General features: G+C 55.4%; 18 protein-coding genes, 5 long non-coding RNA genes and 1 other non-coding gene across 62 annotated transcripts; 10 read left to right on the forward strand and 14 right to left on the reverse strand.

Moving 5' to 3' along the window:
- Nucleotides 1–27,360: 27,360 nt before the first annotated feature.
- HOXB13 (homeobox B13) lies at nt 27,361–31,623 on the reverse strand. Its single transcript, XM_071451166.1, has 2 exons — nt 31,032–31,623; nt 27,361–27,620 (listed from the first exon to the last, which is right to left on the reverse strand). Exons 1-2 carry the CDS (start codon nt 31,621–31,623, stop codon nt 27,361–27,363), a joined length of 852 nt encoding a protein of 283 aa, XP_071307267.1.
- On the reverse strand, nt 28,328–28,987 carry LOC139601738 (amelogenin-like; the record flags this gene model as incomplete). The annotated part of the gene is made up of 3 exons (XM_071450975.1): nt 28,909–28,987; nt 28,658–28,731; nt 28,328–28,384 (listed from the first exon to the last, which is right to left on the reverse strand). Coding segments are annotated over exons 1-3 (210 nt in total), but the record flags the coding sequence as incomplete, so codon positions are not given.
- Nucleotides 31,624–44,784: 13,161 nt separating the features above from the next.
- SNF8 (SNF8 subunit of ESCRT-II) lies at nt 44,785–51,078 on the forward strand. 11 transcript variants are annotated; one of them, XR_011682997.1, is made up of 11 exons: nt 44,785–44,888; nt 45,357–45,407; nt 45,512–45,650; nt 46,342–46,446; nt 47,142–47,214; nt 48,402–48,543; nt 49,128–49,202; nt 49,686–49,818; nt 50,016–50,036; nt 50,102–50,135; nt 50,242–51,078. XR_011682997.1 is itself a non-coding variant. In XM_071450896.1 (10 exons), the coding sequence occupies exons 1-8, from the start codon at nt 44,835–44,837 to the stop codon at nt 49,803–49,805; spliced, it is 759 nt and encodes a 252-aa protein (XP_071306997.1). In that variant the 5' UTR covers nt 44,785–44,834; the 3' UTR covers nt 49,806–49,818; nt 50,016–50,036; nt 50,080–51,078. The 11 variants fall into 11 exon arrangements, 8 of the variants coding, with proteins under 8 accessions (XP_071306997.1, XP_071306998.1, XP_071306995.1 ...); XR_011682996.1 differs by having other exon boundaries at nt 50,102–50,123; nt 50,166–51,078; XM_071450896.1 differs by having other exon boundaries at nt 50,080–51,078.
- An 84-nt stretch (nt 51,079–51,162) lies between these two features.
- Nucleotides 51,163–54,257, forward strand: LOC139601530 (titin-like). The gene is made up of 4 exons (XM_071450657.1): nt 51,163–51,205; nt 51,265–52,807; nt 52,877–52,930; nt 53,046–54,257. Exons 1-4 carry the CDS (start codon nt 51,163–51,165, stop codon nt 53,356–53,358), a joined length of 1,953 nt encoding a protein of 650 aa, XP_071306758.1. The 3' UTR covers nt 53,359–54,257.
- A 150-nt stretch (nt 54,258–54,407) lies between these two features.
- UBE2Z (ubiquitin conjugating enzyme E2 Z) lies at nt 54,408–61,849 on the reverse strand. The gene is made up of 7 exons (XM_071450890.1): nt 61,442–61,849; nt 60,427–60,499; nt 59,331–59,518; nt 58,754–58,865; nt 57,740–57,852; nt 56,036–56,126; nt 54,408–54,938 (listed from the first exon to the last, which is right to left on the reverse strand). Exons 1-7 carry the CDS (start codon nt 61,765–61,767, stop codon nt 54,753–54,755), a joined length of 1,089 nt encoding a protein of 362 aa, XP_071306991.1. The 5' UTR covers nt 61,768–61,849; the 3' UTR covers nt 54,408–54,752.
- Nucleotides 61,850–62,018: 169 nt separating this feature from the next.
- On the forward strand, nt 62,019–65,664 carry LOC139601702 (uncharacterized). The gene is made up of 3 exons (XR_011682998.1): nt 62,019–63,817; nt 64,554–65,319; nt 65,536–65,664. It is a non-coding gene; the product is annotated as an uncharacterized lncRNA (long non-coding RNA).
- A 134-nt stretch (nt 65,665–65,798) lies between these two features.
- ATP5MC1 (ATP synthase membrane subunit c locus 1) lies at nt 65,799–72,916 on the reverse strand. 9 transcript variants are annotated; one of them, XM_071450902.1, is made up of 6 exons: nt 72,779–72,916; nt 71,383–71,431; nt 70,721–70,795; nt 69,823–69,877; nt 69,366–69,480; nt 65,799–65,981 (listed from the first exon to the last, which is right to left on the reverse strand). In XM_071450902.1, the coding sequence occupies exons 2-6, from the start codon at nt 71,419–71,421 to the stop codon at nt 65,867–65,869; spliced, it is 399 nt and encodes a 132-aa protein (XP_071307003.1). In that variant the 5' UTR covers nt 71,422–71,431; nt 72,779–72,916; the 3' UTR covers nt 65,799–65,866. The 9 variants fall into 9 exon arrangements, with proteins under 9 accessions (XP_071307003.1, XP_071307007.1, XP_071307005.1 ...); XM_071450899.1 differs by lacking the exon at nt 65,799–65,981 and adding an exon at nt 65,988–66,216; XM_071450906.1 differs by lacking the exon at nt 69,823–69,877 and having other exon boundaries at nt 69,366–69,532.
- Nucleotides 67,869–69,286, reverse strand: LOC139601704 (uncharacterized). Its single transcript, XR_011683000.1, has 2 exons — nt 69,024–69,286; nt 67,869–68,862 (listed from the first exon to the last, which is right to left on the reverse strand). It is a non-coding gene; the product is annotated as an uncharacterized lncRNA (long non-coding RNA).
- LOC139601703 (uncharacterized) lies at nt 71,520–72,107 on the forward strand. Its single transcript, XR_011682999.1, has 3 exons — nt 71,520–71,658; nt 71,727–71,751; nt 71,993–72,107. It is a non-coding gene; the product is annotated as an uncharacterized lncRNA (long non-coding RNA).
- Nucleotides 72,917–73,609: 693 nt separating the features above from the next.
- Nucleotides 73,610–78,478, reverse strand: GIP (gastric inhibitory polypeptide). The gene is made up of 3 exons (XM_071450658.1): nt 78,387–78,478; nt 77,005–77,142; nt 73,610–73,706 (listed from the first exon to the last, which is right to left on the reverse strand). Exons 1-3 carry the CDS (start codon nt 78,476–78,478, stop codon nt 73,610–73,612), a joined length of 327 nt encoding a protein of 108 aa, XP_071306759.1.
- A 10,513-nt stretch (nt 78,479–88,991) lies between these two features.
- On the forward strand, nt 88,992–114,155 carry IGF2BP1 (insulin like growth factor 2 mRNA binding protein 1). 2 transcript variants are annotated; one of them, XM_071450620.1, is made up of 15 exons: nt 88,992–89,357; nt 90,772–90,832; nt 101,234–101,282; nt 101,883–101,934; nt 103,567–103,630; nt 105,857–106,126; nt 107,011–107,145; nt 107,727–107,849; nt 108,424–108,559; nt 108,999–109,121; nt 109,972–110,088; nt 110,696–110,770; nt 111,094–111,225; nt 112,414–112,527; nt 114,063–114,155. In XM_071450620.1, exons 1-15 carry the CDS (start codon nt 89,183–89,185, stop codon nt 114,153–114,155), a joined length of 1,719 nt encoding a protein of 572 aa, XP_071306721.1. In that variant the 5' UTR covers nt 88,992–89,182. The 2 variants fall into 2 exon arrangements, with proteins under 2 accessions (XP_071306721.1, XP_071306722.1); XM_071450621.1 differs by lacking the exons at nt 105,857–106,126; nt 107,011–107,145.
- On the reverse strand, nt 102,542–103,537 carry LOC139601526 (golgin subfamily A member 6-like protein 26; the record flags this gene model as incomplete). The annotated part of the gene is given in 4 exon segments (XM_071450653.1): nt 102,542–102,739; nt 102,741–102,746; nt 103,097–103,167; nt 103,394–103,537. Coding segments are annotated over 4 exon segments (372 nt in total), but the record flags the coding sequence as incomplete, so codon positions are not given.
- Nucleotides 114,156–123,392: 9,237 nt separating the features above from the next.
- On the forward strand, nt 123,393–123,464 carry TRNAQ-UUG (transfer RNA glutamine (anticodon UUG)). Its single transcript has one exon. It is a non-coding gene; the product is annotated as a tRNA-Gln (tRNA).
- A 1,395-nt stretch (nt 123,465–124,859) lies between these two features.
- On the reverse strand, nt 124,860–134,298 carry GNGT2 (G protein subunit gamma transducin 2). Its single transcript, XM_071451025.1, has 3 exons — nt 133,961–134,298; nt 127,144–127,239; nt 124,860–126,179 (listed from the first exon to the last, which is right to left on the reverse strand). The coding sequence occupies exons 2-3, from the start codon at nt 127,225–127,227 to the stop codon at nt 126,054–126,056; spliced, it is 210 nt and encodes a 69-aa protein (XP_071307126.1). The 5' UTR covers nt 127,228–127,239; nt 133,961–134,298; the 3' UTR covers nt 124,860–126,053.
- Nucleotides 128,832–136,050, forward strand: ABI3 (ABI family member 3). 2 transcript variants are annotated; one of them, XM_071451021.1, is made up of 8 exons: nt 128,832–129,483; nt 130,890–131,057; nt 132,022–132,198; nt 133,278–133,363; nt 133,986–134,075; nt 134,628–134,761; nt 134,883–135,005; nt 135,312–136,050. In XM_071451021.1, the coding sequence occupies exons 1-7, from the start codon at nt 129,367–129,369 to the stop codon at nt 134,999–135,001; spliced, it is 891 nt and encodes a 296-aa protein (XP_071307122.1). In that variant the 5' UTR covers nt 128,832–129,366; the 3' UTR covers nt 135,002–135,005; nt 135,312–136,050. The 2 variants fall into 2 exon arrangements, with proteins under 2 accessions (XP_071307122.1, XP_071307121.1); XM_071451020.1 differs by having other exon boundaries at nt 135,344–136,050.
- Nucleotides 136,042–143,789, reverse strand: PHOSPHO1 (phosphoethanolamine/phosphocholine phosphatase 1). Of its 2 annotated transcripts, none has more exons than XM_071451023.1 (3): nt 143,614–143,789; nt 139,561–139,629; nt 136,042–137,792 (listed from the first exon to the last, which is right to left on the reverse strand). In XM_071451023.1, the coding sequence occupies exons 2-3, from the start codon at nt 139,603–139,605 to the stop codon at nt 137,040–137,042; spliced, it is 798 nt and encodes a 265-aa protein (XP_071307124.1). In that variant the 5' UTR covers nt 139,606–139,629; nt 143,614–143,789; the 3' UTR covers nt 136,042–137,039. The 2 variants fall into 2 exon arrangements, with proteins under 2 accessions (XP_071307124.1, XP_071307125.1); XM_071451024.1 differs by lacking the exon at nt 143,614–143,789 and adding an exon at nt 143,006–143,548.
- A 2,590-nt stretch (nt 143,790–146,379) lies between these two features.
- LOC139601764 (uncharacterized) lies at nt 146,380–148,111 on the reverse strand. 2 transcript variants are annotated; one of them, XR_011683015.1, is made up of 2 exons: nt 147,988–148,111; nt 146,380–147,760 (listed from the first exon to the last, which is right to left on the reverse strand). It is a non-coding gene; the product is annotated as an uncharacterized lncRNA (long non-coding RNA). The 2 variants fall into 2 exon arrangements; XR_011683014.1 differs by having other exon boundaries at nt 146,380–147,949.
- An 898-nt stretch (nt 148,112–149,009) lies between these two features.
- On the reverse strand, nt 149,010–173,858 carry ZNF652 (zinc finger protein 652). 12 transcript variants are annotated; one of them, XM_071451004.1, is made up of 8 exons: nt 173,546–173,858; nt 161,981–163,031; nt 157,540–157,687; nt 155,734–155,849; nt 152,961–153,105; nt 151,022–151,712; nt 150,116–150,886; nt 149,010–150,020 (listed from the first exon to the last, which is right to left on the reverse strand). In XM_071451004.1, exons 2-6 carry the CDS (start codon nt 162,845–162,847, stop codon nt 151,192–151,194), a joined length of 1,797 nt encoding a protein of 598 aa, XP_071307105.1. In that variant the 5' UTR covers nt 162,848–163,031; nt 173,546–173,858; the 3' UTR covers nt 149,010–150,020; nt 150,116–150,886; nt 151,022–151,191. The 12 variants fall into 12 exon arrangements, with proteins under 12 accessions (XP_071307105.1, XP_071307108.1, XP_071307103.1 ...); XM_071451007.1 differs by having other exon boundaries at nt 149,010–149,932; nt 150,085–150,886; XM_071451002.1 differs by having other exon boundaries at nt 149,010–150,027; nt 150,085–150,886.
- A 5,499-nt stretch (nt 173,859–179,357) lies between these two features.
- PHB1 (prohibitin 1) lies at nt 179,358–184,867 on the reverse strand. The gene is made up of 7 exons (XM_071451022.1): nt 184,810–184,867; nt 184,257–184,376; nt 183,799–183,960; nt 182,680–182,822; nt 181,649–181,765; nt 180,928–181,023; nt 179,358–179,735 (listed from the first exon to the last, which is right to left on the reverse strand). Exons 2-7 carry the CDS (start codon nt 184,342–184,344, stop codon nt 179,523–179,525), a joined length of 819 nt encoding a protein of 272 aa, XP_071307123.1. The 5' UTR covers nt 184,345–184,376; nt 184,810–184,867; the 3' UTR covers nt 179,358–179,522.
- On the forward strand, nt 179,735–180,613 carry LOC139601765 (uncharacterized). The gene is made up of 2 exons (XR_011683016.1): nt 179,735–179,827; nt 179,952–180,613. It is a non-coding gene; the product is annotated as an uncharacterized lncRNA (long non-coding RNA).
- Nucleotides 184,868–199,218: 14,351 nt separating the features above from the next.
- On the forward strand, nt 199,219–213,820 carry NGFR (nerve growth factor receptor). The gene is given in 7 exon segments (XM_071451012.1): nt 199,219–199,290; nt 199,292–199,417; nt 203,535–203,679; nt 206,949–207,308; nt 209,509–209,752; nt 210,221–210,381; nt 211,106–213,820. Coding segments are annotated over 7 exon segments (1,410 nt in total). The 3' UTR covers nt 211,408–213,820.
- Nucleotides 213,821–226,762: 12,942 nt separating this feature from the next.
- Nucleotides 226,763–229,291, forward strand: NXPH3 (neurexophilin 3). Its single transcript, XM_071451019.1, has 2 exons — nt 226,763–227,126; nt 228,217–229,291. The coding sequence occupies exons 1-2, from the start codon at nt 227,067–227,069 to the stop codon at nt 229,156–229,158; spliced, it is 1,002 nt and encodes a 333-aa protein (XP_071307120.1). The 5' UTR covers nt 226,763–227,066; the 3' UTR covers nt 229,159–229,291.
- A 4,496-nt stretch (nt 229,292–233,787) lies between these two features.
- Nucleotides 233,788–257,796, reverse strand: SPOP (speckle type BTB/POZ protein). Of its 6 annotated transcripts, none has more exons than XR_011683011.1 (11): nt 257,498–257,795; nt 251,538–251,669; nt 249,730–249,851; nt 248,404–248,555; nt 248,150–248,277; nt 245,452–245,629; nt 244,409–244,464; nt 243,179–243,301; nt 240,509–240,651; nt 237,269–237,351; nt 233,788–234,290 (listed from the first exon to the last, which is right to left on the reverse strand). XR_011683011.1 is itself a non-coding variant. In XM_071451014.1 (10 exons), exons 2-10 carry the CDS (start codon nt 251,613–251,615, stop codon nt 238,496–238,498), a joined length of 1,125 nt encoding a protein of 374 aa, XP_071307115.1. In that variant the 5' UTR covers nt 251,616–251,669; nt 257,498–257,793; the 3' UTR covers nt 237,536–238,495. The 6 variants fall into 6 exon arrangements, 4 of the variants coding, with proteins under 4 accessions (XP_071307115.1, XP_071307116.1, XP_071307117.1 ...); XR_011683012.1 differs by having other exon boundaries at nt 233,788–234,293; XM_071451014.1 differs by lacking the exons at nt 233,788–234,290; nt 237,269–237,351 and adding an exon at nt 237,536–238,640 and having other exon boundaries at nt 257,498–257,793.
- A 7,130-nt stretch (nt 257,797–264,926) lies between these two features.
- On the reverse strand, nt 264,927–270,548 carry SLC35B1 (solute carrier family 35 member B1). Its single transcript, XM_071451018.1, has 9 exons — nt 270,264–270,548; nt 269,837–269,940; nt 269,615–269,745; nt 268,652–268,682; nt 267,722–267,879; nt 266,493–266,619; nt 265,939–266,045; nt 265,511–265,664; nt 264,927–265,289 (listed from the first exon to the last, which is right to left on the reverse strand). Exons 1-9 carry the CDS (start codon nt 270,440–270,442, stop codon nt 265,237–265,239), a joined length of 1,044 nt encoding a protein of 347 aa, XP_071307119.1. The 5' UTR covers nt 270,443–270,548; the 3' UTR covers nt 264,927–265,236.
- Nucleotides 270,549–271,200: the final 652 nt, after the last annotated feature.

Here is a 271,200-nt window from a genome sequence, read left to right on the forward strand (position 1 = left end):
GGATTAAAAAAGGGGAAAAATGTGGATTAAAAAAGGGGGAAAATGTGGATAAAAAAGGGGAAAATGTGGATTAAAAAAGGGGGAAAATGTGGATTAAAAAGGGGAAAAAATGTGGATTAAAAAAGGGGAAAAATGTGGATTAAAAAGGGGAAAAATGTGGATTAAAAAGGGGGAAAATGTGGATTAAAAAAAGGGGGAAAATGTCAATAAAAAAGGGGGAAAAATGTAGATTAAAAAAGGGAAAAATGTGGATAAAAAAGGGGAAAAATGTGGATTAAAAAGGGGAAAAATGCGGATAAAAAGGAGGAAAAATGTGGATTAAAAAAGGGGAAAAATGTGGATAAAAAAGGGGAAAAATGTGGATTAAAAAGGGGGAAAATGTGGATAAAAAAGGGAAAAATGTGGAGGAAAAAATGGGGAAAATGTGGATAAAAAAGGGGAAAAATGTGGATAGAAAAGGGGAAAAATGTAGATAAAAGAGGGAAATTGTGGATAAAAAAAGGGAAAAATGTAGATTAAAAAGGGGGAAAGTATGGATAAAAAAAAGGGGAAAAATGTGGATAAAAAAGGGGGAAAATGTGGATTAAAAAGGGAAAAAATGTGGATTAAAAAAGGGGGAAAATGTGGATTAAAAAAGGGAAAAATGTGGATTAAAAAGGGGGAAAAAAGTGGATTAAAAAGGGGAAAAATGCGGATAAAAAAGAGGAAAAATGTGGATAAAAAAGGGAAAAAAGGGGAAATTGCGGCCGCCGTCCGTCCCCGTCTGGGGCCGGCGCTGTTTTGACGCCTCCGCCGCTCCCGCCCCAATTCCGGCTCCTTTTGCTCCTTTTTTCTTCTCTCGCTGTAAAAATCCGGGAGCGGAGCCGCGATTTTTATTGGTTTGTTTGAGGCACCTCGGTGGGGATCGGCAGCTGCGGCGCTGCCTCGTAAACGGGAAGGAAAATCAAATCAAATAAAGTAAAATAAAATAAAATAAAATAAAATAAAATAAAATAAAATAAAATAAAATAAAATGTGAAAGAAAAGGGTTAAAAAGAAATGTATGTGTTAAAAATTAAAATAAAATTAAAACATGTAAAATAAGGTAAAATAAAATTTAAAAAAGTAAAATAAAATAAAGTAAGATAAAGTAAAATAAAATAAAATAAAATGTGAAAGAAAAGGGTTAAAAAGAAATGTATGTGTTAAAAATTAAAATAAAATTAAAACATGTCAAATAAGGTAAAATAAGGTAAAATAAAATAAAAATAAAGTAAAATAAAATAAATAAAATAAAATAAAATAAAATAAAATAAAATAAAATAAAATAAAATAAAATAAAATGTGAAAGAAAAGGGTTAAAAAGAAATGTGTGTGTTAAAAATTAAAATAAAATTCAAATATGTCAAATAAGGTAAAATAAGGTAAAATAAAATAAAAATAAAGTAAAATAAAATAAAATAAAATAAAATAAAATGTGAAAGAAAAGGGTTAAAAAGAAATGTGTGTGTTAAAAATTAAAATAAAATTAAAATATGTCAAATAAAGTAAAATAAGGTAAAATAAAATAAAAATAAAGTAAAATAAAATAAAATAAAATAAAATAAAATGTGAAAGAAAAGGGTTAAAAAGAAATGTGTGTGTTAAAAATTAAAATAAAATTAAAATATGTCAAATAAAGTAAAATAAGGTAAAATAAAATAAAAATAAAGTAAAATAAAATAAATAAAATAAAATAAAATAAAATAAAAATAAAATAAAATAAAATAAAATATGAAAGAAAAGAGTTAAAAAGAGATGTATGTGTTAAAAATTAAAATAAAATTAAAATATGTCAAATAAAGTAAAGTAAAATAAAATAAAGCAAAATAAAATAAAATAAGTGAAATAAAATAAAATAAAATAAAGTAAACTAAAGTAAAATAAAATAAAGTAAAATAAAGTCAAATACGTGAAATAAAATGAAATCATGAAAAATAAATGTACCTATTCAAAATAAAAATAAAAGAAAATAGGTGAAATTAAATATATAAAATATATAAAAGGTATAAAATAAAAATGAAATAAAATTAAATGTAAAAATAAAATAATATAAAGTAAAATAAAGTGTAAGAAAGTTTTAAAATTGACTTTAAAAATTAAAATAAAATAGCATTAAAATGTAATAAATATAGATATTAGAAATTAAAATAAAATTTAAATTTTATATATATAAAATAAAATAAAAAATAGACAAAAAATTGAAAAATGGAACAAATAAAATTCTTTGGGCCTGGGGGAGGGGCAGGGCCGGGGTCCCGACCCCAAACCCGCCCGGGGGGTCCCGGACCCTCCCCCCAAAATCCGGGCGGGAAAAGGGCGGGAGGGGCGGGGTTTGGGGAGGGGCGGAGCTTGGGGGAAGGGGCGGAGTTTGGGGGCGGAGTTTGGAGATGGGCGGAGTTTGGGGCGGTCCCTGCCCGGAATTCCCGGCTCCGACCAATCCGGGTTTAACAAGGCCCGGCCCAGCCGCCCCAGCCCCTCCCTGCTCGGTTTGAACGAAAATTCCCCATTTTTGAGAGGATTTTATTTAATTTAACCCCCCCAGCTCCTCCCTGCTCGGTTTTAATTAAATTTCCCATTTTTGAGAGGATTTTATTCAATTTAACCCCCCCAGCCCCTCCCTGCTCGGTTTGAATGAAAATTTCCCGTTTTTGAGAGGATTTTATTCAATTTAACCCCCCCAGCTCCTCCCTGCTCGGTTTGAATGAACATTTCCCATTTTTGAGAGGATTTTATTTAATTTAACCCCCCCCAGCCCCTCCCTGCTCGGTTTTAATTAAATTTCCCATTTTTGAGAGGATTTTATTCAATTTAACCCCCCCAGCCCCTCCCTGCTCGGCCCAGCTGCAGAGAGCGGCAAAATTCGAAATATTCTGTACAAAATATCCCGTGATGAGCAGGAACATGGGCTAGGAACACGATATGGTAAATGGCCTACAGAAAATAATAATAATAATTATTACTGTTAGTTATTATTACTGTTATTTTTATTTTTATTTTTATTTTTATTTTTATTTTTATTTTTATTTTTATTTTATTTTTATTTTTATTTTTATTATATTTATATATATATATGTTATTCTTATATATATATATATATATAAATATATATATATTTATATTCTGTATAAAATATCCCGTGATGAGCACGAATATGGGCTAGGAACACGATATGGTAAATGGCCTCTAGTAAATAATAATAATATTTATTACTGTTATTATTATTTTTTAATTTTAATTTTTATTTTTATTATATATATTATTATATATATTTATATATATATATATATTTATATTCTGTATAAAATATCCCATGATGAGCACGAATATGGGCTAGGAACACGATATGTTAAATAGCCTACAGAAAATAATAATAATTATTACTGTTACTATTACTGTTATTATTACTGTTATTATTACTGTTATTTTTATTTTTATTATATATATATATTTATATATTTTTTTTTAATATATATTTATATTCTGTATAAAATATCCCATGATGAGCACGAATATGGGCTGGGAACACGATATGTTAAATGGCCTCTAGTAAATAATAATAATAATAATAATAATAATAATAATAATAATTTATTACTATTGCTATAATTTGATAAGACAGTATTTTATCATTTCAATAATTGGATTTTTAAAGTGAATACCAAAGAGGAACCGGCCCGGGCGGGGATTTTGGGGGTTTTGGGTGGGGATCAGAGCCTCAGGCAGGGACAGGAACGCCCCGAACCCACCCGAGCCAAACTTTGCTGTTTGTGGGGTGAGGGACGGGCTCAGGCCGAGGTCGGGATCCCATTCCCGGCATTTCCCGACCCTTTTCCCAAATTTTCCCTTCCTTTTCCAGGGCCCTTTCCCGGGTATTTCCCAGCCCTTTTCCAGCCTTCTCCAAGCCCTTTTTTGGTTCTTTTCCATCATTTTCCAGCCTTTCCCATCCCATTCCCAGCCCTTTCCCATCCCATTCCCAGCCCTTTTCCCAACCCTTTTTCCATCCCTTTTCCATCCATTTTCCCATTCTTTCCCATCTCTTTTCCAGGCCCCTTTTCCAGCCCGTTCCAAGCCTTTTTCCAACCTTTTTTTCCATCCCTTTCCCAGCCTCTTCCAGGCTTCTTTCCTGGCCCCTTTTCCAGCCTTTTCCCATCTCTTTCCATTCCCTTTTCCAGCTTTTTCCAGCCTTTCCCATCCCTTTCCCTTTCCCATCCCATCCCCATCCTTTTCCCTGCTTTTTCCATCCTTTCCCATCCCTTTTTCCCATTATTTCCCATCCCATTATTTCCCATCATTTCCCCTCCCTTTTTCCCATTATTTCCCATCCTTTTTCCCATTATTTCCCATCCCATTATTTCCCATCATTTCCCATCCCTTTTTCCCATTATTTCCCATCCATTTTCCCATTATTTCCCATCCCTTTTTCCCATTATTTCCCATCCCTTTTTCCCATTATTTCCCATCCCTTTTCCCATTATTTCCCATCCCATTATTTCCCATTATTTCCCATCCCTTTCCTCATTATTTCCCATCCCTTTTCCCATTATTTCCCATCCCTTTTTCCCATCATTTCCCATCCTTTTTTCCCATCATTTCCCATCCCTTTTTCCCATTATTTCCCATCCCTTTTTCCCATTATTTCCCATCATTTCCCATCCCTTTTTCCCTCCCTGCCGCTCCCCGGCCCTTCCCCTCTGCCCGAGCCCCTCCCTGTGAATTCCTCCCGCTTTTCCCGAATTTCCCCGATTTTCCCTCACTTTTCCTCTCCCATCTCCTGTCCCGGCCGCGTCCCTCGTTCCTCAATTAAATCTCATTAATTAAATCCGTAATTAACCCCCGCCTTTCCCCTCCCGGCTCTGCCCCGCGGGGATTTTCCCGAGTCCGGCCCCGCTTTGCCGCCGATCCCGGGGCTGGAATGTCACAGAGGGGACAAAGCGGGACAAAATGGGACCGACCGGGACAAACCGGGACAAAGCGGGACCGACCGGGACAAACCGGGACAGACGGACAGACCGGGACAAACGGGGATAGACCGGGACAAAGCGGGACAAACCGGGACAGAGCAACAAACCGGGACAGACGGACAGACCGGGACAAAGCGGGTCAGACGGACAGACCGGGACTGAGGGGACAAAGTGGGACAGACCGGGACAAACAGACACAGAGGGACAAACCGGGACAAACCGGGACAAACCGGGACCGACCGGGACAGACCGGGACAGAGCAACAAACCGGGACAGACGGACAGACCGGGACAAACCGGGACAGACCGGGACAAACAGAGACAGACGGACAAACCGGGACAGAGGGGACAAACCGGGACAGAGAGAGAAACTGGGATAGACGGACAAAGCGGGACAGACCGGGACAAAGCGGGACAGACCGGGACAGACAGACAGACCGGGACAAAGCGGGACAGACGGAGAAACCGGGACTGAGGGGACAGAGAGAGAAACCGGGACTGAGGGGATGAACCGGGACAAACCGGGACTGAGGGGATAAACTGGGACAGACGGACAAACCGGGACAGACGGACAAACCGGTATTGAGGGGACAGAGAGAAAAACCGGGACCGGGGGGATGAACCGGGACAAACCGGGACCGAGGGGATGAACCGGGACAAACCCGGACCGAGGGGATGAACCGGGACAAACCGGGACGGTCCCGTCGTGTCCCCGCTCCCGGCATTTGCTCCCTTCCCGTTCCCGGAGCCGGCGGGGAACTGGAGAGGGAGAATCGGGAGAAAACCGGGGAAATCCCGGGATTGAAATTTCAGGGAATTGGGGGAAACCTCGGTGAGGAAAGAAGGAAAAAACCGGGATTAAAACGGGCCCCGTGCACGGCAAAACCGCCCGGGTCAAAACCCGCACCAAAAACCGCCCCAAAACCGCCCGGGTCAGAACCGCGCACCAAAAACCGCCCCAAAAACCGCCCCAAAACCGCCCGGGGAAAAACCGCGCACCTCGCCCGCCCCAAAACCGCCCGGGGAGGAATTTTTACGAGCCCGGGACAGAATTCCACTCTAATCCCGGGACAAAGCTCAGTCCCACTCCCGGGACAAAGTTCAACCCCGCCCCGGGACAGAGTTCAGTCCCGGTCCCACTCCCGGGACAAAGCTCAGTCCCATTCCCGGCACAAAATTCTGTCCCACTCCCGGACAAAGTTTGGTCCCGGTCCCACTCCCGGGACAGAATTCCGTCCCATTCCGGGACAAAGTTCTGTCCCATTCAAAGCTCCGGTCCCATTCCCGGGACAAAGCTCGGTCCCATTCCGGGACAAAGTTCTGTCCCGTTCCCGGGACAAAATTCCACCCCATTCCCGGGACAAAGCTTGGTCCCACTCCCGGGACGAAGTTCGGGCCCGGTCCCATTCCAGGACAAATTTCTGTCCCATCCCGGGCCAAAGCTCGGTCCCGGTCCCATTCCAGGCCAAAGCTCGGTCCCAGTCCCATTCCGGTCCGTTCCGGTCCCAGTTCCCGTCCCGCCCTCCCCTCCCCACCCCTCTGTCCCGGGTTTAGGCCGAGTTTAACCCAAACCCGGCAGCGAGGGCTGGTTCAGACCTGGCGCGGAGCCGCGGGGCTTTGGGACCCTCTGGAGCTGAGCTCGGATTCCAGCCGCGATTTTTGGCCTTTTTGGGGTTTTTGGGCGTTCCCGGCACGGTCGGGGAGCTCCTGGTTTGTCCCGAGCCGGTCCTGGATGTCCCGAGGATGAGAAATCCCGTTCCAGGCCGGGCCTGGAGCTGCTCCCGCTGCTCCTCTCGCTGCTTTTCCCTCCCGAGCGGGAATTTCGGAGCCTCGGGCGGAGCAAAATCGGCCCCGGGCTGAGGAAATCCGGGCTGAGCCCTGAGGAAACCCGGGTGGGCCCCGCTCCCTCTCCGGGCGCTTTTTTGCCGCTTTTTTGCCGCTTTTTTGCCGCTTTTTTGCCGCTTTTTCCGGGGTTTTACGGCCCCTGGGGCTGTGCGGGGCCCGCGTCCCACACCCGGCCCAGCCCCGCCCGCTCCGCAAAGTTCGGATGGCAAAGAGAGCAAAGAACGAACAGGGAAAAAACCCGAAAAAAACCAAAAACAAACAAGGAAAAAACCCCGAAAGTCCCCGGAAAAAACCCAAAAACAAACAGGGAAAAAACCCCGAAACTCCCCGAAAAAAACCAAAAACAAACAGGGAAAAAAACCCGAAAAAAACAAAAACAAACGAGGAAAAAACCCCGAAACTCCCAGAAAAAAACCAAAAGCAAACAGGGAAAGAACTCCGAAACTCCCCGAAAAAAATCCCAAAAACAAACAGGGAAAAAACCCCGAAAGTCCCCGAAAAAAAACCAAAACAAACAAGGAAAAACCCCGGAACTCCCCGAAAAAAAACCCAAAAACAAACAGGGAAAAAACCCCGAAAGTCCCCGAAAAAAACCAAAAACAAACAGGGAAAAAAACCCGAAAAAAACCCAAAAACAAACAGGGAAAAAACCCCGAAACTCCAAGCCCGCGCTGCTCCCCGGGTGCCGGATCCAACGCACAGGAACAGAATCCATCCAAAGACCCCAAAATAAAATAAAATTAAATCAAGTAAAATAAAGTAATGTAAAGCAAAGTAAAGTAAAGTAAAATAAAATAAAATATAAAATGAAATAAAGTTAAATAAAATAAAGTAAAGTAATGTAAAGCAAAGTAAATAAAATAAAATAAAATAAAATATAAAATAAAGTAAAATAAAATAAAGTAAAATAAAGTAAAGTAAAGTAAAATAAAGTTATGTGAAGTAAAATAAAATAAGATAAAAGAAAATTAAATATAAAAGAAAATAAAGTGAAGTAAAGTAAAATAAAGTGAAGTAAAGTAAAATAAAATAAAGTAAAATAAAGTAAAATAAAGTAAAATAAAATAAAATAAAATAAAATAAAATAAAATAAAATAAAATAAAATAAAGTAATGTAAAGTAAAATAAATAAGATAAAAGAAAATATGAAATAAAATAAAGTGAAGTAAAATAAAGTAAAGTAAAATAAAACAAAATAAAATAAAATAAAATAAAATAAAATTAAATTAAATTAAATTAAGTGAAGTAAAATAAAAGTAAAATAAAATAAAATAAAATAAAATAGAAGTAAAATAAAATAAAATAAAATAAAATAAAGTAAAATAAAATAAAATAAAAATAAAATAAAATAAAATAAAATAAAATAAAATAAAATAAAATAAAATAAAATAAAATATAACCTGGGATGGCAGGGCCGGGCCGGGCTCCCGGGACCATCCCGAGCCCCTTTAACCCCGGCCTGGCCGATCGGGGCCTTTTAAGGTCCCTTCCCTTCTTTTGAAGGTCTCTCCCCACCCCCAGGGCCGCTGCCCCCATATTTTATTTTTATTCCCGGGCCGCGATTTCTCTTTTTTTTCTTTTTTTTTTTTTTTTTCCCTTTCTTTCTTCCCCTCTCGAGGAGGAGGAGGAGGAGGAGGAGGGGGAGGGATCAATCCCAGGACAGACGGACAGAGGGGACAGACGGACAGACGGACAGACGGACTCGGGGATTTTCCTTTGGGATTGGATTCGCCTGAGCCCGGGGGCCGCGGGGTTCGAAAAAACCGAAGCAGAAGTAGGGGAAAAAAACCCGAATTTAGCTCAGAATTATGGGGTGGATACCGGACGAGGGAAGGGGGAAAAAACCGAAGCGGAATTGGGGGAAAAAAACCCGAATTTTGGGATGGATACCGGACGAGGGAAGGGGAAAAAACCGAAGCGGAATTGGGGTAAAAAACCCCGAATTTGGCTCAGAATTATGGGGTGGATACCGGACGAGGGAAGGGGAAAAAACCGAAACGGAATTGGGGGAAAAAAAACCGAATTTTGGGATGGATACCGGACGAGGGAAGGGGGAAAAACCGAAGCGGAATTGAGGGAAAAAAGCCCGAATTTGGCTCAGAATTATGGGGTGGATACCGGACGAGGGAAGGGGAAAAAACCGAAGCGGAATTGGGGGAAAAAAGCCCGAATTTAGCTCAGAATTATGGGATGGATACCGGACGAGGGAAGGGGAAAAAACCGAAGCGGAATTGGGGGAAAAAACCCGAATTTAGCTCAGAATTATGGGGTGGATACCGGACGAGGGAAGGGGGAAAAACCGAAGCGGAATTGGGGGAAAAAAACCCGAATTTAGCTCAGAATTATGGGATGGATACCGGACCCCCCCACACCCACCCACAGAGGGCGGCGGGAGGGAGGGGCTGGAGCCGCCAGGACGGAATTTATTGCCCAGGAGGCCCCGGGAATGGGAAATTTCTGGGGGAAAATAGGGGAAAAAAGGGAAAAGGGAAAAGGGGAAAGGGAAAAGGGAAAAGGGGGAAAGGGGGAAAGGGAAAAAGTGAAAAGGGGAAAGGACAAAGGGAAAAGGGAAAAGGGAAAAGGGAAAAGGTAATAAAGGAAAAAGGGAAAAGGGAAAAGGGAAAAGAAAAAAGGAAAAAGGGAAGAGGGGAAAAGGGAAAAAGGGAAAAGGGGAAAAGGAATAAAGGAAAAAGGGGAAAAGGGAATAAAGGAAAAAGGGAAAAGGGGAAAAGGGAAAAGGTGGAAAAAGGGAAAAAGGGAAAAACGGAAAAAGGGAAAAAGGACAAAGGAAAAAGGAAAGAGGGAAAAGGGAATAAAGGAAAAAGGAAAAAGGGAATAAAGGAAAAAGGGAAAAGGGAAAAAGGGAATAAAGGAAAAAGGGAATAAAGGGAAAAGGGAATAAAGGAAAAAGGGAATAAAGGGAAAGGGAAAAGGGAATAAAGGAAAAAGGGAAAAGGGAAAAAGGGAAAGGAAAAAGGGAAAAAGGGGAAAGGGAAAAGGAAAAAAGGGAATAAAGGAAAAAGGGAAAAGGGAAAAAGGGAAATGGAAAAGGAAAAAAGGGAATAAAGGAATAAAGGAAAAAGGGAATAAAGGAAAAATGGAATAAGGGGAAATGGGAAAAAAGGGGAAAAAGGGAAAAGGGAAAAGGGGGAAAAGGGAAAAGGGGGAAAGGGAAAAGGGAAAAGGGAAAAGGGAAAAGGACAAAGGAAAAAGGGAAAAAGGGGAAAGGGAAAAGGAAAAAAGGGAATAAAGGAATAAAGGAAAAAGGGAATAAAGGAAAAATGGAAAAAGGGGAAAAGGGAAAAAGGGGAAAAAGGGACAAAGGGGAAAAGGGAATAAAGGAAAAAGGGAAAAAGGGAATAAAGGAGAATCCCAGCCCCGGGGAGGAGGGAGGGGAGCGAGGAGAGCGCCCAGGAAGGGGAGAGCAGAGAGGGGGGGAAATGGGGGAAAAATGGGGAAAATGGTGGAAAAATTTGAGGGGAAATGGGGAAAATTGGGGGGAAAGTGGAGGAATTCACAGGGAAGGGTTCGGGCTCGGGCAGAGGGGCAGGGATGGAAGAAGGGAACGGGAATGGGATGGGAAAAGGTGGGAAAAGGATGGGAATAGGATGGGAAAGGGTCGGGAAATGAAGGGAAAGGGTCGGGAATGGTGAAACAGGGTCGGGAATGGTGGAAAAGGGTCGGGAATGGTGGGAAAGATTCGGGAAATGCAGAAAGGGCCGGGAAATGCAGGGAAAGGGCCGGGAAATGCAGAAAGGGTCGGGAAATGTGGGAAAGGGTCGGGAAATGCAGGGAAAGGGTCGGGAATGGTGGGAAAGGGTCGGGAATGAAGGGAAAGGGTCGGGAAATGTGGGAAAGGGTCGGGAATGGTGGGAAAGGGTCGGGAAATGCAGAAAGGGCCGGGAATGGTGGGAAAGGGTCGGGAAATGTGGGAAAGGGTCGGGAATGGTGAAACAGGGTCGGGAAATGCAGAAAAGGGTCGGGAATGGTGGGAAAAGGGTCGGGAAATGCAGAAAAGGATCGAGAAATGCAGGGAAATGGTCGAGAAATGTGGGAAAGGGTCGGGAATGGTGGGAAAGGGTCGGGAAATGAAGGGAAAGGGTCGGGAAATGAAGGGAAAGGGTCGGGAAATGCAGAAAGGGCCGGGAATGGTGGGAAAGGGTCGGGAAATGCAGGGAAAGGGTCGGGAAATGCAGAAAAGGGTCGGGAAATGCAGAAAAGGGTCGGGAAATGAAGGGAAAGGGTCGGGAATGAAGGGAAAGGGTCGGGAATGAAGGGAAAGGGTCGGGAAATGTGGGAAAGGGTCGGGAAATGTGGGAAAGGGTCGGGAATGCAGAAAAGGGTCGGGAAATGTGGGAAGGGGTCGGGAATGGTGGGAAAGGGTCGGGAAATGCAGGGAAAGATTCGGGAAATGCAGAAAGGGCCGGGAAGGGACCCGAGCGACGCTAGAGGGAGCCCCGGGCTCGGGTAATTAAAGATCCGCAATTAACGATCCGCAATTAACGGAGCGCGGAAATCCCTCGGAGAAAGCGGGAATCGCCTCCAATCCCTGGGGAAAAGGGGCAGAAATTCAGAATTCGGGGGTGGGAAACGTCGCGACCGCTGCGAGGAGCCGGGGCCAAAAAGTGCCTGAGCTGCCGGGGATTTAAAGGGAATTTTAATGAAATGAAGCTTTTCAGTAAGAAATGAATTTATTTTATTTATTTTATTTATTTTATAATTTATTTAGAATTTATTTTTATAATTTTATTATATATTATATTATATTATATTATATTATATTATATTATATTATATTATATTATATTATATTATATTATATAATATTATATAATATTATATAATATTATATAATATTATATTATATTATATTATATTATATTATATTATATTACATTACATTATATTACATTATATTACATTATATTATAATAATTTTATTTTTATAATTTTATTTTTATATTATTTATTTATTTATAATTTATTTTATAATTTATTTATAATTTATTTATAATTTATTTCATTTATTTTATAATTTTTATTTCTTCGATTATAATTTCGTTTCAATTGATCATTTTAGGGCTGGCAGGTCCAGCTATAAAAGAAGGGGATTTTGGGGATGGGAATTTCTTCATTTGGATGTGGGAATTCCAGTCCCAAAGAAAGGATTTTTGGGATTTTGGGATGCGAATTCCAGTCCCAAAGGAAGGATTTTTGGGATTTTGGGATGCGAATTCCAGCCCCAAAGGCTTTTTTGGGATTTTGAGATGAGAATTTTCCCCATCCAGGGGCGGCAATTCCAGGCCTAAAATTAAAGTTTTTCCCTTTTATTTTGGGATCTGAATTTCTGCATCTTTCAGGTGTAGGAATTTCAGCCCCAAATGAAAAATGTGGGGATTTTTGGGATGGGAATTTCCTCATTTGGATGTGGGAATTCCAGGCCTAAATAAAGGAATTTTGGGATTTTGGGATCTTCATCCTCCGGGTGAGGCAATTCCAGCCCTAAAGGGAAGAATTTGGGGATTTTGGGGATGGGAATTTCCTCATTCTCCAGGTGTGGGAATTCCAGCCCCAAATGAAAAATTTGGGGATTTTGGGATGGGAATTTCCTCATTTGGATGTGGGAATTCCAGTCCCAAAGAAAGGATTTTGGGGATTTTGGGATGAGAATTCCAGGCCCAAAGGTTTTTTGGGATTTTGGGATGGGAATTTTCCCCATCCAGGGGCGGCAATTCCAGCCCCAAAGGGAAGAATTTGGGATTTTGGGGATGGGAATTTCCCCCATCCAGTGGCGGCAATTCCAGGCCTAAAATTAAAGTTTTTTCCTTTTTATTTTGGGATCTGAATTTCTGCATCTTTCAGGTGTAGGAATCTCAGCCCCAAATGGATTTGATCCCCAAAAGGATTTTTGGGATTTTGGGATCTGCATCCTCCAGGTGGGGCAATTCCAGCCCCAAAGGGAAGAATTTGGGGATTTTGGGATGGGAATTTCCTCATCCTCCAGGTGTGGGAATTCCAGCCCTAAAGGAAGGATTTGGGGGATTTTGGGATGGGAATTCCAGCCCCAAAGGTTTTTTGGGATTTTGGGATGGGAATTTTCCCCGTCCAGGGGCGGCAATTCCAGCCCCAAAGGGAAGAATTTGGGGATTTTGGGGTGGGAATTTCCTCATTTGGATGTGGGAATTCCAGTCCCAAAGAAAGGATTTTGGGGATTTTGGGATGCGAATTCCAGCCCCAAAGGCTTTTTTGGGATTTTGAGATGAGAATTTTCCCCATCCAGGGGCGGCAATTCCAGGCCTAAAATTAAAGTTTTTCCCTTTTATTTTGGGATCTGAATTTCTGCATCTTTCAGGTGTAGGAATCTCAGCCCCAAATGGATTTGATCCCCAAAAGGATTTTTGGGATTTTGGGATCTGCGTCCTCCAGGTGAGGCAATTCCAGCCCCAAAGGGAAGAATTTGGGGATTTTTGGGATGGGAATTTTCCCCATCCAAGGGCAAGAATTCCAGGCCTAAAATTAAAGTTTTTCCCTTTTTATTTTGGGATCTGAATTTCTGCATCTTTCAGGTGTAGGAATCTCAGCCCCAAATGAAAAATGTGGGGATTTTGGGATGGGAATTCCAGTCCCATCCAGGTGAGGCAATTCCAGCCCCAAAGGGAAGAATTTGGGGGATTTTGGGATGCGAATTCCAGCCCCAAAGGGAAGAATTTGGGGATTTTGGGATGGGAATTTTCCCCATCCAGGGGCGGCAATTCCAGGCCTAAAATTAAAGTTTTTCCCTTTTTATTTTGGGATCTGAATTTCTGCATCTTTCAGGTGTAGGAATCTCAGCCCCAAATGAAAAATGGGGGGATTTTTGGGATGGGAATTTCCTCATTTGGATGTGGGAATTCCAGTCCCAAAGGAAGGATTTTTGGGATTTTGGGATGCGAATTCCAGCCCCAAAGGCTTTTTTGGGATTTTGGGATGGGAATTTCCCCCATCCAGGTGCAGCAATTCCAGGCCTAAAATTAAAGTTTTTTCCTTTTTATTTTGGGATCTGAATTTCTGCATCTTTCAGGTGTAGGAATCTCAGCCCCAAATTAAAAATGTGGGGATTTTTGGGATGGGAATTTCCTCATTTGGATGTGGGAATTCCAGGCCTAAATAAAGGAATTTTGGGATTTTGGGATGCGAATTCCAGCCCCAAAGGGAAGAATTTGAGGATTTTGGGATGGGAATTTCCTCATTTGGATGTGGGAATTCCAGTCCCAAAGAAAGGATTTGGGGAATTTTGGGATGCGAATTCCAGCCCTAAAGGAAGAATTTGGGGATTTTGGGATGGGAATTCCAGCCCCAAAGGCTTTTTTGGGATTTGGGGATGGGAATCCGGACCCAAAGAAGGATTTTTGGGATTTTGGGATGCGAATTCCCCGTCCTCCAGGAGAGGGCAACCCCGGCCGAGCCCAGCTGGGTTCGCGGCTCCTTCCGGCAAAAGCTCAAATTTCTGGGCAATTTTCATGGGAAAAGCCGTGAAATGGGAAAGGCAGATGGGGCAAAATCCCGGGAGTTTGGGGAAAACAGGGCGGATTTTACTGAAAAGGGGAGAAAAAAAAAATTGAATTAGAAATAAACAGAATTAAAAAGAAACAGAGTTTAAAAATAAGCTGAATTTTAAATATTAACAGAATTTTTTTAAAAAGACAGAAGTAAAAATAAAGTGAATTTAAAAATAAAGTGAATTTTAAAAATAAACTGAATTTTAAATTAACAGAATTTTTTTAAAAAGCCAGAAGTCAAAATAAAGTGAATTTAAAAATATAGTGAATTTAAAAATAAATTGAATTTTAAAAATAAACTGAATTTAAAAATAAACTGAATTTAAAAATAAACTGAATTTGAAATGAACAGCATTAAAAATAAACCGAATTTTAAAATAGGCTGAATTAAAAATTAACAGAAGTAAAAATGAACAGAATTAAAAAATAACAGATATGAAAATAAACGGAATTAAAAGTAGGCCAGGATTACAAATTAACAGCACCACGGATGGAGCCCCGCGGTGCCAGAGCAGGAACAACAATCGGGATTTGGGGGTTTTGGGGTTTTTGGGGTTTTTGGGGTTTTTGGGGTTTTTGGGGTTTTTGGGGTTTTTGGGGTTTTGTTTTCCCCATGGCGGATCGGGGACAATAAAAATTTAATTTTGATTTTCCCACAGGGGCGGTCGATGGAATTTGGGATTCTCCCCCTCCTCGGGCAGCACCGCGGAGAGCGACGGGCACGGCCGGGATCGCACTGAGATTTGGGGTGTCCCCATTGAGATTTGGGGTGTCCCCATTGAGATTTGGGGTGACCCCATTGAGATTTGGGGTGACCCCACAGAGCTTCGGGGTGACCCAGGGTGTTTTGGGGTGTCCCAGGGTGTTTTGGGTTGTTCCCACAGCTTTGGGGTGTCCCCAGCGAGCTTTGGGGTGACCCCACACAGCTTTGGGGTGTCCCCCGGTATTTTGGGGCCGCTGCCGGGCTCCGGGCAGGTTTTGGGGGGATTTCTTTGGCATTGAGGCCATGAACGCCATCAGCTCCTCCCCAGCCCAGCCCCCCGAGATCCCTGCGGGGTTTTCCAGTTGAGGGAGGTGGAAATGAGAGTGGGGCTGATGGCAAAGCCAGAAACTGACCCCAAACCCCAAACCACAAACCCAAACCCAAACCCCAAACCCAAACCCCAAACCCTGCTGGAGCCGGGCCAGGACCCGCCCGGGGCTGCTCAACCCCGTTAATCCCGCCCAGAGCTCGACCCAGAGCTGGGTTTAAGTCTCTCCCTCGGGGGAGTCGGGACCAGCCAGGCTCGGGTTTGGTTGGGATCACCCCAGGCCCGATTTTGCCCCTTTTGCCCGGGTTTGGCCCGGGTCGCTCCTGGAGCCAATCCCAAAGCCCTGAGGAGGCTTTGGTGGGGATTTCCTGATCCGGAGCCTCGGCCTTGGGGCTTTGGGCACCGGGAACGTGGGGCTGGGCTGGGCTGGGCTGGGCTGGGCTGGGTTGGGCCAAATTCCAGAGCCTGCAGCCCTTGCCCAACTTCCCCAGCCTTCCCCGGCTTTCCCATCCTTTCCCCTCCCATTCCCATCCCATCCTTCCCCATCCATTTTCTCATTCCCATCCCATTCCCATCCCTTTCCAATCCATTTCCCATCTCTTTCCCATCCTTTTCCAACCTTTCCCATTCCCATTCCCATTCCCATCCCCATCCCCATCCCCATTTCCCATTCCCCCATTCCCGTCCCATTCCCATTCCCATTCCCATTCCCATTCCCATTCCCATTCCCATTCCCATTCCCATTCCCATTTCCCATCCCCATTTCCCATTTCCCATTTCCCATTTCCCATTTCCCATTCCCACTCCCATTCCCATTCCCATTCCCATTCCCATTCCCATTCCCATTCCCATTCCCATTCCCATTCCCATTTCCCATCCCCATTTCCCATTTCCCATTTCCCATTTCCCATTTCCCATTCCCATTCCCATCCCATTCCCATTCCCCATTCCCAATCCCATTTCCCATTCCCCCATTCCCGTCCCATTCCCATTCCCATTCCCATTTCCCATCCCCATTCCCATATCCCATATCCCATATCCCATATCCCATATCCCATATCCCATTCCCATTTCCCATTCCCATTTCCCATTCCCATTCCCATTTCCCATTTCCCATTCCCGTCCCAATCCCATTTCCCATCCCCATTCCCATTTCCCATCCCCATTCCCATCCCCATTTCCACAAATCCACAAAAAAATTGGGGTTTTTGGCACTGAGGTGTGGCAAAATGTCCTTAAAATCCACAAATCCACCCAAAACTGGGGGTTTTTGGCACCAAGATGTGGCAAAAATGTCCTTAAAATCTGCAAAAAAATTGGGGTTTTTGGCACCGAGGTGTAGCAAAAATAGCATTAAAATCCTCAAATCTGCAAAAAAATTGAGGTTTTGGCATTGAGGTGTGGCAAAAATGTCCCTAAAATCCACAAATCCTCAAAAAAATTTGGGGTTTTTGGCACTGAGGTGTGGGAAAAATGTCCTTAAAATCCACAAATCTGCAAAAAAATTGGGGTTTTTGGCACTGAGTTGTGGCAAAAATGTCCTTAAAATCCTCAAATCAGCAAAAAAATTGGGGTTTTTGGCCTGTTTAAAATGTCCTTAAAATTTGCATATCCAGCAACAAGGTCAGTTAAAAATGTCTTTAAAATTTAAAAAATCGGCCAAAAATTGGATTTTTTTTTTTAACGTGCTCCATCCGCAGCTGCTTTGTCACAGAGCTGGGTAAAAAAAAATACTAAAAATTAATTAAAAATTAAAAAAAAATTAGGAAAAAAAGTAGGAAAAAAAGTAGGAAAAAAAATTAGGAAAAAATAGAAAAAAATAGAAAAAAAATCAGGAAAAAAAATAGAAAAAATAGAAAAAAAATAGAAAAAATTAGAAAAAAATAGGAAAAAATTAAAATTAAAAAAATTTAAAATAAAAAAATAAATTAAATTAAATTAAATTAAATTACGTTAAAAAATTAAATTCAATTAAATTAATTTTAATTAAAATTAAACATTAAAATTAAAGATTAATAAAATACAAATTGCCCAAAAATTGGGTTTTTTTGGCACCAAAATGTGTTAAAAATATCTTTAAAATTCACGAATCCACCCAAACTCGGTTTTTTTTGTGTGCTGCTCACGCTGAGCATTCCCAGCATCCCAGAGGAAAATCGGGAGGGATGGGAAGGAAATTTGGGATTTTTATGGGAGCTGGGGGGACACAGGTGGAAAAATGATCCCGGAGATGGGAGGGGAGCCAAAATCGGAGTTTTTAAGGTGAATTTGTGGTGGATTTTTATAAATTCAGAGGTGGGGAATGGCCGGGATTGGGGGGTGGTGCAGGGGTGGAAAATAAAAAATATTGGGGGAAATTGGGGAAGGGAAAAGGGAAAGGGAAAAGAAAAGAAAAGAAATAATAATTAAAATATAGAAAGAAATAAAAAGAAAAAAAAAAGAAATAATAGTAATAATAAAAAAAGAAATTAAATTTAAAAAGAAATAATAATAATAATAATAATAATAATAATAATAATAATAATAAATTAAAATAAAAAAGAAATAATAATTAAAATATAGAAAGAAATAAAAAGAAAAAAAAAGAAATAATAGTAATAATAAAAAAAGAAATTAAATTTAAAAAGAAATAATAATAATAAAGAAATTAAAATAAAAAAGAAATAATAATTAAAATATAGAAATAAATAAAAAGAAAATAATAATAATAATAACAAAAGAAATTAAAATAAAAAAGAAATAATAATTAAAATATAGAAAGAAATAAAAAAAGAAAGAAGAAGAAGAAGAAGAAGAAGAAGAAGAAGAAATTAAAATAAAAAAGAAATAATAATTAAAATATAGAAAGAAATAAAAAGAAAATAATAATAACAACAATAAAAGAAATTAAAATAAAAAAGAAATAATAATTAAAATATAGAAAGAAACAAAAAGAAAATAACAATAATAACAATAATAAAAGAAATTAAAATAAAAAAGAAATAAAAATTAAAATAAACCTTTAGAGAAAATAAAACCCCAACAGCCACCGAGACTTTTCTGCCCATTGACCTCGAAATTTTCCCATTTTGGGGAAATTTGGGTTTTTTAAGGGGTTTTCCCCTCCCAGCGGGGATTTCCGTGGGGTTCGGGACCCTTTGCCCAAAATTTTGGGGGAAAATTCGGATTTTTCTCCTCTTTTCACCGCCGGGTTCCGTTTTTTCCTCCTGCCCCAGGATTCGCCTTTTTCGGGTTTTATTTTTGTGTAAAATTCAAATATTGGGCGTCGCCTTTCTGCCCCTGATTCAAATTGAAATTAAAAATCAGGTTCAAAAATGAATTTATTCATCAGAATAAAGCCCGGAAAGCGCTGGAGATGAACTAAAAACCGCTTATTTTTAAACAAAAATTAATTTATTTTTAATTTTTTCGGGTTTTTTTTCCCTCTCTGCGGCAGAGCCCCGAGTTCTGCGGGATTTGGGAATTAAAATTCAGCGCACGGAGCCCTGCGGCAGGAGCCAAAACGCGGCGGAAATGCGCGGAAAATCCGAATATTCCAAATATCCCGAGGGTTCTGAGCGGCGCGGGAGGGATAAAAAAGGAGGAAAAAGCGAATTTTTGGTGCCTTTTTTGGGGTGTTCGGTCCCCGCTGCGCGACGCCCGTCGGGGGCTGAATAATGAATTTATTCCGTGGGTTTGGGGGTTTTAAAAATCTTTAATTTTTTGGGGGGAAAACGCGGTTTGATAATCCAGAGAAAGAGAAAAAAAATTGATTTAATTGATTTAATGAGAAAAGAAAATCTTTGTGCGGAGCTTGAGGCTGGTACAGGAAATAAAAACCTGGAGAAATTAAATTAATTTTTAATTTATTGCATGGTCGGTGTCGTTAGTGCTGGAATTTAATTAAATTTAAACCATAATTTAGCTCCAACGAGGATTTTTTCTGGTTTGTTTTCAGGTCTGAAATGACAAAGTGGCATTAAAAAATGAGAAAAATCGGCAATAATTCGATTTTTGAATGGACTGAGAGGACGAGAGGGGAGATCTTTGTTTTTAGGTGCCAAATGAAATTTTTTGGGGTTTATTTTAGGGGTGAAAAAATGAATTTTTGGTGCCGCCGGGCAGCTCGCGCTTCAAAATTGGGGGGAAAAAAAGCAGAAATAATTCAAATTTTAAATGGACGCAGGGGACGGGAGGGGGAAATCCTCGGGGTAGGGGTCAAATAAAATATTGGGGTTTATTTTAAGGGTTGGAATTGGGGGAAAAAACGGCGAGAGGGGGGAAAAATGGGAGAAAAAAGGAGGTGAGGGGGAAAAAAAAGGAATTTTACAGGGAAGGGAGAGCAGGCGGAGGCCGCCGTTAATGAGGGCCCTGGAATGTTTACGGCGAGGGCTCAAGTTCAATGACAAAATCCTTTGAAGGGGAAAGGGAAAGAGGGGGAAAAGCTGAAATAAAAATAAAATAAATAATAAGAAAAAAAAAAACCCAGCGCAGGTAGAGATTGGGGGGTGGGAATGGAAAAAAAACGGAAAAAATGAAATAAAAATAAAAATAAAAATAAAAATAAAAATAAAAATAAAAATAAAAATAAAAATAAAAATATCCCTAGCCCAGGTAGAGTTTGGGGGGTGGGAATGGAAAAAAAAAACTGAAAAAAACCCCCTGAAATTAAAATTAAAATTAAAATTAAAATTAAAAAATCCCTAGCCCAGGCAGAGTTTGGGGGGTGGGAATGGAAAAAAAAACGGAAAAAAAACCTGAAATAAAAATTAAAATTAAAATTAAAATTAAAATTAAAATTAAAATTAAAATTAAAATTAAAATTAAAAATAAAAATAAAAAATCTCAGCCCAGGTAGAGTTTGGGGGGTGGGAATGGAAAAAAACCTGAAAAAAAAATGAAATAAAAATTAAAATTAAAATTAAAATTAAAATTAAAAAATCCCTAGCCCAGGCAGAGTTTGGGGGGTGAGAATGGAAAAAAACCTGAAAAAACCTGAAATAAAAATAAAAATAAAAATAAAAATAAAAATAAAAATTAAAATTAAAATAAAAATTAAAATTAAAATTAAAATTTAAAAATCTCAGTCCAGGCAGAGTTTGGGGGGTGGGAATGAACTTGGACAAAAGAGAGGAGGGAAAGGAAAAGGGGGAGGGAAATCACAGAGGGGCTTTGGGGGATTTTGGGGGGGATTTTGGGGGATTTTGGGGATTTTGGGGATTTTGGGGATTCCTTGACTGTTTGGGTTTGGGGGAGATTGGGAGAGAGGAGGGGACAGGGGAGGGCTGGTCTAGCCCAGGTTTTAGGGCTGTTTAGGCCGGGTTTTGGGGCTGGTCTAGCCCAGGTTTTAGGGCTGTTTAGGCCGGGTTTTGGGGCTGGTCTAGCCCAGGTTTTAGGGCTGTTTAGGCCGGGTTTTGGGGCTGCTTTAGCTCAGATTTTAGGGCTCTTTTCACCCAGGTTTTGGGGCTGGTTTAGCCCTGGATTTGGGGATGTTCTGGCCCAGGTTTGGGGGCTGGTTTAGCCCAGGTTTTGGGGCTTTTTTAGCCCAGGTTTTGGGGCTGGTTTAGCCCAGGTTTTGGGGCTGTTCTGGCCCAGGTTTGGGGTTTTTTAGCCCTGGATTTGAGGCTGGTTTAGCCCAGGTTTTGGGGTTATTTTAGCTCAGATTTTAGGGCACTTTTCACCCAGCTTTTGGGGCTGGTTTAGCCCTGGGTTTGGGCCTGGTTTAGCCCAGGTTTTGAGGCTCTTTTAACCCAGGTTTTGTGGCTGGTTTAGCCCTGGTTTGGGGCTTTTTTAGCCCAGGTTTTGGGGATGGTTTAGCTCAGATTTTAGGGCTCTTTTCACCCAGGTTGAGGCTGTTTTAGCCCTGGGTTTGGGCCTGGTTTAGCCCTGGGTTTGGGCCTGGTTTAGCCCAGGTTTTGGGGCTGTTCTGGCCCAGGTTTGGGGCTTTTTTAGACCTGGATTTGAGGCTGGTTTAGCTCAGGTTTTGAAGCTGTTTTAGCTCAGATTTTTGGGCTCTTTTAACCCAGGTTTTGGGGCTGTTCTGGCCCAGGTTTGGGGCTTTTTTTTAGCCCAGGTTTTGAGGCTTTTTTAGCCCTGGTTTTGGGGCTGGTTTATCCCAGGCTTTGGGGCTGGTTTAGCTCAGATTTTAGGGCTCTTTTAACCCAGGTTTTAGGCCTGGTTTAGCCCTGGTTTTGGGGCTGCTCTCTCACAGCCTTTGGGGTTGCTCTGCCCCCGGTTTTGGGGCTGTTTAAGCCAGGTTTTGAGGCTGTTTAAGCCCAGGTTTTGGGGCTGTTTAAGCCCAGGTTTTGGGGCTGTTTTAGCCCAGGTTTTGGGGCTGGTTTAGCCCTGGTTTAGGGCTGCTCTTCCCCAGATTTCGGTGCCACTCTGCCCCAGGTTTTGGGCATTTTTTATCTCAGATTTGGAGCTGCTTTAACCCAGATTTTGAGCCGGTTTAGCCCAGGTTTTAGGGCTGCTCTGGCCCCGGGTTTTAGGGCTGTTTTAGCCCAGATTCTGAGCTGTTTTATCGCGGATTTCGAGCCGGTTTAGCCCGGTTTTTCGGGCTGCTCTGGCCCCGGTTTTGGGGCTGTTTTAGCCCAGATTTGGGGCTGTTTTATCGCGGATTTCGAGCCGGTTTAGCCCAGTTTTTAGGGCTGCTCTGGCCCGGGTTTTAGGGCTATTTTAGCCCAGATTTGGGGCTGTTTTAGCCCAGATTCTGAGCTGTTTTATCACAGATTTCGAGCCGGTTTAGCCCAGTTTTTAGGGCTGTTCTGGCCCCGGTTTTAGGGCTATTTTAGCCCAGATTTGGGGCTGTTTTATCGCGGATTTCGAGCCGGTTTAGCCCAGTTTTTCGGGCTGTTTTAGCCCAGATTTGGGGCTGTTTTATCGCGGATTTCGAGCCGGTTTAGCCCAGTTTTTCGGGCTGTTCTGGCCCGGGTTTTAGGGCTATTTTAGCCCAGATTTGGGGCTGTTTTATCGCGGATTTCGAGCCGGTTTAGCCCGGGTTTTAGGGCTATTTTAGCCCAGATTTGGGGCTGTTTTATCGCGGATTTCTAGCCGGTTTAGCCCGGTTTTTCGGGCTGCTCTGGCCCGGGTTTTGCGAGTCTCAAGTTCAACGGCAAAGGGAGGGGGCGGGAGCGTTCCCTGGCCCGGCGCCCCCGGCGCGGCTCCTCCCGGCGTTTTACGAGGATGTCGGGCCCTGCTCGCCCTTTGCTGAGGCCGCCGAGCGCAGCTTTTACAGCCCTGCCCGAGACTGCTCCTCCTCCTCCTCCTCCTCCTCCTCCTCCTCCTCCTCCCCTTCCCAGCTGCGCTTTCCGCTCCGCGGCCGGGACCGCGCTGGGGGCGGGGAGGGAGCTGGGTTCCAGTCTGGGCCATGGATCCCAGTTTGAGCCATCCCAGGCTCCCAGTTTGAGACACAGATCCCAGTTTGAGCCACGGATCCCAGTTTGAGCAATGGTTCCCAGTTTGAGCAATGGATCCCAGTTTGAGCCATCCCAATCTCCCAGTTTGAGCAATGGTTTCCAGTTTGAGCCACAGATCCCAGTTTGAGCCATGGATCCCAATTTGAGCCACGGATCCCAGTCTGAGCCATGGATCCCAGTTTGAGCCATCCCAATCTCCCAGTTTGAGCCATGGATCCCAGTTTGAGCCATCCCAGGCTCCCAGTTTGAGACAGGGATCCCAGTTTGAGCAATGGTTCCCAGTTTGAGCAATGGTTCCCAGTTTGAGCCACAGATCCCAGTTTGAGCCATGGATCCCAGTTTGAGCCATGGATCCCAGTTTGAGACACGGATCCCAGTCTGAGCCATCCCAGTTTGAGCAATGGATCCCAGTTTGAGCCATCCCAGGCTCCCAGTCTGAGCCACGGATCCCAGTTTGAGACACGGATCCCAGTTTGAGCCACGGATCCCAGTTTGAGCAATGGTTTCCAGTTTGAGCCATGGATCCCAGTTTGAGCCATCCCAGTTTGAGCCATGGATCCCAGTTTGAGCCATCCCAGTTTGAGCAATGGATCCCAGTTTGAGCCATCCCAATCTCCCAGTTTGAGCAATGGTTCCCAGTTTGAGCCATGGATCCCAGTTTGAGCCATGGATCCCAGTTTGAGCAATGGATCCCAGTTTGAGCCATGGATCCCAGTTTGAGCCACGGATCCCAGTTTGAGCAATGGATCCCAGTTTGAGACACGGATCCCAGTTTGAGCCATCCCAATCTCCCAGTTTGAGCCATGGATCCCAGTTTGAGCCACGGATCCCAGTTTGAGCCATCCCAGGCTCCCAGTTTGAGCCATGGATCCCAGTTTGAGCCATCCCAGTCTGAGCCATCCCAGTTTGAGCCACGGATCCCAGTTTGAGCAATGGTTCCCAGTTTGAGACACGCATCCCAGTTTGAGCAATGGTTCCCAGTTTGAGCCACGGATCCCAGTTTGAGCCATCCCAGTCTCCCAATTTGAGCCACGGATCCCAATTTGAGCCACGGATTCCCAGTTTGAGCAATGGATCCCAGTTTGAGCAATGGTTTCCAGTTTGAGCCATCCCAGGCTCCCAGTTTGAGCCATCCCAGTTTGAGCCATCCCAGTCTGAGCCATGGATCCCAGTTTGAGCCATCCCAGTTTGAGCCATCCCAGTCTCCCATTTTGGGCCACGTTTCCCAGTTTGAGCCATCCCAGTTTGAGCCATCCCAGTTTGAGCCATCCCAGTCTCCCATTTTGGGCCAGGATTCCCAGTTTGAGCCATGGATCCCAGTTTGAGCCATCCCAGTTTGAGCCATCCCAGTCTCCCATTTTGGGCCACGTTTCCCAGTTTGAGCCATCCCAGTTTGGGCCAGGATTCCCAGTTTGAGCCATCCCAGTTTGAGCCACGATTCCCAGTTTGAGCCATCCCAGTTTGAGCCATCCCAGTTTGAGCCATCCCAGTTTGAGCCATCCCAGTCCAGCCCATGGCTCCCAGTTTGATCCACAGCGTTCTGTGTGACGTCACCTCTCATAACCCCCAGCTATTGGCTGTTGGCCTCTCTGAGGTTGTGACGTCACCAGGGAAAGGCTTCGATCCTGCGGCTCCGCAGGGAGGAAAAATCTGGGGGAAAAAATGGGAAAAATGGGAAAAATGGGAAAAAAAAACCCCAAGGGAGAGCACGGGCGGCTCCGCTCCTCGGGAAGCTGCCAAATATTCCAGAAATCCTTCATTCAACCAAAAACCAGCCCAAAATTAACATTATTTAGGGCAAAATGCAGCTGGAAACCTGGGATTTCTGACAGAAGGAAAAGGCAGGGGGGAAAAGGCGAATTTGGGGTGGGAATTGTGGATTTTGTTCAGCCTTTGGAGAGGCTTTTGAGGGAGTTCCGGATGGGTTTAAAGGTGAGCCTGAGCCTTGGAACAGCGAGATGAGGAACAAAGGAATGGCCAGCGTGGGGCCGGGAAAATCAAATAAAAATAAAATAATTTTTTTTAAAAAAGGGAAATGCCAATGTATTTAACTTATATATTTAATTTCACTCCATTTACTCCGCTTCCGCAACACCAACCCCAATAATTTTGTTTTTACGCGGGGATCTCCCTCTCAGTGCACGCAAAATCTGCGTTGAAAAAAGGCGAAAAAAATTCAATTTTACGGGTGCGGATCCCTGGATTTCAGCACAAACCAGAAGCCGGATTCAAGTGCATAAAACCACCAGCGATGCAAACGGATTTTTTTTTTTTTTTTGCGGGTTATAAATGTTTATACACCTTTTTTCCGAGTATATTTTTGTCAGTTTGATATATCCACACAGGGCTACAGCGCCTTTAATCGTGCATTATTTATACACCGGCAGAACGAAGATACAGAAAATCGCAAACACAAAAATCGCGGGGTGGGAGGGAGGAAAAGAAAGAGGTAAAATAAAGCTAAATATGTGCGTGTGCGTATGGGATTTTTATATAGAAACGCTCGAAAAAATTCAAATAATAATAATAATAATATTATAATATAATATAATAATAATAAAAGTAGTACGTGCCTTTATAAATGGGTGCCTACATCGCTCATAGCATGTCCTGTACATTCCATTTCCTGTAATTAATTAACACGCGGCAGCTTCATTTGTTTATTTATCCCCCCCCGAATGTGTCCCTGACCATCCTGCCCGGCTCCGGGGGCATTTTTTAAAACCCTTTTGTTGTTCCCAAAGCCCGGATTCTGCCAGGAGCGGTTTTGGGGTGAATTCGGGGGGTTTTGGGGTTGGTTTGGGGGTCTTTGGAGCACTCTGGGAGGTGCCGGGAACAGGGGAGGGTCCCCTCATTTGGGGGGTCCTGGTGACAAACGGGGGGTCCCGGTGACAAACGGGGGGGGTCCTGGTGACAAACGGGGGGCCCTGGTGACAAAAGGGGGGTCCCGATGACAAAAGGGGGGTCCCAGTGACAAACGAGGGGTCCTGGTGACAAAAGGGGGGTCCCAGAGTCCCCAGTGACAAACGGGGGGGTCCTGGTGACAAACCCCAGGTGTCCCCTTCACTGCCCAGGGGACAAAAGGGGGGTCCCGGTGTCCCCAGTGACAAACGGGGGGTCCCGGTGACAAACGGGGGGTCCCTGGTGACAAAAGGGGGGTCCCGGTGACAAACGGGGGGTCCCAAAGTCCCCTCACCCCCCAGGGGACACTGGGGGTCCCTGTGGCAAAAGCGGGGTCCCGGTGTCCTGGTGACAAACCCCAGGTGTCCCCTTCACTGCCCAGGGGACAAAAGGGGGGTCCCGGTGTTCCCAGTGACAAACGGGGGGTCCCCGGTGTCCCCCTCACCCCGCGCGGGACAAAAGGGGGGTCCCGGTATCAAACGGGGGGATCCCGGTGCCCAATGGGGGAGTGCTGGTGGCGAAAGGGGGTCCCCAATGTCCCCCTTGCTCCGTGGGTGAGAAACGGGGGTCCCTGTGACAAACGGGGGGTCCCGGTGTCCCCTCACCCGGCGGGTCACAAATGGGGGGGTCCCGGTGCCAAAAAGGGGGGTCCCGGTGCCAAACGGGGATCACGGTGTCCCCTTCACTCCCTGGGGGACAAACGGGGGTCCCTGTGACAAACGGGGCGTCCCGGTGACAAAAGGGGGGTCCCAGTGACAAAGGGGGGGTCCCAGTGTCCCCTTCAGTCCCCGGGGGACAAATGGGGATCCCTGTGACAAACGGGGGGTCCCAGTGTCCCCTCACCCGGCGGGTCATAAATGGAGGGGGGTCCCTGTGACAAACGGAGATCCCAGTGTCCCCTCCAGTCCCCGGGGGACAAATGGGGGGTCCCAGTGACCAAAGGGAGGGTCCCAGTGCCAAACGAGGGCTCCCAGTGACAAAAGGGGGGGTCCCTGTGACAAAGGGAGGGTCCCAGTGCCAAACGGGGATCCCGGTGCCACTCTGGGGTCGCGGTGTCCCCTTCACTGCCCGGGGGACAAACGAGGGTTGGTGTCCCCTGGTGCCGAGCTGGGGTCCCGGTGCCACGCGGGGGTCCCGGTGCCAAACGAGGGTCCCTGTGCCAAGGGGGGGGGTCCCGGTGCCGAGCTGGGGTCCCGGTGCCACACGGGAGTGGCAGTGCCCCGGTGCCAGACGGGGATCCCGATGACAAATCAGGGATCCCGGTGCCACTCGGGGGTCGCGGTGTCCCCTTCACTGCCCGGGGGACGAACGAGGGTTGGTCCCGGTGCCAGGCGGGGATCCCGGCGACAAATCAGGGATCCCGGTGCCAAATGAAGGATCCCGGTGCCAAATGAGGGATCCCGGTGCCACACGGGGGTCCCGGTGCCACACGAGAGTGGCAATGCCCTGGTGCCAGGCAGGGATCCCGGTGCCAAATGAGGGATCCCGGTACCACACGGAACTGGCAGTGTCCCGGTGCCAGGCGGGGATCCCGGTACCAAATGAGGGATCCCGGTGCCAAACGAGGGATCCCGGTTCCAGGCAGGGATCCCGGTTCCAGGCAGGGGATGCCGGTTCCAGGCAAGGATCCCGGTTCCAGGCAGGGGATGCCGGTGCCCCGGAGCCCCTCAGGGGGTGGCGGCGGTGCCGGCCTTGCCCTTGGCCAGCACCTTCTTGTCCTTGACGCGGCGGTTCTGGAACCAGATCGTGATCTGCCGCTCGCTCAGCCGCGTGGCCAGCGCGATCTTGCGGCGCCGCTCGCGGGTGATGAAGCGGCCGCGGGCGAATTCCTGCTCCAGCTCCCGCAGCTGCCCCTTGCTGTACGGAACGCGCTTCTTGCGGGCCCGCCGCAGCGAGCAGCCCTCGGCCGGGCACGGCACCGAGCCCTCTGCCGCAGCGGGGACACAGCGGGGACACGGGGGACAGCGCGGGGACAGCGGGGACACGGGGGGACACGGGGGGACAGCGGGGACAGCGGGGAGAGCGGGGAGAGCGGGGATAGAGGGGACAGCGGGGACACGGGGGGGACAGCGGGGACACGGGGGGGCAGCGGGGACACGGGGACAGCGGGGACAGCGCGGGGACACGGGGACAATGCGGGGACACGGGGGACACGGGGACACGGGGAGACAGCGGGGACACGGGGACAGCGGGGACAATGCGGGGAGAGCGGGGATAGCGCGGGGATAGAGGGGACAATGGGGACACGGGGACAGCGCGGGGACACGGGGGGACAGCAGGGATAGAGGGGACACGGGGACAATGCGGGGACAATGCGGGGACAATGCGGGGACAATGCGGGGACAATGCGGGGACAATGCGGGGATACGGGGGGACAGCGGCGATAGAGGGGATAGAGGGGACAGCGGGGACACGGCAGGGACAGCGGGGACACGGGGACAGCGGGGATAGAGGGGATAGAGGGGGGACAGCGTGGGGACAGCGGGGACACGGGGACAGCGGGGACAGCGGGGACACAGGGACAATGCGGGGAGAGTGGGGACAATGCGGGGATAGAGGGGACAGCGGGGACACGGGGGGACAGCGGGAATAGAGGGGACAGCGGGACACGGGGGGGACAGCAGGGACAGCGGGGACATGGGGACAGCGGGGGGACAGCGGGGATAGAGGGGACAGCGGGGAGAGCGGGGACACAGGGACAGCGGGGGGACAGCGGGGATAGAGGGGACAGCGGGGAGAGCGGGGACACAGGGACAGCGGGGAGAGGGGCACAGCGGGACACGGGGGGACAGCGGGAATAGAGGGCACAGCGGGACACGGGGGGGACAGCGGGGGGACAGCGGGGATAGAGGGGACACAGGGACAGCGGGGAGAGGGGCACAGCGGGACACGGGGGGACAGCGCGGGGACACAGGGACAGCGGGGACAGCGGGGATGGAGGGACACGGGGCGATAATGGGACACCGGGGATAGAGGGGACACCGGGGATAGAGGGGACACGGGGGGACACGGGGGGATAACAGGGACAGCGGGGGGACAGGTGGATAATGGGATACGGGGACACAGGGGGACAGCGAGACATGGGGGGACAGAGGGGACACGGAGATGTGGGGGAATAACGGGGACACGGGGATGGAGCAGGGACAGCGGGGACACCGGGGGATAGCGGGGGACAGAGAGGGGACACCGGGGACACCGGGGGATAACGGGGGACAGTGGGGACACGGGGGGATACAGGGGGATAGCGGGGACACGGGGGCACAGCGGGACACGATGGGGACAGAGCGGGGACATGGAGGGACACAGGGGACACAGGGGGACAGACAGGGGTCACTGCGGGGTCACTGCGGCCCCCAAACCCCCCAGCCCAGCCCAGCCCAGCCCAGCCCAGCCCAGCCCGGCCCAACCCAGCCCGGCCCCGCCCGCGCCCCCCGGGCCGAGCCCGCCGAGGTTTGAAATTGGTCCCTTCTGGTCCCTCCTGGTCCCTTCTGGTCCCTCCTGGTCCCTCCTGCCACTGAAAGGTTTTCCAGATCCGAATCCTCCCTCTCAATATCTAAAAAAATCTCTTTTCTATATTCTTCCTCTCGATATTGAAAGGTTTTGAAATTCTCTATTCTCCCTCTTGATATTTTTAAAAAAAATCTGTTTTCTGTATTCTTCCTCTCGATATTGAAAGGTTTTAAAGCTCGACATTCTCCCTCTTGGTGTTTAAAAACATTTAAATTCTATATTCTTTCTCTTGGTATTGAAAGTTTTCAAAGTTCTGTATTCTCCCTTTCGATATTTAAAAAAAAAATTTAAGTCTGTATTCTCCCTCTTGGTATTGAAATATTTTTAATTTCTATATTCTCCCTTTTGAAGCTCTGTGTTCTCCCTGTCGATATTTAAGTTTTTTGCAGTTCTGTGTTCGGTATTTCAAGGTTTGGGTTTAATTCCCCGCATTTTTTAACTTTTCCATCCTGGGGAGCCGGAAATGTCACGGGGGACCCCCGAGAATGTCACGGGCTGGAGCCCGAATGTCATTTTCTGAACCCCGTAATGGCTCATCTGTACCCCCATAAATGTAATTTAAATCCCAATAAATTATCATCTGTACCCCGATAAATGTAAATTAAATCCCAATAAATTATCATCTGTACCCCGATAAATGTAATTTAAATCCCAATAAATTATCATCTGTACCCCGATAAACATAATTTAAATCCCAATAAATTATCATCTGTACCCTGATAGAAGGGCATTTGAATTCTGATAAATGATCATTTGAATTCCGATAAATGATCACTCGAATTCTGATAAATGATCACTCGAATTCCGATAAATGATCACTTGAATTCTGATAAATGATCGCCTGAATTCCGATAAATGATCACTCAAATTCCGATAAATGATCACTCGAATTCTGATAAATGGTCACTTGAATTCTGATAAATGGTCACTCGAATTCTGATAAATGATCATCTGAACCCCCATCAATCACCCGCTGCCTCCCTGCTCGGAGTTAGAAATGGCCGTGATAAATTAAATTAAATTAAATTAAATTATTATTGTTATTATCCTTGTTATCATTATTATCATTATTATCATTATTATTATCATTATTATTATCATTATTTTCTGATCCCCGACCCGCTTTGCCTCTCAACCAACCCCCAGCACATCCCGAACCCCCCGTACCCTAAACCCGACCCAGAGCCCAAATCTCCCTACCCAAAACCCGACCCAGAGCTAAACCCGCGCTAAACCCGGCTCAGTTTAACCCCGACCCAGAGCCCAAACCCGCCCCAAACCCGGCTCGGTTTAACCCCGACCCGGACCCCAAACCCGCGCTAAACCCGGCTCGCTTTAACCCCTGCCCGGACCCCAAACCCGGCTCGGTTTAACCCTGCCTGGACCCCAAACCTGCGCCAAACCCGGCTCAGTTTAACCCCGACCCAGAGCCCAAACCCGCGCTAAACCCGGCTCAGTTTAGCCCCGACCCGGAGCCCAAACCCGCCCCAAACCCAGCTCAGTTTAACCCCGGCCCGGACCCCAAACCCGGCTCAGTTTAACCCTTGGCTGCCCGCGCCTGGTTCTCGTTAACCCCGGCCCCCAATCCCGCGCTAACCCCGGCCGGGTTTAACCCGGACCCGGCGCCCAAACCCCCCAACCCCGGCCGGGTTTAACCCCTCTCTACCCACACCCCATAACCCCGGCCGGGTTTAACCCCTCGCTCCCCGCACCCCGGCCGGGTTTAACCCCTGGCTCCCCGCACCCCGCAGCCAAAGGGGTTTAACCCCTCGCTGCCCGCACCCCCAGCCAAAGGGGTTTAACCCCTCGCTGCCCGTGCTGTCGGTACCTGCGAAGTGCGGCTTGAGCAGGAATCCGGCCGGGCCCTGCTCCTTGGGGCAGCACCTCTGCCCGGCCCAGCCGCCGCCCAGCGCCCAGGGCTGGGGGCAGCCCCCGAACCCGCCGGGCTCCGGGCCCAGCAGCGCCTCGGGCCGGGGCTCGGCCAGCGCGGGCACCACGGGCACGTCCAGGTAGCCCGGGACGGGCGGGTAGGGAGCGCCGTAGCCCGGGTAAAAGGCGAACTCGGCCGGGCGGCTCTGGAACTCCTCGGTGCCCCCGGGCGGCTCCAGGAACTTGTCCGGGGCGGCCGGGAAGGGTCCCTGGGGGCTCGGGGCCGCTTTGAGCGAGCCCCGGCCCACGCGGCACGAGTAGAAGCCGCCGCCGAAGCAGCCGTAGGGCAGCGGGGCCGAGCCCGGCGGGGCCTTGGGCGGCTCCGGGGGCGGCTCCGGGGGGAAAGCGGGGTTCATCCCGGGGGGGGCGGCGGCACCGGGAGCAGGAGGAGGAGGAGGAGGAGGAGGAGCGGGGGGAGGAAGGAGCCCCCGGGGCTGCGCGCCCCCGAAGCCGCCCGGACCAAGGAGCCCCTCGAGGCCCGGGGGCTGCATCGGGGGCGGCGCGGGGGCCGGGGCATGGGGAGAGGCGGCGGAGCCACCGGCGCTGCCCGACGGGGGTCCCCGCTCCCGTTAAAAGGCCTCGGGCCGCCCCCCGGAGCCGCTTTTTCGGCCGGCCTGACGCAACGGGAGGAGGGTGCGCTCATTGGCTGGGGGGGAAAAGGGAGGGAGGGGGGAGAAAAAAAAAATTAAATAAAAAAAATTAAATAAAAAAAAAAATCAGTCGGTGTCCATAAAGAGCTGGAGAAATTGCGAAAATGGTTTTATTGCCTGGGGAGAGGAGGAGGAGGAGGAAGAGGAAGAACAGGAGGAGGAGGAGGAGGAGGAGGAGGGGGGAACCCCCCCCCTGCGGGCGGCGGGCGGGGAGTCGGAAATAAAAAATAAAAAATAGAAAGAAAAAAATGAATGAAAAATAAAGATTAAAAAAATAAAGAATAAAAAAATAAAGAATAAAAAATAAAGAATAAAAAATAAAGAATAAAAAATAAAGATTGAAAAATAAAAAAAAAATAAAGAATAAAGATTAAAAAATAAAGAATAAAAAATAAAGATTGAAAAATAAAAAAAAAATAAAGAATAAAGATTAAAAAGTAAAAAATAAAAGATAAAAAAATAAAGATTAAAAAAAACTCCAAAAATAAAAAATAAAAAATAAAAACATTAAAAATGAACCATAAAAAATAAAAAAATCAAACATTAAAAAAACCCATTAAAAAAAAACCATAAAAAATAAAACATAAAAAATAAAAAATAAAACATAAAAAATCAAACATAAAAAAATAGAAGGTAAAAAATAAAAAATAAAGATGCTGCGGGGAAGGCAGAGGTGGGGAAATGGGGGAAAAGAAGGGAGAAAAGGCAAAGCTCGGGACAAGCAGGAACGGCGGGCCCAGAGTGGAAAAATCCGGGCTGGGCTTGAAATCACCTCGATCTTTGATCTTTGATCTTTGATCTTTGATCTTTGATCTTTGATTTTTAATTTTTGATTTTTGATTTTTTGATTTTCGATTTTTGATTTTCCATTTTTTGCGTGGTTTGCTCGCACTCGGACCCGGGAACGGGGCCCGCGCTCCCTCCCAGCCTCGCCTCCCCTTCCTCGGGCCTTTCCTGCCCTCCCAAAATCCCCAAAAATCCCCAAATTCCGCCCTCAGGGCCCTGCGGGTCAGGAGGGAGAGGAAAATTTGAATTTCCTGGCACTGCGTGAGCGCCTGCACCTGAAATACCCGAATGTGCAGGGCCTGCCTTGGTTCCAGCTCAGCGCTCAGCCGGAATCACCTGGAACCGGGAAATTCCTCCCGGTTTCACCAATTCCTCCCAATTTTCACCAATTCCTCCCATTTTTACCAATTCCTCCCATTTTCACCAATTCCTCCCGGTTTCACCAATTCCTCCCATTTTCACCAATTCCTCCCATTTTCACCAATTCTTCCCATTTTCCCCAGTTCTTCCCATTTTCGCCAATTCCTCCCTCCTCCCATTTTGGCCAATTCCCCCCATTATTTTACCAATTTCCCCCATTATTTTACCAATTCCCCCCATTTTTTACCAATTCCCCCCATTTTTTACCAATTCCCCCCATTTTTTACCAATTTCCCCCATTATTTTACCAATTCCCCCCATTTTTTACCAATTTCCCCCATTATTTTACCAATCCCCCCCATATTTTTACCAATTCCTCCTATTGTTTTACCGATTCCCCCATTATTTTACCAATTCCTCCCATTTTTTACCAATTCCTCCCTTTTTTACCAATTCCCCCCATTATTTTACCAATTCCCCCCATTTTTTTACCAATTCCCCCCATTTTCGCCAATTCCTCCCATTTTGGCCAATTTCCCCCATTATTTTACCAATTCCCCCCATTATTTTACCAATTCCTCCCATTTTTACCAATTCCTCCCATTTTTTACCAATTCCCCCCATTATTTTACCAATTCCCCCCATCTTTTTACCAATTCCCCCCATCTTTTTACCAATTCCTCCCTTTTTTTACCAATCCCTCTCATTTTCGCCAATCCCCCCCCCATTTTTTTAATCCCAAATTCCTTCCAATTTCTGGCAATTCCTTTTCTTTTCTTTTAATTTTATTTTATTTTATTTTATTTTATTTCATTTTATTTTTATTTTATTTTACTTTATTTTATTTTATTTTATTTTATTTTATGTTATTTTATTTTATTTTATTTTATTTCATTTTATTTTATTTCATTTCATTTCATTTTATTTTATTTTATTTTATTTTATTTTATTTTATTTTATTTTTATTTTTCCCCCCGCCAATTCTTTCCCCTGCAAACATCCCAAAGGGAAAAAGAGATTTTGGGGAAAAGGAACCAGGAAATCCCTTTGGATTTTCTGAGGGCAGGTGGAGACACGGACGGACGGACGGACAGACGGACGCGGGCTGAGGGATCCCACGCGTCTGGAAGATTTTGGGGTGAATAAAATAATTATTTCATGGCCCCCGCTTGAAGCCATCCCGGTATTTTTAATTGGCTGTGGTACAAACAGATTTATTTTTAATTTTATTTTTTTCCCCTTTTTTTCCCCCTCTGTTTTCTTCCCAAAAAAGGAAACGCTCGGGAAAATCTTTGCCCAAATTCCCCCCTCAAAAGCACCTGAGGTTTCTGCCCCAAAACCGCAATAAAATTCATAAATTTCCCTTTTTCCGCGGCTCTTTGGGGCCGCCAAAGCGCGACCCGAAATGGGGCTGGGAGCGAGGATGGGGAAAATCCCAATTATCCCCAGATTATCCCCAAAACCCCAAACACAACCCCCAGCTCCACCCCTAAAAAACACCAAAAAACAAAACCCAAAAACCCACAAAAAACCCAAAAAAACCCATAAAAACCAAAAAAACCCCGCGATCTCTCACTGGCAGAAAAAATTCACATAAAAATCAAAAATTAAATTTCCGCGGGGAGAAAAAAATAAAACAAAAACCCGGAATAAACCCCAAAACCCCGCTCAGTTCCAACCTCTCAAAGCTCCTTTTTCCCCCCCTTTTTTTTCCCTTTTTTTCCCCCTTTTTCCCCCTTTTTTTCCCTTTATTTCCCTTTTTCCCCCTTTTGTTCCCTTTTTGTTCCCTTTTTTCCCCCTTTTTTCCCCTTTGTTTTTCCCTTTTTTTTCCCCTTTTGTTCCCTTTTTGTTCCCTTTTATCCCCCTTTGTTTTTCCCTTTTTTCCCCTTTTTGTTCCCTTTTTTCCCCCGTTTTTCCCCCTTTTTATCCCTTTTCCCCCCCTTTTTTTTTCTTTTTCCCCCTTTTTCCCTTTTTTTCCTTTTTTCCCCCTTTTTTCCCTATTTTTTCCCCCTTTTTCCCCCTTTTGTTCCCTTCTTGTTCCCTTCCCCCCCCCCTTTTTTCCCCTATTTTCCCCCTTTTATTTTCCCCTTTTTTTCCCCTTTTTATCCCTTTCTTCCCCCTTTCCCCCCCTATTTTCCCCCCTATTTCCCCCCCTTTTTCCCCCTATTTCCCCCCCTTTTTTCCCCTATTTTTCCCCTATTTCCCCCCTATTTTCCCCTATTTCCCCCCTTTTATTTTCCCCTTTTTTTCCCCTTTTTATCCCTTTCTTCCCCCTTCCCCCTATTTTCCCCCCTATTTCCCCCCTTTTTCCCCCCTTTTTCCCCCCTTTTTCCCCCCTATTTCCCCCCCTTTTTCCCCCTATTTCCCCCCCTATTTTCCCCTATTATTCCCCTATTTTCCTCCCCTTTTCCCCCCCTTTCCCCCCTTTTTTCCCCTATTTCTCCCCCTATTTTCCCCCCTATTTCCCCCCCTATTTTTCCCCCTTTTTTCCCCTTTTTCCCCCCCTATTTTCCCCCCCATTTTCCCCCCTATTTCCCCCCCATTTTTCCCCTATTTTCCCCCCATTTTTCCCCCTTTTTTCCCCCCTTTTTTCCCCTTTTTTTCCCTTTCCCCTCCAGCCCCGCGCCCCTCTCTGTTTGCCGAGGCTCTCGCCCCATTCCGGGCGGGAAAGGTCGGGCAGGAGCCGAGGTCAAGGCCAAGTTGAAAGTTAAAAACCCTAAAAAGGCCCCGAGAGCTCCGGAGCCGCTGGGATCCCCTCGCTCCCGGCCGAGAATTTGGGGAAAAAACCCCGGATTTGGCCCAAATTTGGATCTGCGGCCGGAGGAATTCACCGCGAGCTTTCAGCCCTTTTAATTTAAATTCCTTTTAATTAATTTGAATTTTCAGCGCTGAGGATTTCCCTGCCTGTTTTTCAACCCTTTTAATTTGAATTTTAGCACTGAGGATTTCCCCGCCTTTTAAGGGAAACCCTTTAAGGGTTTCCAACCCTTTTAATTCATTTGATTTTCAGCGCTGTGGATTTTCCATGCGAGTTTTTCAACCCTTTTAATTTATTTGGATTTTCAGCGCTGAGAATTTTCCATGCGAGTTTTTCAACCCTTTTAATTTATTTGAATTTTCAGCGCTGCGGATTTTCCGTGCGAGTTTTCCAACCCTTTTGATTCATTTGAATTTATTTCATTTTTAGCGCTCGGGAGGATTTCTCTGCGGATTTGCAACCTTTTTAAATTCCTTTTGATTAATTCGAATTTTAACGCTGAGGATTTTCCAGCCCTTTCAAAGTTTTGATTTTTAACGCTGAGGATTTTCCTGCCTGTTTCCAGCCCTTGAATTCCCTCGGATTTATTTGGTTTTTTTAGCGCTGGGGATTCTCAGCCCTTTCGGTGCCTTTGATTTTTTTTTCCTGTTTTTAACGCACAAAGGAGGAAAAGCTGGAGAAGGATCGGCCGCGCTCGGACGCCCCGAAACACCCGGGAACGGAGCTAAAATTGGGTAAAAAATCGGATTTTTTCCCTTTCCCGAGGAGCCGCGGTGAGCGGGGCTTTGTCCCGGCCCCCGGGGCAGGAATTTCCCTTTTTCACCCCAAAAACGCCCTCGGCTTCATTTATTACAATTTTCCCCAAATTCCTTTTAAACCGCGGAAAATTCCGAGCGGGTTCTGCCGCGGGAACCGTTTAAAAACGCGATTTAATCGAGTTAAAAAACGCGATTTAATTGAGTTAAAAACGCGATTTAATCGAGTTAAAAAACGCGATTTAATTGAGTTAAAAACGCGATTTAATCCAGTTTAAAAACGCGATTTAATTGATTTAAAAACGCGGTTTAATTAAGTTAAAAACGCGATTTAAGCGAGTTTAAAAACGCGATTTAATCGAATTTAAAAACGCGGTTTAATCCAGTTTAAAACCGCGATTTCCAACCCGACAATGAGATTTTCCTTCTTTGAGGATTTCAGAGAAAATTTCAGTGTTTAAAGCAAAATCAACGGGTTTGTCTTAAAGGGAAAAAAACCTGAATTTTTCACCAGCTCCTCTCCCAGTGACCGACACGAAAATTATCAAGCGCCCTTATCAGTTTTGCAGCCATTCTTTTATTTCATTCTCCACAGGATCCATTTAATATTTATCCCATCTGGAGCCTGGGGGAAAAAATAAAAAAAATCTCTGGAACAACTTTTTAAAAGTCTGGGATTTAATTTTTTATTTTATTTTATTTTGAAAGCGATTGAATCGGAACCATCACCACAAAACACAAGGGAGCAAAAAAAAAAAAAAATTAAAAAAAAAAAGGAAAATCAAACCCAACCCAAACCCCAAAGAGGTTTGAAGAGGAGATTAAAACAAAATAAATTGGAACTACGGCGAGAGTTCACGTTTGGAAATAATCAATGGCTGGAAAATTGGATTCTGGCTCTGGAAGGGAGCCCAGCCCTCGCTCGCTCGTTCCGGCGAGATTTGGGCAGCAAAAAATCAAATCGAGACCAACATTTGGGGTCTTTTTGATCTTTTATTTCATTTTTTTGCCCCCGTTCTCTGCTGGGCTCCGGCCCCTCCCGGGGCAGAGGGGGTCGGGGTGCGGAGGTTCCGCGGCCGGGGCCGAATTTGGGGTTTCCAGCGCAGTTTTTGGGGGATCCTTTGAACGGGTCCTGGCAGGGGAACAGAGAGCCCGGCCCGGCCCCCGCAGCCTCGCCCGGGGCGGCCCCGGCGCCGCTGCCGGGGTGGGGGAGTCCAGATCTGGGGGTTTGTGGGGTCCCTTTTGGGGTGGATGTGAGGGATTCCAGATTCAGGGGGTTTGTGGGGTCAGCTTTGGGGTGGATGTGAGGGAGTCCAGATTCAGGGGGTTTGTGGGGTCAGCTTTGGGGTGGATGTGGCAGATTCCGGATTCAGGGGGTTTGTAGGATCAGTTTTGGGGTGGATGTGGGGGATTCCAGTCCCGGGGGGTCTCTTGGGTCCCTTTTGGGATGAAAGGGGCGATTCCAGACCCAGGGATTTTGTAGGATCAGTTTTGGAGTTTTTGGGGTGGATGGGGGTGATTCCAGAACTGGGGTTCTCTTGGATCCCTTTTGGGGTGGATCCGTGGATCCGATGGGTGAATCCACCCCATCCATGGATCCATCCCTCGACCTATCCATGGATTCCTCCATCCATCCATCCATCATCCATCCATCCATCATCCATCCATCCATCATCCATCCATCATGCATCCATCCATCATCCATCATCCATCCATCCATCCATCCATCATCCATCCATCATCCATCCATCATCCATCCATCCATCATCCATCATCCATCCATCCATCCATCCATCATCCATCCATCATCCATCCATCATCCATCCATCCATCCATCCATCCATCATCCATCCATCCATCATCCATCATCCATCCATCCATCATCCATCCATCCATCCATCCATCCATCATCCATCCATCATCCATCCATCCATCCATCATCCATCATCCATCCATCCATCATCCATCCATCCATCCATCCATCCATCCATAGATTCCATCCATCCATCCATCCATCATCCATCCATCCATCCATCCATCCATAGATTCCATCCATCCATCCATCATCCATCCATCATCCATCATCCATCCATCATCCATCCATCCATCCATCATCCATCATCCATCCATCCATCCATCCATCCATCCATCCATCATCCATCCATCCATCCATCATCCATCCATCCATCATCCATCATCCATCCATCATCCATCCATCCATCATCCATCATCCATCCATCATCCATCCATCCATCATCCATCCATCCATCATCCATCCATCCATCATCCATCCATCATCCATCCATCCATCATCCATCATCCATCATCCATCCATCATCCATCCATCCATCCATCATCCATCATCCATCCATCCGTCCCTGTGTCCATCCCTCCATCCATCCATCATCCATCATCCATCCACCCATCCCTGTGTCCATGCCTCCGTCCATCTGTCCGTCCGTCCCTCCATCCCTCCCCTGCTCTCTGTGGCTCCCAGAGACAGAAGAGCAGCTACGGTTTTGGGTGGAATCAGCCAAATTTTGTCCCTCTTACCCACAGATGTGCCCTGCAGGAGGCCCCTGTCCCATCCCTGTCCCTGTCCCTGTCCCATCCCTGTCCCTGTCCCATCCCTGTCCCTGTCCCTGTCCCCGTCCCCATCCCTGTCCCTGTCCCGTCCCTGTCCGTGATTCCTGCTGAGGACAGACGGATTTATCCTGGGAAAGGCCCCGAGGGTCCCCTCGGCTGTGACACCGCAGGGGACAGAGGGACCCAGCCCCTCCTGCGGGTTTGAGCTCCCACAGCCCCAGTTCCCCCCAGTTCCCCCCAGTCCCCCCCAGTTCCCCCCAGTTCCCCCCAGTTTCCCCAGTCCCCCCAGTTCCCCCCAGTTCCCCCCAGTTCCCATTCCAGGCTCTCCTCATTCCCCTCCCGGAGCGAGGGAGGAGCAGCGATGGCCCAGGACTGGGAATGGAACCCAAAATGTGAGGGACAGGAACTGGGAGTGAACTGGGAATGGACTGGAATTGACCTGGGAATGGACTGGGAATGGAATGGGAACGAACTGGGAATGGACTGGGATTGAATGGGAATTGAATGGGGATTGAATTGGGAATGAACTAGGATTGAACTGGGGCCAAACTGGGAACGAACAGGGAACGAACTGGGAATGAACTGGGAATGAACTGGAATTGAACTGGGAATGGACTAGGAAAGAATGGGGAATTAACCGGGAATGACTGAACTGTGAATGAACAGGGAATGAATGGAGAATGAACTGGGAATGGACTGGGAATGGACTGGGAATGAACCGGGAACAGACTGGGAATGAACTGGGAACAGACTGGAAACGGGCTGGGAATGAACTGGGAATGAATTGGGAATGAACTGGGAACAGACTGGGAACAGACTGGGAACAGACTGGGAACAGACTGGGAACGGGCTGGGGCTGCAGAGCCCCTGATCCCCCTCTCGTCCCTGTCCCACCCTCCCGGGACTGGGCAGCACAGCCCCGGGGCCTCCTGGGCACCCTGAGCCTCATCCCGGGGTGTCCCCATGGTGTCCCCGGGGTGTCCCTGTTGGTGTCCCTGCAGTGTCCCCATGGTGTCCCCACGGTGTCCCCAGGGTGTCCCTGTTGTGTCCCTGTTGGTGTCCCCAGGGTGTCCCTGTTTCCCTGTTGGTGTCCCCATGGTGTCCCCAGGGTGTCCCTGTTGGTGTCCCTGTTGTGTCCCTGTTGTGTCCCTGTTGTGTCCCTGTTGGTGTCCCCATGGTGTCCCCACAGTGTCCCCGCTGTGTCTCCGGTGTGTCCCTGTTGCTGTCCCTGTTGCTGTCCCCATGGTGTCTCCGCGCTATCCCTGTTGTGTCCCTATTGGGGTCCCCACGGTGTCCCCGCCGTGTCCCTGTTGGTGTCCCCATGGTGTCCCCAGGGTGTCCCTATTGGGGTCCCTGCGGTGTCCCCAGGGTGTCCCTGTTGCTGTCCCTGTTTGTGCCCCCGCGGTGTCCTCGCCATGTTCCTGTTAGTGTCCCCATGATGTCCCCGCAGTGTCCCTGTTGGTGTCCCTGTTGGTGTCCCTGTTGTGTCCCTGTTGTGTCCCCTGTTGGTGTCCCCATGCTGTCCCCTCAGTGTCCCTGTTGTGTCCCTGTTGCTGTCCCTGTTGCTGTCCCCTCAGTGTCCCTGTTGTGTCCCTGTTGGTGTCCCCATGCTGTCCCCTCAGTGTCCCGGCCGTGTCCCCTCCCGGGGTGACCCCGGGTGCCACCCCCGCCCTGCCCCTCCCCAGGGACGGGCACAGGGAGCGGGGAGGGGGCAAAGTCCGTGCGGTGCCGGCGCTCGGTGCCTTTGGTGCCGCCCTATCCCGGGGGAGGGGACAGGGAGGGACAGGGAGGGACAGGGAGGGACAGGGGGGACAGGGAGGGGACAGGGAGGGACAGGAAGGGACAGGAAGGGACAGGGAGGGGACAGGGATGGACAGGGAAGGGACAGGGAGGGGAAAGGGAGGGACAGGGAGGGACAGGAGGGGACAGGGGGGGACAGGGAGGGACAGGGAGGGGACAGGGAGGGGAAAGGGAGGGACAGGGAGGGGACAGGGAGGGGACAGGGGGGGACAGGGGGGGACAGGGAGGGACAGGAAGGGACAGGGAGGGACAGGAAGGGACAGGGAGGGACAGGGAGGGACAGGAGGGACAGGGAGGGACAGGAGGGGACAGGGAGGGACAGGGAGGGACAGGAGGGGACAGGGAGGGACAGGGAGGGACAGGGGGGGACGCTCGGGGCTCTCCCCATTCCCAGCTCGGGCTGCAGCCAAGGCTGGGGGGCTCCGGGGGCTCCAAGGATTCCAGGGGTTCTGGGGGTTCCAGGGAATCCGAGGATGCCCCAAAAATGCCCCCAAAGTGCCCCCAAAGTGCCCCAAAAATTCCCCAATAATGCCCCCCAAAGGGCCCCATTAATGCCCCAAAAGTGCTCCCAAAATGTCCCAAAAGTGCCCCAATAATGCCCCCAAAAGTGCTCAAAAAATGCCCCAAAGTGCCCCAATAATGGCCCCAAAAGTGCTCAAAAAATGCCCCAAAAAAGTCCCCAAAGGTGCCCCAAAAATTCCCCAATACAGCCCAAAAAATGCCCTAAAAATGCCCCAAAAACGCTCAAAAAAATTCCCCAAATGCCCCCAAAGGCTCCGTGGGTTTCGGGATTTTCGGGATTTGCGGCGCCACCCCCCGCCCAAACTCGGGATTATTTCATTATTTTAATAATTCATTAATTCATTATTTCATGAATTCATTAATTAATTCATTCATTATTTTGCTTTCATTTTCTTCTTTTTTAAAATTTTTTTCTTCTTCCTGACAAGAAGGAGGGAATGGGATCTGCTTGGAAAAAAATCCAAATTTTCCTTCTGGGATCATTCCCAGACCTTTCCCATCCCACTTCTTCCCAATTTATTATAAAGAGAAATAATTAATAAATAGAAATAAATAGAAATAAAATAGAAAAATACATAGAAAAAGAATAAGAAATATGTAAAATATAAATAAAATAAATAACTAATAGAAATAAAAATATAAAAATACATAGAAATAAAAATAAAAATTAAAATAAAAATAAATATATTATAAAATAAATATAATTGTAAAAGAAACATAAATAACAAATAGGTTTGTTTATATAAATATATATTTATATAAAATAAATATTTATATGTAAGATATATATAAAATATATAATATATAATATATAACATATAATATATTATATATTATATATTATATATTATATATTATATTATATATTATAAATATATTTTATAGAATGTAAATAAAGTATCAATATAGATGATAAAAAATAAATAGAAATAATAAATAGCAATAAATAGAAGTAAAATATAAATAAATAAAATAAATATCAATGTAGTATAAAAAATAAATAGGAAAGAAAAATAAAATACATAAAAATAAAAATAAAATAATAAATAAAACCCGGATTTTCCTCCCCCGGGTGCCAAATAATTCAAAGAAGAGCCCAAAATGTTCATTTTTGGCAGCAGATTCGTCTCCAGCCGCCGGATCCAAGGCTGCAGCTCCTTGTCAAGGATTCTGCTGGCAATAAATTCAATTTTGCTGACAATAAATTCAATTTTCCTGCCCCCATTTGTCACTCCCGGGAGCGAATCCTTCACCCCACAAGGGCTGGAAATGAAATTCAGCGATTTTGGGGCTTTTTGTGGGGTTTTTTTATCCTTGGGATAACGAATGGAGGGTGGGGAAAAGGGAAAATCGGAATTATTGGGGTTGGTCGGGTTGGGGTCCCCAGGGCAGAGACTGGGAAGGGTCAAATTCCTGGGAAAATGGGATTAAAATAAATCCGGGTTTTGGGGAATTACAATAAATTAAATGATTAAAATAAAACGGGATGAAAATAAATCGAGGTTTTGGGGCTGGGATTATGATAAATCCAGGGTTTGGGGAATTAAAATAAATGATTAAAATAAAACGGAATGAAAATAAATCGAGGTTTTAGGGCTGGGATTGGGAAAGAAATCCCAATTCCATTAAAATGGAGTTAAAATAAATCGAGATTTTAGGGCTGGAATTGGGGGAAACCCAGGGTTTAGGGAATGAAAATAAATGAAAATAAATGGTTAAAAGAAAATGAAATAAAAAGAAATCGAGGTTTTAGGGCTGGGATTGGGAAAGGGATCAAGGTTTTAGGGCTGGAATTAAAAGAAAATATTTTAGAGGCCCGGAATTGTGAAAGGATTTGGGATTTTGGGGCTGGAATTAGGAAGGGAGTGAAGTTTGTGGAGGCCTGGAATGAGAAAAGAAATCGAGGATTTAAAGGCCTGGAATTGAAATTAAAAATTCCGGAGTCCTGGGCTCAGGGAGGAAATGAAGATTTTGGGATTGGAAATGGAATCAAATCGAATGAAACCAAATCAGTTCCCAATTCCCCGGCGTCTGTCTGTCTGTCTGTCTGTCCCGTTCCCATTCCCGGCGTCTGTCTGTCTGTCTGTCTGTCCCATTCCCGGTGTCTGTCTGTCTGTCTGTCCCGTTCCCATTCCCGGCGTCTGTCTGTCTGTCTGTCTGTCTGTCCCATTCCCGGTGTCTGTCTGTCTGTCTGTCCCGTTCCCATTCCCGGTGTCTGTCTGTCTGTCTGTCCCATTCCCGTTCCCATTCCCGGTGTGTGTCTGTCTGTCTGTCCGTTCCCGGTGTCTGTCTGTCTGTCTGTCCGTTCCCGGTGTCTGTCTGTCTGTCCAAATCAGTTCCCCATTCCCCGCTGTCTGTCTGTCTGTCCGTTCCCGGTGTCTGTCTGTCCCGTTCCCATGCCTGGTGTCTGTCTGTCTGTCTGTCCTGTTCCCATTCCCGGTGTGTGTCTGTCTGTCTGTCTGTCCCGTTCTCGGTGTGTGTGTCTGTCTGTCTGTCCCGTTCCCATTCCCGGTGTGTGTCTGTCTGTCTGTCTGTCCCATTCCCGGGGTCTGTCTGTCTGTCTGTCCCGTTCCCATTCCCGGTGTCTGTCTGTCTGTCCCGTTCTCGGTGTGTGTGTCTGTCTGTCTGTCTGTCCTGTTCCCCGTGTGTGTCTGTCTGTCTGTCTGTCCCGTTCCCATTCCTGGTGTGTGTGTCTGTCTGTCTGTCTGTCCCGTTCCCATTCCCGGTGTCTGTCTGTCCCGTTCCCGGTGTGTGTCTGTCTGTCTGTCTGTCCCGTTCCCATTCCCGGTGTCTGTCTGTCTGTCCCATTCCCGGTGTGTGTCTGTCTGTCTGTCTGTCTGTCCCGTTCCCATTCCCGGTGTCTGTCTGTCTGTCCCGTTCCCATTCCCGGTGTCTGTCTGTCTGTCCCGTTCCCGGTGTCTGTCTGTCTGTCTGTCCGGTTCCATTCCCGGTGTCTGTCCCCCTCTGCCGGCCGAGCCAAAACATTCCCAGAAAAAGGGAAGAGAGGCCGGGAGCGCCAGGGGGATGGGGAACGGAAATTTAAAAATCAAAACAAGAACAACAGCCTAAAACCAATAGAATACAATGGAATACAACGTAGTACAATGTAATATAATTAATATATAAAAGCACATAATAATAATAATAACAACGCTAATAACAATAGGAATAACACTAATAAAAGAATAAAATTAAAAATTCAAAAATTAAAAAGAATAACAATGCCATTTAACCCTTTATCCTTTAACCCTTTCCCTCCCGGCGCGTCCGCCATCTTTCCCGAGGGGGGCGGAGCCTTTACTGCACGCGGCGCCGCTCGATGACGTCACGCGGCGCACCCGAAACTCCACGCGTCGCGCTCTCGATTGCGTCACTCGGCGCGCTGGACGCGTCACGCGTCGCGCCCGATGACGCAGCCCGTCGCGCCCGATGACGCAGCCCGTCGCGCCCGATGACGTGTCCGCGGCGGCGGCGGCGGGGCCGGGATGCACCGGCGGGGGGTGGGGGCGGGGGCGATCGCCAGGAAGAAACTGACCGAGGTCACCGGGATGGGGGACAGGGGACACGGGACAGGGAATGGGACAGGGGACAGGGACAGGGAACGGGACAGAGGGCGGGGGACAGACCGCGGGACAGGGGACAGGGACTGGGGACAGGGGACAGGGAACGGGACAGAGGGACACGGGACGGGGGACAGGGAACGGGACAGACCGCGGGACGGGGGACACGGGACAGAGGGCGGGGCACGGCAGCGCAGCGGGGCCCGGAGGGGTCGGGGCTCGGTCCGGGGCGGTGGGAGCTGTGAGGGGACCCCCAGAGCCCCGGCCCGGGGAGCGGGGCCAGAGCCCACAGGGAGAAGCTCCCGCCGGGGATGGGCGGTTCGGGGTCCTCTGAGTTCGGGATTCTCTGAGTCCGGGATTGTCTCGGTCCGGGGCTGTCCCGGTCCGGGGCTGTCCCGGTTCGGGGCTGTCCCATCCCGGCCGTGCCCTCACGCTCTGTCCCCCCAGGCCAAGTACAAGGAGCGCGGCACGGTCCTGGCTGAGGATCAGCTGGCCCAGGTGGGAATTCCCTCCCTGGCCCCATTCCCGTCCCCATTCCCTGTCCCATCCCTGTGTCCCAGCCCCTACTGTCCCTGTGTCCCATGTCCGTCTGTCTGTCCCAGATGTCGAAGCAGCTGGAGACGTTCCGGACGCACCTGCAGGCCTTTGCCAGCAAGCACAAGCAGGAGATCCGGCGCAGCCCCGAGTTCCGGCTGCAGTTCCAGCACATGTGTGCCGCCATCGGCGTCGACCCGCTGGCCTGTGAGCACGGACAGACGGCCGGACAGACAGGGGGACAATGGGGGGGATAGCAGGGGGGATAACGGGGGGACAGTGGGGGGGACAGTGGGGGGGACAGCAGGGGGGATAATGGGGGGGAACAGGAGGGGAATAATGGGGGAACAATGGGGGGACAATGGGGAGACAGGTGGGGGGACAGTGGGGGGGAATGGGGGAATAACGGGGGAACAATGGGGGAACAAGGAGGGATACAGGGGACAGCAGAGGGACAATGGAGGGGACAGCTGGGGGACAATGGGGGGGATAGCAGGGGGACAATGGAGGGGACAGCTGGGAGAACGGGGACACAACGGGAGCGGAATGGGGGAATAACGGGGGGACATTGGGGGGATAACGGGGGGACAGTGGGGGGACGGGAGGGGAGACAAGGGGGGATAATGGGGACAGCAGGGGGACAATGGGGGGGAACAGAGGGGAATAGGGAATAACGGGGGGATAATGGGGAGACAGGGGACAGAATGGGGGGAATGGGGGATATGGGAGGGGAATGGGGGAATAACAGGGGACAGCAGGGGGAATAACAGGGGACAGCAGGGGACAATGGGGGGACACCAGGGGACAATGGGGACACCAGGGGACAATGGGGGGACACCAGGGACACACCGGGGTGGGCTCGGGTTAGGGTCAGAGCTCTGTCCCTGTCCCCCCCCAGCTGGAAAGGGGTTCTGGGCCGAGGTGCTCGGGGTCGGAGATTTCTACTACGAGCTGGGGGTGCAGATCATCGAGGTGTGCCTGGCCCTGCGGCACCGCAACGGAGGTGGGCACGGGGGTGGGCACGGGGAGTCACTGATCCCAGAGATCCTGCCCTGATCCCAGGATCCACCCCTGATCCCAGAGATCCATCCTTGATCCAGGGATCCACCCCTGATCCCAGGGATCCCTCCCCTGATCCCATCACTCTGTGGGAGCAGGGAACAATCCCAGGGATCCCGGCCATCTCCAGAGGATTGGGATTTCCAGCGGGGAAGTTCTTCATCCCAAAAGGGCAATTCACACCAGGAGTGGGCCTGAAGCCCATAAAACCCATGAATCCCATTAAAATCCCAAAAAAATCTCGTAAAAATCCCGTAAAACCCATAAATCCTACAAAAGTTCCCCCCAAAAAATCCCCCCCAAAAATCCCATAAAATCTCAAAAAAAGAATCCCTAAAAATCCCCCAAAAAATCCCATAAAATCTCAAAAAAAAAAATCCCCCAAAAATCCCATAAAATCTAAAAAAAAAAAAAAAATCCCCCAAAAAATCCCATAAAATCTCAAAAAAAAATCCCTAAAAATCCCCAAAAAGTCCCATAAAAAACCCCCAAAAATCCCAAAAAATCCCATTAAAAAATCCCAAAAAAATCCTGAAAAATCCCCAAAAAATCCCCGAAAAATCCCATAAAAAACCCCCTAAAAATCCCCGAAAAACCCCAAAAAAGCCCCCTGAGATGCCAGCCTGGGCTCTGCTGCAGGGCTGATCACGCTGGAGGAGCTGCAGGCCCAGGTGCTCAAGGGCCGCGGGAAATTCGCTCAGGACGTCAGCGCGTGAGTGCGGCCGGGAATTCCCGGGAAAACCTCGGGAATTCCCGGGAAAGCCTCGGGAATTCCTGGGAAAGCCTCGGGAATTCCCGGGGAAACCTCGAAAATTCCTGGGAATCCCTGCGGGGTCGGGGGCGGGAATCCCTTGGGAAACCCTCAGGAATCTTTGGGGAACCCCTGGGGAGGCCAGGGCTGCAGTTCCAGCTGTTCCAGCTGTTCCAGCTGTTCCAGGCCCACAGCTGCAGCTGCACCCAGAGCTCTGCTGCTGCTCCTGCTGCTCCTGGCACGGCTTTCCCCTAAAATCCAACCCCTGGATGGATTTCCCCTAAAAAATCCAACCCCAGGATGGTTTTTCCCTAAAATCCAACCCCAGGATGGTTTTCCCCTAAAAAATCCAACCTCAGGATGGTTTTCCTCTAAAAATCCAACCTCAGGATGGTTTTTCCCTAAAAACTCCAACCCCAGGATGGTTTTCCTCTAAAAAATCCAACTCCATGAGGATTTTTCCCCATGGGTCCAACCCCTGGATGGTTTTTCCCTAAAAACCAACCCCAGGATGATTTTTTCCCCATAAATCCAACCCCAGGATGTTTTTTTTCCCCCCAAATCCAACCCCAGGGTGATTTTTCCTCTACAAACCCAACCCTAGGATGATTTTTCCTTAAAAAATCCAACCCTAGGGGATTTTTCCCTAAAAGCAACCGCAGGGGAATTTTTCCCTAAAATCCAATCCCGGGAGGATTTTCCCCCACAAATCCAAGCCAGGGTGATTTTCCCCCACAAATGCAACCCCAGGATTATTTTCCCCACAAATCCAACCCCAGGATTATTTTATTTTCCCCCACAAATCCAACCCAGGATTATTTTTTCCCCACAAATCCAAACCAGGATTATTTTCCCCCACAAATCCAACCCCAGGATTATTTTCCCCACAAATCCAACCCCAGGATTATTTTTCCCCCACAAATCCAAGCCCCGTGAGGATTTTCCCACTGGAGCTGAGGAAGGGCCCCCCCAGTCCCACCCCAATCCCATTTTCAGCACAAACCTCCCATTTTTGGGGCTGAGCCCCCCAGGGCCGCCCGGGCGCCAAAACCCCGAATCCCTGGATGGGATCAATTCCCGTTTTTTGGGGTCATTCCCAGGATCTGGAACAGCCTGGGGAGCCCTTTGGGGGGTGTGTGTGTCCCCAGGGATGATCTGCTCCGGGCCATCAGGAAGCTGAAGGTGCTGGGCAGCGGATTTGGGATCATCCCCGTGGGGGGAACGGTGCTGGTGCAGTCGGTGCCGGCCGAGCTGAGCATGGACCACACGGTGGTGCTGCAGCTGGCCGAGGTGGGAATGCACTGGGAATGGACTGGGAATACTGGGATTGGGATTGGGATTGGGAAAACATGGACCACATGGTGGTGCTGCAGCTGGCCGAGGTGGGAATGAACTGGGAATACTGGGAATGAACTGGGAATGCACTGGGAATGGACTGGGAATGGACTGGGAATACTGGGAATGAACTGGGAATGGACTGGGAATACTGGGAAAACATGGAGCACACGGTGGTGCTGCAGCTGGCCGAGGTGGGATTGGACTGGGAATGCTGGGAATGAACTGGGAATACTGGGAATGAACTGGGAATGGACTGGGAATGGCTGAGCATGGAGCACACGGTGGTGCTGCAGCTGGCCGAGGTGGGAATGAACTGGGAATAGTGGGAATACTGGGATTGGGAACGGGACTGGCACCTGGGAATGGGGAGTTGGTGCTTCCAGGACTGGGAACTGGGATTGGATCCGGCTCGTGAGCCGGGAATTTCTGCTGTTTCCATAAAAATCCGGGATGAGAGCCAAGGGTCCCCGCTCTGCTGCACCCTGGGTGAGGCTCAGAGGGATTTTCCCTGGTTTTTCCTGGTTTTCTTTCCCCAGAAAAAGGGATTTGTGACCATCAGCGAGATCCGGGACAGCCTCAAGTGGGAGACGGAGAGAGCGAAGCAGGTGCTGGTAGGTGGGACTGGGAATACTGGGAATGGAAACTGGGGATACTGGGAATGGGGAATGGGAAATGGGAATAGGGAATGGGAATGGGAAACTGGAAATGGGAATGGGAAACTTGGAATGGGAACCTGGGAACAGCAACAGCAACTCAGCACATCCCAGTCCATCCCCAGTCATTCCCAGTTCCATTCCCATTCCCATTCCCAATCCCATTTTTCCCATTTTTCCAGGATCACCTGCTGAAGGAGGGCATGGCCTGGCTGGATCCCAGTGCCATTCCCAATCCCGTTTTTCCCATTTTTTCCCATTTTTCCATGCAGGATCACCTGCTGAAGGAGGGCATGGCCTGGCTGGATCCCAGTGCCATTCCCAATCCCATTTTTCCCATTTTTCCCATTTTTCCATGCAGGATCACCTGCTGAAGGAGGGCATGGCCTGGCTGGTTCCCAGTGCCATTCCCAATCCCATTTTTCCCATTTTTCCATGCAGGATCACCTGCTGAAGGAGGGCATGGCCTGGCTGGACGCGCAGGCTCCGGCCGAGCCTCAGTTCTGGCTCCCCGCGCTCTTCTCGGAGCTGCACGGGCAGGAGGGCACGGCCGGGACCTGAGGGCCCCGGAGAGCCGGGAATAACCCCTGGGATATCCGGGAATAACCCCTGGGATAGCCGGGAATAACCCCTGGGATAGCCGGGAATACCCCTGGGATATCTGGGAATAACCCCTGGGATATCTGGGAATAACCCATGGGATACCCAGGAATAACCCATGGGATATCCGGGAATAACCCCTGGGATATCTGGGAATACCCCCTGGGATATCCGGGAATAACCCTGGGATACCTGGGAATAACCCTGGGATATCTGGGAATAACCCATGGGATACCCAGGAATAACCCCTGGGATACCCGGGAATAACCCCTGGGATACCTGGGAATAACCCTGGGATATCCGGGAATAACCCTGGGATACCTGGGAATAACCCTGGGATATCTGGGAATACCCCCTGGGATATCCGGGAATAACCCCTGGGATATCCGGGAATAACCCTGGGATATCCGGGAATAACCCCTGGGATATCCAGGAATAACCCATGGGATACCTGGGAATAACCCCTGGGATACCCAGGAATCCCTCCCAGGATCTTCAGGAATCCCGCCTGGAATCCTTCCTGGAACCCTCAGGAATCCCAGCTGGAATCCCTGCCAGGATCCTTGGAAATTCCCCCTGGAATCCTCGGGAATCCGTCCTGGAATCCTCAGGAATCCCGGCTGGAATCCCCTCTGGAGTCCCCAGGAATCCTGTCTGGAATCCCCCCTGGAACCCTTGGGAATCCCCCCCTGGAATCCTGGCGGGAATCCCCCCTGGAATCCTCGGGATCTCCCCTGGAATCCTCGGGAATCCCTCCCAGGATCCTCAAGGAATCTCCCCTTGAATCCCCCCTGGAGTCCTCGGGAATCCCAGCTCGAATCCTCAGAATCCCAGCTCGAATTCCCCCCAGGATCCTCAGGAATCCCCCCTGGACTCCCTGGGAATCCCCCCTGGAATCTCTGGGAATCCCCCCTGGAATCCCTGGGGATCTCCCCTGGAATCCTGTCTGGAGTCCTTGGGAATCTCAGCTGGAATCCTCAGGATCCCAGCTCAAATTCCCCCCTGGAATCCTCAGGAATCTCCCCTTGAATCCCTCCTGGAGTCCTTGGGAATCCCAGCTGGAATCCTCAGGAATCCCAGCTCGAATCCTCAGAATCTCAGCTCGAATTCCCCCCAGGATCCTCGGGAATCCCCCCCTGGAATCCCTGGAATTCCCCCCTGGGATCCCTGCCCGGTCCCTCCTGTCCCTGCCATCCCGGGTCGGCAGCGCTGGGAATAAAAGTTTTGTACCAAATTCCTGAGTTTGGGGAGTTCTGTGGGATCGGCCCCCGCTGGAATCGCTGCCAGCTTTGGGTGGAAATGCCCCAGATTGGGGAAAATGAAGGAAAGGAGCCGAGGGCGGAACCTTGGGAGGATTTGCAGCAGGAAATGGGATTGGGAAAACTGGGAAAGCCGCCCTGGGGCGTTGCCATTCCATGAGAATTCCCACTGAGGAACACCGCGGGCTCCGTTCTGCCAAAACAAAACTTTATTGCACAAAGAAAAAAACCAAAAAAAAAAAGAGAAAACCTCCCCCCCCCCAAAAAAAAAACAAAAAAAAAAATAAACCCTCCCCAAAAAAAAAAAACCCCAAACCAAAAAAAAATAAAATGGGAATTATTATTGGAATTCTTCTGTACAACAGAAACCAGCAGAGATCTGCCAGGGCCTCGAGTGCATTTTTTTATTTTTTGTTTTCCAGCTCCATTCCGGGCCCTACAATTCCGTTTGCTCCAAGGTCCCTGGGGCCGGGAGGGACCCGGAATTCCCAGCCCTGGGAATGCTGGGAAGGCTCCCAGCCCCGCCTGGGGGACACGGGGGACACGGGGGACACGGGGAGGGGGTGGCAGCTCGGCCTCCCCTCGAGGGTTAAACCCAAACCAGAGTTTGGGAAAAGCACGGGAATGTCCCCATTGCCCACCTGGAAAATTCCCTGTTTCCTACCAGGGAAATTCCCATTTCCCAGCAGGGAAATTCCTCATTTCCCACCAGGAAATTCCTCATTTCCTACCAAGGAAATTCCCCATTTCCCAGCAGGAAAATTCCTCATTTCCAACCAGAAAAATTCCTCATTTCCCACCAAAGAAATTCCCCATTTCCCAGCAGGAAAATTCCCATTCCCCACCTGGAAAATTCCTCATTTCCAACCAGGAAAATTCCTCATTTCCAACCAAGAAAATTCCCATTTCCAACCAGGAAAATCCCCATTTCCAACCAGAAAAATTCCTCATTTCCAACCAGGAAAATTCCCATTTCTCACCTGGAAAATTCCCCATTTCCCAGCAGGAAAATTCCCATTCCCCAGCAGGGAAATTCCTCATTTCCAACCAGGAAAATTTCCCACCTGGAAAATTCCCATTTCCAACCAGGAAAATTCCTCATTTCCAACCAGGAAAATTCCCCATTTCCCACCTGGAAAATTCCTCATTTCCAACCAAGAAAATTCCCATTTCTCACCTGGAAAATTCCCATTTCTCACCTGGGAAATTCCTCATTTCCCACCTGGAAAATTCCTCTTTTCCCACCAAAGAAATTCCCCATTTCCCAGCAGGAAAATTCCCATTTCCAACCAGAAAAATTCCTCATTTCCCACCAAAGAAATTCCCCATTTCCCAGCAGGAAAATTCCCATTCCCCACCTGGAAAATTCCTCATTTCCAACCAGGAAAATTCCTCATTTCCAACCAAGAAAATTCCCATTTCCAACCAGGAAAATCCCCATTTCCAACCAGAAAAATTCCTCATTTCCAACCAGGAAAATTCCCATTTCTCACCTGGAAAATTCCCCATTTCCCAGCAGGAAAATTCCCATTCCCCAGCAGGGAAATTCCTCATTTCCAACCAGGAAAATTTCCCACCTGGAAAATTCCCATTTCCAACCAGGAAAATTCCTCATTTCCAACCAGGAAAATTCCCCATTTCCCACCTGGAAAATTCCTCATTTCCAACCAAGAAAATTCCCATTTCTCACCTGGAAAATTCCCATTTCTCACCTGGGAAATTCCTCATTTCCCACCTGGAAATTTCCCAATTTCCCACCAGAACAAATTCCTCATTTCCAACCAGGAAAATTCCTCATTTCCAACCAGAAAAATTCCCATTTCTCACCTGGAAATTTCCCAATTTCCCACCAGAACAAATTCCTCATTTCCTACCAAGGAAATTCCTCATTTCCAACCAGAAAAATTCCTCATTTCCAACCAGGAAAATTCCCATTTCCCACCAGGGAAATTCCTCATTTCCCACCTGGAAATTTCCCAATTTCCCACCAGAACAAATTCCTCATTTCCAACCAGGAAAATTCCCATTTTCCAGCAGGAAAATTCCTCATTTCCAACCAGGAAAATCCCCATTTCTCACCTGGAAAATTCCTCATTTCCCAGCAGGGAAATTCCCCATTTCCCACCTTCCTGCTGCTGCTGCAATCCCAAATAATCCCAGGGGGGATTTGTGGGATTTGGGCTCCTCCTGCCCCTCGGGATGAGGATCCAGGCTGGGGAGTTCTCCCAGCACCAGCAGGATCCAAACTGGGCTGAACTGGTGTGGAGGGCAGCATTTGGGGCAGGATTTGGGGCAGCAATTTGTGCAGGATTTTGGGCAATTTTGGGCAGGATTCTGGGCAGGATTTTGGGCAATTTTGGGCAGGATTTCGGGCAATTTTGGGCAGGATTCTGGGCAATTTTGGGCAGCATTTTGGGCAATTTGGGGCAGCATTTTGGGCAATTTGGGGCAGCATTTTGGGCAATTTTGGTCAGGATTTTGGGCAATTTTGGGCAGGATTCTGGGCAATTTTGGGCAGGATTTTGGGCAATTTTAGGCAGGATTTTGGGCAATTTTAGGCAGGATTTTGGGCAATTTTGGGCAGCATTTTGGGCAATTTTGGGCAGGATTTTGGGCCATTTTGTGTCCCTACAATGCAAAGTGAAACCTGGAGCTCCTGCTCACCCCAAGCCCAGTGGGAATTGTCACCTGCAGCTGGGCTGGGGGTGGCACTGCCACCTCCCCGTGTCACCCACAGCGCCCAGCCCGCTCCCAGCAGCCCCGGGCTCCCAGAAATGCCCAATTCCACGAAAGGCAAAGGGGTTTGTCCCAGAGCCCAGCTGGGATCGTCCCCGTGGGCTGGCACAGGGAGGGAGGGACAGGAGGGGACAGCGGAGGTGACACCGAGCCAAGGCGGGAAGCAGAGAATTCCAGGTGAGGAAGGAACGGCTCCAGCAGGAGAAAACCCCTCCTGAAAGGCTCAAATTCGATATTGCAGAAAGAAAAACTGATCTGAGTGCTCCCTCCTCATCCTCCTCATCCTCCCCTGCCCAAACCTCCAGGGCGAACAAATCCATGGATTCCTGCAGTTCCCACTTGGCACATGAAGTCTCCAAAGGGCCCCGGGGCTCCAGTAAAGCTTTGGGCGAGGAGCCCCAGTTCCAGCAGTGAGAATTCCTTTATCTTTGGTCTGCCTAGAAGAAAGACACCAGGGAGGCCCCAGCTCTCCCAAACTCCACCTGGACGAGGCCTGGGCGACCCAAGCGCTCCCACAGCTCCAGGGAAAGGCTCCCTCCCTGCCCAGGAGCACAAAAGCTCTCAAGGATTTGCAGTCTAGAGCTCATTCTTTAATCGAACGGAGGGAAAAAAAAATAAAAACCTGGAAAAAAAAATCCAAAACAAAACAAAAAAACCAAAAAAAAAACCCAAAAAACCAAAAGAACCCCAGCCAGTGTAGGTGTCGTCCAAAAAACCCCAAAAACAACCTGATGCCACATGCCAGGAAGTACCTTTGTCCAAGAGGAGCCTGTCCCGAGCTGGGCTTTGTCTCTTTTTTGGGAATTCTCCTCGGGGAATCCTCGGGGTGGAGGCAGGGATGGAGGGAGGAGCCCGCGGCTCTCCCCGCCCCGGCCCGGCTGTGCCGCCGCAGTCCCGGCCGGGCCGGGCCCTCCTAGGCCCGGGGGCAGCCCTGGGGCTCGGGCTCGGGCTCCGAGGAGCTGCTCTCCGAGTCCATCTCGGCGCTGTCCTGCTGCTGCTGCTGCTGCTGCTGCCGCTCCTGCAGCCGCGCCCGCAGCGCCTGCAGCCGCCCCAGCAGCGCCTGGTAATCAAAGTGCCCGCGCTTCTCCCCAAAAGGGTCCTGGAAAGGGGGAAAGGACAGGGGTGAGAGGGGGAAAGGGGAAAATGGACAGGGGGGAAGAGGGAAAGGGGAATAAATGGACAGGGGTGAGGGGGAAAGGGGGAAAATGGACAGGGGTGAGAGAGAAAGGGGAATAAATGGACAGGGGTGAGGGGGAAAGGGAAATAAACGGACAGGGGTGAGGGGGAAAGGGGAAAATGGACAGGGGTGAGGGGAAAAGGGGAAAAATGGACAGGGGTGAGGGGGGAAAACTGACAGGAGTGAGGGGAAAAAGGGGAATAAACAGACAGGGGTGAGGGGGAAAAGGGGAAAATGGACAGGGGGGAGAGGGGAAGGGGAATAAACAGGGGTGAGAGGGAAAGGGAAAAAATGGACAGGGGGAGAGGAAAAAGGGGAAAATGGACAGGGGTGAGAGGGGAAAGGGGAGAAATGGACAGGGGGGAGGGGGAAAGGGAAATAATTGGACAGGGGTGAGGGGGGGAAAAGGGGGAAATAAATGGACAGGGGTGAGAGGGGAAGGGGAATAAACGGACAGGGGTGAGGGGGAAAACTGATAGGGGTGAGGGGGAAAAGGGAATAAACGGACAGGGGTGAGGGGGAAAAAGGGGAAAAATGGACAGGGGGAGAGGGGAAAGGGAAAAACTGACAGGGGTGAGGGGGGAAAGGGAAATAAACGGAGAGGGGTGAGGGGTGGGGGGGCTCTGGGAGAGGGGACGGGGAGAATTCCACAGGGAAATCCCAGCCTGGGGGGAGAGGATGATGAAATTCCACTGGGAAGGATCCTGGAACTCCCTCTGTAGAGGATCCTCAAATTCCCCCAGGACAGGATCCTGAAATCACCCTGGACAGGATCCTGAAACTCTCCCTGGTGACATGGATCCCACCCTTGAATTCCCCCTGGAGAGGATCCTGAAATTCCCCTGGACAAGATCCTGAAACTCCCCCTGGAGAACGTGGATCCCATCCCTGAATTGCCCCAGTGCTGCACATCTGTCCAGGCACATCTGTCCAGGCTCAGCCCCATGCCCAGCTCTGTCCCCATGCCCAGCTGTGCCCCACATGTGTCCCCAGCTGTGCCCCAGCTGTGCCCCCCTCACCTGCATGGTCTGGCCCTGCAGGTGCAGCCTCTCCTTGCAGACGCCCTCGTAGAAGTCCAGGTACTCCATGAAGGATTTCTCCATCACACCCCTGGGGACAGACAGGGGACACCACGGTCACCATGGCCCGTGGGGACACAGGGGGGCCACCCCTGTCCTGCTGGCACGGCCTGGGCAGGGACAGAGACAGGGCAGGGACAGAGCCAGGGAGGGGACAGAGCCCAGACAGGGGACAGAGCCCAGGGCAGGGACAGGGACAGGGAGGGGACAGAGCCCAGGACAGGGACAGAGCCCAGGGAGGGGACAGAGCCCAGGGCAGGGACAGAGCCCAGGGCAGGGACAGAGCCCAGGACAGGGACAGAGCCCAGGACAGGGACAGAGCCCAGGACAGGGACAGAGCCCAGGGAGGGGACAGAGCCCAGGGAGGGGACAGAGCCCAGGGAGGGGACAGAGCCCAGGGCAGGGACAGAGACAGGGCAGGGACAGAGCCCAGGGAGGGGACAGAGCCCAGGGCAGGGGACAGAGCCCAGGGCAGGGACAGGGACAGGGAGGGGACAGAGCCCAGGACAGGGACAGAGCCCAGGGAGGGGACAGAGCCCAGGGCAGGGACAGAGCCCAGGGCAGGGACAGAGCCCAGGGAGGGGACAGAGCCAGGGAGGGGACAGAGCCCAGGGCAGGGACAGAGCCCAGGACAGGGACAGAGCCCAGGACAGGGACAGAGCCCAGAGAGGGGACAGAGCCCAGGGAGGGGACAGAGCCCAGGGAGGGGACAGAGCCCAGGGCAGGGACAGAGCCCAGGGCAGGGACAGAGCCCAGGGAGGGGACAGAGCCCAGGGCAGGGACAGAGCCCAGGGCAGGGACAGAGCCCAGGGAGGGGACAGAGCCAGGGAGGGGACAGAGCCCAGGGCAGGGACAGAGCCCAGGGCAGGGACAGAGCCCAGGACAGGGACAGAGCCCAGAGAGGGGACAGAGCCCAGGGAGGGGACAGAGCCCAGGGAGGGGACAGAGCCCAGGGCAGGGACAGAGACAGGGCAGGGACAGAGCCCAGGGCAGGGACAGGGACAGGGAGGGGACAGGGACAGGGAGGGGACAGAGCCCAGGGAGGGGACAGAGCCCAGGGCAGGGGACAGAGCCAGGGCAGGGGACAGAGCCCAGGGCAGGGGACAGAGCCCAGGGAGGGGACAGAGCCCAGGACAGGGACAGAGCCCAGAGAGGGGACAGACTCCCCCAGTGTCCATCTGTACCCAGGGGCTCGGGGCAGGGGCACTTTCCCCCCACTGTCCCCATGTCCCCCCAGTGTCCCTCTGTCTGTCCATACCGCAGGGGCTTGGGGCAGGGGCACTTTCCCCCCAGTGTCCCCATGTCCCCGGTGTCCTTGTGTCCCCATCCCTGGTGTCTGTCCCCGTGTCCCCATGTCCCCCTGTCCATCCGTACCCAGGGGCTCAGGGCAGGGGCACTTTCCCCCCACTGTCCCCAATGTCCCCATCCCTGGTGTCCGTCCCCGGTGTGCCCATGTCCCCAGTGTCCCCAATGTCCCCATGCCCCTGGTGTCCCCCCAGTGTCCCCATGTCCCCCTGTCTGTCCGTACCGCAGGGGCTTGGGGCAGGGGAACTTTCCCCCCACTGTCCTCATGTCCCCAGTGTCCCCCCAGTGTCCCCATGCCCCCGGTGTCCCCCCAGTGTCCCCCTGTCCCCGTGTCCGTACCGCAGGGGCTCGGGGCAGGGGCACTTTCCCTCCAGCATGTCACACACGGCCACGCGGATGGTCTCGTGCCGGATGCACTCGTTGTAGTTCTTGCTGTCCCCGGGGTGCCGCTCCTGGGGACACGGAGGGTCAGCACAGGGCAGAGCCCGGCCTAACCAGGCCTGACCTGTCCAGGGCCCAGTTCCAGGCTGGGATCCCAGTTAATTCCAGGCTGGGATCCCAGTTAATTCCAGGCTGGGATCCCAGTTAATTCCAGGCTGGGATCCCAGTTAATTCCAGGCTGGGATCCCAGTTAATTCCAGGCTGGGATCCCAGTTAATTCCAGGCTGGGATCCCAGCCATTCCCAGCCTGCAATCCCAGCCAGTTCCAGCCTGGAACTTCAGTCCCAGCCTGTAATCCCAGTTCTAGGCTGGGTTCCCAGCCAACTCCAGCCTGCAATCCCAGTCAGTTCTAGGCTGCAATCCCAGTTAGTCCCAGCCTGCAATCCCAGTTCTAGGCTGGGTTCCCAGTCAGTTCCAGGCTGGGTTCCCAATCAACTCCAGCCTGCAATCCCAGTTAGTCCCAGCCTGCAATCCCAGTTCTAGCCTGGGTTCCCAGTCAGTCCAAGACCGTATCCCAGTTAGTCCCAGCCCAAAATCCCAGTTCTAGGCTGGGTTCCCAGTCAAGTCCCAGCCTGCAATCCCAGTCAGTCCCAGCCCGTATCCCAGTCAGTCCCAGCCCATATCCCAGTCAGTCCCAGCCTGCAATCCCAGTTCCAGGCTGCAATCCCAGTCATTCCCAGCCTGGGTTCCCAGCCAGTCCCAGCCTGCAATCCCAGTCCCAGCCTGCAATCCCAGTTCCAGTCTGTAATCCCAGTTCCAGGCTGCCATCCCAGTCCCAGCCCGGGTTCCCAGTCAGTCCCAGCCTGCAATCCCAGTTCCAGTCTGTAATCCCAGTTCCAGTCTGCAATCCCAGTCCCAGCCCGGGTTCCCAGTCCCAGCCCGGGTTCCCAGCCGGTCCCAGCCCAGCCTGACCTGCTCGAAGCCGGGCTCATTGTGGTAGGGGTTCTCTGTCATCAGGGACTGGATGGAGATCAGCACTGACGAGATGCTCTGGGCCGGGCTCCAGGCCGGGCCTGTCCACGTGCTGGGCCAATTAACTGAGTCACTAATTAACCAGCAGCACTGTCCCCCCCCACAGCAGAACCCAGGGACCCGGGGAGCACAGCTGGGCCTGACCCTGGCACCTCAGCTGGACCTGAACTTCCCCAGCACGGCCTAAACTGCGCTGTCCTTCTGTCTGTGCTCAGCCGGGAGCAAGAGCCTGAGCTCAGCCTCGCCCTAGGCCCGGCTTACCCCAGGATGCTGAGGCACATCTTTAAACCCAGCTTACCCCAGGATGCTGAGGCAGCCCCTAGGCCCAGCTTACCCCAGGATGCTGAGGCAGCCCTTTAGGCCCAGCTTACCCCAGGATGCTGTGGCAAATCTTTAAACCCAGCTTACCCCAGGATGCTGAGGCAGCCCCTAAACCCAGCTTACCCCAGGATGCTGAGGCAGCCCCTAGGCCCAGCTTACCCCAGGATGCTGTGGCACATCTTTAAACCCAGCTTACCCCAGGATGCTGAGGCAGACCTTGCCGTTGCGGTAGAAGTTGGGGTTGAACCTGACGGTGTTGTTGCCCGTGGTCATGAGCTTGACGCGGGGTGGGTGGATGGGGTAATCGGGCGGGCAGCGGAACAGGAACAGGAAGAAGCCGCCCTCGTAGGGGGTGTCGAACGGGCCCGTGATCAGCGCGTGGATCTGCGGGGACACCCCAGCCCTGCGGCGTTCCCGGATCCTCCCGAGCTCCCAAACCCTCCAGAGTTCCCAAACCCTGCAGCGTTCCCAAACCCTCTGGGGCTCCCAAACCCTGCGGTATTCCCAAACCCTTCAGAGTTCCCAAACCCTGCAGCGTTCCCAAACCCTACAGAGTTCCCAAACCCTCTGGGGCTCCCAAACCCTACAGAGTTCCCAAACCCTCTGGGGCTCCCAAACCCTCTGGGGCTCCCAAACCCTGCGGCGTTCCCGGATCCTCCCGAGCTCCCAAACCCTCTGGGGCTCCCAAACCCTCCAGAGTTCCCAAACCCTCCAGAGTTCCCAAACCCTTCAGAGTTCCCAAACCCTACAGAGTTCCCCGACCCTCCACAGCTTCAGCATTCCCAGACCCTGTGGCATTCCTGACCCTTCCAGGGCTCCCAAATCCTGCAGCATTCCCGAGCCCTGTGGCGCTCCCCAATCCCCCAGAGTTCCTGAATCCTCCAGCATTCCCAGATCCTCCATGGCTCCAGCATTCCCAGACCCTCTGGGGCTCCCAAACCCTCCAGCATTCCCAAACCCTTCAGAGTTCCCAAACCCTCCAGCATTCCCAAACCCTCCAGAGTTTCCAAACCCTCTGGTGCTCCCAGACCCTCCATGACTCCAGAGTTCCCAGACCCTCCCACATTCCCAGACCCTCCAGCGTTCCCGAACTCTTCAGCATTCCCAAACCCTCCATGGCTCCAGCATTCCCCAAATCCCCCAGCATTCCCAAACCCTCCATGGCTCCAACATTCCCCAGACCCCTCAGCATTCCCAGACCCCTGGATCCCACCCCCATCCCGGGAATCCGGGCCCTGCCCAGGGCGATTCCAGCCGGGGTTTGGGGACGGGAGCACCCGAGGGTTCCTCACCTTGGTCATGTCGTGGGGGTCGGGCACGACGAACATCCCCGGGGGCGGCTCCTTGTAGATGGACATGATATCCCTGGGAAAGGGAAACGGGAATGAGCCGGGAATGGGCCGGGAATGGGCCGGGAATGGGGATTTAAACCGGGAGTTAAACCGGGACTGGGGAGCTTTGGTGCCGGCTCTGGGCGAGACCCTTGAGCTGAGCCCCAAAGGCAGCCCAGGCATTCCAGAGCACTCCCGGGAATCCTCGGGAATCCCAGCAGGAATCCTCAGGAATCATGACTGGAACCCTCGGGAATCCTGGCCGGAATTCTCAGGAATCATGACTGGAATGCCCCCTGGAATCCTCGGGAATCCCCCCTGGAATTTCCCCCATGGAATTTCCCCGCCTCCAGCACCAGGAACTCCAATGAAACTGAAAATCCAACAAAGTTCCGGCCGTGAATTCCGCCGGGAGCTCGTCCCGGGTTCCCTCAGGTGAGGGGGGGGTTTCACCTCTCCCTGCCCGGCCTTTCCCGGGATATTCCCGGGCTGGGAATTCCAGGAGGATCCCGGGCGGGAATTCCAGGGGATCCAGTCTGGGAATTCCCTGGGACAGAGCAAAGTGTCCCTGCCCAAGGACCCTCCCAACCCAAACCTCTATGGGAGAACCCCGGGACACAGGGAAGGGCCGGGACCTGTCCCCGTGTTTGTCCCGGGACACCGGGAAGGGCCGGGACCCGTCCCCGTGTTTGTCCCGGGACACCGGGAAGGGTCGGGACCCATGCCCGTGTTTGTCCCGGGACACCGGGAAGGGCCAGGACCCGTCCCCGTGTTTGTCCCGGGACACCGGCAGGGCCCGGCGCTGTCCCCAGGCCCGTGCCCGGTACCCGGTGCCCGGTGCGGCGCAGGGCCCGTTACCGGCCGCGGGGCCGAGCCGAACGCCCGCGCCGCGCTCCGTGCCCGGGCCCCGCGCTGCCGGTTCCGGTCCCGCTGCCGGTCCCGGTCCCGCTGCCGGTCCCGGTCCCGCTCCGCTCACCGTTTGATCCGCAGCAGGCAGGCCGGGCTGGGCCGCTCGCTGTCCCAGTCGCCGCTGACCGTGGGGTCCCAGAAGGCGGAGTGCGTGAGGAGCGCGGCCCCCGCCGCCGCCGCCGCCATCGGGGCGCCGCCGCTACCGGGGGCCACGCCGGTGCCGGGCGCCGCGGCCGCGCCGAAGCCCGCGGCCGCCCAGAGCTCGGCGGGGATGAACACGCCGGGGGTGCCCGCGGAGCCGGCGGCGCTGGGGGAGGCGCTGCCGCCGCCGCCCGCCGCCAGCACCGCGGCCGGGGCCGGGGCCGCGTCCTCGGCCGCCGGGCTCTCCGCCATTGCGGCCTCGGCCCGCGCCGCTTCCGGGACTCCGCACCACCGAGGCGCGCGGCCAGAGCGGCCCCGCGCCGCCCACGCTCCCCGCCCCCGGCACCACCGAGCGGCGGCGGGAGGGGCTCCTCCGCAAGGGGGGACGGGGAGGGAGACACCGCCACAGCGCCCCCTGGCGAGCGGGAGGCCCGGGGAGCCGGAGGGGGGAACGGGAAGTGGAGGGTTTGGGGAATTTGGGTTTTTTTGGGGAATTTGGGGTTTTGGAGAATTCTGGGTTTTGGGGGAATTTGGGGTTTTATGGGAACGGCGGGGTTATAGGAGCAAAAAGGGTGGGAAAATCCTCCGGGATCGGCCCTCGCCGGGGAACGGGCACAGCCCCAGGGCTGCTGGAGCTCCAAGAGCCTTTGGACAACTCTGAGGGACGGCAGGGGGGGATTGGGGGGATCCGGCAGGGCCGGGATCATCCCGCGGGATCCTTTCCCATTCGGGATCATCCCGCGGGATCCTTTCCCATTCGGGATCATCCCGCGGGATCCTTTCCTGCCGGGATTCTCGCTGGTCCCAGGATCACCACACCCAACCACCGCTCACCGTGTCCCCAGGTGTCACCTCCCCTCTGGCTTTTGGCCCCTCCAGGGGCCTGGGCAGCTGTGCCAGGGCTGCATCCCATCCTGGGGACAGCAGGAATTCTGTATCCCGGGAATTCTGTACCCCATTTCCTGGGAATTCTGTTTCCCATTCGCAGGAGTTCTGTATCCCATTCTCGGATTACTGTAACCCAGCCCAGGTAACAGTGTTGTTGTTGTTGTTGTTGTTGTTGTTGTTGTTGTTGTTGTTGTTCTGGGGACACACAATCCAGGGAATTCTCTCCCAGTCCCTTCTGTTTCCGCAGCCAAACCTTCCTCCAAACCTTGGAGATTGCTGAGCCCAGCTCTCCTCAGGCACTTCAGGAATTCATTCATCCATCCCTGCGCCCCATTCCCCGTGTCCCATTCCCAGGAATGTCCCCAGGAACGTCCCCAAACAGAGGCACCATTCCCCGTGTCCCATTCCATGTGTCCCATTCCCATCCCTGTGTTCCATTCCCAGAAATGTCCCCAGGAACGTCCCCAAACAGAGTCACCATTCCCTGTGTCCCATTCCCAGGAATGTCTCCAAGAATGTCCCTAAATAGAGCCACCCATCCCTGTGTCCCATTCCCTGTGTCCTGTTTCCCGTGTCCCCTTCCCATTCCCAGGAATGTCCCCAAACAGAGCCACCATTCCCTGTGTCCCATTCCCAGGAATGTCCCCAAGAATGTCCCCAAACAGAGCCACCAATCCCCATGTCCCATTCCCAGGAATGTCCCCAAACAGAGCCACCAATCCTCATGTCCCATTCCCAGGAATGTCCCCAGGAATTTCCCCAAACAGAGCCACCAATCCCCGTGTCCCATTCCCTGTGTCCCATTCCCATTCCCAGGAATGTCCCCAAACAGAGCCACCATTCCCTGTGTCCCATTCCCATCCCTGTGTCCCATTCCCATTCCCAGGAATGTCCCCAAACAGAGCCACCATTCCCCATGTTCCCATTCCCAGGAATGTCCCCAAGAATGTCCCCAGACAGAGCCACCCATCCCCGTGTCCCATTCCATGTGTCCCCTTCCCATTCCCAGGAATGTCCCCAAACAGATCCACCAATCCCTGTGTCCCATTTCCCATGTCCCATTCCCACGAATGTCCCCAGGAATGTCCCCAAACAGAGCCACCAATCCCCGTGTCCCATTCCCATCCCCGTGTTCCCATTCCCATCCCCGTGTCCCATTCCCATTCCCTGTGTCCCATTCCCATCCCCGTGTCCCATTCCCTGTGTCCCATTCCCCGTGTCCCATTCCCATCCCCGTGTCCCATTCCCATCCCCGTGTCCCATTCCCGTGTCCCATTCCCATCCCCGTGTCCCATTCCCATCCCCGTGTCCCATTCCCATCCCCGTGTTCCCATTCCCAGGGAGGTCACGGCCGCTGCCCCGCGGCTCTGGGCAGAGGAGTGGCTGCATTAATTAATTTAATTACTCCAAGCAGGTAACGAGCCAAGCTCGCTCCGGGCTCCCTTTCCTGAAGGGCGCGGCCGCCTCTCCCAAAATCCTGGAATTTGGGTGGGATCTGGGTGGGATTTGGGTGGGATCTGGGTGGGAATCCAACTCGACCTCTCCCAAAATCCTGGGATTTGGGTGGGATCTGGGTGGGATCTGGGTGGGATTTGGGTGGGATTTGGGTGGGATCTGGGTGGGATCTTGGTGGGATTTGGGTGGGAATCCAACTCCACCTCTCCCAAAATCCCCAAGGGATCTGGGTGGGATTTGGGTGGGATCTGGGTGGGATTTGGGTGGGAATCCAACTCGACCTCTCCCAAAATCCTGGGATTTGGGTGGGATTTGGGTGGGATTTGGGTGGGATTTGGGTGGGAATCCAACTCGACCTCTCCCAAAATCCTGGGATCTGGGTGGGATTTGGGTCGGATCTGGGTGGGATTTGGGTGGGATTTGGGAATTTCTCCTCCCTGACCGGCCCCAGGCTTTCAGGGCGATGAGGCAGGGACCGGCCGGGGCTGAAATCCCTCAGCTCCGGGGATTTGTGGGAATTCTGCTCTGAGCAGGGACCTGGGGAGCTCCAGAGCTGAGAATTCCCGGGATTCCTGGGAATTTGGGAGGGGAGGGACCTGGAATGTCGCACCCAGGGACATTCCAGGGATGGGATTCCCAGGAATTCTCCCCAGCATCCACCCCAACCCTCTCCTGATGGAGCTTGGTTTTCCCAGGGCCCAGATTTGGGGCCATTTCTGCAGATTTGAGTTCACTCCATCGTCGGGTTCCACTTGAGGATTTTCCACCCAAAATCTCCCCCAGAAGGTAAAAAGTAAAGACAAAAAAACCCCCAAAAACAGCGATTTCTGTAGAGACATCCATGGTTTCCTCTGGGAATCCCAGCCCCAAAACCAAACCCCAACCTCTGTTTTCTCAGAGGGCCCAGATTTGGGGGGAATTTCTGCAGATTTGAGTTGGCTCCACCTTCATTTTCCTCTCTTCCCATTCCCATCCCACAGCTGGGGATTTTCCACCCCAAATCTCTCCAGGAAGGTGAAAAATAAAGGCAAAAAAAAGGCCCAGAGCAGGGAATAATTCCATAGAGAAATCCATGGTTTCCTCTGGCAATTCCATCCCAACACCCAACCCCAAATCTCTGTTTTCCCAAGGCCCAGATTTGGGGGGAATTTTTCCAGATTTGACTCCGATTCCATTTTCCTCTCTTCCCGTTCCCACTCCCACCCCACAGCTGGGGATTCTCCCCCCAGGAAGGTGAAAAATAAAGGCAAAAACCAGCCCAGAACAGGGAATAATTCCATAGAGAAATCCATGGTTTCCTCTGGCAATTCCATCCCAACCCCAACCCCAAATCTCTGTTTTCCCAAGGCCCAGATTTGGGGGGAATTTCTGCAGATTTCAGTTGGCTCCACCTTCATTTTCCTCTCTTCCCCATTCCCACCCCACAGCTGGGGATTTTCCACCCCAAATCTCCCCAGGAAGGTGAAAAATAAAGGAAAAAAAAAGCCCAGAACAGGGAATAATTCCATAGAGAAATCCATGGTTTCCTCTGGCAATTCCATCCCAACACCCAACCCCAATCTCTGTTTTCCCAAGGCCCAGATTTGGGGGGAATTTTTCCAGATTTGACTCTGATTCCATTTTCCTCTCTCCCCGTTCCCACTCCCATCCCACAGCTGGGATTTTCCACCCCAGAAGGTGAAAAATAAAGGCAAAAAACAGCCCAGAACAGGGAATAATTCCATAGAGAAATCCATGGAGTTTCCTCTGGCAATTCCATCCCAACCCCAAATCTCTGTTTTCCCAAGGCCCAGATTTGGGGGGATTTTTTCCAGATTTGACTCTGATTCCATTTTCCTCTCTCCCCATTCCCACTCCCACCCCACAGCTGGGGATTCTCCCCCCAGGAAGGTGAAAAATAAAGGCCAAAAACCCCCCAAAAATGAGCCCAGAGCAGGGAATTGTGTAGAGAAACGCGTGGTTTACTGGCAGGAGAGGAGGAGCAGCAGCAGGGGCTGTCCCTGGGATGTCACATGGCGAAGAGGATCAGGAATGCCACCATCAGACAGAAGAGCCCCATGGCCTCGGAGAGGGCAAAGCCCAGGATGGCGTAGGAGAAGAGCTGCTGCTTCAGAGAGGGGTTCCTGGAATGGGAACAGAGAGAAAAAATGGGAAAATGGGAATGGGGGAGAAGAGCTGCTGCTTCAGAGAGGGGTTCCTGGAATGGGAATAGAGAGGAAAAATGGGAAAATGGGAATGGGAATGGGGGAGAAGAGCTGCTGCTTCAGAGAGGGGTTCCTGGAAATGGGAATAGAGAGAAAAAATGGGAATGGGAACATGGGGATGGGGGACAGGAGCTGCTGCTTCAGAGAGGGGTTCCTGGAATGGGAATGGGAATAGAGTGAGGAAAAATGGGAATGGGAAAATGGGAATGGGGGAGAAGAGCTGCTGCTTCAGAGAGGGGTTCCTGGAATGGGAATGGGAATAGAGTGAGGAAAAATGGGAAAATGGGAATGGGAATGGGAAAATGGGAATGGGGGAAAAGAGCTGCTGCTTCAGAGAGGGGTTCCTGAAAATGGGAACAGAGTGAGAAAAAATGGGAAAATGGGAATGGGAAAATGGGAATGGGAATGGGGGAGAAGAGCTGCTGCTTCAGAGAGGGGTTCCTGGAATGGGAACAGAGTGAGAAAAAATGGGAATGGGAAAATGGAAATGGGAATAGAGTGAGAAAAAATGGGAATGGGGATAGGGGAGAAGAGCTGCTGCTTCAGAGAGGGGTTCCTGGAATGGGAACAGAGAGAAAAAATGGGAATGGGAATGGGAATAGAGTGAGAAAAAATGGGAATGGGAATGGGAAAATGGGAATGGGAAAATGGGAATGGGAAAATGGGAATGGGGGAGAAGAGCTGCTGCTTCAGAGAGGGGTTCCTGGGAATGGGAATGGGAATAGAGTGAGGAAAAATGGGAATGGGAAAATGGGAATGGGGATGGGGATGGGGGAGAAGAGCTGCTGCTTCAGAGAGGGGTTCCTGGAATGGGAATAGAGAGAAAAAATGGGAATGGGAATAGAGTGAGGAAAAATGGGAATGGGAAAATGGGAATGGGAATGGGAAAATGGGAATGGGGGAGAAGAGCTGCTGCTTCAGGGGTGGATTCCTGGAAATGGGAACAGAGAATGGGAATGGGAATGGGAAAATGGGGATGGGGAAGGGAAATGGGAATGGGGAACGGGGAACGGGGAATGATGCCCCAAACCAGGGGGAATTAAAACAGGGAATCATGTCCCAAACCAGCCCAGAGTCAGGGAATGAAACCAGGGAATAACTCCAGGGAATAACACCAGGAAATCCCCAGACCAGGGAACAATGCCCCAAACCAGGGAATAACTCCAGGGAATAACACCAGGAATTCCCCAGACCAGGGAATAAATCCAGGGAATAACACCAGAGAATAAATGCAGGGAACGAGCCCCAGGGCAGCCCCGAGCCGTGGCTGTGCAGGAGCAGCTGGGATGGGATGGGGTGGGATCCATGGGGTGGGATGGGATCCATGGGGTGGGATGGGATCCATGGGGTGAGATGGGATCAATGGGACGGGATGGGATCAATGGGGTGGGATGGGATGGGATCCATGGGGCGGGATGGGATCCATGGGGTGGGATGGGATGGGATGGGATCAATGGGGTGGGATGGGATGGGATGGGATGGGATCCATGGGGTGGGATGGGATCAATGGGGTGGGATGGGATGGGATCCATGGGGCGGGATGGGATCCATGGGATGGGATGGGATGGGATGGGATGGAATCAATGGGATGGGATGGGATGGGATGGGATGGGATGGGATGGGATGGGATGGGATGGGATGGGATGGGATGGGATGGGAGATCCAGGGTTTTCTCTCTTTCCAGGGATGTTAAAATGGCACAGGATGGGATGGGAGATCCCAGGTTTTCCCCTCTTTTCGGGATGTTAGAATGGCACAGGATGGGATGGGAGATCCCAGGTTTTCCCTCTTTTCAGGATGTTAAGGTGGCACAGGATGGGATGGGATATCCGGGGTTTTCCCTCTTTCCAGGGATGTTAGAATGGCACAGGATGGGATGGGATATCCGGGGTTTTTCCCTCTTTTCAGGATGTTAAGGTGGCACAGGATGGGATGGGATATCCGGGGTTTTTCCCTCTTTCCAGGGATGTTAAACCCTGGATTTGGCTGGCACCTGGTGGCTCCAAGCTGCAATTCCTGCAATTCCTTCCAGAGGGGAGTTGGGAATCAGCTGGAGGGTGCATTCAAACAATTAATAGAGTAATGGATTAATTTAATAGAAGAATTAATTATTTAAAAAATATTATTGGATTATTTTAATTGAATATTTAATTGAATGTTAGTGGATTATTTTAAGAGAATAACCACGTTAATAGAATGGATTACCCTAACAAAGTAATTATTTTAATAGAATAATAAAGATTATTTTAATAGAATTTATTAAGCTAAGCCAATAGCACTGTTTTATTAGAATAATTTTTTAGAGAGTGCATTGGTTCTAACACAACAGTGGATTCTCTTTAAGAGAAGAAGGGATTATTTAAATAAATGGATTATTGTAAGAGAAAAATTGATTGTTTCAATAGAATGTGTTAGTTTAATAAAATAATGGGGGTTTCTAAGAGAAGAGGGGACCATTTTTAGGGGAATGGGGGATGAATTTTTAGGGGAATAGGGGATGAATTTTTAAGGGAATGGGGACCATTTTTAAGGGAATGTTGCACCACACACCCATTTGATATCCCAAGTGCTTAACACCCATCCTGTTCCATACCCCCATGCAGAGCCGGCCCCAAATCCCAAGGAATGGCCCCAAAATCCTGGGGAATGGCCCCAAATCCTGGGAATGGCCCAAAACCCTGGAGAATGGCCCAAAATCCTGGGGAATGGCCCCAAATCCTGGGGAATGGCCCAAAACCCTGGGGAATGGCTCAAAATCCCAGGGAATGGCCCCAAATCCCGGTTCCGGGGGCAGTCCCACCTGGCGTATCCGATGATGAGGCTCCCGAACACGGCGCCAATCCCCTGTCCCCCATGTCCCCCTGTCTGTCCCTGTGTCCCCCTGTCCGTCCCCGTGTCCCCCTGTCCGTCCCTGTCCCCCTGTCCATCCCTGTCCCCCTGTCCGTCCCCGTGTCCCCGTACCTGGCGTATCCGATGATGAGGCTCCCAAACACGGTGCCGATCCCGTCTGTCCCTGTCCCCCTGTCTGTCCCTGTCTGTCCCTGTCTGTCCCTGTCCCCCTGTCTGTCCCTGTGTCCCCCTGTCCGTCCCTGTCCCCGTACCTGGCGTATCCGATGATGAGGCTCCCGAACACGGCACCAATCCCCTGTCTGTCCCTGTCCCCCTGTCTGTCCCTGTCCGTCCCTGTCCCCCTGTCTGTCCCTGTGTCCCCCTGTCTGTCCCCCTGTCCCCCTGTCTGTCCCTGTGTCCCCCTGTCCGTCCCTGTGTCCCCCTGTCCGTCCCCGTGTCCCCGTGTCCCCGTACCTGGCGTATCCGATGATGAGGCTCCCGAACACGGTGCCGATCCCCGCCCCCGAGCCCGCCACGCCCACGGTGGCGGCGCCGGCCCCGATGAACTTGGCGGCCGTGTCGATGTCCCGGGACAGCGCCGAGCTGCGGAACTGCCGCCGGGGCTGCACGGCCAGTGACACCTGCGGGACACACCGGGGACATGGCAGGAACATGGGGACAGCTCAGGGACATGGGGACACATCAGGGACAGGGACAGCGCCGAGCTGCGGCACAGCCAGCGACACCTGCGGGACACACCGGGGACATGGGGACACATCAGGGACATGGGGACACATCAGGGACAGGGACAGTGCCGAGCTGCGGAACTGCCGCCGGGGCTGTGGCACGGCCATTGACACCTGCGGGACACACCGGGGACAGCTCAGGGACATGGGGACAGGGCAGGGGACAGCTCAGGGACATGGGGACAGGGACAGCGCCGAGCTGCGGAACTGCCGCCGGGGCTGCTGCGCGGCCAGCGACACCTGCGGGACACACCGGGGACATGGGGACACATCAGGGACATGGGGACACACCAGGGGACAGGGCAGGGACAGCCAGGTTCAGCTCGGGGACATGGGGACAGCGGAACTGCTGCCAGGGCTGCACAGGGCAGGCCAGTGACAGCTCGGGGACAGACAGGGGGACAGGGCAGGGACAGGGCAGGGACACCTCAGGGCTGGCACCCAGCAAGGGAAGGGGGGCATTGAGTCCTGAGGATGGAAGATGAGGGTGGGGATGAAGGAGCAGGATGGGGAACACGATGAGGAGCAGGATGGGGATGAGGGAGCAGGATGAAGGGTGAGGATGAAGGGTGAGGATGAAGGGTGAGGATGAAGGGTGAGGATGAAGGAGCAGGGTGAGGGAGCAGGATGGGGATCAGGATGAAGGGTGAGAATGAAGGGTGGGGATGAAGGGAGGGGATGAGGATGAGGATGAAGGATGAGGATGAAGGATGAGGATAAAGGATGAGGGTGAGGATGAAGGGTGAGGATGAAGGGCGGGGATGAAGGGTGAGGATGAAGGGTGGGGATAAAGGGAGGGGATGAAGGATGAGGATGAAGGATGAGGATGAAGGGTGAGGATGAAGGAGCAGGATGAGGGAGCAGGATGGGGATCAGGATGAAGGGTGGGGATGAAGGGTGAGGATAAAGGAGCAGGATGGGGATCAGGATGAAGGGTGAGGATGAAGGGTGGGGATGAAGGGTGGGGATGAGGATGAGGATGAAGGGTGAGGATGAAGGATGAGGATGAGGGGTGGGGATGAGGATGAGGATGAAGGGTGAGGATGAAGGGTGAGGATGAGGCCCAAGGCCAGGGCGCCTCACCTGCGCGCTCTCCTCAGGCCTGCTGAACACAGCCATGGACACGGGCCTGGCCAGAGCCCTGGAGCAGCAGCGGAACTGCAGGGACAGGACAGGGACACTGGGGACACCTGGGGACACCTGGGGACGCCAGCCCAGCCCAACCACCCCCAGCCTTCCCCACAGCCCAACCCAGACCCTGCAGCCTTGCCTGGGAGCACAGCTCAGCATCCCCAACCCTCAGCAGAACCAGGTGTTCTATGGAGCATTGAAATCCCCCAAAACACCCCAAATGTACCCAAAACTGGACAATAAGGGGTTATCAATGGGGCTGTTTCTGTTCCAGCCCCTCAGACCAATCCCACAGCCCCCAGGCCGAGCACAGCGAGGTGCCAGCCCCAGAAATCCCATTATTCCCATTTTCCCCCCATTTTCTCCCAGGAAAGGAGGGGATTCCTGAGCGACCCAAGGGAGCCCTGCCCTGCTGCTGGGAGCAGCCCCGGGCTGAGCTCGGTGCCAGCCACTCACATGTGTCACCAGAGGTCACCTTGTCCCCTCCCTGCTCAAAGCCAGCCTGAACCCGCCCGGATCCCAGCCCAGCCAGGGGGAACGGAGGGGAGGAACCCCCCAAATCCCCAATTCCCCAATAATTCCCACCGGGAATTCCCTGCCAGGGCAGCACCTACCAGCGCCGGGGAGCTGAGGAGCGCCACGGGAGCCTGCATTGTGCTGGGTCTGCAACACAAAACCGCAGAAATCACAAATAAATTAATTTAAACCAAACCAGCAGGACTCGGGTGCTGCTGTGAGCAGGCCAGCCCCGCGGGGTCACCCAGCCCTGAGCTCCTCTGTGTCCCCAGCACGGGGCACTGGCCCCAAGGTTGTGTCCCCAGCACGGCTCTGTGTCCCCAGGGCTTTGTCCCACTGACCGTGCCGGGCTTTAACCCCACTGTGTCCCAAATGTCCCCAAGGATTTAACCCCACTGTGTCCCAAATGTCCCCAAGGATTTAACACCACTGTGTCCCCAAGGATTTAACCCCATAGTGCCCCAACTGTCCCCAAGGATTCGACCCCACCGTGTCCCCCAGCTGTCCCCAAGGATTTAACCCCATAGTGCCCCAAATGTCCCCGAGGATTTAACCCCACTTTGTTCCCAACTGTCCCCAAGGATTCAACCCCACCGTGTCCCAAATGTCCCCAAGGATTTGACCCCACCGTGTCCCCAAGGTTTTACCTCCCATGTCCCCAACTATCCCTGGGCCTTTAACCCCACCGTGTCCCCAACCGTCCACAAGGATTTAACCCCACCCTGTCCCAAATGTCCCCAAGGATTTGACCCCACTGTGTCCCCAACTGTCCCCGGGGCTTTAACCCCGCCGTGTCCCCAAGGATTTGACCCCACCCTGTCCCAAATGTCCCCAAGGATTTAACACCACCGTGTCCCCAACTGTCCCCAAGGATTTAACCCCACTTTGGTACCAACTGTCCCCGGGGCTTTAACCCCGCCGTGTGCCCAAGGATTTAACCCCGCCGTGTCCCCAAGGATTTAACCCCGCCGTGTCCCAACTGTCCCCAAGGATTTAACCCCACTGTGTCCCCAAGGTTTTACCTCCCGTGTCCCCAGTTGTCCCCAAAGCTTTAACCCCACTGTGTCCCCAAAGCTTTAACCCCCGTGTCCTCAAGGTTTTAGCCCCACTGTGTCCCCGCGGCTTTAACCTCCGTGTCCCCAAGGTTTCGTCCTCACTGTGTCCCCAAGGCTTTAACCCCTCCGTGTCCCCGAGGCTTTGCCCCCCCCCGTCCCCTCCGTGTCCCCGGCTGTCCCCTCAGCCCTCGCACGGCCCCGTGTCCTCCCTCCCTCCCTCCCTCCCTCCCCGTTAATCCCCGCTCGGTGCCTGCCCCGGGCAGCTCCTCCCGCCCTCCCTCCTACACCGGCGCCCTCACGACCCCCCGAGGGCAGCGCAGGCCCCACCGCCCGCCGGGCAGCGAAGGGCACCACCCCAGCAGCACCGGCCGGGCCCGCGGCTCTGTCCAGGAGCCCCGGGAGCCGCGGGACGGGCGGGCCGGGCCGGGCCGGGTCCCACCTGCGCGGGGTCCGCTCGGGCCGGCGGCGGCGGCAGCTCTGTGGGCAGCGTCACCTTGGCCGTGTCCCCCCGGCGTCCTCCGCGCCCATTGGCTGCCGCCGCGCGCGCGCGCCCGCGCCCGCCCTCCCCATTGGCCGAGCGCCGAGGAAACCCCGCCTCCCCGCATCCGGCCATGGCGGGAAGGAGGCGGGTGGGGAGGGGCGGGGACGCGGGTGGTGATTGGTGGGTTGAGGACGGGGGCGCTCGGTGATTGAGTGAGGCAGCTGTCAATCTGGTGGTGGGCGGGAAGGGGCGGAGCCCGTGGCCCTGAGGGAGGGTTTGGGGTGAGGGAGAGTCCGGAGAGAGGAAGAGGCCGGGTGGGGAGAGGGTTTGTGGGGTTAGAGGGGGTTTGTGGGGTTAGAGGGGGTTTGTGGGGTTAGAGAGGGTTTGTGGCACCGGGAAGTGTTCTGTGAGATCTGGGAAGGATTTTTGTGTCCAGAAATGTTCTGTGGGTCCTGGGAAGATTTTTTGGGATCAGAGAGGGTTCTGTAGGACCAGGAAGGGTTCAGTGGGGTCAGAAACGTCACATTTCAGCTCGGGGTTAAACTCCTTTTTTTATATAATAACTCCTTTATTATTATTGTTATTGATATTTCTCCTTTATTTCACCACGGGTAAAATCCTGCTCCTCCCGCCATGCCTGTGGTAATTCCATGGAAATCCTGGAGCTACGCAGCCCTGGCAGGGAAAAAAACCCCAAAATTCCTAAAAATTCCCCCTGGGGATTCCTCTGGGAATGTGATCCCAAAAAAAACCCCAGAATTTTGGGGGATTTTTGGGCTTTCCAGGGACTCACGTGGCCCTGCAGAGCTCGCCCGACATCAGCCACGTCAGGAATTCCTGCTCCCAAAATTCCCTCAGGCCCTCGGAGCCTTCCAGAGCTGGAAAACTGCAAAAATAAAATAATATTTTAACATTAATTAATATTTTAATTAATTTTAATTAATTTTATTTTTAACTAATTTAATTGAATATTTTAAAATTCAGTGAAAACAGAGTTAAAGGGAAAAAAAAATATCCTGGTTTAGCATCCCCTTCTCCCAGTCCTGAATTCAATTTTGTGGGGTTTTAATATTTCCTGATGGGATAAAGACCCCAAAAGGTTGAATTTCGTCTGGAAATGGGGAAATTCTTTGGGTTTTGGGAATCCTGGTATGGGGTTTTCTGAGGGTTAGGCCTCAAAATCCTCTGGGAACCCAAAATCGGCTCCTGTCCCCCACCTCCAAACCTCATTTCTGGGGGTGTTTTCGTGGAAAAGTGTAAAAATTACAAATATCCTGAAATTCCATAAAAATAACAGCAAAAAATCCCGAAATTGTGTACAAAACACAACCAATCCCCAAAATTCTGTACAAGACACAACAAATCCTCCCAAATTCCATTAAAAACCCCAAAATGCCCTGGAATTCTGTACAAATCCCAACAAATCCCCTAATTCCATTTAAAAAACCCCAAAATTTCCATTAAAAAGCCAACAAATTCCCCGAATTCTATAAAAAACCCACCAAAATACCCCCAAATTCTGCACGAATCCCAACAAATCCCCGAATTCCATTTTTAAAAAAAATCCCTAAAATCCCCCGAATTTCCACTAAAAACCCAACAAATCCCTGAATTCCATTAAAAAAACCCTCAAAAATAACCCGAATTTCCACTAAAAACCCAACAAATCCCTGAATTCCATTAACAAACCCCTCAAAAATAACCCGAATTTCCACTAAAAACCCAACAAATCCCTGAATTCCATTAAAAAAAACCTTCAAAAATAACCCAAATTTCCATTAAAAACCCAACAAATCCCCTGAATTCCATAAAAACCCACCAAAACACCCCCAAATTCTGCACGAATCCCAACAAATCCCCGAATTTCATTTTTTATAAAATCTCCCAAATTTCCATTAAAAACCCAACAAATCCCTGAATTCCATTAAAAAAAACCCCTCAAAAATAACCCAAACTTCCACTAAAAACCCAACAAATCCCTGAATTCCATTTAAAAACCCCTCAAAAATAACCTAAACTTCCATTAAAAACCCAACAAATCCCCGAATTCCATTAATAAACCCGTCAAAAATAACCCAAACTTCCATTAAAAACCCAACAAATCCCTGAATTCCATTAATAAACCCCTCAAAAATAACCCAAATTTCCACTAAAAACCCAACAAGTCCCTGAATTCCATTTAAAAAAAACCCTCTAAAATAACCCAAACTTCCATTAAAAACCCAACAAATCCCTGAATTCCATTTAAAAAAACCCTCAAAAATAACCCAAATTTCCATTAAAAACCCAACTGCTCCCCCAAATTCCATTTAAAGAAACCCCAAAAATACCCTAAATTTCCTTTAAAAAAAACCCCAAATACCCCGAATTTCCATAAAACCACCCCAAATTCCCACAGAAACCCCAAATTCCCCCATCCCGCTTTCCCTTCCCGCCTCACCTCTGCTTTTCCCGGTTTTTCCCGAGCCATCCCGGGAACCCTTTGGCTCCCGGAGCTCCCAAATCCGAATTTTCCCCGTCCCCGGCCCCTTTTGGGGTCTCTGCCTCCCTCCTGAGCAGCTCCGCGCTGTCGCTGGGAAAGGAAAAGGGGGAAAAAAAATGGGAAAATTCCCGAGGTGATCCCAAAAATCCAGCAGAGGGTGCCAGGATCCCGCTGCGCCAGAAATCCCGGAGGGAAGGATGGGAAAAGGGGTTGGGGAAAAGATGGGAAAATCCCAATTCCAAAGAGGGAAAAACACCAGGGACGCTGGGATTGGGGAACGGGGGAGTTTGGGGATTCGGGAATTGGGGAGTTTGGGAATTTTGGGGTTCTGGAATTGGGGATTCGGGAATTGGGGAGTTGGGGGTTCGGGAATTGGGAATTGGGGAGTTTGGGGGTCCGGGAATTGGGAATTGGGGATTCGGGAATTGGGGATTTTGGGGGTTCTGGAATTGGGGAATTGGGGATTTTGGGGGTTCGGGAATTTGGGGATTTGGGGAGTTTGGGCGTTCGGGAATTGGGGATTCGGGGAGTTTGGGGTTTCGGGAATTGGGGATTCGGGGAGTTTGGGGGTTCGGGAGTTTGGGATCTGGGGAGTTTGGGGGTTCAGGAATTGGGGAATTGGGGAGTTTGGGGAATTTGGGATTGGGGATATTGGGAGTTTGGGGGTTCGGGAATTGGGGAGTTTGGGGATTCAGGAATTGGGGATTCGGGAATTGGGGAATTGGAACTGGGGAGTTTGGGGGTTCTGGAATTGGGCAATTGGGGATTTTGGGGGTTCGGGAATTCGGGAGTTTGGGAATTTGGGGAATTTGGGATTGGGGATTCGGGAATTGGGGAATTGGGGAGTTTGGGGGTCCGGGAATTGGGGAATTTGGGGAATTTGGGATTGGGGATTCGGGAATTGGGGAATTGGGGATATTGGAATTGGGGAATTGGGGAGTTTGGGCGTTCGGGAATCGGGGAACTGGGGAGTTTGGGGATTCGGGAATTGGGGAATTTGGGGAATTTGGGATTCGGGAATTGGGGAGTTTGGGGGTTCGGGAATTCGGGAGTTTGGGAATTGGGGGAATTTGGGATTGGGGATTCTGGAATTGGGGATTCGGGGAGTTTGGGGGTTCGGGAATTGGGGATTTGGGGAGTTTGGGGGTTCAGGAATTGGGGAACTGGGGAGTTTGGGGGTTCGGGAATTGGGGAACTGGGGAGTTTGGGGGTTCAGGAATTTGGGAGTTTGGGAATCAGGGAATTGGGAAATTGGGGATTCTGGAATTGGGGAATTTGGGAATCAGGGAATTGGGGAATTTGGGAATTCAGGATTCGGGGAGGTCGGGAATTGGGGGGGTTGGGAAGGTTGAGGAATTTGGGAATTGAGGAATTGAGGGATTCGGGAATTGAGGAATTGGGGAATTCAGGACTTGGGGAATTCGAGAATTTGCAGGATTTGGGAGTTCGGGGAATTGGGAAATTTGGGGATTCGGGAATTGGGAACTGGGGAATTTGGGAACTGGAGAGATTGGGAATTGGGGGAATCGGGGACTTTGGGAAGTGGGGAGTTTGGGATTCAGGGATTCGGGAATTGGGGGATGTGGGGATTCAGGAACTCAGGGATTTGGGAACTCAGGGATTCGGGAATTGGGGAATTCGGGGACTCAGAGTCTGAGGAATTGGGAATGCGGGCTCGGGGGCTTTGGGAGCGGGAGCTCACTGCCTTTTCCTCTCGCGCCGGGCCAGCAGCCACTCCACGAAGTTCTTGCGCAGGACGTGGTCCATGGTGCGGCTGTAATCGCTGGCCAGGGTGGCCTCGGAGTAACGGCGGGACAGACGGACAGCGGGGACAGACGGGCTGGCAGGGGGACACGGGGTCACGGGGACAGCGGGGACAGGGGGACAGGGGGGACGGGGGGACAGACGGACAGTGGGGACAGACGGGCTGGCAGGGGGACAGCGGGGACAGCGGGGACAGCGGGGACAGGGGGACAGCGGGGTCAGGGGGACAGCGGGGACAGACGGACAGGGGGACAGCGGGGGCTGATCCCGTGCGTTTGGGGCGGATTCCCTGGATTTGGGGCTGATCCAGGGAGCCCGCCCCAAACCCATGGACTCCGCCCCGAGGGGCACGAGAAGGCTCCGGGCTCCCCGGTCCCGGTCCCCGCTCACCCCGGGCCGTTCCCGGTTCCTCATTCCCGGTTCCCGTTCCCTGCTCACCCCGGGGCCGCTCCCGGTTCCCCGTTCCCGGTTCCCGGTCCCCGCTCACCCCGGGCCGTTCCCGGTCCCGGTTCCCGGTCCTGGTCCCTCTCTCATCCTGGGGCCGTTCCCGTTCCCGTTCCCGGTTCCCGTTCCCCGCTCACCCCGGGGAAGTTCCCCGCTCAGCCCGGGGCCGTTCCCGTTCCCGGTTCCGGTTCCCGTCCCCCGCTCACCCCGGGCCGTTCCCGGTTCCCGGCTCCCGGTCCTGGTCCCTCTCTCACCCCGTTCCCATTCCCAGTTCCCGTTCCCCTCTCACCCCGTTCCCGTTCCCCGCTCACCCCGGGGCCGTTCCCGGTTCCCTGGTTCCCGGTTCCTGTTCCCCTCTCACCCCGTTCCCATTCCCGGTTCCCGGTTCCCCGTTCCCCGCTCACCCCGGGCCGTTCCCGTTCCCGGTTCCCCGTTCCCGTTCCCGGTTCCCGTTCCCGTTCCCATTCCCCACTCGCCCCGTTCCCATTCCCCGTTCCCATTCCCGGTTCCCGTCCCCCGCTCACCCCGTTCCCATTCCCCGTTCCCCGGTTCCCGGTTCCCGTCCCCGCTCACCCCGTTCCCATTCCCGGTTCCCGTCCCCGCTCACCCCGTTCCCATTCCCCGTTCCCATTCCCATTCCCGGTTCCCGTTCCCCGCTCACCCCGGGCCATTCCCGGTTCCCGTCCCCGCTCACCCCGTTCCCGGTTTCCCGTTCCCATTCCCGGTTCCCGGTTCCCGTCCCCGCTCACCCCGTTCCCATTCCCGGTTCCCATTCCCGTTCCCCGCTCACCCCGGGCCGTTCCCCGTTCCCATTCCCGTCCCCGCTCACCCCGGGCCGTTCCCCGTTCCCATTCCCGGTTCCCGTTCCCCGCTCACCCCGCGCTCTCCTCCGCGCCCGCCGCTCCCATCCGGGCCAGCAGCAGCAGCAGCGGCAGCAGCGGCAGCGCCCGCAGCGCCCTCGGGGCCATTTTGCTCCTCCCGGCCGGGATTCCCTCGGGATCTCCGGGATCTCCGGCACCTGCGGCGCGCCCGGGATGCGGTTCCGGCCCCGCTCCGCTCCCCGAGCTCTGGAATTCGCGGCGGGAACGCCCCGGGACCATTCCCCCCCTTCCCAGCCCCAGGGCCACGGAGAGACAGAGCCAGAATTCCCATTTTCCCTCTGCAATTCCCATTTTCCCTCTGCAATTCCCATTTTCCCCGCACAATTCCCATTTTCCCCGTGCAATTCCCATTTGCCCCAGAATAACAATTTTCCCAGAAATTCCCCTTTTTTTTTTAATTTTTTTTTTTCCCCCCACGGAATTCCTATTTTTCCCCCGGAATTCCCGTATTTCCCAAAATTCCCATTTCTCCCTGGAATTCCAATTTTCCCCCACAAATTCCCATTTTCCCCTGTAGTTCCAATTTTTTCCCGTGGAATTCCGATTTTTCCCCCAGAAATTCCCATTTCTCCCTGTAGTTCCCATTTCTCCCTGGAATTCCAATTTTCCCCAGAAATTCCCATTTTCCCCCTGGAGTTCCAATTTTTTCCCGTGGAATTCCAATTTCTCCCCCAGAAATTCCCATTTCCCCCTGTAGTTCCCATTTCCCCTTGGAATTCCAATTTTCCCCAGAAATTCCCATTTCCCCCTGTAGTTCCCATTTCTCCCTTGGAATTCCAATTTCTCCCCCAGAAATTCCCATTTCTCCCTGGAATTCCAATTTTCCCCCAGAATTCCCATTTCTCCCTGTAGTTCCCATTTCTCCCTGGAATTCCAATTTTCCCCAGAAGTTCCAATTTTCCCCCAGAATTCCCATTTCTCCCTGTAGTTCCCACTTCTCCCTGGAATTCCAATTTTCCCCAGAAATTCCCGTTTTCCCCCTGTAGCTCCCATTTTCCCCCCACAATTCCAGCATTTCTCCCCCAGAAATTCCCATTTTTCCCTGTAGCTCCCATTTTCCCCCCACAATTCCAGCATTTCTCCCCAAATTTCCCCTTTTCCCGGGATTTCTCACCTCCCTGTGCGGGTTCCCAGCAGCTCTGAGGCCCCGGGGCCGCTCGGGGCCGTTTTTATCCCCACTCCCGAGGGTATCCAGGAAATCCAGCCGGGAACTGGGGCCATTCCCAGCAGGAAATCACCTCGGAAAATATTGACATTAATGGCAATTAAACATTTCTGCATCGGGGCATTAATGGGGCCCTGACTCCATGGAAAACCCCCCCAGAATTCCCATTTTTGCCATGGAAAAAACCCCAGCCTGCTCCTTCTTTGGTGAATCCTCGGATTTCAGGCGCCTGCCAGCCCCAAATCCAGCGTTTGCTCCCCAAAAATGGGACCTCCAAGAGGGAATTCGGGATGGAGAGGGGCAGATCCAGTCTGGGATTCCCAAATCTCATTTAGGAATTGCCATGGACACCCCATTCCCAGATCCCATCCCAGGAGAGGCTCTCCCTGCTCCATGGATACCCCAATCCCACATCCCATATCCCAGATCCCATCCTGCCCCACGGACCCCATTCCCAGATCCCATTCCCAGATCCCAATCCCATTCTGCTCCATGGATGCCCCATTCCCAATCCCATTCCCCATTCCCAGATCCCATATCCCACCCCGCTCCATGGATGCCCCATTCCCATATCCCATTTCCAGATCCCAATCCCATATCTCATCCTGATCCAATTCCCTATTCCCAATCCCATTCCCAGATCCCATATCCCAATCCCACCCCACTCCATGGATACCCCAATCTCATATCCCATTTCCAGATCCCAATCCCATATCTCATCCTGCTCCAATTCCCTATTCCCAATCCCATTCCCAGATCCCATTCCCCATTCCCAATCCCATATCCCAATCCCACCCCACTCCATGGATACCCCAATCCCATATCCCGCTCCATGGATACCCCATTCCCCATTCCCATTCCCAATCCCATTCTCCATTCTCAGATCCCATATCCCATTCCCATATCCCGCTCCATGGATACCCCATTCCCCCATTATTCCCCATATCCATTCCCATTCCCCGCTCCATGGATACCCCATTCCCATTCCCCATTCCCATTCCCATTCCCTGCTCCATGGATACCCCATTCCCCCATTGTTCCCCATATCCCAATCCCATTCCCTGCTCCATGGATACCCCATTCCCATTCCCCCATTATTTCCCATTCCCCGCTCCATGGATACCCCATTCCCCCATTGTTCCCCATTCCCTATCCTATTCCCCACTCCATGGATACCCCATTCCCCTATTGTTCCCCATATCCATTCCCATTCCCCACTCCCCGTTCCATGGATACCCCATTCCCCCATTATTCCCTGTTTCCCCATTATTCCCCATTCCCCTCTCCATGGATACCCCATTCCCCATTATTCCCCGTTATTCCCCATTCCCCGTTCCATGGATACCCCATTCCCCATTATTCCCCATTCCCAATCCCATTCCCCTCTCCATGGATACCCCATTCCCCCATTATTCCCCCATTATTCCCCATATCCATTCCCAATCCCATTCCCCGTTCCATGGATACCCCATTCCGCATTATTCCCCATTCCCCCATTATTCCCCATTCCCCCATTATTCCCCATTCCCCCATTGTTCCCCATTCCCCGTTCCATGGATACCCCATTCCCCATTATTCCCCATTCCCATTCCCAATCCCATTCCCCGTTCCATGGATACCCCATTCCCCCATTATTCCCCATTCCCTGCTCCATGGATACCCCATTCCCCGTTATTCCCCAATCCCATTCCCCTCTCCATGGATACCCCATTATTCCCCATTATTCCCCATTATTCCCCATTATTCCCCGTTATTCCCCGTTATTCCCCATATCCAATCCCATTCCCTGCTCCATGGATACCCCATTCCCCATTGTTCCCCGTTATTCCCCCATTATTCCCCATTCCCCGTTCCATGGATACCCCATTCCCCATTATTCCCCATTATTCCCCGTTCCCAATCCCATTCCCTGCTCCATGGATACCCCATTATTCCCCATTATTCCCCATTATTCCCCGTTATTCCCCATATCCAATCCCATTCCCCGCTCCATGGATACCCCATTCCCCATTATTCCCCAATCCCATTCCCCTCTCCATGGATACCCCATTATTCCCCATTATTCCCCATTCCCCGTTCCATGGATATCCCATCCCCCATTATTCCCCATTATTCCCCAATCCCATTCCCCGTTCCATGGATACCCCATTATTCCCCATTATTCCCCATTATTCCCCATTATTCCCCATTATTCCCCATTATTCCCCGTTATTCCCCGTTATTCCCCGTTATTCCCCATAAGCCGCGGCCGTTATCGCTCATTAGGGGCCATTAGGCGCTAATTACCCACCCGGGGGGGCCCAATTAGCGCCGTTCCCGTCCGGGCCGGGCCGTGCCCGGGAGCACCGGGAAAAGCGGGAATTCTTATCCCGGGATCTTCACGGTGCGTGCTCCGGGGCAATCACCGCGTTTATGGCACCGCTCGGGGCCATATTCCCGATTTTCCCCCTCATTAGGGGGGGATTAATGGGGTGAGAGCAATTCCCGGCCGCTCCCGGTGATCCCGGAACATCTGGAGCGGGGAGGGGCGGGACTGAGCGCCAGATGTGCGCGGGGGGGATCCCGGGAATTGCCAGGAAAGAGGGAATTGTCCCAAAAAACCGGTGCGAACCCCGGGAATCCCAGAGAAACCCGGGAATTGCCAGGAAAGAGGGAATTGTCCCAAAAACCGGTGCGAACCCCGGGAATTCCCGGGAATTGCCAGAAAAGCGGGAATTGTCCCAAAAACCGGTGCAAACCCCTCCCTTCCCCAGCCCCAGCTCTTTCCTGGGATTCTCAGGAATTCACAGAAAAGCGGGAATTGTCCCGAATCCTGTTACAAACCCCGGCTCCTTCCTGGAATTCTCAGGATTCCCAGAAAAGCGAGAATTGTCTCAAATCCCGGTGCAAACCCCGGTGCAAACCCCGGGAATTCCCAGGAAATCCCAGAAAAGCGGGAATTGTCCCGAATCCCGGTGCAAACCCCAGGAATTCCCGGGAAATCCCAGAAAAGCGGGGATTGTCCCAAACCCCGGTGCAAACCCCAGGAATTCCCAGGAAATCCCAGAAAAGCGGGAATTGTCCCGAATCCCGGTGCAAACCCCAGGAATTCCCAGGAAATCCCAGAAAAGCGGGAATTGTCTCAAACCCCGGTGCAAATCCCAGGAATTCCCGGGAATTGCCAGAAAAGCGGGAATTGTCCCGAATCCCGACGCAAACCCCAGGAATCCCAGAGAATTCCAGGAATTGTCCCGAATCCCGGCGCAAACCCCGGGAATTCCCAGGGAATCCCAGGAATTCCCAGGAAATCCCAGGAATTCCCAGGAATTGCCCGAAAAGCGGGAATTGTCTCAAATCCCGGTGCAAACCCCGGGAATTGCCAGAAAAGCGGGAATTGTCCCAAACCCCGGCTCCACCCCAGGAATTCCCAGAAAATCCCAGAAAAGCGGGAATTGTCCCGAATCCCGGTGCAAACCCTGGGAATCCCAGGAAATCCCAGAAAAGCGGGAATTGTCCCGAATCCCGGTGCAAACCCCAGGAATTCCCAGGAAATCCCAGAAAAGCGGGAATTGTCCCGAATCCCGGCGCAAACCCCGGGAATTCCCAGAGAATTCCAGGAATTGTCCCGAATCCCGGTGCAAACCCCGGGAATTGCCAGAAAAGCGGGAATTGTCCCGAATCCCGGCGCAAACCCCGGGAATTCCCAGGAAACCCCAGGAATTCCCAGGAAATCCCAGGAATTCCCAGGAATTGCCCGAAAAGCGGGAATTGTCTCAAATCCCGGTGCAAACCCCGGGAATTGCCAGAAAAGCGGGAATTGTCCCAAACCCCGGCTCCACCCCAGGAATTCCCAGAAAATCCCAGAAAAGCGGGAATTGTCCCGAATCCCGGCGCAAACCCCAGGAATTCCCGGGAAATCCCAGAAAAGCGGGAATTGTCCCAAACCCCAGGAATTCCCGGGAATTGGCAGAAAAGCGGGAATTGTCCCAAACCCCGGCTCCACCCCAGGAATTCCCAGAAAATCCCAGAAAAGCGGGAATTGTCCCGAATCCCGGTGCAAACCCTGGGAATCCCAGGAAATCCCAGAAAAGCGGGAATTGTCCCGAATCCCGGTGCAAACCCCAGGAATTCCCAGGAAATCCCAGAAAAGCGGGAATTGTCCCGAATCCCGGTGCAAACCCCAGGAATTCCCAGGAAATCCCAGAAAAGCGGGAATTGTCCCAAATCCCGGTGCAAACCCCAGGAATTCCCAGGAAATCCCAGAAAAGCGGGAATTGTCCCGAATCCCGGTGCAAACCCCAGGAATTCCCAGGAAATCCCAGAAAAGCGGGAATTGTCCCGAATCCCGGCGCAACCCCCGGGAATTCCCAGAAAAGCGGGAATTGTCCCAAACCCCGGCTCCACACCCCGGGAATCCCAGAGAATCCCAGGGATTGCCAGAAAAGCGGGAATTGTCCCAAATCCCGGCTCCACACCCCGGGAATTCCCAGGGAATCCCAGGAAAGCGGGAATTGTCCCAAACCCCGGTGCAAACCCCAGGAATCCCAGAGAAACCCAGGAATTGTCCCGAATCCCGGTGCAAACCCCGGGAATTCCCGGGAATTCCCAGAAAAGCGGGAATTGTCCCAAACCCCGGCTCCACACCCCGGGAATCCCCAGGAATTGCCAGAAAAGCGGGAATTGTCCCGAATCCCGGCGCAAATCCCAGGAATTCCCGGGAATTCCCAGAAAAGCGGGAATTGTCTCAAATCCCGGTGCAAACCCCGGGAATTGCCAGAAAAGCGGGAATTGCCCCAAACCCCGGTGCAAACCCTGGGAATTCCCAGAAAATCCCAGAAAATCGGGAATTGTCCCGAATCCCGGTGCAAACCCTGGGAATTCCCAGAAAATCGGGAATTGTCCCGAATCCCGGTGCAAACCCCGCCCTCGCCCAGCCCCGGGGGCTCCATCCCGGGAAACCCAAGCGGGGCTGGAATCCCGGGAAATTCGGATCCCAAAGGGATTCGGGAGCCGGAATCGGGGAAAACGGGGTTGGGAAGGACCTCGGGGATTTGGGGACGGATCCATCCCTTCCTGCCTTCCCAAAATTGGAATTTTAGGATATTTTTTTTCCCCTCTGAGATCACCAAAACTTCAGGAAAACGGCAGGAAATTCCCAATTTTGGGTCCAATCCCCAAATTCCTCCCTTCAGGAATTTCCAAAACCTCTTGGGAGCTGGGGGGAAACAAAAAAATCCAATTTTGAGGTGGTTTCACCCCATTTTAGGTCCTTTTTCCCCATTTTTGGGGTGGTTTTTTCCCTCTCCCCCCCCTTCCATTTTTTTTTTTTCCCATTTTTGGGTGCTTCTTCCCAATTTTTTGAATTTTTTCCCCCATTTTTGGGGTGGTTTTTTCCCTCTCCCCCCCCTCAATTTTTTTAAATTTTTCCCCCATTTTTGGGTGCTTCTTCCCAATTTCTGGGATTTTTTTCCCATTTTGGGGCTTTTCTTCCCAATTTTTTTATTTTTTTCCCCATTTTTGGGTGGTTTTTTCCCTATTTTTGGGGTTTTTTTCCCCTCTCATTTCTCAGCCTTCTGCCCCTCATCCAGCAAATCCCAATCCCAAAAAATCCCAGCTGGGAATCAGGGATGGATCCAGAGCTGGGAATGGATTTTTATCCCCACTTTGGGGTTTTTTTTGGGAAGGGGCGATTTCACTGAATATCGAGGGATTTTTATTGAATTTTGTAGTTTTTAATTGAATTTTGTAGATTTTTAATTGAATTTTGTAGATTTTTAATTGAATTTTGTGGGTTTTTAATTGAATTTTGAGGGTTTTTTTCTTTTTTTTTTTTTCAATTTTAAGTTTTCTAATTTCAATGTTGACTTTTGAACTTGAACTTTGAGATTTTTTAAAGTTGAATTTTTTAAATTGAATTCCGAGGGGTTTTAAATTTGAATTTCGAGGGTTTTTTTTTTTTTTACTTGAATTTTTAAATTTTTTTTTTTAATTTAATTTATTCATCCAGGAACGCCCCCACAGGCTGGGATGGGCTTGGAGCGCTGGGATCCCGAATTTCCCAGAATTAAACCCAAAAATTCCCGGGATTCCAGCCCGGGAGGGGGAGCCGGAGGGGTTTTCCCACAAATCCCGGGATTTTCGGGATTCCTTTGGATGAATTTTCCTTCGAGCGCGGGTCCGAGGGGGGGCGCGGCTGCGTCTCCTTTTTGAGGTTAAAAAATTCATTTTTGGGTGTCCCGAGTGAGGGTAAATTGATTTATTGAGCGGTGAATTCCCCCCTCAGCCTGGGGGGGGGAATAAAAAACAAAATAAAATAATAAAATAAAATAAAATAAAATAAAATAAAATAAAATAAAATTAAATTAAATTAAAATAAAATAAAAATAAAATAAAATAAAAATAAATCCGCCTGGATTTTTTGGAGGCACAGAACCAGCCCGAGCCCAGCCCAATCCTCCACCACTAACTTGGGAATTTTCCCACATTTTTTAGGATTTTTCCCACAATTTTCCCCACATCTTTCAAGATTTTTTTTCTCGCATTTTTCTGGATTTTAAAAACTTTTATTTTTCCACATTTCCAAAGACTTCTCCCACTTTTTTTTTTTTATTTCTTCCCACATTTTTTAGGGATTTATCCACATTTTTATAAGATTTTTTCCCCCATATTCTTAGGAATTTTTTCCCTATATTTCTAAAGAATTTTTCCACATATTTTTAAAATCTTTTTCCCCATTTATTTTCGATTTTTTTCCCCCCATTTTAAAGATTCCCCCCCCCATTTTTTAAAGCTTTTTTCCCCCCCATTTTTTGAGGAGTTTTTTTCGTATTTTTAAGGTATTTTTTCAGGAGTGTTCCCCAATATTTTTTTTCAGCATTTTTTTAGGATTTTTCCCCATTTTTTAAAGATTTTTCCCCCATTTTCCAGGATTTTTCCCCTTTTTTAGGATTTTTCCCCCATTTTTCAGGAGTGTTCCCCAGTTTTTTTTCAGCATTTTTTTTAGTATTTTTCCCCCATTTTTCAGGAGTTTTCCCCAATTTTTTTTTCAGCATTTTTTTAGGATTTTCCCCATTTTTTTAGGATTTTTCCCCATTTTCCAGGATTTTCCCCCATTTTCCAGGATTTTCCCCCATTTTCCAGTATTTTTCCCCATTTTTTAGGATTTTTCCCCATTTTTTTAGGATTTTCCCCCATTTTCCAGGATTTTCCCCCCATTTTTCAGGAGTGTTCCCCCGGTTTTTTTCAGCATTTTTTTAGGATTTTTCCCCATTTTTTTAGGATTTTTCCCCCATTTTTTTAGGATTTTTCCCCCATTTTTTTAAGATTTTTTCCCCCATTTTTCAGGAGTTTTCCCCAATTTTTTTTCAGCATTTTTTTAGGATTTTCCCCCATTTTTTTAGGATTTTCCCCATTTTCCAGGATTTTCCCCCATTTTCCAGGATTTTCCCCCATTTTCCAAGATTTTCCCCCATTTTCCAGGATTTTCCCCCATTTTCCCGCTCCCTCAGAGGCGGGCCCGGGGCGGGGCTGCCCTCACTCATTACGAGCCGCGCTCATTAAGCGCTGCCCTCGTTAAGAGTTAATGAGAGCGCGGGGGGGAACGGGGGAGCCGCCATTGGAGCCCCCCAAAGACCCCGGAGACCCCAAAAACCCCCCCGGAGACCCCAAAAATCCCCCCGGAGACCCCCAGATCCCAAAGCCCCGGTGCCACCGGAGCCCCCCCAAAGCCCTCGGAGACCCCCGGGACCCCTGAGCCCCCAACCCAACCCCGGTGTCCCCGGAGCCCCCGAGACCCCGGCCCAGCCCCGGAGCCCCCGGTGCCCCCCGAACCCTCAGCCCCCGGTGCCCTCCGAGCTCCCCCGAGCCCCCGGCCCAGCCCCGGAGCCCCCCGAGCCCCCCGGTGTCCCCCAGCCCAGTCCCGACCGTACCCCCGGGGCTCCCCCGGTACCCCCGGCTCAGCCCCGCAGCCCCCGAGCTCCCCCGAAACCCCCGAAACCCCAGCTCAGCCGTGGGGTCCCAGAGCCCCCGGAGCCCCCCGAGCTCTTGGTCCGCGATCCCCGGAGCCCCCGGCCCGGCTCCCGACCCAGCCCCGGTGCCCCCGGAACCCCCGGAGCCCCCCAAGCCCCCAGCCCAGCCCCGGAGCCCCCAGCCCAGATCCCGGTGCCCCCAGAGCCCCCGGCCCAGCCCCGGTGCCCCCAGAACCCCCAGCCCAGCCCCGGTGCCCCCGGCCCAGCCCCGGTGTCCCCCAGCCCAGCCCAGATCCCGGTGTCCCCAGAGCCCCCAGCCGAGCCCCCGGTGCCCCCAGAACCCCCAGTGCCCCCAGCCCAGCCCCGGAACCCCCGGCCCAGCCCCGGTGCCCCCAGCCCAGCCCCGGAACCCCCGGTGCCCCCCGAGCCCCCAGCCCAGCCCCGGTGCCCCCCGAGCCCCCAGCCCAGTCCCGGTGCCCCCGGCCCAGCCCCGGAACCCCCGGTGCCCCCCGAGCCCCCAGCCCAGCCCCGGTGCCCCCAGCCCAGCCCAGCCCCGGTGCCCCCAGAGCCCCCAGCCCAGCCCCCGGTGCCCCCAGCCCAGCCCAGCCCCGGTGCCGCCGCCGCCGCCCCGCGGGGTCGGGGCCCGGGGGTGCCGCTTTGGGCGGTGGGCTCGGGGTGGGCTCGCTGCTATTTTCAACCCAGCTCCGAGCTAAAAATAAAAACTGTCCCGAAAAGGCAGCGGGGGAGCGCGGAGGGGCCGCTTTGGGGGGGGGGGGGGGGCGTGTGTGGGGGGGTCCCTTTGTGCCCGCGCCGCCCCCGGAACCCGCCCGGGGGTCCCGGCAGCCCCGGGGGGAGGGGGCGAGCCCGGGGCTGGCGCCAGGGCCCTCCCGGCCCCTTTGAAGCCGAAGTTTTTTACACCCAGAAAATCCCATTGAGGCTCCGGGGGGAGGGGACGGAGGGGAGGGAGGGGAGGGGGCGGCCATGGGGGGGGGGGGGGAGGGGCGCAGCAGATGGGACCGAGGAGCCCCCGGTGGGGGTTGGGGGAGGATTTGGGGGGGGGGTCTGGGGGGGGGGTTCCGGGTGTGGACGCGCCCCCCCCCCCCCTCATCCCGAGGAGCAACAACGGACCGGGATTCAAACAAGCAAATAAATGACGGAATAAATAAATAAACGAATAAATAAATAAATAAATAAATGGAAACGAGCCCGGCGGCCGCCGCCCCCTCCCCCCCGGCCCGGCCCCTCCCCCGGCCCTCCCCCCTCCCCACCACGTGGCTTCGCCCCGCGAACGTTTCCGCGCTCGCCCTCGCCCCTCCGCGCCCCCCGCCCGGTGTCCGGTGCCGCTCCGGGGCCGCTCGGGGCCGCCTCGGGGGCCCCGCAGCCACCGGCGCCACCGCCCTGCCCGCCGGGGCCGCTCCCTCCTCTCCTCTCCTTCCTCCTCCTCCTCCTCCTCCTCCTCCTCCTCCAGCGGCCGCCGCCCCCCTCCCCAACGGCACCGAAATCCGCTCGGCAGAAGGGGGGAGAAAAAAAACCCTAAAAAAACAACAAAAAGACCAAAAAAAAGGGAAAAAAAGAAACCAACCAGAGGGGGAAAAAAATCCGGGGCGAAGCTCGGGGGGCGCAGCGGAGCCGCCCCGCGCCGGCAGCGCGCGGCCGGAGCCCCCCGAGCCCCCCGGAGCCATGAACAAGCTCTACATCGGGAACCTGCCCGAGGGCGTCACCGCCGCCGAGCTGGAGAAAGTGTTCGCCGAGCACCAGATCTCCTTCAGCGGCCAGTTCCTCGTCAAGTCCGGCTATGCCTTTGTGGACTGCCCCGACGAGCAGTGGGCCATGAAAGCCATCGAAACTTTCTCGGGTGAGGCGCGCAGCCAGCCCGAGCCCTTCCCAAACCCCCAAATCCCAAACCCCCAAACCTCCAAACCCCCAAATCCCCAAACCTCCCAACCCCGAAATCCCCAAACCCCGAAACCCTCAAATCCCCGAAGCCCGAAATCCCAAACCCTCAAATCCCAAACCCTCAAATCTCAAACCCTCAAATCCCCCAAATCTCAAACCCCCAAATCCTCAAATCCCCCCAATCCCAAACCCCCAAATCCTCAAATCCCCAAGCCCCCAAATCCCAAACTCTCAAACCCCCAAACCCCAGCCCCGAGATCCCTCCCGGCCCCGAGATCCCGACCCTCTCGATCCCTCCCGGACCCCCAGAGCTTCCTGAGCCCCCTCATCAATCCCGACCCCCCAAATCCCTCCCGAGCCCCCAAATCCCCCCCAAATCCCGACCCCCCAAATCCCGACCCCTCGATCCCTCCCGATCCCTTCAGACCCCGAAATCCCTCCCGAATCCCGAAAATCCCGAGCCCCAAAATCCCTCCCGACCCCCAGCCCCTCCTGTCCTCCCCAAACCCCCCGGACCCCTCCGGACCCCCCAAACCCCCCGGACCCCCCAAATCCCGACCCCCAGCCCCTCCCCCTCCAATCCCCGCTTTTTGTCCCTTCCCCGAAATCGCGGCCGGGACGGGGACACGAAGCGACCCCGAACCCGCGGGGGTCCCCAGGATCTGCGCCCCCCAAAGCCCCGGGGTCCCCCCGGAGCCGCTCCCGGGGCCCCGCGGACTTTGCCCGTCCGGGGGCGAGGTCGCCATGCTGGGAGCAGCCGGGCAAGAGCTCGGCAAGAGGCAAATTTGGGGGCAAATCGGGAATTTTGAGGCTTTTTTAAATTTATTTTTTTTCCCCTCTTCCTGTCCATCTCCTTCCACCCGCCGGATTCTTTTCCTTCTTCGCTGTTCCCTCCTAAAAAAATAAAAAAATTAAATTATAAAGCATGGACCGAGCCCGCAGCGAGGGGAATCCCTCTCCATTTTCCGGGAGAAATCCTCCATCCCTGAGCAATCCCCAATTCGGAGCTTTCCGGCGGGGGAGAAAAAAAAGGGAGGGAATTTTCTCCAAAGGCTTTTCCTGGAGGGCTGAAAGAAAACGGGGGGGGGGAAAATTCTCCAAATCCACCCCAAAAAAACACCAAAAAAAACCCCAAAAATCTCATCCCTGGGATCCTTCCGGGCTGAAATATTCCCGAGGAACAATTCCAGAGGCACCACTCCCCCCTCTGGAACCTCGCGTTCCATCAAAATCCACTCGCGAGCGGTGTCTGGGTGGAATTCGGGCAGGAATTCGGCGGGGAGGGAAATCCCCATTTGGTGAAAATTCCCCCTTTTTGTATCCCCGAGTTTTCCCTCGCAGATTTTTTCCAACCCCCGGGTTTTGTTTTGCAGGGAAAGTGGAGCTCCATGGGAAGCAGCTGGAGATCGAGCACTCGGTGCCCAAAAAGCAAAGGTAAAGGTGGAGTTTGAATTGATTTTTAATTGATTTTTAATTGATTTTTTCTCAATCGTTATCGTCGGAATCATTAATTTGTGGCGAGGGCGGAAACAGGAGACGGAAAAAGCCAAAAATTTCCACCTAAAAATGTGAAAAAAACGAAGAAGCGTCGGAGATTTTAGGCTGGGATTTGCCCCATTGAGCTGAGTTTCATGAATTCATTAAACATTTCATGAATTAATTGATTTTTTTTTTTCCCCCAAAGAAAACTCAACCTGCGAGTTTTTCATTAAATTAAAAGGGAGGGGAAAAAAAAGGTGAAATCAAGAATTCTCCAGGCGCTGCCTGAGGTGATGGATGGCTTTGGGCTGGGATTCCCAAACTTGTGGAAGAATTTCCCGGCTCCTTTTGGCGCCTGGGCTGGGAAATGAGGCGAAATCCTTTGTTTTGGGAGACGGAAAATTCAAACAAAAATCGAAAAAAATTAATTAAAAAAAAAAAATCTTATTTAAAAAGTGATTTTTTTTGCTGGGATAAAAAGAACAAAACCAGCGCGCTGCTGCTGAGGGCGGGCAGGGGTGAAATCCTGGCTGAATTGCGGGGGTTTTTGGGGTGAAAAGCGGCGCTTTTGGGGTTTCCCAGGAGCTGCCTCTCCCGCCCAGCCCATCCCATCCCTCTCCATCTTCCCCGGCCTTTGTTGTTCCCGGCTGGGGCCGGGAGCGCTCTGGAAATTCCTCCCCGCGCCCCCAATTCCCGGGAAATCCGCCCCGGCCCGCCCGGATTCGGGGTTTCCCCCTGAAATTCCCCCCCCCTTTTTTCCCTCGCCGTTTTTCGCCCCCCCAAACTCGCGGAATTCCCGGAATTCCCGGAATTCCCGATCCCAAGGAGTCCACGTTGGACCCGAATCCATCGCCACGTGACGGAGGCGCCTTTTCCAAAGGGGAAACAGGAGGGGAGGCAGCGACGCCGGCAAATCCCGGCCCCAAATTCCCGAAATCCCCATCCCGAAACTTCCCCAAATTCTCCAGATCCCACCCCAGAACTTCCTCAAATCCCGGCCCCAAATTCCCAAAATCCCCATCCCGAAACTTCCCCAAATCCCGGCCCCAAATTGCCGAAATCCCCATCCCGAAACTTCCCCAAATTCTCCAGATCCCACCCCAGAACTTCCTCAAATCCCGGCCCCAAATTCCCAAAATCCCCATCCCGAAACTTCCCCAAATCCCGGCCCCAAATTGCCGAAATCCCCATCCCGAAACTTCCCCAAATTCTCCAGATCCCACCCCAGAACTTCCTCAAATCCCGGCCCCAAATTCCCAAAACCCCATCCCAAAACTTCCCCAAATCCTGGCCTCAAATTCCCAAAATCCCCATCCCAAAACCTCCCCAAACCCCGGCCCCAAATTCCCAAAATCCCCATCCCAAAACTTCCCCAAATCCCGGCCCCAAATTCCCAAAATCCCATCCCAAAACTTCCCCAGATCCTGGCCCCAAATTCCCAAAACCCCTATCCCAAAACTTCCCCAAATTCTCCAGATCCCACCCCAGAACTTCCTCAAATCCCAGCCCCAAAATCCCGGCCCCAAATTCCCAAAATCCCATCCCAAAACTTCCCCAGATCCCAGCCCCAAACTCTCCAAAATCCGAACCCCAAACTCCCCAAATCACATCCCGAAACTTCCCGAAATCCCGACCCCAAATTTCTCCAAATCCCAACCAAACTCCCCCAAAATCCCATCCCAAAACTCCCCAAAATCCCAGCCCCAAATTCCCAAAATCCCATCCCAAAACTCCCCAAAATCCCAGCTCCAAATTCCCAAAATCCCATCCCAGTTTTCCCCAAATCCTTTTCCCGACCCTTCCCTGCCCCGTTTTGGGATCGCCCCCTTTGGCCTCGCCTCAAAATTCCCAAAATTCCCAAACCTCGGGAGGGGGCTGATCCCAAAATGGGCGATCCCAAATCCAGCCCCGTTTTCCCGGCCCAAATTCCCGGATTTTAGGGCAATATTTATAATTTTTATTAATTTTTTTCCTCCCTCCCTGGTGGTTTTTGTTGCTGTGGCTTCGGTGTCCGGGCATGGGGGGGAATATTGGGATGGAATTCCATGAAAAGTTTTTAAAAATCCCTTAAAAAAACCCCTGGAAAATCCTATTTCCTCCCCTCTATCGGATAATGAATAATTTGGGCAGGGAGGAGCAGATTTCCTCCTTTTTTGCCCCAAAATAATTCCTTTAAAAATGAGAATATTCCTTCGGGGTCTGGGATTTAAATTGCTGGGAAAAAAAAAGGGGGGGAAAAAAAACCCCTTTAAATATTTTGGGATTTGGTTTTATTTTCCTCCTGGGCGTCCCTAAAAATGCTTGGATTGGGCTGGAAAATCCCATTTTTGGGGCTTTTTGGGGGATTTTTTGGGGTTAAAATCCGCGCCCCCCTCATGGGCTGCTCTTAAAGGGCCAGCGCCGCTTTTCCCTCCCCGCCCTCCTGGAAGATTTTTGGGGGAATTTTGGGGGATTTCGGGACCGTCCCGGACACTCTGGGCAGGGATTTGGTGATTTTGGGTGTGGAAAAGGCGATTTTGGGGCATTTCCCTTGAGCTGGGAGCTGTAAATTGAATTTTTTTGGGGGAAATTTGGGGGATTTCGGCTGCTCCGATGCCGGGGAAAGGGGGGAGACGATCCCTTAAAAACGAAATTTTTTGGGGATTTTTTTTTTAGATTTTTTTGTTTGTTTGTTTTAATCCTCATTTCAGTTTTCCAGGCTGGAATTTCCAGTTTGGAGCGGCGGGGAGCAGGAAAGGGTTAAAGAGGGGAGAATTTCGGGATCCAAAGGGAAATTCCTCCCCTTTCCCCTCCCCCAAAACCTCAGGTTCATTTTTTCTTTTTTCTTTTTTTTTTTCCTCCCTTTTTTTCTTGATCCCTTTAAAAATGTGGGAAAACGAGTCAGGAGCAGGGGGGGTTTCCCTTCCCAGTTAATTTATTTATTTAAAAAAAAAAAAACACCAAAAAAAACCCCCAATTTTTAAAAAAAAATTTAGTTTAAAGTGGAAATAATGCTGTAAAAAAACCTGAATTTGGGGTGTTTTTTATTCGTTCATGCTTAAAAAACTTCCCCAGGAATTCTTTCCTCTTGGTTTATCCCCAAATTTTTTCAAACCTCTCCTAAAAAAAAATATTCAAAAAATAATTTAAAACCCCCCAAAATGGGTTAAAACAGCGCCAAAAAATGGGAATTTGGGGTGTGTGGCCCCAAGAGGAATAAATTTATTTATTTGGGATTAATTCCTGGGATTTTCCCAATTATTTTCATGATCTGGGGAATTATAGCAGCAGAATTCTGTAAAAGTCTTAAATTGTGAAGAAATATTGATTAAAAATGGGATTTTATGAACGAAAATGAGATTTTGGGTTGATTTGGGGTCATTTTGAGCATTTTGTTGGGTTTTGGGCGTTGTTTTTCCTTGGATTTTGTTGATGGGAAAATTGGGGAGAAAATTGGGATTTCCAACCCCAAAATCTCCGAATTTCTCCTTGTTGGAGTCACCAGGGAAGATTTTAAATTTCATCTCAAATGAAATCATTTTTAAGGAAATAAAAATTCCAAATTCAGGCGTTTGGGGTTGGGATTTTGGGGCTGGGATGGATTTGAACCCAAAAAATGGGAATTTTAAAGGGATTTTCACCCCCAGCTCCTCCTGGGGTTGTGCTCAGGGCATTAATTTTAATTATAATTATAAAAAATCGATATTTTTCATTATTTTAGTGGCGTCAAAGTTCGGCTCAGGGCAGAGAAATGCTGGGAAAAAAAAAATCCCGAAATTCTTTTGGATTTTCCTTCAAATCTGGGGATTCCCATCAGGAAAAATCCTCATTTTCCACAGGAAAAATCCTGGAATTCATTGTTCCCAACGAAAAATATCCAAATCCACGTTGAGGTTCCTTTTTTTGTCACTTTTCACCCCAAAATTCGCTTTTTTTTCCCCCCCCTTTTCTTTTGGGGTTGGATTTGCTGGAAACGGGAGCGAAAATGAACCAAAAAAAACCCCAAAAATGAACCCAAAAAATTGGAAAATTCTTTTCCATGGAAAATGAGAACCCAGGTGGATTTTGGGACTAAAATTCTGCTTTAAGTCCAATTTTTAAATCTTGATTTTTCCATTCAAACGAGGCTGGGTTGGGAGTTTTAATAAAAAAAAAATAACAAAAAAGCCGGAAAATCGAAATTTTGAGGAGCAGAAAAAAGAGAAAAAAATTTAAAATTTAAATTTCTTTTATTCCTTTGAGCTCCCAATTTGCAGCTGCTCCCGGATTTTTCACTTCTGGGGACAAAAATATTGGGGAATTCTGAGGTTTTTGAGGATTTTTAGCCCCAAAAAGTAAAAAAATTCAACAAATCCTGGATGATTTTCCCTTTAATCTCATCCCTGAGGTTTGGAAACTTTGGGAATTCCATCAAATTCCGGACCTCGGGGAGAGAAAATTCAATTTGGGAATGGCCAAAAGTGAGGAAAATTTCCTTTTATTTCCTTCTTTTCCTGTGGGAAATGTGGGAAAACCTCCCCCCCCAAAAAAATGGGAATTTCAGGGAAAATTGGGAATTTTGGAGCCACGGGGGAGGAATTTTGGGGGGAGAAAAGGAGAAATAATTGAATTTGTGGAATTCCAGCAGGGATTTCTGTGGGAATTTGGGTTCAAGCTCGGGCAGACGAATCCAGGGAGGGAATGGGGGGAAAATTGGGAATTTTGGGATTTAAATGAAAAATTTCCCCCCAAAAAAAGGGGAATTTCTGCCCCTTCCAGCCCCAATTCCCAGCCATGCTGAAGCTCCCAGGGATTTTCCCAGGGATTTTCCCGGGAATTCTGGTGGGATGAGGGATCCCTGCTCCTTTTCCAGCTTTTCTTTAGTTTTCCCCGATTTTTTGGGGTTTTCCCCATATTTTTTAAGTGGTTTTCCATGATTTTTTTTTTTAGTTTTCCCCGATTTTTTGGGGGTTTCCCCATATTTTTTCTGTGGTTTTCCATGATTTTTTTTTTTTTAGTTTTCCCTGATTTTTCCAGGGTTTTCCGCCCCTCTTTCCCAGGTTTGCTGGATTTGGGAGTGGGGGCTGCCTCTGATCCAGGAGGGATTTGGGAATTTTTTCCCGCCTTTTTAAAATTTTTTTTTAGGGATTCCACTGATTTCAAGGAAGAAATGGAGAAATTCCTGGCGTCCCCATTCCCGTTGGGAACAGGGAATTCCTGGCGCCCCATTCCTGTTGGGAATTCCTCATATCCCATTATTCCCACAGGGAATTGCTCATATCCCATTCCCTTTGGGAACAGGGAATTCCTCACGTCCCGTTCCCATTGGGAATTCCTGGTTTCCCATTCCTGTCAGGAATTCTTGGTGTCCCATTCCCACAGGGAATTCCTGGTGTCCCATTCCTGTCAGGAATTCCTCATATCCCATTATTCCCACAGGGAATTGCTCATATCCCATTATTCCCATTGGGAATTCCTGGTGTCTGTTTCCCATTGGGAACAGGGAATTCCTCACGTCCCGTTCCGGTTGGGAATTCCTCATATCCTGTTCCCATAGGGAATTCTTCATATCCCATTATTCCCACAGGGAATTCCTGGTGTCCCATTCCCGTTGGGAACAGGGAATTCCTCACGTCCCATTCCCATAGGGAATTCCTCATATCCCATTCCTGTCAGGAATTCCTGGTGTCTCTTTCCCATTGGGAACAGGGAATTCCTCACGTCCCGTTCCCATTGGGAATTCCTGGTTTCCCATTCCTGTCAGGAATTCTTGGTGTCCCATTCCTGTCAGGAATTCCTCATATCCCATTATTCCCACAGGGAATTCCTCATATCCCATTATTCCCACAGGGAATTGCTCATATCCCATTCCCTTTGGGAACAGGGAATTCCTCACGTCCCGTTCCCATTGGGAATTCCTCATATCCTGTTCCCATAGGGAATTCTCCATATCCCATTCCCACAGGGAATTCCTGGTGTCTCTTTCCCTTTGGGAATTCCTCATATCCCATTATTCCCACAGGGAATTCCTGGTGTCCCTTTCCCTTTGGGAACAGGGAATTCCTCACGTCCCATTCCCGTTGGGAATTCCTCATATCCTGTTCCTGTCAGGAATTCCTGGTGTCCCATTCCTGTCAGGAATTCCTCATATCCCATTATTCCCATTGGGAATTCCTGGTGTCCCATTCCCATTGGGAATTCTTTGTGTCCTGTTCCCTCAGGGAATTCTCCATATCCCGTTCCTGTCAGGAATTCCTGGTTTCCCATTCCTGTCAGGAATTCCTCCTATCCCATTATTCCCACAGGGAATTCCTGGTGTCTCTTTCCCTTTGGGAACAGGGAATTCCTCACGTCCTGTTCCCGTTGGGAATTCCTGGTGTCTCTTTCCCTTTGGGAATTCTTTGTGTCCTGTTCCCACAGGGAATTCTCCATGTCCCATTCCCTTTGGAAATTCCTGGTGTCCCATTCCCGTCGGGAATTCCTCATATCCCGTTATTCCCATTGGGAATTCCTCATATCCCATTATTCCCACTGGGAATTCTCGGTGTCCCTTTCCCTTTGGGAACAGGGAATTCCTCACGTCCCGTTCCGGTTGGGAATTCCTCATATCCTGTTCCCATAGGGAATTCTTCATATCCCATTCCCTTTGGAAATTCCTGGTGTCCCATTCCCATTGGGAGTTCCTCATATCCCATTATTCCCACAGGGAATTCCTGGTGTCCCATTCCCTTTGGGAACAGGGAATTCCTCACGTCCTGTTCAGGTTGGGAATTCCTCATATCCTGTTCCCATAGGGAATTCTTCATATCCCATTCCCACAAGGAATTCCTGGTGTCCCGTTCCCATTGGGAATTCCTGGTTTCCCATTCCTGTCAGGAATTCCTCATATCCCATTATTCCCACAGGGAATTCCTGGTGTCCCTTTCCCTTTGGGAACAGGGAATTCCTCACGTCCCGTTCCCATTGGGAATTCCTGGTTTCCCATTCCTGTCAGGGAATTCCTGATGTCCCATTCCCACAGGGAATTCCTGGTGTCCCATTCCCAAAAAGGCTTCCCAGGTTTCCATCCCACAGTCGGGATCAGAGCGGGATCGAAGCTCCTCGATCCCCTCAGCGCTCCCAGAAATCCCAAACTGCTGGAATTCCTGGGATCTCAGGAGATTTTGGGAATTTGGGATTTGGGATCCGCCTGTCCCCACAGGCTCCGAGCGCCCCCAGGAATCCCAGACTGTGGCTGTGGAGCCCCAAAATCCCCCGGGGGGGATTGGGATCCCCAAGCAGGAAAATCCCGATGGATTTGGTGGAGTTTTGGTGGAATTGCTCTGCCTGTGCAGGGGCTGGGAATGGGGAATGAAGGGAATGAAAAAGGGAATAAAGAAGGGAATGAAAAAGGGAATGAAAAAGGGAATAAAGAAGGGAATGAAGAAGGGAATGAAGAAGGGAATTAAAAAGGGAATAAAGAAGGGAATGAAAAAGGGAATAAAGAAGGGACTAAAAATGGGAATGAAGAAGGGAATGAAGAAGGGAATAAAGAAGGGAATAAAAATGGGAATAAAGAAGGGAATGAAAAAGGGAATAAAGAAGGGAATGAAAAAGGGAATAAAAATGGGAATAAAGAAGGGAATAAAGAAGGGAATAAACCTGGGAATAAAGAAGGGAATGAAAATGGGAATAAAGAAGGGAATAAACCTGGGAATAAAGAAGGGAATAAAGAAGGGAATAAACCTGGGAATAAGGAAGGGAATTCCCCATGGCGGGCGGAACGCCAGGAATCGTAAATCTGGGCAGGGTGTGACTGACAGCTGTCAATCACCCAGATAATGAGGCCCAATTAGCCGGGAATTCCGGGATTTTGGGATCCTTCCCGGAGGGAGGCACCGGGCAGGATCCAGGTTTGGGAATTTCCTGCTCCAGCTCAGCCCAGCTGCTCCCAAAATGGACGGAATTCCCTGAAATCCGGAACATTCCGGGTTTATCCAGGGTTTATCCGGGGATTGGGAAGCGGAGGGGGAAATCCAGGGATTCTGGGGGGATTTGGGAAATGCTCTGGGATCTGTGCTGGGGTGAGGAACAGCTCTGGAAAAAACTTCCCTGTAAAAGCTCGGGATTGAACCGGGAGGGAGAAGGAATCTGGGATTCCGCTCAGGGCGTTAATTTTAATTACAATTATAAAAATCTGGGATGAATCCGGGATTCTGGTCCGAGGGGAATTCTCCTTTCAGTGGGATGCTGGAATTCTGCTTTCAGTGGGATGCTGGAATTCCATTCCCAGAGGGATTCTGGAATTTTGCTTCCAGCAGGATTCGGGAATTCCGCTCCTGGGGGGGATTCTGGAATTCCATTCCCAGAGGGATTCTGGAATTTCCCAACCAGGGGGAATTCGGGAATTTCACTCCTAGAAGGATTTCGGGATTTCCCTCCCGGAGGGATCCTGGAATTCTGTTCCTGGAGGGATTCTTGAGTTTCCCTCCCAGAGGAATTCCGGGATTCTGTCCCCAGTGGAATTCTGCTCCTGGAGAGAGTCTGGAGTTCTGCTTTCAGCGGGATTCTGGAATTTCACTTCCAGCAGGATTCTGGGATTCTGATCCCAGAGGGATTCTGGAATTTCAGTCCCAGTGGAATTCTGCTCCTGGGGGGATTCTGGAATCCTGCTCCCAGAGGGATTCTGGAATTTCACCTCCAGCAGGATTCTGGGATTCTGGAATTCTGCTTCAGGAGCCATTCCAGAATTTCCCTCCAGCGGGATTCTGGGATTCTGCTTTCAGCGGGATTCTGGAATTTCCCTCCCATGGGATTCTGGGATTCTGTTCCCAGAGGGATCCTGGAATTTTGCTTCCAGTGGGATTCTGGAATTTCACTCCCAGTGGGATTCTGGGGTTCCACTCCTTGGGGGGATTCTGCTCCTGGGGAGATTCTGGAATTCTGCTTCCAGTGGGATCCTGGAATTCCACTCCCAGCGGGATTCTGGAATTCTGCCTCAGGAGCCATTCCAGAATTTCACTCCCAGTGGGATTCTGGGGTTGTTCCCAGTGGGATTCCGGAATTTTCCTCCCAGCAGGATTCTGGGATTCTGTTCCCAGAGGGATCCTGGGATTCTGCTTCCAGTGGGATTCTGGAATTCCATTCTTAGGGGGGATCCTGGGATTCTGCTCCTGGGGAGATTCTGGAATTCTGCTTTCAGTGGGATTCTGGAATTTCACTCCCAGTAGGATCCTGGGATTCTGGAATTCTGCTCCTGGGGGGGATTCTGAAATTCTGCCTCAGGAGCCATTCCAGAATTTTGCTCCCAGTGGGATCCTGGGGTTCTGCTTCCAGTGGGATTCTGGAATTTCACTCCCAGCAGGATTCTGGGGTTCTGTTCCCAGAGGGATTCTGGAATTCTGCTTTCAGTGGGATTCCGGAATTCCACTCCCAGCAGGATTCTGGAATTCTGCTCCTGGGGGAGATTCTGGAATTCTGCCTCAGGAGCCATTCCAGAATTTCACTCCCAGTGGGATTCTGGGGTTGTTCCCAGTGGGATTCCGGAATTTTCCTCCCAGCAGGATTCTGGGATTCTGTTCCCAGAGGGATCCTGGGATTCTGCTTCCAGTGGGATTCTGGAATTCCGTTCTTAGGGGGGATCCTGGGATTCTGCTCCTGGGGAGATTCTGGAATTCTGCTTTCAGTGGGATTCTGGAATTTCACTCCCAGTAGGATCCTGGGATTCTGGAATTCTGCTCCTGGGGGGGATTCTGAAATTCTGCCTCAGGAGCCATTCCAGAATTTCCCTCCAGCGGGATTCTGGGATTCTGCTTTCAGCGGGATTCTGGAATTTCACTCCCAGCGGGATTCTGGGATTCTGTTCCCAGCGGGATTCTGGGGTTCTGATCCCAGAGGGATTCTGGAATTCTGCCTCAGGAGCCATTCCAGAATTTCCCTCCAGCGGGATTCTGGGATTCTGATCCCAGAGGGATTCTGGAATTCTGCTTTCAGTGGGATTCTGGAATTTCACTCCCAGCAAGATTCTGGAATTCCGCTCCTGGGGGAGATCCTGGGATTCTGCTTCCAGTGGGATTCTGGAATTTCCCTCCCAGCGGGATTCTGGGATTCTGATCCCAGAGGGATCCTGGAATTCTGCTTCAGGAGCCATTCCAGAATTTCCCTCCAGTGGGATTCTGGGATTCTGATCCCAGAGGGATTCTGGAATTCTGCTTCCAGTGGGATTCTGGAATTCCACTCCCAGCGGGATTCTGGGGTTCTGTTCCCAGTGGAATCCCGGGATTCCGCTCCTGGCACAACTCTGGGGCGATTCCATGCCCACAACCAGCTGGGATCCGCCCGGGAGGGAGCACCTGGAATTTCGGGGCTGGCTCGGATCCGTGGCCCGGCCCAAATCCCGACTTTTCCCCATCCTTGCAGGAGCCGGAAGATCCAGATCCGGAACATTCCGCCGCAGCTGCGATGGGAGGTGAGGGCATCCCCTTTGTCATTAATTGGCTCCTAATTACCCCAGGCTCTTAATTACCCCAGGCTCTTAATTACCCCTGGAAATGCCGGGACAGCGGCACCGCCCGGAGCCCCCCCAGGATCCCGGGATTCCCGGGAATTCCCGTTCATTTGTGATTTTCCTTCCCATTGTACGGGGAATAAAACGGATCCTCGCTTCCCGCTGGGAATTCCCGGCTCTGCCTTCCCCTCCCGCTGGCTCCGGGCGCTCCCCAGCCTTAATTAATCGGGAATTCTTAATGATCCTGATGGAATTATCAACGATCCCAATGACCCCGAGGTGTGGATGGGGCTTCCCGGGATATCCCGGCGTCAACTGGGATTGATTTTCCCTTTTTTCCCCCTTTCCCCCTTTTTCCCCCCTTTTTCCCCCCTTTTCCCCCCCTTTTCCCCCCCTTTTCCCCCCCTTTTTTCCCCTTTTTTCCCCTTTTTTCCCCTTTTTTCCCCTTTTTTCCCCCTTTTTTTCCCTTTTTTCCCCTTTTTTCCCCTTTTTTTCCCCTTTTTTCCCCTTTTTTTCCCTTTTTTCCCTCTTTTTTCCCCTTTTTTTCCCTTTTTTTCCCAGGTTTTGGATGGGTTGCTGGCCCAGTACGGCACCGTGGAGAGCTGCGAGCAGGGTAGGAGGGGGAAACCTGGATTTGGGGAATTCCATCTGGATTTTGGGGATTTTCATCTGGATTTTGGGATTTTCATCTGGATTTTGGGATTTTCATCCGGATTTTGGGGAATTTCATCCCGAATTTGGGATTTTCATCTGGATTTTGGGAATTTCATCCGGATTTTGGGGAATTTCACCCCGATTTCGGGAACTTCTGCTCCCGAGAAGGGAATAAACCCCAGATTTCAGGAATTTCTGCCCCGTTTCAGCAGGAAGAGGGAATAAAGCCCAGGTTTCGGGAATTTCATCCGGATTTCAGGGTTCTGACCCGTTTCAGGGAGAGGAAGGAACAAAACCTGGATTTGGGAATTCCTGCCCCTTTTCAGGGATGGGAGGGAATAAAAACCTGATCCATGCCTCTTTTACCGAATTCCCGATTCCTTTTCCCCAGTTCCCGATTCCTCTTCCCAAATTCCTGATTACTTTTCCCAAATTCCTGCTTCCTTTTCCCTAATCCCCGTCTCCTTTTCCCTAATCCCTGTCTCTTTTTTCCCAAACTCCTGATTCCTTTTCCCGAATTCCTGATTCCTTTTCCCTAATCCCTCTTTCCCAAATTTCTGCTTCCTTTTCCTGAATTCCTGACTCCTTTTCCCAAATTCCTGCTTCCTTTTCCCTAACCCCTGTCCGTTTCCTGAATTCCCGATTCCTTTTCCCGAATTCCTGGTTCCTTTTCCCGTATTCCTGCTCCCTTTTCTCTAATTCCTGATTCCTTTTCCTGAATTCCTGCTTCCTTTTCCCAAATCCCCGTCTCCTTTTCCCTAATCCCTGTCTCTTTCCCAAATTCCTGATTCCTTTTCCCAAATTCCTGCTTCCTTTGCCCTAATCCCCGTCTCCTTTTCCCTAATCCCTGTCTCTTTTTTCCCAAACTCCTGATTCCTTTTCCCGAATTCCCGATTCCTTTTCCCGATTTCCTGACTCCTTTTCCCAAACTCCCGATTCCTTTTCCCGAATTCCTGCTTCCTTTTCCCTAATCCCTGTCTCTTTTTTCCCAAATTCCTGATTCCTTTTCCCAAACTCCTGACTCCTTTTCTCAAATTCCTGATTCCTTTTCCCAAATTCCTGCTTCCTTTTCCCGAATCCCCGTCTCCTTTTCCCTAATCCCTGTCTCTTTTTTCCCAAACTCCTGATTCCTTTTCCCAAATTCCTGACTCCTTTTCTCAAATTCCTGCTTCCTTTTCTCTAATCCCTGTCTCTTTTTTCCCAAATTCCTGCTTCCTTTTCCTGAATCCCTGCCTCATTTTCCCTAATCCCTGTCTCTTTTTTCCCGAATTCCCGATTCCTCTTCCCAAATTCCCGATTCCTCTTCCCAAATTCCCAATTCCTCTTCCTGAATTCCCGATTCCTCTTCCCAAATTCCCAATTCCTCTTCCTGAATTCCCGATTCCTTTTCCCAAATTCCTGATTCCTTTTCCCTAATCCCTGTCTCTTTCCCGAGTTCCTGATTCCTCTTCCCAAATTCCTGATTCCTTTTCCCGAATTCCCGATTCCTTTTCCCGAATTCCCGATTCCTCTTCCCGAATCCCTGACTCCTTTTCCCGAATTCCCGATTCCTCTTCCCGAATTCCTGACTCCTTTCCCGGAATTCCCGCAGTGAACACGGACAGTGAGACCGCCGTGGTGAACGTCACCTACGCCAGCCGGGAGCAGACCCGGCAGTGAGTGCCCCGGGAATCGCCCAGGAATTCTCTGGGAATGTTTCGGGAATTCCCTCCCTTCCCCACCTGTAGGAAACGGGATTCCCCGTTCCCCCAAACCCTTGAGGACGCCCCTTAAATCCTATCGGGTTTTCCTTCACCCTTTGGACAGAATTCCAAGGTTTTGGAGTTTTCTCGGCAGCTCAGGGAGCTGAAGCTGAATTTAACTCGAGGGAAAGTTGGGATTTCCTGGGGTTTCCACGATTTTGGGAATTCCGTCTCCCTAAAAACGGGGAGAAAGATCCCGGAGCTGCCAGGGGGAGACCCGGAGCTCATTCCCAGCTTTTTCCTGCGTTCCCCGCTCCCCTCGCACCGGGCTCGGCTCGGGGCCGGCGCTTTTGGGGGAATTTGGGGGAATTTGGGGAGTTTCCTTCGGGGCCGGATTCCCGGGGCTGGGGGACAGGAGGAACGAGCAGGAATTTGGGATCACCCACAGGGATTTGGGAACCCGTGGGGATTTGGGATCCTGCAGGGATTTGGGAACCTGCGGGGATTTGGGATCGCTCATGGGGATTTTGGGATTTGGGAACGCCCATGGGGATTTGGGATCCTGCAGGGATTTGGGATCGCTCATGGGGATTTTGGGATTTGGGAACGCCCATGGGGATTTGGGATCCTGCAGGGATTTGGGATCGCTCATGGGGATTTGGGGATTTGGGAACCCACAGGGATTTGGGATTTGGGGATTTGGGAACCCGTGGGGATTTGGGGATTTGGGAATACGCGGGGATTTGGGATCTGGGGATTTGGGATCCTGCAGGGATTTGGGATTGCCCATGGGGATTTAGGGATTTGGGAACCCACAGGGATTCGGGAACTCACGGGGATTCGGGAACCTGAGGAATTTGGGATTTGAGGTTTTGGGAATTGAGGATTTGGGATCACCCATGGGGATTTGGGATCCCATGTGATTTGGGAACCAACCCCTCCTACATCAAACCCCGATTCTTTTGGGGCTGCCCTGCTCCCATCACGCCACCCCAGCCCCATTTCCCGGTGTCCCAAGCTCCATTTCCTGGTAAACCCCAAACCCCAGCCCCATTTCCTGGTGTCCCCCCAGCCCCATTTCCTGGTAAACCCCAAACCCCAGCCCCATTTCCTGGTGTCCCCCCAGCCCCATTTCCTGGTGTCCCCCCAATCCCATTTCCCAGTGTCCCCTCAATCCCAGCCCCATTTCCTGGTGTCCCCGAGCCCCATTTCTCAATGTCCCCCCAATCCACCCCATCCCCACTTCCCAGTGTCCCCCAAACCCCATCCCCATTTCCTGGTGTCCCCCACCCCTATTTCCCGGTGTCCCCCAGCCCCATTTCATTTCCCGGTGTCCCCCATCCCCATTTCCCAGTGTCCCCCAATCCAGCCCCATTTCCCAGTGTCCCCAATCCATCCCCATTTCATTTCCCGGTGTCCCCAGTCCATCCCCATTTCATTTCCCGGTGTCCCCCCATCCCCATTTCATTTCCCAGTGTCCCCCATCCCCATTTCGTTTCCCGGTGTCCCCAATCCATCCCCTTTTCATTTCCCAGTGTCCCCAATCCATCCCCATTTCATTTCCCGGTGTCCCCAATCCATCCCCATTTCATTTCCCGGTGTCCCCAATCCATCCCCATTTCGTTTCCCGGTGTCCCCCATCCCCATTTCCCAGTGTCCCAAATCCATCCCCATTTCCCGGTGTCCCCAGTCCATCCCCATTTCGTTTCCCGGTGTCCCCAGTCCATCCCCATTTCATTTCCCGGTGTCCCCAATCCATCCCCATTTCATTTCCCAGTGTCCCCAATCCATCCCCATTTCGTTTCCTGGTGTCCCCAATCCAGCCCCATTTCATTTCCCGGTGTCCCCAGTCCATCCCCATTTCATTTCCCAGTGTCCCCCATCCCCATTTCCCGGTGTCCCCAATCCATCCCCATTTCATTTCCCGGTGTCCCCAATCCATCCCCATTTCATTTCCCAGTGTCCCCAATCCATCCCCATCCCCATTTCCCAGTGTCCCCAATCCAGCCCCATTCCATTTCCCAGTGTCCCCCCATCCCCATTTCATTTCCCAGTGTCCCCCATCCCCATTTCCCGGTGTCCCCAGTCCATCCCCATTTCGTTTCCCGGTGTCCCCAGTCCATCCCCATTTCCCGGTGTCCCCAGTCCATCCCCATTTCCCGGTGTCCCCAGTCCATCCCCATTTCCCGGTGTCCCCAGGGCCATCCTGAAGCTGAACGGGCACCAGCTGGAGAGCCACGCGCTCAAGGTCTCCTACATCCCGGACGAGCAGCCCGAGCAGGGCCGGCGCGGCGGGGCCGGGGCGCGCGGCGGGGCCCGCCCGGGGTCCCCCCTGCCCGCGGGGGCTCCCCCCAAGGCGCCGCCCCCCGACGTCCCCCTGCGGCTCCTGGTGCCCACCCAGTTCGTGGGGGCCATCATCGGCAAGGAGGGCGCCACCATCCGCAACATCACCAAGCAGACGCAGTCCAAGTGAGTCCCCGTCACCGGCAGCGGGGACACGCAGGGGCGCCCAGGGCGGATCCACAAGATGTCCAGGGGTTCCTCAGGGGTGATCCAGGGGATCTCCAGGGATTCTCCAAAAGTTCTCTAGGGGTTCTCCAGGGGGTTCTCCAGGGGGGTCTCCATAGTTCTCCAGAAGTTCTTCAGGGGTGATCCAGGAGTTCTCCAGGGGATCTCCAGGGATTCTCCAAAAGTTCTTTAGGGGATCTATAGGAGTTCTCCAGGGGGTTCTTCAGGGGATCTCCAGGGATTCTCCAAAAGTTCTCTAGGGGATCTACAGGGGTTCTTCAGGGGTTCTCCAGGGGGGTCTCCATAGTTCTCCAGAAGTTCTTCAGGGATGATCCAGGAGTTTTCCAGGGCTTCTCCAGGGATTCTTCAGGGGTGATCCAAAGGTTCTCCAGAAGTTCTCCAGGAGATCTCCAGGAGTTCTCCAGGGGGTTTTCCAGGGTGGTCTCCAGAAGTTCTTCAGGGGTGATCCAGTAGTTTTCCAGAGGTTCTCCAGGGGTGATCCAGGTGATCTTCAGGGGGTCTCCAGGGTTCTCCAGAAGTTCTCCAGAAGTTCTTCAGGGGTCATCCAGGGGTTCTCCAGGGGTGATCCAAAGGTTCTCCAGGGGTGATCCAAAGGTTCTCCAGAAGTTCTTCAGGGGTGATCCAGGGTTTCTCCAGGGTTTCTCCAGGGTTTCTCCAGGAGTGATCCAAGGGCTCTCCAGAGCTCCCCCAGGGGTTCTCCAGAGTTCTCCCAAGGGTTCTCCAGAGTTCTCCCAGGGGTTCTCCAGAGCTCTCCCTCCTCCTGCTGGGATCTCCTTTCCGGGGAGGCTCCGGGGCCCCTCCCAGCCCCTTCCCGCGGTTTTCAGGATCGACGTGCACCGGAAGGAGAACGCGGGCGCGGCCGAGAAGGCCATCAGCATCCACTCCACGCCCGAGGGCTGCTCGGCCGCCTGCAGGATGATCCTGGACATCATGCACAAGGAGGCCAAGGACACCAAGACGTGAGAGCCCCGCAGACCCCACCCCGGCGTCCTCCCGCCCTGCGCCCCCGAATTCGGGGATTCCAAACCTTGGGGTTTGGGCTTCCCCCAGCCCTCAGTGCCAACCCTCCTTTCCCAGATCCCAGAATCCTTCCTGTGGCGTTTCCCTCCTTTCCCAGATCCCAGAATCCTTCCTGTGGTGTTTCCCTCCTTTTCCAGATCCCACAATCCCTCCTTTTGGGTTTTCCCTCCTTTTGGGTTTTCCCTCCTTTCCCAGCTTCCACAATCCCTCCTTTTGTGTTTTCTCTCCTTTTGGGTTTTTCTTCCTAATTCCCATAATCCCTCCTTTTGGGTCTTTCCCTCCTTTCCCAGATCCCATAATCCCTTATTCTGGGTTTCATCTCCTTTCCTAGTTCCCATAATCCCTCCTTTTGGGTTTTTCCTCATTTCCCAGGTTCCACAATCCCTCCTTTTGGGTTTTTCCCTTTTCCTACTTCCCAGAATCCCTCCTTTTGGGTTTTCCCTCCTTTTGGGTTTCCCCTCCTTTCCCAGCTGCCCTAATCCCTCCTGTGGGGTTTTTCCCCCCTCGTTCCCGTCCCCAGGGCTGACGAGGTCCCCCTGAAGATCCTGGCCCACAACAACTTCGTGGGGCGCCTGATTGGCAAAGAGGGCCGGAACCTCAAGAAGGTGGAGCAGGACACGGAGACCAAAATCACCATTTCCTCGTAAGGACCGGGGCAGCAGGAGGAGGAGGAGGAGGAGGATTGGGATGGGGATGAGGGGAGAGGTTTCAGCCCCCAAAGTTCTCTTAGGAACCCTCGGGGTTGGGTTTTCTGTGCTCCCCTTTTCCCGTCCTTCTGTGCTCCCCTTTACCATCCTTTCGGGCCACCTCCCATGTCTTTGGGGTGCCCTTGGGTGTCCCCATCCGTGTCCCCATGGAGGAGGAGGAGGATGGGGATGGGGATGGGGGAGAGGTTTCAGCCCCCAAAGTTCTCTTAGGAACCCTCGGGGTTGGGTTTTCTGTGCTCCCCTTTTCCCGTCCTTCTGTGCTCCCCTTTACCATCCTCTGGGGCCACCTCCCATGTCTTTGGGGCACCCTTGGGTGTCCCCATCCGTGTCCCCATGGAGGAGGAGGATGGGGATGGGGATGGGGGGAGAGGTTTCAGCCCCCAGAGTTCTCTTGGGAACCCTCGGGGTTGGGTTTTCTGTGCTCCCCTTTTCCCGTCCCCTTTGGGGTCCCCTCCCGCGCCTTTGGGGCGCCCTTGGGTGTCCCCACGTCCCCACGGGCGCTGTCCCCAGGCTGCAGGAGCTGACCCTGTACAACCCCGAGCGCACCATCACGGTCAAGGGCTGTCCCGAGAGCTGCTGCCGCGCCGAGCAGGAGATCATGAAGAAAGTGCGCGAGGCCTACGAGAACGACGTGGCCGCCATGAGCGTGAGTGGGGCCGGCCTGGCGGGGACCCCATAAAACCAGAGCCCCTCTCATGCCCAGCATGATCCCACCAGGGATCCCATAAAACCAGAGCCCCTCTCATCCCCAGCATGATCCCACCTTGTCCCTGATCCCTTTTCTCTCCTCAGTTCAATCCCCCTTGTCCCAATGCTATTTCTCCCCTCAATTCAATCTCAATCCCCCCTGACCCCACATTTTGGTTCCCTCAATTCAATCCCCATATCCCATATTTTGTTCCCTCAATCCCAATGCCCATATCCCATATTTGGTGTCCCTCAATCCCAATCCCAATCCCCACACTTTGTCCCCCCAGCTGCAATCCCCATATCCTATATTTGGGTTTCCCTCAATCCCAATCCCCATATCCCATATCCCATATTTGGTTTATCCCAATCCCGATCCCCACACTTTGTCCCCCCAGCTGCAGTCCCACCTCATCCCCGGGTTGAACCTGGCCGCGGTCGGGCTCTTCCCGGCCTCCTCCACGGCGGTGCCGCCGCCCCCGAGCGGCGTCTCCGGGGCCGCTCCCTACAGCTCCTTCCTGGTGAGTGACCCCGGGACAGGGGGACAATCCCGATGAGCCCTGGGGTGGGCAGTGACCCTGGGGACAGGGGGACAATCTTGATGAACCCCCGGGGTGGGCAGTGACCCCAAAATATTGACAGTGACCCCCAAACAGTGACAGTGACCCCATATAGTGACAGCTACACTAAATGGTGACAGTGACCCCAAATGGTGACCCTGACCCCAAAATAGTGACAGTGACCCCAAATAGTGACAGCTACACTAAATGGTGACAGTGACCCCAAATAGTTACAGTGACCCCAAATGGTGACCCTGACCCTGAAATGGTGACAGTGACCCCAGAGGGTGACCCTGGCCTGAAAATGGTGACAGTGACCCCATAGAGTTACAGTGACCCCAGAGGTGACCCTGGCCCTGAAATGGTGGCAGTGACCCCAAGGGTGACCCTGGCCCCGAAATGGTGGCAGTGACCCCAGAGGTGACCCTGGCCCCAAAATGGTGACAGTGACCCCAGAGGGTGACCATGGCCCCAAAATGGTGACAGTGACCCCAGAGAGTCACAGTGACCCCAAAGGTGACCCTGGCCCCAAAATGGTGGCAGTGACCTCAGAGGTGACCCTGGCCTGGCCTAAATGGTGACTGTCCCCAGAGGGTGACCCTGACCCTGACCTGGTGGCAGTGACCCCAGAGGTGACCCTGGCCCCGAAATGGTGACAGTGACCCCAGAGAGTGACACCCTGGCCCTGACATGGTGGCAGTGACCCCAGAGGGTGACACCCTGGCCCCGAAATGGTGGCAGTGACCCCAAGGGTGACCCTGACCTGGTGGCAGTGACCCCATGGGTGTCCCTGGCCCCGCTCTATCCCCAGCCCCCCGAGCAGGAGACCGTGCACGTGTTCATCCCGGCGCAGGCGGTTGGGGCCATCATCGGCAAGAAGGGCCAGCACATCAAGCAGCTCTCGCGCTTCGCCAGCGCCTCCATCAAGGTGGGCATGGCCTCGGTGGCCCTTGGGTGACCCTTGGGTGGCCCTCAGGTGGCCCTCGGGTGGCCCTTGGGTGGCCCTCTGTCCCCAACTGTCCTGTTTTTCCTTGGAAAAGCCCTGGGAAGCCTGGGCAGCGCTGTAATGCCATGTCCATCCTGTGTCCATCCCGTGTCCATCCTGTGTCTGTCCCATGTCCCTCCATGTCGCCCTGTGTCTGTCCCATGTCCATCCTATGCCCATCCATGTCCATCCTGTGTCCGTCCGTGTCCGTCCATGTCTGTGCCATGTCCATCCATGTCCATCCATGTCCGTCCCGTGTCCATCCCACGTCCATCCCATGTCCATCTGTTTCTGTCCTGTGTCCATCCCATCTCCATCCCATGTCCATCCATGTCTGTCCCATGTCCATCCATGTCCGTCCCGTGTCCATCCATGTCTATCCCATGTCCATCCGTGTCCATCCATGTCCATCCCGTGTCCGTTCTGTGTCCATCCATGTCCATCCCGTGTCCATCCTGTATCCATCCCATGTCATCCATGTCCGTTCCATGTCCATCCCGTGTCCGTCCCGTGTCCGTCCCGTGTCCGTCCCGTGTCCGTCCCGTTGCAGATCGCGCCCCCGGAGACGCCGGACTCCAAGGTGCGCATGGTGGTGATCACCGGCCCGCCCGAGGCGCAGTTCAAGGTTGTCACCGCTGTCACCGCCCTGGGGACATTGGGGTGACCCTGGCAGGGAGGGCAGGGGGTGACCCCGACCGAGCCCAAATCCACACACAAGGAATTCCGGGATTGGGTTTCCCAGGGGCCAAAGGGGTTTGGAATTCCAAAGAACTGGGATTTTCTGGGATCCCAGATCCAGGGATGGGGATTGGGGTGGGACATTCCCGACTCCCTACTCCCAGGGGCCGAACGGGTTTGGAATTCCAATGAACCGGGATTTTACGGGATCCCAGATCCAGGGGTGGGGATGGATTGGGGTGGGACATTCCCGACTCCGTCCCTCCCCAGGCTCAGGGCAGGATTTACGGGAAGCTGAAGGAGGAGAATTTCTTCGGGCCCAAGGAGGAGGTGAAGCTGGAGACGCACATCCGAGTGCCGGCCTCGGCCGCCGGCCGCGTCATCGGCAAGGGCGGCAAGACCGTGAGTGGGAGCGGGGCCGGGATTCCCGGGAGAAATTGGGGCTGGAATTCCTGGGAAATGCTGGGGCCGGAATTCCTAGGAGAAACCGGGGCCAGAATTCCTGGGAGAAACTGGGGCTGGAATTCTCGGGAGAAATTTGGGCTGGAATTCCCAGGAGATGTTGGGGCTAGGATTCCCAGGAGATGTTGGGGCCGGGATTTCTGGGAGAAATTGGGGCCAGAATTCCCGGGAGATATTGGGGCTGGAATTCTGGGAGATATTGGGGCTGGAATTCCCAGGAGATGTTGGGGCCTGGATTCCTCGGAGAAATTGGGGCTGGAATTCCCGGGAGATGCTGGGACCAGGATTTCTGGGAGATGCTGGGGTTGGAAATCCCAGGAGATGTTGGGGCCGGAATTCCCAGGAGATGCTGGGGCCGGGATTCCCAGGAAATATTGGGGCCAGAATTCTGGGAGATGCTGGGACCGGGATTCCCGGGAGATATTGGGGCTGGAATTCCCAGGAGATATTGGGGACAGAATTCCCAGGAGATGCTGGGGCTGGAATTCCCAGGAGAAATAGGGGTGCAATTCCTGGGAGATATTGGAACTGGAATTCCCGGGAGATGCTGGGGCTGGAATTCCAAGGATATGTTGGGGCCAGAATTCCTGGGAGATGTTGGGGCCAGAATTCCTGGGAGATGTTGGGGACAGAATTCCCAGGAGACATTGGGGTGCAATTCCCGGGAGATATTGGAACTGGAATTCCTGGGAGATGTTGGGGCCGGGATTCCCGGGAGATGCTGGGGCTGGGATTCCCAGGAAATATTTGGGCCAGAATTCCCGGGAGATACCGAGGCCAGAATTCTGGGAGATGCTGGGGCCGGGATTCCCGGGAGATATTGGGGCTGGAATTCCCAGGAGACATTGGAACTGGGATTCCTGGGAGATGCTGGGGCCGGGATTCCTGGGAGATGCTGGGGCTGGGATTCTCAGGAGATGTTGGGGCTGGAATTCCCAGGAGATATTGGAACTGGAATTCCTGGGAGATGCTGTGCCCTGGGATTCCCGGGAGATGCTGGGGCCGGGATTCCTGGGAGATGCTGGAACTGGGATTCCCGGGAGATGCTGGGGCCAGGATTCCTGGGAGATGCTGTGCCCTGGGATTCCTGGTGGGCGCTCCGGAGGGTCCATGCCGCGTGTCCCGCAGGTGAACGAGCTGCAGAACCTGACGGCGGCCGAGGTGGTGGTGCCGCGGGAGCAGACGCCGGACGAGAACGAGCAGGTGATCGTCAAAATCATCGGGCACTTCTACGCCAGCCAGGTACGGCCGGGGGCACCCAGGGGCTCCTCCGAGCTTCTCCAGAAGCTCTGCAGATGTTCTCCAGGGGTTCTCCAGGGGTTCTCCAGGGCTTGTCCAGGAATGCCCCAGGCGTTCTCCAGAGGTTCTCCAGGGGTTCTCCAGGGCTTCTCTGGGAGCTCTGCAGGGCTTGTCCAGGGCTTATCCAGGACTTCTCCAGGAATGCTCCCAAAGGTTCTCCAGAGGTTCTCCAGGGGTTCTCCAAGGCTTTTCCAGGGCTTGTCCAGGGGTTCTCCAGGCCTTGTCCAGGAATGCTCCAGGGGTGCTCAGGGGGTTCTCCAGGACTTGCCCAGAGGTTCTCAAGGGATGCTCCAGGGGTTCTCCAGGGCTTGTCCAGGAATGCTCCAGGGGTTCTCCAGAGGTTCTCTGTGAGTGCTCCAGGGGTTCTCCAGATGTTCTCCAGGGGGTCTCCAGGGCTTGTCCAGGATTTCCCCAGAGGTTCTCTAGGAGTGCTCCAGGGGTTCTCCAGGGGTTCTCCAAGGCTTTTCCAGGGGTTCTCCAGGGCTTGTCCAGGAATGCTCCAGGGGTTCTCTGGGGGTGCTCCAGGGGTTCTCCAGGGGGTCTCCAGGCGTTGTCCAGGTCTTCCCCAGAGGTTCTCTAGGAGTGCTCCAGGGGTTCTCCAAGTTTTTTCCAGAGCTTCTCCAGGGGTTCTCCAAGCGTTTTCCAGGGTTTCTCCAGAGCTGTGTTGCTCAGGCCGCACATTTCTGGTCGTTATCCCCTGAATCCCGTCCGTTATTCCCCGAAAAAAAACCACAGGAGAATCCTGGGACAGGGGCTGGAGTTGGGTGGAAACTGGGATGAGTCTAAAAATTGGGAATTTGAATTTGGGTGGAAATCCAGGGACAGGGGCTGGGTTTGGGTGGAAACTGGGATGAGTCTAAAGATCGGGAATTTGGACTTGGGTGGAAATTTGGGTGGAAATCCAGGGACAGGGGCTGGGTTTGGGTGGAAACTGGGATGAGTCTAAAGATCGGGAATTTGGACCTGGGTGGAAATTTGGGTGGAAATCCAGGGACAGGGGCTGGGTTTGGGTTCCACGGGGAATTTGGGGCAGGGGCAGCGTTCCATGGATCCACGGGAGCGTTCCATGGGTCCCTGGCTGTTGTTCCATGGATCCCTGGCAGCGTTCCATGGATCCAGGGCAGCGTTCCATGGATCCCTGGCTGTTGTTCCATGGATCCCTGGCAGCGTTCCATGGATCCAGGGCAGCGTTCCATGGATCCCTGGCAGTCATTCCATGGATCCTTGGCTGTCATTCCATGGGTCCCTGGCAGTCGTTCCATGGGTCCCTGGCAGTCATTCCATGGATCCCTGGCTGTCGTTCCATGGATCCACGGGAGCGTTCCATGGATCCCTGGCTGTTGTTCCATGGATCCCTGGCTGCGTTCCATGGATCCCTGGCAGCGTTCCATGGATCCACGGGAGCGTTCCATGGGTCCCTGGCAGTCATTCCATGGATCCTTGGCTGTCGTTCCATGGATTCCCGGCTGTCGTTGCAGATGGCCCAGCGCAAGATCCGGGACATCCTGGCGCAGGTGAAGCAGCAGCACCAGAAGGGCCAGGGCGGCCAGAGCCAATCCCGGAGGAAATAGGGATCCCAAATCCCGGGAAAACCAGGACACGGCACGGCCAGGCCGGGCTCCGAGTGCCTGGGAATCAGCAACTGCAGGGAATGGACAGGGAGCGGGAATCCGCAGGGAGACTGGGAATGTGCAGGGAGACAGGGAATCAATCCACAGGGATGGGGAATCCACAGGGATCAGGAATCCGCAGGGAGACTGGGAATGTGCAGGGAGACAGGGAATCAATCCAGAGGGATCGGGAATCCACAGGGATCAGGAATCCGCAGGGAGACTGGGAATGTGCAGGGAGACAGGGAATCAATCCAGAGGGATCGGGAATCCACAGGGAGCAGGAATCCACAGGGTGACAGGGAATGGACAAGGAGACAGGGAATGTGCAGGGAGGCAGGGAATCAATCCACAGGGATGGGGAATCCACAGGGATGGGGAATCCACAGGGAGACAGGGAATGTGCAGGGATCGGGAATCCACAGGGAGACAGGGAATCAATCCACAGGGATGGGGAATGTGCAGGGATGGGGAATGGACAGGGATTGGGAATGTGCAGAGACTGGGAATCACTTCCACAGGGACCGGGAATGCGCAGGGATCAGGAATGTGCAGGGTTTGGGAATGTGGAGGGATCGGGAATGCGCAGGAATCGGGAATGGACAGGAATGGGGAATGTGCAGGGTTTGGGAATGTGGAGGGATCGGGAATGTGCAGGAATTGGGAATGTGCAGGGACTGGGAATGTGCAGGGATTGGGAATCACTTCCACAGGGATTGGGAATGTGCGGGAATGGGGAATGTGCAGGGACTGGGAATCACTTCCACAGGGACTGGGAATGTGGAGGGATCGGGAATATTCAGGGATCGGGAATCCACGGGGATCAGGAATGTGCAGGGATCAGGAATGTGCAGGGATTGGGAATGTGCAGAGACTGGGAATCACTTCAACAGGGATCAGGAATGTGCAGGGATTGGGAATGGAGAGGAATCGGGAATGTGCAGGGATTGGGAATCCGTGGGGATCAGGAATGTGCAGGGACTGGGAATCACTTCCACAGGGACTGGGAATTTCACCCCCCAGCAGAACTGGGAATTCCATTGGGAATCGCATCCCAAAAAAAAAAAAACCCAAAAAAAACCCCCCATGGAATTCCTCATCTCCACCATCAGAATTTGGGAATTCCGTGCAGGGGAGGGGTTGGGGGGGGGGAGCTGAAAAGAGCAGGAAAATCCCCCCCGGGAATTCTGAATCCAGAATTCCCTCAAAATTTCGGGGGAAAAAATTCCCCCAAAAAATTGGAGGTCGGGGGCCCAAAATTGAATTTTTTTTTTCCCGATTTATGCAGAAAAAAAAAAAAAAAAAAAAAAAAGATCCCCGAATTCCTCATTTCTGCAGGAAAATCCCTGTTCCCGAGAGAGAAAAAAGCGGATTTCAGATTTCAGGAATGTCAGCGGGCGCTGATTCCCGGCACTCCAGGGGGGTTGAAAGGATTTGGGATTTTTGGGAATGTTTTGGGAAGGGTCCGAAGCTGCTGATTCCCAGCAAGGGCTGGGCTCCAGGAATTCCAGCCCCAAAATCCAGGATTTTCCCCCGAAACGGGAAGGGGAGGGCGGGAAAGGAAAACTGGGATGGATTTGGAGGGGTGGAGGAAAATCTGGGAGTGACCCCACAAGGAAAAAAAAATGGGAATTTGGGAGGAAAAGGGAAAATTTGGGCTGAGTTTGGGGGGACAGGAATAGCGGAAGGAAACTGGGATGTGAAAAAGTGGGAATTTGGGGCAAAAGGTGAAAAATGCAGGAAAAAAAAAAAGTGGAATTGGGATGAATTTTGAGGGAGGAGGAGGAAGGAAGGGTTCCCAAAGGAGGTTAAAAAGAGGGGAATTTGGGATAAAAAAAAATTGGAATTGGGATGAATTTTGAGGGCCGGGAGTGATGGGAGGAAAACTGGGATGGGTCTAAAAATCGGGAATTTGGGACAAACCCGGCCCTGACGTTTTTTGCCATCGATTTGACGGAGCCCAGCCCTTCCCAGCAGGAATTTTGGGGGAAAATCCCCCAAAACCCCTCCTGGAACAGCAGGAAAAGCAGATTTAGGGAAGGGAAGGCGGCAGAGGGAATTCCCTGGAATTCTGCAAATCCAGGGAAAAAAAAAAAAACAAAAAACAACAACCCTGGGAATGACAAAAAAACCACAAAAAAAGCTCAAAAAAAGCTACCTCAGGTGTGATTACCTCAGCTATGGAATATTCTGATTTTTTTTTTGGGTTGTTTTCACTTTATTTTGGGTTTTTGTTTTTTTTTTCGGGGGCTTTTTCGCTGATATTTTATATAAGAGGTGCTAACGGGGAAGATTTTATTTTTTTAATGAAAAAGAGAGAAAAAAAAAAGAGAATTTTTTTTTTTTTTGAATTTTTTTTTGTTTTGTTTTTTTGTTATGGAAAAATCCGGGTGTTCCGGAGAGAACGCCGGGAATTCCGGACCTAGTGGAAAAGATGGCAGCAGCTTCCTTAGCTTTGATATTTTTTTATGGAATTTTTGTGCCCTTTCCCAGCCAGCCGAGGAATTTCAGCTCTCAGGCATCGTCGCTCTCCAAAAACAAAAAAAAATCCGGGAAAATTCCGAATTTGGTTTTCCCCGGTGGGAAAAACTTGAATTTTTTTTTCATTTTTTTATTTTATTTTATTTTAATTTTTTTTTTTTTCTGGGAATTTCAAGGGGTAAAAACCAAGCCTGAACCCGGCGCTGGCTGAAAGGATTTTTCCCAATCAGATCCAGCCAAATCCGTGGAATTTTTGGGAATTTTTCCACTCCTGGGCAGCGTTCTCTATGCAAAGTGGGGTAAAAAAAAAGGGGGTTTTTTGTGCTTGTTTTATTTTCACACTCTCGGAAGCCATAAAGAGATTTTTTTTTTTTTTCTATATTTGATAGAAAATTCCTAAAGATCCCAGAATCCCAAGGCGATCCCGACCTTCCCGGAATTCCAGGGGGGTGGTGTCGATCCATCTTCTCCACTATGGTGCTGTGAAATTTAAAATAAAAAATGTAAAAAAACCACAAAAACCACAAAAAAAATTTATTTTAAAAGAGATTTTTTTTTTTTTTTGCCTCCGTTTTACCGAGGGAAAAAAAAAAATTAATTAAGAAATGAATAAAAGAAAACGAATTAACGACTCTAAGTAACAAAAGGAAAAATTGATTTTAGAAAAGGGAAAATAATTTTTAAAAAAGGAAAAATAATTTTTAAAAGGAAAAAAATAATATAGAGAAAAAAAGGAAAATAATTTTTAAAAAAGAAAAATTTATTTAAAAAAAGCAAAAAATAATTTTTAAAAAAAAGGAAAAAAAAAGCTTAAAAATATTCGAGATAACTTTAAAAAACGGAGGAGGAGGGAGAGAAATTAATTAATGAATTCCTTCATTAAGCGGGAGCCGATTTTTATTCCCTACAAACGCACAGGGAGGAGGGAGAGGAGAATTCCCAACCCGAGCACGACCAGGGATCGGCCTCTCCCTGCTCCCAAACCTCCACAGGGTGATCGTTCCTGCTCCAATCCCAATTTCTCATGGTAAAATCTCTTTTTTTTCCTTGATGAAATCCATTTTTTTTTCCTTGGTGAAATCCCAATTTTTTCCCGGTAAAATCCTTTATTTTCCCTTGGTACAATCCCGTTATTTCCCGTTGTTTTGTCCCTGCAGGAAAATCCAATTTTTTGGATGAAACATTCAACAAAAAAAGATTCCAAAATGCTCCAAACGAGCCAAATTTTGGTGCCGTTTTTTTCCCCCAATCCCATCACCCCACGACTCCTCCCCATCCGGAATATTTGGGATTGGGGAATCTGGGATCCCCCCATGGGGGTGGGGGAATGCTGAACTTTTATTCCCAAAAAAATTTGGGGTGAAAGGAGCCGGATTTGGGCTCAGCAGAGCTCCCGTCCCTCGGGGGCGTTTTCCCGGTTTTCCCTGGAATTTTTGCCAGGGAAAGGCGGTTTGGAATACTTGAAATCCCGACCTGAGGGATCCCAAAATTTCCCATCCCGGCCCTAAAAACCAGGAACAGCCATTCCCCAATCCCATCTCTGGGATTTTTTGACCTAAAATCCCCAAAAATTCAGGGAATCTTTGGTGCTTTTCCCGCCCTTTTCCCATTCCTGGGGCCGTCGGCGCTGTCGGAATTCCCAAGGGAATTCCAAGAGGGAAATTCCATTGATATCCAAGAGGTTCGTGGGAAGGAAGAGACCTTGGAGCATCTCCTGCTTTTTTTCTGGAAAATCTGGAAAATTGGGAAAAGCAGGAAAAATGGGAACGAGATGGATCCGGACTGCAATGGAAAAAACAGGAAAAATTTCTCAAAACCAGAAAAAATTCCCCAAAAAGGAAAATGGGAATGAGATGGATCCAGACTAGAATGGAAAAGCCAGGAAAAATTTCTCAAAAACAGAAAAAATTCCCCAAAAAGGAAAATGGGAATGAGATGGATCCGGACTAGAATGGAAAAACCAGGAAAAATTCCCCAAAAAGGAAATTGGGAATGAGACAGACCCGGAGTAGAATGGAAAAACCAGGAAAAATTACCCAAAAACCAGCAGGAAAATGGGAACGAGATGGATCCAGCTTGGAATGGAAAAAAACCCAGGAAATATTCCCAAAAACCAGGAAAATTTCCCCAAAACCAGGGAAAATTCTGCAAAACGGAAAACGGGAATGAGATGGGTCCGGTTTGGAATGGAAAAACCAGGAAAAAAATTCCAAAATTCCCAGCCCCGCAGGACTCCTCCATCTGCTCCCTCAGTGCCAAGAAATCCAGGGAAAAGCGGAATCCAGGGAAAAGCGGAATCCAGGGAAAAGCTCGTTTGGATTTTTCCCCACATTTTCTGGCGGGTGAGGTCCCAGAACCATCCCGAGGCTCTTCCCTGCTGGATTTTTTCCCTGGAAGCGCTTCCAGCTGGGATCACACGCCTGGAACTACCTCAGAGCCGCAGGGATCTTCCCGCTGGAGGAGGAATTTTGGGATCGTTCCAAGGGAGGAGCCACAGGGAAGGCTCTGGAACATTCCAGAATTTCCAAGAATCCCCCTGGAAAAGTCTCCAGCGCCTGCCGGATCCCGGCTCTTCATCCACAGGCAGGAATTCCCAGGTTTTTTTGGTTTTTTTTGTGGGAGGGGAATTCCCAGGAGCTCTTGGAGACAAAATCGTGGAATGAGATGGGGGAAAAAAAAAATCGTGGGATGAGCCAGGCCGGGATGTTCCGCTGGATTTTGGGAATGCTCTGATGGATCCCGAGGAGTTTTGGGATGCTCCGGCAGAACGTGTGGAGGATTCCTGGAAGGGATTCCTGGGTCCTGGGAATGAGGTGAATTCCTGGATCCCGGCGTCGGGATGATTTTTGGGATCCTGGGGATGGGATGATTTTTAGGGCAGGGAATTTTCAGGGTGGGAGGAGCTGATCCCAAGCAGGGAACGCCGCCTCTCCCACGGCTCTGATCCCAGGGAATCCACGGGATCGACCGGGACCGGGGCGGGAATTCATCCTCAGGATTCCTCAGGCTCCGCAGACGTCCGGCTTCACTCGGGATGGAGAATTCCATGGAATTCCAGGGGGAAAATCCAACCTTGACCTGTGCCAGAGGTGCCTCTCGGGGTGAATTAAATCCCGGGAAATCCATGGGATCGACCGGGACCGGGGCGGGAATTCATCCTCAGGATCCCATTGGCTCCTCAGCTTCACTTGGATCCAGAATTCCACGGAATTCCAGGGGGAAACTCAGCCCTAACCCACGACCCCGCTGCTCCTGGTTTGGGATCGGGGAAACGGGAGGGGAGCGGGAGCCGATCCCGAGAGTCCGGAACGGAGCCGGGAACGGCCTCGGGGACAGTGCTGGGAATGATGCCAGGGGCGGCTCCGGGAATGATCCAGGAATGATCCCAGGGACAATCCCGGGAATGATCCCAGGAATGATCCCAGGGACGACTCCAAGAATGATCCTGAAAATGATCCCAGGAATGATCCTGGGATTGATCCTGAAAATGATCCCAGGAACGATTTCAGGAACAATCCCGAAAATGATCCCAGGAATGACCTCGGGAACAATCCCAGGAACGATCCTGAGCAACCTTGGGAATGATCCCGGGACAATCCCGAAAATGATCCCGGAAATGATCCCAGGGATGATCCCAGGGATGACTCCAGGAATGATCCCAGGGATGACTCCAGGAATGATCCCAGGAATGATCCTGAAAATGATCCCAGGAACGATCCAGGAATGATCCCGGGATTGATCCTGAAAATGATCCCAGGAACGACTCCAAGAATGATCCTGGGAACAATCCAGGGAAAAATCCTGGAAATGATCCCAGGAATGATCCTGAAAATGCTCCCAGGAACGATTTCAGGAACGATCCAGGAACGATCCCGAAAATGATCCCAGGAATGACCTCGGGAACAATCCCAGGAACGATCCTGAACAACCTTGGGAATGATCCCAGGAACAATCCCGAAAATTATCCTGGGAATGATCCCGGAAATGATCCTGAAAATGATCCCGGGAACGATCCCAGGAACGACTCCAAGAATGATCCCGGGAATGATCCCAGGGATGACTCCAGGAATGATCCCAGGAATGATCCTGAAAATGATCCTGAAAATGACCCCAGGAATGATCCCAGGAATGATCCCAGGAATGATCCCAGGGATGACTCCAGGGATGACCCCAGGAATGATCCCAGGAATGGTCCCAGGGATGACTCCAGGAATGATCCCGGGATTGATCCTGAAAATGATCCCAGGAACGACTCCAGGAATGATCCTGGGAACAATCCAGGGAAAAATCCTGGGAATGATCCCAGGGATGATCCCAGGAATGATCCTGAAAATGCTCCCAGGAACGATTTCAGGAACGATCCCGAAAATGATCCCAGGAATGACCTCGGGAACAATCCCAGGAACGATCCTGAACAACCCTGGGAATGATCCCGGGAATGATCCAAGAACATTCCCAGAATTGATCCCAGGAACGATCCAGGAGTGATCCTGGGAAGAAAAATCCCAAAAATGATCCCGGGCACAATCCCAGGAACAATCTTGGGAGCAATCCAGGAACGATCCTGAAAATTATCACAGGAATGATCCCAGGAACGACTCTGGGAATAATTCCAGGAAAAATCCCAGGAAAAAATCCCCGGGAATGATCCCAGGAACAATCCCAGGAACGATCCAGGAACAACCCTGGGAATGATCCCAGGAACGATCCCAGGAATCCTCATCCCCAACCAATCCCGATTTTTTATCTACCTCTTAGCCATAGGTGACTCTAGGTAGGGGCGACTCCCCGGGCGTAGTTTTAGGGAGAAAAGGAAAATTAAAATTTAAAAAAAAAAAATTAAAAAAAAAAATTAAAAAAAGGTAGAAAGAAAAAAAAAGGTTTTTTTTTTAAAAAAAAGGAAAGAAAATTAAAATAGAAAAAACTAAAAAAATTTACATTTTTCCAAAGAACACATTCTTTTAAAAAAAAATAAGATTAAAAAAAAAAAATAGGATTTATGGGATTGCTTTCCCTTGAGGAAAGTGATTTTTGAGTCCTTGGAAGCTCCAGACCTCACCAGCCCCAGATTTGGGCTGTGACTGATTTTATTTTTATTTTTTATTTTATTTTTATTTTTAATACTCAATTTTCCTCTTTTTTTTTCTGCTTTTCCTTGGATTTTTTCCTCCTTCCCTCTCACCCCTCCAGCCTCCCCGCGGGGCTGGGGGAATCCACGTCGATAATTTGGGGTTTTTTCCTATTTTTCCAATGGTTTGGGGTTTTTTTGGGGACGGTGATGGCAGCAGGGGAGGGAGGGGGGACGGAGCTGAATTTTGGGAGCATCCACAGGTGCTGCTTTTCCCAGGAAATTTCAGGCTCTTTAGGTAAAAATTGTGATTTCTGGGATGTTGTTTTGCCTCTTTTTTGAGTTGTTTTCACCTTTTTTGCCCCTCTAACCTCTCCTGACCCACGTCCTTCCCTTGTGCTGGGATTTGGGATGGATGTGGGCTCCAGTTCTTTTCCAGGGAGGAGGGTTTTCCTTATTTTATTAAGTTTTTTTTGTTTTTTTGGCCACAACTCGCTTTATTTCCACTGTTTCGCTGTGAAAAATAAAAAGCAAAAACAGAGAAAGAAGCAAAAAAAAAAATTTAAAAAATTCCAAGTGTTTGTGTGGATTTGTGGGTTTGGGGAGGGGGGGGAAAGGGTAAAATTGAAGAATTAGGGAAAAATGAGGAGGGAAGAAAAAATAAAGGGGAAATTTGAAATTAAAAGGGAGAAAATAGAGGAAAAAATTGAGGGGAAATAGGAAAATAAATGGGAGAATTAAAGGGGAAATAGGGAGGAAGAAAAATAAAGGGAAGATAGGAAAAAAGGGGAGGAAGAAAAAATAAAAGGAGAAATTACAAAAAAAGAAATTGAGGGGAAAAATAAAGAAAAAATAGAGGGGAAAGAGAAATAACGGAGGTGATAAAGGGAAAAGGGATAAATAAAAGGGGAAATTTAGGGAATAGAGGGGGAAATGGAAGAGAAATAAAGGAAAATAGAGGATAAAACTGTGAAAAATAGGAAATAGAAGGGAAAAAATAAAGGGAAAGCACGAAGAAAAGGGGGAATAGAGGATAAATAGGAAAATAAATAACTTAGAGGAGAAAAATGAATAAAAAGAGGAAAATGGAGGGGAAATAGAGAAATTAAGGGGAACACAGAGAGCAGTGGAAAAATAAATGGGAAAAAATTAAAGGAGAAAGAGAAAATTAAATAAATAAAGGGAAATTGAGAAGGGGAAAGGGAAATTAGGGAAAATAGAAGGAAAATAGGGAAATAAGGGGAAATAGAGTGGGAAAAGGAGAAAAAAAAGCGGAATAGAGAAAGAAAGGGGGAATAGAGGAGAAGCATACAACTAAGTGGGAAATAAAGAAAGGGGGAGAAACATAAAGAAAGGGGGAGAAAGAAGGGGAAAACCCCAGAGAAATAAGGGCAAAAACAAGTTTAAAAATCTAAAAATAAGTAAAAAAATACATAAATAAAAGTGGAAATCAGAGCAGCGGAGCTGGGGGCTGGCCCGGCGGGTGGAAGGGCGGTGGTACCGGGGTTCCAGGAGGTTTTGAGGGCCGGGAATGTTTCGGAATTCCCGAATTCCCGCAATTCCCGCAATTCCCGGGCTGTGGGATTCGGGACTATTTCCCGCTTGCGGAGGGATAGGGAGGGCGCGCGGCACCTCCCGATACACCCAGCGGTCCCATGGTGTAATGGTTAGCACTCTGGACTTTGAATCCAGCGATCCGAGTTCAAATCTCGGTGGGACCTCCTGTTTCTTTTTGCCCGCCGCGCCGCCGCCCCGGGGCCGAGGAGGGGACAGGAAAGGACCGGAGGAGGGTGAGAGGTTGCGGGGGCCGCGCTGGGAGCACCGAGCCAGCCCCGGAGCCCGCCGTGCTCCATTTTGTGCGTGGGTGCCCGCGCTTCACGGCGCAGGCGCGGGAAAAGGCGGCTGATGGCAGCCGGAGGGCACGCTCCGTGTTCCACCGCTGATTGGCTGGGCAGGACGTCACTCTAGCAATCCTCTATTTCTATTGGCTGGCTCTGCGCTTCGCCCCGCCTTCTACCGGCGGGGCCCGGACCCCTCCGGGGAGATTCGCGATCTCCGTTTTCCATCGCTGATTGGCTGTTCGGCCTGTGACTCTCAGAAGCTCTTATTTTTACTGGCTGAGAGCTCTCTTTGCACCGCCTCCTTCTTCCGCAATCCGTATCTCCCGAGGGGGTTTCGCGCTCTCCGTTTTCCATCGCTGATTTGCTATATCTAGTGTCTCTCTCCCAATATCGCGTTTCTATTGGCTGCTACCTTCCTTTGTACCGCCTCCCACTTCACCAATCCCCCAGGAGCCTGTTCGCGCCCTCCGTTCTCTATCTCTGATTGGCTGAGCTGATGTCACTCTGCCGATCCCGCGTTGCTATTGGCTGGGAGCGCCCTTTGGCCCGCCTCCCCCTCAGCCGCCCGGAGCCCTCATGGCGGGAGCCGTCATGGCGGGTTCGAGCCCTCACAACGCTGCGCGGCCCCTGCGGCCCTGCCCTGAGGCGCTGTGTGGCCGGCATTGTCCCGAATCCCCTCAGAGGCGGCTTATCCGGCTCTGACGCACGTTCCCAGCCCTTTAACATCGATTAACGGGTCAATCCACTCCGGCCGCGGCCTGGTTATCGCCCCGGATTAGGGGCAGCTCAGGCCCCGGAGGAGCCGATCTCCTCAAGGCCAAGAATATACTATTATTTTTAATTTTTTAACCTAAATAGCCTGAATTGGTCTTGGAGCTGTGGCCAGGAGAAGAAGCAGCACCTTTGGGTTGCTTCTTAATCTCCAAATTAATTATGGAGCATCTCACATTCGGTTCCATCACCCCCCAGAAAAGCCCCACCAACCAACTCCATCAAAAAATAGGATTCTACCAAAAAAAACCCAGCAGAACCATCAAAAACCCCACCAAAAAGGAGGGTTCAGCCCCACCGTGCACCTGTGTTTTAAAGGCAAAAAAAAAATATTATTGGAGCATTAAAAGAATAACATCAGTCACAAGCCAGCTCTTGGGACTGTGAGGTCTGCAGCTAAATGAAATAAAATTTTAAAAGGCAAATAAAATCCACTTTAGAGTGAAAATAAACCCACCAACTCTAATTTTTGGAGAGTATTTCCTGCAAGAAACAGAGGCCGTGGCGGTGCTGGCGGGTTTATTGAGCATCTGCGAGAAAGAACAAAACCACCTCGATTTTGGGGTGTTTTGGGCAGTTTGTGGGGGTTTTTTTGAGGCCAGGGAGTGCAGGGAGGGGGTTCTGGCTGCGGGGGGGACCCCCTGCTTGAGGAAAATCCACTTTTTCTGTCTTCTCCTCCAGATTTTAGGGTGTCGGGAGCGCCTTTGCCCCGTGGTGAGGCTGAGAAGGGATCCAGGGGTAGGAAAAGCGCTCCAGGTGGGATCCAGAGGGATTTCCTTGGGATCCAGGGGTAGGAAAAGCGCTCCAGGTGGGATCCAGAGGGATTTCCTTGGGATCCAGGGGTAGGAAAACTGCTCCAGGTGGGATCCAGAAGGATTTCTTGGGATTTAGGGGTAGGAGAACTGCTCCAGGTGGGATCCAGAGGGATTTCCTTGGGATTTAACCGGGCTGGGAGAAGAGGAGGAGTGGGAGAGGGCCGGGGACAGCGCCCCGAGGGACTCAGAAATTCAAATTATTGCTGCCTCCCTTTTGGGGTCGATGGCGTTGGGGCAGTTTTGGGAGAGTTCTCCCCGAAATTAAACGGAAAAAAAAAAAAAAAAATCCTGGGAACGGGTTTAGAAAAAAGCAAAACGGCTCCAAACAGCGAACCCACCCCAGTGAATTCGGGAGCTGGCTGTGCCTCGGGGTTTCTCTGTCAAGCAGGGATTAAATTTATCCCAAAAAAACCCCAAAAGGGAGCAGCAGCGCTTGGGGACAGCTCCAGGTGACACCACTGGGGTTTTCCAGAGGGGCAGGCGCGACCTTGGGGGAGGCGCTGGTGGCATCTCCATCCTCCCCAGCCCACCCCAGCTGGAACCCCCAGGGAAGGCAGCTCTGGGATTTTTGGGATAAAGGACAAATCCGGGCTCGGGGGGCTCGGAGCAGCCCCAGCTCGGTGTTCCCACACCCCCCGCTCGCTCCGGCTGCTGAAAATGCAGAAGTTTTGCTTTTTTTGCTGGTGGGAAACCACCAAAGCTCAGCCGCGGCGCCCCGGCGGCAGCGAGGGTGGAGCTTTGGGGTTATTTTTTTTGTTGTTATTTTTTCTTTGTTCACGCTTTTTTTATTTCTTCTTTTCCTCCCGTTTCAGCGCGCTAGGGTTGGCTCCGGGCAGGCCGGGGTCAGACTAGAGGGGAAGCAGGAGCGGCCGGCGGCCCGGGGTCAGCTGATGGTGCAGCCGCCCTTCTCCTTGAAGGGGTTCTTGTCCTCGGGCACGCCCTTGAGCAGCGGGTCCTCGCCCGCCATGGACTCGATGTACTCCTTGATCTCCTTGCCCGTCTTGGACACCTGCCCGGGGCGAGACGCAACGGTGCGGGGGGAACGGCACCGGGAATGGCACCGGGGAACGGCACCGGGGAATCTGGACTGGGGGATCTGAACTGGGGGATCTGAACTGGGGGAACTGAACCGGGGAACGGCACCGGGAACGGCGCCGGGGATCTGAACCGGGGAATCTGAACTGGGGATCTGAACTGGGGAACGGCACCGGGAACGGCACCGGGGGATCGGAACCGGGGATCTGGACGGGGGGATCTGAACTGGGGGATCTGAACTGGGGGATCTGAACCGGGGAATGGCACCGGGGAATGGCACCGGGGAATGGCACCGGGGATCTGAACCAGGGATCTGAACCGGGGATCTGAACCGGGGAATGGCACTGGGAATGGCACCGGGGATCTGGGCAGGGGATCTGAACCTGGGAACGGCACCGGGGAATCTGAACCAGGGATCTGGACTGGGGGAACTGAACCGGGGAATGGCACCGGGGAATGGCACCGGGGAATGGCACCGGGGAATGGCACTGGGGGATCTGAACTGGGGATCTGGACAGGGGAATCTGAACTGGAGGATCTCAAATAACGCCTGGGGCATCCGTGAACCATCCCTGGGGCATCCTGAAACCACCCCTGGGGTGTGCCAGAAATCCCAAAACCACCCCTGGCGTGTGCCAGAAATCCCAAATAACCCCTGGGGCGTGCCCGAGCATCCCAGAGCTTTAGGGGCAGTGTGGGGGCTCCCGCCTGGCTTTGGGGGCAGCGTGGGTGCTGTGGGGGCAGCGTGGGTGCTGTAGGGGCAGTGTTGGTGCTGTGGGGGGGAGCGTGGCTGTTTTGGGGGCAGCGTGGGTGCTGTGGGGGCAGCGTGGGTGCTGTAGGGGCCGTGTCAGTGTTTTGGGGGCAGCGTGGGTGGATTTCAGGCCCCGGGGCTCTTTCTGTCCCCCTGAGGAAGCACAGCCCTGCAGTGAGGAACTCACCATCTGCCTCTCGTTCTTCACCTCCTTCTTCAGCTGGTCCAGCTCCATCTTGAGCAGCTCCTTCTCGGTCATGTCCTGAGCCATGGTGCCCTGGACCTGCAGGACAGCGGTTATTGGGGTTATTGCTGTGTGGGATTGTGAGCCCCAGGGTCCCCGAGCAGTGCCTGGCAACGCCTGCCCGGCTTTCCCGAGGAATTCAACGCATTTCAGCTTTCCTTTCCCCTGGCTTTTTATACCACGGCTCCTCCATCACCATTTCCACTCCCCCCGAGATTCTGGGACCGTGGAAGTTGAGGAAATCCGACTCTTTTTCCCCAAAAACCCCAGTGGCGCGCGTGGCCCGTGCTCCTCCCCGTGCCCGCACATCCCTGGGGACACCGGGATGCTCCCAAACGCGGGGGGAAGCGACTCCTGCTCCCCAAACGGGCCTGGAGGGGCAGAGGGACTCACCTGGGGGCCGGGGGCCGCCCCTGTGTGCTCTGGGGCCGCTCAGAGCCCCATGGAGGGACAGGAGGGGACAGGAGGGGACAGGAGGAGAGGCGAGGCTGCTCTGCGGCTCCGGGCGCCCGCAGCAGATGTCTTTGCTGCTAAGCTGATAATGGACTCAGGAGCCTAAGCCGGTCAGGTGTTGGGAATTAGCCCCAAAGCCCGGCCTAATCGGGCCGGGGCGGGGCGGCCGGGCCGGGCGGGGTCCGGCACCCGGGGAGCGCCCAGGGATGCCCGGGAGGGTCCGGATCCTGCCCGGAGCGAGGGAGTGACCACGGGAGTGACCACGGGAATGACCACGGGAGTGACCCCTGGAGTGACCACGGGAGTGACCCTGAGAGTGACCCCTGGGAGTGACCCCGGGAGTGACCCCAGGAGTGACCCTGGGAGTGACCCCGGGAGTGACCACGGGAGTGACCCCGAGAGTGATCACTGAGAGTGACCACGGGAGTGATCACTGGGAGTGACCTCTGGCAGTGACCACGGGAGTGACCACTAAGAGTGATCCCTGAGAGTGACCACGGGAGTGACCCCTGAGAGTGACTCCGGGAGTGACCCTGGGATTGACCCCTGGGATTGACCCCTGGGGCTGACCCCGGGAGTGACCCCAGGAATGACCCCGGGAATGACCCAGGACTGACCCCAGGACTGACCCCAGGACTGACCCCGGGAATGACCCCAGGACTGACCCCAGGACTGACCCCGGGGCTGACCCCAGGACTGACCCCGGGACTGACTCCGTTGGTTCCCCCCGGTTTGTTCGGGGCCGGTGCCGGTGCCGGTGCCGTGAGGAGCGGGAGCGGCGGAAATCCATCACTTCCCTCGGGATGGGCTCAGGAAGGGCCGGGCCCGGGGCTGGGACGGAGCCCGGGAGGCGCCAGGGCAGCACCTGGGGCGGAGCAGGAGCGGAGCAGAGGCTGCCGGGGCTTTCCGAGCGGGAATTTCCTGCGGCCTCACCCGCGGGGTGCGGAACGCGCCCGGCCGAGGACGCGCTGTGCCCTGCCAGGGGCTCCCGGGGCACCGCGGGGCTCCCCGGGCACGTCCCGCTGTGCCCTGCCAGCCCCGGGGCTGTTCGGGAACGTTCCGGGGCGCGCAGCCGAGGGCGGCGGGAGCTCCGCGGGGCCCGGGACGTGCTCAGCCCCGGGAGGGTGGCGGCGGCTCGGGGGGGTGGCACGGGTGGCACAGGTGGGGGTCAGGGTGATTTTAGGGTTGGGGTCCTTTTGGGGTCTGCATCCTTGTGGGGTCTGCATCCTTCTGGGGTCGGGATCCTTTTGGGGTCAGGATGATTTTAGGGTCAGGATCCTTCTGAGGTCAGGATCCTTCTGGGGTCCTGATCCTTGTGGGGTCTGGATCCTTTTGGGGTTAGGGTCCCTTCAGGGTCTGGATCCTTCTAGGGTCGGGATCCTTCTGGGGTCGGGATCCTTTTGGGGTCAGGATGATTTCAGGGTCGGGATCCTTGTGGGGTCGGGGTCCTTGTGGGGTCCCTCCCGGCCCTGCAGCCCCGGTGGTTCCCGTGTCTCACATCCTCTCCCGCTGCCATCCCGGGGCTGTCCCCGCCGCCATCCCCGCGGGTCCCTCCCCGCCGGTCCCCCCTTGCCGCGGGCAGGGCGGGGTGTCCCTGCTGGGGACGGGGACACCGCGGCGCCCGCGGGCCCTGCGTCAGCACCGGCAGCGGCTTCAAAACGCGCCCCGGGAGGAAGTGGGGCCGGGGCCGGGGCCGGGGCCGGGGCCGGGGCGATGTCGGAGCTGGAGCGGCTGCGGCTGAGCGAGATCCCCGCGGGCCGGCAGCAGCTGCGGGAGCAGCACCACAACCTGCTCCGGGTGGCCGAGTACTGCCACAGCAACTACCTGCAGGTCAGCGGGGCCGGGCCGGGCCGGGCCGGGGGTGGCGGTGCCGGAGCCGTGCCCGGGCAGCCCCAGCATCGCCCCGGCCCCGGCCCCGCCGCCCTTCCCGCGCCTCGGCGGCTCCTCCGCCCCCAGCAGCTCCCGCCTTTGGGGGGTTTGGGGTGCGGGGGGGGTCCCGGGGGCTGGGGCCGCTGGAGAAACCTTGGGAGGGGGCTGGGGCCAGGTGGGTGTCACAGGGGCTGGGAGGGGGCACCTGGCAGGGCCTGTGCGTGTGGGGCGAGCGTGGAGCTCTGCTGGTGCCCTCATCATCATCCTCATCCTCCTCGTCCTCATCCTCGTCCTCACCCATCCTCCTTGTCCTCATCCTCATCCTCACCCCATCCTCCTCATCCTCATCCTCATCCTTATCCTCCTTGTCCTCATCCTCTTCCTCATCCTCACCCCATCCTCCTTGTCCTCATCCTCTTCCTCATCCTCACCCCATCCTCCTTGTCCTCATCCTCCTCATCTCCATCCTCCTCCTCATCCCTGCCTGCCTGGCTCACTGAGGGCTGCGACAGGAGCGTAGGAGACGGGGTCAGGAGGAAAATGCCCATCCTGGCTCTCCCTGCCGGGCAGGGCTCCCCGGGCGCCCACCGGGGCCGGGCCGTGGCTGCTGCCGGCCCCGAGGCGGCTCCGCCACCGCGGGGCCCGGAGCCAGCGGGGCAGAACCGAGAGGAAATGGGGTGAGCTATTCTGGGAGCTGAGCCCCGGCACGGCTCAGAGCAAAACCCAGCACGGCTCAGAGCAAAACCCAGCGCGGCTGCGGCACAGCTCAGAGCAAACCCCGGCACGGCTCAGAGCAAAACCCAGCACGGCTCAGAGCAAACCCCGGCACAGCTCAGAGCCCCGGCACAGCTCAGAGCCAAACCCAGCGCGGCCCCGGCACGGCTCAGAGCAAACCCCGGCACAGCTCAGAGCCCCGGCACAGCTCAGAGCAAAGCCCGGCACGGCCCTGGCACAGCTCAGAGCAAACCCCGGCACAGCTCAGAGCCCCGGCACAGCTCAGAGCAAAGCCCGACACGGTTCGGAGCAAACCCCGGCACAGCTCAGAGCCAACCCCGGCACGGCTCAGAGCAAAGCCCGGCACGGCTCAGAGCCCCGGCACGGTTGGGAGCCCCAGCACGGCCCCGGCACGGTTGGGAGCCCCGGCACGGCCGCTGCCACCCCGGCTGTGCCACGCGTGGTCCCCTGGCTGTCCCCGGAGGCTGAGCCGGGCCCTCGGTGACCTCCGGAGCCCCCCGGGATCTCATTCCCGGCAGGAATCCCGGGGAATCCCTGCACTTCCCCGGGCATCTGGAAAGCAGAAGGAAACTCCTCGGGGGGTTCCGGGCGGGCAGGGCTCGTCCCACGGCTCCGGGCTCTGTCCCCTGCAGGCCGGCGACAAGAGGGAGGCGCTGCAGGAGACGATGGCTCTGAGCACGCAGTCCCTGGCCAGCGTCGCCTACCAGGTCAACAGCCTGGCCAGAGCCTTCCTGCGCCTCATGGACCTGCAGGCGGCCCAGCTGCGCCAGCTGGAGGCCGATGTCACCTGCGTGGCACAGGTGGGACCGCGGGGCACCGGGGGACAGGGGACAGGGGCTGCGGGCGGCGGGAGGCAGAGCCAGCCCCGGGCTGGGCAGGGATTGGCCTCGGGGGCGCTTCCCGGTCACAGCTGCCCATCCCAAAGTGTCCCCAAATCTGCGAGGGGGAGCGCAGAGCGTTCGCCTGAATGGCACTGCCTGAATGATGGCACTGCCTGAATGATGGCACTGCCTGAATGGCACTGCCTGAATGATGGCACTGCCTGAATGGCACACTGTCCCCGAGCTGGAGCCTGGCCCTGTGCTCCCGGGGCTTGGGGACACTGCTGAGGGGCCTGGCCCTGTCCTTGCGGGGCTTGGGGACACTGCTGAGGGGTCCTGTGGGGACCCTGAGCTTGGGGACACTGCTGAGGGGTCCTGTGGGCACCTAGGGCTTGGGGACACTGCTGCAGGGTCCTGTGGCCACTCTGAGCTTGGGGACACTGCTGAGGGGTCCTGTGGGGACCCTGAGCTTGGGGACACTGCTGGGGGGTCCTGTGGGGACCCTGAGCTTGGGGACACTGCTGAGGGGTCCCGTGCCCACTCTGAGCTTGGGGACACTGCTGAGGGGTCCTGTGGCCACTCTGAGCTTGGGGACACTGCTGCAGGGCCCGGTGGGCACCTGGGCTCTCCCTGGCACCTGGGAGCCACCTGGAGCAGCCACGAGAGGGGACAGGACCCTGTGGAAGGAGCAGGGGAGCAGCTCGGGGGGGCTGAGCCCCTCCTGTCCCCTCCCCAGGGCCATGTCCCCATTGCCTGCTGTGGACAGCCTGTCCCCATTGTCCCCATTGTCCCCATTGTCCCCATTCCAGAGCAGGGCCCGCCCCTTGGCAATCCTGTCCCCCGTCCCCTCCCGGGCAGGGACCCGGGGCTGGCAGGGCTGGTGGCACCCGGGGGAGCGGGGACAGCCCGCGGTGGCACTTTGGGGACGGTGTCACCTCGGCAGAGCGTGGACATCCACAAGGAGAAGGTGTCCCGCCGCGAGATCGGCGCCCTGACCGTCACCAGGAGGTGCCTGAGCTTCCAGAAGGTTCTGCCCCCCCCGGAGCCCCCCGTGCTGGAGCCCTACTACAGGCGGCCCCTCAACTTCAGCGTCCTGGACGGCGTCGGCCACGGGGTCAAGGTGGGTCCCACCGGGGCTGGGGTGGCATTTCTGGGTCCCCGGTGTCCCCAGGCGTCCCCAGTGTCCCCCTGAGCGGGGCATGGGTGGCTCAGACCCCTCCTCCATGGAGAATGGGCTCTGTCTGTGCCCTCTCAGCTCTGGGGCTCCGGCACCCCAGAGATCCTTCCCCGCCTCAGAAACCCCCACAGGAGGGGTTTGGGAGCCCCAGAGCCCCGTGGAGCCTTTGGCAGCTCTGAGAGGTGCCCACAAAAGGGTTCTGGAGTCCTCACAGCCCCACAGCTCCTGCCCCGTTCTGGAAAACCCCACAGGAGGGGTTCAGAGGTCCCCGAGCCCCACAGATGCTCCCCCACTGCAGAAATCCCCGCACAGGAGGGGCTGGGAAGCCTCGCAGCTCCCTTGGTCCTTTCCCGCTGCAGAGGCACCCCCGGGATGGGCTTTGGAGCCCCGCGGATCCTCCCCCGCTGCAGAAATCCCGCACGGGCGGGTTCGGGTTCCTGCGAGCCCCGCGGATCCTCCCCCGCTCCGGAAACCCCCGCGCAGGGCTCGGGGCAGGCGGGGCCGCCGGGGCCGCCGTTCCCACGGTGCCGCTGCTGCCTCGGGGCCGCCCCCGCTGCCCCCGGTCCCTCCCCGCATCCCCCGCATCCCCTGCAGCCCCCGGTCCCTCCCCGCATCCCCCGCATCCCCCGCAGCCCCCGGTCCCTCCCCGCATCCCCCGCATCCCCTGCAGCCCCCGGTCCCTCCCCGCATCCCCCGGTCCCTCCCCGCAGCCCCCGCAGGCCCCGGTCCCTCCCCGCAGGCCCCGCAGCCCCCGCGGCCCCGGCGCCTCCCGAGCCCGAGTCCGCTTCCCTGGGTAGGAGAGACACAGCCCCGGAGGTCACGGGGCAGGGATGGCACCCACATGTGTCCCCGTGTCCCTGTATCCGTGTGTGTCCCCGTGTCTGTGTGTTCCTGTATCCATGTGTGTCCCCGTGTCCCCGTGTCTGTGTGTCCGTGTGTCCCCGTGTCCGTGTGTGTCCGTGTGTCCCCGTGTCCGTGTGTGTCCGTGTGTCCGTGTGTGTCCCCGTGTCCGTGTGTCACAGGACACCAGCACGCAGCTGTCCCGCACAGGCACCCTGGCTCGCAAAAGCACCAAATGCTCCTCGGCCCAGGCTGTGGGGACGCTGGGGTGAGAGGGGCCCTGCTGGGTCACCGGGGGTGCTGGCACTGGGGTGGTGGCACTGGGGTGCTGGCACAGGGGCGGGCTCTGGCACAGTCCCATCTCCTCCCATTCAACCCCACTGATCCCATCCCACTGATCCCAACCCATCCCACTGATCCTATTGATCCCATGGATCCCATTGATCCCATTCCAACCCACTGATCCCAACCCATTGATCCCACGGATCTCATGGATTCCATGGATCTCATCACACTGATCCCATCCCATCCTGTGGGTCCCATCCCATCCCATTGATCCCATCCCACTGATCCCATTGATCCCATTGGTCCCACTGATCCCATCCCATCAATCCCATCCCATCGATCCCATCCCATCAATCCCATTGACCCCACTGATCCCGTCCCACTGATCCCATGGATTCCATGCAATCCCATTGATCCCATTGACCCTATTGACCCCATTGACCCCATTGATCCCATTGACCCCACTGACCCCACTGATCCCATCCCACTGATCCCATGGATTCCATGCAATCCCATTGACCCCATTGATCCCACTGATCCCGTCCCACTGATCCCATGGATCCCATCCAGTCCCACTGACCCCACTGATCCTGTCGGTCCCGCAGGAGGAGCAGCCGTGTCCCGGAGCCGGTGCAGCCGCCCGTGGTTCCCATGGGGAAGCTCCCGAGCGGCTCCTGCGGCTCCTCCCCACTCAGGTACCCGGGCAGCTCCTGTGCTCGGGGTTTGGGGGAAAAAATGGGGTTTTGGGGGAAAAACGGGGGTTTGGGGGAAAAATGAGGGTTTGGGGATTTGCTGCTCTGGCAGGGCTCGTGGGCAGGGCGAGGGTGTCCTTTAGGGAGAGGTGGGAAATGATGATGGGAAATAATGATGGGAATGATGGGAAATTATGGGAAATGATGGGAAATTATGATGGGAAACAATGGGAAATTATGATGGGAAATGATGGGAAATATGATGGGGAAATAATGGGAAATTATGATGGGAAATAATGGGAAATTATGGGAAATAATGAGAAATTAGGATGGGAAATTATGGGAAATTATGGGAATGATGGGAAATAATGGGAAATTATGATGGGAATTATAGGATTGATGGGAGCAATGGGAAATGGGCCACGGGGTGGGGAAGGGTTTGCAGAGCTGCCGAGGCCACACGGTGCCACCTTGTCCTGGCACGGCCCCGTGTCCGTGCCCAGCACGGGCACACAGGGACCCCCACCCTGACACTGCTGCTCCTCCTCGCCCCAGCTCCAGCGGGGCCCCGGCCGCTCCCGGGGACGGAATTCCTGCCCCGCCACCCCTGCCGGGGCCGCCCCCGCCCGCCGCTGCCATCCCAGCTCCGCCACCGCTCCCCGGGCACCCGGCCGTGCCCCCGCCCCCAGGTGAGTGCTCGGTGCTCCGGGGGCTGACAGGGGCACGGGGGCAGCGTCTGACCCGGCCCCATCCCTTCCGAGCCCCCCCATCCCTCGCCCTTCACCCCTCGCCCTTTTGGGGTTTTCGCAGCCCCCGATGACCTCGAGCTGCCGCCGCCGCCCCCGGCCGAGCCCGACTTTGGGGACCTGGCCCTGCCACCGCCACCGGACGCAGAGGAGCCCCCGTGGGACCCGCAGAGCTACCTGTAGACAGGTACAGGGGGTTCCAAAGCCCTGCAGAGGGGTACAGAGGGTCCCAAACCCCTGGGGAGAGGCACAGGGGTCCTAAACCCCTTACAGAGGGTCCCAAACCCCCTGAAGAAGGGTGCAGATGGTCCTAAACCCCTGGAGAAAGGTACAGAGGGTCCTAAACCCCTTACAGAGGGTCCCAAACCCCCTGGGTCCCCTGGCCCAGCCCCTGCCCAGCACGCAGAGCCCCCCCTGCCACGCTCTGCGGTGCCAAAGCCGCTCCTGTCCCCCGTGCCCTGTGGTGGCTCCGTGTCCGTGTCCCTGTCCCCAGAGGTGGCTCCATGTCCGTGTCCCTGTCCCCAGAGGTGGCCCCGCTCCCTGACCCGCGGCAGGAGGACACCGAGGAGGACACTGAGCTGGGAACGCAGCGGGGCAGGAGCTGATCCCAGGGGCCACCTCTGGATCCCAGCCCTGGATCCCAGCCCAGAACAGAACCCCAGGCACAGAGCAGAGCCCGCTGTCCCTGTGGGCTCCAGGGATGCTCCAGCCCCAAAACCGCTCCCCAGGGTGTCCCCAGAGTGTCCCCAGAGTGTCCCCTGTCCATCCATTCCCTGTCCATCCATTCCCTGTCCATCCATCCCCTGTCCATCCATCCCCTGTCCATCCATCCCCTGCCCATTCCCTGTCCATCCACCCCCTGTCCATCCATCCTCTGCCCATCCCCTGTCCATCCATGCCCTGTCCATCCCCTGTCCATCCATCCCCTGTCCATCCATGCCCTGTCCATCCCCTGTCCATCCATCCCCTGTCCATCCATGCCCTGTCCATCCCCTGTCCATCCATCCCCTGTCCATCCATCCCCTGTCCATCCTCTGTCCATCCCCTGTCCATCCATCCCCTGTCCATCCATCCCCTGTCCATCCATCCCCTGTCCATCCCCCAGACTCCAGGGCCCGAGCAGGAGCCAGAGCAGGACCCCCCCTTTGGTGCAGCTCAGAGCTGTGCCCAGCCAGGCTCGTGTCTGTCTGTCTGTCTGTCTGCAATACAGAGCTCTGTCCGTCTTACACAGATTTGTGTCTTTAATTCCATGGCTTTGAGTTCCACACAGTCCGAGGGAGGGGGTGGCACGGAGGAGGAACAACTCGGGGCTGCTTTGGTCAATTCCTGCCGGGTCTGGGGGAGCCAGGGCCGCCCTCGGGGGCCGGTAAGGCTGTGGATAAACCCGGGATAAACCCGGGATTAATCCAGGAGGAGCCAACCCCTGGAGGTGCCCCTGCAGAGTGCAATTAGAAGGGGGAATTAATTAATTAATTAATTAATACTGCAGTGGGGAGGGGGGGGTTTGGCCTCTGGGGACCCAGTGCCAGAAGCGTCCCAGGGGGGATTGGGGCACCTCGGAGGTGCCCAGGTCAGGGGGAATTGACCCTCCCTGGGGTAGGAGGGGCCCCGCAGGATCCAGGAAAGGGCTCGGGGCAGGGAATTCCCAGCCAGAATTCCCAGCGGGATCAGGAGCCCAGGGCCAGGCAGGCCAGGGTAGGATGGCAGGAGCAAGGCCGAGCCCAGCCCGTGGGGATCTGGCTGCTGCATTTTTAGGAATTCCCTTTCGAGGTCAAAAGGGGAAGGAAGCAAAACTCGGCCAGAAATCCCCGTCAGGTCGGCAAAGGGTGCAGGGGCCGTGGCTGCGAGGCTGGGCAGGGCCGGGGGCCTGCAGAAAGTGCTTCACTGGCCGGGAATGGAGCCGGGAAAGGGGAGAGAACATCCCGGGAATGGAGCCGGGAAAGGGGGAAGAACATCCCGGGAAAAGAGCCGGGAAAGGCGGGAGAACATCCCGGGAACGGAGCCGGGCCCAGAGCCGGGAACAGAGCCGGGAAAGGCAGAGGAACATCCCGGGAGCGGGGCCGGGAATGGCGGGAGAACATCCCGGGAATGGAGCCGGGAAAGGCGGGAGAACATCCCGGGAACGGAGCCGGGAAAGGCGGGAGAACATCCCGGGAGCGGGGCCGGGAAAGGCAGAGGAACATCCCGGGAGCGGGGCCGGGCCCGGAGCCGCCTCCCTCCCTCAGCACTTTTTGCGCAGCAGCTCCTGCAGGTACCGCGCCACCTCCACCGCCGACTCCCAGGGCACCACGGCGGCCTGGAACGCCCCCGGCTGCTTCTCCTGGCTCTCCTGGATCAGCCTGTGCATGGGGTAGCCCTTCCTGGGGAACGCCACGTCCGCCGCCGTCAGCGTCCCGGCGGGGCAGAAGTCGTTGGCGCCGTCGCCCACGTAGAGCACGCGCTGGAACTCGACGTCCTCGCGCGCCCGCTCCGCCAGGTACTCGCCCAGGATCTTGGCCTTGCACATGTTGGCCGGGCAGCGCAGGCACTTGTGGCTGTGGTAGGGCCCCAGCGTGAGCACCCCGCGCCGGTCCAGGCTGGCCGGGTTGCTGAAGACCTTGCGGAAGAGCGAGCGGGCGCCGGCCGCGCGCAGCTTGGCCTCGATGCCGAAGGTGTTGGCGTCGGAGATGAGCACCAGCTCGAAGAGCTCCTGGTGCTTGGAGAGCAGCTGGAAGAGCTCGGCCATGCCCGGGGCCAGCGGGATGTTCTCGTAGGCGGCGCGGAGCTCGGCGGGGCGCACGCCCTGCTCGCCCAGGAAGGCCAGCACGCGCTGCATGTGCTCGTTGTAGCTGCCCCCGCGCGGGCTCTGGCGCAGCGGCTCCGGCAGCGCCCGGCCCCGCACCACGGAGTCGTCGCTGTTCTCGTCCACGATGGTCTCGTCAAAGTCAAAGACCAGCAGGAAACGCGGCGGACGCGGGCCGGCCATGCCCACGCCCTGCAGGGGACGGACAGACGGACAGCGGGGTCAGGGGGGTGTGGGACGGACAGACAGACAGCGGGGTCAGGAGGTGTGGGACAGACAAAACCCGGTGTTATCGGGGTGTGGGACGGACAGACAGACAGTGGTGTCACTGGGGTGTGGGATGGACAGACAGACAGCGGGGTCAGGGGGGTGTGGGACGGACAGACAGACAGCGGGGTCAGTGGGGTGTGGGACGGACAAAACCTGGTGTTATTGGGGTGTGGGATGGACAGACAGACACCGCTGTTATTGGGACAGACCCTTGTGTCATTGGGGTGTGGGACGGACAGACCCTGCTGTTATTGGGGTGTGGGACAGACAGACAGACAGCGGGGTCAGGGGGGTGTGGGATGGACAGACAGACCCCGCTGTCATTGGGGTGTGGGATGGACAGACAGACCCCGCTGTTATTGGGGTGTGGGACAGACAGACCCTGCTGTCATTGTGGTGTGGGATGGACAGACAGACCCTGCTGTCATTGGGGTGTGGGATGGACAGACCCTGCTGTCATTGGGGTGTGGGATGGACAGACCCCGCTGTCATTGGGGTGTGGGATGGACAGACCCCGCTGTCATTGGGGTGTGGGATGGACAGACAGACCCCGCTGTCATTGGGGTGTGGGATGGACAGACAGACCCCGCTGTTACTGGGGTGTGGGATGGACAGACAGACCCCGCTGTCATTGGGCCTTGGTGGCACCGTCTGTTCCCAGTCCCTCCAGGGAGGACAAACCCCGCTGGCCCCGGGACCTGAGCCCGGGCTGACGATCCCCGCCGGGCCGGGAGGGGTTAATCCCGTGCCAGGCCCCAAAGCCTCATCCTGCCCATGGAGGGATCGCCCTGAGGCTGATCCGGGCCGAGGTCACTGCGGTCACTGGGCACAGAGGGGACAGCGGGCCCGGATCAGGAATTTCCGGCCTTGGGAAAGAGCTCCGGGATCAACCTCGGACCCGGGACACCTGGGGGGGACAGGGGGGACGGGGGGGACAGGGGGGGACACCTGGGGGGGACAGGGGGGACACCTGGGGGGGACAGCCCAGGCTGCTCCTCCTGTGCCACCTCTGGGACGGGGGGGACACCTGGGCACACCTGGGCTGGGACAGGGGGAACACCTGGGAGGGGACAGGGGGGGACACCTGTGGGGGATAGGGGGGACACCTGGGGGTGACACCTGGGGGGGACAGGGGGGGACAGGAGGGGACACCTTGGGGGGACAGGGGGGACACCTGGGGGTGACAGCCCAGGCTGCTCCTCCTGTGCCACCTCTGGGACAGGGGGGGACACCTTGGGGGGACAGGGGGGACACCTGGGGGTGACAGCCCAGGCTGCTCCTCCTGTGCCACCTCTGGGACAGGGGGGGACACCTGGGCACACCTGGGCTGGGACAGGGGGGACACCTGGGGGGGACACCTGGGCTGGGACAGGGGGGACAGCCCAGGGGCTCCAGGTGGGATTTTAGGGACCGGTTCCCCCCTGCCAGAGGGTGGAAGAAGCGCCAGCGATGCCCCCGTTCCCAAGGGATGCCCAGGGTGGGATTTTGGGGTGTCCTGCAGGGCCGGGAGCTGGGCTGGACCGTCCTGGGGGATCCCTCCCGGCTCAGGGCATTCCATGAACCCCAAATCAGCCGGGCCTGGCAGCCCCCGCTCCCCTCAGCCCTTCCTGGCCGCTCCAGGGTGGAATTCTGGAATTCTGGAATTAATTCTGGAATTTGGGGAGCCGGATCCCCCGGCAGTGGCACTGACCTTAAACAGGCATGGCAGCCCCACGCCCTGGCAGCACCTCCTCATGCTGGCACCATCGCGGGCCCGGGGCTGTGGGACACAGAAAAGCGGGAATTCCGTCAGTCCCGGGGCTTTTCCCGCGGGATTCCCGAGCTCGGGAGTTTCCGTTCCAAGGCTGGGAGGGGGGAGCAGAGCCCGTTCAAAGCCGCGGAGCCCTCCCGAGTCCCCGTGAGGGCAGCGAGGGAACGGCGAGCAGAAAAATAAAAAAAAAAAAAAACGGGAAGGGCAAAACAGAAAAAAAACCAAAAAAACAAACAAAAAAATCAAAAAAACCCCCAAACAAACATAAAAAAAACCCCAAAAAACCACAAAAACAAAACCAAAAAAAACCAAACAAAAAGCCCCCCAAAAACAAAACAAACAAACAAACAAAAAAACCAAAACAAACCAACAAAAGAAAAACCCGAGAACGGCAAAGAAAAAAAATAAAGGAATAGCAAAAAAACCTGGGAACAGCAAAAAAACCCAGGAAGAGCGGCCCTGCTCCAACCCCCCCACCCCGATTTTCTTCCAGGGAAATTCGTGGATGGATGAAGGGAGATTCCCCGCGAGTGACAGCAAAGCCGAATTCGGAATTCTGCCGACCCCTGGTGGTCCCCGGCGAGGGGAACCCTCCCCAAATCCCTCTGCCCGCTGGAAATTGGGCAATTCCCGCCGGGAATTGGAGCCGGGCAGGGCGAGCGGGGCTCGGCCGGGCCGGGAGGAGCGCGGGGATTTGTCCCCGGCTGTAGGAAGGGGATTTGTGGGGATTGCGCTGGATCCCGGCCCGCTCGCCGCTATTTTGGGCACAAACAGCACCCATGACTCGGCTGGAATAAAAACCCTGCGGCACCTGGCGCAGGGAAACGGAGCTGGAAGCCGGGCTGGAAATTGTGGGAAAATCCCTTTTTTTTTTTTTTTTTGTGAGGCCTGGAACCACACGCTGGGTGTTTATTTTGCTAAAAAAAAAAAAAAAATATAAAAAAAGCCGTCAGAACTGGAGGGTTTATTTACAGACAGAATCCGGAGCCAAAGAACGGCACAGCCAGGCTGGGAGCGGCTTCCAAAGGAAAAAAAAAATGGGATTAAACAGGAAAGAGGAACTGGAATTTTGGTCATTGCTTGGTCACCGCCAGCAGTGAGGAAATAATTTGGGATGAGGCCTCGGGGAGAGTCGGTGGTGCTGGGAGGGAGGGAGGGAAAGAGCCCTGGGGACACTGGGGAGTGAAACTGCCCCAAAAACTCCTCTGGGCCCGAGGGGTTGGGGTTTGTGGGGTGGGAAAAGTTCCAGGGGCAGGAGCTCGGAGCATCCCCAGATGCGGCTGCAGGAGCTGCTCCCCCAAAAACCGGCCCCAAACCTGTCCCAAACCCACCCCAAAACCGGCCCCAAACCTGTCCCAAACCCACCCCAAAACCGGCCTCAAACCCGCCCCAAAACCGGCCCCAAACCCACTCCAAAACCAGCCCCAAACCCGCCCTAAAAACGGCCCCAAACCTGTCCCAAACCCACCCCAAAACCGGCCTCAAACCCGCCCCAAAACTGGCCCCAAAACTGCCCCAAACCTGTCCCAAAACTGCCCCAAACCTGCCCCAAAAACAGCGCCAAAACTGGCCCCAAACCTGTCCCAAAACTGCCCCAAACCCGCCCCAAAACTGGCCTCAAACCTGTCCCAAACCCACCCCAAACCCAGCCCTAAACCCGCCCCAAAACTGGCCCCAAATCTGTCCCAAAACTGCCCCAAACCTGCCCCAAAAACAGCCCCAAATCCGGCCCCAAACCTGTCCCAAACCCGCGATGAATGGGATCAAAACAGGCCCCAGAACCGGGGCCAGCGTTATTCAGGGATTGAGTTCCTGTGGATTATTTTGGGACTGAAATCCTCTGAGGGCTGGGGGGCTCCTGGCATCCCAAAAAACCCCAAAATCCTCGGGATACGGGTAAGGAAATCCCTCCCCAATAAAGCCGAGCTCGGCCAGGGATCTGCAATTCCCAACTGCACCCCTGATCCCACGGGAGGGGAAAAATTAATTTAGGAAATCTGCCGGACCCGAATGGATCCAGGGACACCCAGAGCCGGGCCCGGGGGGCAGCGGGAAGGGAAATCCCGGCGGGAGAAGATCCCGAATTTTGGTGTGGGATGGGAAATCCCAGCGGGAGAAGATCCCGAATTTTGGTGCGGGATGGGGCAAAGGGATGGGAAATCCCAGCGGGAGAAGATCCCGAATTTTGGTGAGGAATGGGGCAAAGGGAGGGGAAATCCTGGCAGGAGAAGATCCCAGATTTTGGTGTGGGATGGGAAATCCCGGCGGGAGAAGATCCCGAATTTTGGTGAGGAATGGGGCAAAGGGATGGGAAATCCCGGAGGGAGAAGATCCCGAATTTTGGTGAGGAATGGGGCAAAGGGAAGGGAAATCCCAGCGGGAGAAGATCCCGAATTTTGGTGCGGGATGGGGCAAAGGGAGGGGAAATCCTGGCAGGAGAAGATCCCAGATTTTGGTGTGGGATGGGAAATCCCGGCGGGAGAAGATCCCGAATTTTGGTGAGGAATGGGGCAAAGGGATGGGAAATCCCGGAGGGAGAAGATCCCGGATTTTGGTGCGGGATGGGAAATCCCGGCGGGAGAAGATCCCGAATTTTGGTGCGGGATGGGGCAAAGGGAGGGGAAATCCCGGCCGGAGAAGATCCCAGATTTTGGTGCGGGATGGGAAATCCCGGCGGGAGCGGATCCCGGATTTTGGTGCGGGATGGGAGAACCGGGAGCGCCTTCCCCAAATAAAAGGGGCTCCCTTGGGAAGGGAAGCGGCCGCGTTTTCCCAAAAAAGCGCAGCCGGAGGGACGGGAAATAAACGGGATAATTGCTCAGGAATAAAGGTCTCAACTCGCCGAGTTTGGGCTGCGGGTGGGAAAACGCCGGGGAAATGCCGGGAATCGTTTCCCGGCGCCGTTTGCGCCCCGGGTTTCGGGGTTTTGGGGATCTCTGTGCCCAGAGCCGAGCGAGGAGCGGCCGAAATCGTCCCCGCCCGGCACCGGGGAGGAGCGGCCGCGGGGAGCCGGGACCGGGAGGTGCCGGTACCGGGAGCGTTCCCGGGGCACCGGCGCTCTCTGACCGTGCCCGGTCCGGAGGTTTTTAACCCCGAAGCCGATTTTGGAGCGTGGAATATTCGCGTTTTTAACCAACTCCAACCCAACTTCTGCCCTCGAGCGAGAACCGGGACCGGGACACGATCCCGCCGCCGCTGGAATTAAACCCGACCCGCTGCGAGCCCCGGTTCCCGAAAGAGCCGAAAATGCGGGAATTAACGGGAATCCCCGTTAAGGAGCGCCCGGAGCGGGTCCCGCCAGCCCCGGGGTCCCCTCGTCCCTCCCCGGGCTCCGCTTTCCCCCCGAATTCCCGGGCACGGGCACGGGCGGAGCGTTCCGGGTCACCTCGGGTGACGGGGCTGCTCCGGCTTTTCCCGGGATTTGTTTTTCCTGCCGGGATCCGCGGCGTTACCGCAGCCCCGGTTCGGCCCCGGAACGCGGCGGTTCGGGGGATCCAGCCCCGGGTCCCGGATCCCGTGGCCTCTCCCCCGGTGCCGCCGGGCTGGCAGCGGCTCCGGTACCGGCACAGCCCCTCCCCGAGCTCCGCGGCTCCTCCCGGTACCGGCGGGGCTGAATCGCGGCCGCTCCGTGCCCGGGTGGCACCTCCCGGTACCGGCAGCAGCCGCAGCGGTACCGGCAGGGTCCAACCGGGTGAGGACCGCCCCGGTACCGGCACATCCGCCCCAGGCACGGCAGGGTCCAACCGAAACAGGACCCCCCCTGTACCGGCAGGAGCCGCCCCGGTACCGGCAGGGTCCAACCGTACCGGCACCCCCCGGTACCGGCACCACCCGCCCGGCTCCCGGCAGGATCCCGCCGGGTGGAGACCCCGGCACCGGCACCATCCGCTCCCGGCAGGGTCCAGCCGGGGGGAAACCCGCCGGTACCGGCAGCAGCCGTTGCGGATCCGGCATCTCCCGGTACCGCCGCGGTGCCGCCTCTCGCCTCCTTACCGGGTCGGAACGCGCCGGGAGCGCCCGGTCCGCCCCGGTGCCGGAGTGTGCGGGGGCGGCGCGGGGGCAGCCCGGGCTCGGGGCCGCTCCGGGGCCGGTTCGGGGCCGCTCCGGGGCCGGTTCGGGGCCGGTGCCGCCGCCGGCGCTGCCGCGAGCGCGGCCCCTTTAAAGCGACGCCGCCGGGGCCGCGCGGAGCCTCCGCAGTGCGCCGACGTCATCGCCCGCGCAGCCAATGGCGGCGCAGCTTTCCCGCCGCGGAGGGGCGGGGCCAGCTCAGGCCGCGCCCTCTTTCCGAGGGGCGGGGGGAGCGCCCCGCGCGGGTCCCGCCGCCCCCCCCGCTGCCAAAAGTTGCCAAATCGGGAAAAACCAACAAAAACCCCGGTGCCCCCCCCGTGACCGCTCCGGGCTTGTGTAACCGAACCCGTCTGGAGGGGGAGGTTCTGGCCCCGAAGCCAAGCGCGGCGCCGAGCGAGAAAAACGCCCGAATTGTCCCCAAAATAGCGGCGGGGACGGGCGGGGGGGCCCGGCGGCCGCAGCGGGCGGGGCCCCCCGGTAATTTTAGGAACCGGGACGGGCAATTGCAGGGTGGCAGTGCCAGGGCTGCCCCACCCGGGCCCCGCCGCTATCGCGGGGGCCGCAGGAGCCGCCGAGATAAAAACACCGGGGCAGCGCCCTCGGGACACCGGGACCGCGCCGGGACGGCCAAACCCCGGCGGAGCTCGGGGCTTTTGGGTGGCTTTTAATTAAAAGCGTCCCGGAATGCAAAGGCGCGGCCGGGATTCCAAAGGTCGGGAGGAGCCGGCGGTGCCACGCTGTCCCCGAGCCCCAAACTCGGGGATTTTTGCTCCTTTCGGTAAAATTCTGTCGCAGAGCGGAGCTCGGGGCGCTCCCCGGGCTCGCCCGGGCCGGAGGTGCCGACCCTGCCCCAGCGGCTCCTCCTGGGGAACGCCAGGGAATCCCGTCGGGGAATCGGGGAATCCTGTCGGGGAATCAGGGAGTTCTTTTAGGGAATCCTGTCAGGGAATCCTGTTAGGGAATCCTGTCAGGGAATTATTTTAGGGAATCCTGTCGGGGTATCCTGTCAGGGAATTCTGTTTGTTAGGGAATCCTGTCAGGGAATTATTTCAGGGAATTATTTCAGGGAATCCTGTCAGGGAATTCTTCTCTCCCCTCCCCAGCCTGAGACTCTCCGGCTCTCCCCGGACACTTCCCCGCCCTGGAGCCGCTCCGAGCGGGAGAATCCAAAGGGGGAATTCCCCAGGGGCTCCTGCCGCTTCCCAGCGGGGCAAAGATCATCCCGGGATCATCCCGGATCCATCCCGGGATCACCCCGGACCCATCCCGGGCTCATCTCGGACCCATCCCGGACCCATCCCGGACCCATCCCGGGCTCATCTCGGACCCATCCCGGACCCATCCCGGACCCATCCTGGGCTCATCCCGGACCCATCCCGGACCCATCCCGGACCCATCCCGGGCTCATCTCGGACCCATCCCGGACCCATCCCGGACCCATCCTGGGCTCATCCCGGACCCATCCCGGACCCATCCCGGACCCATCCCGGGCTCATCTCGGACCCATCCCGGACCCATCCCGGACCCATCCTGGGCTCATCCCGGACCCATCCCGGCTCCATCCCGGACCCATCCCGGGCTCATCCCGAACCCATCCCGGGCTCATCCCGGACCCATCCCGCGATTATCCCGGGCTCATCCCGGACCCATCCCAGATCCATCCCGGCTCCATCCCGGACCCATCCCGGGCTCATCCCGGACCCATCCCGGGCTCATCCCGGCTCCATCCCGGACCCATCCCGGCCCCATCCCGGCTCCATCTCGGACCCATCCCGGACCCATCCCGGCCCCATCCCGGCTCCATCTCGACCCCATCCCGGCCCCATCCCGGCCCCATCCCGGCTCCATCTCGACCCCATCCCGGACCCATCCCGGCCCCATCCCGGGCCCATCCCGGCTCCATCCCGGGCCATCCCACCCCGGGGGTTGTTGGGGACGCTCCCGGGGATTTTCCACTGCCGAGAGCCCCGGGCAGGAGGCGAGGGCAGAGCCCGGGGCACCCACGGGCGCCTTTCCCGACGCCCGGACCCGCCCGGGTCCCGCAGGGGCCGGGCCAGCCCCGCTGGCTCCGGGTTTGTCCTGGATTTTAGGACTGCGGCAGCTCCGCCGCCCTCTCCTGGCTCCGCCTCCCCCAAACGTGGCTCGGGTTAAAGCCCAAAGCCTCGGGAAGGAATTGCCGGGAAAAGCGCGCAGCTCTGGGGGCGCCGAGCCCTCGGGTTCCACCGAGGAATGGAATGGGAAAAAGCAGAGAAATAAAATGGGAAAAAAAGCAAAATAAATGGGGAGCAAAAGGAAAATAAACGGGGACAATTAGGCAAAGTAAAACGGGAAAATAAAGCAAAATAAAATAGGGAAAAAGCAAAATAAAATAGGAGAAGAAAGGAAAATAAAACGGGGGAAAGCAGCAAAATAAAATAGGAGAAGGAAGCAAAATGAAATGGGAAAATAAAGCAGAAGTGGCAGGTGCAGAAAGGAGGGAACACCTGGACAAACCCCTTGGAGTTTCCCATCCCTGTGGAATTCTGTGGGTGCAGCGAAAATGGAAATCCGAGGATTAAGAAACCACAGCAAATCCCAGCCTTGAACTCCCTGCCTTTTAAACCAAATTTTCCCATTTTCCCGTGTTTTTTATTCTTTGGAAAGGATCCCACCCTGCCCTCCCAGCATCTCACAGCACGGCCAGACCGGGAAGAGGGGTTGGAATTTTTAATCTTCTTCCACAGAAAGGAAGTTCATAAATTCTCAGAATGATCCGATACAGAGCGGAGCTGAAGAGCAGGAAAAAAAAAAAAAAAACAAAACCAAAAACCATCCCAGATTCTGGAATTCTTGGAAGAGCAGCCTGGAATGCTGGAGAATTTATTGAGGAGGGAAAAAAATGGCTTTGGAAAACCTGGAAAACAAATTGTGGATGGCTCATTTCGGGGTTTTTAGGCATTTAAAAATCGGATTATCCTGAGCAGGAAATTGTGGCACCACTGGAGGCTGCAAGGGGGGGAATGCAGAGAATTCCAGGGAATTGCAACGTTGGGAATTCAGGACTGGAATTTTTTCCCTGCTAGAGGGGAAGAGGGGGGGGGTTTAAATATTCTGGAGGAAATGGTTCAAAAATGGGCCCAAAAGGGGGTTTGGGCCCAAAACGGCCCTGAAACTTCCAATGTCACGGAAAACCCAACTCTGGGATTGGGAAAAGGCTGGGAAAAGATCCAGGGAGGAGCAAATTCCAGAGGTTTTCCCAACGCAGCTCTGTCCTGGGGGAGAATTCTGCCCTTCCTGGCTGAAAATGAATCCCAGAATCCAGGAGCAGGGCAGAGCCCCCTGGGGGATCCCTGGGTTCGCTGGGACTGGGGTGGGAGAGGAGGAATTCCCAGGAATTCCCAGGAATTCCCAGGAATTGGGGATTTGCTGGGCGCTGCTCTGGCAGGGGGAGAGAATTCCTGGATCCAGGGGGAGGAAAATCCAACCTGAGGGGTCCCAAGGGAGCCCCGTGGGATCCCAGCCTTGGAATGGGGCAATTCCCACGGGAACAGCTCCAGATCCCCATCCCGGACCTGGGTTTGCCCAAAATCCCCGACTCTGGCCCTAAAACCCACCCCGGATTCCTGGGATGGAGCTGCCAGGGCTGTGGGACAGCTCCATCCCAAAATGTCCCAAAAAACCAGGCAGGAGCTCCCTGGAATCCCAGGAATTCCCTTGGTCTGATCCTCTCCTTGGAATTCCTGAATTCCCTGATCCCAGGAATTCCAGGAATTCCAGGAATTCCCTGATCCCACTGCATTCCCTGCTCCCAGGAATTCCCTGATCCCACTGCATTCCCCTCTCAGGAATTCCAGGAATTCCAGAATTCCCTGATCCCACTGCATTCCCTGCTCCCAGGAATTCCAGGAATTCCCTGATCCCACTGCATTCTCCTCTCAGGAATTCCAAGAATTCCTGAATTCCCTGATCTGATCCCACTGCATTCCCTGCTCCCAGGAATTCCCTGATCCCACTGCATTTTCCTCTCAGGAATTCTCTATCCCTGATCCCACTGCATTCCCCTCTCAGGAATTCCAGGAATTCCCTGATCCCACTGCATTTTCCTCTCAGGAATTCCAGGAATTCTCTATCCCTGTTCCCACTGCATTCCCCTCTCCAGGAATTCCGGGAATTCTCTATCCCTGATCCCACTGCATTTCCCTCTCAGGAATTCCAGGAATTCCCTGATCCCACCGCATTCCTCTCTATAGAAATTCCCTATCCCTGATCCCACTGCATTCCCCTCCCAGGAACCCCAGGAATTCCCTGATCTGATCCCACTGCATTCCCTGCTCCCAGGAATTCCCTGATCCCATTACATTCTCCTCTCAGGAATTCCAGGAATTCCTGAATTCCCTAATCCCACTGCATTCCCTGCTCCCAGGAATTCCTGAATTCCCTGATCTGATCCCACTGCATTCCCTGCTCCCAGGAATTCCAGGAATTCCTGAATTCCCTGATCCCACTGCATTCTCCTCTCAGGAATTCTCTATCCCTGATCCCACTGCATTCCCCTCTATAGAAATTCCCAGTCCCTGATCCCACTGCATTCCCTGCTCCCAGGAATTCCTGAATTCCCTGATCCCACCGCATTCCTCTCTATAGAAATTCCCTATCCCTGATCCCATTGCATTCCCTGCTCCCAGGAATTCCAGAATTCCCTGATCCCACCGCATTCCTCTCTATAGAAATTCCCTATCCCTGATCCCATTGCATTCCCTGCTCCCAGGAATTCCAGGAATTCTCTGATCCCACTGCATTCCCCTCTCAGGAATTCCTGAATTCCCTGATCCCACTGCATTCCCCTCTATAGAAATTCCCAGTCCCCGATCCCACTGCATTCCCCTCCCAGGAACCCCAGGAATTCCCTAAATCCGGAGCTCCATCCCCAAATTCACCGATCCCATGGGAAAGCCGCGGAACCCCGGCCTGGCTCGGAGCCCTCTCCTCCCCCTGCTGGCTGATCCCGCACCTCCCGTTCCCAAATTTCCCCAACGTGCAGGACAAAATCTCCCTCCCAATCAAATTCCCGTCCGTTCATTCCTGGATCCGCATCCAGCGGGAATATCTGACCCCGGCAGCTGAAGGGAAACCGGGAAAAGGGAAATTTTAAAAAACCAACTAAAATAACCCCAAAAAAAAGCCCTAAAAAATAAATAAATGCAGAAATCACCACGGGTTTGGGATGATTTTTCCAGAAACTTTTGGGGATTTTTTTTTTTTTTCTCCTCTCTTCTCCGAAGCACCTTGGAGTCGTGGGGTTGGGGAATTTGGGAAAAGCATCTTTGAGGAATCACATTGGGGCTGATTATAAAAATTTCTCTATTGTACAACAGAGGTGCAGCTACACTGAAAAAAATTACACCGTTTATGGAAATACAATTATTATTATTATTATTATCATCATCATCATCATCAATTTTTTTTTTTTTTTGGCTTTTTTTTGTTTTAGAAACAGACTCTACTAAATAGGATCTATACAAAAAACCTCTAAAATAATTTCTGTAGTAAAATAAAGAAGTGTGTTAGGAGAGCTACACAAAAAACAACGGGAGGGTTTTTTTTGTTTTTTGGTGGGTTTTTTTTTTTGCTTTTTTCCTTTTTTTTTTTTGTTCTTTTTTTGTTTTTCTGGGTGAATGCTCCGAGCTCGGGGTGCTGAAAGGAATCATTACGTACACAGTGATCATTAATGCTCTGTATTAATTAACTCACAGCCTTTCCCATTAGTACAAAGAGCCCGGGCCCGCCTCCTCTTTGAGGAGAGGGCCAGGATATAAAAGCCAAGCAAACCTCGTCAGCTGATATGAAATTAGAAAATTCCACCAGGCTCGGCAGCCGGGGCTTAGAAAAGTCACCGGGAAAACACAAAGTGGGGATTTCAGTCCTGGGGTGTCCTCGAGAGGGGACCCGGGGGGGGAAAGTGGGGCAGAGCCCAGGAAAGGGGTGGGGTGGTGGGAGGGGGTCCCAGAGCCAGAATGGATCCCAGGGCCAGAATGGATCCCAGATCCCAGAGCCAGAATGGATCCCAGAGCTGGAACATGGATCCCAGGGCCAGAATGGATCCCAGAGCTGGAACATGGATCCCAGGGCCAGAATGGATCCCAGAGCTGGAACCTGGATTCCAGGGCCAGAATGGATCCCAGAGCCAGAATGGATCCCAGGGCCAGAATGGATCCCAGAGCTGGAACATGGATCCCAGGGCCAGAATGGATCCCAGAGCTGGAACCTGGATTCCAGGGCCAGAATGGATCCCAGATCCCAGAATGGATCCCAGAGCTGGAACCCAGATCCCAGAGCCAGGATGGATCCCAGAGCTGGAACCTGGACCCCAGAGCCAGAATGGATCCCAGATCCCAGAATGGATCCCAGAGCTGGAACCCAGATCCTAGACCCAGACTGGATCCCAGACCCAGATCCTGGATCCCAGACTCAGATTGGATCCTAAAGCTGGATCCCGGATCCCAGACCCAGATCCCAAGCGCGGTGTGGGGTGGCAGGAGGGCAGATCCCAGATCCCATCCTGGATCCCGGATCCCAGGCCCAGATCCCATCCTGGATCCCAGATCCCATCCTGGATCCCGGATCCCAGGCCCAGATCCCATCCTGGCTCCCAGATCCCATCCTGGATCCCACCCCGTGTCCGTGCAGCTGTGCCAGCCTGGCCTTGCCCAGGTGTGCCCGTGGTGGCTCTGGGGCTCCATCCCGTCCCAGATCCCAAACTGTGACCCCAAACACGAAGTGGGGCGGCAGCAGAGCAGACCCTGGACCCCAAACCCGGCGCTCAGGTCCCCGATCCCAGCCCACGTTGGGGTGGCTGTGCCAGGCTGGCCTCACCCAGGAGGTGCCACAGGAAGCCCTGGCTGTGGCTCAGGCTCTCGATGCCACCCCAGAGCCCACACCTGGGCCCCAGGTGCCGGCCGGGGTCAGTGGGGCTGTGCCAGGCTGGCCTTGTCCCGGTGCCACAGGGAGCCGTGCCCAGGGCCATGCCAGTCCAGTCCCACCCCAGCTCCCATCCCACACCTGGATCCCAGCTCCCACATCTGGATCCCAGCTCCTACACCTGGATCCCAGCTCCTACACCTGGGTGCCAGCTCCCACACCTGGGTGCCAGCTCCTACACCTGGATCCCAGCTCCCACACCTGGATCCCAGCTCCCACACCTGGATTCCAGCCCCTACACCTGGGTCCCAGCTCCCACACCTGGGTCCCAGCCAGTGTCAGTGTGCCCGTGCCCAGCTGCTCTCACCCAGGTGCCACAGGAAGCCGTGCCCATGGCTGTGCCCACAGCACCTCAATCTCCTCCCAGCTCCCACACCTGGGTGCCAGCCGATGTCAGTGCGCCCGTGCCCGGTGCTCTCACCCAGGTGCCGCAGGAAGCCGTGCCCGTGCTCACAGCGCCTCAATCCCCTCCCAGCTCCCCTCCCAGCTCCCTCCCCGTGTCCCAGCTCCCAAACCTGGATGCCAGGTGCCAGGTGCCGGGCGCTGTCAGTGCGGCTGCGCGGGGCCGCCCTTGTCCAGGTGCCGCAGGAAGCCGTCGCTGCCGTGCCCGTGCCCGTGCCCGCGGTGGTTCAGGGGCTCGCTCTTGAACAGGGCGGGGGGCGGCGGCAGGTGCGGCACAGGGGGCACGGGCAGGTGCTGGGGGTGGTGCCCCCCGTGCGGGTGGTGCCCGTGGGGCGGCAGGGCCAGGGCTCCGTAGGGGTGCGGGACGGGGCGCGGCGGCGCGGCCGGGCCCAGCCCCAGCGCGGCGCCCGCGGCCGGAGGGGCCGGGCAGGGCCCGGGCAGCAGCGCGGGGCCGGCGGCGCCGGCGGGGCCGGGGCTGGTGCCGGGGCTGGTGACACGGAAACATTTCTCCTTGTGCGCCTTGAGCATGTTGGAGAAGCGGAAGCGCTGCCCGCAGACGTCGCACGGGTACGGCTTCTCGCCCGTGTGCGTGCGCCGGTGCCGCTTCATGTTGGGCCGGCTGGTGAAGCTCTTGCCGCAGATCTCGCAGATGAACGGCTTCTCTCCTGCCAGGGACACGCAGGGACGGGGGTCAGAGATCCTGGGAAACCTCCCTGAGGCATGGAGAACCCCCTGGGAAACCTCCCTGAGGCATGGAGAACCCCTGGGAAAATCATCTGACCCATGGAGAAACCCCTGGGAAATCACCTGAGCCATGGAGAAACCCCTGAGCCCTGGGAGAAACTCCTGGGAAAATCACCTGAGCCATGGAGAGCCCTCTGAGCCATGGAGAAACCCCTGAGCCATGGAGAAACCCCTGAGCCATGGAGAAACCCCTGAGCCATGGAGAACCCCCTGGGAAAATCACCTGAGCCATGGAGAAACCCCCTGGGAAACCTCCCTGAGCCATGGACAAACCCCTGGGAAAATCACCTGAGACCTGGGAGAACCCCCTGAGCCATGGAGAGCCCCCTGAGCCATGGAGAACCCACTGGGAAATCACCTGAGCCATGGACAAACCCCTGGGAAAATCACCTGAGCCATGGAGAAACCCTTGGAAAATCAACTGAGCCATGGAGAGCCCCCTGAGCCATGGAGAACACCCTGGGAAAATCACCTGAGCCATGGAGAAACCCCATAGAAATCACCTGAGCCATGGAGAACTCTGTGAGCTCCCCTGAGCCCTGGAGAACCCCTGGAAAAAATCAGCTAAGCCTGCCTGGAAAAATCACCAGAGGCCTGGGAAACAGCGCTGCCTTTAGGGATCAACAGGGGTTTAGGAAATTCTGGCTCACCTCAGGGTTGGGGCCAAAAGGCTCTGAAATCCTGGCTCAGGGTCAAAAGGCTCTGAAATCCTGGCTCCCCTCAGGATTTGGGGCCAAAAGGCTCTGAAATCCTGGCTCCCCTCAGGATTTGGGGCCAAAAGGCTCTGAAATCCTGGCTCAGTTTGGATTTGGGGCCCAAAGGCTCTGAAATCCTGGCTCAGTTTGGGTTTGGGGTCAAAAGGCTCTGAAATCCTGGCACAGTTTGGGTTTGGGGCCAAAAGGCTCTGAAATCCTGGCTCAGTTTGGGTTTGGGCCCAAAAGGCTCTGAAATCCTGGCTCAGTTTGGGTTTGGGCCCAAAAGGCTCCAGCCAGAGGCTCCTCCAGACCAAGACACCCAGGCAATAATTCCCACTTCCCCCCCAGGAAATCCCAGCTCCAACTGTCACGCCAGCAAGGAAAGGGATCCAAGGCAGGGAATGAAGCTCTCCCAGCTGGAGAACACCCCCAGATCCCGAGGGAACCCCCTGGGAATGCCCTCCCAGGCCTCACCAGTGTGGGTTTTCATGTGCTCATCGAAGTACTGCTTCATGTTGAAGTCCTTGCCACACCACTGGCACATGAACTGCTTGTGCCCGATGTGGATGCTCATGTGCGAGCGCAGCTGGTACTTGTACTGGAACCTCTCGTCGCAGTTCTGGGGGAAAAAACGGGAATTTTGGGGCTTGGGGAAACTGGGAGGGAGCTGGGGTTGGGCAGAAACACCTCAGAGAAAGAAGGGATTGAAATGATTTATTGAGGGGTGGGATGAGGGTTTGGATCGGGAGGGTGGAAGGGCTGGAATTGAGGGGGGAAAGTTGGAATTGAGGGGGGAAAGTTGGAATTGAGTGGGGAAAAGCTGGAATTGAGGTGGGAAAGGTGGAATTGAGTGGGGGAAAGCTGGAATTGAGTGGGAAAGATGGAATTGAGTGGGAAAGATGGAATTGAGTGGGGAAAGCTGGAATTTTTGAGTGAGAAAAGCTGGAAATGAGGTGGGGAAAGCTGGAATTGAGGTGGGGAAAGTTGGAATTGTGTGGGAAAAGCTGGAATTGAGTGGGGGGAAGCTGGAATTGAGTGGGGAAAGCTGGAATTGAGGGGAAAGTTGGAATTGTGTGGGAAAAGCTGGAATTGAGTGGGGAAAAGCTGGAATTGTGTGGGGAAAGCTGGAATTGTATGGGAAAAGCTGGAATTGTGTGGGGAAAGCTGGAATTGTATGGGAAAAGCTGGAATTGAGGTGGGGAAAGCTGGAATTGAGGTGGGAAAGCTGGAATTGAGTGGGAAAGATGGAATTGAGTGGGAAAGATGGAATTGAGGGGGAAAAGCTGGAATTGAGGTGGGAAAGGTGGAATTGAGTGGGGGAAAGCTGGAATTGTATGGGAAAAGCTGGAATTGAGGGGGAAAAGCTGGAATTGAGGGGGAAAGCTGGGATTGTGTGGGGAAAGCTGGAATTGAGTGGGGAAAGCTGGAATTATTGAGTGGGGAAAGCTGGAATTGAGTGGGAAAGATGGAATTCAGGGGGAAAGCTGGGATTGTGTGGGGAAAGCTGGAATTGAGTGGGGAAAGCTGGAATTATTGAGTGGGGAAAGCTGGAATTGTGTGGGGAAAGCTGGAATTGAGTGGGAAAGATGGAATTGAGTGGGAAAGATGGAATTGAGTGGAGGAAAGCTGGAATTATTGAGTGGGGAAAGCTGGAATTTTTGAGTGAGAAAAGCTGGAATTGAGGTGGGGAAAAGCTGGAATTATTGAGTGAGTAAAGCTGGAATTGAGTGGGAAAAGCTGGAATTGAGTGGGAAAGATGGAATTGAGTGGGAAAGATGGAATTGAGGGGGAAAAGCTGGAACTGAGTGGGGGAAAGCTGGAATTTTTGAGTGAGAAAAGCTGGAATTGAGGTGGGGAAAGCTGGAACTGAGGTGGGGAAAGCTGGAATTGAGTGGGAAAGATGGAATTGAGTGGGAAAGATGGAATTGAGTGGGGAAAGCTGGAATTGTGTGGGAAAAGCCTGGCAGGGATGGGGTTTTCCTGGGAACAAAGGGCTCCTGTGGGTCTCTCTCCACTCGGGGACTCTGCCTCCCTCCAGACCAGCCCCTCACCAGCTCCCCCTGGATTTAACCCCTCAATCCCCCCAGGGAGGGACCTGGGCTGGGATCGGCACCTGGGGATTCCAACTTCTCAAACCCTGATAAAAACACCCCTCATTCCCACCCCATCCAGGGCCATTCCCACTTCCCAGGAGCATTCCCATGGATTTACCCCATGGATTTAACCCCCCTCAATCCCTCCAGAGACCCCTGAGCAGGCACCACCCCTCAGTGATTCCCCCACACAGAGAATCCCCAAACTCTGATAAACGCCCACCTTGTTCCCACCCCATCCAAGGCCATTCCCATTCCCAGGAGCATTCCCTCCCCTCATTCCCAGCCCATCCAAGGCCATTCCCATTCCCAGGATCGTTCCCTCCCCTCATTCCCACCATCCAAGGCCATTCCCATTCCCAGGACGGTTCCCAGCCCATCCAAGGCCATTCCTGGGATTGTTCCCACCCCATCCAAGGCCATTCCCAGTCCCGGGATCGTTCCCAGCCCATCCAAGGCCATTCCCATTCCCAGAATCATTCCTACCCCATCCAAGGCCATTCCCATTCCCAGGATGGTTCCCAGCCCATTCAAGGCCATTCCCATTCCCAGAATCATTCCCAGCCCATCCAAGGCCATTCCCATTCCCAGGATTGTTCCCTCATTCCCACCCATCCAAGGCCATTCCCAGGATCATTCCCTCATTCCCAGCCCATCCAAGGCCATTCCCATTCCCAGGATCGTTCCCTCATTCCCACCCCACCCAAGGCCATTCCCATTCCCATTCCCAGGATGGTTCCCAGCCCATCCAAGGCCATTCCCATTCCCAGGATCGTTCCCTCATTCCCACCCCACCCAAGGCCATTCCCATTCCCATTCCCAGGATGGTTCCCAGCCCATCCAAGGCCATTCCCATTCCCGGGATGGTTCCCTCCCCTCATTCCCAGCCCATCCAAGGCCATTCCCATTCCCAGAATCATTCCCACCCATCCAAGGCCATTCCCAGGATCGTTCCCTCATTCCCAGCCCATCGTTCCCTCATTCCCACCCCATCCAAGGCCATTCCCGGGATGGTTCCCAGCCCATCCAAGGCCATTCCCAGGATCGTTCCCAGCCCATCCAAGGCCATTCCCAGGATCATTCCCTCATTCCCAGCCCACCCAAGGCCATTCCCGGGGTTCCCCATGGATTCCCCGGGGACGATCCCTGCTCACCTCGCAGCGGAAGGGCTTTTCCCCCGAGTGCTGCAGGGAGTGCACCTTGAGGCTCATGCTGCGCTTGAAGGACTTGCCGCAGGTCTCGCAGGTGAAGGGCATGTCCTTGGTGTGGGCTGCAGCACAGAAAAGGGGTCACGGAAAAGGGGCAGATCCCGGGAGAACCAGCAGGGCAGGAACATTCCTGAGGATTCCGCGCGGGGCAGCGGCTCCTGGGGCCGGGCTTCTCCTTGTTCAGCTCAGGGGGTTTTGGGCCAAGGACAAACTCGGGCTGGGTTCCGTGGAATCCCCAGATTCTGGGGTGGGAAGGACCCTAAAGATCCATTCCCAGCCCCTGCCCTGGGCAGGGACACCTTGAATGGTCCCAGCTGGGCGTGGGCACAGCCAGGGATGGAATTAATGGGATTCAGGATTGAAGCTGATGCTGAGAGGAAGCACAGAGCTGAGGGTGAAATTCAGGAGAGCCCTGGATGGATCCTTCCCTTCTCCAGGGGAACATCCCCAGCTCTCCCAGCCTGATCTTCCCCCTGATTGTTTCAATTCCCCGCAATGATTTCAATTTCCTCTATTTCAATTTCCAGGATTATTTTAATTCCCCTGATAATTCCAAATCCCTCTGATAATTTCAATTCCCCTGATAATTTCAATTTCCATGAATATTTCAATTTCCCCGATAATTTTGATCCCCCCAATAATTTCAATTCCCCCAATAATTTCAATTTCCACGAACATTTCAATTCCCCCGATAATTTCAATTTCCCCGATTATTTTAATTTTCCCTGATAATTTTTGATTTCCCCAATTTCCATTCCCCCAATAATTTCAATTTCCACGAACATTTCAATTCCCCTGAATACTTCAATTTCCCCGATTATTTTAATTTTCCTGATAACTTCAATTCCCCTGATAATTTTAATTCCCCTGAACATTTCAATTTCCCTGATTATTTTAATTTTCCCCGATAATCTCGATTTCCCCAATTTCAGTTCCCCCGATAATTTCAATATCCATGAATATTTCAATTTCCCCGATTATTTTAATTTTCCCCGATAATTTCAATTCCCCCAACAACTTCAATTTCCACGAACATTTCAATTCCCCTGAATACTTCAATTTCCCCGATTATTTTCATTTTCCCCGATAATCTCGATTTCCCCAATTTCAATTCCCCCAGTAATTTCAATTCCCCTGAACATTTCAATTTCCCTGATAATTTCAATTTCTCCGATAATTTTGATTTCCCCAGTTTCAATTCCCCCAATAATTTCAATTTCCCACAATAATTTCAATTTCCCGGATTATTTTAATTTTCCATGATAATTTTGATTTCCCCAATTTCAATTCCCCCAATCATTTCAATTCCCCTGAACATTTCAATGCCCCCGATAATTTCGATTTCCCCAATTATTTCAATTTCCCCGATAATTTTGATTTCCCCAATTTCAATTCCCCCAGTAATTTCAATTCCCCCGATAATTTCAATTTCCCCGATTATTTTAATTTTCCCCGATAATTTTGATTTCCCCAATTGCAATTCCCCCAATCATTTCAATTCCCCCAATCATTTCAATTCCCCCAATCATTTCAATTCCCCCGATAATTTTGATTTCCCCAATTTCAATTCCCCCGATAATTTCAATTGCCCCGATAATTTCAATTTCCCCGATAATCTCGATTCCCCCAATAATTTCAATTCCCCCAATAATTTCAATTCCCCCAATAATTTCAATTTCCCCAATAATTTCAATCCCCTGAACATTTCAACATCCCCAGGTGACCCCAATTTCCCGGTGCCCGGCCACTCACCAACCATGTGTTTGCGCACGTGGGCCATGGTGTAGAATTTCTTCTCGCAGATCTCGCAGGAGAATTTCTTCTCGGCGTAGCCGTGCACGATCTTGATGTGCTCGTGGAGCGACCAGAGCTTCTTGAAGGATTTGTTGCAGGACACGCACTGGGGTGGACACAGAGGCAGCTGGGTTAGGGGGGTTCCGGGCTGGGGGGGAAGGTTTGGCAAAAAAAAAAGGGCCCAAAATGTTGAAAAAGGTGCCTGGGAATGTGGATTTTGGGATTGCACCTGAGGGGAATGGAGGCGGTGAAAATGTGGAATTTTGGGATTGCACCTGTGGGGAATGGAGGCGGTAAAAATGTGGATTTTTGGGATTGCACCTGAGTAAAAATGTGGATTTTGGGATTGCACCCGAGGGGAATGGAGGCAGTGAAAAAGGTGTCTGAGAATGTGGATTTTTGGGATTGCACCTGTGGGGAATGGAGGCAGTGAAAATGTGGATTTTTGGGATTGCACCTGTGGGGAATGGAGGCAATAAAAATGTGGATTTTTGGGATTGCACCCGAGGGGAATGGAGGCAGTGAAAAAGGTGTCTGAGAATGTGGATTTTTGGGATTATACCTGAGGGGAATGGAGGCGGAAAAAATGTGGATTTTTGGGATTGCACCTGAGGGAATGGAGGTAGTGAGAATGTGGATTTTTGGGATTGCACCTGAGAGGAATGGAGGCAGTAAAAATGTGGATTTTGGGATTGCACCTGTGGGGAATGGAGGCGGTAAAAATGTGGATTTTTGGGATTGCACCTGAGGGAAATGGAGGTGGTAAAAATGTGGATTTTGGGATTGCACCTGAGGGGAATGGAGGCAGTAAAAATGTGGATTTTTGGGATTACACCTGTGGGGAATGGAGGCAGTAAAAATGTGGATTTTTGGGATTATACCTGAGGGCTATGGAGGCAGTGAGAATGTGGATTTTGGGATTATACCTGTGGGGAATGGAGGCGGTGAAAATGTGGAATTTTGGGATTGCACCTGAGGGGAATGGAGGCAGTGAGAATGTGGATTTTGGGATTGCACTTGAGGGGAATGGAGGCAATAAAAATGTGGATTTTTGGGATTGCACTTGAGGGGAATGGAGGTGGTAAAAATGTGGAATTTTGGGATTGCACCTGAGGGGAATGGAGGCGGTAAAAATGTGGATTTTGGGATTATACCTGAGGGGAATGGAGGCAGTGAGAATGTGGATTTTGGGATTGCACCTGAGGGGAATGGAGGCAGGAAAAATGTGGATTTTGGGATTGCACCTGAGGGGAATGGAGGCGGTAAAAATGTGGATTTTGGGATTATACCTGAGGGGAATGGAGGCAGTGAGAATGTGGATTTTGGGATTACACCTGAGGGGAATGGAGGCAGTGAGAATGTGGATTTTGGGATTGCACCTGTGGGGAATGGAGGCAGTGCTGGTGTTCTGGTGCCTCCTGATCCCAAAATCCAAGAGCACGGGAGGGGCACAGGGGCAGCTCCACAGGCCCTGGGGCTGCTGGGCTGGGAGAGTCCAACCCTGGAGAAGGGAAATCCAAACCCTGGAGGGAGAAGGACCCAAACCCTTGGAGCAGGAAAATCCAAACATTTTCAGTGAGAAGGGAAATCCAAACCCTTGAAGAGGGAAGGATCCAAACCCTTGGAATGGAAAAATCCAAACCCTTGGAGTGGGAAGATTCAAACCCTTGGAGAGGGAAGAATCCAAACTCTTGGACTGGGAAAATCCAAATTCTTGGACTGGGAAAATCCAAATCCCCGGAGTGGGAAAATCCAAACCCCTGAAGAGGGAAGGATCCAAACCCTTGGAATGGAAAAAATCCAAACTGTCGGAGTGGGAAAATCCAAACATTTTCAGTGAGAAGGATCCAAACCCTTGGAACAGGAAGACTCCAGACCCTTGGAATGGGAAGAATCCAAACTCTTGGAGGGCAAAGAATCCAAACCCTTGGAGTGGAAAAATCCAAACCCTTGGAGAGGGAAGATCCAAACCCGTGGCGCTGAAAAAAAATCCAAACCCTTGGAGCAGAAAGAATCCAAACTCTGGAGAGGGAAGAATCCAAACCCTTGGAGCAGAAGGAATCCAAACATTCTCAGTGAGAAGGATCCAAACCCTCGGTGAGACAAGAATCCAAACCCTTGGAGTGGGAAAATCCAAACTCATGGAGTGGGAAAATCCAAACTCACGGAGAGGGAAAATCCAAACTCACGGAGAGGGAAGAACCCGACAGAGCTGGAGGAGGCTGACATCACTGAATTCCCAAAGCCCCATCCAGCCCCTGCTGTCCCCCCAAATCCAGGTGTGGCCACTCCAGGCTCTCCCATCCCTCTGGATCTCCATGGGAAGCAGCTCCCATCCCTCTGGATCTCCATGGGAAGCAGCTCCCATCCCGCTGGACACGCCGGGATCGGCTCCTCCTCTCTTCGTCCATGCAAGGTCCAAAGTGGCACTGGAGGCTGAGAATTCCTTCCCAAAACTCCCGTGGAATGTCCGGGCAATCATCCCCCTCAAGGATCTCAGGCTTCAGCTCTTCCTTTTCCCAGCAGCTCTTCCCAAAAACTTCAGTTAAAAAATTCCCCATGTGGAAATCCCGGAGCGCGAGGAAACCAAACCGTCTTCGGCTCGGAGCGCACAGGGAGGAACTGCGCCTTGTCCTGGGGCTTTTTTTGGGATGTTTGGGGTTTTTGGGATGTCTCCACTTCCCAGCCCAGCCATTCCCACCCTTTCCCCGTCAGTCAGAAGGGCTGGGTGCGGATTAATGAGCAAATTAACGAGTTCTGCTCGTTGGGAATGTTTCCTCTCCACCGGGATCGCTGCAGGGTTGGGAATTCTCACCTGGAATCCCGCAGGCACCGAGGGGGCTCTGCCCCACAGCATCCACTGGGATCCCCCCTTGGGAGGGGAAAAAATTCCTGGAGAGCAAAGAAATCCCATGGAACGACCCCCAAATCCTGGGATTTTACAGAGAAAGGAGCCCTTGGAGGGGCCAAGGCCACACCAGAATCCAGGATTAAAACTGAGAGGGAGGAACCACACAGAGCCCAAGGTGAGGGCAGAAATGCCCTGAAGGTGCTGACGGTGATGGGTGAAAAAGCAGAAATTACCTGGAAAAACAGATTTGTTCCATCCCCAGGAGGAAAAACTGGGAGGAGCCAGCCTTGGTTTTCGTTTCAGCCCAACGTTAAACCAGGTTTATCCCAGGACAAAGCTCCCCCTCGACACATTTAACCCCGAACTGAGGGAAATTTTAATTTTCCCTCAATCCTATTGGCAACTGGAATGAAAACACAGCAACAGGCAGCTGGAAAACACATCCCAAAGGCAGGACAGAACAAGAATTGCTGGATTTATTCCTGGATATTGAGGACCTGAAGTTTCTGGACCAGATTCCTCTGGATTTAAACCATAATTTCTATAATTTCTCATTTTCTTATGACTGTTGGACACATGTGTAGATGGATATAGGATATTTCACCATTTTATGTGTTCAAAATATTTAGGGATTCCTGCTTAAATTTTAATTCCTTTATTTTTTTAATTCCTGCTTAAATTTTGTGCTGTGAATGAATCCCCTGCTTGCTGGGGCATCTCTTAAATTCCCATTTAAATCCTCCCTGCTGCACTGAACTTTAAAAAATATTTCTTTCAAAAGCTGCAAAAATTAAATTAATAGTAATATAAATTAATATTTATATTAAATTATATTCTATTATATATTATATATTATTAAATATAATATATATATTATATTATATAAAATTAAATTTATATTAATAAATCCTTCCTTGAGCTGAAACTTCAGGGAAAAAAAAAAAAAACAGCCCAGAGTTACCCAGAGCTGGGAAAAGAGCTTGGAAAAGAGAAATTGCAATAAATATTCCACATCTCCCACACACTGGGAGCTGAGGATCAACCCAGTTCAGCATTGAAAGCAAACAAACAATGAAAAATGTTCAATTCTTGTGCTCAAAATTGCCCATAAATTGCCCATCCCAGGGAATTCCTGGCATTTTCCCCTGGAAAGCTCACCTGGAGGACACGGAAACCCCTGGAATTCTAAACTCACTGAGAGATGAGGGTGTTCAGCAGCAGCAGGAGGAGGAGAAGGATTTACCACAGAACTTCAGATTTTTGGGACCATTCACTCCAGACTCTGACCCTGCTAAAGGAGCTTGGCGTCCCCAACTCACAGTTTACTCCTGGAGTAGCTGCTCAGAGCAGCTGGGCGCTCTTTCCCTGCCATCCCCTCCTTTTGGGAGACCCCAAAATGTGGGATAAGGCAGAGCCTGGGCCCGGCTCAGCACCCGGGGCTGTGCAAAATGAGATTTTTTTTTTTTTTCCCCCTGTGAAGCGTCCGCCAGCCGGATCCAGGGCACGCCAGGAGGTGTGGGGACCTGGCAAGCAGGCGAGCAGACCTACCTGGATGTTTTTTTCACAGTCAGTTTGCTGGTGGAGGGACAGCTCGCTCTCTAGCACAAATTTCTTCCCACATTTGTCGCAGATCTGCATCCGCCTGTGGGTGACGTTCATGTGCTTCTCCAGGTACCAGCGTGTGTTAAACACCCTGGGGCACTTCTCACAGGTCAGAGTCTCCTTCTCTTCACACTTGGATTTCTGCACAGGTGCCTTGGGCTCCTTTGCAGCCTTCTTCTTACGCTTGGGGGGCTCCGCGCTCTTCCTGCGGCCGCGGGTCGCTCGCGGCGGCGCCGGGGAGGCGGCGGCGGCCGCGGCAGAGGCGGCTCTCCTGCTTCTCCTCTGGCCAACGCTACCCTTCTCCACTCTTTTCTCCTTTTTCTTCTGCCTCTCATTCTCCTCATAATCATTACTGTCTTCCGTGGCCTCTTCCCCACTGTCACCCTCCTCCTCTTCCTCACTGCTGCTCTTAAGGACAGCAGTCTCTTTGGACTGGGAGGGGACACCCTTCTCCCCTTTGGACACATTTAAGGTTTGGTTGTTAAGGTTTACCTCCACTATAATCTGCTCCCTTTTGTAAGTCACTTCATCTTCCTCCTCTTCCTCCTCCTCAGAGTCGTCAGAGTTTTCCCTGTCTTCTTTCACAGCCCGGACCTCTCCTACCGCTCTGCTCTCCCTGAAAAACGGCTGCTCCTCCCTCTCGTGGAGGTGGCCCTTGCTCCCCTTGCTGTCCACCAGCACCGAGAAGGGGCTCCCTGACTCCCTCTTGTACACCTTGGTGGACAGGTCGAGCTCCTGGCTGGGGTAGAAGGCGGGCGGCCCCTCCTGCGCCATGCCGGCCCCGGGGGGCTCCCCCTTGGCTGCGTGGCTCATCTGGGGGGGCTCATGGGGCGCCCTCGGTCCCGGCGGGGCTGCTCCGGCCCGGCGCCTCTTCCATCGGAGCCCGGCGGGGAACGGGGGGGTCCTGGCGGGGCTGCGGCGGGCGGGGGTCGGGATCACGGCAGGGGCAGGGCGGGGAGGGATCTTCGGCAGCAAGCGGAGCCCTCGAGCATCTTATCTGCGGGAGAGAGCGGGAGGGAGAGCGGGGTCAGCGGGAAGGAAGGACCGGAATGACCGCGGGGATGGGGACAGCCCGGCCCGGGGATGGGGACAGCCCGGCCCGGGGATGGGGATGGGGATGGGGATGGGGACAGCCCGGCCCGGGGAGCGGGGACAGCCCGGCCCGGGGAGCGGGGACAGCCCGGCCCGGGGATGGGGACAGCCCGGCCCGGGGAGCGGGGACAGCCCGGCCCGGGGATGGGGACAGCCCGGCCCGGGGAGCGGGGACAGCCCGGCCCGGGGATGGGGACAGCCCGGCCCGGGGAGCGGGGACAGCCCGGCCCGGGGATGGGGATGGGGATGGGGACAGCCCGGCCCGGGGATGGGGATGGGGATGGGGATGGGGACAGCTCGGCCCGGGGATGGGGACAGCCCGGCCCGGGGATGGGGATGGGGACAGCCCGGCCCGGGGATGGGGACAGCCCGGCCCGGGGAGCCTTCGGGAGGGCTGAGGGGGGACACGGAGAGACAAACAGCAGGGAGCAGGAGAATTCCCCCAGCAGAGAGCGCCACGGAATGGAAATCCAGCAAGGGGTGCTCTCCATCCACCAGAGAGAATAACCACAACTGTTCCTTCTGGATTTTTGGGGGCAGTGATGGCCCCACAAACAGACGGGCAGCAGAGCCCCAGGGAATGGAAATCCAGCAAGGGATGCTCTCCATCCACCAGAGAGAATAACCACAACTGTTCCTTCTGGATTTTTGGGAGCACTGATGGCCCCACAAACAGACGGGCAGCAGACCCTCAGGGAATGGAAACCCAGTAAGGAATACTCTCCATCAACCAGGGATAACACAACCATTCCTGCTGGATTTTTGGGAGCAGTGACAGCCCCACAAACAGACGGGCAGCAGAGTCCCAGGGAATGGAAATCCAGCAAGGAATACTCTCCATCAAACAGGGATAACACAACCATTCCTGCTGGATTTTTGGGAGCACTGATGGCCCCACAAACAGATTTGCAGTAGAGCCCTAGAGAATGGAAATCCAGCAAGGAATACTCTCCATCAAACAGAGCTCACCACAACCATTCCTCCTGAATTTTGGGGAGCAGTGATGTCCCCACAAACAGACTGGCAGCAGAGCCTCAGGGAATGGAAATCCAGCAAGGGATGCTCTCCATCAACCACTCCTCATGGATTCTTGGGAGCACTGACAGCCCCACAAGCAGCAGGGACCAGGAGAATTCCCAGAGAATGAAAAGCCAGGCAAGGGATGCTCTCCACCAACCATTCCTGGATTTTTGGGAGCACTGACAGCCCCACAAGCAGCAGGGAGCAGGACTGGCAGCAGGTGCCCAAGGAGGGGAAATCCAGGCAAGGGATGTTCTCCACCCACCTGGGTTCTGGGAGCACCAATGGCCCCAAACTCTGCTCTGCCCCCACAAACAGGGGGCACACGCACCCCAAAATGCCTCAGCTCTCCCCCAGCCCATCCTCACATAGCCCAGAGCCACGTTCCAAGCACGGAGAAATTCCTGCACTGAGGAATTTCAGTGGAGCCGCTCTCACCTGGCAGCACTGAACCAGCCCGGAGATCCTGGATTTTGAGGGATTTGAGGAATTCTTCCTTTGTCTCTCCCTCCCTTTCCCCCTTCCCTTAACCCCCACGGCACAATCTCATTTTGCCCATCCAGGTTTCCCCCGCGGTTTTCCAAGCTGGAATTTGCCCGGACTTTTGCTGCCACTTCCTCCTGCAGGAAGAGCCACGTGGTCCCTCATGGACACAAAGCAATGAATCCCTCACATTTCTCTTTTTTTTTTCCTTTTTTTTCCCACCGGGACAATTCCAGTTTGGGAGCTCGGGGATGGCAACAGCGAGCCCGAGGTTTTGGGCCGAGCCCGAGGTTTTGGGCCGGGCTGATCCCATCAGGAATTCCTGAGCTAAAGCTGGGATCAGAGGATGCAGGGGAGGAGAATCAAGGACAGGGACATCCCAGAGTGGGATGGAAGGGACAGCAAACCCCACCCAGGGACACTTTCCATGATCCCAGAGTGCTCCAGCCTGGCCTGGGACACTGCCAGGGATGGAGCAGCCACAGCTTCCCCGGGAATTCCATCCCAGCCAGGAATTCCTGCCCAAAATCCACCCAAATCCTCCTCTCTTCTAGAGATTCCTCTGTTGTCATCTCTGTTCCACCAGAATTTCCCCACTTTGGAGTGAATTTTAACTGGACAGGAGATGAAACAGCCAGTGCCTGAATAAGTAATATTAATTATTTCTAACAATAAAGGGAGTCTTTGTGAAGTGCCACACCGGGGAAAGAAAGGAAAAAATAACCAGTTTGATGATGAACTTCATTAAAACACTTGAGTGTTTCTCTGGGGTTCCCAAATTACTCCAAATTAATTTCCTGGAGGTTCCTGGCAGCCTCAGCACCACAGCAGGGCCCATTCCCGCTGCTCCATCCTCAAAGCCCACATTCCCAGCCCCACAGGAAATCCCAGAGATGGGGCTGTTAATGCTGGATTGTGGGCACAACTCACATCCAGAGGGGAAAAATTATAAAATCAACTGGTTTTGGCCAGCTGGAATTCCCAGTCCTACACCTAGGAAGCTGTGGGAAGGATGAATCCCAGTTTAGCTTTTCCTCGCAGAGGGATGGATTATTCCAGGAGCTCAGGAAATTTCCAGTTCCACGTAGAAAATACCTGATTATTTCCTCATCAGATTAAGCCTCTCTAGGAAGCTGCAGGAGGAAATCAGGGATTCCACTGCAGAGCCAGGAAAAGGAAATTTCACCTTTTCCACCATTTAGCAAATGGCAAAAAAATTCCTGCCAATATTTCACCTCTGCTCACTAATGGGATATTGTGTGTAAAAAAACCCCTTTTTATCAAGAGGAATCACCTCAAATCAAGCCCACAGTGGGGTTTATTCTGAATTATCAAAGCTGTTTGCTCTGAAAACCACTTCACTCTGCAGCATCAGCGGCTGCTGTGGCTTTGAACCTTTCACTGCCACCCTCGAGGGACCCACAACTTTCAAAACCATTATTTAAATAAAAAGCAAAGCCCTCCTTGGCCATTTAGTACAAACAGCTCTGAAATACTGCCCTAAAAACGCTCTTAAAACACATTTCCCCCCTCACTTTTAAATTTTTAATGCCAAAGCAGGGTTTGGGTGTTTTTAATCCCAAAACACCCAAGCGTTTTTTGTTGTTTTAAAGGTGAATTTAATTTTGTCAAGGCAGATTTTTCCACAGAACAAATTCCAGTCACGCTGCCAAATGAGAGATGCAGGCCGTGATTAAGATGTAAAAAGGAAACAAGAGTTTCAAAGCGATTTTTGATGCTTATCAAGCCCCAAACCTGGGGAATATCTGCAGCAATCAAAGGTTTGCAAAGACTCCGACATGAAAAGCTCGAACTCTGAAGAAAAAAAAGCACAATTTGCAGACAAAAGAGTGGGTGGAGGAAGCTGGTGAGTGTGTGGGAGCAACTTCACACCGAGCTTCTGAAGAAAAACCGCATTTTTTGGTGTTATCGGCACTAAAAATAGAGAGATTCGCGCTCGGCCGGGGAGGCCTCGGCCCGGCCTGGGCTCGGGGGAGCGGGGCCGGCCCGGAGGAAAATGTGAGGAAAAACTGAGGGAAAAGTGGAGAAAAACTGAGGAAAACCAGGATTTCAGGAGAAGGTGAGGATGTGAGGGAAGCAGGATTTGAGGAAAAATGAGGAAAAACTGAGGGTGCGAGGGAAAAACTGGGGGGAAACTGAGGGAAAAACTGGAGGGAAACTGACTGAGGGTGTGAGGGAAAAACTGAAAGAAAACTGAGGGAAAAACTGGAGGGAAACTGAGGGAAAAGTGGAGAAAAACTGAGGAAAACCAGGATTTCAGGAGAAGGTGAGGATGTGAGGGAAGCAGGATTTGAGGAAAAATGAGGGTGTGAGGAAAAACTGAGGAAAAACTGAAGGTGTGAGGGAAAAACTGGAGGGAAACTGACTGAGGGTGTGAGGGAAAAACTGAGAGAAACCTGAAGGTGTGAGAGAAAAATTGAGGAAAAATTGAGGCTGTGAGGGGAAATAGAAGGAAAAACTGACTGAAGATGTGAGGAAAATTAAAGATTTCAGGAAAAGCTGAGGGTGTGAAGATGTTTTCCCACTGAAACTCCGTGAAATCCCCGGGTCATGTGAATTCTGGAGAATGCACCAGCAGGGAATAACCACAGATTGCACCAGGAAAACACAAAGTGAGGGCTAAAATGACATTTTTGGGGTGTCCTGTGCAGGAATTGGCCTCCATCCCTGAGGGTCCCTTTACCAGGATATTCCATGATTCCATAAACGGGTCCCTAACAGCTCAATAAATCTGCAATATTGTAATAAAAAAAGCCTCAATAAACTCTCCCAGTTGGAAGCACAGGTGCCTGGAACAGGCCCAGCCATTCCCAAACAGTGGGAAAACACAACCGAGGGGAATTATTATTTCAATTATTTCTCTCAGCTCTCAATCCCTTTTCTTTCTTGCGCATCCCGGCTGCTTTAGGTGCAAAAAGAAAAAAAAAAACAACCCTGAAAAATCTGTTTTTAAGTGGGGAAGTTTTATCTCCCAGAGCCTCGGCACATCCAGGTGATTTTGCATTTCCATGGGAAGCGCTGGAGCTGCCTGAGCCCATGGAAATGCAAAATAAATGCAAAATAAATGTAAAATAAAGCGCTGAGTGCTGCTAACGACCCTATTCCCATTCCCAAAGCTGGGGACCCACCTGAGCTGCAAGAGCAGCAAATCCTGCAAAAAATAAATCCTGCAATTCCAGGGTTTTCCCAGCTTTTTTTTTCCTCGGGTGTTCCTAAAATAACCAAGGGTAGGTGCAGGAGAGCACCTGGGACAGGGACAGAACAACCTGGAGAGGGGATAAATCCTATAAAAATCCTGCAATTCCAGGGTTTTCCAATTTTTCCAGAGGAAGGATCTGGCCGAGTCCAGATTTTTGGGAGGCACAAAGCATTTCCAACCAGTGGTTCCTGGATTTTTTTTTCAAGCATTATCTCCACGAGAAATCCGTTCCAGAGGTTTCCATCTGGGAATCGAGCATTAAAATCGGATTTTGCAATAAACGAGGGGTGTTTTATTCAATCTAAAGGAGTTTGGGATCTAACAGCCACAAAATCAATGTTTTTCTTGAAATAGGAAAAAAAAAATGGCACTTCCCATTGAGCACCACTGACCCCGAGGTCCAGGAACGGTGGAAGCCCCAAAAAGGAAATCTGTCATCAAGATCTCTTGCCCAAAATTAGCATTTTTCCCCTCAAAGAGGCCCTAGAGGTGTCTCTGTGTCCTTGGGTATGCAGAGGTGTAAATGAAGTGTGAATATCCTGCCCCAAAGCCGGCCTGGAATTCCTACCTGGACATTTCCCTGGCAGGAAAAAATCCCATTTCCAAGGGGAAAAAATCCCATTTCCAAGGGGAAAAAATCTCATTTCTAGGGAGAAAAAAATCCCATTTCCAGGGAAAAACAAATCCCATTTCCAAGGGGAAAAAATCCCATTTTCAGGGGGAGAAAATTCCTATTTTCAGGGAAAAACAAATCCTATTTTCCAAGGGGAAAAAATCCCATTTCCAAGGGGAAAAAAAATCCCATTTCCAAGGGAAAAAAATCCCATTTCTAGGGAGAAAAAAATCCCATTTCCAAGGGGAAAAAATCCCATTTCCAGGGGGAAAAAATTCCTATTTTCAGGGAAAAACAAATCCCATTTCCAAGGGAAAAAAAATCCCATTTCCAAGGGGAAAAAAATCCCATTTCTAGGGAGAAAAAAATCCCATTTCCAAGGGGAAAAAACCCATTTCCAAGGGGAAAAAAATCCCATTTCCAGGGGGAAAAAACCTCCATTTCCAAAGAGATCAGGCCCAGCAGAGGGTGCTGGAAAAGCTGCTGGGAATTCCTGGGAGAAGTCCCAGTGTGAAACCTCCCGAGGGAAGGGTGTCGGGAAGGGCAGGAGCTGGAGCTGCTGCTGGCACCTGCCTGGGTTTCACTCCCTGCTTTTATTTTTTTTTTTTTTTTTATTTCTTTATTTATTTTTAAATCCAGCTCACAAAAACCCCAGGTTCAAAAGCAGCCGGGAAACGCCAGGAATTTGGGAATTGGGCAGGGGGAAATTGGGGTTTTGGGGAAGTCTGACTCTTGTGCTGATTGGGAGAATGTTGGGAATTCTGCCCCCAAATCCTGGGAAAACTCCCTGGAAAGGCACAAATGGGGATGGGATTCACCTCACTTCTATGGGGATGGGTTTTGAAAAATCAGGATTTGATTCAAACGCTCCTTGAGGCTTCAAAGCTGTGACAGATCCCACCAAAACCCCCTTGGGCTCCGGAGATTCCTCAAATTTTGCTGGGAAGGATTTCAAGGCCTTGTGTTTCCAGCTGGGAATGAGGCACTGGGATCCAGGGAAGAAGGGGTTAAAAAAAATCCACATTTTTTTGGTGGAAAACGCTGGAAAAATTCAGCCAGGAGCTGCTGGGAAGGATTTTAAGGCCTTGTGTTTCCAGCTGGGATCCAGGGAAGAAGGGGTTAAAAAATCCACGTTTTTTTGGTGGAAAACACTGGAAAAATTCAGCCACGTTCCCCTGAGGGAGCTCAGGACAGAGCAGGGAGATCCCACCTGGATCTGCTTCAATATTGAAACTTTGTGAGAATAAAAGGAACTTTGCAGAAAAATCCACATTTTTCCCCCTCATTACTGTGGGGGAAAAAGCTACAAACGCTCATTTAATAAAATCCTGAAAGGACAAACAGCACAGATTGAGCAAAATGTAAATAAATGCTGTTTTGAAAAGTAAAATTGTCTTTAAAAATTTACTTTATCTCCCTTTTTAGAGAGCCTGGATCTGGCAAGGAGGGAGCAGAGCAGGCTGAGAGTCTGTGCTGGAGGAAATGAACCAAGAGAAATAAAATATTGAATTTTATATCATATATTTTATATCATATATTGAATTTTATGTCATATATCGTATAATAATATATTATAAAGAATACAATACATATTCTATTCTATTTTATTCTATATATTATATTTTATTCTATTAATTATATTATATCATATCATATCATATTATATTATATCGTATTATATTATATTATATTATATCATACCATATTATATTACATATATAATATACAGTATATAATGTGGGATACATAACATATATCTGTATCAAATTATATAGAATATACAATATGTAACATATAAAATACATATAATGCTATATATTGTATATATTAGAAAATATTTTAATATAATAATAATTATTCACAGAATATCAGAGAAATCTCCCTTTCCTCAGCTGCTTCCTTTCAGTTTTTTTTTTTTTTTTTTTTTTGTGGAACCAGGAAAAAAATAAATTTAATTTTTTTTTAATTTTTTATATTTTATTTTATGGCCAGGCCCCTGAGAGCTGCAGGGAGAAATAGGTCAGCGAGCAGAGGAGTTTTGTAAGCAGCCAAAATCCACCTGTGCCATCTCAGGTGTGCTCTGGGCATGTCCCTGCTCCTCCTGTTTACTGCAAAAATCCATCTCAGGCTGGGGAACCCTTCCCAGGGCGTTCCCACAGGGAATCTCCTGCTCTGAGCCCAAAATGGGACTTTGGAGAGGTAAAAACTTCACATTTTCAGGTGAAGTGGCGGCTCTTGGGGTAAAATCCCCGCGTTCTGTGACTGTGGCAGAGGGGAAGAAAGCACAGCACCCCAATATCTCCTATTTTTGCATTATTTACCCCGATTTCCTCCCTTCCCACAGCAAGATTTCCTCTGAAAACATCATTATATCATTATTAGATAATAAAGTCAATGAAACCCTTCAAAACTCACAATGACCTCCAACACCAAAGCCTCTTCTGATCACACCAATATCCCAAAGGTGTTTAAACAAATAATCCCAGGCATGGCCCCAAACCTCCATTCCTGCAGCTCTGAGCTTCCTCTCGCAGAAAATAAAAATGATAAAATTCTAAAGCAGCCCTCAACCCCCTGGCAGGCCAGGAAACACCAGAGCCCACAGCTGGAAAACCCAAAAAGCCAAAAGAATTCGCACTTTCCTTTCACACAGCCTCTGGGAAAGCTCTCAGTCCCTGTTTGCCCTGCTTGGACCCCGATTTTGGGATCACAGCTGGAGTTCCTGGGCAGCCATACCCAGATTTTGGGATCACAGCTGGAGTCTCAGGGCAGCTGTGCCCAGATTTTGGGATCACATTTGGAATCTCAGGGCAGCTGTACCCAGATTTTGGGATCACAGCTGGAGCTGCAGGGCAGCTGTGCCCAGATTTTGGGATCACAGCTGGAGTTCCTGGGCAGCCATACCCAGATTTTGGGATCACATCTGGAGTTCCTGGGCAGCTGTACCCAGATTTTGGGATCACAGCTGGAGTCTCAGGGCAGCTGTACCCAGATTTTGGGATCACATCTGGAGTTCCTGGGCAGCTGTACCCAGATTTTGGGATCACATTTGGAATTTCAGGGCAGCTGTACCCAGATTTTGGGATCACATTTGGAATTTCAGGGCAGCTGTACCCAGATTTTGGGATCACATCTGGAGTCACTGGGCAGCTGTACCCAGATTTTGGGATCACAGCTGGAGCTGCAGGGCAGCCATACCCAAATTTTGGGATCACATCTGGAGTCTCAGGGCAGCTGTACCCAGATTTTGGGATCACATCTGGAGCTGCAGGGCAGCCGTACCCAGATTTTGGGATCACAGCTGGAGCTGCAGGGCAGCCATACCCAAATTTTGGGATCACATCTGGAGTCTCAGGGCAGCTGTACCCAGATTTTGGGATCACATCTGGAGCTGCAGGGCAGCTGTACCCAGATTTTGGGATCACATTTGGAGTTCCTGGGCAGCTGCACCCAGATTTGGGGATCACATTTGGAATTGCAGGGCAGCTGTACCCCGATTTTGGGATCACACCTGGAGTCTCAGGGCAGCTGTACCCAGATTTTGGGATCACATCTGGAGCTGCAGGGCAGCCATACCCAGATTTTGGGATCACAGCTGGAGGGGCAGCGCTGCCTGCCCGGGGCAGGGGTGGGTGAAAAGGCACAGAAGCAGCAGGGAAATGCACCTGGCACACAGGCGGGGAGGTGGAGGGGTAAAACCAGAGAGAGAACGCCCAAGCCGAGGGAAATTATCAGATCTGATAAACGCGAGGGAAATTATCAGATAGCACAGACACAAAGCCCTTTGAAAATCACACTTGGCAGCCCCGCGGCCCTTTCAAAACCGTCTCAAAAATCCATTTTTTCGCACAGATCAGGCGGCGAGGGAGAGGAACAGAGCAGAACTTCCAGCTGGGCAGAGCCCAGGTGCTTCCCAAAGCTCCTCTCGCCATCCCCTGCCCGTGCCAGCCCCGGGAGGACAAAAATTCCCGTTCTCCTCACACCCCGTGCCCGCGGCACCTCCGGGGCTTCTCCCTTCAGCCACTTCCACCAAACCGGCCTGCGATTAAAGGTCCTGATGGAATTCTGGTGAAGCCCAGGAGATGCCACTCAGCTCTTCCCAAAGTTGCGCGCAAGGCGCTCAAAAAAATCACGCCCAAAATCCCAACCCCGGGGCGCACGCAGCGCACCGCGAGCTGGGAGCAGGGGGAAAGGGGAAAACACCTGGAGGAAAAGGCTGAGAGGGACAGAAACCCCCCCCGAACCCGCAGCCGGGGCACGGCACAGGGCACCGCCGCCAGCCAGAGCCGAGCGGCACCGCGGTGACACCGGCGGGGACAGGGCAGGGGCCGAGGGGACGCGATCCAAAGCCCGGTCCCGCAGGAACGCTGCCGTCCCTCCGCTCTGCTGGGGGATCTCAGCTTCCCTTCCCTCCCCCGGGCAGGTGACACGGGCCCGGTACCCGCGGGAGGGGACACAGAGCGCCCAGACCCCGCACAGAGCGCCCGGAGCCCGCACAGAGCCCCCGGAGCCCGGGCAGAGCCCCCCGAGCTGGGGCCGATCCCCGGAACCCGGGCAGAGCCCCCGGAACCCGCACAGAGCCCCCGGAGCCCGGGCAGAGCCCCCGGAGCCCAGGCAGAGCCCCCAGACCCTGCATAGAGCCCCCCGAGCTGGGGCAGATCCCCGGAACCCGGGCAGAGCCCCCGGAACCCGCACAGAGCCCCCGGAGCCCAGGCAGAGTCCCCAGACCCCGGGCAGAGCCTCCATCCCCGCGGGAACCCCCCCGATCCCGGGCAGAGCCCCCCAGCCCCAGGGGAACCCCCCGATCCCGGCAGAGCCCCCGGAGCCCGCGCAGAGCCCCCAGCCCCAGGGGATCCCCCCGACCCGGGCAGAGCCCCCCGGCCCCAGCCCTGCCCGCTCCTCCTCCCGCTGCCCGGGGCTCCCCCGGTGCCCCCGCTCCCCTGCGGGCCGTGAGGCGCCCGTGCCCCGCTCCCCCCGCCGCCCACCGCCGGGCCGGGCCTAGCGCTGCCGGGCTGCGCCGCCAGGCCCGGGGGGAAGGAAGGGGGAAGGGGCTCAGCGGCCGCGCGGGCGGCCCCGCACTCACCCAGGCCGGTGCCCTCGGGGCCGCCCCCGCCGCCGTCCATGCCGGGCGACGCGGGGAGGGGGGCGCGGGCGGGCGCGGCGGCGGAGGGCGGAGGGCAGGGCGGCCGGGGCCCTCCCTCCCTGCCTTGCCTCCGGCCCCTCCGCTCGGCCCCCGCGCTCCAGTGGCCGCCGCCGCCGCTGCCTCGGCCCGGGGCCGGCGCTCAGGCCCAGGCGCTGCCGCCGCGGGCGGGCGGACGCGGCTCCCGCTGCCCCTCGGCCGCCGCCGCAGCGCTACGTGGCCGCCGCCGCAGCCGCCGCCGGTCCTCGCGGGGGCGCGCGCGCGCGGGTTTCGTTGTGGGGGGGGGGGGGAGGATGGCGGGGGCGCGCCCCGTGCCCGAACCGGTGCGCGGCGGGCGCGCGCGCGGGTGGCCTGGGGGAAGGGGGGGGGCAGGCGGGGGAGCGCTCCCGCCCGGCGGGAGCGCGCGCGGGCCGAGGCCGCGGTTGAAGAGCCGGGAATGTTGCGGGGGGGGGGATGGGGGTGTATAGTGAGCGTGTGAGTGCGCGTGTGCGGGAGCGCGCGGAGGCGGGGAGGGAACAGACCGTGATGTGGGGCGGGGGGGAAGGAAGGAGGGGGGAGAACACCCCGCACCACAGGCCGAGGGCAGCGGGGACCGCAGGTACGCGCGCGCGGGAGCGCGCACGGATGACGGCAGGCTGGGGGGGGTGACACGCACAGAGCGAGAGAGCGCGGGAGCGCGCACGGGTAGAACGGGGGCACCCGCGGGACGCGCGCGGCCGGGGGAAGGGGGAGGCGGCGCTGTGCGCATGCGCCGGGGGCCGTTCCCGCGCGCCCGCCCCTTTCCCGCCGCTGCTTCACCTGAGGCGGCGGCGCGCGGGGCGCAGGTGAGGCGGGGAGGGGGCTGCGCATGCGCGGGGACAGGGAGCGGGCTCGGTACCCGCGCCGGTAATTAGCGACCGGACCCTCATTAGTGCGGTCCGGGGTTTGCGGAGTGCGCGGGTGAGCCTGTTGTGTGAGGGGACTGATGGAACGGGGACCGTCCCGGCTCCCCCTGAGCCCGCCCTAATTAGCGCACCGAGGTGAGGCGGGCAGGCCGTGCCCGAACCCTCACGGGGCCCTCAGGGCTGCCGGGGATGGCTCCTGCCCTCGGAGCTGCCCCTCGGGCCCGGGTGAGGCCCTGAGCCCCTCAGTGAGGCCCGGAGCGCTCTGCAGGAGCCGGAGCAGTCAGTGCCAAACCCCAGCTCCCGCTTGCTCAAACTTTCTCTCCCCTTAACACGCTAATAACTACTTAACTGCAGCCTGCGGTTTGGTGATGACTCCCTGATGAGTGAGTGTGAGCGGTGTGACAAGGAGCAGCACCTCTGGCAGGTAGCTGGTGACAGGTGCGGGGCTCCCGGGGGACACGGAGCTGTCCCTCCCCGGGCTGGCACTGCCTTCTCCAGGTGCCACCTGCCCTGGGAAGCTGCCGAGCCTCGGCCGCAGCCCCAAAACCACGGCTGGGGCTGTGTAGGAGGGGACAGCGCTGCTGTGGTTTGGGTTTGGCAGCCGTGGAGGAATTAGTGAGAGGGGGAAGGGCACCGAGCCCTTTGGCAGCGCCGCTGTTTCCCGAGGACTTCCCTCAGCTTTGCGTCCCTCTCCTAAATCCTTCAGTCCACCATCTCCACCTGGTTTGTTTCCTCACCTGCAAGTGCCCCCAGCAGTGGAGGGCGCTGGCTTTGAGATTCTGCCAAAAAACCTCGGCGCCCTCGCTCCGCCCGGCGTTACAAATGCCAAATTCCAGAGGGTTTGGCTTGCTCTGGATTCCTGAGCATGAAGGCCGGAGCGGAGCTGCCCGTGCCGAGCGGGGATTGGGAGGCAAAGTTCAGGATGGAGTGAAAGGGGCAGGGCAGGCTGGGGCAGCCCCGCGGTGGGATCAGAACAATGCTCCCCGTTTTCCTCCTTGCCCCCGCTGTTCCTGCAGCAAAAGGGGACACGCTGACCCAGCCCCGGGGCAGCTGGTGCTGCCCGACCCAGCCTGAGCTGTCCCAATCTCTGCTGGACGTGGTCACCTTGGAGTGCCCGGGCACGGCTCCAAATCTCAGCCCAACACCCCCGGGCAGTGCAGCTCCTGGAGGAAAACGGTGTTGGGGCAGGTGCTGGGCTGCTGGGTAACTCTGGGCGAGGATGTGCTGGAATTCCCTGCCTCAGAGAGGGAAGGGAGAAGAATTTTGGGGTTTTTTTGTTCCTTGGGAGGTGAATGCACAAGCAGCGGCGACAGAGCCCCTTTTCCAAATGTGGGATCTGAGGGGCAGCACAGAGGGGGAGCAGAGCCATCAACCACCGCCACAGCCACCAAGGGCAGCAGGTACAAATATCCTGGAGCTGCTGGCGTGAGGAAAACAAGGAACTCATCTCCCCATCCATCCCTGACTGAGAGCAGCAGGGAGAGAGGGGGGAACCAACCCAGCCCCTGCAGCTCTGCCCCACAGCCACAGGTCCCTGCCAGCCCCATTTCCTCAGATCACCTCTGCTCTGGCTCTGGGTCCTTCTCTCCTGCATTTCCCCTCTCTCCAGCTGTCACCAGGGTTAAAAACCCCTCCTGGGCCAGGTAAAGGTGACACAAATCTCCATTTCCTCCTGAGCCCCTGCAGTCCCTCAGCCGTGGGTGGCCTCCCCTACAATTCAGATTTTGTTTTGTCTAAGCAGCTGAAAAGCTGAAAAAAGTACAGCAAAAGTGGGAGAATGTGCTGGGCCCAGGGCTGCAGACACAGCAGAACGCGCTGCCCCCACCTGCGGGGCTTCCAGAGGCTCTGGGCTTGCTGAGGAAGCAGATTTGGGTCATTGTGGGGCACAGGGAGCCCTGCCCGGGGTCAGCAGTGCCTGCAGGGTGTGGGGAGAGGGGATCGGGGAGGAACAGAACCCCTCACTCAGGAATGAACAGATCTGACTCAGGAATGAACAGATCTGACTCAGGAATGAACAGAACCCCTCACCCAGAAATGAACAGATCCCCTCACCCAGAAATGAACAGATCTGACTCAGGAATGAACAGAACCCCTCACTCAGGAATGAACAGATCTGACTCAGGAATGAACAGATCCCCTCACTCAGGAATGAACAGATCTGACTCAGGAATGAACAGATCCCCTCATTCAGAGGGGAACAGAACCCCTCACTCAGGAATGAACAGATCCCCTCACTCAGGAATGAACAGATCTGACTCAGGAATGAACAGATCTCACTCAGAAATGAACAGATCCTCTCACTCAGAAATGAACAGATCCCCTCATTCAGAGGGGAGCAGATCTCCCTCACATGAGGGGCACAAATCCCCTCAGAGGGGCACAGATCTCACTCAGAAATGAACAGATCTCACTCAGAAATGAACAGATCTCACTCAGAAATGAACAGATCTCACTCAGAGAAGAACAAATCTCCTCCCTCACTCAGGAACACAGATCTGACTCAGGAATGAACAGATCCCCTCAGGGATGAACAGGTCCCCTCACTCAGGGGCACAGATCTCACTCAAAAATGAACAGATCTCACTCAGGAATGAACAGATCTCCTCCCTCACTCAGGGATGAACAGATTGCACTCAGAAATGAACAAATCTCACTCAGAGAAGAACAGATCTCCTCCCTCACTCAGGGATGAACAGATGTGACTCAGGAATGAGCAGATCTGACTCAGGGATGAGCAGATGCCCTCGCTCAGGGCCACAGCTGTCCCTCACTCAGGGATGGCCCCAGCTGGATGTTGCTGTGCCCTGGGCAGGCTCAGGGCTCTGCCCGCTCCCCGTGTCCCACGCAGCTTTTAGGGCTGGAATGTTCTGGCAGTGCCCAGCCCTGCAGGTGCTGCCACGGGATCTGTGCTGGGAGCTCTGGGCTCCTCGTCCCCGTTCCTGACAGGAGAATCCTTGGGAAACCTCCTGGAGCAGCCCTGGCCCTGCCTCATCCCCTTTCCTACCGTGAGGGTTCTCAGGAAACTCCTCCTGGAGCAGCCCTGGCCCTTCACCCCTGAAGTGCCTGGTGATTTCTGAGGCCTCCAAACGCTGCCAGTTCTGCCTTGGGCACAGCCTGGACCTGGCACCTTTGGGACAATTTCCCCTTCCCCAAAAGTGCAGAGCCCTCAGAGCTGCTCAAGGGTCCTGGGAAGGGAAACTGAGGCACAGGTGGTGCTGGCAGCCCCAGCTGTGCAGATCCAGCTGTGCAGCCCAGCCTGGCTCCAGGTTTATCCCCAGATCCGCTCAGGATGCCCTGGAGCAGCGGGAGAGGCAGCAGAAGGGGAACAAAGGGATTTTCCTGCTGGGTGCTGCCACAGGAAGCCCTGGGAGCCACCACTGCTGTCAGTGCAGAGCAGAAGCTCCAGCAGAGGAAATTCCTGTTCCCTTTCCCGGTGTAAAAGCACAATTCAACATTAATTGCCTCCAGGCAGCAGAGCTCACACCCAGCAGCATCTCCTGGCGCTGGAGAGCGCTGGCAGCTCCATCTGGGCTGGTTCCTTCTCCTTGGGCTCCTGGAGAACACAACTGCACCATCAGACCCTGCACAAAAAACACCGAAAAATTAAATTCCCCTTTGGCTAGCCTCGGCTAAAAAATTAAATTCCCTTTGGCTTTGTGGATTTTTTTTTTGCCTTTTCAAGTTAAGCACAGAACAGATTCCTCACGGGGAAGTTCCAAAGTCCGTGCTGGAGCAATCATTAAATGAAAACTTGGCCCTGAGGGTCTCTGCCCATCTCCCAGCCTGACCTGGGACGTGATTCCTGCTCTTTTCCACCTTATTCCTGCTCCCCCACCCCTCTTTTTGCCAGGACATTTTCTGCTGGATCCCCTCAGGTACAAACATCACAAAGGTGAGGAAACTCTTCCCCATCTGCTCTCCCCGAGCCCCAGGGCAGGGATTATCCCAGGTTTGGGTCCTGCCCCACCTGGGGGATGATTCCAGGAGGATCCAGGGCAGGGATTGTCCCGGGTTTGGGTCCTGGGCAGGGATTGTCCCGGGTTTGGACCTTGCCTCACCTGGGGGATGATTCCAGGAGGATCCAGGGCAGGGATTATCCCGGGTTTGGGTCCTGTCCCACCTGGGGCAGCTGCAGCAGGGCCAGGTGCCCATTCCAGCGCCCAGCAGACCCAGATGCTGCCCCAGGTGCTCTCAGCTGCTGCCAAACCCAGTCAGACTCACAGCCCAGGCTCTGGGGGTGGCAGGGTCGATCCCTCTCGTTGCCAGGACTCTTCCCAGCCACCCCAGCCCCACCGAGCCCAACCCTCAGCACAAAAAAAAACCAAGGACCCAGGGTGCCAGCCTTGGGACTGTGACATTTATTGAGGGCTGGTTACACAATGCCACCCTCCTCACAGCTCCCCTGCCCTCAGCAGGGATGGCACAGGGGATTCCTGCCCCTGCAGCAGCAAGGGGCTGGCACAGGAGCCTGTGGGGCAGGACAGGGACAGCTCGGGGGCAAGGACAGGAGATGCCCAGCCCCAGAGGGGCTTCCTGCAGAGCCAGAGGGAATCTGTGCTCCTCAGAGCCCCTGCCCTGCCCTGAGCTGTCTCGGGTGACACCTGAAGGTCTGGCAAGGCTGAGGGCCCTGAGCATCCCTGGCCCAGCCAGCCTGAAGGCACTGAGGCAGCTCTGAGCCCTGATGGATGCAGCACCCGTGGCCAGGGACTCACCTGGGCTCCATCCCAGCAAATCTCTGCTCCTGCTGCTCCACCTGCCCGCAAAGGGCCAATCCCCAAATCTCACTTTCTGAATCCACCAAATTTTCCTGAACTCCCAAACTCAGAGTCCCTGAGTGAGGGCAGCGCAGGGGAGGAACCGCAGGCCTGACGTCGCGAGCGTTCACTTTTATTTGATTACCCATCCAAAAAAAAAAAAACCAAACCACCCCAAAAATAAATCCCTCCAATTTCCAAATTTCCGTTTCCTCCGCGAGGAAATTGCAATGATTTTTTTTTTGTGTGTGTTTTTTTGGTGTTTCCCCAGCGGGCAGGGGCTCACTGGGGCAGCTGCAGCAGCACGGACTGGCCCGAGGGCAGGTAGGTGATGTTGCGCGAGCGCGAGAGCTGGTACGCGATGTCCTCGGCCGCCTCCAGCTTGCGCAGCTCGATCAGCCCGTCCCCCGCCGTGGCCAGAGAGTTGGCAATCAGCTCTGCAGCCTTGGAGTCGCCCTCTGCAGAGATCACAGCTGCCTTCTTCTGCTGCTCGGCCTGCGGGGACAGCGGGGAATGGGAATGGAGGGATGGACGGACGGACGGACAGAGCGGCAGCGCTGCCCCGCGGGGCTCCCCAGCCACGGCAGGTGAAAGGGCTTTGGTTTGGGGTGGTGCTCTTTAAACCGGGCTGATGAACAGTGGGATACAGAATAACCAATTTGTGGGAAAAGGAAAAAAGGCAATTTCGAGCTGAATTCTGGTGGTTTTCAGGCTCCGTCCCACCCGGAGATTCCCACTGGCAGTTCCCAAAGCCAGAGCCTGCAGTCAGCTGAAATCTGAGCTGACACAAGAGATGATGACCCCACTGTGCTGCTGGACACTCCAGAGATGATCCAGAGTGTGTCACAGACATCTTTTATGGAAAATCCTAAAGAAAGGATTTTCCATAAAAGATTTCCGTGACACAAAATCCTTTCCTTAGGATTTTTCATAAAAGATTTCTGTGACACAAAATCCTTTCCTTAGGATTTTTCATAAAAGATCTCTGTGACACAAAATCCTTTCCTTAGGAGGATTTTTCATAAAAGATCTCTGTGACACAAAATCCTTTCCTTGGGATTTTTCATAAAAGATCTCTGCGACACAAAATCCTTTCCTTAGGATTTTTCCTCCTGAGAAGCCTCAGGAACAAAATGCAAACAATGGTTATCTGCTGCTGTGGAATGCAACAGGTGCATCTGGGATTGGGCTCATGTGGTTGTTTCTAATTAATGGCCAATCAAAGTGAGCTGGCTCAGACAGAGAGCCACGAGCCTTTGTTATTCATTCTTTCCTATTCTATTCTTAGCCAGCCTTCTGTTGAAGTCCTTCTATTCTTTTAGTATAGTTTTAATATAATATATATCATAAAATAATAAATCAGCCTTCTGAAACATGGAGTCAGATCCTCCTATCTTCCCTCATCCTAAGACCCCTGTGAACAGGGTCACAAGAGTGGATCCAAGCAGGGATGAGCCCGGAGGAAACCTGGGATGAGCCAGGAGCAAACAGCGAGCCCGGCTGCATTCAGCACTGCGGGGTGGAAGGAGGAGCCTCCCTTCTCCAGCTGGGTTTGGGTTGGATTTTGGGGTAAAAACCATTCCTGATCAGCACTGCAGGGAGGCTGGGACGGGATATTCCAGGAAAAGCCCCTGGAGAGAGACGGGGATGGCAGAGGTGATCCCCAGTCTCCTGAAGGAGCCGGTACCTTCTCCACGATGAACCTGGCCCGCTCCGCCTCCTGCTGCGCCACCTGCTTCATCTCCACCGCCTCCGTGAACTCCTTGCCAAAGGTCAGGTGGGTCTGGGGACACAAACCAGACCAGGTCACCCACAGGACACCGGGATGGGCACAGAAACCGGGATCCCTGGAAGGAAATCCCACCGGGATCCACACCCAGCCAGGGCAAAGCTCCAGAAACAAAGTGTCCAAACCCCCCTTTGGCAGAAACAAAGTCACCTTCTGCAGAGGCTTCCTGTGCTCCCAGCAGGATCAATTCTATTTCTGAAGGAAGCTGGGAGGGCAGAGCTCCCTCCCTGGATAGCTCAGCACAGGAACCAGTGGGAATTTCCTGCTGTCCCAGTGGGGATTTTCCCTCCTGGTGCTTCCAGGGCTGCCTGTGGAGCTGCTGCCAATCCCAAAGCACCCGCAGCCCAACCAATCCCCCCTCAGCAGCTCCTGGGGGGCTACAAAACCCCTGCACAGGGAGAGCTGAGGCCACCCAGAGGCCACCAAGGGCTGCCCAAGGTCACGGGGACAACAGCAGAGCTGTGACCATGACGTCCCTGCAAGCACGGCCACACGTGCCCAAGCGTCCAGCCCTGGCCACCCGGGGATCCCCTCCTGTCCTGTCCCCAGGCCTGGCCCCCCAGGGATCCCCTCCTGTCCCAGGGGTCCCCTCCTGTGCCCGGGTCCCTGCAGGGCTCACCAGGGACACGTCGTCCAGGATGAGGCCGAAGGTGGCCGCGCGCTCGGTGAGGTCCTCGCTGACCTGCCGGGACACCAGCTCCCGCTGCGTGATCAGCTCGCCCGCGTCAAAGCGCGCCTGGAACGGGATGGGAACGGGGTGGGAACGGGATGGGAACGGGGTGGAAATGCTGGGAACGGGATGGGAACGGGGTGGGAACGGCTGGGAACGGGATGGGAACTGCTGGGAACGGGATGGGAACGGCTGGGAACGGGATGGGAACGGCTGGGAATGGGGTAGAAATGCTGGGAACAGGGTGGACACTGCTGGGAACGGGATGGGAACGGGGTGGAAATGCTGGGAACGGGATGGGAATGGCTGGGAACGGGAATGGGAACTGCTGGGAACGGGAATGGGAACTGCTGGGAACGGGAATGGGAACCGCTGGGAACGGGACGGGAACCGCTGGGAACGGGCTGGGAATGGCTGGGAACGGGATGGGAACCGCTGGGAATGGGATGGAACAGGATGGACACTGCTGAGAATGGGATAGACACCACTGGGAATGGCTGGAGCAGGATGGACACCGCTGGGAACAGGATGGAATGGGATGGACACCACTGGGAATGGGATGGACACTGTTGGGAATGGCTGGAACAGGATGGACGCCACTGAGAATGGGATGGACACTGTTGGGAATGGCTGGAACAGGATGGACACCGCTGAGAATGGGATGGAATGGGATGGACACCACTGGGAACAGGATGGAACCTCTGGGAGCGCAATGGACACCTCTGGGAACATGCAGGAGCTGGACACAGCCCTAGGCCACACCAGTGAGGACAGCAGCAGGAATTGCCCCATGGAAAGGGTCTCGCAGGGAGGTCTGGAGGCCTTGTTCAAGGCCAGGCCGGATGGGGCTGGGAGCCCAGGGCAGGGCTGGCTCTGGACGAGCTCCCAGCCGCCTCCCAGCCAATCCAGGCTGGAACTCCGCGATTCCAGGGCACAGCACATTCCCCACCCCGCGCCGGGAGAGCCCGGGGCGCGCTCACCACCACGGACTTGAGGATCTCGGTGGTGATGGAGGGCAGCACGCGCTCGTCGTAGTCCTCGCCGATGCTGGTGAAGATGCGCGGCAGCTGCGCCGTCACGGGCCGGAACAGGATCCGCAGCGTGATGTTCACATTCTGCAGGTCTGCAGCAGCACCACCACCCCGTCAGGGAGCTGCAGGAGCAGGGAATGCTCCCCAGAAAAACCCCCCAGCAAAAATGAGCTGGGCTCGCTGCCCTGCTCCCCTCCGGGGTCCTGCTCTGCCCTGCTGTAGGGGAGAATCCCAACCCCAACCGTGTCACCTGCCCCAGGTGAGCTCCAGAGGTCCCAACCCCACCGGTGTCACCTGCCCCAGGTGAGCTCCAGAGGTCCCAACCCCACCGGTGTCACCTGCCCCAGGTGAGCTCCAGAGGTCTCAACCCTACCCGTGTCACCTGCCCCAGGTGAGCTCCAGAGGTCCCAACCCCACCGGTGTCACCTGCCCCAGGTGAGCTCCAGAGGTCCCAACCCCACGCGTGTCACCTGCCCCAGGTGAGCTCCAGAGGTCCCAACCCCACGCGTGTCACCTGCCCCAGGTGAGCTCCAGAGGTCCCTCCCAGCCCCAGCTGCTCAGGATTCAGTGATTCACAGCACCAAAGGAAGACCAAACCATTCCTGTGTCACCCTGGGACGTGTGGGATCTCCAGAGCCAAGGAACATTTGGGACTGGGGGGTCTCCAGAGATCCCTTCCAGCCCCAAATATTTGGGACCAAAGGAAGAGCTCTTTAACCTTTATGTCCTTTATAAAAACCTCAAACCATTCCCGTGTCACACTGGGACGTGTGGGATCACCACAGTCAGGGATGGTTGGGCAGGAGGATCTCCAGAGGTCCCAAATATTTGGGACCAAAGAGTTCCTCAAGCTGTTCTTTATTTAAGAGACCAAACCACTCCTGATGGAAGGGACCTCTGGCCATCAGCCACCTCAGAGGGACACTCCAGGCCCTTCCTGCTCACCCTTACCTCACCCTGAGGTGCACCTTGCTCAGTTTCTGGCCCCTGCTCCACGGCCTGGCCCTTAGGACCACAACTGCAGGTGCAGAAGGATAAACCCCAAACCCCTGGAGCCCCCAGACCCACCTTTGCTGCCGGTGATGACGGGCACGTTGCGGGGCCGCGAGCGGCAGTCGAAGATGATGGGTTTCTGCACCCAGGGGATCAGGAAATGGGTGCCCTCGCCCACCACCACGTCCTGCACGCCCCGGAAGCGGTCGAAGATCACAGCTCTGTGCCCTGCGTCCACTGCAGGGGGCAAAGAAAGAGCACTCAGGGCTGCTGTGCTGCAGCCACGGGGGTTGGAGACTTCATTAACAGCATGGCTTAATTAACGGCAGTGTTAGGAGCAAAGAGGAGCTGCAGGTCCCCCAGTCTGCTCCTCACAGGGCCCCCCAGTCTGCTCCTTCCAAGCAGCTCCATGACTTTTGGAGGAAGGAGTGCACTGCAGGCCCTCAGTCTGTTCTTACTGGGCAATAAAAGCAGTGAGAAGTCAGGGTTTGGACAGAAACACAAAATGAAGCGACCAGGGCTGTCCCACTCACCGTTGTACAGAGCAGAGTTGACGACTCCCCCCGCCACAGCCAAGCCCAGGCCGAGCTTCCCGATGCTCTCGAACACCTTGGCAGCCATCTCAGCGCTCCAGCCCCCGCTCCAGAGCCCTCCTGCAAACCCCCAGACCCTCAAACCTCACTGCGACCCCTGCCCAGAGCCCGAGACCACAAAACCGCACCGGGCAGCGACCCCTGCCCAGGACCCCGAACCACACCGGGGGCTCCTTCTGCCCCACAGACACCTCGGCCCCGGGGGTCTCCCTCCCGTGACCCTCCCGGGGCTCGGACCCTGCGGCCTCGGACCCGTCCAGGGCCTTCCCCCGCTCTCCCGTGCCCCCACGCCCCCCGGGCCTCCCCCTCCCCGCTCCCTCTTAGGCCGCTCGCCCCCAGCACGGGCAGCCCAGGGGCCAAGGCCTCGCTGTGTCCACCCTGCCCGCCCGCCTCAGGCCGCGGCTCAGCTCGGTTCCCCCGGTTTCCCTCGGTTTTCCCGGTTTCCCGGACCCACCGCCACCCTCCCTCCCGCCGCTCCCGCCGCGCCGCTGACCTCCACATGAATCCGCGGCCGCCCCCCCCCAGCGCGCCTGCGCGCCGCGCCAAGACGCGCGCTCCTCATTGGCCGGCGCCTCCCGGGGCTCTCTGGGATATGTAGTTCTCAGTGCCCGTGCCCTCTGCCGGCCCGCCTATAGGTTCCGGTGTGCCCCGCGGCGCCCCGCTGGCTGAGCAAGGCCGCGCGCTATTGGCTGGGGCGGCGGCCTGCGCGCACGGGCTCTTGGGAGATGTAGTCTTGTTGGGGGAAGGCACCGGGGTGGGGGGGGCGTGCGGGGACAAGGGACATGCGGGGGACACGGGCACCATTCTGGGGCCAGCGCTGCCCGCTCCCAGAATGCCAGGATAGGCTGGGACCTCTGAAGGCCACACAGTCCAACCCCCTGGCCAGGCAGCGTCACCTGGAGCAGGTGACACGGGTGGGGTTGGAATGTGCGAGGGACACCTCAGACCCGTCCCGGCCACCCTCCATGGACGGATCTTTCTCCTGCCGAAGTGGGAGTCGTGGTTAATTTCTGGCCATTGCTCCTCGTCCTGAGGAGCAGAGTCTGGCACCTCCTGGAGCTATTTCCGTGCATTGGTGGGATCCCTTCTCCAAAATGAGAGATTCCCACGGATATCTGAGCTATTTCCGTGCATTGGTGGGATCCCTTCTCCGAAATGAGAGATTCCCATGGATATCTGAGCTATTTCCGTGCATTGGTGGGATCCCTTCTCCAAAATGAGAGATTCCCATGGATATCTGAGCTATTTCCGTGCATTGGTGGGATCCCTTCTCCAAAATGAGAGATTTCCATGGATATCTGAGCTATTTCCACGCATTGGTGGGAATCTCTCCAGTGACAGATTTCCATGGATATCCGAGACATTTCCATGGATATTTGAGATTATTTCCATGCATTGACGGGATCCCCTCTCCAGTGACAGATTCCCATGGATATTTCAGATATTTCCACAGGAATGTGGGATATTTCCACTCTCAGCCTTCCCTCCTCCAGTCTCACCAGGCCCAGCTCCCTCTCTCTCCTCACCCGAGCCTCTCCAGAGCCCAAATCATGTTCGTGCCCTCCCTCGAGCCCTCTCCAGCAGCTCCTGGTCCTTCCTGAGCCGTGGACACCGGGATTTGGCGTTCCCTCTGTCCCTGGAGCGCGGGGACATTCCCGGCCCCGTCCCCTCCTGTCCCCTCCCGTCCCCGGAGCCGCTAGAGGGAAGCAGCGCTCTCCCTTTGGCTCCGGGAATCCCGAAAAACGGGGAAAAAAGGGGAAAAAAACCCACCCCAGCTCCGCGCCCGCGGCCGGTTCCGCTGCCAGGTGACCCCGTTGGATGCAGGATCCAACAGGGAAAATCCCATTAAACCTGGGATTCATGGATCGGGGTTTGCACCCCCTGAGCTCTGCTCCTCACTCGCTCGTGCTGGGTTCATGTTGCCCATTCCCATTCCTATTCCATTGCCATTCCCAATCCCGTTCCTGTTCCCATGTGGGGTGAGCTCTCCCCATGCCAATCCCATCCCCATTCCCTTTCCCGTTCCCATCCCCATTCCATTGCCATTCCAGCTCCCGTTCCCATGCAGGATGAGCTCTCCCCATTCCCGTTCCCTTTCCCATTTCCAGTTCCCATTCCCATCCCTTTTCCCATTCCCATTCCCCATTCCCATTCCCATTCTCGTTCCCTTTCCCATCCCCATTCCCTTCCCATTCCCATTCCCGTTCCCAATCCCATCCCCAATTCCCATCCCCATTCCTCATTCCCTGTTCCCTTTCCCATCCCCTTTCACTTTCCCATCCCCATTCCCATTCCCATTCCCATCCCCTTTCCCTTTCCCATTCCCATCCCCTTTCCCATTCCCATCCCCTTTCCCATTCCCGTTCCCATTCCCACTCAGGATGAGCTCTCCCCATTCCCATTCAGGACCGATTCGAGGCCGCGGCTGCTCCCGGGCCAGAGTTTGGGGTGGGGGCTGTGGGAGCAGGGAGGGCCCTTGGTGGGGGACCCCGCACTCGGGGGGCGGTGACACGGGGGACCCCAAAACTGAGCCCGTTCTTGGGGGTGACTGTGGGATTGCACCCCAAAATTGAGCTGGGACCCCGTTATTTGGGGGTGCCAGCAGAACCGCACCCCAAACCAGCACAGGAACCCCGTTATTGGGGGGTGCCAGCAGAACCGCACCCCAAACCAGCACAGGAACCCCGTTATTTGGGGGTGCCAGCAGAACCGCCCCCCCCGGGCCCTCCCCGAGCCCCCCGAGCCCGCGGTCCCGTTTTTGGGGGACATTTCCTGGCGGGCAGCGCGGGCGGCTCAGGAAGGGCTCATTGTGCCCCCCGGGCTGGGAACGAACGGGAACAAAGCGCGTCCTCTTCTCCTCCCCCCGCCGCTCCCGAGCTCCGCGGCGCGAACGCGCCGAGCCCGGGGGGACCCGCGGGGCTTCCGGGGGGTGCCAGGACTGGGGGGGTTCCACCCCAAAGCCGGTGTGGGGCTGGTCCCACTCCCACCCACCCCAGCCTTCGGGGGTCCCGGCATCCCCGGGGTCCCAGCCCGGCCTTTCCCGGGGGTCCCAGCCCAGTCCAGGGGGTCCCAGCCCTTCCAAGGGGTCCTAACCCGGCTCTTCCCGGGGGTCCCAGCCCTTCCTGGGGGTCCCAACCCAACCTGGGGGTCCCACCCCATCCTTCGGGGGGTCCCAGCCCTGCCCGGGGATCCCAACCCAGCCTTTCCTGGGGGTCCCAGCCCTTCCTGGGGGTCCCAGTCCATCCCCAGGGTCCCAACCCAGCCTTTCCCGGGGGTCCCAGCCCAGCCCGGGGGGTCCCAGCCCAGCCCCGCCCCCGGCACAAACCCGAATTAGGCTCAATAAGCGTTTAAATTCAATTAGTGAAACTGCATTAAAAGCCCTGCGAGGACACGGCTCGGAGTGGAAACGGCCTTAATGTGATTTCGGCCGAGTTCCCTGCCGCGATTTGCAAGTCAGAGAAATCGAATTAGGGCTGTTTGCATTCTGAACTCTGTCCGCACGGCCCCGCAGTGCAGCTTAATTCATTAATGGCTTCAAAGCCAGCCTGCCTTCCGCTCAGACAGCCCCGTCCGCCAAAAACCCCCCCGGGGGCACCGGGACCCCCGGGCAGCCCCGGTTTGGGGACGGCGGAGGGTTTGGGGAGCGGCGGGATTGTCCCGGATCCCACAGGGAATGACCCTGACCCGGTGCGGCCCCGGTTTGGGGATCGCGGAGGGTTTGGGGATTGTCCCGGAGCGCACAGGGAATGACCCTGACCCGGTGCGGCCCGAGCTGAGCCCCCCGGGCCGGGCTGGGCCGTGCCCGCAGAGCCGCGGGGGGAGCGGGACCGTCCCGTCCCGTCCCGTCCCGTCCGATCCCGTCCCGTCCCGTCCTGTCCCGTCCCGTCCCGTCCCGTCCCGTCCCGTCCCGTCCGATCCCGTCCCGTCCCGTCCCGTCCGATCCCGTTCCGTCCGGTCCCGTCCGATCCCGTCCCGTCCCGTCCCGTCCGATCCCGTCCCGTCCGGTCCCGTCCCGTTCCCCAGCCCGGGGGTCCCGCGGCTCCCCGGGGCTTCTCGCCTCCCCCCGGTGCCGTAACCGGGTTCACTCCTCCAGCTGGAACCGGCCGCGTTATCCGGGAGAGCTCCCGGAGCCGGGAATTGTCAGCTCCAAGGAAATTGGGGCCGGGTCAGGGAAAAGCGCAGCCCCCAAAACCCGAATCTCCCCCCAAACCCCGCATCCCCCCCAAACCCCGCATTGCCCCCAAACCCCGCATTTCCCGCCCCCCGCATCCCCCCAAACCCCGCATTGCCCCCCAAACCCGGCATCCCCCCAAACCCCGCATTGCCCCCAAACCCCGCATCCCCCCAAACCCCGCATCCCCCCCAAACTCCGCATTGCCCCCAAACCCCGCATCCCCCCAAACCCCGCATCCCCCCAAACCCCGCATCCCCCCCAAACTCCGCATTTCCCGCCCCCCGCATCCCCCCCAAACCCCGCATTGCCCCCAAAACCCGCAACCCCCCCAAATCCCACAACCCCCCCAAACCCTTCATCCTCCCCGGTTCCCACCTTTCCCCACCCTCGTCTTCCTCGGGCTCAGGGAATTTGCGGGGTGAAGGGCTCTGGGCACCCAGAGGCGCTCCCGGCCGGTTGGGGACATTCCCGGGGCGCGGGGACAGCGCGGGAGCCGCCGGTGCCACCCCCGCGCCACCCCCGTGCCACCCCCGTGCCACCCCCGTGCCACCCCCGTGCCACCCCCGCGCAGGTAACGCGGCGTGCCCAGCAAGGGCTGCAATTAAAAGGGAGTTAATGAACTTAATGAATCCTGACCCGATCCCCGCATGAGCGCCCGAACCTCGGACACGGCCCCGGCCGCGGCTCTGGGCTTGCGCAACTTTGAATTTCCTCCCGAGTTGTGCCCGGGTTTAATGTCCTGGAGGGGAGACAAAGTGGGGACAGGGGCTGGAAAACCCGGCCCGGACGGGGGCGAGCCCCAAAATCCCTTAAAACCCCTCAAAATCGCTCAAAATCCCCGAAATCCCCCCATTCCTTCCCGTTCTGGGTCCAATCCTGACCCCCCCCCCCCCCCCAGGGTCCAATCCTGACCCCCCGAGGGTCCAATCCTGCCCACCCCAGGGTCCAATCCTGCCCACCCGGGAGGGTCCAATCCTGCCCACCCGGGAGGGTCCAATCCTGCACCCCCCGAGGGTCCAATCCTGCACCCCCCCCCCCGAGGGTCCAATCCTGCACCCCCCCCCCCCCCCCCCCCCCGAGGGTCCAATCCTGACCAAGGAGGATCCAATCCTGCACCCCTCCCCCGAGGGTCCAATCCTGCCCACCCGGGAGGGTCCAATCCTGCACCCCCCGAGGGTCCAATCCTGACCAAGGAGGGTCCAATCCTGCACCCCCCCCTCCCCCGAGGGTCCAATCCTGCACCCCCCCATGGGTCCAATCCTGACCCGACCCCCCCCCCCCCCCGGGAGGGGTCCAATCCTGACCCAATGGGGAGGGTCCAATCCTGACCAGGGTGGGTCCAATCCTGCCCAATGGGGAGGGTCCAATCCTGACCAGGGTGGGTCCAATCCTGCACCGCACCACCACCACCCCCCCCCCCCGGGTCTAATCCTGACCCTCCTGGGTCCAATCTTAACCCCCCCCAAGGGTCCAATCCTGCCCTCCCCGCCGGACAAAGCCCCCTCAGTGCGGCCTCTCCCGCTGCCCGCGGGGCCGGAGCCGCTTCCGCCGCCGCCGGCGCCGCCGGTGCCGTCCCGGTGCTGCCGTTTCCAGGGACACTGCCCGGGGTCAGCGAGGCCTCCGGGCTGTCCCAGCGCTCCCGCAGCGCCCTCTGTGCCGCAGGACCTGCCCGGAGCGTCCCGGGGCCCGCGGGAATCCCTGGAATCGCCTCCCGCCCGTTTTCCTGTGTCTCGCAGGGGGGAACAATCCGGAGCTTTGTGGAGCCGCAGCCGGGCCGGGGTCAGGGAGCCCCCGCTGCCTCCTGGGCCTCGGGCAGGGCCCCGGGGGCACGGGGGGGACAGCGCGGGGCCCTCGGCTGGGAATGAGGGCAGGGGCGGGCAGGGGGGGACCGGGGGGTCACAGATAATGGGGGGTCACAGATAACGGGGTTATAGATAACGGGGGGTCACAGATGTGGGGGTCACAGATAACAGGGGGTCACAGATAATGGGGGTCACAGATATGGGGGTCACAGATAACGGGGGTCACAAATATCGGGGTCACAGATGTGGGGGTCACAGATATGGGGGTCACAAATATCGGGGTCACAGATAATGGGGGTCACAGATATGGGGGTCACAGATACGGGGGTCACAGATATGGGGGTCACAGATAACGGGGGTCACAAATATCGGGGTCACAGATATGGGGGTCACAGATAACGGGGGTCAGAGATACGGGGGTCACAGATAACGGGGGGGTCAGAGATATGGGGGTCAGAGATATGGGGGTCACAGATAACGGGGGTCAGAGATACGGGGGTCACAGACACGGGGGTCATTCCTGGGGCTCTCGCACCCCCTGTTTCCCCCCCAGCACAGCCTCCTCCTTCAGCGGCGGGGCCGGGCGGCCCGCGGGGGGGTTCTGGGGCCCAGGGGGCTTTGCCAGCCCCAGCCCTGTCTGAGCCCCCCCGGCGCTTCCATTTCTCGGCTGCCAGGCCGGGCCCTTTCCGTGCCAAATGCGCCCGCAGCGCTCCCCAGGCGTCACTTCCCGCATGGCTCCGTCCCAGCGCTGCCATTCCCCGGCACCGGGAGGCTCCCGGGCGGGCCCGCTCCGGTTCCGGGGCGCGTTAATTGTGCGCCATTGATCCCCCAAATTCCCCGCTGACTCCCATTAGGGCTGGGAGGGGGCGGGATGGATCCAGCCGCGCTCGGAGAATCGAGGGGGGAAAAGGTGAAAAAGGCACTTTTGGGGTGCAGGAAGGGGCTCCCCCCTTTTGGTTTGTGTTGCCCTGGGCTGCGGGAAAACCCTCGGGAAAGCCGCCGGTCACCTGGAGGGGATCGAGCCCCGCACACCTGAACTGTCCCTGGGGAAAAGCAGCCCCCGACACTTTTTTAATGATTTTTGGAAGGAGCTGCGGGGGCGCGGGGCATTCCCAGCCCTTGGAGCGGCTCCCGGGGCCAGCACCGGGCGCGGGTTTTGCCCGGGAGGCCAAAAATCCTTTTTGAGCCCCATTGGGAAATCCTGGCTCAGGGATGTGGGGGAGCCCCCGCGCTGCCCCCAGAGCCCCCGGCGGGGATGGAGCGGCCGCTGCTGCACCAGGAATTGTCCCTGGCAGCTCCCGCTCTGACTGGAAGGAGCCCGGAGCAGCTGGGTTGGTAATGACGATTGATAAACGATTGATAATGATTGATAAAATCAGCTCCGGCTCCTGCCCAGCACACAGAACCTCCCCAGGGAGGGTGGGCGCCCCAAATCCGGGCTGATCTCCCTGGACGAGCCCACCCAGCTCCTTCCCGGCTCCCTCCCCTCATCCCCGGCTGCTGAGGGGGATCCGAGCCCCCGGAGCAGCCCCGAGGAGCTGGAACCGGGGAAATTCCAGCCCAGATTTCCAGGAAGGCTCCGGGTTCCTCCCAAGCAGCAGAGCAGCGGTGGATGGACGAGCAGGGAGGGTGAATGGGGCCGGTGAAGGAGCCGCTCCGATCTGGGTCAGCCGGGCAGGGCTGGCCCGGAGCATCCCCGGAGCATCCCCGGAGCATCCCCGGCCCCGGGAGAGCAGGCGCGGTCCCGGCACGGCTGCGGAGCAGTTTGCAGATGGGCAGGGAAGGGAGACAGCCAGCGCTGCCGCTCGCTCGCTCGGGGCCATAAATTACCCTGCAGGTTTCCTAATGGGACCCTGATTTATCTCCTGCCTCTGTCTGGACTAATTGAGTTCATTCCGCTCGGTGATTCATGCCGTGGAAATGGGTTCCAGGGAAAATGGGACCTCGAGCGGCTTCAGCAAATCCCCGGCGCTGCCGGCCTGGGAGCTGAGATGCTTTCAGGAGCGGTTTCAGGAGCGGCTTTGGGAGCTGAGGATCCGCCAGGGCAGCGGCCCCGGCCCATCCGTCACTGCCAGGGCGCGGCTCGGGTTTCACCGGGAGGGAGAGAGCCCCGGACACCCCTGGGCTGGAGGGGTCTGGGGGTCACAGCCCCCGGAAGGGACCCTGGGTCTGTCCCTGAATATCCCAGGGACAGGGGGAGGGAAAAGCTGGGAAAGAGCAGGGGGGAAACGGGGATGGGATGGATGGAGGGATGGATGGGGGATGGAGGGAGGGATGGATGGAGGGATGGATGGATGGATGGATGGATGGATGGATGGATGATGGATGGATGGATGGATGGATGATGGATGGATGGATGGATGGATGGATGGATGGATGATGGATGGATGGATGGATGATGGATGGATGGATGGATGGATGGATGGATGGATGATGGATGGATGGATGGACATGGATGGACATGGATGGATGATGGATGGATGGATGGATGATGGATGGATGGATGGATGGATGGATGGATGATGGATGATGGATGGATGGATGATGGATGGATGGATGATGGATGATGGATGGATGGATGATGGATGGATGGATGGATGGATGATGGATGATGGATGGATGGATGATGGACGGATGGACATGGATGGACATGGATGGATGGATGGATGGATGGATGGATGAATGGATGATGGATGGATGGATGGACATGGATGGACATGGATGGATGATGGATGGATGGATGGATGATGGATGGATGGATGGATGGATGATGGACGGATGGACATGGATGGACATGGATGGACATGGATGGATGGATGGATGGATGAATGGATGGATGGATGGATGGATGGATGATGGATGGATGGATGAATGGATGGATGGATGGATGGACATGGATGGATGGATGGATAATGGATGGATGGATGGATGGATGATGGATCCATCCATGGAGGTATGGATGGGAGAGCAGTCCACGGGACTGGGAGAGGATCCCATGGGGCTGACAGAGAATTCCACGGGGCTGGCAGAGCCCTCCCAGACCAGCACGGGACCTCTCCAGGTCCCCAAACCCCTGTGCACACCTTGAGGGCTGTCAGGGACCCATCTCCCCACAAACCCAGCGCTGGGATCCCTCTTTGCATCCCCCGGGCAGTCCCGAGTGCTCCCAGGAGCCTCTCCCCGCTCCCCTGGGCACGTTCCCTGTCGCTGTCACGTCCTGGCCCTCATTAAATCCCTCCTACACGCCAGGATAAAATTGCTTTTACCCAATTTCCTCCTGGCTGTTTGCTGGCTCGGAGAATTCCAGCGGGGCCGCGCCAGCGCTGCCCGCCCCAATCCGATTATCCCGCCCCGATCGATCCCGGCTCCTGACCTTTGGCAAACTCTCACCTGCCTCCAGCGCGCCCGCCGCCCCTCCCGCGGCTCCTCCCCGCACCACGAACTCCCTCAACGCTGCCCCGTCCCATTGGGAAAGCGTTAATTAAAATAAACCCGATAATGGAAGCGGCGGGGCCGGGGCGGAGCTGCGGAAGCGGCCCCGCGGATCCCTCGGGGTGTGCGGGGACACGGGGCCGGCTCCGGGCTCCACTCCCAACACCGCTCCCGGCTCCGGGCTCCGCTCCCGCCTCTGGGACTGCTCCCGGCTCCGGGCTCCGCTCCCAACACCGCTCCCGGCCCCGTTCCCGGCTCCCGGCCCCGCTCCCGGCCCCGCTCCCAACCCCGTTCCCGGTCCCGCTCCCGGCCCCGCTCCCGGCTCCGGGCCCTGCTCCCGGCTCCGGGCCCCGCTCCCGGTCCCCGCTTCCGTCTCCGGGCCCTGCTCCCGGTCCCCGCTTCCGTCTCCGGGCCCTGCTCCCGGCTCTGGGCCCGCTCCCAACCCCGCTCCCGGTCCCCGCTCCCGGCTCCGTTCCCGGTCCCGCTCCCGGCCCCGCTCCCGGTCCCCGGGTCCCGGCCCCGCTCCCGCCGCCTCCCGCAGATGCTCGCGGCTCATTTGCATAAGCAATGAAGGCAGTAATTAAGTTCCCTCATCATCTCGGCGGGCTGGGAAAAGAGCTCCCTCCTCCTGCGTCAAGCACTGCTGGGAAGAGGCTCTGGAGGGGTGAAATTCCTACCCTGAGGCCAAATTCCCATCCCGAGGCAAAATTCCCATCCCGAGGCAAAATTCCCATCCCGAGGCGAAATTCCCACCCGGAGGCGAAATTCCCATCCCCACCGGCACTGGGGAAACTGAGTCACGGCTGAGCTGGAACTGCCGGCACAGGCACGGAGAGAACCCCGGCCTGGAGTGGGCTGGGAGGAGCCCAAAATTCCCCTGGATCTCCTCTGGGCTGCACAGGGGGATTGGGAGATTGTTTTAGGGCCCTTCCAGTGGGAATATTCTATTCTATTCTATTCTATTCTATTCTATTCTATTCTATTCTATTTATCTCTATTCTATTTACCTCTATTTTATTTCTAATTTATTTCTAATTTATTTCTATTTTTTCCTCCTTTATTTCTATTTTTCCTATTTTATTTCTAATTTTTCCTATTTTGTTTCTATTTTTTTTTTTTGCCCTGTTTAATTTCTATTTTGTCTCTATTTAATTTCTATTCCATTCTATTCGTCCCTCTTCCATTCCTCCTTTATCTCGCTCTCCTCCAGCCGAGCTCTGAGTCAATTAAAATCAATCCCCACCCCCAAACGAGAAACAAACGCAGCGAAAAGCGCAGCCCTGAGCCAAGGAAAATAAAAAAATCTCCTCTCGGCCGGCTCATCCCCACTGACACTCGTTTCCTCCGGGCAGCGAAATTCCTGATCCAGCAGCAGCCCCGGGATCAATCGGTTCCCAAAGAAGGAGCCGGCCCCGCCCGGGGATCGATCAATCGCCGATAACGATCGATAACGATCGATAATGATCGATAACGCTGCCGGGTGTGGCCCCGTGCTCCCTCCCTGCCCGTTCCCCATTCCCGGCATTTTCTCCCCGCGGTTTTTGGAGCTGCCCGGCCCTGGTTTCTCTCCGGGGTTTGTTTTTTCCAGCCCGGCTCGGCTCTCCCGGAGGTTCCTCCAGGCCGGCCTTATAAGGGCCCGAGGATCCATCCCGAACCCCCCCTGCTGCCGGCAGGGTGATGGATGGCGCTGGAAAACACGGGAAGAACGGGAAAAAGGGAAGGGGGAGGCCGGGAGCTGCCGGAGAGGGGGAGGGAGGGAGGGATTGCAGGCCTGGAAATCAGGGAGAGAAATGGGGGGCAGAGGGGGACACCCCGAGGGGATGGGAGCGGGACTGGGGGGTTTGGGGAGAGCTGGGTCCCTCCTGCCCTGGGGCCTTTGGGGTGCTCTGAGCCTCGGGGTCACACCCCAGCCCCAGCGGGACAATCCTGCGTCCTCCATGTCCCTCATGTCCCCCCTGTGTCCCCCCATGTCCCCCCTGCGTCCCCCCATGTCCTCCCTGTGTCCCCCCATGTCCTCCCTGCGTCCCCCCATGTCCCCCCTGTGTCCCCTCATGTCCCCCCTGTGTCCCCCCATGTCCCCCCTGTGTCTCCTCATGTCCCCCCTGCGTCCTCCATGTCCCTCATGTCCTCCCTGTGTCCCCCCATGTCCTCCCTGTGTCCCCCCATGTCCTCCATGTCCCTCATGTCCCCCCTGTGTCCCCCCATGTCCTCCCTGTGTCCCTCCATGTCCTCCCTGTGTCCCCCCATGTCCTCCCTGTGTCCCCCCATGTCCTCCATGTCCCCCATGTCCTCCCTGTGTCCCCCCATGTCCCCCCTGTGTCCCCCCATGTCCTCCCTGTGTCCCCAAGCCCTGCAGTCCATCCCAATGGGAATTCACCTTCCCTGTTCCACCCACCCCAGAATCACCCCATCCCTGTAGGAACAGAACAACTGGGCCCCATTTCCATGGGATAACTGACCCCATCCCTATGGGAATAACTGACCCCATCCCTATGGGAATCACGGCCCCATTTCCATGGAATAACTGACCCCATTCCTATGGGAATAACTGACCCCATCCCTATGGGAATAACTGACCCCATCCCTATGGGAATCACAGCCCCATTTCCATGGAATAACTGACCCCATCCCTATGGGAATAACTGACCCCATCCCTATGGGAATAACTGACCCCATTCCTATGGGAATCATGGCCCCATTTCCATGGAATTACAGCCCCATTCTTATGGGAGTCACAGCCTCATTTCCATGGAATAACTGACCCCATCCCTATGGGAAAAACTGACCCCATCCCTATGGGAATCACAGCCCCCTTTCCATGGAATAACTGACCCCATCCCTATGGGAATCACGGCCCTATTTCCATGGAATCACGGCCCCATTTCCACGGTGTAACTGCACCCCATCCTGTAGGAATCACAGCCCCATCCCAATGGGAAAATCTCCCCTTGGAGACGATTTTCTAGAGCACTCCCCACTTTCCCCAGGCTGCATCCAGGGCATGGGATGGGATGGGATAACGGGATGGGATGAGATGGATGGGATGGGATGGGATGAGATGGATGGGATGGGATGGGATGGGATGGGATGGGATGGGATGGGATGGGATGGGATGGGATGGGATGGGCAGGGATGGGCAAGGCTGGATTCAGGGAGAGGGTCCCTTCCCAGCTGTCCCAATTCAGGGAAAGGTTTTTTCTCCCAAATGCAAAACGGCTCCAAGGGCTGCTCCCAGTGCTCCTCAGGGCTCCCGGGGCTGCTCCCGGTGCTCCTCAGGGCTCCCGGGGCTCCCTTGGAGCCGCAGCTCCAGGGCTGCTGCCGGTCCCGCCTGCCGGGAGCACCGGGAGCCCGGAGCAGACCGGGTCGGGCTCTTCCAGGGCTGGGGAATTTCCCGGGATGGTCCCAGAGTGGCACCGGGACACGGGGTTGGCCGGGACGGGGCTCGGGGACCGCGGGCCACGACCTCGGTGTCCCCAGCATGGAGGGAGGAGGAGGAGGAGGAGGGCGAGGAGGGGGAGGAGGGATTTATCCGAGGGCCTGAGGAGAACATCTGGATTTGCCACTTGCTGCGGGGAATTAATTGTGGGATCCCGCGGCTGCTCCCCGCTGTGCCAGCCCTGCCTCCCGTCTGCTCCGGGAATGCCCCCAGGGACGGTGGCTCTGCAAGTCCTGTCACCCCCTCCCGTCCTGCTGGGGCTGGGGTGCCATCGGTGACCCCATAAAAACCCCTTAAAATGCTGGGATTATGGCTGGCATCCCAACCAAAGCCTGGGTGGGCATCCCAAAAAAACCCTGGGTCGGCACCCCAATCCCGGGTGGGCATTCAAGCCCTGGGTGGGCACCCCAATCCCGGGTGGGCACCCTAATGCTGGGTGGGCACCTCAATCCTGGGTGGGCATTCAAGCCCCGGGTGGGCACCCCAATGCTGGGTGGGCTCCCCAATCCCGGGTGGGCATCCCAAAAAAACCCTGGGTGGGCACCCCAGCCCCGGGTGGGCACCCCAATCCCGGGTGGGCACCCCAGCCCCGGGTGGGCACCCCAATCCCGGGTGGGCACCCCAGCCCCGGGCAGCTCCCAGCCCGTTCCCACCTGGCCCCAGCGCGGCGTTCTTGGCTGTGAACTCCGCTCCATGTGGCTCGCAGATGTTCCGCCCGTGCCGGAGAACAAACGGCGGCTTTGGCTCGGCTTGAATCCCGCGGAGGAGCCGCGAGAGAGGGAATTCCGTGCAGCCCTGCCCGGGCTGAGCCGGGCGGGAGCAGCCGGCCCCGAGCACCTCGGAGGCTCCAGAATTGGCTTTTGCAGAGGAAATCCAGCGGGATCCCGGGGCTGCAGGGGTGGGAACTGCTGGATTTTGGGAGCCCCAGAAGCACCTGCAGAGCCCGGAGCGGGGAGGAAACACCTGGAGCTGGAGACGCACACGAGGCCAAATCCGCTGGGCCGTGGCCACGGGAGCCGCCCCGGGGCAGTGACAGCGAGACAGGGGCGCTCCTGTGGCACCAGCGACCCCGTGGCACTGCTGGGTGACCCCGCAGAGCCGTGCCAGGGGTGACACAGCGCTGTGGGACAGGGGAATTTCATTTCAGAGCCGTGCCAGGGGTGACACAGAGCTGCGGGACAGGGGAATTTCATTTCAGAGCCGTGCCAGGGGTGACAGCGCTGTGGGATGGGGAACCAGCCCTGGCATTTCAGAGCCGTGCCAGGGGTGACACAGCGCTGCGGGACAGGGGAATTTCATTTCAGAGCCGTGCCAGGGGTGACAGCGCTGCGGGACAGGGGAATTTCATTTCAGAGCCGTGCCAGGGGTGACAGCGCTGCGGGACAGGGGAATTTCATTTCAGAGTCGTGCCAGGGGTGACAGCGCTGTGGGACACGGAACCAGCCCTGGCATTTCCAGGAGCCAGCCCTGGCATTTCCAGCTGCCGGCGCTGTGGGATCGGGCAGGGCCCGTGGCCGGGCAGAGCCGCCCTGGAGCGCCAGGACAAAGGAGGTGGCACGCGGGGACCTTTCAGGGACCGCAGGACGCCCAGATGGGATTTTCTTTGCTGTGGAGGGCAGAAATACAAAGATTTGATTCAGCCCCCGCCGCATGTCCCCCTCTGGGGCCTCTCGGTGTCACCCGCAGAGCGGGGACAGGCCCGGGGTGTCCCCAGGGTGGGGATGCTGTCCCTTGTCCCCTGCGGCCGGAGCAGCGCTGGTCACCCCATCCCGGTGCCGTCGGTGACCCCACCCCGCTGGGGACACAAGGACAAGGACAGACGGACGGACAGACGGACAGATGGACGGGGAGAGGAGGGGGCGCAGAGGGGCAGAAGGACGGACGGACAGCGCAGGAGGAAAAGGGATGGATGGGCTGGGGAGCTCGGGGCGAGCGCACCCCAAAAGCGCTCCGGGGGCACCGGAGGGACCGGGGGGCGCCCGGGGGGGCTCAGGGGGGGCTCGGGCTTTGTGTGGCGGCGGCGGCGGCGGCGGAGGGTGCGGGCTCGGCCGCTCCGTGATGCTCCGAGGGCGGGGAGGAGGAGGAGGAGGAGGAGGAGGAGGGGGAGGGACTTGCAGCCCTTTTCTGGCCGCCGCCGCGGCGGAGAGCGGCAGAGCTCGGGCAGCCCGGCCGCGCTCCGGCTCCCGGGGGTGTCACCGGCGCCGCTGCCCCCGCCATGGCCGGGCTCCTGCCGCTGCTGCTGCTGCTGCTGCCGGCGGTGAGTGCGGGGAGCAGCGCCCGGGGAGCCCCGCGAGCCCCGCGGGGAGGGGATGCGGCGTCCCGGGGGCACCGGGAGCGGCCCCGGAGGCACCGGGGCACGGGGAGTCCCCCCGCGGGATGGAGGGGCCCGGGGGCTTCGCACGGGGCGGGTTCGGAGGGGCCCGGGCTCACCGGGATGGGAGCCCCGCGGGTGAGGAGCGGGGGCAGCGCCGTGCGGGGCTGGAGGGTCCCGGGGACACCGGAGAGCCCCGGGGGGGCGGGCGGAGCTCTTGGGGTGCGGGGGGAGCTGGGCGGGGATGGGGGTCCCGCAGCCCCTCCGGTGCCGCTGTCCCCGGCTCTGCCACTGCAAAGGGCGACGGAGCCGCAGCCCGAGGGGAGCGGGGACAGAACGAACCCCCCCGGTGCCTTCATCAGTGCCCCCCACGCACCCCCCGAAACCTCTCCCGGACTTTCCCGGCTCCGAAGTGCCCCAGAGCTGGGGCTGAGACCCTTTCGAGACCCTTTTCCCCCTGGCAGAGCCCTCGCCGTGCGCCCCAGACAAAAAAAAAACTTCAGGGCAGGGGCAGGGGGGGGCCGGCAGAGAGGGGACAGGGGCGGGGAGGGGGGTCCAGGCCCGCAGCTGGGGCAGGATCGGGGCCGTTTGGGGGCCAGGATTTGCCGGGGGTCCCAGGGGGGCCGTCAGGCACCGGACACCCCTCGGGCAGGATATTAAAGGGGAATTCAGCCGGGCAGGGCCGGGGAGCGGAGCGGGGCTGGCACCGCCGGCCCGGGGGGGGCCCTTTCCTCCTTTCCCCCTTTCCCCATCGCCCCCTCGGGATCGCGGTGGCCAAACCCCCCCTCCCACCCGGGGCCGCTGGGACAGGGGCGGGGACAGCAGCGCCCGGAGCTGTCCCGGCCGGATGGATCCCAACCATTCCCCCCGGGCATCGCCCCCTCGCCCCCCCGGCTGCTGCGGATGTCCCCAAATCGCCGCTGCCCCGCTCGGGGGCACCTCCGGGGCCGGCTCCGCCCTCCGGGACTGCACCTGCGGGGCTGGGAGTGTCCCGGGAGGGACAACGGGGACCCGGCTGTGTCCCCCCAGCTGCGCCCGCACCCCGGGACCCTCCCGAGACCCTCCGGGATCCCCGGGACCCCGCAGCCGCTGCTCGGAACCTGCCAGGGCCGGCCGGGGCTCGGACGTGGCTCCCGGAGCTGCCCAAAGTTGGGGAATCGCTGGGAGCCGGGATTTGGCCTCTCCCCGACGCGGGGCTCGGCCAGGAGAGGCAGAACGCGCCCGTCAGGCTCGGATCTCGGCCGGGCTCGCCTCCAGCTGGAGCATCCCCTGCCCTGTGCGGCCGCTCCGCGCTCCGGGGCTCCCAAATCCCGCTCGGAGCGGCTCCGTCCTCACCCGGCAGCGGCTCCAACCCCCCCGAGCCGGCTCCAAAAACAATTCCGAGCTTCCAGAGGTGTCGCCGGCGCCCTCCGCCCGCGGCCGGGCCGGGCCAGCTGTCAGGGATGCTTTATGGCGTTAATTCCGCGCCTTTGTCACCGGGAGCCGCGCTAAGGACGCGCGCGTTTCCGCGGCCTAACGCGGACCAGGTGCCGCTGCCCAGGCTCGGGGGGGCTCGGAGCCCCCAGCCCCGGAGGGAAAGCCCCGGAACGGGGGGCCCGCGGCACCTGGAGCGGGGAATCCGCAGCGTTCCGGGAGCGTGGGCGGGGGAGCCGGCGGGGAGAGGGGGAGGCCCCGCGGGGAGGGGACAGGTGGCACCGGGTGGCCCGGGAGAGGAACCGGGTGGCCCCGGAGAGGAACGGGGTGGCCCCGGAGAGGAACCGGGTGGCCCGGCCAGGCTCGTCCCACACGGGCAGCTCGCAGCTGTGGGGGAGATGGGAGATCTGGGATAGGAGGAAAATTTGGGATCGGGGGAAATTCTGGGATTGGAGGTAGATCCGGGATCAGGGGAAGATCTGGGATCCCTGGAAACTCGGGGATTGCAGGATGCTCTGGGATCTTTGGGTGCTTTGGGATCAGGGGAAGATCTGGGATCGTGGGATGCTCTGGGATCGGAGAAAGATCTGGGATCGTGGGATGCTCTGGGATTAAGGGAAGCTCTGGGGTCTCTGGGATCAGGGGAAGCTCTGGGATCAGGGAAAGATCTGGGATCATGGGATGCTCTGGGGTTTCTGGATGCTCTGGGATTAAGGGATGCTCTGGGGTCTCTGGGATCTCTGGGGTCTCTGGAATCATGGGATGCTCTGGGATCATGGGAAGCTCTGGGATTTCTGGGGTCATGGGATGCTCTGGATGCCCCGTGTTCAGCCCCATCACCAGTCACATCCAGCCCCATTCCCGGCCGCTGGAAGCGCATCCCGGGGATCTGGGAGCTGCCAAACCCTGCCCCAGAGGAGCTCGGCATGGGCTGTGCCCAGCTGGGCTCCAAAACCCCCAAATGTGCCCCCAATGGGTGGGCACAGCCTCACCCCAAAGCCCTTCCCAGGGGACATTTGGGGTGCTGGGAGGGTTCCCGATATTCCAATCCCTCCTGCCTGCCTGGAGTGGGAAAAGGGGCTGGGAAAAGGGGCCTGGGAAAAGGGGTTGGAAAAAAGATCTCGGAAAAGGGGCTGGGAAAAGGGACCTGGGAAAAAGATCTGGGGAAAGGGACCTGGGAAAAGGGACCGGGGAAAAGGGGTTGGAAAAAGGATCTGGAAAAATGTTCTGGGAAAGGGTCTGGGAAAAGGGACTGGGAAAATGTTCTGGGAAAAGGGGGTGAGAAAAGGGGCTGGAAAAAGGTTCTAGGGAAAGGATCTGGGAAAGGGGCTGGGAAAAGGATCTGGGAAAAAAGGATCTGGGAAAATGTTCTGGAAGAGGGTCTGGAAAAAGGGTTTGGAAAAGGGTCTGGGAAAAGGGCTTGGGAAAAGGGCTGAGAAAAGGGTCTGGAAAAAGGAGCTGGGAAAAGGTTCAGGAAAAGGATCTGGAAAAAAGGGTCTGGGAAAATGTTCTGGGAAAGGGCCTGGAAAAAGGGTTTGGAAAAAAGGGCTGAGAAAAGGGTCTGGAAAAAAGAGCTGGGAAAAGATTCAGGAAAAGGATCTGGAAAAAAGGGTCTGGGAAAATGTTCTGGGAAAGGGCCTGGAAAAAAGGGCCTGGGAAAAGGGTCTGGAGAAAGGTTCTGGAGAAAGGGTCTGGAGGAAGGGGCTGCCAGGGCGGGCGGGCTGGCGGGGGCGCGGCGGGGAGGGGGAGCGGCCGCCTCGCAGCGCAGGGTAATTGGAGCACTTTGTCATTCAGCTGCCTGGAATTGGCGCTCCATTGTCTCGGCCCCGCCGGATGCGGAGCTCCGAGCGCCGCACCGAGCGCGGGGACGCGGCCAAGGCGCTGACGAGGCCGCCAGATGCTCCCCCGGGCCTCTCCCCCCTTCCCCAAAATCAGCCGTGGGTGGGTGGCGGAGGGAGGGAGCGGGGCTGCGAGCGGGAGGGGCCTGGCAGGGCCGGCACCTGCTGCGGGACGGGGCTCCCGCACCCCGCGGGGCTTTGGGGGCAGCTCGGCCCTGCCCGGGCTGCAGAGCCCCGTGGGGGTGGCCCCGGGCTGTTGGTGGCGCTCAGGGGCGGTGCCACCAGGCAGGGAGGGCACCGAGGCTCCTGCTGCTCCCTCGGTTCCCCGTTCCTGGTGCCCAGAGGGTTTTGGGGGGCAGAGGTGCCACCCAGGCTCTCCAGACCCTCCATGGGGGGCAGGAATCTCTCCCTCTCCCTCTCCCTCTCCCTCTCCCTCTCCCTCTCCCTCTCCCTCTCCCTCTCCCTCTCCCTCTCCCTCTCCCTCTCCCTCTCCCTCTCCCTCTCCCTCTCCTCTCCTCCGGGTGGTTCAGGGCCCTTAGGGGACATGGCTGAGGAAGGGACAAGGACAAACAGAGGCCACATCACCCCAAACCCCCCTGAGGACCCTCCCAGCTCCCTCCAGCACAGAACTCAGCAGGGCCTTTCCCGAGCAGTGAATTCTGCCTGGAAAAGCGCTTTTGTTTCCCCCCAAATCCGCATTCAGCATGAGTGGGGTGTCCCCAGAGCGGGCCCTTCCCGGGCTGTCCCATCCCGGGGGTGACAGGGGTGACAGGGGTGACAGGGGTGACCTCTGGGCTCTGCTCTCCCGCCAGGGTCCCGGGGCCGGCGCCTCCAAGGACGATTGCGTGTCCAAGCTGTTCACGGCGGGCGGGGAGTGCTGCCGGCTCTGCAACGTGGGCGAGGGCGTGGTGCAGCCCTGCGGGGTCAACCAGACCGTCTGCGAGCCCTGCCTGGACAGTGAGTGCCCCAAACACCCCCTGTCCCCCCTGCAAGTGTCACAGCGTTCCCGGGCCACCCCTCTGCTGAGTCAGGAGGGGCTCGGGCCGGGCTCTGGGCAAAGGATGGGTTAAAATGGGAGGTTCTTCCCCCAAAATGGGAGTTTGGGGTGTGGAGAAGGGCACAGGCCCATTGTGGGGTCAGGGCAGCGCTGTCAGGTACAGGGAGGGGTTTGGGATGGGCAGAGGGGGGTTTGGGATGGGCACAGGGGGGTTTGGGATGGGCACAGGGAGGGTTTGGGATGTGCACAGGGGATTTGGGATGGGCACAGAAGGGTTTGGGATGTGCACAGGGAGGTTTGGGATGGGCACAGGGAGGGTTTGGGATGGGCACAGGGGGGTTTGGGATGGGCACAGGGAGGGTTTGGGATGGGCACAGGGAGGGTTTGGGATGGGCACAGGGGGGTTTGGGATGTGCTCAGGGGGGTTTGGGATGGGCACAGAAGGGTTTGGGATGGGCACAGGGAGGGGTTTGGGACGTGCACAGGGGATTTGGGATGGGCACAGAAGGGTTTGGGGCAGGGAGGGAGCAGACAGGAGGCAGAGGAGGCTGGAGGAGCAGAGCCAGGGCAGGGCTAAAAATACCTCAGCGTCCTGAGAAATCGATGGACGGCTCTGCCTGCCTGAGCCCGGCCGGGAAACGGGGCTGGATCCCTCCTGGATCAGGGGATGGATCCCAGTGAGGGATGGACCCCAGTGAGGGATGGATCCCAGTGAGGGATGGATCCCAGTGAGGGATGGACCCCAGTGAGGGACAGATCCCAGTGAAGGATGGATCCCAGTGAGGGATGGATCCCAGTGAGGAATGGATCCCACCAAGGGAAAATCTCCTCCCCACCCTCAGCTCTTCCCTGAGAGGGATTTTGGGGTGTGGAGGGAAGGAAACCTGCAAACCCCGCAGGTGTCCCTTGCTGGGATGGGGAGAGGACTCCTGTGGGCCTGGAACCCCCTGGATCCCCCTGGACACACCCAGAAGCCCCTGAATCCCCCTGGACATGCCCGGATCCCCCTGGACATGTCTGGATCCCCCTGGATCCCCCCGGATCCCCCCGGATCCCCCCGGATCCCCCCGGATCCTGCTGCCACGGGCTGGGCAGGTGGAGGCAGCCCCGCGGCTGGCACGGCCTCCAGACTGCGCCCCAGGAATGTGGGCACGGCCCAGGGCCGAGGGTCCCCACCTGCACCCGGGGCTGCCTCCTCCGAGCACTCCCTTGGACGCGTTCCCGACCCTCCGGGGGAATCGTTCCGGAAAAAATCCTCTGCAACCGAAGCCCGGCCCCTGCCAACGCCCGGGGGGCTGCCAGAAACCACCCCAGAGAGGGGGGGATTGCTCTCATTCCCCCTTTTCCCCCATCGCAGCCTCCCCAGGGCCCGGGGGCTGCCTCATGATTTATTTATGCCCCGCAGCCTCCGGGGGAGGGAGGAAGGGAGGGAGCGCTGGGGGCTCGGGCCCCGTTCGGAGCGGGGCTGTAATTGCTCAGCTCAGATCCCTTCGGCTGCCACTGCAAATGTGCCCACTCAGCCGAAAGCCTTTCCTGGCCACTTCCCCGCTCTAATGGCGCCCATCAATAATTCAGGATAATGCAAGGCATGAGCCCAGGTTAATGGGAGCCGCGTGTGCCGCCCCGGGGCTGCTCCGGCGCTGCTCGGGCACGGGGCAGGGGCTGCGCGGGGCTGGCGGCGACAGCGGCAGCGGCACCAGGGGAGCCGCGGCTGCCCCGACCCCGCGAGTGGCCGAGGATGGGTTTGGGAGCAGCCTGGGATAGCGGGAAGGGTCCCTGTCCAGGACGGGGTGGGGTTTGCGGTCCCTCCTGACCCCAAACCTGTCCGGGGTTTTGTGGCTCCGCATCCTCTGCAGGTCCAGGGAAAGCCTCAGGGCAGGGCCAGGACACCCGGGCACAGGCACAGGGTGAGGGAAGGTGCTGGGAACGGGAAAAATCCACTGCTGAGGCTGGGATGGAACCCCCATCCCTCCCATCCCGCCCATTCCCGGGGGTTCGGGGCAATCCCCCCAAAGCAGCCCCAAATTCCTGTCCTTCCCTCAGTGTCCCCAGGGAAGCTGCTGGGAGCAGGAACCCATTCCCAGCACCATCCCTGGGGCTGAGCAGGGCTCGCAGGGGTCCCCGGGGCTGGAATTTCCCCGGATGGGATGGGGTGGGCAGCGCGGGGGCAGCAGCAGCAGCAGCTGCGCCCTCCAGGACGGGCTCCGCTCCTTCTTCCGGGGCTAAAAATATCGCCGAGCTCCTCCGGGAGCGGGCACAGCGCGGAGCGGGCATTGATTTCCCCCGCAGCGCGTCCTGCGGGCTGAAACCCGAGCGCAGGAGCCGCGGGGTCAGGCAGAGTCAGCGCTGCCCGGAGCGGGGACACGCGGGGAGCCCGGCAGGATGTGTAGGGGAAAGCGATGGGGTGTGAGGGGAGGGGATGGCCCCGGGAGGTCAGAAAGGGGAATAAAATCGGGAATTAGCGCGGGGATGGGCAATGGGGGCAGCGCAGCCAGGCCGGACCCCGGGGGGAAATGGGAATGGGGAAGGTGTTAATGGGAAGGATGCTGCAAACTGGGAATTGCGGAGGAATGGGAGGAGGAGGAGGGAATGGGGATGAAGAGACGTGAATGGGGATGAGGTGGGGATGGGGATGAGGTGGCAGGAATGGTGCAGATGTCAATGGGAAGCTGAGCCTGGAAGGATGCTTCAAACTGGGGATTGCAGAGGAATGGGATGAGGAGGCGGGAATGGGATGAGGAGGCAGGAACGGGATGAGGAGGCAGGAATGGGGAAGATGTTACTGGAAAGCTGAGCCTGGAAGGAAGCTCCAAACTGGGAATTGCTGGGGGAATGGTGCAGGTGTCAATGGGAACGGGAGCCTGGAGTGTGCTGGAGCTGGGAATTGTGGTGGGAATGGAGGAGGTGTTAACGGGAATTTGGGTCTGGAAGGATTCCAGACTGGGAATTGCAGAGGAATGGGATGAGGAGGCGGGAATGGGGAGGATGTTACTGGGAAGCTGAGCCTGGAAGGAGGCTCCAAACTGGGAATCACTGGAGAACGGGGAAGGTGCGAATGGGCTGAAGAGCCCAGGGGATGAGGAGCTGGGAATTTCTGCGGGAACGGGGAGAGTTCATTAACAGGAAGCCGAGCCTGGGGGGGCCGCAGAGGGGGCACCCCCGTCCCTCTGACCCCAGAGGGGACGGCTGGACCCCGAGGCCGAGCTTTGGTCCCCTCCATGCCCACCAGGCGTCACCTTCTCGGACACGGCGAGCGCCACGGAGCCGTGCAAGCCGTGCACGCAGTGCGAGGGGCTGCAGAGCATGTCGGCGCCCTGCGTGGAGACCGACGACGCCGTGTGCCGCTGCGCCTACGGCTACTTCCAGGACGAGGCCAGTGGGAGCTGCCGCGAGTGCCGCGTCTGCGAGGTCGGCTTCGGCCTCATGTTCCCCTGCAAGGACTCGCAGGACACCGTGTGCGAGGAGTGCCCCGAGGGCACCTTCTCCAGCGAGGCCAACTTCGTGGACCCCTGCCTGCCCTGCACCACCTGCGAGGACAACGAGGTGCTGGTGCGGGAGTGCACGGCCGTGGCGGACGCCGAGTGCCGGGGTAAGAGCGCGCGCGGCGTGGCTGTGTCATTGTCACCGCTCTGCTGCCACCGCTGGGATGTTCCCAGTGTGTGTCATTGTCACCTCTCTGCTGTGGGGTAAGAGCTGTGCATGGTGTGGCTGTGTCATTGTCACCACTCTGCTGTCATTGCTGGGACATTCCCGGTGTGGCTGTGTCACTGTCACCGCTCTGCTGTGGGGTAAGAGCGTGCACGGTGTGGCTGTGCCATTGTCACTGCTCTGCTGTCACTGCTGGGACATTCCCGGTGTGGCTGTGCCATTGTCACCGCTCTGCTGCCGCCGCTGGGACATTCCCGGTGTGTGCCATTGTCACGGCTCTGCTGCCACCGCTGGGACATTCCCGGTGTGTGCCATTGTCATCACTCTGCTGCCACCGCTGGGACGTTCCCGGTGTGGCTGTGTCATTGTCACGGCTCTGCTGCCACTCCAGGGACATTCCCGGTGTGTGCCATTGTCACCACTCTGCTGTGGGGTAAGAGCTGTGCCTGGTGTGGCTGTGTCATTGTCACTGCTCTGCTGCCACCGCTGGGATATTCCCGGTGTGGCTGTGCCATTGTCACCGCTCTGCTGCCACCGCTGGGACATTCCCCGTGTGTGTCATTGTCACCGCTGGGACATTCCCGGTGCAGCTGCCGAGGCGTGGCTGGGTCTGCGTTTAGGGAGTAGTGCCGGGATCTGGCAGGGCTGGTATCTGGCACTGCTGGGCCAGCGAAAGGAGCTGGGACTGTGTTCCTGTCCCCATCAGCATCCCAAACACAGCTCTGGCCCTGCAGGGAAGGGGAAAATGGGGGGAAAAGGGGAGAAAAAAGGGGGAGAGCAAAGTCAGAGCCGTGCTGAGCTCCTGGAGGATGCAGGGCTGCTCCAGAGGGGCTGAGGGGCTGCTCCAGAGGGGCTGCTCCAGAGGGGCTGAGGGGCTGCTCCCACCAGGGGCTGCTCCCACCAGGGCTGCTCCCACCAGGGACTGCTCCCACCAGGGGCTGCTCCCACCAGGGCTGCTCCCACCAGGGGCTGTTCCCACCAGGGGCTGCTGCCCCCGGGGCTCCTCGCCAGCCCCAGCAGCGCTCCCGGGCGGGAGCAGCGTCACTCTTGCCCCGAGTGGCAGCAGAAAAGCTCTTTCTTTGTCCCGGCCGCCGCCGGGCCGGGCAGAGCGGCAGCTCCGCCGAAGGGTCGAGTAAATGGAGCCACAAGTCAAGGACACAGGGATGGCTTTGTCTGCAGTGGGCTCGGGAGCGGCTCCCAAAGGGCAGCGGGGGCTGGGACACAACGGGGCAGGATGGGGCTGGGACACGGCAGGGCTGGATGGCACCAACCCCCCTGTGACAGCGACACCAATGAAGCCCCGGGGCTGGCGGGGCACAATTGCAGCCTGGCACGATCCCAGCCCAGCACAATCCTGGCTCAATCCTGACTCCAGCCCAGCACAATCCCAGCCGGGCACAACAATCCCAGCCCAGCACAATCCTGGCTCAATCCTGACTCCAGCCCAGCACAATCCCAGCCTGGCACAACAATCCCAGCCGGGCACAGCAATCCCAGCCTGGCACAACAATCCCAGCCTGGCACAATCCCAGCCCGGGGGCAGGAGGGTGGCAGGGTGAGGTCCCAGCTCCTGCCGCAATTCCCAGCTCAGCCTCACTCCAGGATGGGCTGGGGGATGTGGTCCGGCCCTGGCACCGGGCAAAGGCCCGGAGAGGGCACAGGGAGGGTGGGATGGGATGGGATGGGATGGATGGGATGGGATGGGATGGGATGGGATGGGATGGGGTGGGGTGGATGGGATGGGGTGGGATGGGATGGATGGGGTGGGATGGATGGGATGGGGTGGGATAGGATCAGATGGGGCACCCATGTGTTTCCCCGTGACAAGCCCAGACGGCTCCGCTCTCCCGGGACACGCCCGGGTGTGGCAGGAGCGGGGTCACTCCCGGACGGAGCCGCAGGGGCCGGGAAAGGAGCAAGGCCAGGCCTTGGAGCTGCGGGAGCGGCTCCGTGCGGGCTGTGGGCACCTGGGCTGCCTCAGGGCGGGTTTGGGGTCAGCTGGGGCAGCTCCCCTGGGTTTGGGGGCCGCAGCAGGAGCCGTGCCCCAAGGGACAGCGCTGGCGCAGCCACAGCCACCCTCAAGGCAGGGCACAGCCGTGCCCTCATCCCGACCCCGATTTCCCTTCCCCTCCACCCCGCAGGGCTCCACCCTCGCTGGACAACGCCTGCCCCGTCCCTGGGGGGCTCTGAGAGCCCCGAGGCCGCCTCCAGGGAGCCGCTGAGCACCGAGGGGGGGCCCAGCACCGCGGCCGACACGGCCACCACCGTCATGGGCAGCTCGCAGCCCGTGGTCACCCACGGCACCAGCGACAACCTCATCCCCGTCTACTGCTCCATCCTGGCCGCCGTGGTGGTGGGGCTGGTGGCCTACATCGCCTTCAAGAGGTACCGGGACAGGGATTTGGGGAGCGGGGAACAGGGGGATCCCACAGCCACAGCTGCCACCACCAGGGGCACCAGGATGGGCAGATTTCCAAAACTGTGTGGGGGGTGAGGAGGGAGGTGGCAGCAGCGTGGGGGACGCACTGCAGCCTTGTCCCATTCCCTGTCCATGTCCCCCTCCCTGTCCCTGTGTCCCTGTCCCATTCCCTGTCCCTGTCTGTGTCCCTGTCCCTGTCCCTGTCTGTGTCCCTGTCCCTGTCCCATTCCTTGTCCCTGTCCCCCTCCCTGTCCATGTCCCTGTCCGTGTCTCCCTCCCTGTCCCTGTCCTTTTCTCCTTGTCCCTGTCCCTGTCCCATCCCCTGTCCCTGCCCTGGCACCAGGGCAGAAAACAGAAACTGGGACAAGTCCCAGGGAAGGGGACAAAGCCCTGGCAGCCCCAGGGATGTCACCTGTGTGTCGCTGTCCCCGCAGGTGGAACAGCTGCAAGCAGAACAAGCAAGGGGCCAACAACCGCCCGGTGAACCAGACGCCGTCCCCCGAGGGGGAGAAGCTGCACAGCGACAGCGGCATCTCCGTGGACAGCCAGAGCCTGCACGAGCAGCAGCCCCCCGGGCAGGGCACCCAGGGGCCAGGTGGGGCTGCTGGGGTGGGCAGGGAGGATGGGCAGGGACAGCCTGGGATGGGCTGGGACAGCCTGGGATGGGCTGGGACAGCCTGGGATGGGCACGGACACCCCAGGGGTGGGTGGGGACAATCTGGGGTGGGCTGGAACATCTCAGGGATGGGTGGGGACACCGAGGTGGGCAGGGACAGCCTGGGATAGGCAGGGAGGATGGGCAGGGACACCCTGGAATAGACAGGGACAAACAGGGATGGGCCAGGAGGATGGGAACAGACACCCAGGGATGGACAGGGACACCCAGGGATGGACAGGGGATGGACAGGAAGGATGGGCAGGGACAATTTGGGATGGGCAGAAACACTCAGGGATGGACAGGGACACCCTGGGGATGGGCAGGGACAGCCAGGAATGGAGAAGGACACCCAGGGATGGGCAGACAGGACAGGCACAGACACCCAGGTAAGGGCAGGGACACCCAGGTAAGGGCAGAGAGGATGGACAGGGACACCCAGGTAAGGGCAGAGAGGACAGGCACAGACACCCAGGTAAGGGCAGGGACACCCAGGTAAGAGCAGGGAGGATGGGCACAGACACCCAGGGATGGGCAGGGACACTCAGGGATGGACAGGGACACCCGGGTAAGGGCAGGGATGGGCAGGGACACCCAGGTAAGGGCAGGCAGGACGGGCACAGCCCCGGGCACGCTCTCAGACCATTCCCCCTCTCTCCAGCAGCTCCCAAGGCGGACGGGAGCCCGTACTCGGCGCTGCCGGCCAGCAAGCAGGAGGAGGTGGAGAAGCTGCTGGGCAGCTCGGCGGAGGACACGTGGCGGCAGCTGGCGGGGGAGCTGGGCTACAAGGAGGAGCTGATCGAGTCCTTCACCCGCGAGGAGGCCCCGGCGCGGGCGCTGCTGGCGCACTGGGCCGGCCGCGAGTCGGCCACGCTGGACGCGCTCCTGGCCGCCCTGCGCCGCCTGCAGCGCGGCGACATCGCCGACAGCCTGGCCAGCGACTCCACCGCCACCTCCCCCGTCTGAGGGCCGGCCCCGGCGGCTGACCCTGCCCGGCCACGGGGGCAGATGGCGGGGTCAGCCCCAAGCAGGTCCCGGTACCGGCCCCTGGTGGTGTTGGAGGGGCTCGGCCCCACCCTGATCACAAATCCCGGCCGCGGGATGGACGGACAGATGGACAGATGGACACGGGAGAGAGCGCCGTGCTCTCAGCCCTCTCCTCTCCTCTCCTCCCTTCCAGCTCCTTCTCTCCCTGGGGCTCCTCTTCCTCCTGCCCCACCCCGTTCCCCTCCAACACCCCCAAATCCGGCTGCTTTTACCCCAAAAGCGGGGGAAGGGCAGGGTTGGGCACCCTGGAGCCGCTGCCCCGGGATTTGGGGGCTCGGGGGGGCTGGGGGAGGGGACCCGGCTCCCTACACTGTGAAATTTGGGGTGCAGCTCCCCACAGCTCTGCAGGGATTTGGGGGAGCAGCCAGGACCAGCCCGGACACTGAGGAGCAGATTTTGGGGTGCCAGGACCCCTCTGTGGGGGCTGCAGGGGCCACCGAGGGGACACTGAAGGTGGAAAGCGCTGACCAAGTGCCTGCCCCGCGGGGACACCCCCAGGGCCCTGCTCCTCCCTCCTGCCCTGTCCCTGAGCTGCAGGGACCTCTGAGGCCACCCTGCCACCCCTGCACTGTCCCCGAGCGGGGCCAGGCCACCCTGCCACCCCTGCACTGTCCCCGAGCGGGGCCAGGCCACCCTGCCACCCCTGCACTGTCCCCGCTGTCCCCACCCTGCTGAAAGGGCTCCTGCTGTGCCAGCACCGTCAAGGGCAGCTCTGCCCCCGGGGTGACACTGGCACCTTCTCGGGGAGGTGACATCGGTGACATCGGGCAAGGGAATGGCCCGGGGTGACATTGGCACCTTCTCGGGGAGGTGACGTTGCTCAAAGGGCGTTTTGGGGGCGTTTTGGCCTCAGCTGGGTGAGCTGGAGTGGCCACCGGCCTGGAGATGTCCCCTGGGCTGTCACCAGCCTCGGGATGTCCCCTGAGTGGCCACCAGTCCAGGGAGTGTCCCCTGAGCTGCCCCCAAGCTCCCGGCGATGTCCCCAACCTGAATTGCCAGGTGTGGGCACAGCCCTGAGCCAGGTGTGGCCACCCCTCCCCTCTGGATTCATCCCAAAATTCCTGGCTGAAGGCAGAACCGGGGTTTTTGGGCCCTCCCGGAGGAGAGACTTGTACATAGGAATTTGGTGTTTGACCCAGTGCTCGATGTGACCCCTGGGGACAGCCCTGTCCCCTCCCCACTTCCAGCTGGGAATTCCCAGCCCAACCCTTTGGTCCCCCCTCGTTTCTGGCCTTAAAGGCTCCACGGGGAGGCAGAGGAACCAAAATCCCACAGTTCACCCCCAAAATCCCACAGCAGCGTTGGGATATTCCCAGCATCCAGCTCCAGGGGCTGGAGCGGCTTCCATGGGAATCCAGCGCCCAGATCCTCCGGAATCTTCTGGAAATTTCCCTCCCGCTGCACTCTGGATCATGGAGAACCCAGGCTGGGATTTGGGGGATTCCAGCACCCAGATCCTTTGGGAAGAGCCACCCCTGGCTGGAAGGGCTGAAAACCCCAAATCTGAGTCCCAGACTCCTCCCGCCACCCAAATCCAAGGAAATTTGCCCCAAATTTCCAACCCCACTCGCAGTGGGCTGGAAACCCCCAGCTCCTGCCAGACCGAGCCACACAACGGGATGGATTTGGTGTTGATTTGGGATGGATTTGGTGTTGATTTGGGATGGATCTGGGACGGATTTGGGGTGAATTTGGGATGGATCTGGGGGATGGATTTGGGATGAATTTGGCATGAATTTTGGATTAATTTGGAATGGATTTGGCATGAATTTTGGATTAATTTGGGATAGATTTGGGAGATGGATTTGGGATGGATTTGGGTTGGATTTTGGATTAATTTAGGATGAATTTGGGATGGATTCCATCACTGGCCACCTTCAGGTAGCTCCCACTGGTCTGGGATTTTGGAAAGCGACTCCAGGGCAAGCCGAGGGTGCCTGGATCGAGGTGCCCGAACCCAAACCGAATTTCCTGGCAGAGCCAGCCCAGCCCAGCCTCTCCCGCTGGGAATTCTGTTCCTCAGGACATCCCCGCCTCACCCTCAGGTTTTCATTGCCATGGGAAGGGATTTCAGCGCCCCCAATCCCAAAAAATCAGATTTTCAGGGCCGAGGGAACGGGGACAAACTCAGCATCCAAAGAGGAGCCGGGAGCTGCCTCAAACCCCCCTGGCTGCGGGGGGAAAAAAATGGAAATAAAACTCAAAAAAACACCAAAAAAAAACCCCCCAAAGCCAGGAGGGAAACCCAAGCCAAAGCCAGAGCTCGTTTCGTGTTGTACCAAGCCCGTGTGTTGCTCCACTCCCCACTCTGTAATTCCAGGGCCGATTTCGTAGGAATAGAAGGATTTGGGGGGGTCTGGGGGCAGCATGAGCCGGGGGGGATGCACGGGGGAGGCCCAGGGGGGTGGAATTTGTCCGTGTGTATCCTTGGGATGCCAATAAAGAGCATCCGTTGTCGTTGTCCCGCTCGCTTCTTCCTGATCTCCCAAAAAAAAACAAACCAAAAAACCCTGGGAATCCAGGATGGGAAAAAGCCCTCAACGCCTTCCCGATGGGATTTTCACCGGGAACATTCCCATTCTGATCCCAAATCCCTGAATTCCCAGAGCAGGAAAAGCAGGAAGCAAGCTGGGCTTCGTGTGTGGGATCAGGGACAGCAGATTTATGGGCAGAGAGGGGGAAAAAAAAAAGGGAAAATTTGGAATAAATCTGGAAAGGGGCCTGATGTTCTCACGGGCTGGGGGAAATCCTTGGAAAAGCTCCTTCCCCTTTTTAATGGGACTCAGGGGAGGGCCAGAGCTGCTGAATCCCACATCTGCTGCCAGGGGGGGCGGCAGGGCCAGATCCCTGCTGGATCCACAGGGAAAAATCCCAAACCCAGCCCCGGGGCCTGGGAAAACGCAGCAACCGCTGGGAAAAAAAAAACGGGGAAAAAATTCCAAATTAAACTCCGTGGAGGCGCTTTTCATTCAAATCCCTGCAGGGAGCCGGGAGCTTCCCTTGGAGCGGGAACGAGATGGGAAAGGAAATCTGGGAAGGGAAAAGTGGGAAAGGGAAAAGCGGGGAGGGAAAAGAAGAAAAGGAAAGCGGGAAAGGAAAAGCAGGAAGGGAAAAGTGGGAAAGGAAAGCAGGAAAGAAAGGGGGAAGGGAAAACCGGGAAGGGAAAAAACCGGGAAGGGAAAAAAGGGAAAAAAAAAGTGGGAAGGGAAATCCGGGAAGGGAAAGTGGGAAGGGAAAAGAAGAAAAGGAAAGCGGGAAGGGAAAGCGGGAAAGGAAAGAGGGAAGGGAGAACCAGGAAGGGAAAAACCGGGAAAGGAAAGCAGCAAGGGAAAAAAGGGAAGGGAAAAAGGGAAAGGAAAGAGGGAAGGGAAAAGCAGGAAAGAGGGAAGGGAAAAGCAGGAAAGGAAAAGCGGGAAGGGAAAAACCGGGAAGGGAAAAACCGGGAAGGGAAAAAAAGGAAGGGAAAAGCGGGAGGGAAAAATCGGGAAGGGAAAACCGGGAAAAAATTATGGGAAGGGAAAAGCGGGAAGGGAAATCCAGGAAGGGAAAGTTGGATTTCCCAGGGAGCAGCAGCGGTCCCGGGCCAGCCGCAGCCGACGATCCCGAATCTCCCGGGAATTTCCTCCCCAGCCCCGCTGCCTCCCCCGTTTCCCCGCAGGTTTCTCCCCGGTTCCATCCCGGCTTTGGGGGCGCAGCTCCCGCAGGGAATGGGGGGGTTTGGAGCCGTTCCCGGTCCCCGGGCGGGATCAGCCCCCCCGACCCCCCCAGGCTGGATCTGCCGCCCAGATGGAGCCGCATTCCCGGGTAATGGGAAGCAGTTGGAGCAAAGGGCGCTGCTCCATCCCCCGGGCCCAGCTGCGGCCCTGGGTTTTCCAAAACATCCCGCGGGACCCCCTTTAACCCTTCCAGGACCTCGGGAGAGCCGGGAATGCCCCCCCGGCCCCGCCTGGATGGGGATTTAATTCCAATTTCCTCTCTGGGGCCGGCGCTGAGCCTTTAATCCCCCCCGGCGCGGGGGTCGCGACCCTGGCACCGCCTCCCGCTCCCAATTCCCGATCCCGGCCCCTTCCCGCTCCCAATTCCCGATCCCGGCCCCTTCCCAGCGCGGGCTGGGAGCGACGGGGCCGGGCCGGGGTCCTGGGGGGTCCCTGGGGAGGGGACCCCGCCCGGATTCCCTGGAATCCCCCCGGGATTGGGGGAAACCCAAAAGGCCCCAAACCGCACCTGGGAGGGGCACAGAGGGATTTGGGATCCAGAGGGATTCAGGATATGGAAGGATTTGGGGTTTTTAGGCTCCTAAACCTCCCAGGATCCAGAGGGGGTTGGGGTCTGGAGGGATTCGGGATCCAGAGGGATTTGGGATTTTTAGGTTCCTAAACCTCCCAGGATGCCGAGGGATTTGGGATCTGGGAGCATTTGGGATCCGGAGGGATTTGGGATTTTTAGGTTCCTAAACCTCCCAAGAACCAGAGGGATTTGGGGTCTGGAGAGATTTGGGATCCGGAGGGATTTGGGATCCGGAGGGATTTGGGATTTTTAGGTCCCTAAACCTCCCAGGATGCTAAGGGATTTGGGATCCAGAAGGATTTGGGATCTGGAAGGATTTGGGATTTTTAAGTTCTTAAACCTCCCAGGATCCAGAGGGATTTGGGATCTGGGAGCATTTGGGATCCGGAGGGATTTGGGATCCGGAGGGATTTGGGATTTTTAGGTTCCTAAACCTCCCAAGAACCAGAGGGATTTGGGATCTGGAGAGATTTGGGATCCGGAGGGATTTGGGATCCGGAGGGATTTGGGGTTTTTAGGCTCCTAAACCTCCCAGGATCCAGAGGGGTTTGGGATCTGGGAGCATTTGGCATCCGGAGGGATTTGTCCTGCTTTGCTTCCCCAGGCTGCCCTTTGGGGTGTGAGGGGTGAAACTCCAGGGAATTCCCTTGGAACGCCCCCCCAGGGTTCCCAAACCCCAATCCCAGTTTAGGAACCCCCAGAGGATCCCAGGGCTGGAAAATCCGGGTGGGGATGGACCCAGCGCTCCCGGAGCCACTTGAAAAAAGGAGAATTTTCCCAGGAAAAATTCCCTGCTCCAGCTTCCCCCACACCTCCCACGCTCCGTGAGAGCCGAGGGAGCTCCGGCTGCACCTGGCAGGGAGGGATGGAGGGGGGGATGATGTGGGAATTTGGGGGAAATGTGGGAATTTGGGAGGGTGTGGGAATGGGGGAGAAATGTGGGGATTTGGGGGGATGTGGGAATTGCAGGAGGATGTGGGAATTTGGGAGGATGTGGGAATTTGGGGGAAATGTGGGAATTCTGAGGGAAATGTGGGAATTTGGGGGGATGTGGGGATGGGGGGGGAAATGTGGGAATTGCAGGAGGATGTGGGAATTTGGGGGAAATGTGGGAATTTGGGAGGGTGTGGGAATGGGGGAGAAATGTGGGAATTCTGGGGGAAATGTGGGAATTTGGGAGGATGTGGGAATTGCAGGGGGATGTGGGAATTTGGGGGAAATGTGGGAATTCTGGGGGAAATGTGGGAATTCTGGGGGAATGAGAGGCCAGGACTGGGATCCGTTATCCTTTGGGAAGGGGCCTGACCTCCCCCCCAATTCCCTGGAATGTGATCCCAGGGATCTGCAGACGAATTGCGAGCCCCTGGCTGGATTTATGTGGGAATCAGGGCTCAGGGTGGGATTTTGTGGGAATTCCGAGGCTGGAAGGAGCTGGGAGGGCTTTCCCTGGATTTGTGGCGGAAGGAAGGAAAAATCCCGGAGTTTTTCGGCAGGAAAAACATCCCAGCTGAGGCTGAGGGAAAAGCTGCTGGGTTTTAGTGCTCCATAAATCCCCCGCAGCCCGGGATCATCCCGGGAAATCATCACCTCCTCCAAAAACAAAGCCCAGCACCGGCACCAGGGGAAACCTTATCCCGATTTCCCTCCCCGCGGGAGTTTTGGGGGGAATATTCCCAGAATCGGAGTTCCCAGCAGCTGACACTTCCCTGCTCTCTGTCAGCTGCGGGGGCTCGGGTTCCCAGGGAAAGGAAGAGACAAAGGAATTGCGGCTCCCTGAAAAGCGGCCCTGCTCCGAGGAGAGCGGCGCTGAAATGGAAACCCGGCATCCGGAGAGGGGGAAAGGCGGGAGAAGAGCGGCTCCAGAGGCGCCCTGGGCTCGGATCCCGGCTTTGGGGGAGAGCAGAGGAAAAACTGGGAGCAGGGAGGGGATGAACGGGGCCGGGAATGCCACGGGGTCCTGGAGCTTTGGGGCGCTCCCCTTTCCCCATTCCCTGGGATCCTTCCTGGCCCATTCCCGGGAATGTCCTCAGAGCCCGGCCCGGCTTCCCCGGGGCTCTGCTGAGAATTCCCAGAGAGGGAATTCTCCCTTTCCCGGCCAGGGAATTCTCCCTTTCCCGGCGAGGGAATTCTCCCTTTCCCCGCTCCCGGGGCCACGATTGGCTCTGGATTGATGGGAGCCATTTCCTGGCAATGCCTCGGGGATAAATCCTGCGGGGATCGATGGATGCCCCGAGGCTGCCCGGGAATTCTGCTGCCCTCAGCAGGACCTGAGCAGCCTCTCATTAATCCCGAATTCTTGCTAATTAAGCCTGCCCAATCCTGAGTTTCTGCTAATTAACCCTGCCCAATCCCAATTCTTGCTAATTAACCCTGCCCAATCCCAATTCCTGCTAATTAACCCTGCCCGCCTCCTGGGCCTGGATCCTGGGGAGTCCCCGGGGATGGATCCCGGATTTGGGGTGGCAGTGGGATTTGGGATTCACCTTCCCACCCCAAACCATCCCACCAGGAGCCGGAGGAGGCTCCGGCGGCTCCTGGAGAAGCTTCCAGAGGCTCTGCTCCGTCCATCTGTCCTTCCCTGCTGCGGTATCGCCTTCCCTGCAGGCAGAGCTCCCAGCCCGGGGGCGGCAGCGCGGGATGGATGGGAAAGGCAGCTGGACACAGCCCCGGAGGTCCTGGAAGGAGCCCGAGGAGGAGGAGGAGCAGATCCCTGTGCCAGGACATGGATATCCCAGCCGGGCCTGGAATCTGGGAAAGCGCTCGGCTCCGTCCCAGCTCTGTCCCAGTTCATCCCAGTTCCATCCCAGCTCATCCCAGTTTCATCCCAGTTCCATCCCAGTTCATCCCAGTTTCATCTCAGCTCCATCCCTGGGACGTTCCCGCTCCTCATTCCTGCCCAAATCCGTCCCCTTTTCCCTCCTGCCCCTATAGGATGGGCATGGAGAGGCTCTGGCAGCACCTGGCCAAAACCCTGGGTGAATCCCACCAAAAAACCCCATTCCCACTGAAAATCCTGTGTGAATCCCGATAAAATCCCATTCCCACTGAGAATCCTGGGTGAATCCCAATAAAATCCCATTGTGACTGAGATTCCTGGGTGAATCCCGATAAAATCCCATTCCCACTGAAAATCCCAGGTGAATCCCAATAAAATTCCATCGTGACTGAGATTCCTGTATGAATCCTGATAAAATCCCACTCCCACTGAAAATCCTGAGTGAATCCCGATAAAATCCCATTCCCCCTGAGAATCCTGGGTGAATCCCAATAAAATCCCCTTCCCACTGAAAATCCCGGGTGAATCCCAATAAAATCCCACTCCCGCAGCATTCCCGGCTCCGGGGGTGCCACGGGAGCTCCATGAATTCCAAAGGGGAGCAAATTCCGGGATCAGCGGCGCTCCCAGGACGCCGAGCCTGTGGAAATTCGGATTATTGGGGCCTGGGGTGGCGCTGGCAGCACTCCCGGCTCGGGACCACCCAGAGCTCCAGGAAAGGATTCCCAAACCCCTGGGGCTGTGGGAGCTCCTGGAGACCCCCAGGGAACGGGGCAAGGTCAGCACGGAGCCGGCCCCGAGCCTGGAGTGTCCCGGCTCTGCCCCGGGTGTGGGAGGGGACATCCCAAAAACATCCTAAAACATCTTAGAACAGCCCAAAAACATCCCAAAAAACATCCCAAAAAACATCCCCAAAACCATCCCCAAAACCATCCCCAAAACCATCCCCAAAAACATCCCCAAAACATCCCCAAAACATCCCCAAAACATCCCCAAAAACATCCCCAAAACATCCCCAAAACATTCCCAAAAACATCCCCAAAACATCCCCAAAACATTCCCAAAACCATCCCAAAAACATCCCAAAAACATCCCCAAAAACATCCCAAAAACATCCCAAAAAACATCCCCAAAACATCCCCAAAAACATCCCCAAAAACATCCCCAAAAACATCCCCAAAACATCCCCAAAACATTCCCAAAACCATCCCAAAAACATCCCCAAAACATCCCAAAACCATCCTAAAAACATCCCCAAAACATCCCCAAAAAACATCCCCAAAACATCCAAAAAATATCCTCAAACATCTCAGAGCAGCCCAAAGACATCCCCAGAACCTCCAAAAAATGTCCTAAAACATCCCAAAAAACATCCCAAAAACATCCCAGAACCATCCAAAAAATGGTCTTAAAACCATCCCAAAAACATCCCAGAACATCCCAAAAACATCCAAGAACCATCCAAAAAATATCTCAAAACATCCCAGAAACGTCCCAAAACATGCTGAAAACATCCCAGAACATCCCAAAAACTTCCTAAGACATCCAAAGACACCCCAGAAACATCAGAAAACATCCCAAAAACATCCCCAAAATATCCTGAAATATCCCCAAAAACATCCCCAAAACCATCCCAGAACACCCCAAAACATCCCAGCCCAGTGCCAGGCCGAGCCAGGCCTCCCAAATGTGGTCCCATCCTTAATTAACCCGGCGTTAATTACGGAGCGCGGCCTCTCCCGCCCTGCCCGGGGAGCGCAGCCAAGGCCGGGCTTGGGATGAGCTCTCGGCTCCCGGGGGATTTTTCCCCGTTTGTTTTTGTGGGATTTTTCTGCTGCCCCGGCCCCGCAGATTCCGCCTTGGACGCCGATTCCGTTCCCTCCCAGTCCAGCCCCGGGCTGGGCCAGGGAGGGCTGGGATCCTAAAAATATCCCTGATTATCCCCGAATGGTTTCCTGCTCGTTTCCCAGCCCTGGGGTTGTTTTTCCTTCCCAGTCCCGGCCTCCCAGATCCTGCCCCTGGATCCAAAGGGGTTCAGAGCAGCCACGGGCATTTGGCCACCCTGAGCGCTGTCCCTGGGGACCCAAATCCCAAATATTCCCTGGTGAGACCCAAATCCCTCCTGGAAGAACCCAAAAATCCCCCTGGAAACCCAAATCCTCCCTGGAAGGACACAAATCCCCCTGGAAGGACCCAAATCCCCCTGGAAGAACCCAAATCTGCCTTGGAGGGACTCAAATCCCCCTGGAAGGACCCAGATCCCCCTGGAAACCCAAATGCCCCCTGGAAGGACCCAAATCCGCCCTGGAAGGACCCAAATCCCCCTGGAAGGACCCAAATCCTCCCTGGAAGGACCCAAATCCCCCTGGAAGGACCCAAATCCTCCCTGGAAGGACACAAATCCCCCTGGAAGAACCCAAATCTGCCTTGGAGGGACTCAAATTCCCTTGGAGGGACCCAAATTCCCTCTTGAAGGACCCAAATTCCCCCTGGAGGGACCCAAATCCCCCTGGAAACCCAAATCCACCTTGGAGGGACCCAAATTCCCTTGGAGGGACCCAAATCCCCCTTGGAGGGACCCAAATCCCCCTTGGAGGGACCCAGATTCCTCCTGGAAGGACCCAGATCCCCCTGGATCCCCTTCCCATGGCTGGAGCAGGCTGGAAACCCCAGATCCAGCTGGGAATCTTTGGGATGAGCTCCAGAATCCTCCTGGCCGAGCCGAGGCGCCCGTCCAGCCCCACCTGGGGACACTTGGGGACACTTTTGGGGGACACTTTTGTGTGAGGCAGGAGGGGATCCCGGCCCACAGCTCCTGCTGGTGAAAACATTGGGAATTCCTTGGTGAAACATTGGGAATTCCTTGGTGAAAACATTGGGAATTCACTGGGGGAAACATTGGGAATTCACTGGGGGAAACATCGGGAATTCTCTGGTGAAAAAATCAGGAATTCTCTGGGGGAAACATCGGGAATTCCTTGCTGAAAACATCGGGAATTCCTTGGTGAAAACACTGGGAATTCACTGGTGGAAGAATCAGGAATTCTCTGGTGAAACTTGGGGAGCTGGCTGGTGAAAACATTGGGAATTCACTGGTGAGAACATCAGGAACTGGCTGGTGAAAACATTGGGAATTGGCTGGGGGAAAAAATCAGGAATTCACTGGTGAAACATCGGGAATTGGCTGGTGAAACATTGGGAATTCCTTGGTGAAACATTGGGAATTCACTGGTGGAAACATCGGGAATTCTCTGGTGAAAAAATCAGGAATTCTCTGGGGGAAACATCGGGAATTCCCTGGTGAAAACATCGGGAATTCTCTGGTAAAACATTGGGAATTCACTGGTGAAAAATTGGGAATTCTCTGGTGGAAACATTGGGATTCTCTGGTGGAAACATTGGGAATTCTCTTGTAAAACACCGGGAATTCTCTGGTGAGCACATCAGGAACCGGCCCTGCCTCCCGGCGGGAAGCTCCGGCCAGAGCAGGACAAAGGACAAAGATCAACCCCAGAGCGCCCTGAGTCACATCCCGACCCTGAAAGGTCCCTTTGTCCCCATCCCGGCCTCGGGAATGCCGAGGGCGCCGGGAAGGAGCCCTGGAGCGGCCCCAAATCCCCCGGGAGCCGCCCCGGGGCCGCCAGAACTGAGCTGATCCCCCGGGTTTGGGGTTCCGGGCCCGACTTTGGGATTCTAACCCAGATTTTGGGGCGCCCGTCCTGATTTTGGGGTACCCGTCCTGATTTTGGGATGCCAGTCCAGATTTTGGGGTACCCGTCCTGATTTTGGGATGTCCGCCCTGATTTTGGGGTACCCGTCCTGATTTTGGGATGCCCGTCCAGATTTTGGGGTGCCCGTCCAGATTTTGGGGTGTCCGCCCTGATTTTGGGGTACCCGTCCTGATTTTGGGATTCCAGCTCAGATTCTGGGGCACCCGCCCTGATTTGGGGATTCTAACCCAGATTTTGGGATTCTAACCCAGATTTTGGGGTGCCAGCCCTGATTTTGGGATTCTAACCCAGATTTTGGGGTGCCAGCCCTGATTTTGGGATTCTAACCCAGATTTTGGTATTCTAGCCCAGATTTTGGGATTCTAGCCCAGGTTTTGGGGTGCCAGCCCAGGTTTTGGGATTCTAACCCAGATTTTGGGATTCTAGCCCAGGTTTTGGGGTGCCAGCCCTGATTTTGGGATTCTAACCCAGGTTTTGGGATTCTAACCCAGATTTTGGGATTCTAGCCCAGGTTTTGAGGTGCCAGCCCCCCATTCCCACCCCGAATTTGGGATCCGGTCCCTCCAAAGGAACCGGCCCCTGTCGCAGCCCCAGCCTGGGACCCGGCCAGGCCGTTCTGGGATGAATTCCTGCAGATATTCCCACTTTCCCGGGGAGGTCTGGGATGTTTTTCTCTCCTTTTCCTCTCCCGGCCAGGCTCTGGCATCAGCTGGGCTCGGCTCGGGTTTCACCCTCCGCACATTTCCAGCTCTGGAGCCGCCGTTCCCAGCGGGGGGAGCTCGGGAAACTCACACGGAGCCAACCCGGGAATGTGAGAGTGAAATTCCCACTGAAATGGGGGGAAAATCCAGTGAAATTCCCTCTGAAATAGGGGGGAAAATCCAGTGAAATTCCCACTGAAATGGGGGGGGGAAAATCCAGTGAAATTCCCACTGAAATGGGGGGGAAAATCCAGTGAAATTCCCACTGAAATAGGGGGGGGAAATCCAGTGAAATTCCCACTGAAATGGGGGGGGGAAATCCAGTGTAATTCCCACTGAAATGCGGGGGAAATCCAGTGAAATTCCCACTGAAATTGGGGGGGAAATTCACTGACATTCCCACTGGAACGGCCACAAATCCTGGGAATTCCAGGGCTCCTGGCTCCCGGCCCTTTCCCACCCCGCAAATCCCGGGATTTGGGGCCGGCGGCTGCGCCCAGCTGGGGCTGGACCCCGGGAGTGGGGAAAGTCCCACTGGAATTGGGAAATTCCTGCTGGAATTGGGAAATTCCCACTGGATTTGGGAAATTCCTGCTGGAATTGGAAGATTCCCACTGGAATGGGGAGATTTCCACTGGAATGGGAAATTCCTGCTGGATTTGAGGAGATTCCTGCCAGAATTGGGCTCCAGTGGCATCAATTCCCTCAGCCCCAGCCCCCTGGGAGTGGGAAAATGAGGAAAACTTCCCAAAATCCATAAAACCCCTGGGGAAGGGTGGAAATCTCCAGGAAGATCGGCCTGGAACAGCTCGGCCTCTGCCGCGTCTCCCACCCCGGGATTAATTGGATTAATTGCATTAATTACCCGCGTTAATCACGGCTGAGTCAGCTCTGGGACGCCAATCCCGATTTTTACCTGGAAAATCCATCCCTGGCTTCATCCCAGCACAACTGGGGGGAGGAAGCTCGATTTTCCAGCCAGGAAAATTCCATTTTTTCCCATGGAATTGGGGCTTTTCCCTGCCCTGCTGGGGGGTCCTGGCAGCCCCCGCTGTCCCCCCAGAGGGTCCCCGATATTTTGATGTTTTTCCCCAAGAAAATCCCCAAGATTTTCCCCTGAATTCCCAGCTCAGGGAGCTGCCAGGCCTCGGACAGATGTTTTCCATAAATAACCAAACAAGGAGTGCACGGGAACGGGGGAAGCAAATCCAATTAGGCTGGAGAAATTCTCTGGAAAAGGGCTGCGCTTTAATCAGCTCCGTATCAAAATAACAGATTTCAGCCCCAAATTCCTCCCTTTTTCCAGACAAAGCCTGGCTGGGAGCGCGTCCCCATCCCTCTCTCCCTAAATCTCAGTTCAGGCTCCTCATCCCAACCCTTTAGAAAAGAGAACAGGAACGTCTGAGCCAAAAAATAAAATTAAAAAGGCGGGGAAAGAAGAAGAAAAGGGTTTTGCCGACAGAAGGGAGAAAGCTTCAGAGTTCGCTCGATTTTCTCAGATAAAAATTGATTTTTCTCCTGCTGCTGGCTGGGATTTTGGCTCGGGATCGGGATCCCCTGGGACTGGGATTCGCAGTGTGGGTTTCACTCAAATGGACAATTTGTTCCTTTAATTGGTTAAAACCTCAAAAGCCACAACAAGAGCGGCTGGGGGAGACACAGGAGACAATCCTGCCTTGTTCCTTCCTTCCTTCCTTCCTTCCTTCCTTCCTTCCTTCCTTCCTTCCTTCCTTCCTTCCTTCCTTCCTTTCCTTCCCATCCCTATCCCGGGATAATGATGGAGCCGCTTCCCAGAAGAATCCCCACCATTATCTCGGGAAAAATCCCCATCCTTATCCCAGGAAGAATCCCCACCATTACCTCGGGAAAAATCCCAATCCTTATTCTGGGATTATCCACACCATTATCCCGGGATTATTCCCCATCCTTATCCAGGGATTAATCCCCATCATTATCGTGGGATTAATCCCCATCCCTTTACCCCGGGATTATCCCCCATCCCTATCCCGGGATGAATCCCCATCCCTATCCCGGTATTATTCCCCACCCCTATCCCGGTATTATTCACCATCCCCATCCCGGGATTAATCCCCATCCTTTTACCCCGGTATTAATCCCCATCCCTATCCCGGGATTAATCCCCATCCTCATCCCGCTCACGCCCTTCCCAGCCCGGCTCCATCTGCGCGGCTCCCGGGGGATTCCGAGCCCGTCCGCGCCAGCCCGGGCCGGCTCCGCCTCCTGCTCCGCCGGGATCCCCGGGAATGGGCCTGGGATGAGCCCCCAAACCCCCCCTGCCCGCAGGAAATTCCCGTTCCCGGCCGGTTCCGTCCCTCCCAACCCCGGTTCTGGAGCCCCTCGTGCGGAAAACGCTTCCCAAAAGCAGAGCCGGGAGCGGGGAGCGGCTCCGGGGCTCTCCAGAGCCTCTCCCGGGCCCGTTTCTCCCCTTTCCCGGTTCTCTGAGCCCCCCCGGTCCCGGCCGCTCTTCCCAGCGCCGGGTCCCGCTAGAGGGCAACAGAAAACCGGGAAAGCAGCGCCGGGAAAGGGCCTGGCAGCACCGCCTGGGCTCGGCTTCCACCTCAGCGGCACCAGAACCCCGCAGGCGCTCCTGGAGCCCGAACCGCTGCTGGGATTCACCGGCCCGGGGTGCCAGGGAGGGTTTCTGGGGGGTTCCGCCACTTTTTTGCTCCCTTTGGCGCAGGAGCCGGGATCTCCTCTGGGATTCAAGAGGAGCCTGAGAATGGCAGGATCAGAAAGGTCGGGAGAGGCTCCGAGGCCATCAAATCCCAGCTTTCCCTAAGGAATCCGTTCCCATGAGGTGCCTCTGTCCTCCCGTGTCCCCAGGGAAGCGAAACCCGACCCAGCTCCCAGGAAATTCCTGCCCAAGGTCGGATTTGCAGCCGGATTCGGCTTTCCAAGAATCCCGGGAGGAGCCGAGCAGCGCTGCAGGAGCCCAGCCTGGCTCCCCTTCCCAAAAATCCCGCTCCAAACCCGGTCCCGGGAATCTGGGGGGGAGATGGGGGCAGGCAGGGATCCTGCAGCTCATCCTGCTCCAAGCCGGGATCGTTCCCGGGAATTCGCTCCGGTTTTGCTTCCCAAAGCGGCTCAGGGAAAGGGGGGATGAGGGAGGGATGCGGAGAAGAACACAAAGGGATGTAAAGAAACGGGATTTTCTCCTCAGGGCGGGAGAATCCCGGGTTTGACCCCAGTCCTGCCCATGGGAAGTTGATTCCCGCTATTCCAACTTCTCCTGCAAGGTGGGAAAAGGAGAACTGCTGCCCTCCACGGGCCAAAAGCCATCACAGACCCCAAACACGCGGCCTCTGGCTCCTTCCTGGGGGATCCCTGCCGTTCCCTCATGGATAAACTGGAAACCGAGGCGACCGAGGGCTTTTCCCTTTCCCTGGCCGGGGGGACGGAGCCGATCCCAGAGGGCGACAACGACAGAGCTGGGAACCCCCGCGGGTCCCCCCGTGCCCCCATCCCAGTCCGGCCCCGTTCTCCCAGTCCTGGCCCTCCCCAGGGAGCGATGGGGACTTTGCCAGAGCCCCCCAGGGCCCCCCCATCCCCCAGGGACCCCCTCGGGGGGGCTCTGCTGGGCCGCGGGCACCAAAGGGTTACTCCGGAGGTGCCGCTCGGCCCCGGCACCTGGCGGGGGAGGCGGGAGCGGAGCCGGAGCGCGGCTGGAGCGAGCAGGGATGGAGCGAGCCGGGGATGGAGCGGAGTTTCCCTGAGACTCGGGCGAGCGGCGGGCGGGGGAGCGCAGGGGCGGCCGAGGGGGCCGGGAGGCGGCGGGGCGGGCAGGGGGACAGGGGAGGCGACAGCCAAGGGGACGCGGGGACGGCAGCGGCCGCAGGTGAAGCCGCCGCGCCTCGCCCGGACCCGGAGCGGCCCCGCGGGGCGGGAGCTGCCGGGGCCACCATGGGCCGGGGGGGGCCGTAGGGAGCCCCTCCGCAGGGGGACCCCCCCTTCCCCTCGCTGACGCTGGAGGAGAAGGGAGGGAAAGACGGAAAAAGGAGGAAAATCCCGGCGAAACCCTCCCCAAAGCGGAGCCGCGGAGAAGGCGGCGGCGCTGGCTGGAAAATGCATCTTCTTCCTCGGAGCTGCGTCCTCCTCCTCCTCCAGGGCAGCATCGCGCTGCTGGTGAGCGCCGGGCGGGCAGGGCAGGGGGGACGGGGGCTGGGGGGAACCGGGGGTCGCGCAGCCGCGGGGATGGGGCGTGCGGGGAGCGGCAGCGATCCCCGAAGCCGAGCCCGCATCCCCGCCCGCCCCCGGGAAAAAAACGCGTCCCAAAACTTCTGTTCTTCGGCCGCGGGGAGCGGGCAGGGCTGCCGGGGAGAAGGCTCCGGATCGCCCCAGAAATCCGCACGCCCCCAGCCCCGCTCGGCGGCCCGGGGAGGGCTGGGGCAGAGCCGGGGCCGGGCCGGCTCCGGGCTCCGTTTCCCGGAGCTTCCTCCGCTCCCCGCTGCCGCCTGGGCCGGGTCAGCCCCGGGCACCCCGCGGCTTCTCCGGGTCCCCCAGCCCCGGGCGATGCGGCTGCGGCCCCCCCGGCTGCCCCTGGATGTGGCGCTTTGGGGGCTCCGGGAGCGGAGCTGGCGGAGGAGCCGGGGGCAGCTCCCCGGGTGACAGCTCCGCGCTGTTGTCCCTTGTCCTGTGCTGGCCCCGGGTGTCCCCAGGCCCTGGCGGGGTTGCAGGGGCGCAGGGGGGTGCGGGAGCTGTGCCCTGAACCGGCAGAGAGCGAACCCCGGCTGCTCGCACCCATTCCCGGAGCAGCCGGGAGAGAGGAGAGCTGGAGGTGCCGCTGCCGGAGGGGAAATACAGAGCAGAATGAAGGGGAAATCGGGGCAGCGAGGCTGGGGAAGGGGCTGGGGAAGGGGCTGGCAGGGGTGGGTGACACTGGGGAAGGGGCTGGCAGGGGTGGGTGACCATGGGGAAGGGGCTGACAGGGGTGGGTGACCATGGGGAAGGGGCTGGCAGGGGTGGGTGACACTGGGAAGGGGCTGCCAGGGCTCGGTGACCATGGGGAAGGGGCTGGCAGGGCTCGGTGACCATGGGGAAGGGGCTGGCAGGGGTGGGTGACACTAAGGAAGGGACTGGCAGGGCTCGGTGACCATGGGGAAGGGGCTGGCAGGGCTCGGTGACCATGGGGAGGGGGCTGGCAGGGCTCGGTGACCATGGGGAAGGGGCTGGCAGGGCTCGGTGCCACCCGCAGCTCCTCCATCCCCGTCTCCAGGTGTTCTGCGCTCCAGAGGAAGCCGGGAAAGGAGCGGATCCAGGCGAGCCCCGGGCCCGCGGCAGAGCCCCGAAGCTGCGGGAGCTGCTCTCCCCAAAGCCCCTCCCGGGCCTGAACCCGGCCCCGCCGCAGAACCGGACCCTGCTGGGGCCGGGCAGCGGCTCCCGGGAGCTCGGGGCAGCCCCGGTGAACCGGCCTGGGTGGGATCTCGGGGCAGCCCCGGTGAACCGGCCTGGGTGGGATCTCGGGGCCGCCCCGGTGAACCGGCCCGGGCTGGAGCTCGGGGCAGCCCCGGTGAACCGGCCCGGGCTGGAGCTCGGGGCGGCCCCGGTGAACCGGCCCGGGTGGGATCTCGGGGCAGCCCCGGTGAACCGGCCCGGGCTGGAGCTCGGGGCAGCCCCGGTGAACCGGCCCGGGCGGGATCTCGGCCCCCGGGCACAGCGGGACCCGCGGCCGGCCCCGGGCAGGCTGCAGAAGCTTTTCGGCTGGGGAGACTTTTACTCCAACATCAAGACGGTGAAGCTGAACCTGCTGATCACGGGCAAGGTCGTGGATCACGGCAACGGCAGCGTCAACGTCTTCTTCCAGCACAACTCCACGGGCCACGGCAACATCTCCGTGAGCCTCGTGCCCCCCACCAAGGCCGTGCAGTTCGACCTGGAGCAGCAAATCTTCATCGAGGCCAAGGAGTCCAAGGTGTTCAACTGCCGCGTGGAGTCGGAGCAGGTGGCCCGGGCCAGGAAGACCTCGCTGTGCACCTTCGACCCGGCCAAGACGTGCTCGCAGGAGCACACGCAGAGCCGCGCAGCCTGGCTGTGCTCGCAGCCCTTCCGCGCCGTGTGCGTGTACATCACCTTCTACAGCAGCGACTACCGCCTGGTGCAGAAGGTGTGTCCCGACTACAACAGCCACAGCCAGCGGCCCTACTTCCCCTCGGGCTGAGCCCCGGGACAGCGATTCCCGGGATTCCGGAGCCACCATTCCCGGCCCGAGATTCCAGGGTGGCGATTCCCGGGCTGGGATTCTGGGACAGCGATTCCCAGGGTGGCGATTCCCGGGCCACGATTCTGGGGTCGCAATTCCGGGGCTGCGATTCCCGGGCCAAGATTCTGGGGTCGCAATTCCGGGGCTGCGATTCCCGGGCCGCGATTCCCGGACCGTGATTCCCGAGATCCCGGCGGGGTCCCAGGGGCAGGGGGGAGGGATGGGGGTGCCTTTGGAGCAGGGAATGCTCCCTGGAAACCGCAGGCATGGAAGGAAGAGGAGAATTTCCCGTTTTGCGCGGTGGAAGAGCGGCAGCGGCGGCCCCGGGATGGGGAGCGAGGGCTGGGTTTGGGATGTGGGAACCGGACAGAGCCACGGTCGGGACTCGGGTTCCTCAGTGCAATAATGGCTCGGCCGGGACTGGGGTCGGGGATTCCAGGTTCAAAGGGCTCCGAGGGAAGGGTCGCAGCCCCTGGAGACCGGGAAGAGCTCGGGAAAGGGGGGAAAGGCCGCCCGATGGTGCCGCTGCCCCGGGCACCCCCGGCTGCCCCAGATCCCGGCTCTGCAGGAGCTCGGGGGAATTCTCCCATCCCAAAGGCTCCCGGGATGGGCAGGGGCCTCTCCCCACGCCGGGCCGGTGCCGCGGGGGGCTCGGGGCTGCATTCCCGGTGGAGCAATCCCGGCGGAGCGGGCCCGGGGTGCGGGAACAGCGAGGGATCCCTGCGGGGGCTGATTCAGGCCCTGCTTCCCCTCCATCCCCTCCCTGCCCTGATCCTGCCCGGATCCTGCCCGGATCCTGCCCCAATCCCTGCCCCGATCCCAGCCCCGATCCCAGCCCCAATCCCAGCCCCAATCCTGCCCCGATCCCAGCCCCGATCCCAGCCCCGATCCCTGCCCCGATCCCAGCCCCGATCCCTGCCCCAATCCCTGCCCCGATCCCAGCCCCAATCCCTGCCCCAATCCCAGCCCCGATCCCAGCCCCGATCCCTGCCCCGATCCCAGCCCCGATCCCTGCCCCGATCCCAGCCCCGATCCCTGCCCCGATCCCTGCCCCGATCCCAGCCCCGATCCCAGCCCCGATCCCAGCCCCGCTCCCGGCGCCGCCGTTCCCGGGCAAAGGGGTGGGAACGGGAGCTCAGGGCCGGGATTTCATTCCCAGGGAAGGAACAAGGGACGGGAACTCCCCCGCGCCGCCCCGGGGAGGGAATAAAGCGCTCACGGTGGCACCGAGGCATGGCCGGAGTTTTTTGTGGGAGTTTTTTTGTGGAAGTGGCGGCAGGAGAGGGAAAACGAACGTGTGGGGTTGGGAATGATGGCCACGATCCAGGCCCGAGTCCAGCTCCTTCCTGGGAATGGGCTCCGGCTCTGGGCTGCCAGGACCTGGGCTCCCAGACTCTCTTTGTGTGGGTATTCCCAATTTCTTCCCCTTCCCCAGGAATCCAAAGCTCAGGCTCCCATTTTTGCGGTGTTCCCAATTTCCTGCCCTTCCCCAGACATCCGAGTTTCAGTCTCTCACCTTTCTGGGTATTCCCAGCTCCCAGGTGTTCCCATCTCCTCCCCTTCCCAGACATCCAAATTTCAGGCTCCTATTTTTGGGGCATTCCCAACCTCCTCCCCTTCGCAGACATCCAAACTTCCGTCTCCCACCTTCCACTGGCACCTTCCCTCCTCCAGAAAAGACCAAAAAAAGCCACTTCCCTTCCCTTTCCCCCCTTAAATTCCCTGAATCCAGAGCACCAGGCCAACTCCAAAAATTCCTTCCCACCCTCACAGGACAGGTCCTGCCCCCGGAGCAGGGTTTGTACTTCCCAAAATTGATTTATTCCCGAAATAAATCCCTTCCCCAGAGCTCTTTGCCGGCTGCTGGCGGAATTTCAGGATGAGCTCCCACATCCAGGCAGGAGCTGCTCCCCAAAATCCACGGAGCCTCCAGAATCCACGCGGAGACTTTTCCTCACAGAGCCCCAAAAGTTGGGAAAAGCTCTGGGAAATTTCGCTTTTCCAGGAAATAACGGGAGCGAGGATTGAGGAGGGGAGGGAGGGGAAACGTGGGGAACTAAAAACATTCCCGAAGGACTTGGATTTGCGGGAGGAAGGAGACACAAAACCCGTTAAAATTCTCTCATTAGAAAACAAACCAAAAAAAAAAAAAAAAGAAAAAAAAGAAAAAAATCCCGGCACAAAAGTTGGAGGAATCTGGAGGAATTGCCGAGAATCGGCGGCGGGAGCAGCGCCGGGAGCGGGCGGGAGCAGGAGGAGGCTCCAAGGATGCGCGGCTGCCGGGGGGATGCGGAGCCGCGGTTTCTAAGGAGACCAGGACGGGCCATTCTTCCAGCCTGGAGAGGAGAATTCCTGCTCCAGGAGCCGCGGCCCGCGCAGGAGCCGGGGAGGAGCTGCGGGAGCAGCAGCGCCCGAGGAAAAACCCCCGCACCCCAAAGCCACGGCGGGAGCCGGGCGGGACCGAGCACCCCCGGAATTCCCGGTGCCGGCGGCTGTTGCTGCCTTGGATCCAGGAGTTATCCCGGTTTTCCCCGGACCCCAAAGGCCGGCCCTGCCCCACAGACAGCGATGTCAAACATTCCCGGTTTTCCAGCAGGTTCTGGGGTTGTTTTCCCTCCCATCCACGGCCCAGGACAGAGCTCTCCCCATCCCTGGATTGTCCTGTGCCGAGGGGGAGGGAAAACCTTGGGAATCCCATCCCAAACCCTCTCTGAGCATCCAGGGGGGATTTCAGGGAGGGAGGGAAGGAGGGAAGGATCCCAGCTGCTCCTGCACGGCCGCATTCCCAAAGGATTGGGATGCAATCCCAGAAGAAGAGGCTGGATGGCTCCAGTGCCAGCCTGGCTCCTGCCCCGTTCTCCGTGGGGCTTTTCCAGCTCCAGGGGCTCCTCCCGAGGGCTGCAGGAGGTGCCTGGAGCCCCTGGGATCAGGGAGCAGCTCCTGGGGATGCTGGAACCCAGCACTCCTGGATCTGCGGGCAGGAGGAGCAGGGGGATAACGGGAGAGGGAACCACAGCTCAGACTGGAATGAAACAGCAGGGAAAGCTGTCAAGGACAGGAATGGAAAACTCATCCAGCCCCAGCCCAAATCCCTGCGGGCTCCAAGGCCTCAGCAGAGAATTCCCAGCTCGGATCCCAGCCCTGCCTGCAGTGGAAACGCCGTCAATAATTCAGGATGGGCTCCGGAGCCCGGGAACGCTCCCGGCTCCCTCGGGGACGGCTCAGGAAGGCGGGGATGGAGCAGCCCCCACCCCATTCCAGGGGGGCTCCCGGGTTTGGGAGCTGCTGCTCCCACTTTCCATGGAATTGTGGCGGCTCTGGAAACCCGGGAACGCCTCAGAGGATGAGGCAGGGAGGAGGGAGGGCTCCCACATTCCCAGGCTTTTCCAGCGTCTCTGTTCCAAACTGCATCCAGCGTGGCCACTTCCATCCAGGGCATTCCCCACGGGAGAGGAAAAATCCCAGTGACAGCCCAGAGCCAGGGGGAATCCTGAGCTCCAGGCTCTGGAATGCCGTGTCCTGTTCGGGAAAACACAATTCCAATGGCAAATCCAGGGAAGAGATGGCACTGAGGGAGATTCCTGATGGATTCTGTGCAGGGAATGCTGGATAACAAGGGGTGGGGCAGTGCTGGAGCACCCCGGGGTCCTGCTGTGCCTGGGCAGCACTTTGGCATCTCCTGGTGTTTTCCAAACCTTTGGAATTGCAGCCTGGATTTAACTCTGCTCCCTCTCCTTGCCACAGGATCCAACACATCCCCCTGGATGCTGAAATCCAGCCTGGAATATTCCCATTCCCATTCCCATTCCATTCCCATTCCCACTCCATTCCTATTCCAATTCCCCTCTTATTCCCATTCCCATTCCACTCCTATTCCCATTCCAATTCCATTGCCATTCTATTCCCATTCCATTCCCATTATATCCCTATTCCTTTCCCCTTCTCATTCCTTTCTCATTCCATTCCCATTCCCATTCTATTCCCATTCCTTTCCCCTTCCTGTTCCTTTCCCATTCCATTCCCATTCCTATTTTATTCCCATTCTATTCCCATTCCCATTCCCCTTCCCCTTTTATTCCCATTCCATTCCCATTCCCCTTTTATTCCCATTCCCCTTCCCCTTTTATTCCCATTCCCTTCCCATTCCCATTCCTTTCCCATTCCCATTCCCCTTCCCCTTTTATTCCCATTCCCATTCCCATTCCTTTCCCATTCCCATTCCCATTCCCCTTTTATTCCCATTCCATTCCCATTCCCATTCCCCTTCCCCTTTTATTCCCATTCCATTCCCATTCCTTTCCCATTCCCCTTTTATTCCCATTCCATTCCATTTCCTTCCCATTCCCATTCCCATTCCCATTCCCATTCCCATTCCCATTCCCATTCCCATCTCCAGTTGTTTTTTTTGTCCCTGGGAGGAACCAGAGCCATTCCTGGATTTTCCCTCCCCTTGGATTTTCCTGGGTTTTGGGATGCTCCAGCACTTTCCACGGACAGGGATTTGCTCATCCCAGCCCTGGGTCACAGCAAACCTTGGGATCTTTAATTAACGCCCTCCTTGGCTCGCCGGGCTCAGCCAGATGGAGCTTAATTTAATTAGGAGATTTTAATTACCCACAATAGCAGGATTTCCAAAGCACGGACAGGAGCGAGAGGTTTCGGGATCAGCCCCAATCCCTCCCCTTGGAGCTGCCCATGGGATGCAGGGAATGCTGGGCACTGCTTTCCCAAAAATGGCTGGATTTGATCAACATTCCAAGGAATTCTGGTCATACTCAAACAGATCCCTTGGGAAACTCCGTCCATGCCCAAACTCCTCAGCAGGGGGAACGGCTGGGCCCGAGGGAGCTCTGGGAACAGCACCCAGGGATTTTTGTGCTTCAGGGATCAGAATTTGCCAAGGAATGCAGAAAACAATTCCAGAGGGGCCCCCAGGAGCTCATCCCTGCTCCCAGGGCTGGGGCTGCCCCAGTTCTCCCAGTTTGGGCAGGTGATCCCCCACCAGCTGCATGAAATCCATGAAATCCATGAAATCCATGAAATCCTTGCCTCTCCTGCTGCTCCTGGGGAATCAGGGATCCGGGGAGCTGCTGCTGGGAGCAGGAGGATAATAATAAATAAATCAAATTAAAATAATGAAATCAATAAAAATAAAATACATCAAGATGGCATAACAATTAATAAAAATTAATTAAATTATAATAATTATAGTGACATCGTTATTATTATTATTATTATTATTATTATTATTATTATTATTATTATTATTATTATTATTATTATTATTTCCAAGAGGAGCCCTCAGTGCCATCCTCCCCTTCCCAGGATCCCTCCTCATTCCATGCCACAATTCCCCTCTTCTCCCCAGCCCTTCCCAATTCACTCCCTCAATTAACAAAGCTCCTCCAGGGATTTGAATAATTCAGTCCCAGGGATGGAATCCGATGGAATGAGCAGCAAAAATCCCAATTCCACTGGAGCCAAACCCGGGCTGGATTTCCCTGCCCACGCTTTGCCCAGGAAACTTCAAAAAGCCAAATCCTACGGAGCTGCTCCTGCTTTATTTATCCAGTTTATTTTCCAAAAGCCTCCCAGGCCATTTATTTCCCCAATTATTTCATGTGCTGCTCTTTTATTTTTCCCTGTTTTTTTCCCCAGTTTCTTTTTCCTGCCCCACTCAAGGGAGTCTCTCCCCCTTTTTGTGCATCCACAGCACCCCAAGCTTTAAATTAAATTAAATTTAAATTAAATTTATATTTATATTTCAATTAAATTTAAATCAAACACACCCAAGAATCTGGGATTGCCAAATTTCCTGCAGCCTGAGCCTGGAACTGCAGCCAAAGAGCAAAGTGGGCAGCAGGTCAGGAAAGAACAAATAAACCCAACCAAACCCTCTCTAATTAAATGTCTTCATATTAAATTAACTCCCAAAAAAAATCATTGGGAACAAGGGGGGGGATTTGGGACACCAGGATGGAGATGAAGGAAAGCGGAGGGAGAATTTCAGAGCATAAATCCCAGGAAGTGGAGAAAGCTTCAGAAATGGGGTCCAAAAAAAACCAATGAAATGAAATCAAAATTTGCTCCATTCCCTTTCCTGGGAGAGCTCGAACAGCCAGGAAAACCCTGCAGAAAACACCTGGGACAAATCCAGGGACAAATCCAGGGACAAATCCAGGGACAGGGAAAAGTGTCCAGGTTTGGATGCTCCAAGGGGCTGGGGCTGTGGGCAGGGACAGGGCAGGGATCCAGGGATCCATTCCAGGGGGATTCAGGGATCCATTCCAGGGATCCATTCCAGGGGTTCAGGGATTCAGGGAGCCATTCCTGAGGGATTCAGGGATCCACGGAGCCATTCCAGGGATCCTGGGAGCTGTTCCTGGGGGATTCAGGGATTCAGAGATCCATTCCAGGGGTTCAGGGATCCAGGGATGCATTCCTGAGTGATCCAGGGATCCATTCCAGGGATCCAGGGATCCATTCCAGGGGGATTCAGGGATCCAGGGATCCATTCCAGGGGTTCAGGGTTTCAGGGATGCATTCCTGAGGGATTCAGGGATCCAGGGATCCATTCCTGAGTGATCCAGGGATCCATTCCAGGGGTTCAGGGATTAAAGGATGCATTCCTGAGGGATCCAGGGGTCCATTCCAGGGGGATTCAGGATCCAGGGATGCATTCCTGAGGGATTCAGGGATCCATTCCAGGGATCCTGGGAGCTGTTCCTGGGGGATTCATGGATCCAGGGATGCATTCTAGGGATCGAGGGATCCATTCCAGGGGTATTCCGGATCCAGGGATGCATTCCAGGGATCCCTGGAGCCGTTCCTGGGAGGATTCAGGGATCCCTGGAGCCGTTCCTGGGAGGATTCAGGGATCCCTGGAGCCGTTCCTGGGAGGATTCAGGGATCTCCAGAGCTGTTCCAGGGGGATTCAGGGATCTCCAGAGCTGCTCCAAGGATCCAGGGGAGAACAGGGGAAGGATTCACATCAAAGACGGCCCAGGGGGATGCGAGGCCCCCGTGTGATCCCTGAGCAAAGGGAAGAGCAGGAATTCAAAGCCGGAATTCAAAGCAGCAGCACGAGGTGCAGGCTCAGCGTGGCTCCTCTGGAAAGCTGGCGGGTAAAAATTCCCTGTGGAATTTGGAATTCCCAGCTCTGGAATGCTGATTGTTAAATATTCCATATGGAATTCCCAGCTCTGGAATGCTGATTGTTAAATATTCCCTGTGCCTGTGGAATTCCCAGCTCTGGAATGCTGATTGGTAAAAATTCCCTGTGGAATTTGGAATTCCCAGCTCTGGAAACTGATTGGTAAAAATTCCCTGTGGAATTTGGAATTCCCAGCTCTGGAATGCTGACTGTTAAATATTCCTTATGGAATTCCCAGCTCTGGAATGCTGATTGTTAAATATTCCTTATGGAATTCCCAGCTCTGGAATGCTGACTGGTAAATATTCCATATGGAATTCCCAGCTCTGGAATGCTGATTGTTAAATATTCCATATGGAATTCCCAGCTCTGGAATGCTGACTGGTAAATATTCCATATGGAATTCCCAGCTCTGGAATGCTGATTGTTAAATATTCCCTGTGTTTGTGGAATTCCCAGCTCTGGAAGGCTGATTGTTAAATATTCCCTGTGTTTGTGGAATTCCCAGCTCTGGAAGGCTGATTGTTAAATATTCCCTGAGGAATTCCCAGCTTTGGAAACTGATTGGTAAATATTCCATATGGAATTCCCAGCTCTGGAAGGCTGATTGTTAAATATTCCCTGAGGAATTCCCAGCTCTGGAATGCTGATTGTTAAATATTCCATATGGAATTCCCAGCTCTGGAAAGCTGATTGGTAAATATTCCCTGGAGCCCCTGTGTTTGTGGAAAAAGGAGGGACAGGAACTCTTCTTCCTCCAGGGATGGGAAATCCGGGACAGGAGATCCCTGATCCATCATTCCCTGGGATCCATCATCCCCTGCTCAGATCCCTCTGGAACTGCTCCCAGGGGATTTGGGGCTCATCCCAACATTTCCTGAATCCCACCAGGATTGTCCTGCTCTCCCTCCTCACCTCCCAACAGGCGCAGGTGAAGGGAAGGAGCCAGGGCTGGAGTCCTGCAGGAATCATTAAAAACTCTGGAATTTTGGCCTCACCTGCAGGGAGAAAGAACAGATTTGTACTGAAATTCCCTGTGCAACATTCCTAAAAACCCTCCCTGGCTTCCAGGCAGCTCAGGGGCGCCAGCAGGACACGGCAGAGTGAGGAGAAGGAAGCTCCAAACCAGAACAGAATTCAAAAAAATAACAACGAAAAGAAAAGGCCAGAGATACCACAGGGTACAAAATAGGAATTATTTATATTTTCCAAAAGAAAAACAAAAAGAGTTCCCAGCTATTGAAACATCTCTGCTGTAAGAAGTGACTAAATAGAAAGGGACAGGGCTGGCCCCAGACAGCCAGACCAGGTACAAACAGTGTAAGAATCACGGAGCAACTCAGGGACGTCGCACGCAGCCGTCAGCAAGAGTGAAATTCATCCTGGGGGTGGTTTGGGGTTTGGTTTTTTTTTTTTCTTTTGTTAAAAAAAGAGGGAGGAAAAGGGGAAATAAAGCGGGGGAAACGCCCCAGAGCGTTTCCCGCAATGTTTAAAACAGAAACCGTCGGTGCCGCTCTCGGCTCGAGGGGTCTGCAGTCCTCTCCCAGCACAGCCTTCACCGCCCCTCGTGCTCCGAGCTGACATTTCATAGAAAAAGGGGCTTTTGAACCATTTTTTTTTTTTTTCTGTTTGCAGTGGACACACAAGTGCTAAAACAGCAAATTCATCTCCTGGCCGAGGGCAGCGGGGCACGTCCAGCTCAGCTCGGCCGCCGGGACTTTGGGAACGTTTGCCATGAATCCTCCTGGAGGTTTCCTCCCCAAAAACCTCGGTGCAACTTGTGCCTTCACTCTCCCGAGCGAGCAGAGTCCTCTGGCCCGGGCATCCCACACACACACAGAGCCCCGGGCCGGGGGTCCCGGGGGCACAGCCGCATCCTGGAGGGCCTCAGGCGGGTGCAAGGGAACACACAGACACAGGGAATCGCAGGAACAGCCCCAGAGCCCACCCTCCCCCCTTTTCCCAAAGTTTCTCGGTGCTGTTGGACAAAGTCTGGATGTCGCACGGAGCAGCCTCTTCCCCCCAGCAACAGAGTCCAAGCTCCGCGGGCCTCGCCGGCTCCCCGGTGGTCAAGGGCTGGGCAGCAGCGGCAGCAGCAGCTGGGGCCGCTTCCAGAAAAGCTCGGGATGAGGGCGCGCGGGTTTAGGATTGCTTCAGCCGCTTGCGGGGCGGGCCCAGGAACGGGCACTGCGCCGAGGCCAGCGAGCGATAGGCCTCGGCCACCAGGTGGGGGTGGGACACCACCATGGACTTCCAGCCCGACGTCTCCATCACGTCCGAGGCGTGGCTGCGAACAACGACACACACGGGGCGGGCTGAGCCACCGGGGCAACTGGGAATGGGGTAACTGGGAATGGGAATGGGGTAACTGGGAATGGGACTGGGGTAATCGGGGTGAGGGACTGGGGCAACTGGGAATGGAGACTGGGAATGGGACTGGGGTCACTGGGAATGGGGTAACTGGGAATGGGGTAACTGGGAATGGGGTAACTGGGAATGGGAATGGGGCAACTGGGAATAGGGACTGGGGTAACTGGGAATGGGGACTGGGGTCACTGGGAATGGGGACTGGGGTAATCGGGGTGAGGGACTAGGGTAACTGGGAGCAAACTGGGAATGGGACTGGGGTAACTGGGAATGGGACTGGGGTAACTGGGAATGGGGACTGGGGTAACTGGGAATGGGGACTGGGGTAACAGGGAGCAAACTGGGAATGGGGACTGGGGTAACTGGGAATGGGGACTGGGATAACTGGGAGCAAACTGGGAATGGGGGCTGGGATAATTGGGAATGCGATAACCAGAAGCAGACCAGGATCAGGGACTGGAATAACAGGGAACAAACTGGGATTAGGGACCAGAATAACAGGGAACAAACTGGGATTAGAGACCAGGATAACGGGAGCAAACTGGGATTAGGGACCAGGATAATGGGGAACACACTGGGATTAGGAACGAGGATAACTGGGAGCAAACTGGGATTAGGGACCAGGATAACGGGAGCAAACTGGGATTAGGGACCAGGATAACGGGAGCCGCCCTCCAGGCTCTTCCCAGGGCCCAGGGAACCCGGGCGTTTCCTCCTCCTGGGCTCTCTCAGGTGTCTGAGGGGTTTGGCCCCATTTCAGGCTGGGAGCTCAGGAGGAAAAGCTGCAGCAGGTTCCAGGTGGGATGGCAGAACACAGAGCTCACCCCAAGGCCAGCTCTGGGCACAGGAATGGTTTAAATCGATATAAAAAGCACTGGAAGAAGTGCACCGAGTGACAGAAATGTTCCATTTATTAAAGCTTGGCAGGGATTTTCCATCTGCTGCTGGATTGAGAGCTGGAATCAATCCCTCAGCATCAAATCATGGAATGCTTTGGGGTGGAAGGACCTTAAAGCTCATCCAGCTCCATGGGCAGGGGTGGCTCCTGCTGTCCCAGGCTGCTCCCAGCCAGGACAATTCCAGGATCAGAACTCCCTGATCCTGCCCTGCCTGCACCTTCTGGTGACCCCAGCAAGCTCCAGAGCAGCTCCCAGGCTGTTCCCACTCTGGACAACCCCAGGGGACAGGACTGGCCTGGGTTTGGGGCAATTCCATGGGTGGAATGCTGGATAAACCATGGATCACAGGGAGGGAGCTCAAAAATGACAGAGCAGAACCTTCCCTGCATGGGCCAGGAACAGCTAAAAACAAATCCTGGAATCTTGGGGGTGGGAGGGAGCCCAGCCTTGGTTTGGAGTGAGCAGTGGGAGAAGAAAGGGAAGGGGGAAAAGGGAAGGGGGAAAGGGGAAGGGGGAAAGGGGAAGGGGGAAAGGGGAAGGGGGAAAGGGGAAGGGGAAAAGGGAAGGGGGAAAAGGGAAGGGGGAAAAGGGAAGGGGGAAAAGGGAAGGGGGAAAAGGGAAGGGGGAAAAGGGAAGGGGGAAAGGGGAAGGGGGAAAGGGGAAGGGGGAAAGGGGAAGTGGGAAAAGGGAAGGGGGAAAAGGGAAGGGGGAAAAGGGAAGGGGGAAAAAGAAAGGGGCAAAAGGGAAGGGGGAAAAGGGAAGGGGGAAAAGGGAAGGGGGAAAAGGGAAGGGGGAAAAGGGAAGGGGGAAAAGGGAAGGGGGAAAAGGGAAGGGGGAAAAGGGAAGGGGGAAAAGGGAAGGGTTTGTCCATCCTGGAGCAATTACTCACTAATTAATGAAGTCCACAGCCTGGGTTTTGAGCTGGTCTGCGCTGTGCAGGTCAGCCAGGATCAGGATCTCAGCTGCATTCTCCACGGACAGGTTACTGCAGAGAGCATCCTCACACATCACCTTCAGCCTCTCCAGGGCATACTGGGGGCAAAACCATGGAATTACACCCAAAATTACACTCAGGTACTGCCCAGGAGCCCTCACACATCACCTTCAGCCTCTCCAGGGCATACTGGGATAAAACCAAGGAATTACACCCAAAATTACCCTCAGGTATTGCCCAGGAGCCCTCACACATCACCTTCAGCCTCTCCAGGGCATACTGGGGACAAAACCATGGAATTACACCCAAAATTACACTCAGGTATTGCCCAGGAACCATCACCTTCAGCCTCTCCAGGGCATACTGGGACAAAACCATGGAATTACACCCAAAATTACACTCAGGTATTGTCCAGGAACCATCACCTTCAGCCTCTCCAGGGCATACTGGGATAAAACCATGGAATTACAGCAGGGAACACCTCAGGGGGTGGGAACCCTCCAGCTGTGCTCCTCCACCTCAGGTTTCCACCCAGGAACTCTCTGTGCCCTGAGCTGGGATCCATTTGTGGGATCTTTGCCATGGGATCAGCCCCATCACTATAAAGTGATTTTTTGATTAATTGATTTTAGGTTCTGGCTGAGATTTCCCCCCTGTCAAGATTGGATTTAAATGCAGAATTCCAGCTCTTGAACCCCATTTTCCCTCAAGCCTGGCTGATAACAGAGGCAGAGCACTCGGAGTTTTCTCTGGCAAATTGAGAGGGCAAATCAAATTTCTTTGCTAATCTGTCTCAATAAATAAAGCAGTTTATGGGGCCAGCCATGAGTTTGGATAATTGCCTGTCAGAGCCTCCAAATGTAACAAATAAAGCTGGGCACTCTCCTGCTGCAGATGGAACATTCTCCTCCATGTATCCACTTTTTAGTTTAATTTTTGCTACAAATAACTCATTTTTAATTACATTGTTGGCCCCGAGTGGCCACTGTGGGCTCTCAGCAGCAACATTTCCCCTTCCTCCTTTTTTTTAATTCCACCTCAACTCCCCCCAGCCTCCTGCACTGGGAGCTCCTGGAGTTGAATTTTGGTTGGTTTTGGGCTAATTACAGCTTTTTCCTAAGAGACAGCAGAGCTCTGAGGGAGCTGCCTCAGTCCCCGGGGTAAATATTGGATGCTTTATGTGTTTTCATGGAGGAGTTTTTTATTCCTGCTTTTAAGGCACACAATGAGCTGGAAAGGGGAAAGCAAAGCTGTGTTAAAAGGCAGGAAAGTCAGAATTAAAGCTCTCCCTGCCCTAAGTGCTGCTCCTCCAGTCAATAGCTTGGAATATTGGATAAACGTGGGGATGGTTGTGTGGAATCTCCTGGCTCTGATTCCCACCTCAATCCCAGCTGGAAGGGAGCTTTTCCCCCTGATCCAGCCTGGGATGGAGCTCAGGGACACAAAAGGGGCACAAAGCACCCCCAGCCTAAAGCCCCCAGCCCAGGAGAATCCCAGGATTCCAGGAGCAGGGAAAATCCCAGGATTCAGGCTCCAGATTGGACCTTTCCCTAGCACTGAGTCACTTCTAAAGGGAAAAAAAAAAAAAAAAAGAAGAAAAAGGGAATAGTTTGGGTTGTAAATGATGGATTTTTAAGGGTTAACAGAGCTTTCACTCCCATCTCTGGGGCTGCAAAGGGGAGGGGAAGAGCCCCAGGAATTCCAGCAGAACCCCAGGAATTCCAGCAGAGCCCCAGGAATTCCAGAATTCCAGCAGAACCCCAGGAATTCCAGCAGAGCCCCAGGGAATTGCAGCAGAGCCCCAGGGAATTCCAGCAGAACCCCAGGAATTCCAGCAGAGCCCCAGGGAATTCCAGCAGAGCCCCAGGAATTCCAGCAGAGCCCCAGGGAATTCCAGCAGAGCCCCAGGGAATTCCAGCAGAGCCCAGGGAATTCCAGCAGAGCCCCAGGGAATTCCAGCAGAGCCCAGGGAATTCCAGCAGAGCCCCAGGAATTCCAGAATTCCAGCAGAACCCCAGGGAATTCCAGCAGAACCCCAGGGAATTCCAGCAGAGCCCCAGGAATTCCAGCAGAGCCCCAGGGAATTCCAGCAGCTCCCAGGAGCAGCAGGGACTGGCAGTGCAGCAGGAAAACCAACAGCATTTCCCACTCCTGGATTTCCAGAGCCTCAGGGCTGACAGGAGGCAGGGCAGGAGGAGAACTGTTTGTCCAGACTCTGCTCTGCTCCGGGGATTTGGGAATAACCACATGGAAAAACATCCCTGGGTCTGCTCTGTAATTGTCTCCTCAGCCCAGCTCGGATCATGCTGAACAGGCTCTTCTGGGAGCTCCAAAAAAATCCTTAAAAATGAGCAGTAGAACAAAAATTCCTGATTGTTTAATGGGAAGATCTGCAGCAGAGTCCTCTGGAAGCTTCAAAAATGCTTAAAAATGAGCAGTGGGGACAGAAATCCCTGAAGGGCCTGTGCAGCTCCAGGTGTGCTCTCTGTCAATCTGCTGGTCCAGGGGTGGTTCCAGGTTTCCCTGGAAGCCTCAATTCCATGGAATTTGCCCATGCCAGGGCTCTGTGGAAAGGCAATCCCATGGCATTCCAGCCCCCCCAGCACCCAGAAATGCCCAGTTCACCTTGTCAGCAGCTGCCAGGAGATCATCAGCCATCTTGTCCAGGTTTGGGGCCTTCCCGGTGTAAATGAAACACATCATTTCCTTGAACACCTCGGGCTCCACGTCGTTGATCTCAACCCGGTTCTGCAAAGGGAAAAAGGAGATTTTTAGGGTCTGCCAGGGCTGCTCCTGCCCCAAAACCCTTCAGTACCAGAGGGAAATCGCTTACAAGGAGTTGAACTTGAGAGAGAAGGGGAGAAAAGGGGGGAAAGGATGGGGGGAAAGGAGGGGGGGAAACAGGAGGGAAAGGATGGGGGAAAAGGAGGGGGGAAAAGGAAGGGGGAGAAGGAGGGGGGGAAAAAGGAGGGGGGGAAAAAGGAGGGGGGGAAAAAGGAGGGGGGAAAAAGGAGGGGGGAAAAAGGAGGGGGAAAAAGGAGGGGGAAAAAGGAGGGGGAAAAAAGGAGGAGGGGAAAAGGAGGAGGGGAAAAGGAGGGGGGAAAAAGGAAATATGTGGATGGAGTAAGAACAACTCCAAGCTGTATCCCACATTCTCCACTTGTCCCTGTCCCCCCCAGCCTCCTTCCCAAGGGAACAAAGGGACAGCTGATCCCAGACCCCTCTTTCCCTGCTCCCTTCAGGAGCAGAGGTGTTCCTGTGTGAGAGGAGCAGCTGCAGGTGCCAGAGGGGGATCCCAGCAGGGAACATCTGAGCAGGACCTTTCCCTGCTGGGCTGTTCCTCCCCTGAGCAGGACCTTTCCCTGCTGGGTGTCCCATCCTCCCCTGGCAGGACCTTTCCCTGCTGGGTGTCCCATCCTCCCTGAGCAGGACCTTTCCCTGCTGGGTGTCCCATCCTCCCCTGAGCAGGACCTTTCCCTGCTGGGTGTTCCTCCCTCCCCTGAGCAGGACCTTTCCCTGCTGGGTGTCCCATCCTCCCTCTCCTGAGCAGGACCTTTCCCTGCTGGGCTGTTCCTCTCCTGAGCAGGACCTTTCCCTGCTGGGTGTCCCTTCCTCCCCTGGCAGGACCTTTCCCTGCTGGGTGTCCCTTCCTCCCTGAGCAGGACCTTTCCCTGCTGGGCTGTTCCTCCCTCCCCTGGCAGGACCTTTCCCTGCTGGGTGTTTCTCTCTCCCCTGAGCAGGACCTTTCCCTGCTGGGTGTCCCTTCCTCCCCTGAGCAGGACCTTTCCCTGCTGGGTGTCCCATCCTCCCCTGAGCAGGACCTTTCCCTGCTGGGTGCTCCTGCCCTGCTCTCACCTTTTTGCTCTCCTCCATCTCGTGCTCGAACATGGCGCTGAACACCGGGGATCGCGCTGTGGGGGCAATGGGGCACTCTGGGAATGCTGCATCCCCTGGGAAGGGCTGGCTGCCCCTGCAGCACCTCCCCAGCCCCCAGCCCTTCCCACCAGGCACTGCCTGGGGCGATGGCATTCCCAGAGCAGCTGTGCCTGCCCCTGCATCCCTGCAAGTGGCCCAGGCCAGGCTGGATGGGGCTGGGAGCACCCTGGGATTGTGGAAGGTGTCCCTGCCATGGATGAGCTCTGAGCTCCCTCCATCCCAAACCATTCCCTCCCATTCCCTCCATGCCCTCCATTCCAAACCATTCCCCCCATTCTCTCCTATTCCAAACCACTCCCAGTTCCTCCATCTCAAACCATTCCCTCCCATTCCCTCCATTCCCTCACATTCCCTCACATTCCCTCCATCCCAAATCAATCCCTCCATCCCAAAGCACTCCCCCCCATTCCCTCCATACCCCCAATCCCTCCATCCTAAACCATTCCCTCCCACTCTCCCCTGTTCCCTCCATCTCAAACCATTTCTTCACATTCCCTTTATCCCAAACCATCCCCTCCATCCCAAACCATTCCCTCCCTCCCAAACCATTCCCTCCATCCCAAACCACTCCTCCCATTTCCTCCATCCCAAACCATTCCCTCCATCCCAAACCACTCCTCCCATTCCCTCCATCCCAAACTATTCCCCCCATTCCCTCCATCTCAAACCATTTCTTCACATTCCCTCTATCCCAAACCATTCCCTCCATCCCAAACCACTCCTCCCATTCCCTCCATCCCAAACCACTCCCTGCATTCCCTCCATCCCAAACCACTCCTCCCATTCCTTCCATCCCAAACCATTCCCCCCATTCCCTTCATCCCAAACCGCTCCTCCCATTCCCTCCATCCCAAACCACTCCCCCCCATCCCAAACCACTGCCCCCACTCCCCCCATCCCAAACCACTCCCCCCCATCCCAAACCACTCCCCCATCCCCTCCATTCCCCCGGGCAGTCCCACCTGCCAGGATGGCTTTGTGGCCCTTGAACTCCTGGCCGGCCACGCAGAGGCAGCAGTCGGTGAAGCGCGAGTTCTCCCAGAGCCCGCCCAGCTCGTCGGCCAGGCGGCACTCGGGCACCTTGACCATGTTCATGGTGTTCTGGCCCGAGATGTTCACCGAGTCCTGCACCACGCTCACCTGGGGACAGGGACACTGCACTGCCCCGGCCCTGCGGAGCCTCTGCTCCCGGGGCACACCCACAGCCCTCACTTTGCACCGGGGATTGAAAACTGCCCACTCCTAAAGGATCCTCTGCAGAGATCCCTGCACCGGGGTGTCCACCCCAAATCCCAAACCCCACAAGCAGCTCTCCCTCCCAGCCCCACACTGACAGCACCTCCATGCAATCCATGAGAAGGTTTCTGAAGGAAGTGGAACCGGATTTTTGCTCTTTCCTGATTTTTTCCAGACACCACACCTGACCCAGTTTCTCCTTCCATCCTCGTGAAACTCCCCAATCAATAATGCAAGAGCCACCACTCCAGGGGAGATGAGGGACACATAGAGCTCCCAGAGCCCAGCATGGACCCCACAGGGCAGGGAGTGACCCCTCAGTGCCCTCCTGCTTCTCCTCCCAGGAGAGTTTAAATATTCCACAGCACAACTAAACCCCGCTCCAGACCGAGCCCAACAAGCCCCAGGTTCTGTCAGACAGTGAGGGAGATGTGGAGGAGGCAATTCCCAATCCCTGCTCCAAGGTGAGGAATCTCCTCCAGAAGGGCCCCATTGGGAGCCTGTGCAGCACCAGCCCCGTGGTTAAACCCAGGTAAATCACAGCTGCAGCAGAGGCCAATTAGCAAAGCTCGGATTAATTGTGCCCTGCTGCAATCAGGAGTGATGGAGGGGAAGCAGAGGGGAGGCCATTCCCTGGATTTGCTGTCCAGCCCAAGGTAAATTCCAGTTCTGTTCAGGACCAGTGGCCAAGAGAGAGCAAGGACAGCCAGGGAAGCTGGAAGTGAAGGAAAAAGGAAAGGGAAAAGGAAAAAGGAAAGGGAAAAAGGAAAGAGGAAAGGGACAAGGAAAGGGACAAGGAAAGGGACAAGGAAAGGGAAAAGGAAAGGAAAAAGGAAAGGAAAAAGGAAAGGAAAAAGGAAAGGAAAAAGGAAAGGAAAAAGGAAAGGAAAAAGGAAAGGAAAAAGGATCCTAGCCTTGGATGCCAAACTAGATGAGGATTTGTTTCTGCCATGCCAGGCTCTCCTTTCTCCTCCCATTTTGTGCTCAAGGAAGGGCTCCCTCCATCCCTAGGAATTTCTGCTGCTGATCAAACATCCTTGAGGTGTTTGTTCATTTAAACATGTGCATGATTATGATGGCCAAAAGCTGAAAAAAAAACCACCCCAAAAACAACCCAAAACCCTCCCAAAAATCCCAGCTGTCAAAGGACTTTGAAGCCCTTCTTTTATTCCTGAAAACACAGCAAAAGAAAAGACTCCTAGAAAAAAAAGTGCAGGAGATGCAAGGAGAGAACAACTTGTTCTGCTCTCTTCTGGTGAAAAAAAAACCAGCTCCAGGAGGGGGTTTGCAGTTAAAAAGACAATGGGAGTGAGGCAAAAGAAGCTCTGAAGACACTAAATTAGAGTTTCTATTTGCTCATTAAGGTTTTTCAACTTAAATCTCTGGGTTTGGAAATAACTGGCTGCATCTTCGCCTGGAATAGCACAAGTGAAATAATAATGATGTTGTAGAAAAACACAAACACAATGACCAGAAAATGGTGATTACTGCAAAATCCCCTTTTCCTCACATTTTTCTCCTTGCTGGCTGTGCAGACACATTGAAGGAAATAAAGAGAAGCTCTCTTTTATTGAGGAGGGCAGCTCCCAGTGCAGATCCAGGCTGTGATTATCCCAAGCAAGCTCCAAATCAAGGAGCACAAACAGAGGGATGGGAACACCAAAGCACCAGGAAATGATCCTCAAACCTGCCCAATTCCCACCATCATTCCAGGGAAAAGCCAAAAGGCAGAGGGATGAACCAGGAGGGGAAAAAGGCACAGCCAGAGCAGAGAATGCCAGGGACAGAACAGGCAGCAATGATCCTGACCTGGGAGAGGAGATGAGGCCAGCCCTGCCTGGGCTGGGGAGCTCTGTGGGGCTGGGGGAGCTGTGTGGGGCTGGGGGAGCTGTGTGGGGCTGGAGCAGGGCTGGGGGAGCTGTGTGGGGCTGGGGGAGCTCTGTGGGGCTGGAGCAGGGCTCAGGAGCTGTGTGGGGCTGGGGAGCTGTGTGGGGCTGGGGCAGGGCTCAGGAGCTGTGTGGGGCTGGAGCAGGGCTGGGGGAGCTGTGTGGGGCTGGAGCAGGGCTGAGGGAGCTGTGTGGGGCTGTGTGGGGCTCAGGAGCTGTGTGGGGCTCAGGAGCTGTGTGGGGCTGGAGCAGGGCTCAGGAGCTCTGGGGGAGCTGTGTGGGGCTGGAGCAGGGCTCAGGAGCTGTGTGGGGATCAGGAGCTGTGTGGGGCTGGGGAGCTGTGTGGGGCTGGGGCAGGGCTCAGGAGCTGTGTGGGACTGAGGGAGCTGTATGGGGCTGGAGCAGGGCTGGGGGAGCTGTGTGGGGCTGGGGGAGCTGTGTGGGGCTGGAGCAGGGCTCAGGAGCTGTGTGGGGCTCAGGAGCTGTGTGGGGCTGGAGCAGGGCTGAGGGAGCTGTGTGGGGCTGGAGCAGGGCTCACCTCACAGAACAGGGTCAGTTTGTCATCTGGCAGGAGCCCGTTGGCCTCGTCCAGCAGGAAATCTCTCCTGATGAACTTCTTGAAGCCCCAGTCCTTGCCTTGCACGAAGCGATAGGCGCGCTGGCTCTCTGTGGATAGGCCTGGCTTAACCTGGGCCAGGGGCACAGCAAAGCCCAAAGCCTGGCCCAGCTCAGCCCAGGAGGGGTCTCACCCATCCTAGAGGGGTCTCACTCACCCAGAGGGGTCCCACTCACCCATGGCCTTGGTCTCCTCTCCCTTGGCATTGAGGATGGAGAATTTGAACTTGGCCCTGACCTCGCTCTTGGGGCAGCTCACCAGCAGCAGGTACAGGGACAGGTAATCCTTGCTCTCCTCGTCCAGACCCTTGGGGTTCACACGTAAACACCTGCAAAAGGGGGGTTGGGAATGGCAGCAGGTCAGGGATGCCTCCAAAGGAAGGGCACTGTGGGATTTGCACATTTGCACAGCAAACAAGGGGAACACGGGGGCTGAAAGGAGCAGAGCTGGGGTACAGCTGAGAAAAACACCCAGGAATTATGGGCAGCCCACCAAATCCCTAAGGAAAAGAGCAGGGAGAAGGGCTGGAATCACTGAGAAGCCCCCTGGGTACCAATCCTCACAAAAGGAAAGTGAAATAAATAAAATGGAGGCAACGGGCTTGAGGAAGTGCAACAAATACAGAGAAATGGTTGATAAAATGCCACAGGAGGCAACTGCAAGGAACAAGGGATTTCTGGAAGGCTGGTGGTTCTTCAACAAAAAAACTACCAGGGTTAAAAGGAAAAACTCCTCCTGTGTGAAGAAAAGGCAGGAAGAGGCTCTTCCATGACCTGAAACATGACACAGAATCCACCAAGAACAAAAAGCAGAGAGATAATGAACAGCTCCCACACACAGGGACCAAATCCACAGATCCAGATGTTCCAGGGAGGGCTGAGAGCAGAGGGGACAAAGGTGACAGGAACAAAGGCAGGCCAAGGCAAGCACAGCTCTGCCACCCGAAGGAGGGAACTCACACTGTATCCCATGGATACAATTCATCCAGTGGGACTGAAAAGGAAAATTGTGAACCACTCCACAGCAGGATAAAACCAGGAATCAGAGCCCATGGATGCACCAGGACACGGCTCAGAGCAGACACAGGCTCTGAGCAAAGTCCACTCTGAGTTACTGGAAATGATTGAGGCCTCAGGGAAGATAAGGAAGGTTTAGAGGAAAGGGAAAGGCTCCAAATGAGGTCACCCTGAAGAGGCAGCAGCAATGAGAGGACATTGGCCTCATCCCTGTGTCCTCCACGGCCACAAAAAGCTGCCACTCACAGAAAGGGAATTCACAGCAGGAGAAATTCACTTTGGAACCCCATGGAGTATGAGGGGCTGGAACTGGGAGGGTGATTTGGGCTGTGCAGCCTTACCACAGAAATCTGTCCTGAGGGTAAATATTGGTTTGTGTGCAAACACTGCTGAGCCATCGGGGCTCTCAATCTCAGGATTATGATGCTCCCATGGACTCCCCAAAGCCCAGCCCAGCTGGGATGAACCCCTCTCCCTGGGCCTCACCACTTGAGTTTGTCGTTGGCTCCAGAGGAAAAGGTCGAGCTCTTGATGACCTCCCCCATCTCCTCCCGGCAGAAGCTGAAGTTGTTGATGGTCCACATGTAGGAGAACTTCACCACCTTGATCTGGATGGAGACAACAGGAGCTTTGGGTCAGCCCTGCCCATCCCACAGGGACCAGGTGCAGCCCCCCAGCTCTGGGTGGGGGACCTGGAATTGCAGGAATGGCTCCAGGGGCTCCTGCAGGGCACAGGGAGCATCGGCTGCTCCTGTGTGACAGCTGCAGTGTGGGGCTGGTGGAACAGCTGTGTAAATGCTGTGTAACTGCTGTGGAGCTGCTGTGCAACTGCTGTGCAACTGCTGGGATTGCTGTGGAACTGCTGTGTAACTGCTGTGCAGATGCTGTGCAGATGCTGTGCAACTGCTGTGCAACTGCTGGGATTGCTGTGGAACTGCCCTGTGTGCAACTGCTGTGATTGCTCTGTGTGGAACTGCTGTGTGTAACTAGAGTGTGTAACTGCTGTGTGTGACTGATGAGTGTAACTTCAGTGTGTAACTCCACCATGTAAATGCCCTGTGTGTAACTGCAGTGTGTGATTGCTGAGTATAACTGCTGTGTGTGGTTGTTGTGTGTAACTAGTGTGCAACTCCCTTGTGTAAATGCCCTGTGTGTAACTGCAGTGTGTAACTCCCTGTATGTAAATGCAGTGTGTGTAACTCCCTGTGTGTACCTGCACACCCAGCAGGCCCCACAGCCCCCCAGATTCCAGGAACACAGCTCAGGAATGCAGCCCAGGGCAGCTGACCTGTGTGTAACTGCAGTGTGTAACTCCCTGTGTGTAACTGCAGTGTGTAAATGCCCTGTGTGTAACTGCAGTGTGTGTAACTCCCTGTGTGTAAATGCAGTGTGTAACTCCCTGTGTGTAACTCCCTGTGTGTAACTGCAGTGTGCGTAACTCCCTGTGTGTAAATGCAGTGTGTAACTCCCTGTGTGTAACTCCCTGTGTGTAACTGCAGTGTGTGTAACTCCCTGTGTGTAAATGCAGTGTGCAACTCTGTGTGTAACTCCCTGTGTGTAACTGCAGTGTGTGTAACTCCCTGTGTGTAAATGCAGTGTGTAACTCTGTGTGTAACTCCCTGTGTGTAACTGCAGTGTGTAACTCCCTATGTGTAAATGCAGTGTATGTAACTCCCTGTGTGTAACTGCAGTGTGTAACTCCATGTATAACTCCCTGTGTGTAACTGCAGTGTGTAAATGCCCTGTGTGTAACTGCAGTGTGTAACTCCCTGTGTGTAACTGCAGTGTGTAACTCCCTGTGTGGAAATGCAGTGTGTGTAACTCCCTGTGTGTAAATGCAGTGTATGTAACTCCCTGTGTGTACCTGCACACCCAGCAGGCCCCACAGCCCCCCAGAGCCCAGGAACACAGCCATGCTGTGCCGTGCCATGCCGTGCCATGCCGTGCCATGACATGCTGTGCCATGCCATGCCATGCCGTGCCATATCATGCCATGCCATGCCCTGCCATGCCAGCTGACCTGTGTGTAACTGCAGTGTGTAACTCCCTGTGTGTAACTGCAGTGTGTAACTCCCTGTATGTAAATGCAGTGTGTGTAACTCCCTGTGTGTACCTGCACACCCAGCAGGCCCCACAGCCCCCCAGAGCCCAGGAACACAGCCATGCCGTGCCATGCCGTGCCATATCATGCCATGCTGTGCCATGCCATGCCCTGCCCTGCCATGCCATGCCATGCTGTGCCATGCCATGCTGTGCCATGCCATGCCATGCCATGCCCTGCCATGCCAGCTGACCTGTGTGTAGCACCAGCTCTCGGCCACGGGCCCGCTGGACATCTCTGCCGGAGGGGGGGGACTCGGCACCCTGGACATCGCCAGCTTGGAATCGGGCAGGGCACAGGCACGGGGAACGGAGCTCAGGGGCACCTGGGAGAGACAGGAACACCAAAATCAGCGTGGGAATGGGGCTGGACTTCACCTGGAAGGGAAAGGAATCATAGAAATCAGGAACCAGCATGGAAATGGAGCTCAGCTGCACCTGGGGAAAGAGAGGAACACCAAAATCAGCGTGGGAATGGGGCTGGACTTCACCTGGGAGAAGGAGGAACCACAGAAATCAGCGTGGGAATGGGGCTGGACTTCACCTGGAGGGGAAAGGAACCACAGAAATCAGGAGCCAGCATGGAAACAGAGCTCAGCTGCACCTGGGGAAAGAGAGGAACCATAGAAATCCACATGGGAATGGGGCTGGACTTCACCTGGAGGGGAAAGAAACCACAGAAATCAGGAACAAGCATGGAAATGGAGCTCAGCTGCACCTGGGGAAAGAGAGGAACACCAAAATCTGCATTGGAATGGGGCTGGACTTCACCTAGGGGGGAAAGGAACCACAGAAATCAGCAAGACTTCACCTGGGGGGGAAAGGAATCATAGAAATCAGGAACAAGCATGAAAACGGAGCTCAGCTGCACCTGGGGAAAGAGAGGAACCATAGAAATCCACATGGGAATGAGGCTGGACTTCACCTGGGGGGGAAAGGAACCATAGAAATCAGCAGCCAGCATGGAAATAGGGCTGAAATTCACCTGGTGGGGAGAGGAACCCCAGAAATCAGCGTGGGAATTGGAGCTCAGCTGCACTTGGGGGAGAGGAACCCCAGAAATCAGCGTGAGAATGGGAGCTGAACTGGGAGGGTCTCCCTGGGGGGAGAGAGGAACTAACAAAATCAGCAACCAGAATGGGAATGGGAGCTGAACTTCACCTGGGGGAAACAGAGAGAGAGACAGAGACAGAGATGAGCCACCAAAATCAGCAACCAGAATGGGAATGGGAGCTGAACTCCACCTGGGGGAAACAGAGAGAGAGACAGAGACAGAGATGAGCCACCAAAATCAACACCCAGCACAGAAATGGGGGCTCAGCTGCACCTGGGGGCACAGAGAGGCTGCCCCCATCAGAACTGAGGACAAATCAAAGCAGCCCCAGGGGTTCAACCTCCCAGGACACAAATTCCTGTCTCCTCTCTAAACACCTTCACAAGGTGATGTTACACTGGAAGGCTCCATTGAAAGGTTTCCAGCAAACACAAAGCAGCCCAAAGGGCAGCCTGGAGGCCAGGATGGAGGGGTTTGGCACAGGGAAGAGCCTGGCTGAGCCTTCTGCTCATGGCTTTGTGTCCTGCAGCACCTCACACACAACAGGGCCAAGGATCCCTCCAGCAGGAGCAGCAGCCAGGGAAGGCAGGCAGGGATTTTGGGATTTTTGGGATTGGCCACCTGTCTGCACGCTGAGCTACAAGATGGTCAGGGATGGAAAGGCTTCAGCAGGAGGAAATGCAGGGAATGAATAAATCAACCATGAGAGCAGGCTGTGAAACTGGATTTTGTGGTTAAAATTGCAGTAAATTTCGGTGATTTAGTTTGTAACTAACACCTTTAGGCTCGTTGCCACACGAGGTATTCTGATCTCTGAAAATAAAAATTCTATTTAAGAAGAGTTAAAAGGATAGATAAAAAAAAAAGACATAAAATAACTTTGGAACCCCCTGAAACAGTGATTCCATGGCCCTCCACACACCCCTGGCCAGAAGGTGGGAATGAAACCTGCAGCCACAATGGAATTCTCCATTGGCTGGGTCTGCCTGCTCAGGACACCTCAGGTGTCACCGGGTGCCACCTCCCCAGCGGTGCTGGCACCTCTGCACTGGAGCTGGATGGAAAAGCAAGGCAGGCACAGAGCTCTGAGGGAAACATTTGGGAAATAATTCAGACCCCAGGGCTCAGGAGAGGCAGGGACACACGTCAGGCACAGGCAGAAATATCAAAACACAGGAAAGAAAACAGAAAACATTATTTTATGGCCCCCTGTGTACAGGGAGAGTTTGCTACTCCTTGGCTATAAATAACAAACTCCTGGCTCGGGACAGAGCTGGAATCACAGCTCAGAGCAGAGCGATTCTCAGCCCACTCCCAAGCACTTCCAGATGGAGACATTGGATCCCAGGGCAGAGCCAGAGCACCTGGGGAAGCACAGGAAATGTTCCCTTGTCACCCTGGCCTGCCAAAACCCCCTCTGGGCTCCACAGCTCAGCTCTGCCTTCAGCAGGGAAATCCTGGGACCCCACCTGCCACAGGTGGGCACAGAAACCCAACCAACAATCCCAGAACCGACTCCAAAATCACCAGATTTTTGGCCCAAAATTCAGTCATTTTCTGCCTCTCAGGATAAACCAACTCCCTCCTGAGAAACACAGCAGAAATTCCTGGGAATTTCCACTTCCAGCCAGGTTTACCCACAGAAAGGGAACTCAGGGGAGGCTGGGAAGGAAGGAGATTTTTAATTGAGGGGTTCAAAAGCTGAGTGGCTGCTCCTGGGGCCAGCAAAGCATCAAAGAGTGCCTGGGAACAGCGCAGGGAGAGGGAGCAGGACGGGATCATGGAGCAGGAAAACAGGGACGAGGCAGGAAAAGCTCCTTTACTCCCTGCTCCCTTCAAAGGCTCGGGAAGGACAGCAGAAGGTTGGCTTTGGACCAGGAAAAAGGGGAAAAGGGCAGGGAATGGAAGGGCAGGGCCCTGCTGAGACACAGGGGGGCTGTCCCCTCTGAAATCCCAGACAGGGATTTCACCTGGGGAAAAGTCTCTGCCTGACACCACCCAAAATGTCCCTGAATGGCATCAAACTCAATGTTGATACCCTGAGCACTCCAGAGTACTTTCACCAGTGTTACTGACCTTACAAGAGCCCTGATCTCTAAAATGAGCCCATTTTCAGATTAACCTCTGCACCTGTGCTGTGTCTAATTCCGTCCCAGGTGTGCACAAGGCCGCTCTCTGCTGCTGGGAAATGATTTCTGTTATCACAGGTTGGATCAATTTTCAAAGCCCCAGCGTTGCTGTGTTTGATTCACAGCCCGAGTGTGACACCAGACCCAACCTTCAAATGCACAACTTTAACCTTGTGTTTGTGCCCAAAGCCATTTCCAAACCCTAAACCAGAACTTCCCATGAGGATCTGTAACACAGGTGGAGAAAAGCTGAGCTGAGGTCTTAATGTGAAAATTTCAGCCCTATTTTCTCTAAAATCAGCAGATCCTCCTGGGTTTGGCATCCATGGCCAAACCAGCACCTTCCAGATGGGAATGTTTAATCCCTGCCATGATCCCGACTTTATGAACTCTACAGATGCCTAAAAATAAACTTTATAAATTCCACAGATGTCTAAAATTCCCTGGAGCTGCGAGGCCAGCGACACCTCGGATCACAGCAGTGCAAGCCCTGCCTGCAGCCAGAGAATTCCCTCCCAGGAATTCCCCAGAGTTCCCCCAGGCACTGGCCACAGCCGGTGCTTTGGTGCCTTTCCAGCCCTAAAAACATGAAGGGAAAACCCCAAAACAACGCCAGTGCCCCCAGTTCCAGCTCATCCCTGCTCCTCCTCCTCCTCCTCAGCCGTGCACAGCAGCACAGAGACTTCCAGAACCTCTTGTGGAACAGCACAAAAGCCACAGGGATCACCCACAGCTCCTGGCCCTGCACAGGACATCCCAAAATCCCATCCCAGGGCAGCCTTGGGAATGTGTCCATTCCTTGGGGAGCTGTTCCAGTGCCTCACCACCCTCTGGGGGAAGAGCTTTCCCCTAAAATCCACCCTAAATCCCTACAATCCACCCCAAATCCCTCCTGCCACAGCCCTCGGGTGCTGTCCCTGCTCAGCAGAGAGAAGAGCTCAACACTCAATTACCACTCAGATCCTTCCTCCCACAGCAAGCACTGCAGGGACATTCGAAAACACAAAAACAACAACAGAAAGAATCCAGTCTGTTTCCAGCTGAGCCTCTGAACGCCAGCAGCTCCTCTGCCTCCTCGGGGGCACAAACACCTCCTGCCCCATCAGGTGTTTCTGGGCCTGGCCACACCTTTCCATCCCAGGGCTCCCAGCTCCAAGCACAGGCTCCCAGCAGCAGCTGCTGGGCTGAGGATGAAGGAGCAGCTCCCTCACTAGAAGGGTTTTGGCCGTCCCTGTTTGTTTATTTTGGGTTTTCTCCATTTCCCGACAGGTTTGTGCCGGGAGCAGCAAAGCCCAGCAGAGCGAGGCTGAGGAACCAGAGGGATCTGAGGGATCTTACATAACCCTGGAGCCGTGCAGCAGGGCTGGCTGGGGAGCAGGGATCCCACAGAATCCCCTGCGATTCCCAGCCTGGAGCTCCCCCAGCACAGCAGCAGCTCAGGGAGCAGCAGCACTCGCAGCTCCCTGCAGGGTCACCCTGGCATGGGATGGTCCCAGGTGGGCAGAGTGGGCAGCAAACCCCACTGGGCACTGCCAGGAGCCAGGCTGGGACGTGCCAGGCACAACAATCCCAGCCAGGAGAGGCTCAGGGCACTCCCAGATTAACCCCGGTGCAAACTGGGCCAGGAGCTGCTCAGGTAACTGGTTTAACATTGAGCAGGGACATGGGCAGCACTGGTGCCTCCTCCACAGGAAACCAGCAGGAAACTGGAGAAATGATGGCACAAAAATCGTGGGTTTTTTAAGCACTTCGGTGTGGGCTGGGCTGGCAGTGATGCCCTCACTTTAACCCCACTCCCTGACCTGTGTTTGTGCCCAAACCCCCGGGATTTTGGGGAGAAAAAGGGTGGTTTTATAACAGGAACTCCACTCCAGCGAATCAGGCTGTCACAAATGTGGCAGCAGTTTCCATTTGACGGGCACAGTTCTGTGCCACTGTCCCCTGCTGCTGGAGGGACAGGATCACAGCCTCCGGGCATTCTGCTGCTGGGCTGTCCTGAGCTCAACCCTACCCATAACAAAGTAACAAAAAAAGGAAAAAAAAAAAATCTGTTTTTTTCTTCAGGTTGCAACAAAACGAGGGAGAAAATGACACCAAGTCGTTGTGGGCAGCTGGTTGGAAAATGTCACTGAAAGAGAAATCAGGCGGATGTTTTACTGAAATAATTCAGGGTTTAGAGTTCTGCTTTATAAAGCATAAATAAGTGTCATTCCTCAAACTCTCACAGGGCTTCACAACAAGCCACCACTTAGAACTCCAAAGGCAAAGTGGATAAAAGAGGAAATGAGGGAAAAGTGTTTCTTTTCCTTATGTCAAGAGGATGCTGTAGAACCACAACACGAACACATTCAGCCATGCTGAGTTGGAGAGAGCTGACAGCCGATCTCATCACACCTGAGATCTTCCTGCCCCTCGAAGAACTCCTGTCAGACCCAGACAATCCCATCTCCCACTCCAGGCGCTCTGTTTTCCCTTTGCAGCACCAGGAATGCGGACGATGCTCGGCAGCAGCAGCGGCAGCGCTCCAGGATGGCCCCAGCTCCCCGGGAAGGGGAATTATTTCCCTTTCCACACTGCAGGATGATGCACCATTTCCTCCAAACAGCACCACAGGCCCGACACTCGGCCGGGGAGCAGAGCCGCGATCCCGGCTCGCATTCCCAGCGATCCCAGCTTGGCTCCTGCCTCGGGGACGGGCTCACACCGTGGCCAGGCCACAACCTGTCACCCCTGAGCGCTGATGCTGCTGCTCCTCATCGCAGCGCTCCCACTCCGGCCCGCTCCTCTCTTTCCCACTCGTGCTCCCTCAGCCGGCTCCAGGCTCCCCATGGCCCCTGTCCCCCAGCCTGGCGATCTCCAGGAATCCCCGCTCCAGGTTTTTCCCCAACTTTTCCCCGCCGCCCGCCCCCCTCGGTCCCTCAGGCCCTGCGCTCCCCCCCCCCCCTTACAACTCCTTCCCCTCCGCTCTCACCTCGCGGCCCGAGGAGCGGCCCCGCCGGCGGTGCGGCGCTGCTGGGAGGCCGGAGGGAGGCGGGGAGCGGTGGCCGGGCAGGTGCGGTGTGTGGGGACGGCCCCGGACCCCGCAGCCCCCTCAGGAGACCACCAGCAGCTAGGGATCACTATTTGGCAGCATGTCCTCCCGGGCCGGTCTCCGCCGAGCGCGACCGGGGGATCACTATTGCGCAGGTGCCCGCAGCAGCTCAGCGCGCATGCGCGCGGTGCCGGGGCGGCGGGGGGGGCCGGGATATGGCGGTGCCCTGCGCTCCCCTCACGGCTGCGCACGCGCACTGCGGGACTGACGCCGCCGGCCACGCCCACCACCTTTTATAGCCGTGCACCCGTCGCGCGAGACCGCTCCCCCCGCCGCGAGCACGCGCGGCCGGGTCGGTTCTTGCGCATGCGCTGTGTCTGAGACCCCTCTTTGTGGCAGGTCCCGTCCCTCCTGCGCTTTCACGCTGAGATCACTTTGTGGCAGGCGTGTCCTGGCGGCTCTGCCCCTCTGGTCCCCTCTGATGAACGCTCGTCTGGCAGCGCCGCGCAGCGTGCGCCCTGTGCCTCGCTGGCCCCACTGTTCCCGTTCGGCACCGGCTGCTGCTGTCGCAGTGCCGTTCCACCGCGGGGTCGGCGCGGGCGGCGCTCTCGCTGCCCACATGTCCGCCACACACGGCCCCCGCAGGCGGCACCGCCTTTCCGCTGTTCCTGGGGAGGTTTCTGGGCGTGCCATCGCCCTTTTCCTCACGGCTCCGTGAGGAGACACCTGCCTGAGGGAATGGCGGGAGCCATCTCCCCTCACGGCTCCGTGAGGAGACACCTGCCTGAGGGAATGGCGGGAGCCATCTCTCCTTCCCTCACGGCTTCGTGAGGAGACACCTGTCTGAGGGAATGGCGGATGCCATCTCCCCTCACGGCTCTGTGAGGGAACACCTGCCTCAGGGAATGGCGGGAGCCATCTCTCCTTCCCTCACGGCTCCATGAGGGGACACCTGTCTGAGGGGATGGCGGGTGCCATCTCCCCTCACGGCTCTGTGAGGGAACACCTGCCTCAGGGAATGGCGGCTGCCATCTCCCCTCACATCTCCATGAGGGGACACCTGCCTGAGGAAATGGTGGGAGCCGTTTCCCCTCATGGCTCTATTACAGTACACCTGCCTGAGGGAATGGCAGGAGCCATTCTCTCCTTCCCTCACGGCTCCATGAGGGGACACCTGGCCGAGGGAATGGCGGGAACCATCTCTCCCCTCACGGCTCCATGAGGGTCTGTCTGCCCAAGGAAATGGCGGTTGCTGTTTCCCTTCACAGCTCTGTGAGGAAGTGTTACCAAAATCCTCCAAAAATATCATGAAAAATAAGACTCCACCCATTTTTCAGTGTTATCGAGTCAGGCCTTGCTTTCTTCTTGGCCCAGGCTGTGCGTGGCTGACAAAGTTGCTCCACACCCATGCTGATACAAAACTTTTTAACTTATTTCTACATTTTAAGCAAATGAAGCAATTAATTAGTTGCTATGGCTCTTCTCTGCTACTTTGTGGTGGTTTGTAACCAGTGAAGCAAAGATGTCATTGTTACCAGTCCTTAATTACCTGAACGTTTGTGAGAAGTTTATCCAGAGCAGCCTTCCCCTCCTCACTTCCAGCCTCAGGGTGAATTAATTCCACTACACACAAAGCACCCCAAGAACCGAATTACTCAGGTTCCACAGCACAGCCACGCTTATTGAAATGGGAAATGCAAAATATTTTTGTCTTCTCTCTCCTTCTGCCAGGTGAGAAATGCTGGTCTGGGCCAGGGGCTGCCACGTCCACCCACGGCTGGCTCCTGGATTATTGGGAATGTTTGTCCTCTGCAGTGTCCCAGGTTTTCCTGGCAAGCGAATCCTCCTCTGAGCAATCCTCGGGTCCTGCTGCATTCCTTCGTGTCCCCAAGTGCTGCCCGTGGTGACAGAGCAGCAGGTGATGCTGCGCTGATGAAGGGATGGCTCTGTGAGGTGCAGGGCTGGTGTTTGCATTCCCGTGCTGGCCGCACGCTTCTCCTGGAAACCGCCTTTCATCCCTCTTCCATTCCCGTTTATATTCCCACCTAAGCTGCGGATTTTTAGCAGTGCGTTTCTCCTCTCAGAGCTGGAGTGGCAGAGGAAATTACAGCACCAGTTTCACAGACAACAAAGAGATTCCCCCCTCCTCCCTGGCAGCCTCTCTGTAACCAGAACAAACAGAAATTCTACTTTAATCCGGCACTGGCCAAGTGTCACTCTGCAGTGGGGAATTCAAGTTCCTTTTCAGGTTCTCCTGATCAAAATTCTCTTGTTCCCAGGAAGTGAAAAATTAAATTGGGCACCTGTGGAAACGGAGGTGGAATTTCACCTCTCCTCCCTTTGCTAAAGTTATTTAGGCTCAGCTCTGTCCCCCTTGGTGGCTGGGAGAAGAGAATTATTGTCACTTCTTCGTGCCTGGGACGTGATTCTGTGATAAATAAACAATTCCAGGTGCTTAAACCTTGGCTGTTGGGATGGGGATTTTGGTGTGTGTGAAGCGAGAGCTCTGAATTCCCGGCTCTAGGGACACTTCCCACCTGGATGGCAGCAGGCAGGTGGCATTTCCCTGTGACAAGGGACACCAAACGCTGCAGTACCCCCGGGTCTGGAGGTGTCACCCTCTCCCTTTGATTTCCACGGGAAGCTGATTAAACCGACGGCTCTGACAGGAGCTGTGTGCAAGAATTTTAACTAGCTGCTGCTTTTTAATATTCACTTCCTCTTCGGGTTTAATTATTTTGTTCCTGCGTTTTCCCTTTCAATTTACTAAAACTCCAGAAATGTAATTAGGGAGAGGCTGAGCTGCAGAGAGCTGCCAGTGATGAAACGGAGCAGCCCAGCCTCCAGCGCGGGCTGCAGGACAGGATTCCAATCATTATCCCCTTATCCAGGAAGGATCTGCGGCACGGCGGGATCAGAGCTGTTGAGAATGCAGCACTAATTAAACTCCCCTATCAGGAGAGGATGAAAACGCAGTTATTTCATTATTTCCTGGATTTGCCAGCTCTCTTACGAACCCAAACAAACCCGCTGCAAACAAAGCCCGGCTCAATCACGGGGGAGACTTAATGAGGCTTTAATTTGTGCAGCACTCACGGAGCCAGTGCGAGGTGCTGCTCCCCTCTGCCCGTGCCAGGGGCACCTGTGGCGCCCATTTCCCATCTGGAGAGCACCAGGAACGCCGTGCCACAGATTGCCACGGAACCTCGGCCAGCTCTGGGGACGTGCTTGCTTTGTGCGCGGTTTAAATCATTAAACAACGTGCGTGCCGCAGGCTGCGATGGTTTCCTTGTGAAATGGTCATTTTTTTTTCGGTAACAGCCAATTAGGAATCCGTTCTCTCCCGCTGGTGCCGGGTGTTTCCATCCCTCGCAGATCTCCTGCTCGCCCCAGCCCCTCTGGAGGTTTCTCCTGTCACAGCAGCCCCGGCTCTGTCACCTCGGTGTGCCCCAGGGGACGCTCGGGGGCCGGGGACAGGCGGAGTTGCTGGATCCTGCAATCCCTGAACCGTGGAGGGCTGAGCATCCTCCCGGGAAGGGGAATGGAGAGCCTGGGTTTTTTTGTATTTTTTTAAATTTGTATTTGCTGCAGTCATTCTCCTCCGGGCGGGATCCACAGTGGAACAGCAAAACCCGAGCCCAGCAGTGCCAGGTTCCCTTCCCTGTGGATCAACAGGGCAGGAGGGGAAGGGAAATATCCCCACCTTGCACAGCTCCTCCGGTGGAGAGAGGCTAAGCAGTTATTTTCGTGTGTAAATAAAATATCGGTGTCTCTTACAGAAATACATCAAATATTGATGGCTTTTATCTATGTGTAGAATTGGCTCCTTCCAGGTTCAATCCAGAGGGGTGCAGGATTTTCCTTCAGGTGGATTTTCCTTCCCTGGGAGGGGCTGGGATGGAATTCCCAGAGCAGCTGTGGCTGCCCCTGGATCCCTGGGAGTGTCCCAGGCCAGGCTGGACACACTGGGACAGTGGGAGGTGGCCCTGGATGGAACTGGATGAGCTTTGAGCTCCTCCCATCCCAAACCCACTCTGGAACTGTGTGATGGAAGCACACAAACCCCAAACCAGGACAGTCCAGCGCAGCCCTAAATTCATGGCAAACCCACAGGGACCAGCCCTTCCACGAGGGAATTCCTGCTGCTCTGCAGGGCCAGTTCCCTCTCCAACCATCCCCAGTTCCCTGCTCTGAACGTTTCCCACCCAGATTTCCTTCCCAAACGCCACCAGAAACCTTCCCTCAGTCCTCGCTGCCATGATTAAAAGCCACTTTTGTTTGGGAGAAAACAAACACCACTTAAAACAAACCCTGCCCTGGAGGTTTCACTCGCAGGGAAGCTGCTGGCTTGCTATTTTTACCTGGATTCGAGAGGCATCAAAGCTGATTTTGGAGGAGAGGAGGAATTCAGCCCTCAAATTGACAACGGTGAGCGAGCAGCTCCCCCAGCCCCGCGCGGGCTTTGGTGCTCGTTAGCAGCGGCTCCTGATGAGGCTGCTCTTGTTTTCCAGGCTGCTTTTGATCCCACACTCATTAAAACCTGATCCTGCTGTGGGATTGCTTCCCCCTCCCCAAACCTCGGCACCTGCAGGGAGGGGGGGCCTGAGCATTGTCCCCAAATCCCCCAAATTCATCCCCAGGCAGTTTCCCCCCTCAAACAGGAGCTCGTCCTCGGGGAGCACAGCCTCCAGCCCAGCTCCCTCCCAGCCCAAACCATTCCAGGATTTTGTTTTCCCAGCCACGCTCACCACAAAACAAAATTAACCAGCGAGGGGTTTATATTGCCTTGGAATATTCAGCGTTTGGGATATTCCGAGCAGAGTTTTCTGCTGCCCACAGGGAGAGGCCTCTGCTCCTGCCCCAGGGCTGCCTCCAGGTCCCTCCTGGGGGCTCCAGACTGGGAGTTCATGAAGGGAAAATCCCAATATTTCATTCAATGTGGGGACAATTAAACCAAACCTGCAGGGAAGCAAATCATTAAATCATCAAATCATTCACCAGCCTGGAAACCTTTCCTTGCTGTCCCCAAAGCATCCTTGAGGTGTTTCAAAGGAACACCAAGATCCAGAGGGAATAACAACAATTCCTTGTCCACCTTTACTCTCCTGTGACCAGAAAATCATCCCTTACAGGATTATCTCCATCCCTATTAAACATCCAAAATTTCAGTCCCCTCTCCAAACATTTGGCTTTTTTTTTTGGTTTTTTTTTTTTTTGTTTTTTTTTTTTTCCTGAGCCATCTGCTGCTGGAGCTGCTGGAGCTGCAGGAGGAGCAGCGGGGATGAAAGGAGAGGGAGCGGAGCTGCCAAATTCCCCCTGTGGGAGCCGGGCTCAGCTCCTCAATCCCACCCTCCCCTTCCCGGCCCGGCTCCGATCGCTCTCCAGGGAGAGAGATCCCCATGAGAATCCCAGCAGGAATGGGGCCCAGGCAGAATTCCAGTGGGAATGATCCCAAAGCAGAATCCCAGTGGGAATGGTTCCCAGGCAGAATCCCAGTGGGAATTATCCCAAAGCAGAATTCCAGTGGGAATGGGCCCTAAGCAGAATCCCAGAGGGAATGGGCCCCAGGCAGAATCCTGGTGGGAATGATCCCAAAGCAGAATCCCAGAGGGAATGGGCCCCAAGAAGAATCCCTGTTCCCAAAGCAGAATCCCAGCAGGAATGGGCCCCAAGCAGAATCCCTGTTCCCAAAGCAGAATCCCAATGGGAATGATCCCAAAGCAGAATCCCAGTGGGAATGGGCCCCAGGCAGAATTCCAGCAGGAATGATCCCAAAGCAGAATCCCAATGGGAATGGTCCCTAAGCAGAATCCCAGCAGGAATGATCCCCAAGCAGAATCCCACAGAATCCCAGTGGGAATGATCCCCCAGCAGAATCCCAATGGGAATGATCCCCAAGCACAATCCCAGCGGGAATGCTCCCCAGGCCAGGAGGAGCAGGGCAGGATTTCAGCTCCCAGCCCGGCTCCAGGGGGCTCTGCTGGATTAAACACAATAAAAACGGGGATAAACCTGGAGAAAAGCAGGATTTGCAGCTGGGTTTGACTCCAGCAGCACGGCTCGAGCAGGGGTGGCACAGGAGCCGCTTTTTGCTGGGTTTTTTGTTGGCTTTCTCCCGGTGTTGGTTGGGAATGGTTAAAGCAGAGTTCCCCCTGCCGGTAACTGCGGCCGGAGTGGCTGAAATTGGGATCTGAAGCCAACAAAAGCCGGGAAGGAGGAAAACTGGGATGGGTTCAGAGCTGCTCATCCCGGCCTGAGCCATCTGTGCCCACCTGAGGCACCCAGAAAATTCCACTCCTGCCCTTGGGGAGCAACCCCCGGAATTCCCTGCGGGAATTCCCTGCCCAGCCAGGCCTGCCCAGAACATTCCAGAGCCTCTCTCCTGCCCCAGAATTCCTGCTGGGAAAGAGCTCCTGATCCCACAGCTGCACAGGCAGAGGGAGCTCCCAGGGCTGAAAAACCCCCAAATCTTTGATTTCCCTGGATTTGCATCCCACGAGCTGGAGAAGGTCTGCTCCAAGGTGGGGTTGAGCCAGGGCAGGTGAAGCCCAGAGAGCTGTGGGGAGCCTGGGCACTGGGGTTTGTCCCTTGGGTGCACTTACACTGGGAACCACAGAATGGTTGGGGCTGGAAGGGACCTTAAATCCCACCCAGTCCCACCCTGGGACAGCTCCCGGGATCCCAGGGCTGGATGGGGCTCCCTTGGTCACTTCCTGCAGGGAATAAACCCAACAGGCCTTGGCAGCAGGAATTAAAATCCCTTTTGCCCTTCCCTGGATGCTCTGGCAGCACTTGGTGCATCCCTGGCCCTTCCCTGGGAACAGGAGGAGGTTCCTGATGTTTCCCCCCAATCCAAGCCCTGCCTTGGGATAGGAAAAAGGAGCAAAAGGAGCAGAGCCCAAATCCCACAGAACAGACTCGTCCCTCTCCCAAAGTTCCTTGGAGAAGAAGAAGAAGAAGCAGCAGAGGATGGAAATTGCTTGAATCCCACCCTGTTCCTTTGGGATTTATTCCAAGGGACAGCTGGATCCAGGCAGGAACATCCCAAAGGCTCTCCAGGAGCTGCTCTGGGAATTCCTGCTTGGGCATCCCAGGGGATGGGAGAGGAGCTGCCCCGAATTTGGGGAATTCTCATTTCCTGAGGCACGTTCAGGATTTCCCTGCTGGCTCATCCCAGTAGAAGAAAATTCAAGGGGCTGCTCTGACCCTCTGGAAAACCCCACAGCAGGAAGGGGCTGCGTCCAATTGAAATTCTTTAATCCCAGAATCACCCCAAAGGACTGGGATCATTCCTCTCCCACCCTGGAGAGCAAAGCTGGGTCCCCCCCCAAATCAGCCAAATCCCCAACAAAAGTCCTGGAGGAGCAGCCATAGTCTGGTTTTCTTTAATAAAGATAGGAAGGATTTGTGTTTTCCTGTTAAGGCAAGGATCTGCTGCTGCTGCTCGGCTCAGGGGGCAGCTCTGATTACACAAAAAAAAAGCAAAATTACACCTCAAACTAAAGGATTACATTTTAGAGACCATTTGAAATTAAAAAACCAAACCAAACTCAACCCAAAAATAAATTCCACACGGTTTCCTTCTGATTCCCTGTCCTGAGTCCAGTTCCACACCAGATTCTGAGGTACAAGACAATAAATTAAAAGTTCATTCCAACTGCGGGATCGCCCGATCGACCTCAATGCGACGTTTTCTTCACCCCCTTCCCGAATTTGGCATCGAGCCCAAGGCCTGGCAGGAAACAAAACACCAGGTTTGAGTTCTTCAAACCAGCAGGGAGATGGGAATTTGGGGAAAAAAAAATCAGCTGAACATCCCCAAATTTACCCATGGAACGAGCTGGGGAGAAGGGACCGAATCGCACTGCAGGTCCCACACTCCCTGCAGAGGCTCCCGTGGGTTTGGGGAGCTCCCAGGGCAGGGATCCCATGGATTTTGGCCCCCATACTCACCCAGGAACACCAGGACGGTGCCCACCCACTGCATGGGGCTGATGGGGTTGGCAAAGAGCACCACGGAGGCCAGGATGGTGAAGAACTTGCGGGTGGTGGTGATGATGGAGCAGGTCAGGGGCCCGAAGTACACCACGGTCATGAAGATGAAACTCTGCCCCGCCAGAACAGAGCCCCTGTCACTGGCACTGCCAGGACAGGCAGCCAGGGGCAAATCCCAAAGGATCTCCCTTCAAATCCTGGGTTGAAGGGGGTTTGTGGCATCCTGGGATGGGCTGGAGGGGCCTTGGAGCTCATCCAGAGACGCCTTCCCCTATCCCAGGGGTGCTGCAGCATGGCCTGGGATGAGGCAGCCACAGCTTCCCTGGGAATTCCATCCCAGCCCCTGCCAGGGAAGCAAAGCCCACCCAAAATCCCTGATCCCTGACCTGGCCCAGGGCGCTGGTGAGGCCGAAGAGGAGGATGTTGGAGATGATGCTGGGATAACGCTCCATGAAACTCAGGAACTCCCAGAGCTCCCCCGTGAACAGGATCCCTGGAAAACAGCCAGGAGGAGCAGCCTGGATGGGGATCCCACCCTCGTGGGGTCAGGCAGGGCTCAGAACCCCCAAAGCAGGCAGTGAACCCCACAAACTCCAGCAGGAAACACCAGCAGCAGAAGCAATCGCCCTCCTGGTTAATTAGTGAAAGGAAGATCATTAACTGGGATCAAATTCCAACAGAACAATCCCCAGCAATTAATCAGGAGTGCTAATCCTGGAATGGCTTGGGCTGGAAGGGACCTTAAAGCTGCTCCAGTGCCAGGGGCAGCTCCCAGCCCTCCTGGGCTCCACTTTGTGCTCCCAAGCTGGAGCAGGAGCTGCAGGAGAGCCCAGCGAGGGACAGGGCTGGGCCACGAGCAAAACCCCAAAAATCCCCAACAAAACCAAGCCCCAGAGGGCTCCAGGCCAGGCAGGGCCCAGGTCCAGCCCTGGTTCCTCACCTGCCCCCAGGAACAGCGTGGACCAGAGGTTGACGTTGAGCATCATGTGGTTGGAGCCCGTCTGGTAGTGAGCCCTCATGTGGTCCTGGGACACCCCCGTGAGCCCGTCCAGGGTCAGCGACAGCAGCTGGGCACCCACAGACAGACAGGGCACAGAGAGGGGATGGACAGACAGACAGGGGACACCATCAGGCCCTGGTCCTTGTCCCCAGGGCAAATGGCAATTCCCCTTGCACAGCAGTTACCAACAGGGATTGGCAGGGGGGCTGGAGGGTGCAGGGCACAGGAGGCTCCTCTCTGCACACCTGGGCTGCTGCAGCCCCAAGGCACACCTGGGAGGCCAGGGTGTATCCTGGGGTAAATCCTGGGGAAAATCCCACATGGGAGCCTGGGGTAAATCCTGGGGAAAATCCCACATGGGAGCCTGGGGCAAATCCCACATGGGAGTTTGGGTTTATCCTGGGGTAAATCCTGGGGAAAATCCCACACGGGAGTTTGGGTTTATCCTGGGGTAAATCCCACCTGGGAGTTTGGGTTTATCCTGGGGTAAATCCTGGGGAAAATCCCACATGGGAGTTTGGGTGTATCCTGGGGTAAATCCCACCTGGGAGGCCAGGGTGTACCCCAGGGTAAATCCTGGGGCAAATCCCACATGGGAGCCTGGGGCAAATCCCACATGGGAGTTTGGGTTTATCCTGGGGTAAATCCTGGGGAAAATCCCACACGGGAGTTTGGGTTTATCCTGGGGTAAATCCCACCTGGGAGCCTGGGGTAAATCCTGGGGCAAATCCCACCTGGAAGCCTGGAATTTATCCCAGGTGGGGGTAAATCCCACCTGGGAGCCCAGGTGTATCCTGGGGCAAATCTCACCTGGGAACTTGGGTTTATCCCAGGTGCAAATCCCACCTGGGAGCCTGGAATTTATCCAAGGAGTAAATCCCACCTGAACCCCTGGAATTTATCCCAGGTGAGGGGCAAATCCCACCCGAGAGCCCAGGCTTTATCCCAGGTGAGGGTAAATCCCACCTGAGGGTTTATCCCAGGAGTAAATCCCACCCAAGAGCCTGGGGTGTATCCCAGGTGGTAAATCCCCCCTGAAACCCTGCAATTTATCCCAGATGAGGAGTAAATCCCAGGATTTCTTGCAGGAATAAACCCCACCTGAGGCCCCAGGGCTCCTCCCAGGTGCCACCCCACAAGTCCCAGCCCTGTGGGGTCCCTGCACTCACCAGGAGCAGCTCCCCGTAGCCAAAGACGTGCTCGGTGTCCCCTGTCCCTTTTTTGGGCTTGTAGAGGAACAGGGCCACCCCTGCCACGATGAGCAGCACGCACAGGTACTTGGCTGGGGGGTACCTCTTCCGCAGCACGGTCACCCCCAGCAGCATCACTGGGAAAACAGAGGTCAGAAACTGCCCCTAAATCCACCCAAAGGAATTAAACCCCCTAAAAATCACCCCCAGCAGCATCACTGGGAAAAGGGACATCAAAAACTGCCCCTAAATCCACTCAGAGGAATTAAATCCCCCAAAAAAATCACCCCCAGGAGCATCACTTGGAAAAGAGAGGTCAGAAACTGCCCTAAAATCCACTCAGAGGAATTAAATCCTTAAAAAATCACCCCCAGGAGCAACACTGGGAAAAGAGGGGTCAGAAACTGCCCTAAATTCACTCAGAGGAATTAAATCCTTAAAAAAATCACCCCCAGCAGCATCACTGGCAAAAGAGAGGTCAGAAACTGCCCCAAAATCCACTCAGAGTAATTAAACCCCTAAAAATTCACCCCCAGCAGCATCACTGGTAAAAGAGAGGTCAAAAACTGCCCTAAATCCACTCAGAGGAATTAAGCCCTTAAAAAATCACCCCCAAGAGCACCACTAGGAAAAGGGACATCAAAAACTGGCCTAAATCCACCCACAGGAATTAAACCCCCTAAAAATCACCCCCAGGAGCATCACTAGGAAAAGGGGGGTCAGAAACTGCCCCAAAATCCACTCAGAGGAATTAAAGCCCTACAAAGTCATTCCCAAATCATGGCTGGGGAGACAGAGTGTCACCAACTGATCCCAAAGCCCTCCCTGGAATCCCAGCCCAGCCCCAGCTGGCTCTGCCAGGGAGGCCCAGAAATCACAAACCTCCCCAAAAATGGGCAATTCTCTTACCTGGGATGGGTTTGCAGGATTTGCCCAGGACCTGGGAAAGGAAAAGGGGCATTAATGATCCACACCCCAAAGTGAGACCCCAAAGTGAGACCCCTGGGGCAGCTGAGCCTCAGCAAGGAGAGCTCAGCCCTTGCCCCAGAGGGGGTGACACCAGTTCCCTGGCAGGTGACAGTGCCACCATTTCTGGGCAGTTCTGTCCCTTCTCAGAGCCCTCCCTGCACCCCCAGCAGGGACCGGGACACAAAAGTGACACCAGGAAAATGGCAGGGTCAGGGTCACAGCCAGGGTCAGGGTCACAGCCAGGGTCCCCTTGGTGTGGGGTAGCTGTGTCCCCATGTCCCCTCTGTCCCCGTGCCCACCTGGGTGGGGTAGCTGTGTCCCTGTGTCCCCTGTCCCATACCTGTGTGGGGTACCTGTGTCCCAGCCCTGTCCCCATGTCCCCGTGTCCCGTACCTGTGTGGGGCAGCTGTATCCCAGCCCTGTCCCCATGTCCCCTGTCCCATACATGTGTGGGGTACCTGTGTCCCAGCCCTGTCCCCATGTCCCATACCTGTGTAGGGTACCTGTGTCCTGCCCTGTCCCCATGTCCCCTGTCCCGTACCTGTGTGGGGTACCTGTGTCCCAGCCCTGTCCCCATGTCCCCATGTCCCGTACCTGTGTAGGGTACCTGTGTCCTGCCCTGTCCCCATGTCCCCTGTCCTGTACCTGTGTGGGGTAGCTGTGTCCCAGCCCTGTCCCTGTGTCCCCATGCCCCATACCTGTGTGGGGTAGCTGTGTCCCAGCCCTATCCCCATGTCCCCGTGTCCCGTACCTGTATCCCAGCCCTGTCCCCATGTCCCCGTGTCCCGTACCTGTGTGGGGTACCTGTATCCCCGTGTCCCATACCTGTGTGGGGTACCTGTGTCCCCGTGTCCCGTACCTGTGTGGGGCAGCTGTGTCCCAGCCCTGTCCCCTGTCCCGTACCTGTGTGGGGTAGCTGACGAACTGCAGGGCGGAGTTGCTGGACACCATGGCGCCCAGGTAGGACAGCGAGCAGGCCCCGTACAGCCAGCCCCGCGTGCGGTCCGGCCGTGCTGCATCCACGAAACGGATCACTGCGGGGACAGGGACGGGGACAGGGACAGCTCAGGAGCGGCCCCGGCCCCGCCACAACCGGCCCGGGGCTCCCGGGGGTGCCGCACTTACGGAGCTTGGCGAAGGCGGCGTTGATCACGCACTGGATGAACACCAGGGTCAGCGCGTACTTGAACTTCTCCTGCTTCGCGCCCTCCCCGTAGCGGCCCCGGGTGCTGCGGGACGGACAGCGGGACACCGGTGACACCGGGACCGGCACCGGTGACACCGGGATAGAGCAGGACACCAGTGACATCGGGGCACAGCGGGACACCGGTGACAGAGTGGGACCGGTACCGGTGACACAGGGGAGAGAACCCACGGCACGGGAAGGAGCGGCGCGCCCTCGCCGGTGTCCCCGTCCCGTGTCCCCGCAGCCCCGTTACTCCGCAGCCCCTCCCGCCCCGTGTCCCCGCAGCCCCAAACCCCCGTCCCGTGCCTCCCTCCCCGCCCCGTGTCCCCCGGCCCCGCTCCGCCCCGGTGTCCCGGTGTGGCTCACATGCTCTCCTGCAGGATGCCGTAGTAGAAGTAGCAGGCGAACACGCCGAGGAAGCAGACGGGCAGGCGGAGGCGCTCGGGCAGCCCCGCGGCCGCGCTCGCTCCCATGGTGGCGGCGGGGCCGCTCAGCGCGGGCGGCACCTCCAGCACCACATCCCGCGGCGCCCCGGGCGGCCTCATCGGCCCCGCCGCGCCCGCTCCGCCCCGGGCCGCCCCGCGCGCTGCCGGACCCGCCGCGGGGGGAAAGGCGGGCGGGGCGCGCTGGGAACAGCGCAGAACCGGGCGGGAGCTGCACACCGAGATCTCCGAACCCTCTCCGGGGCTGCGCCCGCCGCGGTTCGGCCGCGATGGGACCGGCGGTGTGCGGGGCGGCTCAGGCAGTATCGAGGACAGCCCAGCCTTAGGGGTCTTCGCGGTGCATGGCGCGCGCAGGCGCGCCACCCGATGTGGAGAGCGGCGATTGGCTGTGCTGAGGGGGCGGGGTACAGGAACAGGCTCTGATTGGTGATCTCGGAGAGAGGCTCCGCCTACTTTGTGCGACACCGAGCGGGGCCTTCTGGGGTCCTTCCGCCGGCCCCGACCCGGTTCGAACTCGGCGGGGCGGAGGTGCCGGCTTGCGGCCGGGATCGGTTCTACCCTTCCCAAGGCCCCGCTGCTCCGAGCCGCGCCTCTGAGAGGTTCCCGGGCTCGGTAGGGCCGGGGAGCAGCGAGTCACGAAAGCACTTTGGCGAGGGAGGGACGAACCCCCGCCATGGCACTTTGTCCTTCACAGTTCCTCTCATCCTTACGGGAATTCCAACACAATTCACAATCCCCGGGCCACACATCCCACCTCCAGGGCACCACTTCCGGCAGAATCCACGGAGGAGCTGCCAGTGCTGCAATTCTCGAGGCTTCACGCCACGAGGGAGCTCTGGGAGCTCCTCCGCCTCAGTTCG

The sequence above is a fragment of the Agelaius tricolor genome, unplaced genomic scaffold (assembly GCF_023055355.1).
Source record: "Agelaius tricolor isolate 1412-34295 unplaced genomic scaffold, bAgeTri1.0.p SCAF_31, whole genome shotgun sequence".
Lineage (NCBI taxonomy): Eukaryota > Metazoa > Chordata > Aves > Passeriformes > Icteridae > Agelaius > Agelaius tricolor.

What these genes read in the sequence shown, in the direction of transcription:
- ATP5MC1 (XM_071450899.1), bottom strand. Translation starts at nt 71,421, where the DNA reads ATGCAGGCTCCCGTGGCGCTCCTCAGCTCCCCGGCGCTG. An exon ending in TCCTCAGCTCCCCGGCGCTG is followed by an intron (nt 70,796 to 71,382) that starts GTAGGTGCTGCC and finishes CTGTCCCTGCAG; the next exon opens with TTCCGCTGCTGCTCCAGGGC. An exon ending in CTCATCATCGGATACGCCAG is followed by an intron (nt 66,217 to 69,365) that starts GTACGGGGACAC and finishes TTCCCATTCCAG; the next exon opens with GAACCCCTCTCTGAAGCAGC.
- UBE2Z (XM_071450890.1), bottom strand. Translation starts at nt 61,767, where the DNA reads ATGGCGGAGAGCCCGGCGGCCGAGGACGCGGCCCCGGCCCCGGCCGCG. An exon ending in ACCCCCACGACATGACCAAG is followed by an intron (nt 59,519 to 60,426) that starts GTGAGGAACCCT and finishes GTGTCCCCGCAG; the next exon opens with ATCCACGCGCTGATCACGGG. An exon ending in TGCAGGGCCAGACCATGCAG is followed by an intron (nt 54,939 to 56,035) that starts GTGAGGGGGGCA and finishes CCCCCTTTCCAG; the next exon opens with GACCCTTTTGGGGAGAAGCG.
- IGF2BP1 (XM_071450620.1), top strand. Translation starts at nt 89,183, where the DNA reads ATGAACAAGCTCTACATCGGGAACCTGCCCGAGGGCGTCACCGCCGCC. An exon ending in AGCCATCGAAACTTTCTCGG is followed by an intron (nt 89,358 to 90,771) that starts GTGAGGCGCGCA and finishes TTTGTTTTGCAG; the next exon opens with GGAAAGTGGAGCTCCATGGG. An exon ending in CGCCCGAGGCGCAGTTCAAG is followed by an intron (nt 110,771 to 111,093) that starts GTTGTCACCGCT and finishes GTCCCTCCCCAG; the next exon opens with GCTCAGGGCAGGATTTACGG.
- ZNF652 (XM_071451011.1), bottom strand. Translation starts at nt 162,847, where the DNA reads ATGAGCCACGCAGCCAAGGGGGAGCCCCCCGGGGCCGGCATGGCGCAG. An exon ending in ACTGTGAAAAAAACATCCAG is followed by an intron (nt 157,688 to 161,980) that starts GTAGGTCTGCTC and finishes TGTCCACCCCAG; the next exon opens with TGCGTGTCCTGCAACAAATC. An exon ending in GCACATGAAAACCCACACTG is followed by an intron (nt 151,713 to 152,960) that starts GTGAGGCCTGGG and finishes TGTCCCTGGCAG; the next exon opens with GAGAGAAGCCGTTCATCTGC.
- LOC139601530 (XM_071450657.1), top strand. Translation starts at nt 51,163, where the DNA reads ATGAAGGAAAGGAGCCGAGGGCGGAACCTTGGGAGGATTTGCA. An exon ending in GAACCTTGGGAGGATTTGCA is followed by an intron (nt 51,206 to 51,264) that starts GCAGGAAATGGG and finishes CCATTCCATGAG; the next exon opens with AATTCCCACTGAGGAACACC. An exon ending in TCTCACCTGGAAAATTCCCA is followed by an intron (nt 52,808 to 52,876) that starts TTTCTCACCTGG and finishes AACAAATTCCTC; the next exon opens with ATTTCCAACCAGGAAAATTC.
- HOXB13 (XM_071451166.1), bottom strand. Translation starts at nt 31,623, where the DNA reads ATGCAGCCCCCGGGCCTCGAGGGGCTCCTTGGTCCGGGCGGCTTCGGG. An exon ending in GCTCAAGCCGCACTTCGCAG is followed by an intron (nt 27,621 to 31,031) that starts GTACCGACAGCA and finishes CCGCTGCGGCAG; the next exon opens with AGGGCTCGGTGCCGTGCCCG.
- GIP (XM_071450658.1), bottom strand. Translation starts at nt 78,478, where the DNA reads ATGGCCCCGAGGGCGCTGCGGGCGCTGCCGCTGCTGCCGCTGCTGCTG. An exon ending in GGCGCGGAGGAGAGCGCGGG is followed by an intron (nt 77,143 to 78,386) that starts GTGAGCGGGGAA and finishes TCCCCCTGCCAG; the next exon opens with CCCGTCTGTCCCCGCTGTCC. An exon ending in CGGCGCGAGAGGAAAAGGCA is followed by an intron (nt 73,707 to 77,004) that starts GTGAGCTCCCGC and finishes TTATTTTTGCAG; the next exon opens with TTTTCCAGCTCTGGAAGGCT.
- SPOP (XM_071451014.1), bottom strand. Translation starts at nt 251,615, where the DNA reads ATGTCCAGGGTGCCGAGTCCCCCCCCTCCGGCAGAGATGTCCAGCGGG. An exon ending in GCCAACGACAAACTCAAGTG is followed by an intron (nt 248,556 to 249,729) that starts GTGAGGCCCAGG and finishes CCCCTTTTGCAG; the next exon opens with GTGTTTACGTGTGAACCCCA. An exon ending in CCACAAAGCCATCCTGGCAG is followed by an intron (nt 244,465 to 245,451) that starts GTGGGACTGCCC and finishes TTGCCCCCACAG; the next exon opens with CGCGATCCCCGGTGTTCAGC.
- PHOSPHO1 (XM_071451023.1), bottom strand. Translation starts at nt 139,605, where the DNA reads ATGAGGAGGTGCTGCCAGGGCGTGGGGCTGCCATGCCTGTTTAAG. An exon ending in GGCTGCCATGCCTGTTTAAG is followed by an intron (nt 137,793 to 139,560) that starts GTCAGTGCCACT and finishes CGTCCCCTGCAG; the next exon opens with GGCGTGGGCATGGCCGGCCC.
- PHB1 (XM_071451022.1), bottom strand. Translation starts at nt 184,344, where the DNA reads ATGGCTGCCAAGGTGTTCGAGAGCATCGGGAAGCTCGGCCTGGGCTTG. An exon ending in CAACTCTGCTCTGTACAACG is followed by an intron (nt 183,961 to 184,256) that starts GTGAGTGGGACA and finishes TGCCCCCTGCAG; the next exon opens with TGGACGCAGGGCACAGAGCT. An exon ending in AGATCCTCAAGTCCGTGGTG is followed by an intron (nt 181,766 to 182,679) that starts GTGAGCGCGCCC and finishes ATCCCGTTCCAG; the next exon opens with GCGCGCTTTGACGCGGGCGA.
- SNF8 (XM_071450891.1), top strand. Translation starts at nt 44,835, where the DNA reads ATGCACCGGCGGGGGGTGGGGGCGGGGGCGATCGCCAGGAAGAAACTG. An exon ending in CCAGGAAGAAACTGACCGAG is followed by an intron (nt 44,889 to 45,356) that starts GTCACCGGGATG and finishes CTGTCCCCCCAG; the next exon opens with GCCAAGTACAAGGAGCGCGG. An exon ending in TTCGCTCAGGACGTCAGCGC is followed by an intron (nt 47,215 to 48,401) that starts GTGAGTGCGGCC and finishes GTGTGTCCCCAG; the next exon opens with GGATGATCTGCTCCGGGCCA.
- ABI3 (XM_071451021.1), top strand. Translation starts at nt 129,367, where the DNA reads ATGTCGGAGCTGGAGCGGCTGCGGCTGAGCGAGATCCCCGCGGGCCGG. An exon ending in GCCACAGCAACTACCTGCAG is followed by an intron (nt 129,484 to 130,889) that starts GTCAGCGGGGCC and finishes TGTCCCCTGCAG; the next exon opens with GCCGGCGACAAGAGGGAGGC. An exon ending in GCGTCGGCCACGGGGTCAAG is followed by an intron (nt 132,199 to 133,277) that starts GTGGGTCCCACC and finishes CGTGTGTCACAG; the next exon opens with GACACCAGCACGCAGCTGTC.
- GNGT2 (XM_071451025.1), bottom strand. Translation starts at nt 127,227, where the DNA reads ATGGCTCAGGACATGACCGAGAAGGAGCTGCTCAAGATGGAGCTGGAC. An exon ending in TGAAGAACGAGAGGCAGATG is followed by an intron (nt 126,180 to 127,143) that starts GTGAGTTCCTCA and finishes CGCCCCGGGCAG; the next exon opens with GTGTCCAAGACGGGCAAGGA.
- NXPH3 (XM_071451019.1), top strand. Translation starts at nt 227,067, where the DNA reads ATGCATCTTCTTCCTCGGAGCTGCGTCCTCCTCCTCCTCCAGGGCAGC. An exon ending in AGGGCAGCATCGCGCTGCTG is followed by an intron (nt 227,127 to 228,216) that starts GTGAGCGCCGGG and finishes CCCCGTCTCCAG; the next exon opens with GTGTTCTGCGCTCCAGAGGA.
- SLC35B1 (XM_071451018.1), bottom strand. Translation starts at nt 270,442, where the DNA reads ATGAGGCCGCCCGGGGCGCCGCGGGATGTGGTGCTGGAGGTGCCGCCC. An exon ending in GGCATCCTGCAGGAGAGCAT is followed by an intron (nt 269,941 to 270,263) that starts GTGAGCCACACC and finishes TCCGTCCCGCAG; the next exon opens with CACCCGGGGCCGCTACGGGG. An exon ending in CACGCTGTTCCTGGGGGCAG is followed by an intron (nt 266,046 to 266,492) that starts GTGAGGAACCAG and finishes GCTGTTTTCCAG; the next exon opens with GGATCCTGTTCACGGGGGAG.